Source organism: Thermobia domestica, chromosome 5 (assembly GCF_964235325.1).
Source record: "Thermobia domestica chromosome 5, izTheDome1.hap1.1, whole genome shotgun sequence".
Classification (NCBI taxonomy): domain Eukaryota; kingdom Metazoa; phylum Arthropoda; class Insecta; order Zygentoma; family Lepismatidae; genus Thermobia; species Thermobia domestica.
This window is the reverse complement of record NC_137458.1, coordinates 228811115-229099472: the sequence shown is the minus strand read 5'-3', so window position 1 is coordinate 229099472 and position 288358 is coordinate 228811115. Positions and strand designations below refer to the sequence as shown.

Here is a 288358-nt window from a genome sequence, read left to right as displayed (position 1 = left end):
TTTCGTGAGGGTTCCTTTCTCTTCAAGAGAGGGATCTTCCTTAATCTATCCCTACGGAGTCATTAACAATAATATTATAATAGAAAAATGGGTTAGTTTTGATGCAAGGGCCACCTAGCCCTAACTATCCCTCTACTTTTTAGCATCAGAGCCGACTAAACTATGGTGATGTTTAGAGAAATGTTTAACGTAGATACGTAGAATTTGAATTTCTGTAGTAATATGCATTGTATGTGTAGTTTTAGCTTGTTCTGATGTGGCACGTATGTGTGAAAGTGTTATTAACTTATTTAAGGACAGTGTATTGTTGGTTTGTTAATTATTATTAATCTCTGTCGGTCGAACCTGATAGTAAACTCATCCCTAAATTAAAGTCGTTATAATATTACACATTTGTGTTCTTATATGGAGTACATAGTTTGTTATAAATAGTGCACAAACCATTTTTCATTACAAAGTTTATTGCTACCTTACAGCGCCCCCTGATAGCTACTGAGCAGTCGCGCAACGCCAGGCGTTTGTTTATCAACATAGTTAAGGAGATTCGTAAATTTAAAATTGCCTATTTTTTCGTTAATATTTGAAATTATTTGATGGTCACAATCTATGTGAACTTATCAACATATAAAGTACATTACCGATGACCTATACTCAAATGTTATACCGTTTTTGAGGTATTTCCGTGGGAAGATTAAAATGGGCCATCCTGTATATATATATATATATATATATATATATATATATATACTGTATATACAGTATGAAATCGAAAATCCGAACTAATTGGGACCACGGGTAGTTCGAATTTTCAAATTGTTCTGATTTTCGAAAATGACCAAGAAAATGCCATTTAGGCTTTTATATAATGTACGGTATGCTCTTTTATCGATACAGTGATTATACAATACATACAGTAATTACAATACCGTACGTAAGACTACTTATATTTAATGTTTCTGAAGAACCTGCTCGTACATTAAATTACACTTTTCTTGTAACTCACAGTTAAAACTTAACTTGTATACGCCTAAGGGAAAATAAAAATATGTATGACAAACAATTACATATGAAAGAGAATTTGTAAAATCACTGACTTCACACAACGCCGATGGACAACCCTATTGCTTGTTTATTGCTTGCGCTAAGACAAAATGTAAAATAAGCTTCTAGGGACCGCGTTCGGATTTTTGACGTTCGGATTATCGACGTTCTACTGTATAAATATATATCTAATTTATAAATATATATATAATTTTCCAACTTCGTCCCCCCCCCCCGTTTTAACTTGTCAATTCATATAACCACCCAACATATCTGATATGAAGGTAATTAATCCCCAATTCATCCAAATCAGTTCTGAGAGGCAAGCCGAAGCAACGGGATAAGCCAGAGATAGTAACAGTTTCTTCAAAATTTTAAGAACTTCGATTTGTGGAAAATATGTGAATCATTTGATTCCCCCCCCCCCCTAACTAACTCAAACATGTGTTCAACCTTCACCACGTAAAATCAGTTACTGGTTGAAAGTTATAAATGCTCAGAAACAACATATAAATGATTAAATTAGTACTTCTCATCTGAGCTGGGTCAGGGTAACTCCAACTTATGCAGTTACCTGGATCCAGGTCAGAGTCGTATGAGGGAACACGTGTCTCATCAGGAACAGTTCAAAGTTAGTTCTCGATTAATAAATTCTGGATATGAAGCATCTTCTAATATCTATTTAAGCTTCCTTATTATATTTCAATAATTATCGCGTATTTTCTCATTTTATTCTTCCTTTGCTTCCTCTTTTATCTTATTCTGTATTAACCACAGACTATCCAACATCCCTTTTCTGCAATATTTTCCTCTGGTTTCCCCTTATTGCCGACCTAATAGATTTTTCACAAGACCCTTCTAACTCTCTTTCTTGTATGCTCCTTCTCCCTCCCCCTTTTCTATCTTCCTCTTGACTTCCTATATCTCTTTTTCAATATTTTCCTATTTTAAAATAAATCTGATGGTACGTCGTGACTGGGAGTTGTCGCTATAGGCATGATCAATAAACTCAATTAGATTTCTCTTCTAAAGTCCGATATTGAATAACCAGTAAAGAAATATCTATAGAATAGTAGAATGAATAAATTACTTCAGTTAATTTCCGAATTGACATATTGAAGTTCAAGTTGGCTACAACTCTTATAGAGTCTTTTCCCAACCATGAACGACTTGCTGCCTCTTTTTCAGAGAGTCTCAAAGAGAGCATTTTGTTACTGCTGAATTTGAACAAGTCTTCAGGGGAAGAGGTAAGTATGATACTCATTGCTAATATTTAACGTTTATGGTTTTCTATCTGTTTCTCTATTGTATTATTAAAATTTATTATGCATTCTATTATTCTATGATAACACTGTCGTTAATCCGAGCATTGCTTCTTTAACACGAGGACAGATAATAAATATGAGAAGTGATCAATTATGTCTTATTAAGCATATTTATATGTCTCTCTTCAATTCTCTAGTGTTGGTGTTTTGGTGTCTATTATTCCCTTCAAGCACGAGACAAAATACAGATCTTGCAGCTTAATGTAAGATCCAAACAACATGACATTCTACGGTGAATTGAATTCGGTCTTCGCACGCCAAAGGAGCAATGCTAATCTTTGCTTATATAATACGAACTACAGGAACATAATAAATATGTATTCGCTTGTAGTACAAAGAAAGCTCTACATTGTTTGATACTTTTGAGTTCATTCTGTTTTGTTGTTAGAGGTTTTAAATATATGAAGAGTTAATACACTATTTACGGTATATACAACAAATTGTACTAGAGGAACTGCAAAGAACTTCTTCGAAATTTTACGTTTGAGAGTATAAATATATATTTATTGAATATGTAAAATTTTGAAGTTATTCAGCGGCTAATAAGTGTATTAATTCAAAAATTATGGAGTTATGAAATAACTATGCCGTTAATTAAAACTATTTAAAGATCGATTGTAATTAGAGTTAATCTTGTTGACTTATCATATATTTTATATTTATTCACTAAGTTTACAATTTCCTGACATTTTCTGCTTTCTTATTTAATATCATTTTCTATACTAGAGAATAGTTTAAGCTTAAATCTTAATTCATACTTACCACAATCCAGTCCTTCACAAAGATCTATCTGTTTAAAAAATAATATCATAGAATTATTCAGTGATACCTAGTTTAGTTTATCACAATACTGTAATTAGTTATAAACAAATAATATAATACATTTTGTATATGTAATATGTTAAAGTAAACGTGAATCTCTATTTTGTGCATGTCAAACAAACAACATTATTGCTTTATGCTATACTAATTTCCCTCTTTCCTTGTCATTCCTGTTAGATATATGGCTCCTGGACAAGTGTTCTCTCACCCTTTAATCCCAAAAGATCAACCCTGGACCCGAGAGCAGAACATGTGGTTCGGATCTCATGTTAATCAGTAGATCCACATCTCACAAACCTTAATCTGAAAAGGAGACGTTCATATCCGAGCAAACGAACAAACGATTTGTTAGTTCAATTTTCTTCACTATTGGAAAAGTATTTTGTCAATTCTGATTATGAATATGAGCGGAGGACCGTGGAGCATGGAAACTTCTCAGCTGCAGCAAGTGACCTGCCAATAAAGGCAGAATACCTATGATGATGATGATGATGATTATGAAATAGATTTAAAACTACGAAACTATCATCTATATTAAAAGCAAACTTTACACATAATAATGAAAATGTTATCTTCAATGTATGTTTAACCATAAATAAACTTTTTTTCATTCTCAATAAATAGAAAATGCATAATGTGTGTCTCCTAAACATAATGCTATTACTTTTTACTTCACTGGGAGATATTCAAGAATTTTGCACGGAACATATATGAAATCACCTTTTACTCGTTTATGGTTTTAGTTTATTGATATATTAAGAAAGCTGCAATGTAATATGAAAAGTTTTATATTAATTGTTAACTTATTGTACGAGTAGTAAGTGAATACCAACATCTTACCATGGAAATTGAGTTATTATTATTCTTACCAATAAATCAAAGCCTTTTATTATCAAGAAACATGCTATTAACTTCATGATTATTCCTTTGTTCAGAGTTTTGAGTGGTGCTGTGTCTTTATTAGTGAATCTAGAAAGAGATTAATTACAATCAGGTAAGCACTTTACTTGCTAATTTTATCTAATAATTATAGATAACTTGTTATTAATAAAACTATTTTAAACTAAGCACATTTTAATTTTTCAGTCATTTTTTTCTGACTGAATACCTAGTTGATATCAATGAAATTCAATTAGGTAAACACCTTAAATTTGACTACTAAACTAAAAGAATGATGGATATACGAATTTCGTTTACTAGTTGAATTTTTCGTTTCGTTTCTTCTCAAATATCATTACGAGATTTTAAAAACCATTAAATAAGTATTCAAATTTATAATATTAGTGGTTATCAATTAATAAAATATTGCTAGAAGTGTATTAATTACTTACCTATTCATTGAGCACAATACATATTCATATTTTTATAAAAAAGGCCTTGTGTCCATCTTAAACACAAATTAAACATAACTTTCTTACAAGGCTGTCTAATTCTTTATTATAAATTAACGAGAAATGTTACAGTAACATTTTTCGTTAATTTATAATAAAGAATTAGACAGCCTTGTAAGAAAGTTATGTTTAATTTGTGTTTAATACATATTCGTTAATTGTGCCCAATTAGTAATAAAACAAATAGAAAACAAAAGTAGTTAATAAATTGTCTTCACATTTAATAATTTGTTAATCTGTACTATTAACATAATGCTAAGGGCTATACAAACACAATAAAAAATAATTTGAACCCATTTAGGATTTCCACTTTTTTAGCTAAATTTTAGACTTTCACATTAACAGCTACTGTTCCTTAATACTTTTCGCATGACATGGTTCATACCTCGCTTTTTTTTTTTTTTTTTTTTAGCATAGAGCGTACTGTCCGCTAGTACCACTCGCTTGTCCGTATTATACAGCAGAAACGTGAAAATCGGGTAAAACTCTGATATTTTTCGAAACTCTGATATTTGCGCCCCTTTGTTCCGGGCCTGGGTTCATGTAGGAATCATTTTCTTTCGAAAATACACTGTTATGTAAATATTACGTGTGCAAAATGTCAATCTTGTATCTTGGAAACTAAGGTCGGGAGAAATTTTTGAAAGTCTGAAGCTGACTCATTTTTCGCATGGTATATATATATATATATATATATATATATATATATATATATATATATATATGTGTGTGTGTGTGTGTGTGTATAAAAGAATATTTCAAAAATGTATTGCGTCATTCCTATTTGACCTATAGTCATGGTTTAAGCGCTATTTTCTTCAGTATAACGAGCACTTTCCAGTATCACTCATGTGCACAAAAACACTTTGCCCCTCTGGCCAAAGGATCAGAAACGATACTACTCCATGGTAAAAAAATTTACCAAAAATTGTAAGAGTTAACTAAAATAAAATCGTAATTATTCAACACTAGCAGCGTTCACCCCGCTTCGCTGCGGTCACCCCGGAACGCAATAAACGTTGTTACTTAGATAATTTTTACTTTTTCGCTTTCAAGTGATATGATAAAAACCATAGAAGATTGCATTAAATGTTAACATTATATCGCCTGTCATTTATGTTAACCCGCCCCGCTTCGCTGCGGTCACCCCGGAACGCAATAAACTTTGTTACTTAGATAATTTTTACTTTTTCGCTTTCAAGTGATTGCAGTAAATGTTAACATTATAGCGCCTGTCATTTATGTTAACCCGCCGAGTGACACGGTCATGCGGGTTGCATATAAATACGTTTATTTTTACCTATGATGATCTAACAAAGGATTTGTACGTTATGGACACTTGAATGGTCAATTATCTCAAGACACTGGTAATTAAAAATTAAAGTGATATGATAAAAACCATCTAGGGTCCAAATCCTAATAACCCCCCAAAAATAAAAGAAATTGGTTCAGCCGCATTAGCGTGATGAGGGAACAAAGGATTTGTACGTTCTCTTTTATATATATAGATTATAACAATACTTCAACATTATAATAATTTTTCAAAATTATTTAATTTTTTGTTATTTTTAATGTGGTTGAAGTGTACATAGTCTTGAATATTTTCACCATGTTATTACAAAGAGTGTTAATTAATTGAGAAAGAACTGTATCATGTGGGACATGCTAGAGAGTATGGTGACAGGAAAGAGAGAGAGGGATTGAAAGGGGATACAGTTGATGGATGTTACCAAACAGAAAAGTCGTACGTCATGACGAAAGTTTTTAGCCAAAGACAGTAATGCATGACAACTTCTCAGTTGCGGTAAGAAATCTGAAAATAACGGTAGAATATACTTACGAAGATAACGATAATGATGATTACAGAAAACAATATTTTCTAACAAGAAATCATTTTGTTTTATCCCGTTACTCTATGTGAAATGTTAACTTCCTGAAACGTAATTAATCAGAAGTTTCTTAATAATTTACACTTCTTTCAAAAGTTGCACAATATATAGTTACTTCTACTTTTGGTAGGTGTTCAGATTCTTTCAGACTGAATATCAATTACAATGGATATTAGATTACGTGTTAGTTTTTTTTCATACTTAAATGTTTGCTTGAAGACATTTAATACCGTAGATGGAGGTAGAATTTACTTTTAATTTTTACAACTTGACATCTACCGATTTTTTCTGAAATTTAAAAACATTTCTTACACATATTTAAAATCGAAAATCAGGTCTGAGAGGGGAACTCTATACCAGAGAACTGTATATATATATATTTTTATCTGGAATAATTACTGATTCTTTTATATAAAGTAGAAAGTATAAATATCAAATAAATTAGATAAATATGAAATATAAGTGTTTAAGTCTGTGAAACATTTATTACTTTATAGGTTTACAAATTTAGATGACATAATTTATTTGCATTGCGAAGAAATTGGGGAGGAAATAGCTGAAGTTAATCAAACCTTCCTTTAAAAAACATGAAAAATATATATTTCCAGAAATATTATTTTAAAACTACAAATCAACTACTTTGTACACAGTAAAATATGGTTATGTTAATTGAACTCAATTTTAACACAAGGCAGTGATTCCAGCGTGACTACCACTATGCGGTGTTACTTCGACACAGACCCCGTAGTGTTGGCGTTTAACACAGGGGGTGTGTTATGTCTTTAACACATAACCGGTGTTGAGACGTGCCGTAAGCGTTAATGAACCACAAAATTACTCCCTCAAAATATGTTAAATCGCCTATAGGCGAAATATGTTTACATTATGCTGAGTCTAAAAAATACACTTTAAACAAGTAAAAAAATACTCCAGTGGCCGGGGAGGGCACGAACTACCAATCTTTCGATTACTAGCCGCGTGCTCTTCCGACTTGGCCACGGAGGCGATGTAAAAAACGTCGCTTGTAGAGGGATAAATTGTTGAGATCTTTTGAATTTGGCTAATCAGAGTGCTCCTTTAAGCCGCGTATATTCGACTAAAACCGTTCGGGATAAGATGAAATCTGCTTGCCATGTAATTTTATAACAAAATAAAGACTGTCTATTTACTTTATTTTATAGTTCTTCCATATTCACTTTCAAATGATCGGCGACAGTTGCCATCTAATAAAGTTGATGCGTTTGTTGCGTCTATTACACAATCGCTTAGAAAAAGAAGCAATAAATGTATCAAATGTGCATGTGGGAAATGAAAGTTTGCGTATACCTGGATTTGTTTAAGTATTTCTTTCTACTGTGTTTGTCTGTAGATTCAATTCATAAGCCTTTATAATTAGATTCATAAGCCTTTATAATTAGATGCCCAACATATTTGGCAATCACGTAGAAAACAACACCGAAGATTCTACACTTGTGTTTATATAACACGCAGGTTGTGTGTCATTTCAACTACCGGCATTTGACACACAACTCCAAATGGAGAGTAAGTTGTTCTTAGCACTTGTTTGTGTTATATTTTAACACAATCGTGTTAACACATACGCATGTCGTTGAAATAACACAGGTCGTACAATCTAATATATGGGTTTGCAAGTTTATTGTTCAAGTACAAATAGCATAACACTGCTGACAATTACAAAATACAGTTCCTGTATTAAATTTCCTCAAGATATAATTGCTATAGATTTCAAGTCTAAGTAATATAAATACGTAATGTTCAGGTAACGTTTAGAGCGCTACTAAAAATAATAAATAAAAAATTAAATATCTTTCATTAATTATACTTCAGTCGTGTTGCAAAATATTTGCATTGGGCAAAATGACATTACACCTGTTCTTCACTTGTGAAGTTAAGGAGGCCTCCACAAATATTACTATGCAAATTGGCTGGATTGGAAAACAGTTACACATCATTATAAAGGAAGTAGCCAGAAATAGCGGACAAATAATATTACATATACGAGAATTAATGTTTGTGTGTTGCTTGTTTGTCCGATTCAAAAATCCATACCGTCGATTTGCATACTTCACAGTAATATTATCAAATAGATTGTAGTCAAGAACAGAATTTTAGTTATATAGAATTCTTTTCGTATTCTGACACGGGAGGGTCCCACAAGTTGTCGCTAAAATCTGATTGCCACATAGCACATCTGATAGAGCATCACGACAAATGAAAATGAGCAAAATTTCAGCTGCTATGGACCAGAAGGATAGGAGCTATGGGGCTTCAAAATTTGCATATTCAAAAATTGTATCATAGAATTATGTACGTTTAAAGTAAATATCTTGAAAACCGTTAAAGCAATAAAACCAAAAGTTGCAGAATATAATGAGAACAAAATGCACTATCGAAAACCATAAACAGCGCTGCCATAAGTGAAGCAGTGTTGCCAACTCAGCATAAAAATATTTTGTTTGAAATAGCACCATATACAAGTGTGCACAGATTTAAAATGCACTATTATCACTAAACACAACAGTGAAGTGTAGTGGTATAGTGTTGCACACAATTGGAACTAGATGTGCTGAAAATGTACAATGGAGAAGTCTGGTGGCAACAGTTGGTAATAAAGGAACATGGGTCTCATACTATGAATTTAATTTAAATGCATAACAAAGATAGTAAAACATAGCAAAATGTCAGCAGTGTTACAAAATATTGATACATTGGAAATAGAGTGATGCCATTTTCATGTCCTGTGTCAGCTCCGAATCTATATGGGAGTGTAAAGTGGAATACGAATCATTATGAAAGAGAAAGATTACAATGATATGTAAGGTGGAAAGTAGAACAAAAACATGTCCGAGGCGGGATTGGAACCCGCGATACCTAATATGTCGGTTGTCTAGCGTTCTAGACCACACGGCTATCCTGAACGACTAAAACGAAATGAGGTAGTAATAAAATAATTATATTTCCAATGTGAATATGGTAATATTACAGTGTACAAACATAATCATATGGTATATAGGAGAAGTAGTAAAAAAATATGTTACTTAACACGAAAGACAGAAACCAAGAAAGTACTCTTCGAAATGTTGGTAAGATAACCGAGAACCAGTTTACAGAATTAGAAAACACGTGCTTTTTTTCCTCGCGCGTTACATTTTGTTTTCGCGAGTTGTCTGCTTATTCATCGGGACTACAGAAGTATTATTGCAAAATGCTCACTTGTTTCTAGTGCATTACTTTATTACCCTTTGTTGACACATATCAGACTTCTCCATTGCACATTTTCAGCACATGTAGCTCCAACAGTGTGCAACACTGTACCATTACATTTCACTGTTATGTTTAGTGATAATAAATCATTTTAAATCTGTGCACACTTGTATATGGTGCTATTTCAAACAAAATATTTTTGTGAGTTGGAAACATTGCTTTACCTATGGCAACACTGGTTATAGTTTTCGATAGGGAATTTTACTCTCATTATATTGTGCAATTTTTTGTTTTGATTGCTTTAACGGTTTTTAAGATATTTACTATAAACATACATAATTCCATGATACAATTTTTAGGATATTTAAATTTTGAAGCCCCATAGCTCCTATCTTTCTGGTCCATAGCACTTTACGTTTTGCTCATTTTCATTTCTCATGATGCTCTATCAGATGTGGTATGTGGCAATCAGATTTTAGCGACAACTTGTGGGACCCTCCCGTGTCAGTTATTTGTTTTCAAATTTTGTTTATAAAGACTATTCTCCTTGTATAATGTTGGACACTTCTATTTCATTCATTTTTTGAAATTCCATTTAATTTTCATTCTGGAGAATCTTTTGGCAGTGAGACTATATGAGACGCAGATTTACAGCTTAATGTGAGATGCAAACCACGTGAGCTAAAGTGGGAATCGAACCGGGTCTCTCACGCCAAAGTCTCGTACGCTAACTCCTTAGCCTCAGAAGATGTCTTCTGTTAGTTCTTTTAATATGCAGACTTCATCCCCAGACGCCTACATTTGTTCGTCCTAGGGGTTCGCACTTCTCATATCCCTAACTAGTGATAGGCAGTGGGAATATTCTCGGGAAAATATAAAATGGGAATGGGTGGGAAGGAAAATATAAAATGGGAATATTCCCGGGGTTTTTCTCTTACATATAAATTCCCGGGAAAAAATATTTAAATTTCTTTATTTTATTTTCCAAATTATCAGAAAAAAATGTGTGTAATTACTTTGTTTTCATTTATTATCATTTACTTCTATGTTTTAAATAATTTAGCGGTTAAGAAAATGAAATTCGTTGACTGTATTTTACATACCTAATTAATATGATTTTTTAATTTCCATTTTCATTTGTACTCGAAAGTAGTAAAATATTAATTTATAAATGATGAAATGGAACCAGTTTGTAAAGTAATCTAGAAATTCTGTAGAGATAGAATTGAAGTAATATCAATACACCCCGAACTATCATTAATAATAGACGTAAGTCTGCCTGTTGTCTCTGATTCGAATATAGACCTCTGAGGAAGAATCAGATATTGAATAAAGGAATCTCTGTAGTTGGAAATACATATACATTTAAAATGTAATGTTTATATATCAAAATTAGGGTGGCTTCTCAATGTTTCTGTAGTACTGGTGTTTCCGGACCTGTGTTAGTTAGGATTTGTTTCCTTCTTTTTACGTGTGTAATCATGTATCAAGCGTACTTGAGAATTTTTGAAAATACAATAAATATTGTTGAAATAGCCTATCTTCTTAAATTACAGATTTAGTAGTACACAGAAAGAACACAGTAACGAAGCATAGTGTATCCCAAATCAAATATCTGTATATAGGCCATCCCATGCACTGGCAACCTTACGAACTTTTCGAGAGACTACGTATGTTTTCTGGCAGTTATCAACCTAATTTGTTTGTAACATTTTAAACTTTAACATGAATATAATATTAATAGAAGGGTTAAATTTAGAAAATCCACCTACATGTAAATGTAAACTGTTTAACAGTGTAAAGGTTTGTGGACTTTTTATACCAAATGTTTTTCTTACATATTTACTCGCATGAAAAATAGTGTAAGTAAACATAAATTTATGCGTAGTCTGTAAATAACATAAAATAATAGTAAAATAACATAATACCGTTCAGAATGTACATTTTAAAAAAATCCTCTGGAGTCAACAGTAACAAGTGTACTGTAATAAAAATGAAATTTATTTTGAAATCATAATACAATAATAGAATGCATTTTTCTTTGTTTTCACATAAATTTTCGGAATATTCCCATTTTAGGGAATCTTCCCGGAAATATTCCAAGAGAATTTTCCCGAAAAATATTTTCCCGGGAATTTACCCATCACTATCCCTAACATATCTCAAAGCTTAAGGGACCTCGGTAAATGGCTATCATATTTTACCAATTGAAACACCCACCATTTTTCCTTCCCACCTAAGGAAAACATCAAACAAACACTGAAACAGGTGTTTAATTATTCTAAATCAAAAGCCTCAATGCCAATTTCCCCGCCTCCAGCCTTAAAGAATTTCGCGATCTTTATTTTCTTACAAATTCAGCCACGATTCGCTTTTCCTCTTCGTCTTTTTTTATTCCATTCTAGGGGAAATATTTAAAAAATCTCAAATACGTATTTAAATAATTTAAATGAAAAGTCTAAATACCAAATGTAATATATCAAACATTAATAAATTTCCAGATATGGCTACTTTATTTCAGCAATTGCAACTCCCGCTCTCCTTTATATCGGCTTTCAATTTCCCACACAGGGAAAATGTTTAAAAACGCTTAAACAAACACGTCTTTAATTATTTTAAACGAAAAAATCTAAATACTAAATTTCATGTCTCTACCCTTAACGAATTTCGATATATAGCCACCCAATTATAACAGTTATAACCTCATCTTTTCCCTTTAGGACAAATTTTCAAAAACGGTGAAACATGTCTTTGATTATTTTAAAGGAGGAGTCCAAATACCAAATTTCTTGTCTCTAACTTATTACAAAATAATTTCCTGACATATGTCATGGATTTAACCCGCTTACACACCTTTCGCCTTTACATTTCGTTTTTATATTACAATTATGAACTATAAACTTACGTCATGATACAGAATTGCACACCCACCCACACATCACAGAGCACATTAAGGCATTAACTTAATAACCGAAGTATTATATGTCTGTCTATACATATCTATCTATCTATCTGTCTATATATATATATATATATATATATATATATATATATATATATATATATATATATATATATATAGGGCCTAATACCTATTGAGAATGTACCAATAATACAATATACCCTCTCTGTTGGGACCCCGAATGCATGTCAGAAGACCTGTTTTTCGCTATATCTTATCGTTTGTTCTTTGATGCCTGTTGCTTATGATAGACAGACAGATGGACAAACATATCTGTTCTTTAAAACTTCACATTAGGGATGGTCAGAATTTTTCGAAAAACGAAAAACGATAAAATTTCGGAAAAAACGAAAAACGAAAACTGTCGAGAAACGGAAAACGAATTATTTTCGTAAAACAAACTGAAATCATTTCATTTGTTAGAACTTCCAAACTACAATGTACTATGCATACGTATAGGAAGCCTTATAGAACGGATATGTTAATCTGTCTGTCTATCCATCCGCTCGTCTGTCTACAGACCTTAGAACAAGTGCGGTAAGAAATAGCGAGAAGCGCAATTTTCCAACATGAATAGATTCATCTAATAAATTTGACTTTTATTTAATCCAGAAGTTGTAGAAATCTATCGTTTTCTGTTACATTGTTGATTCCACAGAACACAAACGGTAATATGTAGAGAGGCGCGGTTTTCCAGAACCAACTCAGTGTCCCAAGAATATATATATTTATTCAATTTTCACTCTTATTACACTTCCAGCTTAAGCTATGCATAAGTGTCGGAAGTCTTATAGAACAGCTTTGTCCGTCCGTCAGCCGACAGGTATCAGAGCAAAAACAGTAACATAAGCTGTTTCTTGCAGTCGATTCAGGGCCCCCAAAATAAGTTCCATTTCCTCCCTTAACCCTCCATTCAAACCAAAAGTGGTTCAAATATCCTGTTTTAGTTTTAACTTTTATCAGTATAGAACGGAAACGGTAATAAATAGCGAGAAGCGATTTATTGCAAACAATTTTGCGTCTTAGCAAAACCTATAACTATTGACAACATTCTATCAAAATCAGAAATTGTTTATATTTACTATTATTTCTGGTTTCAATACTGAATTACATAAAGCAAAAACAGTAAGAGATATAGCGATGTAGATTTTTGCGATCGATTCAGCTTCCAAAAAGTAAGTCTATCTTTTTCATTAATCCTATATTTATATAGGAAGTTGTTCAAATTAACCATTTTCGGTTTGAACATTAATCGATATAGAACAAAAATAGTAATAGATAGCCACAAGTGCTTTTTCTCAATCAAATCGATACATCGTGTTTATATATATACAGGGTGTTAATGAACTATACTGACAAACTGCAAGAGCTGATTACTCACAGCAAAATAAGACAAAAAGTCCATACGGACCTGTGGTGAAAAATGCATAGTTTCAGAGCTATGGCTGCTCAAAATGGCGAAAAAGCTAAATTTCAACAGGCCCTATTTCGAATTCCAGAAACTATGGTTGGTGATCCTTATCACTATAAAGGAAGTCATGCATACCAAATTAAAAAGGCATATTTCACTAATTTTCAGTGGGTATACAGAGTATTCCATACAACGTGAAATTCCCAGACATGCCACCAATCGAATTTTGAGATATGTTCTGATTTTATGATTGGTCCAAAGTAGGCAACCGATAAGTCTTGATAGAAGTAAACACAGAATCCTTTGGAGCAACGTCGGAAGTGTTAAGGATCGAAGGAGCACGATTTCTCATACTCGGGAAAACGCATGCGATTTCACATTTATAAGTGCAGAAAACATGAAATGGGAAATATCATCACATATTATTCCGAACACACACACACACACACACACACACACACACAAAACATGGAGCTGCCGGTTCCTAACACTCCGACTTTCTTCCGAAGCATTGGATGTCCACTCTTGTCAAGGCTTATCTTCTGCCTACTTTGGACCCTCCTTGAAATAAGGGTATGTCTGAAAACTATATTGAGAGCATGTCTGAGAATTACACCCTGTAAGAAATGCTATGTATACCTATTGAAAGTTGACGAAATATGCGCTTTTTAATTGTGTAGGCGTGGTTTCCTTTACGCTGATAAAGACCACCATTCAAAGTTTCTGGAATTCGAAATAGGGCCTGTTGAAATTTGGCTTTTTCGCGATAGTGGACAGCTCTCTGAAACTATGCACTTTTCGCCATAGATCCATATGAACTTTTTCTCTTATATTGATGTAAGGAATCAGCTCTTACAGTGTGTCGTTAGTTCATTAACATCCTGTATATATATATATATATATATATATATATATATATATATATATATATATATATATATATAATCACAACCCAAAATATTATCGAAACCGAAAGTGGCTGAGTTTGCTAGTATATTGGTCTGAATATTGATTTTTATAAAGCAAAAACTACAAGAAATCGTGATGCGGTTTTTCGCGATCGACTAAGCGTCCTAAAAATAGGTTCTACCTTCTAGCTTGACCTATATTCACACCAGCTTGACCTATATTGTTATATTGGTACAAATTAACGATTACAAGTTTCAATATTTATCGCCATGGAACAAAATTGGTAATAGATAGCGACAAGTAGTTCTCTTACAATCGGTTCAGGATATCAAGAGGAAATATCGTCACAATCCGCAACACTCCACGAAGGCTGAAATTGTTGAAATTTATTACTATTTTTGATTTTATAGGTAATACTAATTTCCATAGAATAAAATCGGTGGAAGATATCGAGATGCAGTTTTTTGGAACCAGTCCTGCGTCCCAAGAATATATTTTATCTTCTTCATTAACCCTCTATTTGAACCGAAAGTGTTTAAATTAACCATTTCCGGTTTTAACACTTGTCGCAAAAAGAAATTGTAATAGATACCAACAAGTAATCTTCTGCAATCGATTCAGGGTTTTAAGAGAACTTATCGTCATAACCTGCACCACTCTTCTAAAACCGGAAATGCTTGAAATTTACTACTACTTTCGATTTCAATACTTATATCCATCGAGCAAAAACTGTAACTGTTATCGATAAGAAGTTTTTTGCAATCGATTCAGCGTCCTAAGAATAGATTCCATCTCCTCCCTTAACCCTCTATTCAAGATGGAAGAGGTTTAAATTAACCATTCCTAGTTTCAATCTTTATCACCAGAGAACGAAAATGATAAGAGATAGCTAATAAATGCTTTTTTGATACGGATTCAGCATCCAAGGAACATTTCCTATCTTTGACCTTATTAATCTATTGCAACCAGAGTTATAGTTTTGCTACTTGTTGTACTGGAAGTTTGAGTATCCCATTCGCATAGTTTGGAAATCTATCGTAGTTTTACACTGTAAAACGTAAACTCATTTGTTTCTCTACTAAAACAGGAAGTGGGAGAAATGCATGGCCTGGTTAAGGGAAGGGCTTATGGGGGCCCCGGGCCTCAGGGCCGGATTACGTGAAGGGCTTATGGGGGCTATAGCCACGGGCCTCCAGGTGGACAGAGGCCTCCACTTTGATCAAAATCTCAATTGACTATCTAAAAAGAATCATAAAGGTACAATCATCATCATAAAATAAAATATGATCAAAAATATGAAACATATTCCATTAACTTTCCTACTGTACTTTCACAGAAATGTATTCGATGAAGTCAGCAGGGGCCCATATTTTTTCTAGCCCCGGGCCTCCAGATGGGTTAATCCAGCTCTGGAGAAATGTATCACAACTCCCGGTTTCAGTATTGATCATCATAGAGCAAGCATGGTAAAAGTTAGCAAAAAGCAAAATTCAGTACCTTGAGAATTGACTATCTCGAAGTTTTATCATCTGGTAAAATTTTAATACCACTTCTAATTTCAATAGTGATCACCATAGAGCAAATATGATAAGAGATCACGAGATATGTATTTTTGATATGAATCCAGGATTCGAAGATTGTCACCTCGATCTCTATCCCTCTATGTAAACTGCAAATGGTGAGTAACTACCATTTAAAGTTTCATAATAAAGAAAAAACGATAGCCGGAAGCAGTTTTAGATATGGATTCTGTGCCGCAATGGTAGTTTCCATCTATAAGTTTAATGCAACTGAAAGTGACAAATATTTGCTACAATCTCTCGTTACAACTTTGATTCTCATAGAACGAGAGAGATACTTAGAAGCAACAAACGTTTCTTTTAAATATATAATTTCATAAACCCAAGAAAAGATTTCAAGCCCTGTCCACTGATCTAGTGGCTAGCTCGTATTTCTTTGATTCACAGGGTCCCCAGAGAGAAAGCATTGAACGTGTTACGGTGGTTCGGATTCCACATTAAAATGTAGGTCCACGTCTTGTATAGTCTCCGTTTATACTTGGTTGAACTATTTTTTGGCTACTTTCTAGGGAACAGTAAGTCATAGAGAGGTGATATTGGTATTAATCAATACCTAAGAAGATGGTAAACATTTTGGTGTCGATATTAACTGATGGCCACCAGGCACCAGTGTACAGTTGGACAGTTTCCACCAGTTACTATTTGGTAACAAAAATTCACCATCATCTCTCTATAACTTATGGTTTCCGAGATATGGCTCCCTAAATCTCTTGAAATCGGTCATTTTTTGGCCAATATCTCGGGAATGGTAAGAGTGACGCGAAAATTTCTCTGATAGAAAAAGGTCGGCAACTTTGACAAGTAGATCGTCGTGCCGCTGTGTAAGGGTGACGGCTGCCTCCGGCAGCCCGCCACCGTCGACGGTGCCAATCCCTCTTTCCGACCGCGACTTCCTGATGGAGCTGATACATCTACTGGATAGAACAGAAATTCATAGGTCGCAACGATCTGTTTTGCAAAGGATTCACTATGATTGTTTTAAAAATAACACACAGTATGGAAGGAAGTTTTCCGAGGTATATCTTAAACGAACGAGAAAGGAATGCATACCTTTTCATAAATATTCGTACCATGAATCAATAGCTATCAGTATTGAGAAGAAGAGCTATCAGTATTGGACTAACTCCCGTTCATGGCTTTTGTGTTTCTTAACTTCTACAAGTCGTTGGAAACTTCATTTTCTGTTAACAATGTTCTTGGTGTAACAGGAAACAGCTCATATGAAGGCGCACCTGTAAAATTACCTTATTTCCACTAGAATTCTACATTTTTGCATAGTTCAATACATTTGTATGCAATTTGCTTTCACATTTTGTTATACATTAATGTTGGTTGTATGAATTGTTTAGTTTATTAATCTGCGCTGGTTTATGTCCATTCTAAGTCTTCATTACAAGACATAAAGGATAAGCCCAATTAAACTTAGTGCAAATTCACATATAAGTCCCAACCTCCCAAAATCTGTGAAAGAAATTTATTATATTGGCATTATATATTGGTTTATTATATTGGTATTATTATAATGTATTAGCAGTGTATTAAGTGAATCCCAAAGTAAAGTCCGGGTAGGAAAATTTTTGTCCACGAGCTTCCACGTCGAAAATGGCCTGAAACAAGGAGATGCGTTGTCGCCATTATTATTTAACTTTGTGCTGGAATACGCCATAAGGAAAATCAAAGATAGCAACCAGGGCCTAGAGTTGAACGGAATTCACCAGGTTATGGCATATGCTGATGATGTAAATTTAATAGGGGATGATAGGAGAACAGTAGAAATAAATGCAGAGATATTATTAAACGCTTGCAGGGACATGGGTTTAGAAGTAAATGCAGAGAAAACTAAATACATGGAAGTGCGTCGGGACCGTAATACGGCAAATTGTGGAGGAGTTAAAATACTAAATAATGCTTTTGATAAAGTGGATAGTTTCAAATATTTAGGATCAATATTAACAGACGAAAATCATATTCACGAAGAAATTAAATGTCGACTAAAAGCAGGGAATTCGTGTTACTATTCGGTTCAAAATCTCTTGTCGTCGCGAATTCTGTCGAGGAATTTGAAGCTTAAAATATATAAAACGATAATCATGCCTGTTGTTCTGTATGGTTGTGAAGCATGGTCGCTTACTCTGAGAGAAGAACATAGACTGAAAGTATTTGAGAACAGGATCCTGAGAAGAATATTCGGACCCAAGAGGAACGAGAATGGGGAATGGCGGAAGCTTCATAACGAGGAACTACATAGTTTATACGGTTTACCCAACATTGTTAGGGTCGTCAAGTCTAGGAGGCTTAGGTGGGCAGGTCATGTAGCTAGAATGGAAGAAAGTAGAAACGTTTTCAAAGTCTTGACTGGTAGACCCATAGGAAAACGACCATTAGGAAGACCTAGGCGCAGATGGGAGGACAATATTAAGATGGATCTCGCAGAGATAGGAATACAAAGTAGAAACTGGATGCAATTAGCTAAGGATAGAAGTCAGTGGAGAGCTTTTGTGAACGCGGCACTGAACCTCCGGGTTCCATAGGCCATAGAGTTAGTTAGTTAGTTTTTTTTATTAGCAGTGTATAATTTAAGGAATATATTGTCCAAGCTTAATATATGAAAAATAAATTTCAAAATTAATAATAATTTTTATATTTGAAATTTTTGTGATGTTTTCAAAACTTCAAATTGCTTTTACTCATAACTAATACTTTGAAATTTAACTGTTTTTGCACCTCCATTCAAACTCTTTGATAATGCAATAAAGTATACAGGTATATAGTTATATTTTCTTGTTTCATACCTTGTACATTTTAAAATTGAGACTTGTATTCGGCAGTGACTTGATTGGCTTTCCGTTTGTAAAGAAAGCTCCTGTCAGTAAATAGATAGATCATTTTTATTAAAGTTACGGAAATTATTAGGCTTTCGTGTTTTTTTCACTCAACTATTTTATAGTTAATGTTATCTTTTCCATACCGGTTGTAGGATCTTCTTCATTAAAATCGTTATTAAGAATTGCTTCCAATTTCATTTGTTAAGTCTTTATCTTGGAAATCAAACAACTCTTGAATGTCATTCGATTCCAACTGTTTCAAGCCAGAATATATTCGACCACTGTTGGTACAATTTGCATGGAATCACATTATTTTTCATAACCAAAGTGATATTTACAGCATTCTGTTTATGTGGATTGCTTCAACGTCTGTTATGACTTGTTTATGCGAACACTGCATTTCGGTATGCCACATTTTTTCAGTATATCATAATAGCAATAGTTTGATCACTTTCCGCATGTCAAGCATGCATTTAAAGATTTTCCTTCCCTAATATAATTTAAAGATCTAGATTCTTTGTTATTTCATGAATTTTAGTAATGATATAGTGTTTAGTAGTAAAAACTATGGTGCATTTCTTCAAGATTACGGTAAGAGCTGGTGCATTATCCAAAGCTGGAACCAATTTGAAATATAAATTAATTTTTTCTTTAAAAACATTTCAATGTCGGAAATCAAACAATTTGTTAAAAATATCCTTGAAGTAGTGGCGTAACTAAAGGTTTGGGGCCCCCCCGCAGACAGCGTGCAGTAGGGCCCCCTTCCCTATGTCCCACTTCAAGAGTTGGTGGTCCCTTGATGGCTTGGGCCCCCAGCAATGCGGGGTCTGCGAGGCTCTTATTTACGCCCTTGCCTTGAAGATGATAGCAGTGACCCATGCCCTATTGTTCGTGCTTCAAACCACTGGTAAATTGTTCCTGTGTCCACTTTTAAAGTTGTAAGATTTTATAATCTCTACAGCGAACGTGGCTCAATTAAAATATCTATTGATGTATCAGGATAAAACAGTAACATAATGTCATATTTTCCTACCTTAAATACAAGTTCAAATGTTTCAAATTTTGATATGAAACTTCTATTTGGCATTTTAAAAAGAACAAATCTGTTTTATACGCAATAAAGATTTGTTTAGCTTGTGATGCACTTTCAGAAAGTGTCTTCAAAAATTCACCAGGATGTCCTATTGCTACTCCAAGTGTAGAGACGCAGCTTCTCCGACAATTTACAGTCTTCAATAAGTAGTCTGAATGCAGCTTTCATTTTCTCAGTTGTTGGATCACGCACGGGTTTTGCTGATAACGGAATCAAAGCTAAACATTTCTGATCTTGTCTTCATATTTTCTGTAACTTCGAAAGGTTGATTTGTTGATATTAAAAGAACGCTACAGGTATACGAATATAAATGTCTTATCAAGCGAGAATTTCCATTATAATTTTAGAGCTACAAAGCATTTTCTTCCTGGTGCGAACTAGCGAACGAAGCGGTCTTTGTATTTGCAAACACACGAAGGAGACGTTAAGTCAAACAACAATACGTTTAATAACGTAATAAATCGTAAGTAGACCGGAAGCAACGAATCGCGAAACCGTGAATAAAGAGCTATGTGTATACCTAAAATTTTCTAGGTTTTATGCAGAAATACTCTGTGTATTGCAGTTGTCTTTGCTTTAGTGACTAGTCATCAATCGCTGGTGGCACGTATCCTATTTATGTTTTACATAACTCAGCCAAGAAAACTAACGATAAGGTAACAGAGAGTAAGATTGTATAAATAAAATTCTATTATATAGTAACAAAGTATTATTATTCTAAAATGTAATGTTAAGTCCTTAAATAAAATTGTAGTCAGTAGCTTGCATTTGTTACCACCTGTTTAAGGAAGTATTTTAATGTTGATTTCGTCAAGTAAAAAAAATTGCGTGATGGTAGTCTTTCGCTTGAGGCAGTTTGCTACTCTCTCCAACTCTTTGAAAAGCTACTAATAATGAGGAGACAGAAATTGTATCACTATATTACTTTTGTTTTAAATTGGTGGACCTATATACACTGAAGTTGGTCCTTTTTTGATTACTACACAAAATAAAATATGGCATACACTTGAATAAATTACAGAAATTGCATCCGTAGAGATATGAGTAAAACTTCCGTTATAATCGCATGTTTCTTTCGCAGCATTTGACATGAGGGCAAAAACTTTGACATATATAGGTTTTGCTGCTTCAGGGAATACAAATATGTCATTGTAGATTAATTCGGTGCAGACAACGCACGCGAAAAGGTTTGTAGATAGAGGAAAATGTAGATGTTGTTGCTTTTTTCCTTTGAAGCGCTTGAGGCACACGTAGAACAGTTTTGTTTCAGGGATCATATTTTGTTATGAAATACGAACATGCCATTCATTTGATATTTATTTAGTATGGAAAATGTAAACGGAGAACCCACATAGCAAGAGGAAGTTCGAAACATTTTTTCACGAGAAAATGACTGTGTTATTGCTAGTATCTAATAAAACATAATATAAAATCAATTACTATGCTTTCGCTCAGTATTTTAAGAGTATACAGACAGTTAATACTCTAAGTATATTTTAAGTCTGATAATTTCTATATTCTTAAGTTTTAGAACAGTGAAACTTCGGTTATCCAAATTAATGAGTTTTGGACGTAATACACATGTAGAAAAATCGGGATAATTTGGAAAAATCATTTTAAAAATTTAAAAAATAGTATGTTGTGTTATAACAAATTCTCTAAAATCACGTATGTTGAAAATAAGATTACATTACTTCAAAAACTTTTAACGCAAAAATAATACAACTAATGTAAATTATGACTTGTTTAAATAGAAATTTCGAAGAAGTTATATTTATACGAACAAATACATACATTTTGCTTTTCAATAAGGTTTTCAAAGGAGTACTTTTCTTGTATCGATCCGGAAGTTTGTATTGGATATCGGATCCGGATAATTGGATTTGGATAATGTAAGTTCACTGTGTGTTGAACCTATTTTACCTCTTGCAAATTCCTTTAACAACTAGGAGAAACCAACCCTTATTAACATAATATTCATTATATACTTTTACGAAAATAAGAAACCATTTAATGTATTACCAATATTTAATTTTGTAAATAAGATATTTAAAAAAGTAAGTTGAATTTTTATAGTACGTAGAGAAAGTCTGTTACAAAGATCCACATAAGCAGGTTTTATAGCGCGGATTGTCAGTGAGAATCTTTGGCGGGGACATTTTTTTAAATATTGGTGGGGAAATTTTTGATTGAAAACGCTACAATCAAATTAGAATATGTAAAACCTGGGAAAGAGTATGGTAAATTTTGGTAAGAGAATGGTAAATTTTGGTAAGAGAATGGTAAATTTAGGGAACAAAATTACAAATTTGGGAGAGGAATGGTACACTTGGGAAACAGAATGGTAAATTAGGGGAGAGGAATGGTAAATTTGGGGAACAGAATGGTAAATTTTGGTAAGTGATATGTAAAGTTTGGAACAGAATACTAATTTGAGGAGCAGAATGGTACATTTGGGGAGGGGAATACTAAATTTGGGGAACAGAATGGTAATTTTGGTAGGAGATCGGTAAAGTTTGGAACACAATAGTAAATTTGGGCAGCAGAATGGTACATTTGGAGAATGGAATAAAAAATTTAGGGAACAGAATGATAAATTTGGTAGAAGATCGGTACATTTTGGAAAAGAATGGTAAATTTGGGGAAGAGAATGGTACATTTGGGAAACAGAATGGTAACCTTTGGGTAGCAGAATAGTACATTTGAAAGTAAAAGTATAATTTTGAAAATCGAATGGTAAATTTGGAGAGGAGAATTTTCAATTTGGGAAGAATTTTAATTTTGGGGATTTGAAAAGTAAATTTGGGAAATTGAGCCGAAAAATTTGAAGAATGGACTCTCTTGAGCTAATAGTTGAAGTAAGACTACTTATAAAATAGAAATGATTCCTTTCAGCAACTATAATCCGTATCAAACTGTTGGGAAGGCTGCGAATAAGACGGTTTTTAAACTCAGAGGAATGTAATCCAAAGAAGTTATCAACTGCGTGTGCCATCTTGTCAAGATTGTGGAACCTTTGTTCCAGCAGATTATCTAGTAAATTGGAGAAATTATAATTCGATTTGCAGTTTTCAAAGAATTTGAATGATTTATTAGCGATTTCCAATCTAATAAGATGATAGACACGTGACCTTATATCGTCGTAGTTTTGATTGTCCTGAAATAAAAAAAACATCGCTTTATTTCACATCACAGACTACAAGGCTTTGTCGTAAGTACAAAGTTCATAGATCGACTAGCCAGGTGGCAGTTCCTCAGATCTTTTAAGCAAAAGCAGTAGCTGCACTTTTTTAGTCCAGAATTAGTTTATGTGACTTCAACTGATGATAGTACCAGGAATATCATGAAACGTGCACTTGAAATCAGCGTATGCCTTCTGTCTAGAAACGATGCTTTCCCCTAAAGAAGAGAACAAACAAACATGTACATATTTATCCGTGTTTGCCTCTGATCTCTTGTCAATTTGCTGTAACTACCATCTCATTTTGTACTTTCTCCAGATGTTGAAGTGAGACGTGGACACACGGTTTCAGTCATTATTATCCTCAGTAGCCACCTTGAATACCTCGATGGCTGTTTCTTATGAATGCCCCGCACCCGGTGTGATCTGCATGGAGGAATTCATTCCCATTGTTAAATTTGTAGAATCATCGTTGTATTGACCGATCACTTATCATATCCGTAACGAATGTGTGGTATATTTTTCTTACCTTTTTCCTGTGTTTCTTCACTCTTAAAACCTATCAAGCATACAAGCTCTTATGGTGCTTGTGCAGTTCCTATGTTTGGTATATCTTCACTCAAGTTTCGGATAGCGTTGACTAAAATTACCAGAAGGCTACAAGAGGAAGATTTCATTAACACGTTGTTTTTACTTTACCTTTCCTCTTTTGTTCGAAATAAAAGCATAGGGAGTGTACATGGACATCAGACACAACTTTTGGGTGTGTGCCATTTCTTGCTATAGTTAAGCCGGTTTTGATGTATGGTTGTGGATAATGAAAGCTTTCTCTTAGGGAAGAACGCAGACTGAAAGTATTTAAGGACAACGGTGCCGACTTTCGAAAATTTATGTGGGTGCATATCAATGGCGGGACATGTTAGTCTATATGCTTTCATGGAAGTGTCAATGTTTGATTGATTTATTTCTACTTAAAATATTATAAGAACACTGTCAAAAAGGCTTGTGCAGTCATAAAGTAAAATATTCCACTACTATAAGGATACGTTGGGGCTGCCCTTGCTCAGTCGGTAACACGGCTGACTTAAATGCAAGAGAAAAGAGTTCAACACGATTTCAAGATTATTTCTGTGGGTGTCGGATCCCCGGAGCGCCCAAGTAGCCGGGGCGCATGTTTGCGGATTCGAAGCCTGATGCGAATACTCAGATGGAAGGTCAATGATCGCAAATCGTGAATAGTGGATACTTTATTACAAGGAAATGTTTAATTTACTCAACATTGTCACAGTTTACTCAACATTGTTAAAATCATTGTGTCTAGAAAGCTTAAATGTCCAGGTGATGTAGGCAGAATGGAAGAAAGTAGTACGTTTCTATAGTTTAGCTGGAAAATCAATTCGAAAAAGATAATTAGGAAGTCCTAGGCGCAGAAAGAAGGAAAATATTACCATACCTCGCAGAAATAAAAATACAAACTAGAAAGTGAATCAACAACTCATTGAAGATCTTCAAGATATGTGGTATAGAATATTTGGGTTCCATGCCATATAAAGTTAGTTAATTATTATTTGAGGTATATTCGTTTTTGTTATCTGAGCTAATATGACAGAATTCCCTGCAACAATATTATAACATTATCCATAGTAACTTAAAAAGAGAACGTTAACAGTTAATGCCTGTTGTTCTGTATGGTTGCGAAACATGATTGCTTACTCTGAGGTAAGAACGTGGACAAAGTTTTGAGAACAAGATACAGAGACGATTTGACCCAAAATGAATGGCAATAGGGAATAGTGGAAACTTCACAACTAGGAACTACATAGTTTATAGCGTTTACCAAACATTTTTAGGGTCATCAAATCTAGGAGGCTCAGGCAGGTAGGTTATGTAGCAAGAATGGAAGAAAGTAGAAATGCTTTGATAGTTTTAACTGGAAGTCAAATCGGAAATCGACTTTAAGGAAACCCAGGCGCAAATAGAAGGAAAATATTAAGATGGATCTCGTAGAAATAGGAATAAAAAGTAGAATGTGGATCCAATTGACTAAGGATAGAAGTAAATGGAGAGCTTTTGTGAACGCTGCATTGAACTTCCGGGTTCCAAACGCCACAGAGTTGGTGACTTTATTTCTACAAAGAATAAAGATCAGATACGTAACTGCATATGTGAACGGTATTTCCACCTTGAGTAGGTAGGTATTTTGGCATATTTAGTGCTGGAAAAAGAATAGTTCATTTTTTTGGATAGTTAATCACTAAATGCCTCTTGCATTAAATGGTGAATTAAGTAAATAATTGTTTGTACTATATTTATGTACTACATTAGTAACACTGCTGGTTTTGAGTGCAACAATATGTTACAGTATTTTGTTATAGTTTATGTCATGCAATTACTGTGAAAAAAATGGAAAGTTTATAAATAGACTTACATATTTTAAATAGACTTAAATGTATTTACATATCTGGCAACCTAAATAAAACAGCGACCTCTACAAACAAACAAGGAACAATTTCTTTGCGGTCCAAAGTTTATGTTTTTATTGTATGTTGCTAGTTTCATTTCACCTTTTCTGTTGTATTGTTTTCGCTTTACAGTTAAGTATTACTTTCTTCTTTTTTTGTGCTATGAGGTATTTCATGAAAGAAAAGGTCCTTATTATTGAACATTATTTTCGTACATATTCATATACCAGCATCAGAACAGAATTTCACAAAACACTTCCGAGAGCAAGTTTCCGGGGTAGGTTAAAAATATGGTAACTAGTTTCAAAATGTCCTGTGCATGAAAAATGACACAAGTAACAACCACAGGTTTTTTAGAAAATGTACTGCAGAACATTGTGCATCGTATATCATCATATTCCCCTAGCGTGTCGGTTCGAAAGTTTCCGACAGAATAAAATTTAACAAGAACTACCACCCACAGGGTTTTAAAAGTTTTGTACCTTCACGCATATAAGGCAAAAGCTGTTTATGAACTGAAAGTAATAGACAAAGATTCACTAATCAAATATTACCGTTGGTATAATTCGCTTTTATAGGTACCAAGGAATCAACTGAACATAATCATTCTTGTGATAAATCTTCATAATCTTTCATTTAAATATTTACTTGTAGAATTAGAATTCACAATACTAGTCTTCTCACAATCCCCATATGTAACATGAAGAGTAGTATCATCTCCACAAGATAGATATTTGGTGCACAATGTCAAGTTGATGGTACCATAGGGCCAAGTAATCATCTGATCAAATGATTTATTTCTCTTCTGGAGCAGGACGAACATGATTTTTAATCAACAAAGATTGAGTAGCATGTAAATATGTTCAATGAAACATTAGATATGTTGAACAGTGTTTTGGTGTGGCCCTGTCTCTCCCCTGGAATGATACACCCAAACTTTTTTCTATTGGTTTGCTTAACCCTTTCCCCTCGAATTTGTTTTGACACAGCAAACTATACTGCTCGGATTTATTTTGAGATAATTTTAGTGATTTCTGCTTACTACCATTTCAATACAAATAAACAACCACATTACAGAAAATACCTTTGTTTTATTTTAAAATACATAAGAAATTAAGCATAAACTGCCCTCTTGCATATCTGTTACCTATATTTGCGCTGTGTGTGATATTTTTAGAAACATTCACCTGGATGCAATCCAGGTTTTCTGGAGCACGTATTACAAAAATACACAGTTTCTCTCCTCTCACCTTTCACTTTTCTATCACTGCATACTGCACAGTCTTTGGAATTGCTCTATGGATTGGAATATATAAAATGTTTTGCATCATTCAGTCTATCTTCCGTATCTGTAGACGACGGCCTCTCTCGCTTGCGTTGTGTATTTTGGACATTGCCTACCAGCTGACTGATCAACTTTTTTTTCTGTAGTCAATATGGGAAACTCTTGGATTTTGATTCATTTGTCTCTGCGTGTTGAAAAATAAGAAACTATTCATAATTGCTACCTCTAATAGCCAGAAAAATATTTTTTTCTACTATTTCACCGATTTACGCAAAAAAACTGGCAACAGTTGTCGACTAAGGAACAGCCGAGTAAGGAGTTGAATAGACGGCCAAAAGATGGCAGAAGTTGTCGACTGAATCATACAAGCAAGGCTCTGTCGACATGCGAGTAATTAAAGCGTCAAAATTAGTGCGGGGTAGCCCCGACATACAAGCTGAAAGGAAAATTTCGAATGTCGGGGCTCTCGCCGCATTCGAGGGGAAAGGTTTAAAACAAAAATTACTAAGATAATCTGTGAACTATACAGCACCTGCAAATTAACATTCACACAGTAACTGAGAGCGTTAACTTCTTAACTACTCATGTAGTTGGTTGCCAACATGATAAAATGAGTGAATCTGAGTTTAGATTAAAACAGCGGGAATTATTAAACATCTACTGTAAAGTTGTAATTTCCTTTTTCTTTCACGTTGCATAGTTGTAAGTATCATTATTGTGAAAGTCGATAAAGATAGCAAGCTTCGGATTGAACATTGAACTCTTAGGTATTGAATATAGTAAATGGACTTTTTAATTGTAGAATCCACTTCAGAAAAACACAGGTAGTATTTGAATAAAGAAACCAGAAAAAGTAAAAAGCAAAAATTTTCGCTTTTAAAAGCAAGAAAATCCAGATCTGGTTAGACACAGGTTCTACTCGAAAACAGACTCTTTGTTCCACAGCTTTGCATGCTGGGAACTTATGAGTTTGGTTCACCTCGTCTTGTTTTCGTTTGCTTTTTGTAACACTCAATTTTTTTTTTCTTCACGAGCGGCAACGCACAATGTTCACCATTTTCTTTGCTGAATTCATAACGGGACTAAACAACAGGAAATGCATGTTAGCAAGTACATGCAAGATCCAACAACTTATAAGCCATCACACCATAGGCATCGCATCCTAAAAACATTGGGGTGCCAACGCGTTAAATTTGAAAATGCGCTGTAAACTGCATATTGGAAATCTGAGAGAACCGGACTATCGATGGTCAGATTTTTTAATACGAACCGATACCTTGCAGTGGTGATTGGTTGAGAACTAAAGTAATAGTTTTTAGTGGAAAATTACCAATGAACACTAACTGAATATTTTAATGTGTGTGAATAACAGCTTGTGTATTATTTTGATTATTATTAAGATTTGGCAGAACAATACTAAGGTGTCTAGTCGTGAGACGATATTTCCAAGATTAGCTGTATTTAGCTAGTTATGTAAATCCACTTTTTGTTTGTAGTTCTGACCATTATTACGGTTTGAAGAAGTGTGAAATAGGAAAAAAATAATGTATTCTAGAACCGTGTAAATTCCGAAATTTTAGGTAATATGATTCAACTATTAATGCACGTATACATACATCACAAAACGTCGCTTTTCTCAAAACTTTAGATTTGTTGTTATCATGCCGGAACAGACAGATACAACAGAATTATTTTACAACCAAGATTTTGAAAATTAAAATAAATCAATTTAGTAAGTAGACACAAAAGTATCTCTTATATCTTCGAATGAATGAATAGCGGGATTAATGGAGACATCAGACTATGTGGGCTCGCATTGTTAAACCATTTCTACATGTATATTTCTTTCATACTCTAGGAGAATGAACTAGAACATATTGGATCCTATACCGATATTTTTAAATCATTCTCGACCCTATTCAAAGGAGCTAAATACACGGTTCTGATTGATTGATGTTATCCGCTTCTCGCCACGTCGCATACATATAGCAGAAATCAAACGCCAGATGCAGTCGGCACTGGTAGCCCAGCAAGCTAACAAACGGACTAGTAATGAAAATGTGCTTTTGGCGTAGGTTCAAACCCAGGCCGAGGGAAGTATTTTAAATTTTTCATTAAAATAAGATGAAAATAATACTCTTTTTCCCATAATAATATAATATATATACATAAATAATGCATAAATTGTTTTTTTTCGACCATCTACCTAGAGATTTCTGACAGCCCTTATAAATGAAATATTAGCTGAGCGAGCGTCAGTGAGCGAAGGGAGTTAAAAGCCCCGCAGGGCTCGTTTTGTTCCACCTTGGTCTCCATGATAATACGTCACACTCAGGTGGTGTAATTTCGATGTAAATGTTACCTCACCTGCTTCCTTGTGACCAACTTTAATATGTTGGCTAGAGCAGCAAGCAAAAAAAGCGTCCCATACAGTCATTTTTAGTATTATCTTAAGAGTAATGCTAATTTCCGTTTTTAGAAACAGGTTGGTGAAGTTAACAAAGATTTATATCGAAAAAGATCAGAAGGACTTTTCGCAGTTACTTAAGTAAATTAGCAGAAAACAAGGAAAAAAGAGATCTCTTCTCCTCTATATTGATTTTTCCTCATGTGTTACAATGCAATTAGCATCATGCAATCATCAAACTACTAACATAACACAAAAATGGACTCTGCAGAGAGCCCATAGCGCTCATTTTTCAGCCAATATGTATTTGTTTCCTTATCTATATCAGTTTATGTTGAAATATTTTTATTTACCTATTTATTTATTTTAGCCAAAGCAAACAACACAAATAATTAGATTGAAGCAAAACTAACAATTTGAAAACTATGACGTTCCCACTAATCAATTTTATAACACAAACTTATGTATCAAAAATAAATTACTTACTTGTTTCACGCTATTGAATTGTTACATGCAACATTACGTCGTTTTTGGTTTCTACATCCTTACGTCAAAACTTCTCACACAAACACACTTTAAGTTATAAACCATATCAATATTCTACCACCAAAGTAAAATGTTGAACTCTTGGTACTTAAAAGGTTGTAATACACTTTCAATGGATGTGCAGACGCTTTTAATTATGTATAACATTATGTTTGCTTTCTTATACACTGCCATTGCGAATTCAAATCTAATGTAATTTTTTAATATAATGTTATTGTTTAATTCAATTGTCCTTTTCGCGAGGAGACTTTTGACGAGCGTGTTCACAGAAGATAATAACGGTCTTTACAGTATGGAGAAGGATTAATGAGCTGTGATAAAATGTAACTGTCTGTAAGTTTATTGCTTTTGGTTATCAGTGATCTTTAATATACTAACGATATACAATATGTATTATATTAGCATCGCTGACAAATATGAACGCTTAATGTTTTAATATGTCTGTTGTCCTCTTATCGTAATCCAAAGTGGTGGCTACTAAGTTACGAATGAAATAAATCAACAATATTACAATCTTAGATTTGTTGGAAATCATACGTAAATATTCTTCGAAATTTTGTAACCATTTGACCTTTAGGATATATTTTATTTTTCCTCAGTATTTGATACTTCTTGTCAAATAACGCTGTATGGCAAATTTCAATGAATTCAAGTAAAAATGAGAAAACTCGTAATACGTTCCGGAACTTCGGCAGTGTTCCGCTCAGAGTAAGGAGGTCCGCAGGGATTTATTTTGGGTGAAATTCCAAATTCATTATGAGAATAAATAGTATTAGACTAAATTTACAGAAAAGTCAGAAATTTCAAGATGGGTGGCCGTATCCCAGGATCTATTCCTGACTCAGAAACATGTTTCCCAACTAAGGCATCACTTAAGCAATGGTGGAACGAGCCTTTCACTATATGTCAATCACATTCCATGCAGAACCTGATTCTTAAATACGCCATACAGCGTTATTCGGTGGGATGCTACATTTAATTCTACTTCAATTTCAGTAGGTAGTAATCTGGTATCTCCAACTTTAAAATTGCCTCGAGTTTTCAAATATGATCAGCAATTAGGTCTAACTTGTCGTTTTTCCCAAGCTTTCACGTTAAGAATATGTAAATATTTCCCCTATATGTATATGCAACACGTAACTCTTAAATGCTTCTGAGTTCAGTTATTATCATTTCATATAAAGCAACATACAATGAACAATTTATCATCTGTCCAGATTTTTTTTTCTCAGATTTACTGCGTTTAGTTTTCCACATGACCCCCTGCTATAGGTAGTCCAGCGTTTAACTAATGCCTGGAAGGCATTGGTATTGGGAAATTTGTCAGTACATCTAAACCATTCTAGAACAGCCTTCTTCATTCCGCCACCCCTATGGAAATGTTGACCTCAGAGGAATTCTTTTAGAAGTCCAAACAAATGACTGTCTTTCAACCATTTAGTGGTCCTTCAATTTAGTGCAAACCTCAACTCTTTTATGTCGGTCAAAAGTGCAAAGCTGTTTTGAAAGAAGAATAGTATATTCACTGTTAGGAACAACAAATCATCATGAATTATTGTGCTCAATATTCGTAACGAAAGATTACTCGTACACATCTCTTAGGAATTTTACTCTATGACATTATACCAGGATTGTCATACAATAAAATTCTGTCTCACTCATCACCAGAATTCCAATTGTTTTATGCCCTTCTTCACTAAAAGCTTCATCACCACACATACACTGTTCCGTATAGGCCTACACATTCACACTGTTACCACCATCTTGAATAGCAGACTAACACCCGAAATGAGTGCTGCCTGCCAGAAAGAGCACACAGTTACCAGTTCACACTGCATGCACTACTTCCATCCTTGGACTAGATTTTAAACATGTATAAATTGCAGGGTTGACTTAAATGCCTTCGTATTTACTTCTTTTATTAAGAGTTTAAAAAAAATGAATGATTCATGTGAACAAATTTGTAATTATTCGCATCGAGTAAATTTCCAATTATTCTGATTTACCTGATTGATGTAAGCAAATAAACTATTGTAGTGACGCAGCCCGTCTGTTCAAATCCCCCTCCCAATCCTAGTATTATGATATTGAAAATAGCTTCTATTTACATTATATCCTACTTCTGACACCGATGTTATGACGTTTCCTTTATAATTTACTAGCAGCGTTCACCCCGCTTCGCTGCGGTCACCCCGGAACGCAATAAACTTTGTTACTTAGATAATTTTTACTTTTTCGCTTTCAAGTGATATGATAAAAACCATAGAAGATTGCAGTAAATGTTAACATTATATCGCCTGTCATTTATGTTAACCCGCCCCGCTTCGCTGCGGTCACCCCGGAAGTTTTCGCTTTCAAGTGATATGATAAAAAACATAGTAGATTGCAGTAAATGTTAACATTATATCGCCTGTCATTTATGTTAACCCGCCGAGTGACACGGTCATGCGGGTTGCATATAAATACGTTTATTTTTATACCTATGATGAACTAACAAAGGATTTGTACGTTATGGACACTTGAATGGTCAATTATCTCAAGACACTGGTAATTAAAAATTAAAGTGATATGATAAAAACCATCTAGGGTCCAAATCCTAATAACCCCCCAAAAATAAAAGAAATTGGTTCAGCCGTATTAGCGTGATGAGGTAACAAAGGATTTGTGCGTTCTCTTTTATATATATAGATCACAAAAAACATATTTATTTTAAAAAATACTTACATTTTACAAGCTCTATATTTAACCCTACATGAAATTTCATGGTATTTTTTACATGCTGTAACCTTAATCTAATCGAATCTTTCTCTGTAGCTTATGTTTTAAATTTGACTATGTGCTTATATGAATAGAAAGCATTAAAAACTTAACCACATTGTTAACGCTCGCAACTTTGGAGTTCTGAGTCCCTTGCTTCCGATGTGAGGTTATAATTTTCCGATGTTGACCCAGCATCATGAGGTAATAGAAAAACTACCTATAATTTAGAGCTATCAAACTCCGGCCCAGAATATCAGTAATAATGGACAACATATCCCACAGTTGAGTTTGCTCACTCCGGCTGACCGTAGCTCTTCAAGAGCTACAGCGAAATTGAGCTTAGTTTAGTACTTCTTTGTATCTGTTAGCTAGTTTCATCAATATTTCAATATTGTGTATCTAAACGAAGATGAATAAAAAGTGACTATAACTGGCGATCTCATGTTCTCTGAAAAAACATGACTATTGGAATTTTCATGCCAATGATTGCGGTAATTATTTACGTAATTTTCTTGCTGTAGTGAGCTTCTTAGCAAATATATATATATATATATATATATATATATATAAGATGCACCAATCCAGAGACGCTTATTCCAGACGGCGGACAACACACAGTGGTCTAAACGTAAATCTAATTGGACAAAGGTCTGTGAGTTACTGTATGACGGCAAGCACTTTGTTTACTGATAGTGACAACTAATTTTATTGTATGACATGCATCGACAGTACCTTTTACAATATTATGGGAGGTTATTTCGTCATACATGAGAAAAAATACGTGATTATGATGTGTGAAAACATACTAACTAATAGGATAAATGCAAGTGTAAGCTAAAGCGAATAAACACTTTAGCCCTAATTCGCAGATATATCAAGTTATTACAATAAACCTATCAACTTCAGATTAATATGTCATAACATTATACATACCAACTAACATCGATTTATTCCTTTTATTTACACAAACATATTCCATCTATATTCGTCCATTTCGTGTATACGTCCATAATAATCTTTTTTTCCATGACAACATGTCATGTCAATAACAATGTTTTTTCTTTTAACTATATATAGGCTATATGCTTGATTATTGCGCCTCTGATCAGTATTGACAAAATAGGTACAGATTAATTATAATAGGGATATATCGCTGTAAATGTCGCCCAGAACGGGAATTCCGTAACAGTATTACAGTGAAGGAAAGAACCCTGGATATTTTCAAAACACTCACTTTTTGAATAGCCCTCGTACTAATTATTATTACATCAATCCTCGTATTAATTATTATTATTACATCAATATAAATATTTTTCTTTTCTCTTCTTTCTCCATATATATATATATCAATTCATTTATAATAACATTTTTCTTTTATTATTAATCACATATCATAAAACGTCGATTCATTAAAAATATCATTTATGGATCTATTCAAAATTATAACTAATTGATGACCTACGCAGAGTTACTAGTTAATTGTTCCTCTTTTACATTGAGCGATAACATCCATATACAAATAACATTATTTATAATTAAGATCGTCATCATATCAAAACGACAACAAGATCAGAAGGCAATAATTACATTTAGAAGCTTCAATTTAAGATCAATGTCATGAATTTCAATTTAACATAATCAAATCTCTTTTGAACATGTAAAGTAAAATAAAGGTAAACATAACACTCAAAGTTAATACAAAGATAAAATAAATTAATCACATCATAACATGTTGCAGAAATATAAAGTCCAAATGAAGTACTCATAACACAACTCGTAACATCCAAGAGAATAGATCAAGAATTGTTATCCAAGTTTAGTTTACTTAACACATCAAGGTTGACTAAAGTTTCAACTAACTTTAGCCATTTCCAACTTTAATCTGATACTTATTTTCCTGTTCTTGTTCTACCTTTTCATTACGTTGCTGAAACTTCTGATGAAGTCCAACTCTAGGTGGATCTACAATAACAAATATCTTCTTTCCACCTACTTTCTCCACTACGGTGGGCAAAATACCTTCAGCTCGTCCAACAAAATACTCCCTGTTTGTGATGACATTCTTTACAACATTAGCTCTTGTATCTTCAACTGACTGGTTGGACATTTCTATGCCAAGAATTTGAGTACATTTCTTAGCAAGAGTAAATCCATTTCCTCCAGCGGCACAACACACATCTATCAAGGAAGTTTCTTCGTCAACTTCAACCATTTCCGCGATGGAAGTATAAAGCTGCTCGGCTCCCGAGGTATTCACTTGAAAATCAGAATCTGGAGATAATCGGAAACTCATGTCACAGATAGTTTCTTTCACATATTCTAACAGCTGCAGAGGTGGAGGTTTCTCACCTTCTTCCTTTTCAGTGAAGATCTGGAAATAGAGCGATGTTACATTCAAGCTGTTTCCTTCTCTGTTTTGGAGATAATAATCTTTCAAATCATCCTTAATTTTTCCTATAGGCAAACGCCTCAGAAAATCTGCAAGTCCTTTATTCTTCTCTTTTCTTTCTTCTGTCCAACCTGCTAAATCCAGATTTCTTCTCAGCAGCAAATCCGTCAGTCGGGTGAGAGATTTTATTTCTTCAGTCTTCTTCTTCAATTGTTCTTTATAAGTAACATCCCACAAAGGTATTGTAGCCTGTTTTATTCTATCTTCTACAAGTAACTCAACTTTCGCCTTTTTAGAATCCTTGTCATTAGACTTTTCCAATTTTCGCTTACGTTGATCAGTTCCGGCAACTTCGGCTGAAAGAACTCGCTTCTTCCAACTGTATCCATTCAAGGTCTTTACTGCCTTCTGTTGGTCTTCTTCAGTTTTGAAGATCAAATAAATCCAAGAACTCGCTCTTTTCGGTGACCTAATAGTATGGCTTCCCAACTTCAAATCGTCTGTCAACAATTTCTTCAATTCCCCTAACCTGTATAATCTCGGCAGACCTTTCACTTCAATTTTGAATACGCCTGTATTCACTTCAATTTTGAATACGTCTGTAGTAGTAGTGGTGGTGGTCTCCTTGGCCGGAGATGATGGTTCTTCTTTAATTGCAGCATCTTCCGCATCCCAATTCACCACAGGTTCAGTTGTTTCGTTTACATCCTGTTCTTCAATATTTTCATTTCGTCCATCGACCTTCTTCTGACCTTCTTCCGGTTCTACTTTCATATTCACACCAGTACCATTCACTTTTTCAATCAACACTTGCAAGTCCTCTTTCAAATTATGCTGTAACCGATCGAAATTTTCATGGATACCCTGAACTCTATCTGCAAGAGACTTGTGTTGGGTCAATATTTGCTCGAACTTTTCATCATTTGATTTCTGTATCTGTTCTAGCTTTTTATTTTGTTGTTCGTATTTAGCATCTAGTAGTTGACTAATCATATCAATAAGATTAGAATGGGAACGTTCGGACACAGTTACGGCATTTCCAGACATGGTTTCAACTAAAGTACTGGGCACTTCTTCAATCTCCGAATCCTGCATAATTCCAGTTCTTTGGATTTTCTTTCCACTTCTCAAAGTAGTGAAACTCATAAAAGGTAAAATATGCACATAAACTCCGTTCTTACTATCCTTCGGAACTAAAGGTTTTCGGTATAGTCCCGGGTCTTCGGCACCAGATAAAGCGAATAAACACTTTAGCCCTAATTCGCAGATATATCAAGTTATTACAATAAACCTATCAACTTCAGATTAATATGTCATAACATTATACATACCAACTAACATCGATTTATTCCTTTTATTTACACAAACATATTCCATCTATATTCGTCCATTTCGTGTATACGTCCATAATAATCTTTTTTTCCATGACAACATGTCATGTCAATAACAATGTTTTTTCTTTTAACTATATATAGGCTATATGCTTGATTATTGCGCCTCTGATCAGTATTGACAAAATAGGTACAGATTAATTATAATAGGGATATATCGCTGTAAAGCTAATTTACATATTTTGAGGCAGGAATATAAAAATAATACTATATGAAGCATAATCACAATAATGCAGATCTCAGTCATCACATTTATTGCTTTCAAGATCGTTTTCTTCATCATTATAATCATCACCATCATCATCAGAAGCATTAAATGTACGTATTAACTTTAATGCGGTACTTGTAAAGGGGACCCTTTGCCTGATCATGTCAGTCTTCTATGTGAGCTAATGACGGGGTCTGAGGAAATAAGTAGTAAATGCAGCAAATCTTCCAGAGTCTTCTCCCAATAAAACCTTCTGGAATGATGGTCCCTGTAATTACGGAGGTCTTTATTTCAATAAAGGTAACCAAGAAACTTCCATCGCTTTCTGTGGAGGTTTGAGTTTCATTGGCCCTCACACCGTGAGTTGAATGCGAATGGAGATAAGGCGAAAGTCAGTTGTGGGTGTGGGTATGTCCAACATAATACCTGGTTTTGGCAGTTTACTTACCCCGTGAACTTGCATAAGAACAGAGTTAACACGAGACCTCTACAAAGCGTCATAAAGATGTATACTGTAGAAATTCAAACTGGGGTCAAACACCGCTGTAGTGGGGCGGAAGATATGCCAGGTCTTTGGTGAAGGTATCGTGACTACGCGGACAGTGCAGAAGTGGTTTAACAAGTTTAACGACGGTGACGAAACATCGAAGACTCACCATGTGCCGCAACACAAACAAAAGTAAGATCTTCAGACAGCAATTAAGGCGAACGGTAAGCAGACATGTGAGGAACTGGGACTACAGCCCAGCGTGTGTGGTGAAACCATTTGACAGCATCTCCATCAACTTGGGGAGTACTACAAGTTGAGTCGATGGGTCACACATGATTTGACTCCGGGCTAGAAGGCAAGGCGAGCAGACACGTGTGTTTCTTTGCTGTCTCGTCTGAGGAAGGAGCCATTTCTGGACAGGGTGTTGGCATATGATAAGAATTGGAAACTATACGAAGCTCCAAAGCGCCGTCATCATTGGTTAGCATCCTATGAGCCGGTTCCGAAACAGCCGAAACCAGTACTATACCAGAAGAAGATACTCCCGTGTGTTTGGTGGACTGTTCGCGACATCGTGCACCGGAAACTGATACCAGCTGGTCAGAGCATCAATGCAACTGTGTACTGTCAGCAGTTCGGCCGTGTTCAAGAAAATCTCAAAACTCTCGAGTCAGCACTTCTGAATCTCAAAGAGGTCCTGCTGTTACAGAACAACGCTAAGACCCACGTGGCTAGGATGACCCCGGACATAATTCTACGCCTTGGATGGGAAATATTATTGCATCCCCGGGCATTGCGCCGTCCTATTATCACCTGTTCTATTCCTTGGACCATCACCTTGGAGGACGTCAGTTCAAATCCCTAGTAGAGGTACAAAATGCACTTGATATACCTTCTTCGCTTCACGGCCCACGACGTTCTTCCCCGATGGAATCCATGGTCTTCTAGAACGTTGGCAGGAAGTCGTCAATGCTGGTGAGTACTATTTTTGATCTTCCAGGTACGTCTTAGCTGACATATCGGTGTTCGACGGTGGTGGGTGGGAAATTGACAGAACTTTCTTGGTTAACTTTATGAAGTAATTGTTCTAAACTTGGAGAACATTAAAATATTACAGTAAAGTTTTTTTGGTATTTCGATAATCCTATGAGGCTCTAGAAGGCAGCAAAGGAAGTTTCTGCTCTGGAATCATTCGTAACATAGGGCCCGCTTAAAATGGTCGGCTCCTGGGCGCCAAAAACCTTAATCCGCTCTTGCTTTCATGCAATAGCAACTGTCAACTCTTTCTGATTACTGGGAGCAGACACTCATTTCACGCACCAAACCAGAGACCGCTATGCAAGATGGCGGAGAATAGTGTGAATGTATACATAGTACAGCGAGTGGTGATCAAGCTTTTAGAGAAGGAGAACATAAAACAAGCAGAAATTTACAGAAAACGTGAGTCATAATATGAGGGACACTCAGTCTCAGTAAACCATCTGAATGCGCAAACGCTTCAAAGATGTATATCTGCCACTGATGATCTCTATCACGGCGAATCCCAGCCTACACAAGAAAGAAAGAAACAAAAAAATATTAAAGTTTTACGTACCATTGTTATGCCATGTAGGCTAAAGGAAACGGTGATGATTAGAGTGAGTGAAATAATACCGGAACTAAGATAAACTAATTTCCGAAACGAACGATCGCTTTTATTTGTCCTGGAACAACCGTATTAAACGGCATGGATGGATAAGTATAGTGAAATGGCCCCAGATGAATCTTGGGACAACAAGTGGGTGGTATGTAGGTACTCCAGATACATTGATCTCCCACGTTTCAAACCTCAACTCTCATTCATGAGAAATGGCGCAAAATCGGAACATTAGGATTAATTTATTACTCAAGAATGGATCGATCGATTTTTTTTTTTAATTTGGATGTATGTATAGATGTATACAAGAGCTTTGTCTGGAAAAATAACCGATCCCCCCGACTATTTCCCCCCTCAAAAATTCGATTCAACATTCTAAGCCCCTTTTGACTATGATGATCTGCGAGCACAGTTATGTTAAAAATAATTTTAGATGTCGCTTTAACCCTACATTCACGTACATTTTTTCCAAAATTGTATCACTGGTACGCCATGGTCGAAATTAGCCAAAACCAACCATACCACACATATAAGGGGGCAATTGCAAAACGAATAGCTATTGATGTAGCTTTAGCATATTTACTACGTGAATGAGTAAGAAATTGCACCTGAAGTACCAAATTCACTGAGCCCCCATTTAGTGCCCTGTGCCGCCCTCCCCCCTAGTTTGAGATATAGTGAAACTGTTAATATATTTAACAATTTATTTGGGAATGAACTCTCTTATCACTTTAAAACAAACAGGAAAGAAATGAGTCTTTAGGATTGTGTGAATTTTTCGCGAAAAAGGGAATACTGATAGCCAGAAGTGTCTCTTGCAATTTTAAGAGGGGGGGGGCAATACTCCACATCTACATAAGAATTATGTGTTTTAAAGTAGTAAATAGTAGACAATGGATTAAAATATCTTCTTGTTTACCTCAACCATGGGTTGGTGGGCAACATGGAAATTATAAAACTTTTCTCTCGCTTGGGAGAGCTGTTTTATACTTTAGGGTTTCTTCTTTGTAACTACATCTAGATTTTCTATTCTTGGTCTTCCTCTTCCTGTTTTTTCTTCATCTTTTCCCTCTATCAGCACGGTGATCCAATCGGAGTGCCGAATAAGATGACCAAGCATGCTGTTTATTCTATTTTCTATTATATTCATGAATTGTCGTTCTTCATTTGCTTCCTTTACTACGTCTTCATTCCCTTTCCTTTCGGACCATGATATGCTCAGTAATCTCCGTCAACACCACATTTCAAATGAAATGTGATTAAAATATAGACCCTATATAACTTATATTGAGAACAAAGGTTATGAAGTTCCTTTGACTGCATTTAAAGGCAAAAAATCACATTTGTCGACTGGAGCAAATGATACAGGTTTGCTACAAAAATTCGTTGGGCAGTTGAAGCTACACACGGAATGCTGAATGAAAAGTATCGTCTGTTGGATGAAATATTTGACAATGAAATGATAGCTAGTATCGGCCTGTATGATAGAATTGTTAGTTGTGTACACTATAAATTCTTCATACATATAACACCAGATGAAAACCACTCTGCAATCACCGCAATCATGAAATCTTCGAAAACTTCAGAAAACGATACCATTTTTGCACCTTTGTTGAACAGAAGAAATTGTAAACAAGAGAACTTCCCTTTAAACCTATTTGTACACAGGATCTTGCGCATTTTCCTCGAACGACCGAAAAATATTTGAAAGGATTGTTTTGTGGATCCTTCCAATATTAACAGGCAATATGTTGTTTGGCTGAAATGTTGAATAAAAGAGGTAATATGCAGTATGTTAAAGACAACGACAAGATATTGAAAACGACGGTGCATTCAAGTTATTGCGAAAAGCAAAACATACAAATGCTTCATCTAAAACCAAATACAGAATTTTACAAAAGTATCATTAGGTATTGTTGCGACTGTGCAAATGGTTTTCGAACAGTTGGCTCTTGCTCCTATTTTGCAGCCATTATTTATTAACTGAGGTATGGGAGATATTTGTCGAGGACCCCAAAACCAACACAAATATTGAGCAAAATATTCGACCACGACAATATTCAACACGTGTCGTCATAAATGAAAACAGTGAAAAGGGCTGAAGTTCCTTTCATCCTTATTTATTTCACACATTGAAATACTTATACTTCTTATATGTAACTTACTTTCCGTTTCCATTATATGTTCTTCTATTTCTTGGTCGAAATGTACCTTTTACTCAAATGTTGCAGTTTCCCACTACTCTACTCCTTATCTCTATCCCCCTTTCAGGACCTACGGGAGACATTGCAACAAAGCTTGCAACACATTATGGTGGTGTCGATGGTTATTCTCTTTCCAGCAGAGGTTATTTCACTTTGATTGGACACTGTAGTTATACGTAACATTGATTTTTTATATGAAATAAACACGAATATCAACAGTTTCGCTTTGTCTCAAAATGGAGATGGGGACGCCACAAGTCATCAAATGGGCCTCAGTGAGTTTGGCGCTTTTCAGGTGTGATGTCTCATTCATTCACGTAGCAAATATGCTAAAGCTACATCAATAGCTGTTCATTTTGCAATTGCGCCCTTATAGGTATGGTATGCTTGGTTTTGGCTAATTTTGGCCATGGTGTACCAGAGATACAATTTTGGAAAATATATATATATATAATTGTAGGGTTAAAGCGACATCTAAAATTATTCTTATCATAATTATGCTCGCAGACCATCATAGATCAAAAGGGGCTTAGAATGTTGAATCGAATTTTTGAGAGGGAAAATATTCGGGGGCTTGTTATTTTTTTTTTCGGACAAAGCCCTTGTATACACCTATACATACACCCACGTTTGAACAAAATCGATCGATCCATTCTTGAGAAATAAATTAATCCTAATTTTCCGATTTTGCGCCATTTCTCATGAACCAATGAGAGTTGAGGTTTGAAACGTGAGGGATTAATGTACCTTGGGAATACCTATATACCACCCACTTGTCGTCCCAAGATTCATCTGGGGCCATTTCACTATACTTATCCACCCACGCCCTTTCGCATGTGTACCTAAATACTGTTGCAGTCCAGTTCCTTTCACATGCTGCTCACCCTCAAACAAAGCTTCCTGGACGAAAGCTTCTTATAGTTCACTACGACGACGTAATTATAAATGGAAACTTAGAACTTCAAAAAACGTGAAATGTATTTTACCTGCATTGTGAATGTTGAAAAACAGAAGAATCCTTTGAAAACGTAAAAGACGAGAAAATGTCAAACGCGTGAATGTAGAAGCAGAGAAATAATGTGTTTCAATGAATCTTCGATGTATTCTGTTCACGCAGATACTTGAATAAAGTATTATATGCTGCCAATTGACGATGCTGGCAAAGTATTCAAATTCTGATTTCAATATATATTCTCGACTTTGATAACACAAACAACACAAAGGAAATATAAATTAGATATAGCTTCTTGCAACTTACATAAAGTCACTAAATATTACTTGTTACATATATAACTGTGTCAGGGCAAGCAGCAGTTTCATTTTTTAACTGTTATAGATTATAATTTATAATTTGAATTTTACTAGACCAAGCAATTATCATGTAATATATACGAATATTTTTTTAGATTTCTCAAAATAGGACTATCCTTCTATAAAAAATGTGACATCTTTACAGAGAATCATCTCATTTGGTACCAGAAAATGGGGTTACTATCGTATACATTTTAGTATAATTAACTGTAAGTAAATGTAAGTAAATGTGTGTAAACATGTAAGTAAATTTAATTTGAAACTACTTGAGCACAATAGGACCAACCTTACGCCTCATAATTATGCACATAATTTTACTGTCAGAATAATGCATTGAGATGACCCACAGTTACTCCAGTTAACTGGGTAAGATTGGGATTGAATTAACTGGGATAATTCATGTTTCTTATCAGTATACATTAGGCACTTTATTTGTTGTAATTTTACGCTTCTAAATGACATGCTTTTTATTAATTAAATTTTCAATGTTCCTGTTTTCAATATTTGATTTTAAAAATGTTACATTTTTAAAACGGAGTTTCAGCATATTTGTTTTGAAAATAAAAGCACATTATTATAAATTGAGATATAATCACTTAAAAATAGTGTATCCCAACCGGCATGTGTATGCAATTCAACCAAGGAAATTATTGTCAAACGTTATGACTCATTCTGTTATTTTTTATGTCGAAGCAAGGTATTTGTACTCAATCTGTTGAGTTTTATCACCTCAAGTAATCGATATATAGGTCATTGAAAGTAGTGCGTATGCCAATTGCCCGAGTGCGTATACTGCCGACCAAGGCAGTGTTTATGTCAAATGTTAGTACTTCATTTGTAACGTTTTGTGCACCATCTCACCTTCGTGTAAATCAGATAACATAGGTGCAGCTATTAGTGCATTTCAAGCTTTGTGCAACTTAACTTAGAGAAATACAGTCCCTTCAAATTAGAGTGTATTTTAATCACTCTAATGTGCACAATGACGCCTAGGTAATTGTAATTCCAAAATTTTGTATTTATTTTGTGTATTTCTGTGCTCCATCTCCACAGTGTTTTTAAGCTTAGATAACAGAGAGTGTGGAGTTTTATGCAAGTAAATCCTAAATTTTGTGGTCGTCTTATAGTACGAATATAACAAACTTAAAATTTGATATATGTCATTCACTCAAGGACGTAGAATGCGGAGCACAATCACACCGATTGTTATTTCAAACTTCAGTACATTGTGTCTGAAGATAAATATAACTCACCGAAAAATTATACACAAAACGGATATAAACTTTATCGTCTTGAATATTACCTCAAATATTTTAAGGAAACTATTATTCCTTACCTTTGAATACAATTTATGGGATGATTGTTCTTTTCCTAGACCCATTTTTCTGTAGTCTCAGGACGAGTAGGCAATGTTTTTGTTCCGGACTTATTACTTTATTTGTGATTGTTTTTTTTTTTTAATTTTTATTAACAAATTAGTTAAATTTCATTTCTTTATAATTTAATTCGTTGTTTTCGTTGTGGTAAAGTTATACAAGTTTTGAAATGAAAATGAAAAATAAAATGTCTCAGTTTAACGTCCGACAATATGCACTTTAAGGGAGACGGGTATTAATGCAAATAAACGATGATGGATGTGTTAGTGGAATGAGAGTGTGGAAGGGAACGGGAGTATCCGAAGAAAACCCATGGATACGATGTTATCCTCCACAAACTTACTTGGCTGGGGATCAAAACCAGGTACCCCACCACCAGAGATAAGCACTCTACCACTGCCCCACTGTGCCTTCCTTGTGACAAGTTTTATTTACTTCAATTGTTAGTGCTTTTTAGGATGAATAAGAATAGTATGGTACTCACATTGTGCACTATAACTAAATTAATCCAGCAGATGTTTCAATCCGTAAATGCTTTTCGATAAGTTTATATTATTATTATTATTATTATTATTATTATTATTATTATTATTATTATTATTATTATTATTATTATTATTATTATTATTATTCCCTTAACATGGAAGTGAGGCTGCAGGCAATTGTTCAGTTTTTATTTCCTTTCATGTTATAGATTAGGTTCAAAAATTTTCATTGTTGTCAGTGGTCTTTCTAACATTTGTCTCTGAAATGATAATTTGAACTTAACGCTCCAATTTATACCTTGATTAATTTTCTTAAGTAGAGAAGTAATAATTGAGCTTTGTTTAGGTGTAGGAATAGGAGCTCTATTTAAGTTCAAGGGGCTATATTTGTTACCTAAGGTGGACAAAACTCTGGAGATGATGCACAAATCTGTATATAATTAGTACTTATACTTGACATAAAAACTGTCTTGGTCGGCACTGTACACACTCATGAAATTGATGTGTGCACTATTTTCTAAATGCTATACCTCTGTTATCTGAGATGCACAAAACTCGAGAGATGGTGCAAAAAACTGCACAAAATAAGTACTAATATTTGACACAGCAATTATCTTGGTTGGGGTACGCACTCGGGCAATTCTGATACGCACTATTTTCCAGTTGATATATCTCAGTTATCAGAGACACACAAAACTCGGGAGGTGGTGCACATAATGAGTAGTGCCGATTTATGTATCTAATGCCGTAAACGGTGTTATGTAATCTCTAGTGTCTGGCATACTCATTGTTTTCAAGTGGTTACATCTCTGTTATCTGAGGTGCTCAAAACTCGGGAAATGGTACATAAAACCGCACAAAACTCGCTCTAGAGATTGGTATTTTTTTTTTTCCTGTTGAATGAAGTCAGGCTTGGGATACAGTTGCAAAACTTAAATTTCAAAAACTTTTTTTTTTCTTAAGTTGCCCAAACCTTGAGAGGTAGTGCACAGCGTGTGCAGAAAATTTTTAGCATAAGCTTTGTTGTGATCGATTTCTGGCGAACTCCAAGTTAAAAGATCTTGTATAAATTCCTTAGTAAATGTAAGTTGACACACTTCCAAATGTAGTTGGAAGTTCTAGTCAAATTGGGAATCAATTTCTAAAATATTTTAATTTTTCATTTGGAATTAATAAAATGTTTAGACTGATTACACGATTTGAACTGCTGGAAATGATTTTCTGAACATAGTGTATCGATCAGGACATTTAATAACTCACTTCATTTGAAAAGCATTATCCTAGAAGTGGAAGAGGTTTACAAATTAAAATTTTCACGAAGAATAAAACCTGCACTATCTAGAATGCATTTCTAGTTAGTATTTGAGTAGGGATTAGTTTCTTATTTTACTGTGACTAAAATACGCATTATAAGGAGGAAGAGGGGTTTAGATATATCTTTCAAATATTTTCTTTATACTCATGCTTTTCGTGCAAAGATCAGGTATTTCAGCTAGTCGTAGTAATAAAAGCTAACTATTAATAATTTTTATGCTGATACATGCTATATATTGAAGATCATAGTAACACATAGGCTTAGCGATAAAAACTCTCAATTCTAGTGCGTGAGCTTACTGGTAAAATTCCAGGTCATGAGAGTTTGTGGTGGACAACATGTCCGTGAGTTGTCTCGTATTCTTCCGTTTTCTCCCACATTTTCTTACACCAATTACTTCGTGATTATTCAATTTCAGTAATCGTCTCTGTTTTACTACGTAAACATAGGATTTCAAAAGAGAAAGTTCATTTCAGTAATATAGAAAGTGATATATTCAACTATCATAGTCTGAATATCTTCAATTTTTAGTTAGTGTCACGAAGATCCGTCCCTCATTTTCCACTATCATAAAGGTGAGCCTAAAGCAAAGAGAGGGAGGAGAGGTTCGTTCCACTTCGAAATGCGTGAATTTCTTGAGTCGTTGTTTTCATTAGTAACTCAACCTAGATATGAGATTGTAACCTGGTTTTAAGAGGTTTCCAGATCATGAGTTAGACCCTACAGGGTTTTGATCATGCCGTAGAAGGAGGTGCCTTGCGACATCAGGACACCTCGTGGAATGTTAGCTCGGCTTAAAACGTTCCGGTACCAACAATGACGATACTGGCAGTATCTCACTCACTAGAGTAGTTCTCTTCACCAGTAAATATAACTGGGAGATGGAAGAATTTCTTCTTCTGTATCGAACAGAGTACACGGGCTTATCGTTCAATATAATGCAAGGTCACTGGGTTCAACAAAGTTAAGAGATCAGATCACGCAAATGACTCATGCAGAATGTGAAGAAATATGAAGATCTCTGCTAAATATGAAAAATTTGTCAAAATATTATGAAATGAAAATTCGATTCAATTTACCATGGAACATCAAGGTCCTAACTCCCATTGCCACACGAGTCATGTGAAATTTCTTGTCATAAGTCAATTACCAGGTTTTCCACCACAAGAACGATTGAAAGCTGAACTTAAGATTCTTTTTTTCTTCAATATTTAATAATAATGTTGCATGTTATATTGCATTACATTTAGTACTACCAGTATGTGACTTGAGCAATTTATATAGGAGTATATCATCAACTTGAGAGCAGGCTTTCTTCCGGAGTATTTTATCCACTGGGATGACAAACTCAAATTGTGTAGGATTGCATTGGAACGTCACTAGTATTTTGCTATACAGTACTATGATACCTTGGATACTGCACGTTTCAACAACGTAGGCTTCGCTCTAACACAGTTTTTATCAATACTTGTATTTATTATTTGTCAATAGATTTGTCAATTCTATTTCTTAAAACATAACCAGTATTTATCACTTTAAATTTTTATCACGAACAAATTCAATTTAAATCCATCGTGAATAGATTTTAGTATTAATAGAATACTTTCTTTGGAAACTAAATCTTTACCATTCACGTTCGGCAAATGTTGATGTTTAACTAAACTAGATTCCATGGATAAATTGTTTTTTTAGTTGAGTTTGTTTTACGATTATATATCCATTCGCTTTTCAATGAATCATTTTAGTGTATAAAGCACTTCTGGTCCCATGTTACTTAAATATTTCTTTTTGCTCTTCTTCTTCAGCCGTTTTTTCTATCATTGATTGAAATGTTCTACTTCGCATGCGCTTCCTCTCTGTGCTGCGCTAAACGCTGTTTGAATAGTACTGCATTGCCAGATAGTGTCGGGTGTGTACTGATGCCAGATAATAAAGAGAGTAATCATGGAATTTTGGTTAGATACTTACTGGAGAAATTATTTTTTGTCCCTTACCACGATTCCTCTTCTCGAACTTCAACGCTGGAATCGAGGAATTTTCTTATTGTGACTACTACAGTAAACGTACAAATTTGGCAACAACGCATTATGGCGTTCAGCGCAAGTTTAATCTCAAAATATATTTCCTCACATGTAAATTAATATTTAAATAAAATATGAAACATAACACGAAAAACAGTCAAACAATATATCTATTTCGTGATAAAATTGTTACTTTAAAATACTTTACACATTCAAATAAACATTTCATGAAACGGAGCACTTCTAGTAAGATCTAACAACAAGTGTTATCTTGTGTGCTCATTGTAAAACGAATCAAATACTTTCTTTTATTTGTTACATTTTTCGATATCAGGAGACACAACCAAATGAATCAGTGTCTTGTGCTGTAGCTGAAACATTACTCTATCTTATAATACAATATTTATAATATGTAAAGTTTTATTGCGCAGTAGTTAAGGGAATGAGCTAAAATATGTACTGACTTCAGGGTGGTGATCCACCTTAAGACTGAAACTTGCTGCAACATGTAACTACACTTCTCAATAAAAGCTCGAAATTTTTATGAAAACTTTTCAGTACAACAACTTCACTTGCTGTAGGCTCATATATTAGTTTTAGACTATGAAATTCATGTTGAAATTTAAACGCTCAAACCAGCCATCACTAAAATTATAAAAAAAAAATCGGCTCTATATCATTCAATTCACCAAATTAATTTCCCGTCTTGCCCTGTATAATCAAAGTAGACAATAGTAGTGACACGTTTGTTCTGATGCTAAATTTACTGGTTCAATATCCTATCCTTTTTTAAATAATTGGTACCCTAATTTGATATTTCAGCTTCTGTCGTTCTGCTCGACCTTTAGCCAGAACGATGAATTAATTCTGACATTTCTGTAGCTCTTACTATTCCACAGCGTGTTCTTTATTTTAATATATTTTATATAACTGCTATTTTTTTTACCTCTAGTGTTATAGCTATCGTCTCTTTTTTACACTTACAATCATATACATAAGAACAACTATTTTCTCTCATTGCCTTGAAAAATTAACTATGTACTAGAGCAATAGGACTCAGAAACTTAACACTTCCTGTTATACTTATTCTGATAAGATGTGACTAGTTGCTGCATGTGGACAAAAAGATATTACAAAAGTAGAGGGTGCCTGCAAAATTACTGTAAAGTTTTCTGACGACCTTTCTTTACTTATATCGAAAATGCGTAAAGTGAGATCGTGTATAACCCGAGATTCTTGTATTTAATTTTCCAAATTATTTTTCTAATAACAGTTTATACTAAAGATTTATTTTAAGGTTCCCTGGTTATGTTCAATTATTGAAGGAGACGAAGAAAGTGAAATATCAAGAAAATGGCTATGAAAGAATTAGTGGAATAGGATTTTAGGAGGGAATAGGAGAGAAATCTCACGGATACGGTGTCAACCACCACAAATTTCAAGGGGTGCGATCGAATCAGGAATCTCAATAACATTAGAAGCGCTCTAACACTGAATCAACATAATTCTTACACTAAAGTCGATGAACACGTTTTAATAAACTTATTCTATATTGAAGACCAATAGATCAGTATGTTGTATTACATTACAGTGATCATACAAAATAGAAAACTTTTTAGTTGTCCAATAATGTTAATTTACGTGTACTACTTAATTTATTACCTACGTGGCTAAGCTGTTACCCGGGTTCGATTCCCGGCGGGAGCTCATATGGTTCGGATTCCACGTTAATGAGTAGGTCCACGTCTCTCATGTCCTTGCTGCTGCAAGGGACGCTAAACTAAAAATCAACTCAACTCATGTATTACCTACTAGCTGAAATACCCATTCTTCTCATTGGGACTTATTTGGAAGTCAACACCTGTAAGAATGTCACCATTCATCTCAGCGACCGCGAACACTATGGATTTGTCACTAATATTGGTCATTTTCTACTGCTTTTGCGGTAAACGTCCTCCCTCCCCTTTGAGCCCCTGGTTCAAATTTTGAAAAGAAAACGCTTCATCTTGGTCTGGGACTTGGACCAAGGGACCCATGACCAAAATGTGGTAACTCTCGATCCACTCGTTTAGTCCCCAGGCTGTACACAGACAGACAAACAAACTGTTTATTTTATTTATATTAGATAACAAATTCAATGATATAAGCATGAACTGAGTCTGACTCATGAACAGAGTATGACTCACAAAATCATTTGTATAATCAAAGTAATTTGTATAATCAAAAATCATTACATTTCTTTCATGTACTTCGTTTTACTTTTATTATCTATATACAAAATTGACTCATGAAATAATAATGCAAATTTGTTTCATATTTTTTTTATTATGAATCATAAAGGGAATATGAATTATATCAGTTTTGCTTTAAACTAAAGAAATATCATAAATTACGAGGAGAAATCTATAAATGCTGTACATTTAGTCTAAAAAATCATATTTCGTTATTCAATCATAACCATATGATCTCAACCACTTTTGCTTCAAATAGTTTCAAGACAGTTATCTTAAATTAACAGAACAAATTCATAAAAACTATACGTCATGCAAAGAAACTTACATTTTATCATTCAATCATGCTTTATTATACTTTTACACTTATTTTCTATTTGTTTTCAATATCATTTTCAATATCACTATTGTTACTAGTTACAGTATGAAGCGTCCGATGTATTATTGATAATCCAGTTCACATAGTAGCTCACATTTGTGTAAACTCCTGGAAAATCTCTATCAGCGCACAAATGACCCCACGATACAATTCCTGAAACATTTAAGAAAAAGACGTTCTCAAAAATTTATCTTTTGTACAATGGTAGTAAAATTGTGTAGTCCACAAGAGAAATTACGAACTTGTTTTGAAATTTTGTTTTTATACAATTAAAAGACCGTTGATTCATTAGGTAAATGCTTTGTAAGTAACATCAAGAAAATTCTAATAAACATAGGTTGAAAGTCACTTTGCTTATAACAGTGATACTAAAATGACAGCCCGCGGGTAAAAATGAAAAAAAAAGTGTATGACTCGTTCCTTATTTAACTGTAACAGGGACTGAATAGCTTGCCATTATAATATTCCTCAATCGAGATTTGACTTTTAACAGGGAAAATATTTTCATTAATCTTTCAGTTACCAAGCCTGTTCTGCAAGGTAAGGCCTTGATACCGGGCCGATTGTTAGAAGAAATGCCGATGCTTTCAAATATGCTTAGTCCACAGGTCCTAACTGGCCTAGACTGACGAAACAGAAGCGAGATATCCAGAGCTTCGTGAAATGTATGACTTATGCACATTTAGTGAACCGTCACCTTAGGGAGAAAGGGAAGAGAAAAATTGAAAATTGTTCCCAAGTACAGTTGTCATAATCTCCTGGCCCACAGGGCATTATACGTACAGTGGCCATAAACGCATTAGAAAATAATAGCATTGGAAATATTGTTTAATATTTCAATATTACAAAACTACGTAATCACCTAATCTAAATTTCTCGCTCAATTATGACATATATTGCATTCTATAATACTACAGCCAACTCAGATACACCAATAAACCAGCTTTCCGTTGGATAATAAATAAGATAGATTAATTAAAATAAAGTTATTGTAAAACGGCTAAACGTTTTAAAACTGTATGCTAGTATTTGCTCTGAAAGGCATTATAAATAATGCACCGATACTTAAATGGTTGATTAAGTATATTCTAATGTATTTGTAAAGTTCTTAAATTTTCCGTAAAAGCAGAAATTTTATCAAAGTATTTTGTAATGAAACACTAGTAAGTGTAGATTCATAAATGATTCTATAAGTTTAGGCATTAGCTTAATGGAAGAAATGTTTTTTCAGTGATTACCACTCAGCGGCAAATACTAATGAACAATATTTTTTAATAAACTTCGCCACTGATGGCCAAGATTTGGCTGGCATTAGCCGTTTCTGCTTAACTGTTGTGGCATTCTCTCAGTCTAAATATTGAGTTGTCCTCGCATTTAGTGAGACCGCACAACTCTTCCATTCATGCAGCTCGTTGTCGAGACTACCATGTAAGCTTCTGCAATCTATCGGTGAAACGAGGAACTAACTACTAACTGTTCATGATTTTTTTTACCAGATTTCTCTACGTCATTTGACAACACAGAGATAGAGTAAGTCAGAGGTAATCTAATGGTAGTTTAGATGAATGCGAGGCTGATGAAAAGTGTTTATTTACATTTGTGACAAATTACGAGTGCATAGGCTAGAGAGGATAGAAATTATGCGAGTGAAAATGGGTAATGAATTCAGTTAGAAGAGAACGAAGAACTGAAATAAAGTTTTAGGGGAAGAATAGCAGTTCTGCACAATTCGCTTTAAAAATCACTATGTTCCTTAATACGTTAAATGGAGTTTTCTCTGTCTTCTGTATAATCCGAGGAACAGACATCTATGTAAAACAAGAGTTAACTAACTAACTAACTAACTCTATGGCCTATGGAACCCGGAGGTTCAATGCCGCGTTCACAAAAGCTCTCCACTGACTTCTATCCTTAGCTAACTGCATCCAGTTTCTACTCTGTATTCCAATCTCTGCGAGATCCATCTTAATATTGTCCTCCCATCTGCGCCTAGGTCTTCCTAATGGTCGTTTTCCGATTGGTCTTCCAATCAAGACTTTGAAAGCGTCTCTACTTTCTTCCATTCTAGCTACATGACCCGCCCATCTAAGCCTCCTAGACTTGACGACCCTAACAATGTTGGGTAAACCATATAAATTATATAGTTCCTCGTTATGAAGTTTCCGCCATTCCCCATTCCCGTTCCTCTTGGGTCCGAATATTCGTCTCAGGATCTTGTTCTCAAATACTTTCAGTCTATGTTCTTCCCTCAGAGTAAGTGACCATGTTTCGTAGCCATACAGAACAACCGGCATGATTATCGTTTTGTATATTTTAAGTTTCAAATTCCTCGACAGAATTCGCGACGACAAGAGATTTTGAACCGAATAGTAACACGAATTCCCTGCTTTTAGTCGATATTTAATTTCTCCGTGAATATGATTTTCCTCTGTTAATATTGATCCTAGATATTTGAAAGTATCCACTTTATCAAAAGTATTATTTAGTATTTTAACGCATCCATAATTTGCTGTATTCCGGTCCCGACGCACTTCCATGTATTTAGTTTTCTCTGCATTTACTTCTAAACCCATGTCCCTGCAAGCGTTTAATAAGATCTCTGTATTTCTTTGTATTGTTCTCCTATTATCTCCTATTAAATTTACATCATCAGCATATGCCATAACCTGGTGAATACCGTTCAACTGTAAGCCCTGGTTACTATCTTTGATTTTCCTTATAGCGTATTCCAAAACGAAGTTAAATAATAATGGCGACAACGCATCTCCTTGTTTCAGGCCATTTTCGACGTGAAAGTTCGTGGACAAAAATTTTCCTACCCGGACTTTACTTTGGGATTCATTTAAACATATCTTAATTAGTCTAATTAGCTTTCTCGGTATTCCAAGTTCTGCAAGAACGTTGGAAAACAAGAGTTGCACTTTGGAATTGTTCAAGTACATTACAATCAACTTTTTCTGAGTTACAAAACTTTATTTATTCATGTCACAGTTCGAATGTAAAAGCAATATTATAACCTTTGGTACGAACGAGGGGAGAGGAGATGAAGGAGTTATGAAATACCTGTTGCTGTACTACTTTGTGCTGAATTCTTATGACACTCATCGTAACAATTTTAATCAAGAACGGATCTCGATAAAAATTTTCAATACAGATTCGGGCCTGGGGTGGATTTTGCCATTTCACTTTGAAGGTGCAACTTGGAGGAAGGAAGTGTGGATATATATTGAAAATTACCATAGTTTTCAGCACCACTGAGATGAAGAGTGACATTTCCGATGCAGCTTAAATACAAATTCAACGCCTAAATTGTAGTGGTGTAATGGGAAGTTGGTGATATATAGAAAAATGATCTAAAATGACTGATATTAGTGTCGAATCCATAGTTTTAGGGTTCGCTGAGATGAACAGTGACACTTCTAATGCCGTAACAAAAGGTTATTTGCTAAATTGCAGTTCTGAAATTAAAATATCGCAGGCATTCGTTGATACAGTACATGTTGGTACAACTCGGAATCGTTTAACATGAGTTTTACGGGAAGAAAAAAGGACATCATTTGGAGCAAATTTATTAGAGTAACTCAAACTCCATCAGATAAGAAAGAGACCATAAGAGCTCGTTGCAAAACGTGTTAAGAAAGAAATGGTTGGTTTAGTTCAAAGAATGAAGAATCATTATGAAAAATGAAATGCTGTGAAAAAATTGGAAACCTAAACAAATGGTAAAAGCCTAAAATTGCTTCTGATGATTCTAACGTCAGTGATGTGGTTGAGATGCAACTGGAAACTTCAGGCAAGAATTAATTTTCTATCAACAACATCTTTTTCATTATATTATGAAAATTTTATTTCGTCACTCTTCCCCACCTCAGTTCTAAATTTTCTTTAAAAACTTTACATCTTGGCATAGCTTGTATGAAGGGACCAGGCGAGAAAGCGCAAGGTATGGCAGTCGTCTGAGTAACTAACTATTAAAGCGTGATACTTATTGTAACATCAGTGCCGAACGTCAGTGTCTGGGACAATTTGATCTCAATATGTTCGTCTGTCTGTATGTGTGCACCACGCTACAGAGGGCAATTTTCAGTCTTTTAACATTAAATTTTGAGAATAGAGGCACAAGACGTCTGAATTTGCTGTATAGATTTTGACTGCGATTCGACGTAAAATTTCAAAATTAGTGGTTCGGATCCCACTTTAAACAAAAAGCCCTGTCTCATATAGCCTTGCTACTGATGTAAGACTATAATCAATCAAACTAAACAAACTAATTTTATACGTTTCGAACAAACTTGGGATACAGGATAAATTTGGCTCCAACTCAGTTTTTATAAAATATTCTTAGATATGGGGCATTCAGAGCACAAAGGATCAAAGTCCATTTTCAGAAACGTTCACTTTTGCTCAGCAAACGTAGTATCTTCGTAGCGTAGGGTACGAAATAAATTAAACAAAAACAACGTGAAAGTGTGTAGGGGAAGGAGGAATAATTCCTCCCCCCTCCTTGCTCATAAATTTAAGATATTAACATGTTATGTAGACTGCAGCGTTGGAATGATTAACAAGTCAAGTTCCGAATACCATAGTCAATGATGTATAATTACGTTAAATAAATGCAGGATGTGTTCAAACGAATACACCGAACGAAAGTGTCATAATTTCACCACCACGAATCTGAGATGAAAAAAAAAAAGAAAAACTACATGAAAAGATGCAATCTAGAATTTTATATGATTGCCCCTAGACATAGGCGTTCGTTTAGAGGCCATCCATCCTGAATTTCAGATTTTGGGGGCAGTAATGCAGATTTAGAAACCTTTTGCTGAGGAAAGTTCAACATAAACAATTTGAAGTCCTTACACAGAATAAATACGGATTTTGATCAGTTATAATCCATTTCTATTGGCCGTAAGGAGCTATAGGCATATATTGCTCTCTTGTATATTTTTTTGGCCCAAAGATTCCAAAGGTGGCTCTTCTCTCGAGTTTCGGGTGTGCTTAAAACTCTGGAAATTGGGCCTAAGCAACTTTCCAGTTTTAATAATCTGTATGTTCTCCATATTTATTCGGTGTAAGGACCTCAAGCTTGTTCTGTTGAACTTTGATTATCAAAAGGTTTCTTAAACTGCCTTACTGCCCCTAAAATCTGAAATTCAGGGTGGGGATGGGCAGTTGCCCTCCTGTTCCTCTGACGCCCCTGTCTAGTGGCTGTCATATGAAACTATTCCACGGCCTTTCGCATGGTTTTAGTTACATTTGTATTGACTCTTGACTAACAGGTATTACGTTTTGAAATAGAATTCATTTGCTGAGCAAAACTGAACTTTATTGAAAATGGATTTGGATCCATTGTGCTCTGAACGGCCCAAATGTTCCTTTCTTCCATAAATTATTGACTCAAAAAACAAGAAATTACATAGGCTTGCAGAAAATATTCTAAAATTAGTACAACATGAAGTGTGCTTTAAACATTACTTTTCGAAAACGTATTATTTTAAAAATAATTTTATTAGCATCAGTGTTCTGAAATAGTAACCAAATTTTGCAACAAAAATCTCACCTGCCTCCACGAAATGCTAGCTTTGTCTCTAAATGTATAACTACAAAACTTTCAGAAACGGTAACTCGAAATGACTTGCTTTAGGGCTAAAATAACAATATAACCGCATTTCTGGTAAAATTCTAGCTTTAAAACATGTTACATGACGCCATTTGCATTTGAAATTTGGAATGCTAAGCAAAGATATTCACCATGATGCTTGATAGCACCATCTGATGTGTCAGACAGTAGTTTGTTGAATAAAAGTAAAGAATATATAATGAGGCAGTGAGGACTTTTCTGACATGGTAGCACTTGGTAATACACAGTTGGTTGACAGTTTAAAAAATGGATACACCCTTTTTTCCGCATACTAATGACACATAATGTATGCAGGTGCGGCCGGAGGTAACATGACACATAATAAATGGTTTCCGGTCAAAAGAAATGTTAATTGGACAAGCAAAATACAGAAAAAACCTTTCGTAAATAAAATATGCAGATCACACACGTAGAACAAGGTAATTCATTAATATGCAGCACATGTAACGCGGCAGCTGCTGCTGGAGAATATGCTAGAAATTTGGATCGTCGGAATGAGTGAAAGAAAGTACTAGAAACTTCCAGTTCTTTTTTCTAAGCTTATTATTGTTGGAATAGGGGAAAGAACACACTCGAAACTTCTGGAAATGTTTCTTGTAGTATACTTGTTCATTTTTATATGGGAAAGGGACATATTGTAATTGTTGGAAGTATAAGGGGACGGAACTGCTTGGTTTTAATCGGGAATTGATTGCGGATTTTTCGGCATTGAAAGTGATATGACTCGGTGTACTTTTATGGAATTATAACATGACTAAGATATAGTGTAGTGTAATATGGAGGGAATTAACATTAATGATTGCACCGGGAGTCGAATGAGTATTCTCCCATGTGGAGAACCGTACGCTAAATATTTTGCTTGCAGTGCGAACATGTTACATATATATAGCTATGAATTGTGTATGACATAACAGGTATATATAAATTATATTGTACAGGAAGTTAGCAGAATGCGCCCCCGGGACTCGAATTAGTATTTTCCCACGTGGAGAACCATACGCTAAACATTTTGCTTAGCAGATGTTGTTACTTATATGTAGCTATGAATTGTGTAAGACATAACAGGTATATATAAATTATATTGTACAGAAAGTTAGCGGAATGCGCCCCGGGAATCGAACCAGAGCTCTTCCACGTGAAAAGCCGTACGACAAACATTTTGCTTAGCAGATGTTGTTACTTATACATAACTATGAATTGTGTAAGACATAACAGATATATATAAATTATATTGTACAGAAAGTTAGCCTAATGCGCCCCGAGAATCGAACCAGAGCTCTTTCACGTGAAAAGCCGTACGACAAACATTTTCCTTAGCAGATGTTGTTACTTATACGTAACTATGAATTGTGTAAGACATAACAGGTATATATAAATTATATTGTACAGAAAGTTAGCAGAATGCGCCCCCGGGAATCGAGCCAGGGCTCTTCCACGTGAAAAGCCGTACGACAAACATTTTGCTTAGCAGATATGTAGCTATGAATTGTGTAAGACGTATAACTGATATTTAGAAAGTATATGGTAAGAATTATTATTATTATTATTATTATTATTATTATTATTATTATTGTAAACTGTTGTGTTTTGTTTCATAAACGTTAGTGTAACAATGAGGTTATATGGCGACAGAACGTTTAACGTTACCGTAGATTGAACTTAAGGGTTTTTCATGTTGAAAGCTAAGGCAATAAAAAGAGACCCGAGATTGTTTGAACATATTACCCAGGATGAAATGTAGTAGTGAAGTTAAAACGGAAACTTTATACTTATAGTTTGTAATTGGAAAATCGTAATATAGCAAATAATTAATTTTAATTCTTTTATTGTTTTTAGGTGGTGAAGGAAATAAAAAATCTTAATAGAAACACTGGAGAAAAAACCTTATTTTGAATTGTTTGTTGTTCAAATATAGCGGAGTTTTTTACTGAAAAGGAGTTATAGATTGGTCTTAAAATATGGATTTACTGAAACCGTTGGATCTTAGTTGTATGAAATATCGAAAATATTGGATAATGTGTGATATGAATATTGAATACTGAAATACCGACATAAAAGTTATTATAAGTTTCTACATCCAACGAATATACTGGCTAGACTAAATGAGATGGTGATGATGAGTAATGAATGAAAATGGTTTAATGAAGAAAGTGGGAAGAAGCAGGAGAACCACGACAAAAAACCCACGCACATAGTGTTTGTGCACCAAAAAGCTAACTTGAAACAAGCTGGGATTGAACCAAGGACCCCATGCACCAGAGGTGAACGCTGTATTGCGTACCCACCATAGCTTTTTTCTATGTATTATATGTGGATGAATAAAAGTACGCATGTATAAGTTGGTGGAAGGAGAATGTAGGTGGAAACGGGAGAACTTTACACTTACACAATGTTTAAACTAAAAAATACACTTTGAATGAGCGAAAGCATTTTGTTTCAGAAATGACTTATTTTTTATGATCAGCGCTATTTAATGTTTATGAAGGAGGAAAGAAACTTACTGTAGCAGTTATTGGAGAATTATACTTTTGAAACTCTTTATACAAAATTAGGTGTTTATATAACTTCATACATACTAGTAAAGAAGATATATGATGTACATTAAGGATGATTTTCACATTATTTAAACAGTGTAGGTAACGACTCTTAAGGCAATACAAGAGACGGACAATTATTTGACAGCGCATATTAGTTTATATGCAAATGGAAGCAATTGCTTTAAATAAGAGATAGCACTTTGAACGTATAGTTTGGTTAAAATTGCTTTACTTTAGAACTCATAACATTAAGTACAAGGTAACCAACACCATTGGCGATAACTATTAGCAGGACTGTGACCGATGGGAATTAGCGTGTTGCAGAGACAGATACATTTTGCGTACATAATAATAATGAGTATGAATATTTGACTTTGGCACCTAGAAGATTATGCAACCGACAAGTTAAAAATGTTTTGAGGATTGCATATAATATTTACAGACAGTCTGATACGATTTTGTATTTTATTTGAAGTGTGATGAATGTTTGTTGAACTAAAAAGGGTATTTTATTTATAGGTCTTGTTTGTAAGTTAGAAAAACAAGAAAATATTCTTGTAATGGTGTTATAGTCGCTAGAAGCGAAATAATAGCTAACATGTCCTTTTTTTACACTTGAAATAGATATCTGTCAATTTAAACTTTAATAAAAACTAGTCTGAATTTCGACAATTTTAAACTTTGTTGTAATTGTTACAAATGCATAAGAAAATAGTATTTTAATGTTTTAGTTGTCTGCATATACAGTGCAGATATATTTGTGAGTGAATACACGACATACAGTTATAACATATCAGAAGTGTTGTGCTCAAGAAATTAGATTTTTCTAAACGTTAAAGAGATTATATTGTGCAGTTTTCACTTATTGAGTTAAATTTGGTAATTTAAGACGAACTATGGTTTTGCTCTTTATCCACTGCAGTTGTATTGGATTGAAATACGGAACTTACTATATCTGGATTTTTAGTTACTGTTTTACTGGTTCTATGAATGATTTGGGAGGGCTGTTGTTTAAAGTGGAATTTGAACCCTTACTAATGCTTGTAACGAGAAAGTATATCTATTGAGAAGTGTGGATTTTCTTTGACGCAGATGAGAAATAGCCCGTGTTTAAGACAGCTTGACGAAAACGAATGTTTGCACAACGAATTGAATCACTAATGCTCACACCAAGATTAATGTAACTGTATCTGGGACTGTTGATTGATTAGTAAATGAGTAAATTATATTTTAAAGCGGTGTTGAGATTTATTTCGTATTAGGTTTTTAACTACTGTTTGGATTATTTTTTAAATTTATGTTTTATATAATAACAAGGTTATAAGGAACAGTATATTAACAGTAAAATGGGTTTTGAACCACAATAGGGACAACGTTAATGCAGTTGCTGTGTATATGAACTGTTATGGAAGATTAATTTTCATAGTATATATCATTTCTTTTATGTTATCGTAACTGCAAGAGTATATCGTATTATAAGACTACCTACCACATGTAAATAATAGGTAGAGCTAAAATACTGAAGTACTGGCAACTGAATTGTCAGTGAGAGTAATGTATTGTTTTAAAGAAATAAATAAATAGATATTAGAAAAAATAATCTTAGTTGTTTTCTATGGTATATGAAGAAACTAGTGTTTAAGAAGCAGTGCATTAGAAGAAAAATAATTGGTTTCGAAGAATATGGTAGGAAACTGAAAGTATTTAATACTTAATTTAGATTATTTTTACAGACATTACCAACGTAACTGAATGATGAACTGTTGTCCATTGAACAAGAGTCACTGAGCTTGATACCTTGTGTTTACTTTATGATATGAAGACTTTAAAACTTTTCTTTTCAAAACTTTTTAAAGAAAATTATGGTTGCAGTAGGAGAGAAATGCGTGATATACTGTAGAAAAGTTGATGTTACAGTACCTTTGTGCTCCTTTCTTATAAAAAGAAGTTAGTGTACTATTTTGTTGAGAATATAGATGAAAATATTGTAAAATTACATCTTGTTTTATTGCAAGTAGAATAATGCTACTTCAATAATGCTTAAACGCAGTGACTGTTAGGGTTGGATCCACCCTTCAACAAATTTCAGGATGTGCACACCCTTACTTGGTATATGCTTTTTAAAAGAATAAAGCTTAGAGAGCTCAATACTTTGAGGTAAAAGGATAAAATGTCTATGAAATGCATAGAAATATACAGGAAAATACTTCTTCTTATTAAGATGATAACGTGAAATACTTATTCCATTTTATATAGTAAAAGGACAAGATTGTACTTTTGTGAATAATTACCTTGGACTTGAAAATCAAACACAACCCTTTTGTTAGACAACCACTAGAAATCCTACGTATAATGAATTGACACACACTGCAGACGCTTTACTTTTATTGATCCTGATAATAAACATTGTATGGTAACCTCTTGAAACTTGTAGACCCACAGTGAGGTATACTCGGATATGGGGAGAGCACTATGACTCAGTGGTAGAACGACATTTTGATGGTCGTGATTTAAAAACGACCAAGTGAACTTTGTGGTGGACAACACCTTTTTTTCTTGGTACTTCCATTTCTTACAGCATTCATTTATTGGCTTAATTGGCTTATCCCTTAACCTAAAGGACGTTCTTCAGAGTAAGGAAGCTATCATGTTTCATAATATATAGTATAACAGGTACGATTGTCGTTGTATATTAAAACCTCAACTTCCTCGATAGAATTTTACAACGACAAAAAGATTTTGAATTGAATAATAATACGATTTCTATGCCTTGGCGGGCTAAGATCGAACCATGGATTAATCATGCGCCAGAGGTGAAGGATTTGAAGGCGATGAAGAATATTTTATAATTCCACAGTAGTATTAATGATTGTTTGAGATTCTTAGTATACTATGTGATACAAAGGTTACATGAATTTTATTTTGTTCTTTTTGGACTAATGTTTAAGAGGACCAGAATGATAGATTTCAAGAACTACCTATGGTGCACGGATTACATTTTTAATTTTACAGCTTTATACACATGCATTCAAAATTATAAGGCCATTAGTTTTTTGTATAAGACTCTTGTTGGACTTGATTTGATTTGAGTTTAACGTTTCTTTTCATCAGCGAGGCTATATGAGACGTGGACCTACTGATTAACGTGGAATCCGAACCACATGAGCTCCCGCCGGGAATCGAACCTGGGTAGACTTTTGTTGGAATAAATGTTTTCGCTGGAACCTTTTTTAAAATTTAATGTAAAACTTTAAACATAATGAAGAAAATAAGAAACTAAGAACATACTGAGGTGAAATAAACTTGAAAACTCCCACCGTGCAAAAGAATTAAGGAAAACAGCCTCTGTTTTCAAGCTGAGACTATCCATGGTTGAGATTGACCACCAAATATAACGATTATTTTTCACAGATGATGAGTTTGTATGCTTATGCCAGTAGCTAAAACTGGAAAAGTGAACCAGGCAGTGTTTGCAAAATGGTATTACATGGTTTAATCTTAGAACATGTACAATTGTGATGGACAAAAAAAATCCATGGGTAGTGGGGCTGGTGGACAACAACAACTTCACGAAACATCTGTTGGTATTAAAATTAACGATACATGAACTTTCAAAAGACGAAATGTTTCTTTATCTGGACAGTTAATACTTTTTTTTGAAATTTCATCGGAACAAGCATTCAACTTAAACTATAATAAATGAACGAACTATTTAGTTGCATTATAGGAGGGCGATACAGGTGTGGATGAAAAGTTTATGTATTGATTTTTGAATACGAGTTGTGTGCGAGTAATTCAATTTTATTTAACGTTTAATATTAGAGATTATTTTATACGACCATTTAATATTTTATTATTTCTTATACATATTCGCTTTCATCATTTGTCCATTGTAATGTTAGTAGAAAAAATGTTTTATTTAACAACATGAGCACGAAAAACCTACAAGAAAAATATTAGACAACATTCATAATTATCACTGTACGGAATACTTCTTTAAATGGAAACAGTTTGATCCATTGGTAGAGTGCACCCATCTGGCACGAGGATCCCTAGTTCACTCCCAAGACCGTGACAATTTGTGATGGACAACACCCTGTGGATATTCTCGGGGTTCTCCATTTCCTACCAATTTCTTCATATTCAATATTTTTACAATCATTAACCATTCAACATTGCCTACTTGTAAAATGTCTCGAGTAGATGAGTATATAAGACTCATACCAGAAAAAATGTTTTCTCTTTGCTCTCAACCAGAAAAAAAGCTGAAACTCATATCTACATGCCAGAATAAGTATTTTCGCTTTGCTCTCAAGCCAGAAAAGAAGAAACTCGTATCCACGAAACTTGTGAAATTTGGCGAGTAGCAACTCGAGAAATTTCACTTCTGGCTTGAGAGCAAAGCGAAAATACTTATTCTGGCATGTAGATATGAGTTTCTGCTTTTTTTTCTGGCTGAGAGCAAAGAGAAAACATTTTTTCTGGTATGAGTCTTATATACTCATCTACTCGAGACATTTTACAAGTAGGCAATGTTGAATGGTTAATGATTGTAAAAATATTGAATATGAAGAAATTGGTAGGAAATGGAGAACCCCGAGAATATCCACAGGGTGTTGTCCATCACAAATTGTCACGGTCTTGGGAGTGAACTAGGGATCCTCGTGCCAGATGGGTGCACTCTACCAATGGATCAAACTGTTTCCATTTAAAGAAGTATTCCGTACAGTGATAATTATGAATGTTGTCTAATATTTTTCTTGTAGGTTTTTCGTGCTCATGTTGTTAAATAAAACATTTTTTCTACTAACATTACAATGGACAAATGATGAAAGCGAATATGTATAAGAAATAATAAAATATTAAATGGTCGTATAAAATAATCTCTAATATTAAACGTTAAATAAAATTGAATAACTCGCACACAACTCGTATTCAAAAATCAATACATAAACTTTTCATCCACACCTGTATCGCCCTCCTATAATGCAACTAAATAGTTCGTTCATTTATTATAGTTTAAGTTGAATGCTTGTTCCGATGAAATTTCAAAAAAAAGTATTAACTGTCCAGATAAAGAAACATTTCGTCTTTTGAAAGTTCATGTATCGTTAATTTTAATACCAACAGATGTTTCGTGAAGTTGTTGTTGTCCACCAGCCCCACTACCCATGGATTTTTTTTGTCCATCACAATTGTACATGTTCTAAGATTAAACCATGTAATACCATTTTGCAAACACTACCTGGTTCACTTTTCCAGTTTTAGCTACTGGCATAAGCATACAAACTCATCATCTGTGAAAAATAATCGTTATATTTGGTGGTCAATCTCAACCATGGATAGTCTCAGCTTGAAAACAGAGGCTGTTTTCCTTAATTCTTTTGCACGGTGGGAGTTTTCAAGTTTATTTCACCTCAGTATGTTCTTAGTTTCTTATTTTCTTCATTATGTTTAAAGTTTTACATTAAATTTTTAAAAAAAGGTTCCAGCGAAAACATTTATTCCAACAAAAGTCTACCCAGGTTCGATTCCCGGCGGGAGCTCATGTGGTTCGGATTCCACGTTAATCAGTAGGTCCACGTCTCATATAGCCTCGCTGATGAAAAGAAACGTTAAACTCAAATCAAATCAAGTCCAACAAGAGTCTTATACAAAAAACTAATGGCCTTATAATTTTGAATGCATGTGTATAAAGCTGTAAAATTAAAAATGTAATCCGTGCACCATAGGTAGTTCTTGAAATCTATCATTCTGGTCCTCTTAAACATTAGTCCAAAAAGAACAAAATAAAATTCATGTAACCTTTGTATCACATAGTATACTAAGAATCTCAAACAATCATTAATACTACTGTGGAATTATAAAATATTCTTCATCGCCTTCAAATCCTTCACCTCTGGCGCATGATTAATCCATGGTTCGATCTTAGCCCGCCAAGGCATAGAAATCGTATTATTATTCAATTCAAAATCTTTTTGTCGTTGTAAAATTCTATCGAGGAAGTTGAGGTTTTAATATACAACGACAATCGTACCTGTTATACTATATATTATGAAACATGATAGCTTCCTTACTCTGAAGAACGTCCTTTAGGTTAAGGGATAAGCCAATTAAGCCAATAAATGAATGCTGTAAGAAATGGAAGTACCAAGAAAAAAAGGTGTTGTCCACCACAAAGTTCACTTGGTCGTTTTTAAATCACGACCATCAAAATGTCGTTCTACCACTGAGTCATAGTGCTCTCCCCATATCCGAGTATACCTCACTGTGGGTCTACAAGTTTCAAGAGGTTACCATACAATGTTTATTATCAGGATCAATAAAAGTAAAGCGTCTGCAGTGTGTGTCAATTCATTATACGTAGGATTTCTAGTGGTTGTCTAACAAAAGGGTTGTGTTTGATTTTCAAGTCCAAGGTAATTATTCACAAAAGTACAATCTTGTCCTTTTACTATATAAAATGGAATAAGTATTTCACGTTATCATCTTAATAAGAAGAAGTATTTTCCTGTATATTTCTATGCATTTCATAGACATTTTATCCTTTTACCTCAAAGTATTGAGCTCTCTAAGCTTTATTCTTTTAAAAAGCATATACCAAGTAAGGGTGTGCACATCCTGAAATTTGTTGAAGGGTGGATCCAACCCTAACAGTCACTGCGTTTAAGCATTATTGAAGTAGCATTATTCTACTTGCAATAAAACAAGATGTAATTTTACAATATTTTCATCTATATTCTCAACAAAATAGTACACTAACTTCTTTTTATAAGAAAGGAGCACAAGGGTACTGTAACATCAACTTTTCTACAGTATATCACGCATTTCTCTCCTACTGCAACCATAATTTTCTTTAAAAAGTTTTGAAAAGAAAAGTTTTAAAGTCTTCATATCATAAAGTAAACACAAGGTATCAAGCTCAGTGACTCTTGTTCAATGGACAACAGTTCATCATTCAGTTACGTTGGTAATGTCTGTAAAAATAATCTAAATTAAGTATTAAATGCTTTCAGTTTCCTACCATATTCTTCGAAACCAATTATTTTTCTTCTAATGCACTGCTTCTTAAACACTAGTTTCTTCATATACCATAGAAAACAACTAAGATTATTTTTTCTAATATCTATTTATTTATTTCTTTAAAACAATACATTACTCTCACTGACAATTCAGTTGCCAGTACTTCAGTATTTTAGCTCTACCTATTATTTACATGTGGTAGGTAGTCTTATAATACGATATACTCTTGCAGTTACGATAACATAAAAGAAATGATATATACTATGAAAATTAATCTTCCATAACAGTTCATATACACAGCAACTGCATTAACGTTGTCCCTATTGTGGTTCAAAACCCATTTTACTGTTAATATACTGTTCCTTATAACCTTGTTATTATATAAAACATAAATTTAAAAAATAATCCAAACAGTAGTTAAAAACCTAATACGAAATAAATCTCAACACCGCTTTAAAATATAATTTACTCATTTACTAATCAATCAACAGTCCCAGATACAGTTACATTAATCTTGGTGTGAGCATTAGTGATTCAATTCGTTGTGCAAACATTCGTTTTCGTCAAGCTGTCTTAAACACGGGCTATTTCTCATCTGCGTCAAAGAAAATCCACACTTCTCAATAGATATACTTTCTCGTTACAAGCATTAGTAAGGGTTCAAATTCCACTTTAAACAACAGCCCTCCCAAATCATTCATAGAACCAGTAAAACAGTAACTAAAAATCCAGATATAGTAAGTTCCGTATTTCAATCCAATACAACTGCAGTGGATAAAGAGCAAAACCATAGTTCGTCTTAAATTACCAAATTTAACTCAATAAGTGAAAACTGCACAATATAATCTCTTTAACGTTTAGAAAAATCTAATTTCTTGAGCACAACACTTCTGATATGTTATAACTGTATGTCGTGTATTCACTCACAAATATATCTGCACTGTATATGCAGACAACTAAAACATTAAAATACTATTTTCTTATGCATTTGTAACAATTACAACAAAGTTTAAAATTGTCGAAATTCAGACTAGTTTTTATTAAAGTTTAAATTGACAGATATCTATTTCAAGTGTAAAAAAAGGACATGTTAGCTATTATTTCGCTTCTAGCGACTATAACACCATTACAAGAATATTTTCTTGTTTTTCTAACTTACAAACAAGACCTATAAATAAAATACCCTTTTTAGTTCAACAAACATTCATCACACTTCAAATAAAATACAAAATCGTATCAGACTGTCTGTAAATATTATATGCAATCCTCAAAACATTTTTAACTTGTCGGTTGCATAATCTTCTAGGTGCCAAAGTCAAATATTCATACTCATTATTATTATGTACGCAAAATGTATCTGTCTCTGCAACACGCTAATTCCCATCGGTCACAGTCCTGCTAATAGTTATCGCCAATGGTGTTGGTTACCTTGTACTTAATGTTATGAGTTCTAAAGTAAAGCAATTTTAACCAAACTATACGTTCAAAGTGCTATCTCTTATTTAAAGCAATTGCTTCCATTTGCATATAAACTAATATGCGCTGTCAAATAATTGTCCGTCTCTTGTATTGCCTTAAGAGTCGTTACCTACACTGTTTAAATAATGTGAAAATCATCCTTAATGTACATCATATATCTTCTTTACTAGTATGTATGAAGTTATATAAACACCTAATTTTGTATAAAGAGTTTCAAAAGTATAATTCTCCAATAACTGCTACAGTAAGTTTCTTTCCTCCTTCATAAACATTAAATAGCGCTGATCATAAAAAATAAGTCACTTCTGAAACAAAATGCTTTCGCTCATTCAAAGTGTATTTTTTAGTTTAAACATTGTGTAAGTGTAAAGTTCTCCCGTTTCCACCTACATTCTCCTTCCACCAACTTATACATGCGTACTTTTATTCATCCACATATAATACATAGAAAAAAGCTATGGTGGGTACGCAATACAGCGTTCACCTCTGGTGCATGGGGTCCTTGGTTCAATCCCAGCTTGTTTCAAGTTAGCTTTTTGGTGCACAAACACTATGTGCGTGGGTTTTTTGTCGTGGTTCTCCTGCTTCTTCCCACTTTCTTCATTCCACCATATTCATTCATTACTCATCATCTAACTAACTAACTAACTCTATGGCCTATGGAACCCGAAGGTTCAGTGCCGCGTTCACAAAAGCTCTCCACTGACTTCTATCCTTAGCTAATTGCATCCAGTTTCTACTTTGTATTCCTATCTCTGCGAGATCCATCTTAATATTGTCCTCCCATCTGCGCCTAGGTCTTCCTAATGGTCGTTTTCCTATGGGTCTACCAGTCAAGACTTTGAAAGCGTTTCTACTTTCTTCCATTCTAGCTACATGACCTGCCCACCTAAGCCTCCTAGACTTGACGACCCTAACAATGTTGGGTAAACCGTATAAACTATGTAGTTCCTCGTTATGAAGCTTCCGCCATTCCCCATTCTCGTTCCTCTTGGGTCCGAATATTCTTCTCAGGATCCTGTTCTCAAATACTTTCAGTCTATGTTCTTCCCTCAGAGTAAGCGACCATGTTTCACAACCATACAGAACAACAGGCATGATTATCGTTTTATATATTTTAAGCTTCAAATTCCTCGACAGAATTCGCGACGATAAGAGATTTTGAACCGAATAGTAACACGAATTCCCTGCTTTTAGTCGACATTTAATTTCTTCGTGAATATGATTTTCGTCTGTTAATATTGATCCTAAATATTTGAAAGTATCCACTTTATCAAAAGTATTATTTAATATTTTAACGCCTCCACAATTTGCCATATTACGGTCCCGACGCACTTCCATGTATTTAGTTTTCTCTGCATTTACTTCTAAACCCATGTCCCTGCAAGCGTTTAATAAGATCTCTGCATTTATTTCTACTGTTCTCCTATCATCCCCTATTAAATTTACATCATCAGCATATGCCATAACCTGATGAATGCCGTTCAACTCTAGGCCCTGGTTGCTATCTTTGATTTTCCTTATGGCGTATTCCAGCACAAAGTTAAATAATAATGGCGACAACGCATCTCCTTGTTTCAGGCCATTTTCGACGTGGAAGCTCGTGGACAAAAATTTTCCTACCCGGACTTTACTTTGGGATTCACTTAAACATATCTTAATTAATCTAATTAGCTTTCTCGGTATTCCAAGTTCTGTAAGAACGTTGTATAATGTTTCTCTCCTAACCGAGTCGTAAGCCTTTCTAAAATCAATAAATAGTTGATGTACCGGGGTATTGTATTTCCACTTCTTTTCGAGTATTTGGCGAATGGTAAATATTTGGTCGATAGTTGATCGATTTCGTCTAAATCCGCACTGATAATCTCCAATAATTTCATCTGCGTATGGGGTCAATCTTGCTAACAGAATATTTGAAAGGATTTTATAGGATGTTGACAGAAGAGAAATGCCTCGATAATTATTACAGTCAGTTTTGTCGCCTTTCTTGTGAATTGGAACAATGATTGATTCTTTCCACTCTTGTGGCAATTCTTCCTTGTTCCAGATAAGGAGAATGAGTTTGTGTATCTTGTTCCACAATTTTTCGCCTCCAGCTAAAATTAACTCAGCCGGAATTTCATCTACACCCGGAGATTTGTGTTTCTTCAATTTCTTTATAGCGGCTTCCACTTCTATTCGATTGGTTAAGCAAATCGTCAAAGAAATCTTTCCATCTATTTAAAATGCTATCTGTATCAGTGAGAACTGTTCCATCAGCTTCCTTTCATATATAAGAACGAGGTTGATAGCCTTTCTTAAATTTGTTGATCCCTGTATACATATCCCGAATGTGTTTATTTTTACTATGATCTTCAAGTTCCTAAATTTTAGCTTTCAAAATATCGCGTTTCTTTGTTCTAAAAGTTTTGGAAGTTCCTCGCCTGATGTCTACGAAATTTTGTGTAGTTATTTCATTCGGATTTTGTAGCCAACGTAATTTTGCCTGTTTTCTCTTCTCTGCTAGTTCGAACCATGGCTTGTTCCTACGTATTTCCGCGTGACCCAATTTTTCTTTTGAGAGAGGATGTTTCGTAAGCAAAGAAAAGAATTCAATTGCTGGAATATTTTTCTCTATAATCTTAAGGTTACATCTGTTAAGTAAAGAGTATGACATGCATCAGATTTCTGAAACGATTCCTGTAATGTTATTGAGATTATAATCATTTTGCTCAAAGAGTATTGTTGCGTCATACATAATTGATATTCTTTCTTCATAGTTTTGGGGAAGTCGTCATTTATATTATTATATTACTATAAAACAATTTTAACGTGGATCTTTGTGGATGCCTAATTAGAAACATAGAAATTATAAATATGCATGTATTCAGATTTCAGAATGTTTTCACGGCAGTGATTTGTAATACTGATATGTACTACTACTTCATCTACATCACCTAATATATAATATACTCTACAACAGTTGATCAGATTCATCTACCGTAATATGAGTTTCATCTCCCTTATCTAGAATAAGCCTCAAATCTGCCCTCCTTCCAATGTTGAAGCCACCCAATGGCGTATTTAGGATTTTCTTTCGAGGGCTATGCCCAACACAAGGAAGGAAGTGGGCAGTTGCCCACCTGAGTTTGAGAATTAAATATATTTTAATTTATGCATAAATTGAAGTTATAATGGCAAGAATTACAGATCGATAAATCCTATATGATATGATACAAAAATTTAGAAGTGAATCTAACCCTTTATTCTATTCATACAAGAAAAAGAAAGCATCCTCTTGGCCGTCCTAATTTCCCGGGCTAATTATTCCCCCGTTTTGATTTTCTTTAATTCAAACATTTCCTTCTTTTAAAAATAACTAAACGATATAATTGTTCCTTTGTTATAATAACTAAAGTCCTGTCATGTTGATATCCGCGCATGTTGGTGTGGAACACTAGTTTCGCTTATCAACTCCTCTTAGTTTTGGTGTTACTGATGACGGCCAACTTGAATCACAACTGACAACGGTCGATAAAGTATGATAGGCGAAATGAAAGTAGTAACGTCAAGAAAAAGAAACAGAAAAATAGAAAGGATGACAGAAAGAACAATTAAGGACGCAGTTCTTACATGGAATGAAATTTGACAAATACAGTATTATTTCTGAACAAAAAGCATAAGAAAATGAAAAGTCAATGACATTCTTAGAAATGGTAAGAAGGATTATTGTTGTACGTGGAATGCGTAAAACTAACAAATTATTTGGAGGGGAGAATGAGCCCGACAGTTTCCTAAATACGTCACTGAAGACAATTCTGCTCCCCTGATCCTTCACAGCATTGTTTTTTTTCAACTTCATAAATATTTTGAACATCGCTTATATATATATATATATATATATATATATGGGAACGTCTTACCTGTCCCCCCCAATGTTGAAGACAGATTTGCGCCTATGGTAATGACTAATGTTATTGGTTTTACCTTCTTTACATATATCCTGTTTTCGTACAATTTGTACTTGTTTCCTTGTTAACGGAAACTCAATCCTTGCCAAGGAGGAATTAAAATATACGGTACGTATGGTAGAACGGTTGACAATCCAATCCTATAGGCTTAAATTATATAACAAGAGTTATTGTCTGAGCCAACTGCAGTGCTTTTCTTAATCACTTCAATTGATTGAATTGCATAAAATTCGGTAATATTGGGGATATTTATTCAATAATAATTACTAATGAAAAATGGAGAATTTATATTTTGACCATTTGTATAATAATTTAAGTTTAAATTAAACTTATTGCTAAAAACGTCTTCCAACAGTTCCACATTATCTATAACTCATTTCTCATTATATTTCATATCAGTTAGCATTTGTTTTCCGTCAGAAATTTGAAATATATTCCGGAAATGCATTTTTTATTAACAATACTGTTCTTCTACATTCAAATAAATAATTTCTATCTCTAAATATTTCTTTTTGACAAATTTTTGTACATGTAAATACCTGTGATACTATGTATTATTTTCGTTTGTCTTGCTTTGACAAAATAATAATAGTAATAACAATCTTTACTGCCGAAGAAGCAATACAAAACTTAAAAGTTGCTACGCAACTTTATACTTATTTAGTAGTTTTTACGTAGAAAGCAAATATACGTATATATTGAGCTATAAAGAATCTATGTTAAATTACTTTGTTTTTTCATCACTTTGGTATTACTATCATCTATATGGTAAAGTAGTTCCATATAATGGCATGTGTATGTAACATTATCAGTAATTTGAAACGTCTGTTGCTCTTTGCCATAGGAACTCAATTAACAGACAGTCGGTTACACAGTAAAGAAATTAATTATGGTGTGTGATCATGAAGCAAATATCCGAAATGCATTCTTTATGAACATAAACTCGGGAGAGGAACATCAAAGCTTCATCATATGTTAGTGCTTGATGTAGAATCATTAAATAATTGTAAATCTCAGTTGCGGTTCCATAAACGTCATTGGTAATTTCAGTACATTAAATGTATTTTGTGAACAGGAAAGGATTCCTCATACTCTAGATACGCTCTCTAGATATCAAAGTAATTAATTCAACTGACATATTCAGAATATTTTTTTTCTTATTCGACATATGTTCGTCTACTTCCTCAACGTGCAAGGGTCGAGATGACTCAGTGTTAAAGTGTTCACCTCCGGTGAATGGGATCCCTACTACGATCCAGTTACCGTCTAGTGGACTTTGTGCCTGAGAAATATCATGTGCGATTTTTTCGGGTTTGTCTTGTTTCCTCCTACTTTTGTGATTACACCATGGTTATCCACCTCATTATCACTGTCTTTCCTCCTCCTCGGTTCCTTAGGACGTTAAACTAAAAAGAATATACACAGTAATAGTTTTCTGAAAATACCGTGACATTCTGAAAGGAATTGTAGTAAAGTATTTTCAAAAATGCTTTATTTTCATAAATTGCTCTTAAATTTTAAATGTGCACACAGAAAAGGTTTGTGGTCTAATTGAACCAGAAAAGGTAGATTTAGCATAAAATAAGAACTCCTCTGATGAATAAAGAACATTGTAAAATTGAAATCATTGCGAAACTCTTTACAGCATAAAAAGGTTTATTATCTGTCGAGTACTGATAATAGTAATCTTTTAAAATGCGTTAAATGTTTCTGTGAATATGTGTTAATTGTATGTTTTTTTTTTTTTGTATTAACACGTGTTCGTTTCCGTGAATAACGTAATTGGCAAGTTTTATTTAAAGGTTGTTACAAACTAGGCTACTTTAAAGGTTCAGTTGTTTTAATAAATCTAATATTTTCGATGATAACATAAAAACGATTTTAATCATGTAATTTAGCACATGTTGTCTAAAAATTTTAGCGTATATATTAGTAATGAATGTACTTCGACAGAATTCGATACTTCAAGTAAATTTTACTATTTCTTCCGTGCTAGCACATGTACAATTATAGTTGTACAAGTACTTCTACTAAACATATTAAGCATCACATAACCTGCAGCCATCTAACCATCCTTTATATGCTCATAATACTGTATTATCAATAAGAATTTTAACATATTTATAGTTCAATATAATTTTTAAGATGCAACATGATCTACCATGAATCAAAATATTATGTTCCCTTGAGCAAAAACTTGTAAGGGAAACTTAAAGCAATGAATCTAATTATTGTATGTTTGAAAGACATAAGAATATAATTTTATCATTTTGACTGTAAGACGGTGAATTGAACAATGCTTGTAAAACTCTAATATACGTATTTTTATGCTTGTGGTAACTTCATGAAGTGTTCTGAAAGCATTACTGAAGTATTCATTTATGAGAATTTTGTAATTGGTATAATATATGCATTAAAAGAATCTGCTAACTCAACATATCGTAGAATTTACAATGCTATTAATCTTGTTACTTATTTTCTGTCTTTCTAGGTAAGTGTTCAAAGGACATTCCACTTTGGATCTCGCACTCTTCTAGTTGATGGTTAGTAAGTACATTTTATGATAGTATTTAACTACAGTCTGTTAAGTAAGAACGTGGGTTTCATACCACACAGCTGGTAACAGATATCGCCCTAGTTCTTTCACAAGCCAATAGAGGGAACCTCTGTCCTCCATGCAGTGTCCAGAGAGTACTAGTTGAATGTGAATGTGTGACTGAGAAAGACAAAAATAGCAACGAGTGCAGCTTACGCGTCGCTTTTTTTGAGGCTGTGTTTCTCTGTAGCCACCCCAGAGGGCCTAAAATGAGTCCCGTCGGACTCACAATAGAATGCATCTTTGGGCTCACAATATTTAATATCGAGCTACAGTGAAGAAACCTTTATTAAGTGAAAAGCACGTTACGTAACGACTGGCGTGGGCAAAGGACAACTTGGGCCGCGAGTGGGACAACGTAATTTTTACAAGCATACAACAGGCCTGATCAACTGCCGCCAACAGGTTTTGTTCAACGGACAGTGAAGCATCCCGTAAAGATGCATATTTGGGAGTGTTTCTTAAAATTTGGCTTCGGTACGTTGCACGTGCTTACCGGCCCTTTAAACGCACGGAAGATGCTACAAATATATCAAAGATGTTTGCTACCGACTGCCAAACCTTGGTTCATCGACAAAAATGAAGATTGGATACTGCAGGAGGACAATGGTCCTAAGCACCGCAGCAAACTCTGCAGCGACTAGAAAAGGGAGAAAAGTACGCACTACTGGACTGACCCTCACTGTCGCCTGACGCTAATCCCATTGAAAATGTCTGATCATACATCAAGCTGAGCTTCAATGCAAGTGGGCCTTCACTTTAATCCAGCTGTTAACGCAAATTCGACGCATTTGGAGGTCTCTTCCACGCGAATATGCGAAAAATATGGTTGCAAGCATACCATGGAGATGCCAAGCATTATCGACGCTACGGGTGACTGGATGCGTTATTAATTGTACTTGCATTTTTCGTTTGTGCATACCTGATGTATATATATGGTTTCATTTGCTGTCAAACACATATTTCTCCTAATTAACTGGAGCACGCTCCTACCTAACAGACTGTATATAAGGAGGCTGAAAATCATAATAGCCCTATTTCCATGTTTTGAAAAATGATAAATCAAAAGCTAAGCATCGCATCCGTATATACTTGTATTCTGCTTTAAATCCCTAATATATTTTAATATGCAGTGTGTAGAGAAAATCACTTATCATGACCAACTTCGTTATAAGTGCAGATGTTAAAAGATGTAGAGAGAGCAAATTTTCTGTAAAAGATAAGTTTTGTATGTAAAATGTTGTCAGTGTTTCAAATCAGATCAGAAGTTTTGGCTCTACAGGCGTAATGTTACAATAGAAGTATTAGTTCACACAATAATTAAACGTATAGCAAACAAAATTTATATCATAGGGACTAAACAAGAATACTACAAATCTCGGTTGCAATCATTACCATCATGGGGTGCAGAGGCGGGTGGGGTAGGAGAGTCAAATTCGTAATGAGTTGAAAGTTGGTTGTGAAAATCGTTTAAGATGCGATACTTATAATTCGGTTAAACTACATCTAATACTATTGCTTACAACTTGGCTGAACACAATGCGCATTTTACTGAGAATAAATGTACGTACCTCATGTACACACGGTACACGCTACCAGACATAACACTGTTGAGCAATATTGCAAAAGATGTTCAGATTGGTTTCCTTCCTACTAATAGCACGTGTGATACGGGTCATACACTACCACACACATAACGGAGAGTTTCAGGTGTTACTTCTGTACACAGGTGCCTGATATTCTCCTTCGTGATCCAAGGTTTGGAATCTAATTCCCGGCGTCGGGAATGTGGTTGGTAGAGACAGTATCCGTTGTTAAAATGTTAAATCCATATTTAAAAAAGACAGGTTTTCGCTATCCCTAGCAGTTTCTTTCGTTTATGGCGATCAATATGGAAACAAAATGATCGATTTCAGGTTACTGCACAGAGATTAGAGCTGAAATTAACCTTTTTAGCCGCTAAATTTATATTAAAAATTCTATTTATTACTACTTTTTTTTTTCTGGCGACCAATAATCAAACCGAAAGTTGCAGTGAATTTTAAGCACTTGGTAGCTTAATTCAGGGACAGGAACAGAGAGAGGGTATTTCTTAAGATGCTGAATTCATATCAAAAACCCGTTTTGTGATTTCTTCTTTATTTATTTTGTCGATTTTGCTCTATTGTCATTTCATTGAAACCGGAAATGGTAGATTTTTAGCACTTTCGGTAGCGCTAGAAAATAAGAACAGGGACAGAGTCTAAATATATTCTTGGGACGCTCAATATACAACAGAAAACTATTTCTCCCTATCTTTTATCGTTTCTGCTCGAATACCTTTCAACGAACACATGGACATTGGCGTTCGATAAGAAATTCTATACTTATGTATAGCAGTTAGTTTTTCTACTTTATGTGTACTGCAGAGAAATAATAAACTGTAAACTTAGCGAAAAGCTTAAACTTTCACGTAACCAGTCAGATAATGGGTACACAGTAGCAAAACTATGAACCGGCAGTATTACTTGCAACGACTAAATTAACTTTCAATATGGAAATTTTTAATCCAATCGTCGACTAGCACGTTGGTGGAGGAGTTCTGTGTGCAGAGACACGAAAATGAAAAAGGAAACTTATCACTAAACCTGAACCTAAATAATCGCTTTAGTTATTATTTGCAACAAAAAAAAAAAATCGAAAATGTGCATATATAGGGTAGAAGGGGGAATTGGGTGTAGGAAGTAATTGGGCGGAAAACTTTTTAAAAATGTATATTTTGCATTTCAGTATATTTTTATGGAATTTAATTACACCAAAATTTTGGGTGGGTAGATGTTGACCAGAAAAAGAAAACTTAGATGAATTTTGAGACGGTGGTCTAACAATGAAAAAAAAATGATTTGGTTGACAAATGACATATTTCAAACGGAGTTTCAGGTTTGTCTGTGTCTTGCTTTGAGTCACAATAAATCTCGCATCTGTTAATGTTTTGAGCCTGATTTTGTACTGCTGCTTAAAAATTTCATAAGGATGGTGCCTCTGATAATCTGGAATCCTCACTGTGAGGCAGTTAAAATTTTGTTAAAATTTGTATCTTCCAATTACCCCCAGGGGTAATTGGCCGCATGATGGGGGGTAAATAGGTGGAATGCCTTAAGTGAACATTTTTTGTTTAGAATTCATTTAAATTTTGTGCTACCTTTGTCTTTTGTGGTGTACACTTTGTGCTTATTGACCTATTTTATTCAACTTAGGTCTTCAGTGAGCGTTGCGTATGCCAATAGTGTTAATGCTGTAAATAGGATCTCTTTATCAATTCAGAGTTCCAACACATGTTCCATTATAATACTTTATAGTTATTTAACATTAGTCTTATTATCTTCTCCCATGTTTGTTTGAATATCAAGGCCTATTCTTTTGGTTTTCCTATTTATTTTACATTTTCGGCCAAAGTTTTCGCCGATATATATATATATATATATATATATATATATATATATATATATATATATATATATATATATATAGGATTAAGTTCACAGGACAATACACCATCCTATAAACAAGAACTGGAAGGCTTGAATAGGCATTCAAATATTTAGAAATAAGTTACTCCTTATTTTGCGTAAACAAAGGTATAGTTATTTTATATGCCACATAAAACTATTAGTTTTTAAGTGGAATAAAAGTTATATACACCTAATGAAAGCTTGAGGTTTCTTCTTTTACATTCAATCACCCCCATTAGTTTGTGTGCACGAGCAATGGTTTTAATTATTTTGCACCCAATTATCTCCAAGGGGGTAATTGGGTGGAAATCAAACCAATAACAATAGAAATGATGCAGCATCAAAAGTAAAGATGCGGAAAGCTTACCACTTCCACAGTAGTTGCAGAAGAACCTGCAACATACAATCTGATCTTAAAAACTAGAAAAGCATTTATAAACTGTGAGGAAAAAAAGTTGAAAAATATACCTCCCAATTCCTCCTTCTACTCTCTCTCTCTCTCTCTCTCTCTCTCTCTCTATATATATATATATATATATATATATATATATATATATATATATATATATATATATATATATATATATATATATATCCGATATGCCGTAGCTGATACAGACCGGGGCCGGGGATCCTAGCCCCCAGTTTTTTGAGAAGCAAAAAAAAAAGAAGATATATTTTTGAATGTTTACAGTAAGCATTGCCTTTTATTGTTTATTGGAAAATGTTTGAAACATTAGATATACCTTCAATTACATTTTCTTCTGTTCCTGCAATGTGTAAAACAATACTTAAGGTCCACAATGTCAATGTACTATTTAGTCATAATATCTGTTTGGAGAGAGTTAAATTAGAAACTTCTGCAGGAGACATGTAAAACTGCAAACTCATGATATGGCTATCATAGACCGGTTTCTGACTGACCCCCAGCTCTTACCTTCTAGATCCGCCAATGCGATATAGAATATAGGTAGCCACCGTCAAAGTCACAGTTATTTATTAAGATATTAACAGATTGACTCCATTAAACTGGTCGAGATAATCAGTCTAGATAACTACTGAAGAAAGCAGAATTTAGATTTTACCACATGTATGGGATATATACGCTATAGCAGGGATGCAAATTACCACTCGCCCGGGACGAGTAGTTTATCGGTGCGAGCGAGTGTTTAGTATCATACCGAATGATTTCTATTATAGGATGTGGCTTGATAGCTTTTTTTTTTTTTTTTTTTTTTTTTGGGGCGAGTAAAATTTCTTGCTTATTTGCATCCCTGCGCTATAGATAATTAACGTAAAAATCGCCGTCATTCGTCAATATGTTAAAGTCTTGACTCAACTGACAAATTCGGTAGAGATAACTGCTCTAGCTATATGTTATATGAAACAGAATTGAAAAATGTCCTTACATGTATAGCCACCATTAAGGTCGCCGTTATTTGTTAATTCATTAACGGAGTGAGCCCACTAACGATTTCGGCAGACACAATTATTCTAACTACCTGTTACCAAAAAGTAGGCATAATGTAAAAAAATATCGCTCACATACATTGAATATCAGATACAGAAAGCCATTGTTAAAGTCACCGTTATCTATTAATACGTTAACAGATTGACTATATTTTTTAAAAAAAAATCATGCGAGATAATCGTTTTAACTATCTGTTGCAAAATGTTGAATCCAAAAATTTGCTTAAATGTATTTCATATGAGCTATAAATAACCTACGTTAAAATCACCGTTACTTGTTAGTATGTTAACGGATTGATTTTATTAACTAAGTCGGTCGAGATAATTGCTCTACCTATCTGTTGCACGAAACATACTTTTCAAAAAATTCACTCACATGTATTGGATATGGCCTATATATAGCCACCACCTTTTTAAAGAACGAAGAGAATGTTCGATGGTTTCGAAGTTCCTTTCAGAGAATTTTTTGATATGGAACACAGCACGATAATTTTAATAGTCACACAGGAAGGATTTCGATAGAAAAAGAAATATTCAACAACGAATATGAGTTTCCTGATCACAATATATCCTTGGTACTTCTCGGAAAGTCGTTGAAGTACCAAATTCACGTGTTAAGGAAATATTTCTTAAACGTTTCGCAAAAGAGTTCCAAAGAATAATTGTGAATTGACGTCATAATTTTAGTTTCAGTTTGAACTAAGCAAGAAAGAATTCTAGTCAGTATTTTAGCCATAGTGTAGGCTCCATCGGATCACAATTAAGAATAGTTAAATGAAAATTCTAAGATAGGACAATTGCAATTGGATGACTGGTTTAGCGCATAAATAGTTGTGCAATGATTCTACTATCTCTTACTCGGTTCTTAGCTCTTTTGAATTTATTGCATCATGTCGTGATAGACCCACAGCCACAGCATAACTAACTCTAAAAACTATATTAAGGCTGAAGCAGTGGTCCAAGTGAGACGGTATGCGGTGGTATGCCATAGCGCCTCTGGTTTTTCAGCAATGAGGACATACCGTCTCTGGTTTTTCAGTGATCAAGACAATATTCAAATAGCCGATATGTTGAGTCAAAATCACAATAAAACATACCACCTCTCCTTTTTTCCCACTTCGAACACTTGGCTGAAGACTTGTTTTCCTTTATCCTTTACGTCTTTGAAATGTCAACGAAAGAAAAAAAGAATGCTTTGTTACTAGACTTCCACTTGCGGTAGGGAATAAGGCGTCATTATCATGTTTGGCCTTGGTACATTGCCACGTCTTTCTAAATACAGTGGCAGAATTGTCATATTTTTTCTCTCAACAAAGGGGAAGAGAAGGTTTAATGGATCTTATATATTTTTCCTCCCCCTTTTCAACATGTCGCTCAAGACGGTGCAAAACTTTAAAAAGCTGTTTTTTAAAGGAAAGCTTGCGAATTATTACTAATCAGGTACCAATCACAATGCTCGGAACTTTCTATGTTGAATATAACTTTTCATATTATGTTCACTTTATTGACTACTTTAAGATTAGATTCACAGAGCATTGGTAAATATTTCCCCGTCGTATCGATAAAATATATTAGAATGACATTTGGCTCACATATTGCCCATACTGAATAGAATTTTCCAAGGTGCATGAGAGTCATGTAGTCTTACCCGAAATCGCTTTAGGTATCCCTGAATTTCGAAAAAGGAATTTTCCTAGAACTATTTGACAAAGTTTTCCCAAAGTTCTCTTTCTGCGCACTAAATGGACACATACGCAAGATTCCATTTAAATGTGTGCTTTATTATGAAGGGAAATGCGTACGAACTATTAGCCTAGGATTCAGGAGCTATTAGATTCAAAGTTTAACATTTCTTTTAAAAATCCAAGATTTGATCTGTATGATTCTCAAGTGAACTAGACAGAGATAAGGTTAATAAAAGATGTATCTTCTTGTAGTGCCGACCAAGACTGTCTGTCATTTAAATATTAGTTTTACTTCAACAAAACGAAAGACAATACTTACTTGAATCAAACAAATATATTATGTGAAAATTAACACTATAGATCCATTATCAGATCTTCATGTCCAGTTGTGGCACTTGCATACTAACACATATACATACACTAATATTCTGACTGAACTAATTAATTGTTTTTCTCTACGTGAAATTGTATTTTATGTAATTTCACAAATAAAACAATATAAAACATAGAAGTAAACAAGTGGAAAGTAACAACTTTATCTTTAAAACCAAACGTACGTGCAAACTGTGACTGACCCTTAACAGTAAAATTCAAGTGAAATACCTGTTTGCGACAGACGTAGCCAGCAGCTTAATCACATTTATTATGCTTACTTGTTAGACGCTTCATTTCACTATTTCATTTTAAAAGGAACTGAAAGGGGATTTTGATGAAATGTAGAACAATAAAATTAAATGAGAAAAAGTAGGAACAAATGAAGAAAATAAGGTAATACGTCATTTTATGTTCATCTAAAATATGAGAATCATCTTTGATAATAATATTAAAAAAAAAAAAAAATTGCTGCCTTCGGGGAAAGCAAACTAAAAAGCAACCTGAAAGAAGATTAAATTCATTAAAAGTCTCTCTTTTGTGTATCTCAAACAAAAACTCTCTGCGACAGGAAATGAGATTATGAATATTCCCTTCTGAGTGTATTTTATCTCATTTCTCTTCCAAGATTTCTTCTTCATAACCATATTCCATCTTCAGCATGTTTTATTTTGTATCTAAAAGCAGTGATATTGCAAAACTTAGCCATCCAAATTCATTTATTCATTATAATTATTTTTATTCAAATAACACTCTTCAGAATTTTGGAGGGAATGATAACTCAGTGGTAGAGAGCTCACCTTTGGTCTGAGATATTTCTTAAAGGAAAATTAAATTCGTTGCAATTTTACATCCCACGATTATACCCTTTAGGCCGAAGCAGACAAATCAAAGAACTTTTCGAATGAATGTTTGAAAAAATGAAAACCCAGAGAATGCCCACCCAAACGATGTTGTCCACCATAAACTCACATGGTCTGGTGTAAAATCAGGGATTTCTAGTACCAGAATATAAAAGAAATAATTCCAATAAAGCTGTATTTTAATTTCGTCAGTTCTAAAGATAAGGTGGACTTTTGAGTCTCAGAACACAAGAGAAAAAGTAACATTATTTCACAAAAAAGACCACATCAAAGTAATATCTATATTACACCTGTGAACGTTATAGAGTTGCAGTAACTGAGATGCTCGTTCTTTTCGTGGAAAGAACACACTAATTTAAAATAGTTGATATGTTTTATTACCCTGCAGTCCGATTTCAGGTCCATATGTAATTCTAAATAATATAGTAAAAAGAAATTTCATCCAAGTGCTAACATTGTTCAAGAACTCACTTTAAACAATGCAACCAACCATTATTCGCTACACAATAATTTTAAAACCCTTCCCCTTAGAGCTTCAATCAAACGGTAAGGATAAAGTAAACTGAAGTAAACCCAAGCAATAATTACGATTAAAAGTTTCTTTAAAATTGTTTAACTCTTTCTTGAATTTGGTCATTTTATGAATACGAAAAGCGCAATTATAATATTATGGAAAGTCCTTGGAAATTCTCATTTCTTCTTGAAAACTCTGGGACATACATATGTATATAGTCCAATATACAAAGCAACCCGAAATTTGGGATAGTAGAATTTTTGAACCTGAATTGATACACATATTACGTTATACCAAAATTAAGCCTTGTTCATGCATATATTTTTAAACCAGGAAGCAACGATTGAAGTACAGGGAGTGCATAAAGTCCTGCAGGAAAGTAAGACTCCAAAACGTCGAAAAAGTTACGTTTAAGTGTATAATTTTTTGGGGTTGGAAGAAGGGAAGTTTAACGTTTTGTTCTGGCCACCATAATCGATGCTGGCCACAATGCTCGATGACGTTTGCGCTGGCAACCACGTGATTTAAGATGGCGTCCATTAAAGAAAAGGCGCAATATGTTTTTTGGTTCGCGGAATTAAAATCTTACGTTTCAGTGCGGAGAAAGTTCCAAACAACGTATGGGAAAACACCCCCAGCAGAAACATGTATCAAGAGGTGGTACGAGAAGTTCAAAGAAACGGGAAGTATGTCAGATTTACTATTTAGTGGGACGCCAGGAAGAAGTGATGATGTGATTCACACGTTGCAGGACAGCGTAGCCAAGAGTCCAATGAAGTCGCTTAAACGTAGGTCATTGGAACTGGGAATGCTGAAGTCAACGTTACACAAGATTAAAACGTTACAACGTACGCAAGAATTTGATGGTCCGGCCCTATAAGTTAAAATTTGTGCACGAGCTGATAGAGGAAGACTGTGACATGAGAATGGAATTCTGGAATTCTTACCCGCTTACAAGAAGATGGCGACCTTCTGTCTTTATTTCTGTTTACAGATGAAACCACATTTCATGTGTCGGGAAAAGTGAACAGGCACAACTGCCGAATTTGTGGGGTGGAAAATCCACATTAATTCAAAGAGCACAAGCAGGGTAGTCCCAAAGTCAATGTATAGTGTGCTGTTTCAATGGACCACATTATTGGCCCTTTTTTCTTCGAGGAAGAGACGGTAAATGGTAACGATTATCTGAACATGCTACAGACATTCCTTTTGTCAGAACTTACTAGGTTAGGCATCCTTAATGAGGTCCACATGCAACAAGATGGGGCACCGCCGCACTATGACCTTGAAGTTCGACAATTTCTTAATAAAGAATTTAAGGAGAGATGGATTGGCCGAAGAGGACCCACACCTTGGCCTGCGAGATCACCAGATTTGTAGCTTTGTGATTACTAGCTGTGGAGACACGTGAAGACCAAGGTGTATTCGCAGAAGCCAGCTAATCTGCACGATCTCAAGAACAAATAACTTATATGATTTTGAACATTCCATACGAGCACCACCAACAGACAATTCTTGGTTTCCCAAAAAGACTGCAAGAGTGTTTGGACGTGAATGGCGGACAATTGGAAGTTTGGCGATGAATCTTAACTAGCTGAAACAAAACTTTGAACCTTTCTGTAAGTACACCAAAAAGTATTTGTTAAAATATTACGTAGTTTCCAAGTTACAGAGCTTTACTTTCCTGCAGGACTTTATGGACACCCTGTACACTAGGAACCACACAGTTTTGCCAGGTGTAACCCAAGGTGTAAATCTTTTTTTTTTTTTTTTTTTTTTTTTTTTTTTGCAAAAAATGTAAATTGACTCATAACTCATACGTATGGATGTTCTGTCGTTAATTTTCAGTTTTTTTTAAAGTTAGAGTAGCTTGAAAATTAATGAGCAGAAAAACGAATTTTTTATTTCCACCGATAACTAATCGGACTGGACTTTTACTAACGAACGGTTACCGTGTATCACCTGCCTAATCGCAGAACCTCATGGGATATTCCATTTTAGGACAAATTTTGAACTCCTGCTCCACCCTTTAACATACGAAATTTTAATGAAAGTGACGTGATAAAATCCCATTTTGAGGTAGGTGCTAGCTATTTTATAAAACTTATTTCAAATAAGTAAGCCATTTTGACTATATAATGAGGCAGACAAATTGATTTAAATGTAGAGAACGTATGTAGAAATTGTTTCCGTCAATCTTCAAAGGGAAATTTTTTGAAAATCCTGGGAAACATCTGGATACCTATTATGAGGAATTTATATATGGAATTCTATCTTAGTAACTAATTAGGCGAGAAATTCTATTTGTGGCATAAATTTAGAACTCCCACTCGTAGGATACCTATTTTAATGAAAGTAATATGAGAAAAGACCAGAGCAAAATAAACCTTAACTAACTCTATGGCCTATGGAACCCGAAGGTTCAATGCCGCGTAGACAGAAGTTCTCCATTGACTTTTGTCGTTAGCCAACTGAACCGAGTTTTTACTTTGTTTTCCTATTTCTGTAGGATCTATCTCAAATCCTAAATAGTTATAAATCGCTTTATGTAAATATGGTTATAATTTCGTTATGAATATAGATACAGCTAACAATAAGGGTAATAAATAGAAAGGTTCTTCCTTGGTGGCTGGTAGGGCCGAGAATGGTTTTGAATTCCTTGTGAAGAGTTAGCGTAATCTTATTTCATAAAATGTTTGATCATCCGGGTAGAAATCAGAATGGGATTGGGATAATTAGAAGTCCAATTACTGTTCTAAGTCAGTTGAATGATATATTTATAATTGAAGTAGAGGGATCAAAGGTTGAAAAAAGGTTTGTTATCACTTTCAATTTATAGTTGTTTTTTTAATGTTAGTGCTGTCTAAAGTAGGATGAGGTGTATTTGAATTAAAATATATGATGAATGCAAATAACAAGTAGCATAAGGAGAATATAATAAATAATAGGAGTCGTTTTAGGGGAGATATTTGTGGAATAGAAAAATACTATTGATTAGTAATTTAAGCTTGACATGCTTATGTTATAATTTAATTAATTTTTCCCATTGGAAGTAATTGTTATTTTACTATCTTTTGGTTTAAGAGACCATTGCTTACTTTCAGCCATCCAATGAAAAGTTCTTGTATTATTTTTGTTATTCAGTTAATAAATACTGAATGGGGGCAGGCTTCAACAACAATCGGTATAATACTGTGGTTTGCTCCACAGATTTCTGAGCACTGACCGAAGAATAAGCCTGTGCGTGTAATATTAGCTGCTACTTGATTTAAACGTCCTGAAGTAGCATCTGTTTTAATACCAAAGGCAGGTATGGCCCATGAGTGGAGAACATCGGCAGCAGTAATTAGGATACGAATATCAATGTTAATAAGTAATACAATACGATTGTCTACATCTAGTAGACGAAATGAATTAGGATTTATTTCATTGATAAGAATTATATAGGAATCAAATTCTATTAGAGAGAAGTCAGAATATTCATAACTTCAGTATCATTGATGTTCAATTGTTTTGAGAGTGATTGCTGGTTGATGGATTTCATCTAGTAAGTATAGGAGTCGTAGGGATGGAAGGGCGATAAAGAATAGTGTGATAGCAGGCAGGATTGTTCAAATGGTTTCTAGAGTTTGTCCTTCTAATAAATTACGATTAATATATGTGTTTGGTAAGAGGGAGGCTAGTAAATAACCTACAAGGACTGTAATTATAGTTACAATAAGTATTGTATGATCATGAAAAGATACTATTTGTTCTATTACAGGGGATGCAGCATCTTGGAGACCTAGCTGATTTCAAATGGCCATTTCTAAGGAAGATTATTATTCTTATATTTGGGGCTTAGGCCCAATGCACTTATCTGCCACCTTAGAAATTTGTTAGTAAAGGAAGTTCTGCATAACTATGTTCTGCGGGTGGTAGGTTCTGTAATCATTTTAAGGATGCTGTAATTATTATATGAGAAGCGTTTGCAAGAGCTCGACCAGTAATCTTCCCAGATCAACAAACAAGTACTAGGACGGCGACAAAGGAGAGGAATGAGCCAATGCTTGACACTATATTTCATGTAGTGTAAGCGTCTGGATAATCTGAATACCGACGAGGTGTTCCTCTTAGACCTAAGAAATGTTGAGGAAAGAATGTAATATTTATTCCTATAAATATTACTAAGAATTGAATTTTCAGTCATGTAGGATTTATTGTTGTTCCTCTAAATAGAGGAAATCAATGGATAAGTCCTGCTATGATAGCAAATACGGCACCTATAGATAATACATAATGGAAATGTGCTACTACATAATAAGTGTCGTGTAGAACAATATCTAAAGATGAATTTGCTAAAGTCTATTCCAGGCAACCGGATAGGAAACTCCCCTACCTCCCACCACGTTCCACTGCAGAAGGGGAAAGCTAGTCGTTGACCTCCACAGGGAGGGAAACTTTTCTAATAAATATAATCGTGTAAATTCTAAATTCGTACGTCAATTCGCTCGCACCTAATGTTGAGAAATCCTGTTTCTTTTAGCTATCAACCTCGAGTAACAAACAATTACTGTTTTTTAATTTTTGTTTGTAGAAAAGTACTGCATATTATTTACGTACTAAAGTTTATCCCACTGTAAAACATTTTATTGTCTTAACAAATATCGAAAACATTAAAATCATTAAGAGCTCAATCTGTCCAATTTTGTATGAATGTGGAAGCTAATCCCTAACACGAATACAAGAACTCGAACTGCCGGGTTTCGAAAATAAAATGTTGATAAAAATGTTTGGAGCAAAAGGGGTATACATTCAGGTAAATTAAAACGCTATACAAGCATTTATTTCACAGCAACTACAGGTCACCGTGTATTAAAGAGATAGCAAAATTAATACGTATAAGATCGACATGACACGTTGCTTGTATGGGAAATTCGCACCAAGTCACCAAGTCCTATTCAAAAAGCCGAGGCGAAGGAAACTATTAGCTGGGAGAAAGAGAAGGCTTCCGGACAATGTAAAGTAGGATCTTTAAAGGATGGTTGATAACAAAGATTGACATTTTGCAGATTAAAATCTAATGGAAAAGTTTGTTTCTGCTACGATGAGCCTTTGAGATCTTTAAGCCAAAGCGTTCGTTATTTTTGTATGATTGAACGAACCAGTATTTATCATTACTATTTCTATCTTACACAATAATCAACCCTTGTCACAACATTACACTATCCTGCACACCCGGGGCCGCGGTGACTCAGTGGTAGAGCTTTCACCTATGGTACATGGCGTCCCTGGTTCGATCCCAGCTCGCGCCAAGTAAACTTTGTGGTTGACAAAACCGTGTGCGTGGGTTTTCTCGGGGATGCCCCGTTCACGCCCACTTTCTTCATTCCACCATTTCATTCATTCTCATAATCACTATCTCCTTTAGCCTAGCCGGCATAACTGTGGGACAAAAACTCAAAGATTTCATTTTATATTTTGCACGCCATAAGTGTCTCTCTCTTGCAAATTAATTACTGCAAATGATTATTCCTATTAATGGAGACCGATAATATTTCTAAGACAATAAAAAATCATTTCCCCGTCTTCTCTAATAGAGGCTCAGCAAACACAATTATTATTAGAACATTATTATCAGTATATATATATATATATATATATATATATATATATATATATATATATATATATATATATATATATATATATATAATTCTTTTTCTTATTATTCTTTTTAATGTAAGAACATCGGCTAATAAGAGAGAAAACGAGTTTTTTTTGTGGTTTTTTAGCATTTCAGGTTCTATTGTTATCATCTTATCTACCCATACATATTGTACTTGGTTTTCGATTTTATACCTTGTATGTGGGTTTTCTTCGGGTTCTCCCGTTTCCTTTCACTTTCTTCATTCGACCATTTCATTCATTTCTCATCATCATCGTCTCCTTTAGCCTAGCCGGCCTAACCGTGGAATAGCGTAGTCGCTAACACTTTCGCTTTCGGTGCGAGCGGTCCCGGGTTCGATTCCCGGAGGGGCCACTCGGTCGAAAAAGTGTATAACGCTTTTACAGGCCAGCCACCCGGGAGTCGGCCGGTACCTAACTTATAGGTCCCAGGCCGCTTCCTTCCTTCCATTTCTCCGGGTAGTGTGCTCGATGAGCACATATGACGGGCTAAATGGCCATAGATGCAGAAAGCCCAGAAATCTAAATCCCAATAAACGTGGGACGTAGAACTCATTTTATATTCTGCACGCCATAAACGTCTCTCTCTCTTGCAAGTTAAGTACTGCAAATGATTATTCCTATTAATGGAGATAGATAATATTTCTAAGACAATAAAAAGTCATTTCCCGGTCTTCTGCAAGAGGGGCTCAACAAACAAAATTATTATTGGAACAACATTATCCGTGTATATATATATATATATATATATATATATATATATATATATATATATATATATATATATATATATATATGTGTGTGTGTGTGTGTGTGTGTGTGTGTATAGTTCTTTTTAATGTAAGAACATCTGTTAATAAGAGAGGGAACGACAAGTGTTTTTTTTTTTTTTTTTTTTTGAAGCATTTCAGGTTCTATTGTTATCATCTTCACGCTAATTTACCCATATATATTGTACATGGTTTTTAATTTTATATTATTATGAAATTATTGTATCAATAAATAAATACCCATTGAATTACCAACCCTGCCATCCCTTGCCATTCCAACATTATGCCACAAGCCCGACTGCGAAAAAGAAGGAAAATAAACAATACAACTGTTCAATAAAATTTCCATTATAATAACACGTATTACTTATCTCATTATAATACAGACAAATGTAATTGTTTTAAAATACTAGTGTTATTATGAAAGTTGTAATTTATATTTAGACATATTTAGGTACACTCTATACTTCCGTGTGCGGGGGCTGATGGAAGATGGAACAGCAACATTCACCTGTACTTGAGCGTGGTGGGGGAAAAAACTTCTTCTTTTTCCTATCAGGTTGCGTGGAATAGCTTATAGTACGACTCCTGTGAGGCCTCCTACAGTAAATAAGAAAATGAAGCCTAAAGTTCATAAGATTGAGGGTGAGTAAGTTATTTGTACTCCATGAAGTGTGGCAATTCATCTGAACACCTTAATTCCTGTTGGAACGGCAATGATTATTGTGGCTGCAGTAAAGTAAGCACGAGCATCAACGTCTATGCCAACAGTGAATATATGGCGGGCCCAGACAATAAATCCTAGGAATCCAATTGCTAGTATTGCGTAAATTATTCCTAAGACACCAAAAGTTTCCTTTTTACCACTTTCTTGGGTTACAATATGTGAAATTATACAAAATGCTGGGAGAATTAAAATGTAAACTTCAGGATGATCAAAGAATCAGAATAGAAGTTGATATAAGATCGGATCTCCTCTCTCCGAAGGATCAAAGAAGGAGGTGTTAAGGTTTCGATCAGTTAAAAGTATTGTAATAGCTCCGGCTAGTACAGGAAGAGATAGGAGAAGTAATACAGCAGTGATTACTACAGATCAAACAAATAGTGGCATTCGTTCTAAAGTTATTCCAGGAGTTCGTATATTAATTACAGTTGTAACAAAATTTACTGCTCCAAGAATTGAAGACACACCAGCTAAGTGAAGGGAGAAAATAGAAAGATCAACAGAGGCTTCGGCGTGAGCAATGGCTCTGGAGAGAGGGGGATATACAGGGTTTTCATAAAGTCTGGACGGATTTAATTTGCTTATAATTTTCATTAAAATGCTCATATTGAAATCAAATAAAGTGCAAACGGTAGCGGAAGGATTAAATTTTTACCTGTAATCTGCACCAGCTCAGTTCATTCACCCCCACACCTCCAACTGGCCGCCATTTACGTCCACACATTCGCGTAGGACCGTCTAGGAATCGACTTCTGTGGGCTGTTGATGATGCTTTCCCTTACCCTGCTCACTGTTTTAGGCGATGTTGGCGGCCTCCCACTTCGAGGACGGTCCAGGATGCTTCCTGTCTCCAAGAACTTAGCATGCCACTTTCGGATTGCACTCCCAGTCGGTGCCGGCTTTCTGAACTCTTTGGTGAGCTTTCGACACACCAGAATTGGTCTTGCCCTCCCTCTCCCTCTCTCAACGTGTTCAGAGTTGCCGCTTATCTAACAGTGTTGCCAACTAAAAATTTAATCCTTCCGCTACCGTTTGCACTTTATTTGATTTCATTATGAGCATTTTTATGAAAATTATAAGCAAATTAAATCCGTCTAGACTTTATGAAAACCCTGTACAGTTCACCCAGTTCCTGCACCACTTTCTACAATTCTTCCCGTTAATAGTAGAGTTAATGAGGGTGGTAGCAATATTTATTGTACCAGGTACTAGTAATATTTATTGTTAGAGAATAAAAATAATTAATAATTACTTTGGCAGATAAGTGCATTAGATTTAGAATCTAATAATGGATGAAGTGAGTTCAGGTAATAGTGTATTATGATTATGTTATAGGTGTGGTTTCTTATTTAGTTTTGATTGTTAGTGTTTTAATTGGAATTACATTTTTAACTTTATTAGAGCGAAGGGTTTTAGGGTATATTCAGATTCGTCGAGGGCCTAATAAGGTAGGTATCTGTGGTTTACCTCAACCTTTTGCAGATGCGATTAAGTTGTTTACTAAGGAGCAAGTTTTTCCTACTATATCTAACTATTATCCTTATTACCTAGCTCCTGTTTTTAGTTTATTTTTATCTTTGTTAGTGTGATTAAGAATTCCTTATTTAAGTATTATATTGACTTTTTCTTTAGGTCTATTATTTTTTCTGTGTTGTACTAGTATAGGTGCGTATACTGTAATAATTGCTGGTTGATCTTCTAATTCCTCATATTCTTTGTTAGGGGGCCTTCGAGCAGTTGCGCAAACTATTTCTTATGAGGTTAGTTTGGCTTTAATTCTGTTGTCTTTTGTGTTTTTAGCTGAGAGATATAGATTGTTGAATTTTAGTCATTATCAGGAAGAATTATGATTTTTGTGAATTACGTTTCCTTTAGCATTAGTTTGGTTTGCTTCTTGTTTAGCAGAAAGTAATCGTACTCCTTTTGATTTTGCAGAGGGCGAGTCAGAACTTGTTTCTGGTTTTAATATTGAGTATAGAGCAGGGGGGTTTGCCCTTATTTTTATAGCTGAGTATGCCAGCATCTTGTTTATAAGAACTTTGTTTAGTGTTTTGTTTTTAGGTCATATATTTTTTCTGTTTCTTTTTCTTTCTTTTTTTTTTTTTTTTTGTAAGTTAGTATTTATTTCTTTTGGGTTTATTTGAGTACGGGGGACGTTGCCGCGGTTCCGATACGATAAACTGATGTATCTTGCTTGAAAATGTTTTCTACCTTTATCTCTTAATTATCTTTTATTTTTAGGGGGCATAAAACTTCTTTTTATTTCTCTTTTAATTTAAGTGTATTAAATTGAGAATAAGTTCTTAGAGCTTTGCTCTGTTGTATGTTTTCAAAACATATGCTTATTGTCAGCCAAAGAACTAGGTCTTATTTAGTAACAAGTCTCATAAGGAGGAGAGGTAAGGTACAAGCAAGAAATAAGCAAAGTAGATAACTGTGAGAATTTGACCTGTTAAAATGTAAGGGTCTTCGACTGGCCGGAATCCAATTCAAGTTAAGAGGATTACTGTGCTAACTATAATTCAGAATATAATTTGATTAATAGGGTAGAATTGTAGGCCACGCATTTTTCTAGTATGAAAAAATGGCATAATTATTAAAATGAGGATTAATATAACTAGGGCGATGACTCCCCCAAGTTTGTTAGGAATAGAACGAAGAATGGCTAAAGCAAACAAGAAGTACCATTCTGGTTGAATGTGCACTGGTGTAACTAGAGGATTTGCTGGAGTAAAATTTTCAGGATCTCCTAACATGTAAGGATTTCATAGAGTAAGTAATATTAAGGCTGCTATTATTGTTACGAATCCAACAGTGTCCTTAGTTGAAAAATAAGGGTGGAAAGGGATTTTATCTTGATTTCTGTTAAGACCAAGAGGGTTATTAGATCCTGTTTGGTGGAGGAATAGGAGATGTACTATTGATATGGCGGCTACGATAAAGGGTAAGAGGAAATGAAAGGCAAAGAATCGGTTTAAAGTAGCATTATCTACGGCGAATCCTCCTCAAATTCATTGTACTAATATTGCTCCTAGGTAAGGGATAGCTGATAATAGATTTGTAAAGACTGTTGCTCCTCAAAAAGACATTTGACCTCAAGGTAGGACATAAACTACAAAGGCAGTTGCTATTACTAGAAGTAGAATAGCAACTCCTACTCTTCAAGTGTGAAGATAAAGATAAGAACCGTAATATATTCCTCGGCCGACGTGTAAGTAAAGGCAAATGAAGAAGAAGGATGCCCCGTTAGCGTGTAAGGTACGTAAAAGTCATCCAAAATTTACATCTCGGCAGATATGAATTACTCTATTGAAGGCTAATTCAATACTTGATACATAATGTATTGCTAGAAATAATCCCGTAGTGATTTGAATAATTAAACATAAGCCAAGGAGAGAGCCAAAGTTTCATCAATATGAGATGTTAATAGGTGCTGGAAGATCTACTAAGGCATTATTAGCAATTTTAAAAAGGGAATAATGTAGGCGAATTGGTGTTGACATATGTCTTAGAAGGCCGAAGAGGGCCTTGATATAGTGAAGTAATTTTTACTACTGCAATTAATGTAATAAATAAGTATGTCGCTAGTATAATAGTATTTATTAAGATTGATGTTATGTAAAATTTTATGCCTGGGATTTCTTGATAGTTAGTTATATACAGGTGGGGATCTGCTAGTGAAATTATATTTGGGAGGAGAAGGGGGTCAATAATTATTGAGAGAATTAAGAGGAATAGAACGAGAAAAGCTACTACGAAAAGTTTAGGTGTTAAAGTAAATATTTCTTTTGATGCTAGTCTTGTAACATAAATAAATAAAACTAATATACCCCCTAGGAAAACTAAAAAGAGAATATAAGAGAATCAAGGCGATTCTCTTATAGTTGAAATAGTTAAGCAGGTAGTGATAGTGTTGATAATAAGTATTAAGCCTATTGATAGAGGGTGAGATATTTGAATTAGAATGAATCTTTAAAATACTAAAATTATAAGTAATATTCAAGTTATTTTAATTTCAAGAGGTAGTTTAATAAAATATTAGTTTTGGGGACTAAAGTTAGGTTCATACTTTCTCTTGATGCCTTTAGAATATTATTCATTAATGGTTTACAAGACCAACGTTTTAATTAAACTATAAAAGCTGATGAAAATATTATTTGTTTTGTTTTCTTGTTTTCTTGTTATGTTAGCAATAGCTTGTTTTGTTATTCAACGTAAGCATTTATTGATTGTTTTATTAAGACTTGAATTCATTGTGTTGATAAGTTTTTTACTCCTATCTTATTCCTTAGGCAGTTTGTATGTTGAAAATTATTTTTGTTTGTTATTTTTAACTTTTAGTGTTTGTGTGAGTAGCTTAAGCTTGTCAATCTTAGTGTCTATTGTTCGAACTCACGGAGGTGATTACTTGAATTCTTCAGTTGTGTTACGATGTTAAAATATTTAATGTTTATGTTGTTTTTAATACCTTTAGGTTTTAATTTTAAATTATGGTGAGTTGTTCAGTTTTGCCTTATTAGAGTTTGTTTTTTGTTTATAGTAGGAAATAGTATAGGAGTAATTCCTTGAGATGTAGGTTATTATTTATGGAGAGATAGTTTGAGATATTCATTGATTTTGTTAAGTATTTGAATTGTTATTCTTATAATTATGGCTAGAGAAGGTGTGTTGAGTAGTTCATTTTATAGTACGAGTTTTATTATCTTAGTTTTATTATTACTTGTATTACTTTACTTGAGATTTTCTTCTTCTAGATTGTTTATATTCTATTTTTTTTTTGAGGGGTCACTAATTCCTACACTATTTTTAATTTTAGGATCGGGCTATCAGCCCGAACAAGTGCAGGCAGGAATATACTTATTGTTTTATACTTTGTTTGCTTCATTACCACTTTTGGTTGGTATTTTTTATTTAGAACATTGTAAAGGCAGTTTATTGATGGTTAATATGAGAAGTGTAATAGATTTAGGAATTACATATTATATAAGATATATTTCTTTAGTTGTTGCTTTTTTGATTAAAATGCCAATGTTTTTAGTCCATCTTTGACTACCAAAGGCATACGTTGAAGCACCTGTGAGAGGTTCAATAATTTTGGCGGGAGATTTTTTTTAATTCGGCGGATATGGACTACTATGTGAAAGAAAACGAAAAAAACAATACAAACTGTAGTAGTAATTAACGAAGAAGACTGAATGTAGTGTAGAGGAGTCGCTAAAATTAACTTGTAACGAGGGCGATTACGAAACATCACCTACTAATCGAAATCATGATTATTTTCCAATAAAGTAAAATTCAATAAACTTTCTTGTTATTGTTCGTCCCTTAATGCATACTCATCTCATGGTTAATTATCCCATATCGGACTTCCGAAGAAACTCATCGAAACAACTTATTGACCGTGCCAATAGCGACTACTCTCAGTCATGACTCCGTTTTCTTTCATTCAGAAATAGAAAAGAAAGAGAAGAAAGTAGAAGGGTAAAAGAAGGAGGTAGGAAAAGGGAGGAAAAAGAAAGAAAAAAATAGAGTATTTCAATAAGAAACAGATTACTGGATACTTCCGGAAATATAATAAGAAGTCGGGAAAGTCGTTGAAAGATGAATCATTTTAAGCGTTATTAACGACTAATCAATTTTAGAATGCTTCGGAATAGACACATGTTCCTTCATACCACCCGGACCTAGCTCCAGACACCACGTTCGTGGGGTTGCCCAGACCTAGACCAGGAAAGGAGAAAATCGAAATTATTCTTAGTAAAGTTATTCCAAACGATAATTGATAACCATCCAGTATCTCTAGGATCGACCACACATATGAATTAGCCAAGAAAAAAAATCAAAGTTATAAACTCAATATAAATTTATGTATCGTATCAACAAGGGTTTCAACTTCCTGGAAGAAAGATGTCGTATTTAGGCTCATCCTGCTATTTTCGTCTCACTCCTAGAGCCGATTTAAACCGTTAGTAGCGGTCCTTCATGACCTAGGTTATTTACCTTAACACATATATCAAAACATGACACATATATTATAGCCGTTAATATGACAAAAGATTACTAAAATTACTTAAATTAAATCTATCATGCATTCACTCGCTCACTCACTCAGGACAGTGTATATATGTTTAAAGGAAACTAACTAACTACAAAGGTACAAATAGTTTATTACATTCATAATGAAAAGAAAAAAAATAATTGTAAAAAAATATTAAAAGCACAAGTTCTTGGTTATATATCAATAGAATACATAGGGTTATACTTTAGTAAGTCTTTATGAATTTGATCATATTGACAAATGGAAAGGAAAAGAAAAAAATAATTACATGTATTATATCTTAGGCATGCTGAAGCGAAATTATGATTTGCGACATACGCAAAGAAGACACTTATTTTACTTTAAAAAATGGACAAAGAAAAGGAAAAGAACTTTTGGGTGTAATAGAACTTATGAGTCTCTACTTCACATTGAGCAATAAAATATTAATAATTCCGAGCGTTCAAATCACAAATCGCGCACTACTCGTAGCGTCCAAAATATTTCGCTCCATTTAACTTAGTTTATATATATATATATATATATATATATATATATATATATATATATATATATATATATATATATATATATATATATATATATATATATATATAACTATTGGTTTATAAAAACCATTCATCAACTATATTTAGTTTGTGACTATTAGCAGTTTATATCTGCACTTACATACTGCGACGTTTATACCCATCTAGGGATTTTAAAAATCACTTTCCGCCAGAGGATGCTTCTCCTCTTAGTCAGTCCATTTACAAATTTCTTAATCAGATAATTTTAAGTTACTTGTTCATCACTGGGACACGTCATGACACCTTTCATTTATCCAGGATCACTTTTGTGTATGTATATATATAGTTCGGATTTGAGATGATCTTCCACATGTGTAAGAGGTATAACCATTTAAATTAAGGAAAAACACTGGTCAAGTCATAGGATACATATGCAGGTGAGAGGGATTAAAGGTACACTTTCCACAATGGTTTTAGGTTGGTAGCTCAGGAATAATATTCATTATGATGTGGGTTACGTTTAGACCTGTCGTTACTTCTTAATACGTGCCATTAAATAATGATTATATAGGTTATAATTCACATCTATTCAAGAGAAAGGAAAATTATTTGAGTGTACGGCGGTATTCTTGACAAAAATCTATATTATTATATTCGTCGGAAACTTATTTGTAAACTATAGCAACCAGTACACGTTTGGGGGGACAGACACGAGCGCTCTTACATATATCCATATAATACATTTAATATCATACTTTTACTTTAACATCATATTCACATACTAAGCACATGTACATTTCGACGTATTCATTTATCTCTCTCTATATATATTTATATTTAATAAATGCGCACACATTTAAAATAATAACTCCAACTATAATTTCAGAAAAGGTTGCAAACATTGTACAAGAAAAACAAATGACTTCCGACATTACATATGGAAAAAAAATGATTTTTTTACCTGATACCGCGTATCTATAAATTTCAACTTTCATATAGTCAATTCGTGCATGAATCGTAAAAAAAAACTTTGTGAGGCAGGCACGTAACACAGAACATTCCTAAAGATATAAATAGATAAACCAAAATACAATTTCTGGGCCCAGGTTAACTACAAAATAAACGAAAACCAAACGGAAGGAAAGTGACCGATGGATTAAAAAAAACTTAGCGGGACGACGGTGAAAGAACGTAATTGAAGTGTCGTCAAATATAAAGTCGTTATTCAATTTTGGCAATAGGTCAAAATGTGATGGAGGACCCAATCACTATCTACTCTATCCATGAATTGTGTCTTGCAACGTCTCAGCTGGTAATTTCAGATCAGAGTTGTACGTTAAATAAATTGTAAGCGACAAGTTCAAAATCGGGGGGAAGGTTGAAAAATTTAAAAAAAAACTCTAGAGAAGAAGTAGAAGAAGTATAGGTAAAGAGAGAGGAGACAGAACACTACAACTACGAAAGATAAGTGGTCGAATTTACGTATACAACATACTATAACCAAATATTCTCTTTTATGCCAAAAGGGGTTCGGCTTACCAAATAAATAGCCGAAAAATGATGTCTGCAAAGTCGAGACGAGTCTGTGTCCGGGATGGGATTTTCGGAAAGACAAAGGCTTTAGGGAAATCCCACCACCCACCGTATCCGGTCAACGCCCTTGCAGATCCCGGAAATCCACCGGAAGGTTAGAGAAGGCGTTAATTTAGAATTTCAAAGAGAAAAAAATCATCCGACCTCTCGAAAAGTAAAAGAATCCAGAATAGTAATGAAATTAGAGGGAAAAAGAAAAAAAATTAGCTAAGATGTCTCTAATTAGTGATTTGCCAAAATAAAGAAAAATTAAATAAACTGAATTTTGGATCGGTGATTTCAATGACCAAAACATCACCGATAGCTACCCTGCGCAGACATGCCACAGTCTGGGATGTCGTTAATTTCCATCAAGTAATTAAACTGAGGAAAGAAATGAAAATACTTAAGGGGACTAGGGGTCGACATCCGGGTACGCAAAAATAAATTTCAATAACTAATTGTTTTGATTCTGTAACCCTGTCAGAGCTGTCGCCTCCATGAATATTGTAAGCTAGCCCGAGTAGGTAACGTGAAGAAAAAAAAATCTCACGGAGCAGGATATTCTATTTTAAGACCGACCCAAAAAAAATAAAAAATATAATTCACTACAGCCCCGTTGTGTAACAACTATTGTCTTTCCATAATTGATTATTAAATATGTCAAGTCAGCGATTATATGATGCTACAAATATTATTAAACGAGATTATTATGAACAAATACGACTGCAATAACAAATTAAGCTATTAAGCGCTAACATAGTCCGGCAATATCTCACCCACATGTTCGCAGGATGCTCCGGTGCAGGGGCCAGAACCCGAGATGTTGCTAGCTATACATAATCCTTAAATATATATATATTCTTTTACCGAAACGTGACTAATCATAAACTGGTCTTATATATATATGGGTGTCCTCTCATTCAATTCGTTTCACAATATATTCATACTATCATTTTATTCATTTATACGACGTCGTATTTCATAAACACCCTATTTCTTTAACTACACCCAGGCTATATGCACACTTCGTCATATACTTCTAAATCTATAAATCATTGCCAACGTTTCATGTTCCGGCCACCACACAAAACATCCCTCGAACTCAAGACTCCCTTACCACGCAAACAATACTATGTTATACTTCGTAGCTTCATGTAAAAAAAAATATGTATGTATGTTCACAGAAAGTAGAGTTGTCCGCGATATTATTCAATTTTATAAAATTCTGACAACAATGAAATTATTCTGCAGCCACAGAGGAAAAGAATGAACATTAATTATAATTTCAAAGCGAAAAACTAGCATCATATCGCCCGACTTCTGTTAAGAATTTACGTATTGTTTATTTACTTAAATATTTCGATTTCTAGACTAAATAGAATATTGTAATTTTCAGAAAATATTAATTTTGGATCACTTAACCTAACTGTATATGCATTTGGGCTGGGAATTATATTTACTAGGTTTTATTTCGAAAAGAAAGGTCAATTCCATGGAAACTAAATCACTAAGAACAGCGACATAAGGATGACGGTTAGTACTGAATTTTGACACTAGTGGCTAGCGACGATATGATCAACCCTTGAACCACTGAATGTGACCTTGTACACGGAATTTTGATACTATGACATTCTCATTTTCTGATATTACTATAGATCGATATGTTGAGTTTAGCAATTATCAAATACGAATGATACACTATCCATACTTCATTATTTCACACACTCTTTCATCACTTAACTACAATTGCTACTACTGATACTACATTACGAACACATACATGCCACATCCATAACTACAAACTACATTAATACATGTTATAATACATATTAATCATTACTATTTACTCACATAAACAACATTCAGATTTTACCATTTTCTTTAAAATCGGCTCTATCGGTTTATGAAAGGAAAGGAAAAGAAAGGAACAGGGCCAATTGGCCCTTGTATCCACTAAATCACATTCTTAATTCAACCTGTTTAGTTAATACCCAAACTATTTATTGGAAAAAATATAGGCCCCTTTCCTGAAGGGAAAAGAACCTTATGATAACTATACGTTCAACCCATCCCTGCTGGAAGCTGTACCCCCAAGTTGGGAGTAAACAGGAGCCCTCTTGAAACTTTACACGTGCATTATGATCACTATCCTAACTACAACGAAATCAAATACCGCCATGTTACTACTAGATAAGTACAAAAAAGAAATCACATTCACTACATACACGAACACAAACGGCAGTGGGGCAGGCCTTACGTAACTCTAAAAGGAATAATTTTCAGGATAAAAATATTTTAAGGGAGAAAACACTACTCTTCCGAAACTGTTTATGGATCTTTAAGAACAACTAACAAACTGATGCACTTCACTTGGTAGAACTTGTCCATCACTAATTATATCTGCAAAACATGGCGTCACTGAATTACACTTCCTATTTCAGCTCTTCAGTCCGTTTTTTTACTATGAAATTTAGTAAATTATGGCTCCGTAGCTTCCTGGATGGTATTTATTCAATTATCAAACTAGATTTACCTTGTTAATGCAGCTTTTCTAGCTAATTTCTACCTTTTTCTGAGCTGGGAAGATCTGGGTCTGCTGTCTTCAGCAAAATTCTAGGCAGGGAAATGGGAATAATCGCGCTCTAACATCATAGCGTGGGTGAATCCTCCAATCAAAACAAAGCATTTTTGGCGGTGGGGCTTTGAAACGAATAAATTTTGGTAAAATCTGGATTGAACTGGATATCAGAAGGACATAGATATCTAAAAGAGAGGTGAAGGGTGGTCCAGAAAATTCTGCCGAATTTTAGATTGGTTATTTATTCGAAAATTTCCGTCCAATGGTGGACCTATATTTTCAGATAGCACTGACACCGTAAGCCTTGTAATAATCCATTTACATATCCATATACAAGACTTATAACTAATGTAATATATAAATAAAGATATCGATTCCCAAAACTATAATTCCTAATGAAGTTTTACAGTCTTCCATGTTAATTTGAAATAGAATAACAAACAAAATTACGAATTATACGAACAGCCAGAATTTTTTTGTTAAACGTCAAGTACAGTCGGTGCAAAAAATTTCGGGCACCCTCCTATTAAAAACATCATCACATTAGACTGTAATGGTATATTACATATGTATTATATATTTTATAGAAAATGTGGCTGTAAACATAAATTTAATTTGATTTGGTATTAGAATTGTAGGTATTTGATCAGTTAGATTAGTATGTTTACGACAAGTTGATGTAAAGTCTTTAATTGCTTATTCTTCTGTTGCTCACATAGGTTTAGTGTTGATAGGGTTAATAACGATGAGACTATGAGGATTTAGTGGTGCTCTTACATTAATGATTGCTCACGGTCTATGTTCTTCGGGATTATTTTGTCTCGCAAATATTTCCTATGAACTTCTAGGAAGTCGAAGATTGTTAATTAATCGGGGAATGTTATCTTTTATACCAAGCTTAAGGCTATCATGATTTTTACTGAGAATTGCTAATATAGCTGCACCACCAACATTAAATTTATTAGGGAAGATAAGTCTGTTAAATAGAATTGTTGGTTGATCTTAGTTAAGTATGCTGGGCTTAGCTTTGCTTTCTTATTTTAGAGCTGCCTATAGATTATATTTATATTCATATACACAACATGGAATGCCTTATTCTAATTTATATTCTTGTTGGAGAGGAAGTGTGCGAGAATATTTATTATTAATATTACATTGATTCCCTTTAAATTTATTAATCTTTTTTGCAGGGCAGAGATTTCTATGGTTATAGTTGCTTGAGTAGTTTAGAATAAAATTTTAGTTTGTGGAACTAAGGAAGGTTTAATTGCCCTCAGGCCATGGTTTGGCCTTTTTCAACTTGTGTGACTAGATTTGTCTTTTAAAATAGAATAAGTGTTTTTTTTTTATTTATAATAGGCTTGAATTTTTTAATTAATAGATATAGTGTATTTATTGAGGGAGAAGTTATTTCTTTTAATAGAAGTAAAATTGTTATAACTCTTCTATTTGATTGAATGTCATTTATAAGATTCGTGCTTTATATTTCTAGAATAGTAATTTATTACAGTGAGCAATATATAGGATCTGAACGATATCTTAATCGGTTTATCATACTTGTATTGATGTTTGTTCTTTCAATGGTTTTGTTGATTATTTCTCCTAATTTAATTAGAATCCTCCTTGGGTGGGATGGACTAGGATTAGTATCATATTGTTTAGTTATTTACTATGAAAATATGCGGTCTTATAATGCTGGTATGTTAACTGCTCTTTCTAACCGTATTGGAGATTTAGCGATTCTATTGGCTATTGCTTGAATTAGTCAGCTCGGGTCGGGTTACGGGTCGGGTCGGGTCAGGTCAACACGGGTCGGGTTATCGGGTCGGGTCAGTCGGGTCAGGTCGTGTCGGGTTGTCGTGTCGGGTCAGTCGGGTCAGCTCGGGTCGGGTTGTCGGGTCGGGTTATTCCGGTCGGGTTGTCGGGTCGGGTTATTCCGGTCGGGTTGTCGGGTCGGGTCAATCGCGTCAACTCGGGTCGGGTTGTCGGGTCGGGTTATTCGGGTCGGGTTGTCGGGTCGGGTCAATCGGGTCAGCTCGGGTCGGGTTGTCGGGTCGGGTTATTCGGGTCGGGATGTCGGGTCGGGTTATTCGGGTCGGGTTGTCGGGTCGGGTCAATTAGGTCAGCTCGGGTCGGGTTATCGGGTCGGGTCACTCGGGTCGGGTCAGTCGGGTCACTCGGCTCGGGTTATCGGGTCGGGTTGTCGGGTCGGGTCAGTCGGGTCAGTTCACTTTGGTCAGCTGAGTTTAGGTTGAGTTTAGACTCGGCTGGAGTCGAAAGCTGCTGTTTTTCACTAGCTGCCTAATCAAAAATAGCAATTTTCAATTGATTTTATAGAAACCATAAATCTATTTTGAACACTTGCAGCTAGTGTTTTTGTGATAAATGCTTATTTTTCTACTTATGTGTACTTTAATTTTTAAATGTGGAAGATTGATTTTAGCAATCGACTGTAATATTAATATCTACGCCAATATGGTGTCTGGATATGGACGACCAAGCCCTAGCAGGGCCGCGGTGGCTCAGTGGTAGAGAATTCATCTCTGGTGCATGGTGTCCAGTAGCGTAGCTAGAGTTTTTTTCAGGGTGGGCAATGAAGGGCCCAAGAGGATTTTGAGGGGGATATTTCCAACATATATATATATATATATATGTGTGTGTGTGTGTGTGTGTGTGTGTGTGTGTGTATTCAAGGTGAATGTTTCCATCTTTATTGTTCATGATTTTACTCTTTGGAAAACAGTGAACATATAAGAATTTAGTACCTCAAACAACTAGGATTCATTCATGCAATTGATTTCTAATATAAGTAAATAGTTATTTAATCATGACGTTTAAAATATGTGTAGCTGGTTGACTTAAGTGGAAGCAAATACACTTTTACAGGTAAAGAAAATAACTTATAGGTTCATGCCTCTACTTGAAGAGGATCTTTATATTCGTGTGGGCAGCAACAAACATATCCACAACTTGTTAAAGATCTAACGATTTAGCAATTTTCTTCTCAATATAAAGTAACACTAAGTTTTTCAACCTATCATGAGTCATTGACTTGCGTATACAAGTTTTTAATCTTTTCAAAGAAGAGAATGACCTTTCACATGTAGCACTAGAAACTGATATAATCACAGAGATGATACCTAGCTTGTAGGTTTCTAGAAATGCGTTTTTGTAGACACAAAGATCAACGAAATTCGTTATGGAATCAGCTTTCGTTTTCTTCTCGTCTTCATACAACTTAATTATTAGAGCAACCCACATTATGCTTTATTTCTTGTTTAATTATGCTTTTTTAAATTATGCTTTATTGTTAATTTCAATGATTATTTTACATTAATCGTGTATAACGTATATTTATTATACATCAAATATTCTAAATATCTTGATCTATTTATTGATATTTTTTTGCAACTAGTTTCTCTCATATTTAATGAACTTTCTACTTAATTCATTGTAAAGAGATGTGTTTTGCTCGAATAAATTTTTTCTATCATTTGTGTGCGCCTTACAGGTACATATATACGGAAAGGGAAAAGAAAAGATGCCGACAAAAAGTACAGAAAGTGCTTAAGTTCAAAAAGTAAACATAGCAATACAGTGATAACGCCAGAGGGGGGCAAGGGGGGATAGTGCCCCCTAGTAACTACTTCTTTCCCCCTGACTGCCACCTAGACTGCCCCCCTAGACTCGTACAATCTTTAAACATTCTTCATGTAGTATTATATATCAGTATCATAACCAATCTCATTGACAAATTGTAGTCTATTTTCCATGAATTTACTATGTGGCAGATTAATCCTCAAGCTTTCTTCTTTGAGCGTCTGGGTATGCACGCATATTTCTGTTTTCTAATTTAGCCCCTTTTGAGGTAAATTTTAGTTATACCTCTTATGATTTTTAATTATTGTGCCTAGCGAACAATAGTAGATTTGGTCGACTTGTTTTCTTCTCATTGGATCAACTTCGATTGGAAACAAAAGAAAGGTAAAACCAGTTACGTAACTTGTTTGTATTTGTCCAGATTTGAAGTTTTCAGTTTCATATTTTGTTTTATTTAAAACTTCTTTTTTCTGAAACATTATTCTCGGCTTCCAATATTCAGAGGATGTGCTTATAACAGCTTAGTTTGCAACTATCAGGGCTTCATTTTTTGAAGGAGATAAAGAGTTGTGTTTTCCCTTCCTGCAAATGATAATAAAATTATGGAATGAAATTGATTCCCAATAAAATGTATTGGCAGAGTGCTGATCTTTAGTTAGTAATTGGTTTATACTAGTGCTCCTTTACTTATTTTGTTTCAAAGTACTGACGTGACGTCTACCATATTGACTAGGAACTGCTGAAAAATTCATAGCCCAACCCAGAAGGAGTGCACGTGGATTGGTGAAGTTTTACTTCTTCTTCTCTTCCCCCGAGAGTCAATATACTACCTTGTACAGTGCTCCAGCTGTTGCAGAAAAGTTTAAAAAAATCTAGATTTCCTCGCACCACTGTTCGTAGCACTACCCCTATCAGATCTAAAATGGCATCTTTCAAGTGTTATTTAAGTTTGGGAAATAAGTACACGTAATAGTTAGACGGAGCTAAATCAGCGGAATAAGAATGATGATCTAGACATTAAAATCCTAGATTATGCAATGTCAGTTATGTTCGCAGGGGCTTGATGGACAGGTGTATTCTCCTGAAGGAACAAAATTCCTTTCTTTTCATTTTCCGCAGCGTTGAACTTTGAATTTTTCTTTCAGTTTTGTAAGTAATGTAGAGATTCTGGATTAAATATCTGACCACTGAAGAGGTAGTCTACCACTCCATACTTATACCAGAAGAATGTTCCAAACAGTTTCTCAACCTACTTCTGTGTCTTAAACTTCTTGGGGCGATGGAGAAATGAGTGCTACTACTCCATTGACTGTTGTTCCGATTCAGGATCATAGCGGTACAACCATATTTCATCTATGGTTACTATTCGTCAGCGAAATTGATCAGCATTACGGTCAAATTGGAAGAATACTTCTCTTAATGCCGTTACCCTTTTATTCTCCTGACATATATTTTGGGAACCCATTATGCCGAGAACTTGCGCATACCCAAGCCACTCTGAATTATGCTACCGACGAGTTCCAAAGAAATGCCCAGAATCCCTGACACAAGTTTTGCTGAGAAGGTAAAAACTGAGAAAGCGGGGTGCAGACCTCAGACTATAATAAATATAAATAGCTTAAATTATTTTTGTCACACAAAAACTGGGGTGGCCTAGGCCCTCCGGCCCCGGGCTATATCCACCACTGGCTAAAATGCTGCAATTTTCAAGAATAATGTCACAAATTGCATCCATGATTCCAGGAAGAGTCATTGCTTTTAATCATCCTGGATGCAAAGCATAATTTGTTGAGAAATTGCTACGTTTATACTAAGCCACTTACTTCTTCACCACTATATATAACGGAGGAGAGTCCCGTGGTGTTTCACTGATTTCCTAATTAATTTACTTCGGTGACTTTCCTTGCTGGAACAAAAATGTTATAACAGTAAGGATCTGGAAGTTCGTGAAATTATCTGTTTGGGCACACATAATCACTTCAGAGGCCTGAGAAACAATAAGAATTTCATTATTAATATGAAAATTTATATTTGTACACACAGAGATATGTTTTTCTAAACTACGGTTTCATTTTTCTACCTAGTACCTACACTCCTTCTGGATTGGACTACGTCATTTTCAGCAGCTCCTCGTAAATTCTCTCTCTGGCTCTCTGTCTCTACATATATACATATATATATATATATATATATATATATATATATATATATATATATATATATATACATATATATATATATATATATATATATATATATATATATATATATAGAGAGAGAGAGAGAGAGAGAGAGAGAGAGAGATACGTAGCATATAGACGAATGTGTTACTTGTAGCATACGAGAAAGTAATTTAATTTATGTTTAGGCTTCAAAAGTTTCATTGAAAAATATTTCATGTGCAGACGTTACTTATTTGTTAGTTACAAATTTTATTTGAAATAAGTTTAATTTATAATCATATAGACCTAACATAAAAACAGCAACGAAATACACAATGTAATGTAAAATAAGTCAAACGTAAAAAATATGTCATTTTTGGTATGGCAAATAGCCGCCCCCCGAAAATGTATCTGCCCCTCCTTTGACCCCCTAAGCTGGCGTCGTCACTGTAACAATATAGTATGGAGTTCTTGCATATTATTCATTGTTGGCGGAAAAATTTCTTCTTTTACTTTCTTTTCTCCACATCAAAGGATTATACCGAAAAGTTTATAGAAATGAAAATAAGCTTTTCATTGTTGCATTGTTATGCTCACAATGATTTTGCATTGTAAATATTGGCTTTAAAAATATTAACACAGTATATTAAACTTTCAGTTAAAGAGAATTTTCCAAGAATTGTGCTATATATTTTAAATTATGCTTTATGCTTTATTTTCTAAAATTATGCTTTTAAAACTAGTTTCCCAATGTGAGTGCATTTTGGCGTTCACCCAGTGTCGAGACCATAGTGTTCTCAAACGAGTCGGGTCGGGTCGTGTCAACTCGGGTCGGATTGTCGGGTCGGGTCAGTCGGGTCAGTTCGGGTCGGGTTGTCGGGTCAGGCTACTCGGGTCGGGTTGTCGGGTCAGGCTACTCGGGTCGGGTTGTCGGGTCGGGTCAGTCGGGTCAGCTCGGGTCGGGTTAGTCTTCAACCCGACCCGACCCGACCCGTTGAGAGCACTAGCTTGAATATTTTTTACCTACATAAAGTTTTAAGTAACTATGAAATAGTAATTATTTCTAGTTTGATTCTTTTGGCAGCAATAACAAAAAGCGCACAAATTCCTTTTTCGGCATGACTACCAGCAGCGATAGCTGTCCCCACACTAGTATCTGCATTAGTTCATTCTTCTACACTTGTGACCGCTGGGGTTTACTTGTTAATTCGTTGTAGAGACGTTTTATTAAGTGTGTATGCGGGGGATGTATTACTTTTATCAGGTTTGACAATATTTATGGCTAGTATTGGTGCTAATTATGAATATGATTTAAAGAAGATTATTGTCTTATCTACATTAAGTCAGCTTGGCCTTATAATAATAATTTTGTCTATAGGATTCCCTATATTAGCTTTTTTTCATTTATTGACACACGCCTTATTTAAGGCACTCCTTTTTTATGTGCAGGAGCAATTAATCATGGTGTGGGGGACACACAAGATATTCGTAGAACATCAATCAAATACCTCTTGTGAATCAAATACCTCTTACTTTGTCTTGTTTGAATGTAGCTAACTTGGCGCTATGTGGAATACCATTTTAGCTGGATTTTATTCTAAGGACTTAATTTTGGAAATTTCTTCCTCGTCTTTGATTAATGTAGTTAGTTTCTTCTTATTATTTTTTTTCTACGGGACTGACTGTATGTTATTCAGTACTGTTAAGATTTTATTTAACGGGTAAGGGCTTTGGGGGTACTAATATTCATTCTATTAGTGATAATGAAGGTTCAATTATATGTAAGGGAATATTGGGACTAGTAGTGATAGCAATTTTAGGAGGCGCAATATTGAGTTGATTGATTTTTCCTAGTGTTAATTGTGTTGTTTTGCCATTACACCTAAAAATAGGTGCTTTACTTGTAAGTGCGGTGGGCCTGTGAGTTGGCATTTTATTATCAAGTTATTCTATTGGACAGTCTTTAATGTGTGTGTAAAGTTTTACCTTAGCTCTACAATAATAGGAAGTATATGATTTTTGCCTTATTTATCAACAAATTATATTATTAAATTGCCTTTATATGTAGGGGGAGTATATTATAATAATATTGATCAAGGGTGAAGAGAATGTATTGGTGCTCAGGGGATGTATAATAGTTTAAAGGGCGGTTCGATATTAATTCAACAATCACAGGACAATTTATTTAAATGTATTTATTATTTTTTTTAATTTTTACAATTTTCTTTTGTTTCTTTATATTTGTGTATTTAGGTAGCTTATACTGAAAGCATAGTATTGGAGATACTAAAAAGAGGCTATACTCCCTAAATATACTCCTTGAGAAGAGCACTCTCTTTTTTACCTCGAAAAGATAACGTAATATTTATGCTAAGGGAGTATAGCCACTTGTGTTAAGAGATGTTAACGGTCTAATCCGCTAAAGATAGAAGTTAGCAGCTTCTTCTTGATTATTCACATCTCCTTAGTTGGGGAGGAATAGAGTCCCAATGGTATCATTAACAGTGAAATGCCTCTTTTTGGCTTCAACTAAGCAAGCGGGGGCCATAAGGGAACCAGAAATTCAGGTCGAAACTGAGTGCAATTTTTGCTTCCTGCTTGTGAGATAAGTTGACAACACCTTTTGGATGCAACCCAAATATTATATTTAACTATTATCCCATCTTATTGTTTAGTAGGCTCATGTTAGAGATCCCTGGTTTCATTCATGATAAAGGCCTATTAGGAGGATTACTAAGAATGTTAGTCTAACGAGAGACCAAGATAGTGTATTGGTGTTAATAATGGTGACTGTTATTGGGAGTAGGAGGGCAATTTCTACATCGAAGATGAGGAAAATTACTGCGATGAGGAAGAATCGTAGAGAAAAGGGAATTCGGGCGGAGGACTTTGGATCAAATCCGCACTCAAAGGGGGAGCTCTTTTCTCGATCATTAATGACTTTCTTGAAAAGAAGAGTTGAAATAGCTATAACGATTAAGCAAATAATGATCGTTAATAGACCAGTTGTTAAAATTGTATTAATTGCCAATTTCATTTAAATGATCTTTTTGATTGGAAGTCAAATATACTATATATATTAAATAGGCTAGCCTCCTCATCAATAAATAGAAATATAAAGGAATAACCATACTACATCTACAAAGTGTCAATATCAAGCGGCAGCTTCAAATCCAAAGTGGTGATTAGGAGAGAAGTGTGACAGAAGGTGACGTAATAAACAAGTGGCTAGAAATGTGGAACCAATAATATCGTGAAGGCCATGAAAGCCTGTTGCTGTAAAGGATGTTGAACCATAAACGGCATCTGCGATGGTGAATGGGGCCTCATAATACTCATATGCTTGTAAGGCAGTGAAGTATAGACCTAGAAGGATTATGAGTACTAGGCCTTGTGTAGCTTGAGTGTGGTTACCTTTTATTAATCTGTGATGGGCTCATGTTACAGTGATTCCTGAGGCTAATAAAATTGCAGTATTGAGAAGGGGTGTGTATATTGGATTAAATGGCACAATCCCTGCTGGAGGCCAGAAAGATCCAATTTCTACGGTTGGTGCTAGCCTACTATGGAAGAAGGCTCAAAAAATGAAACGAAAAAGAATACTTCAGAAATAATAAATGAAATTATACCTAACCGAAGACCTAATGTGACTTGTATAGTGTGCAGTCCTTGATACGTTCCCTCTCGAGTTACGTCTCGCCATCACTGAATTATAGTGAGTAATGTGATTAGTATACCGAGAAAGAATAGGGAGGGATCATATTGGTGGAACCACTTAGTGAGACGTGTAGTTGTAATTAAGGCCCCTAGGGCTCTAGTAAATGGCCCTTAACTTATTGAAACTTCTTTATCACAAAAGAATATTATGCGTTACAGTTAGTGGAAACCTTTGTTTCCAAATTCACCATATTCGCTAATGTTTTTATGTTAATTCTCAGATTTGCCGCATTCTTCAATTTATTCAAAGTCTTTTCCTTCGTAGTCCTATATCATTTCACTTTTATCTGGAAGCAGTGTTGAATTCAGACATTTTCACCCGGGAGGAGGAACGTAAACTCCTCGGGGGGAAGGTTGTTTTCCTTATTCGAACATCGACATGTCCCGAACCTCAGAAGACTTAGCACTATTGCTGTACTTGTTTCTGTCTCTCAACAATGACTTCCATTCGGGACTGAATTACAGAATACCACTTTCTTAAATACATCTAAGTGATTATAGTTTTGAAGATATCATATAAATAACACACCTGTGTTAAAGCGAATCTACTAGATACTTAAAAAATATTATTCTTCTATCAATATATGATAAGATCCATGTTAAACAGATTGACACTACAAGTTAGCACACAAAATTATGCCATCAAACATATCTTCAACATTGATTTGTGTTCCATTTACGTAAATCGCTGTTGATTTCACAAATTCTAGCCATTCTCGAAACTCAACAAAATTAGTTAACTCCAGTCCTACCTTTATATCATAGCTTTATAATACATGCTTATCCTGATAAATATTGCACTAAATTTCTCAATATTAATAACATTTTACCTGCAATTTCAGCTTTTCCTTCCATGTTACTAAATATAAGAGGACCGCCACTATCACCCTGTGAAAAGAGTCATGTCACTTGATATTATTAAAATTACTATCGAATTAACTGAAAACACAGTAGTCATGGATACATCAAGTTTATTTATTGCTTTCTAATTATTTAAATAGTTTAGGAAAAGCATTATTTTTCAATTTGTATTACAACAATGTCTGTCATTTCAACCATGCAAAATAGAGAGCACTCCCCACTAAACTTCAGAATATATTAAAGAATTTGCCTGCTTAGATTCCTAGATATAACATTGTACATAATTCTACATATAAATCTTATGTTCCTCTAAATCTCTATCACAATATTTGTTGATTGATTTAATAGACATTCCAGATGCAATGTGAGAAGTCGATTTACAATTAGTTTGGTAGTGTTGGGAAACAGATTTAAAGAAAAAAACAAATGGATAAGATAATCTGTGGTTAAATGAATTTTAAGAAGATGAACTATTAAAATGTTTTGTTCAAATAACTTGGCCTAAGGGACAAGATAAACAAAAGAACAAGGCCTCTTAATTGTGAAAACCATGATAAAGTGGGAGATATAAGGAGAATCCAGGCTGGCTAAGGGGACGGAAGCAGCCAAAGACGAAGGAAAGTTATTCAGCCATGTGGGTGAGAGGATTCCACCTAACATTCATGTAAGACCTTTTTACTCTTTGTAAAATCTTAGTTAGAGAAGAATCTGAGCCAAGTAAGGTCTTTCGTGTATAATATTTTGTTTACGAAATTTTCTTTATTTCAATGTAATTTTATTGTGTTTTTGCACTTTCTTATACTCTCTCTCAGTGTTAATAAAGTTGCTTGCTCAAGTATAATTCCTGGTTCTTTTACTTACTTCCTCAGAGAAGAGATAAGAACCATTATTTTAAATTGACTTTAGTAGAATACTGACTACCGATACTCAAGATTGTTGAATTAACATTTTTATTAATCATGGCTCCCCTGGCGACATGCTAACGCTCAGATTCTTTTTTGGCTAGATTTTACATATTTTATACCAGATTCTATTTTTTAAAATTTTTTTTCCTCTTTTTCTTGGTTAAGGCTGATGGGCTTCTCAGTGCAATTATTTTTATAAATTTAATATCCTTATAATTTTTGTTTTGTTAAGTGATTCCGTATGCCGTTAACGCGCAGTGCAGTTCAATCACGGAAATTAGGTGTAAACTTCACCGAGATGCAGTCGGTTACAAACAGTCTTACTAATTCCTGGTTACATTCCAAGCCCCCAGCACCAGCTCCCACCTCACAACATTTCTCTCATCAGATTAATAATATTACATCAAGTCCTCAAGTTAATGGATCGCCCTTAACTAACATTTCTAACCTATCCGTTGTTAATCCATCAACTCACAGCTCAGGGCCGACATTATCGGCCACTTCACCACCCACACAAGGAAATTCAAGTGTTCCCACCATTCCCATACATCCAAATTCACTCAACATATTTTCGGCTACCCCGTTCGAAAGAGCAGACCTATTCCTTACTAACTTTTTGCGTAAAGCAAAAATTGCGGGTTGGAGTGAAGACAAAATGTGTTCCATCTTTCCGTTATGTCTTGCAGACATTCCGCTATATTGGTACAAAAGTACCGAGTCACTTTCCACCCTACCATGGAATACACTTAAGGATAAATTCCTAAAGCAATTTGGGCCAAACAATTTACCGCTCTCCGCAGCTGAAAAATATAGATCCAGAGTTCAGGAACCAACAGAGTCACTCCTCCACTATTTATATGCTAAGAAATACTTGGCCACTCAATTAGATCACCCACCCTCCTTTGAAGATTTTCTGTTGGATTCAATTACGGGGTTATTACCTCACTTCATTGTAGAATTTTCTCAAAAGACTATTAAGTCATTTGATGAACTTATCGAATTAGCAGCCACAAGGGAGAGAGCAGACAGGTTAGCCCAGCGGCGCCTAGCCAACTTAACCAATCCTACCCCCCCACCACCACAAACACATCAGCAAGACCCCTTAAACAACATCATTTCTCGTTTAGATTCACTTGAAGTGCAATTTAATACCCATCTTAATGCTCAACTCGTCCAATATACAGTTGCATTCATGGAACATAATCAACCGCAGTACAGGCATCGCAACTCAGATCGTTCACCGTCTCCTCACTACTCCCGAAATTTCTCCCGGGGACGGGATGAACACACTCATCGTTCACGGCAACGATCACACAGTAGGGAACGGAATGACAGGAACCCATCTCAATCCCCACCTCCTACTCCCACACCACCCTCAGCTCACACCCATAAATGTTGTTCTTGCCGAACTCCGAAGCCACAACAAAACTCTAAGCCCACCACTCAGACCCCTCCCCAGCATAATGTTAATAGAAAAAGTCGTTCTCCTTTTAGAAAAGGTGGGAACAATCGAAAGGGAGCAAACTATAACGAGGCTGCCTTGGATACTATATATCCTATGCCTTACCCACAGTTTTACCCTCCACCATACCCCTCTCCCTTTCCATTTCCGCTACCTAAAACTTCCCAAACTCCTTGTGGTCCCACCCCTTTTGTTCCAACTTTACCTTCGTTAACTTCAACAGAACAGCTGCCAAAAAACGGATAAACTTAGAGGAGGACCGTCCTCCTCCTCCTCCAACTAACCATTCCCTCAATGACTTACAATCACAACAAACATCCGACCTACACAAGAACACACAGTCCAGCAACCTTCTCCAGTTGCTGAAAATAGTCATATTCCTCCACCCATACAAACAGACGAGCATATTAACCAGTCTGGTAAACACTGTACGTTGAATGTCCCATTGATCTTTAGAAGGCATTTAACTTACATTGAGGGCTCTATTGCTTCAAAACGACATTTAATAATCCTTGACTCAGGAGCAGAGCTAAATTTAATTCCTAGCTATTTAGTTCCTCAAAAAGCGCGACCTTTTCCTTTGGCCACGGTTCTTCACGGTGTCTTAAACCTCCCGTTTACAATTACCCACGCAGTTACATTACCAATTACAATTGCGGGTCGTACATTTTCGGTTCTTTTTCGAATTTCACCACTGCAGTCATTCCCCACCATTTTAGGAAATCAATTCGTCAAACAGCATCTGGCTAAACTTGATTACGAAACAGGCACACTAAGCTTAACATATTTTGGGCGCAAACCGGCACAACCCATATCACATAAACCTGAGGAGGTTCGTTTTCTTTCAAATTTACTGGCAGTTAAGAAAAACCCCAAATTTGTTTTTCAAATTGCTAAAACACAAACCATTCCGGCAAATAGTGTTGACATGCTAAGATTAACAATTCCTCTAAAAACAAACATAAAACATTTTTACATCAATTCCCCTATACATGCCAATCTTAAAGGGAGTTACACGGTACACACGGTTACTTCAATTCACAACCTTCAAATACCAATTATTAACCTCTCTCACTACGATCAAACTTTCTTCAAGAGTCTACCTATTGCCTCGGGCACAATCTTCCCTACAGAGCCTCGTACCTATAAGGCATACTCTGTTAGGCAACTTTTTGAACCGACAGAAGAACATGCGGAACAAAATAGAAGGGAAAGGATGGAAAAAATTAAGGCTCACATTGATCTCACTAAATTTAACATTAATCATGCACTTTCTCCATCCCAGAGGCAACAAATGTTGGAAATTTTAGAAAAGCGGGTCACTACTTTTAAATGGACAAAAACTGATTTTAGTAAAATAAAAACCTTTGAAGTTTCTTTGGACTTAATCGATGATAAACCTTTTGTTATGCCCCAATTTGTAATTCCATATCGCCTTAGGCCTATGGTGAAAGAAAAAATCCTACAGTTTCTTGAACAGGGCATAATCCAACCATCTAACAGTCAGTATAGAAATAATATTATTGCAGTGCTGAAACCAAATAGTAAATCGGACATATGTCTAGTTTTGGATCTCAGAACTTTGTCTAGCAAATGCCAAACATTAGCAGATCCCATACAGCCCATGACAGACGTTTTGGATAACATGTCGGCTGCTCGCTGGATTATTCATCTTGATCTAGCACAATCATTCTATCAGTGTCCTTTGGCTACTGAAGATCGCAAGGAAACGGCATTTTCGGTTCGGGATCTTCATTTGCCCCACACGCAATTTGAACTTACAGTGCAACCGCAAGGACATAAATCTAGTACGCTTAACTTGCAACGCATATTACGCACTATCTATTGCGATATACCAGCTCAAAATTTCTCCCTGTATGTTGATGACTTTTTCATTATTCTTCTTCATACTCGCATTTATTGGAACTATTAGACCAAGTCTTTGCTATTGCTGAAAAACATTCACTTTTATTTAATGTAGACAAATCTGAATTTGGGGTCACTTCTGTTAAATGTCTAGGGCACATAGTTGAAAATGGTACAATTAAGCCAGACCCTGACAAACTCGCTGCCATTACTGAAATACCAAAACCCAAAACCATCAAACAACTCCGTAGTTGGCTAGTGAGTGTAAATTTTTTCGTAACTTCTTTCCATATATTTCGCTAACTCTAGAACCACTGTACAAAGCACTTCGGGGAAATCCAAAAACATTAACCTGGAATTCTGATATGGATGAAGCATTCGAAAAAATGCGAATAGCTATGGTAAATCCTCCAATCTTACAATTATATAGTACACAAAACACAGAATATATGTTAATGACGGATGCTTCGGCCGAAGGCATAGGATCGTGTCTCTTTCAGAGAAAAATAGGAGAAAAAAATTATCATTCGGTATGCTACGTCTCAGCCCGTCACCCCAAAGGATTCGACCTCTGCCAATTCACAATTTAGAACTTTTTGCGATTTTCTACTCGCTAATGAAGTTAAAGAAATATCTACTAGGTAAACATTTTACACTAGTAACGGATAATAAGAGTCTGCTAGCATTAAAGACTACTACCCAATTAACTCCTAAACTTACGAGGTGGTTAGAACAGATACAAACCTTTGATTTCACAATAGTTCACGTCAGGTCATATCAAAATTAGCTGTCAGACCTATTAAGTCGGAACCCCTTGCCTTTTCATGAAAAAGATATGGAACTTCTCGACACTGAAGTTCATCCCTTTCATCTCTTGGCATTAGATGGAAACACTGACATTGCGCAACTCCAAAGGGATGATGCCTTCTTTTCTAAAATAGTGCGAACCTTACTAACGGAAAATAAAAACGATAAAAACTACAAAACATGGCAAAAGCAATACGTTTTCAAAAACAATTTACTATACCGTAACATGTATTCACCAACACAACCACGCGCCTTGTTATGCATACCGAGGGTACTGCGTGATACGGTATTTAACGAGTTTCACAATAACTCTTTAGTTCATCCTGGATACTTGAAATTATACTACCTCATTCGTAGCAAGTATTACATACCAAATCTAAAAAATTGGTTACATCACAAAGCTAACTCATGCTTAGATTGTGGCTACTTTAAACGGAGTTGCCAACAAAACATTGACACAGTTCAAAGAATACCAACGGGTGACCTCTTCGATTGCTGGACCATAGATATATGTGGCAAACTTATGCCATCACAGGGTGACGAATACACACACTTTTATGTAGGTGTGGAACAAGTATCATCATTTACGGTCACTAAACCTATAAAATCTCCTACTACAGATCCATTCATAGATTTCATTACAACTGAAATAATTATACCCTACGGCGTCATGCGTAGTTTACGTCTCGACCAGCAACCAAGTCACGTGAGCTCCAAATCAAAAGCATTTCTCAATTCTCTAGGCATTAAGGCCATATACGCGTTGCCGAATTTGCACAAATCTATAGGACAAGTTGAATCAAGAATTTCAAATTTACAAACAGCCCTCAAATTTCTTACCAGACAGGACCACAAACAGTGGCCATTGCATTTACACAAGGCTACAGCTACAATTAATCACACTCCATTAACACAGTTTGGGGTTTCACCATTCCACACTTTATTTGGAATGGAAGTGAGATTCCCAATTCAGAACTTTCTTCCTGATGATACACCTCCCACTGACGTCAATGACAGGTTAGTTATGCTCAAAGAACTACGGGACCTAATAGAATTAAGGAGGGAACAAATTTTTCAGAAGCATAAAGAAAAAGAGGAAGCAAAAACCCCCCGCCCAATTCATTCCCGGTTCCCAAGTTCTTTTTAAAAGACTCAGCACAAAGAAGAATGAAAGTGGACCTCTGAGGCAAATTTATACAGGCCCACACACAGTTCTGAATAAACTTGATGAAAATTCATATCAGATTGATGTTGGAGGAAAAATAATTAATGTTGCAAAGAACAGACTTAAACTATACATTCCAGACACAGAGAAAAATACAGTTTTTGAAACTAAATATAACAAATACCTACGCGGCATCAAGGAATAGGCAGCAGACATGGCATACAACCCCACCCAAATCAAACTTATAGCCCAATCCACTCCCACACAGCACGCAATCTCCGTTGCAGACAACTTATATAACTCCATTGCATCCTTTCCACGTGTTTTTTTCAACCACATTGCTAAGACCATATTGTGATTATCTAAAACAGTAGTGCTCAAACAGTGTGTCGCTCCCTATGTTGTCTCATGCAGCAATAATTATCGTTTCACTATATTAAAGCATCATAGATGAGTTGTAAAGACACGCTGCATGTATCTTTTGACGATCCTTAAGTGCATGGTATAAAAGCGTATGGTCAGTAACGAAAAGTTGAGCACCACTACTCCCGACGAAACTCACTGCCATTCATTAAGTGTCTCTCCTTAGCCCATCTAAATTGTTAACAAACATACCTAAGGAGATTTAATATCTCAAAGTCATGATTTTGCACTTTCAAAACGGTCTAGCAATAGGATTAGTGATTTACATTCACTCTATCCTTCATTCACATTTGACCCTTATCCTTTTCCTTCCCATTCATTAACAGACACACTCATGCAAGCTTGCCGACTTTGTCTCCCACTCGCATGATTCACTTAATCCTCCTATGAAAATATACACTGCACCTTCAAATTGAATTCTCACAGATAACGAGAATGCAGTTCTCCCCCCCCCAAAAAAAATCTCTGTACTCCGCACATAACAACCCACGCAGCTGAGGTTTACGCGGATTGCTGATAACATCCAACACGTATAGCAGGACAACGAACTGTAAGGTTATAGGTATTCATATTCTGGAAAAAAATTCTACTACGGTGAAAGGGTACTCCTACTCCCCACCCCCGGTATTTTGCCTTGAACCATATCCAACATTTCAACATCACACTCATTACATACACATCAAAAAAAGTAACGACATAGGCCGTCACTAACATGCGGGCCTACCCAGCAGGTGAACACTCGCGACCACCCCATAAGTTTTAGACCCATTCTATTAGGATAATTGACATATTAAATGCTCCTAATAATAATAGATTAAATTCATTTTACATTTTAGACCTAATATTGCATGACACAAATTAAGTCCAGTTGGATTTTATAAGTACCGAGTGAGAGACCGGGATACATCAATGACAGAGGCTAAGCCTCACGCATCTAACGTTTATGAATTGAACCAGCCTGAAAACAGACATATGCATTATGTTGCCTTTCAGGTATAAATCTCATTTTCAAAGAACAATAATAAAAACCAAAAATACTTTTAACTGGGGGGAAAACGCCCCACCCCTTTCAGCCGATGTATTCAAATTGATAAAAGAGAATGTGCAAAGAAGAGGGAATGACTTATAGAGTGGGTCAAAAGCCCCCTCCCCAAATTGAATACCCATTCCTATCAACAGTTGTTTCACTTCAACTTACAAAAAAAAGAAACTACCAAAACATAACTTCTTGTTCACTTCTCTCAGTAACACTGACTTTAGCAGGATTCTAAAAAAAAGGAACGAAAAAGAAATAAAAAGATAGGGGTTGAATATAGACTAACACCCACCCTCAATAACTTCACATTACAGAACACCGGATTACATTCAGCTATTTTACATACGCATGTATTGTAAACGTTACGTACAACGCTGTGAAACTTACGGCCGAACTCAACTGCATTACAAATGCAGTTCGGCACTCATTTACTTAAGAGGCTCTAATTGTGACGTCATCACTGACATCTATGCATCCATCCTTCTTTATATCATGGACAAAATATTCGCGGTCATTTTGAACAACGACTTCTTCCTTCTAACCATATCGAACATCATTAACCATTCATTAAAACTTCTTACAATTCAATTGGAGACATCTGTTCTTATAGACAAACATCACAAAATAAATATAAGATTCAACTCTCATCAGATAGAAGATACGCGTTATTAACTACACCACTTCATTAACAGAATGGAAATCCTATGTCTGAACGAAACTTTATTAAGACCTAATAGGAACGGCTGAAACCTCACAATCTCATTGTGGGCCATGTCGCCTTCAAGGCATCCGCTCCTTTCGTTTTTCCTGTGCCTGAAACCTAAATTCTCTTTTCAGACGAATTTGGCCATGTCGATTTCCTAAGCGAAATCATGCACAGGAAGCTAGCATTTAGCTAATGAAATTCATGCAATATTGATAAAGTCACGTTCCAACATTAACTCCAATTCTCATAATGAAATCATAAAATTCAAATTTAACAAAAGAAGAAAACATACCTATTATCTTCTAAATTGATGTTGTGTTCCTCAAATCGACACTGATATATTCTCACAAATCTGTGTCCTTTTATTAAGGCAATTTTTAACGCATTAGCTCCGTATATACGCCCTCGGCGACATAAATGACGAACAGATCAATAACAACATACACGTCAGACATAACGTCTACAAGGTAAAAATACGATTAAAATCGGCAAAACTATGTTTTCGGTAGGCAACAAATTGATCCGTTGTAGATTACGCCAACCTTGAAATTTCATTGATAACTACGCTGCAAATGACACACGTTTCCAGTTCATTCCAATTTCTTTTTATAAACAACTCTAAGGACAATTTATTATCTCATTATTAACTAACGTTCATTTCAGTTTATCTCATACTTAACAAAACAAAAAAAAGACAAAAAATAAAGAGCAGAACTAACAAGAAAAATTGTGAAAGTAACAATTAGATAATCATCTTCAGTTCATCTGATAACAAGGAAGTTCGTTTGCAGTACTAAACTTAACACCTCATGTCTTTCGGGCAGAAAAGAGAAATTCCATAGTGTTGCATATTATTTTAAAAACAGTGCTGAATAATACAGAAAGCTTTAAAACGATTTACCCCGCAGCTACTAGTCCGCCTTGTTTTCATCATCCCATTTTCCGTCAACGAGCAACAATACACACACACACAAAAAAAAAATAATCACGGACTCATTTCCTTCCCAGAACTAAATAATTATATGTCATTGAAAGTGCAAAACGTGTCGAAACTCGTGTCCCGTCTGTCAAAAGAAACTAAGCAGGGATTCCAGAATGTTCAAACTGCTTTTAACAGAATAATTAGGGATGAAAAAACTATCCAGAACGACATTCTTTCGAATCGGCAACAAATGATCTCTTTTTTCGAATTATTTTTTAACTTAGATACATTACTTTTGAATAGTGTCCATCATTTACTAGAAGCAAGTATTTTTAATGACATTTATACGGCATGCAATGATAATAGGATCCCGCCTCAATTACTACCAATCACCATGCTGGAATCCGACCTTAAAAAACTAAATATCAAATTAGCCAAGAAAAATAAGCAAATTAACCCCTTATTCACATCTCATGCAGCTTATCAAATGATGGTGGCCTATTGTAACATTTCCCCATCGAAAGTATATCTCACCATCAATGTTTCGGTTATGCCCACAAATACACTTTATACGTTACACAAATTATTTGTATATCCTATTGGTTTACCTAACGAAACTTGTACACTGCATACAGATGTCAAATATGCATTATTTACAACATCCCGCACTATCTCTATGACAGCAGAAGCAATGCGGGATTGCAGTATCACTAGTAAACCATTCCTTTGCAAAGTACCCTCCATTTCACAACTTAATAACGACATAACCACGTGTCTACATAATTTTCGTTTTCCTAAGGTAACAGGCATATACAGGCAGGTCTGTCCTTTCATTTGTACACAAAATCAAACAGTCGTAATCATTCAATTCTCCAACAATGAATATATACTCACAAACCCACCGCATCCTTTAATCGTTGAAACCCCCCAAGGCATACAACATGAACTAATTACGCCAAAAACAAATACCATAAGACTAACTTTACCCTGCGAACATAAACTCTTCTCAAAGGGGACACTACTTATTACACAAGATGATCTATGTGGTACTAATGAAATCATTATGAAACACATCTTAATGCATCACGCGTTGTCAATCAATGATTCCCTTTTTCAGCTCACCCCAGACAGACTCTTTACATATAAGACAAATCTAACCAATATCCCATTTATTTTACTGACACTATTTCCACAATAAACGCCATAGAAGCAACAGACAATAATCCCTCCTGGAATAACTGGATACCTCCAGAGGTCTCTGATCCTATAACCACTAGTTTAACGACACTTCAATTCCTTTTAACCGTAACTAATTCCACTTTCCTCTTCCGGTTATATAACAAATTTAAACAACTGCAAACAATATCCACTACTACAGCTCCAGAACTAATCCCATTACAAAATATAAACTAACAGTTCTTTCTTAACTTTTTTTTACAGAAAATGGGTCGCAGTGCTATCCCAACTTCCGCATCCTATCCTTGCACTCTCTTATTCCGATTTCACATTAATTACAGTTACTCCCCTCTCTTTCCTACTATTAATCATTTTAGGGCTATGCTGTTATAAAAAATACCTAGCCCACAAAACCTACCAACAAGTTACACAGCATGTGGCTATCCCCCTTCAACAGATGAAAGAACCCCCTCTTCCCATCGCTAATCCGTACTATTCTCCACAAAGAATTAGTAATTGTGTTTTATAATAAGTACCTATCCCCAGGTAAAAGGAACACAGTACTGGCGAATCCATTCAAAAAAAAAAGCGAAACTTCAACATTTAATATTTTTTTGGTTCCTTCTATTTTTTTTACATTTGTCCTTTATGAACCTACTTCTAATCCACATTTTAACCTTCTCTTAGCCCACAGATCTGTAATTTGCTGCATCTAAGTTTAATCCTTCTATATAACCCATTCACACGCATACCGACAAAATATATAAAAATTTACAATTATAATTGCACTGGGAATTTGCTGTCATGTCTCTGCCTTGAATTGAGAAAAGCATGTCTTTTTTCTATCGCATAAATCTGGTATAGAAACAATACCCCACCCATCTACACAACAAACATACAAGCCTCTCCTTTATCTCATTCCTTTCACGTCATTCATCATACCTCTCATACATTGATCCTCTCAAGCAATGATGCCTCCACCAGTAGCATCGAGGAATGGTGCACAGTGGTTCGATTCTCAATGGTGGTTTCTGCTTCCGTTAAACGACGCAGACATCTTCTCAAGCAACATCGAGGGCCCATGAAGGGTGCACATTGGTTCGATTCTCCATGGTGGATTCTGCTTCCGTTGAACGACGCAGATATCTTCTCAAGCAACATCGAGGGCCGCACAGGATGGTGCACATTGGTTCGATTCTCCATGGTGGATTCTGCTTCCGTTGAACGTCGCAGACATCTCCTCAAGCAACATCGAGGGCCGCACAGGATGGTGCACATTGGTTCGATTCTCCATGGTGGATTCTGCTTCCGTTGAATGACACAGACATCTTCTCAAGCAACATCGAGGACCGCACAGGATGGTGCACATTGGTTCGATTCTCCATGGTGGATTCTATAAATACTTCCGTTGAACGACGCAGACATCTTCTCAAGCAACATCGAGGGCCGCACAGGATGGTGCACATTGGTTCGATTCTCCATGCTGGATTCTGCTTCCGGTCTATTCTCCATGCCGGATGACGCAGACGTCTCCCCCAAAACTCCAAAGAAGAAGATGGTTCCCACACCCATTCAACCTACTGCCAAGCTCGTGTAGTGAATTCTCATAGAAACAGACTTGCCAATGGACTATCATGGTACTTCAAAACAACAACGGGTTGTTATACTCCTTCCTCAGGCGGAGTGTATTAAAGATGAGGAAGTCCAGGTGACGAGCACCCGGAAATTTTCACCCCCAATGGACGACAGTCTATCCCCCCTTTCAGCGGACTGGAGGACTGGGTCATGCCATATTCTTGAGTTCATGGACATTGTGATGCAGTGTAGAACATCGTTATACAGTGATACAGTGCAATGTTGTGAATGTGAATTGTGATTCCTATTCTCGTTTATTCCTTTACGAATTCTTTTTTTTTTATTCTTTTTTTTATAACATGATTCACATTATTTTGAATCTAATACGTTCTGTGATAGTGTTAAGTAGCTCACTGCCAGGACAGATTTTAAAAAATGAAAAAAAAAAATATGGATAAGACAGACACACACTAAACGGTGTTATTCGAATCCTGTACTATTTCAGTGGGGGAATGTGTTGGGAAACAGATTTAAAGAAAAAAACAAATGGATAAGATAATCTGTGGTTAAATGAATTTTAAGAAGATGAACTATTAAAATGTTTTGTTCAAATAACTTGGCCTAAGGGACAAGATAAACAAAAGAACAAGGCCTCTTAATTGTGAAAACCATGATAAAGAGGGGGATATAAGGAGAATCCAGGCTGGCTAAGGGGACGGAAGCAGCCAAAGACGAAGGAAAGTTATTCAGCCATGTGGGTGAGAGGATTCCACCTAACATTCATGTAAGACCTTTTTACTCTTTGTAAAATCTTAGTTAGAGAAGAAGCTGAGCCAAGTAAGGTCTCTCGTGTATAATATTTTGTAATTACGAAATTTACTTTATTTTAATGTAATTTTATTGTGTTTTTGCATTCTCATATAATCTCTCTCAGTGTTAATAAAGTTGCTTACTCAAATATTCCTCCCGGTTCTTTTACTGACTTCCACAGAGAAGAGATAAGAACCATTATTTTTAAATTGACTTTAGTAGAATACTGACTACCGATACTCAAGAATGTAATTTTAACATTTTTATTAATCAGTAGCATTCAGTAGCAGTAATGGAAGCAATAATAATAATAAAAAAAATAAATAACCGACTGAATATTTTAAAAATGTAATCCGATATTCGCCTAGCAGATCTAAGAAAAATGCTTGATAATACTACAATCAAGGTGGCCAGTCTTTAAATACGAATATTGAACGTCACTATGGCTAAGCAAAATTTTCAGCTACAAGCTTATATCCACTCGGTAAATAAAATCGATACACCGTTTTAACAAGATTTCAACTGTATAGAATGGTTGATATTTATAGCCCATTAAACAAACCAAGCAATCGAATTGAGTTTTACAAATCTAAAAGACAATAGAATTATTTAAAATAGAACAATGCTTTACAATGTTATCTCAAGAAATTTGAAGGTAGTGAATACTAAGAGATATCGCAGTAGATACCAAGAACAAATCTAATACTCCATTCAACAGTACAAGTACGAGAGAAGTATCATGGAACAAACACGATATTTTAATTTTCTCAACATAAAACACTAATTCATAATTTATGTTAAAAGTATTGCTCATGTCCAGCATGTAAAGATTTGTTGCACATGTGATATTTCAGTAACAATAGTAGAAAAGACTACAGTAACACGGTGTTTCATACTGTCAGAAGTCGTTGGTATAAATTGTTCACGTTTTTTTTACCATTCCGTATAGAAAAAGGACTAAATGAACAAAATGGAGGAATGAGCTAGTCACTTGGCTGTCCCCTTCTCATAATTAAACGATGAGGAAACATTTCGTCGGGACATACTGTTGTCACTTAAGCAACTATCGTGCTGAGACCACATATTCTTTCTAGTCTCCAGTTGAATGTCTTCTAACATTAATGGGAGGTTGTTCCTTAGAAAGTCGACGTGCTTTCAGGAACCTTATACATCGTTAATATTAAAAAAAAATCTCTATGATATGTTGGTAAATACTCCAAACAACACATTTGCACTCCGCGGAGCAAATCATTAGAGTAGATTAAGTCAATATGTATTATCCGTTGATCAATAACGCATGATTTGTTCACCTTTCCATGATTAGTAAGTCATGTTTGGTTAAGATACAAGATGCAAAACAAACTAAATGTATTCTGATCTAATGCCCATTTACAAAATCGTTGATGAATTTTATGGTCTTTCAAAGTAGCTATTGGTGAAGTTACACGTGATATGAGTGGAACATATAACGGTGCAGAATACATACGAAAATTGAGTGACACAGGCAAGAAAACCTTGCGATGGGACGTGTGCTAACTTGAGAGTCTACCACAACAGCATCTAGAACACTTCCCTCAACCGCCTTGCCATTCGCTACTTTGTTCCTCGCACGATGACAAGGTGTTACATTTCTAGTTCCCAAAGTTAGAAAAAATGAAATGAAATTTTTAAGTTTTACGTCCCACGAATATGCCGGTTAGGCTAAAGGAGACAGTGAAGATGGGAGATGAGTGAAATGGTGGAATGAAGAAAGGGGGAGGAAACGGGAGGACCCCAAGAAAACCCACGAGCATGGTGTTTGTCCACCACTTCCCAAAGTTAGTGTTTCACGGACAATTGTCTACTTCTTTTGATTTTTGGAGTATCTTTCGGCATACACTGTGCACGACAGCACAGCATGTTTCCTACATTTGCCGTACTCTAAAGAGAATACCAGCTTTATCAGCGATTGAAAACACCAACTTCTCGTACAAATCCAGCACACCCTGTTTCGCTGAACTCTTACAGCTTGTCATGAGATATTCCAATGTACAGCGAAACATACACAAAACACGAACCACAATGAACATCAATGTTGGGCCCGCGGTGCTTACCTTGTAGTGTGCTGTTGAGTACGACCAATTCCATTTCAAATCGTCCAGGCAAACCACAATTGGTCCCCATCATAGTCTCAGATTTCATTTATTTTTTGTATATGGGATCTACATGCAATATTATTAGACCCATATTTTTTCTTTTTGCAGAAAAAAAATTTTCCTTCGATATACAGCCTTCCAAAATGGCTGCCCTCCTTTCGGATTGCTCGAAAAACTGAAAAACATGTCAAATTAAAAGTTTTGTTGTAGAGAAACTAATGTACTTAGTAACATAATCTCAATAGAAGGAAGAGTATAAAGTTGTATGTTTCGTTGGAGGGTAAAAATTTGTCTATTGGTCCAATAGGAATCGCGCAATTCACTCGCAATGTTGCCAACTTTGATGAAATTTTTGCTAACTTCAAACATTTTTTTTCTGTCCTCACGAGCAATATCAACCATCTGCTTGTAGCATCGAAATCTACTCCATAAGGTCTCTTGAAAATGTAAAGGACTTACGTTTCTGATTATTACATCCCACGTTATAGCATGATGAAAAGCTGAAAATTTCATTAAGACGCCATGTTTGGACGTCATTTTCTCAAAAAACCCACCTTTTAAAAATCTGAATCTTTTACATGTATTGGAAAAGTACCTAAGTATTTAATATCCGTTAACCGTTCATGCGGCTGAAGCCCCTAACATTCGCAATTAATTATTGAAATTTCGATTTTTGTACTTGCAATGTAAATATTTAATATGGGCATTTAGGTCCTATACACAAGGCGATTTGAAAGGGAGTATGAAAATTTTGAGAGATGAATCCTGACATCAAATCCAGTAAAAAAGTTCCTATAAACATGAGTCGAATTCCGCTTCGTTTTTGAGTTACAGGGTTTCCAACTCGGAACCAAAAATCGGCTCGCGACAATGGAAAATAAAATATATATTTCGCGTTAAATCAGAAACTGCGTGCTGAAGTTATGATGAAGTTCAGAAAGTTGATTTGTATCAATATGAAAATTTTTACGTGCGTTCAATTCGGTTGGCAGTGTTGCCAACTTGGTAGAACTTTTATTTCTTTCCAAATGACACTACGTCGATTTTATTTGATATTTGGTATTCATTAATGATTGCAAACATCACATAAAGCACAATTTTTCCCACATCACCACAGTTTTTGTAAACTTACATGTATTTCATTAAAAGGTTTATCTTGTGCATTATTGATAGTTTGCAACATTAAGTGTGAATTTCACTCGATGTTTGTCATCATTAGTAAAACCAAAATGTCGAATAAAAACTACGTCTGTGTAAGTTGTAATAATAATAATAATAATAATAATAATAATAATAATAATAATAATAATAATAATAATAAAAAAAAAAGAAAAAATATTCTTTATTATTGCAAAACCTCTCATAACTCCACGCATCAAGTTCGAACTTGTTCAAGAAGTTCTGCTGAAACCACGAAACAGTTTTTTACGAGATTTGGTGTCGTGAACATCGTCCTAGTGTTCTCTGGAACCATGAAAATTGTTTTTACTGGTAACATGACATTGCAGTGCACTAGTTACAGTGTTTGTGTGAATAACAATGAGGAAGTCCGATTACAATAAGGACCGTATTAAATGTGTTGATGATTCTAAAAGGCATAAGATAATTGTGTACAGAAAGAATTCTTGACAAACATTTTATTTTGTGATAAAATATATGTATTGCGTACAGCGCGTCTGCCAAAACGTAGTATTAGGAGAGGATGATTATTTGTGTAAATGGTGCGTTGAATATTTACCGTGAACAACATGAATGTGTGTGAGATATTAGTGACCACGAAAGAGATGTAAATATAAAATTATGCACCAGCAAGATAAAGAATTCGTTCCTCTGAATGTAGATTTTGAAACCATTAACCAGACAGTTAACATGCTAAACATGAATGTGTCTCCATTAAAACGGCCGTTATCGGTGAAACCTAGACTACAGTGAAGAATTCACCTCTCAAAATTTTTCATACTGGCTTTCAAATCGCCTTGTGTACAGGACACAAATAATCATCCTCCCCTAATAGTATGTTTGGGCTGACACGCTGTACGCAATCCATATATTTTACCGCAAGATAATTTTTTTGTCTAGAATTCTTTCTGTGCACAATCCACTTACGGCTTTTAGCATAAGCAACACATTTAATAGGGGGGCGCGGTGGCTCTGTGGTAGAGCGTTCACCTCTGGTGCTTGGGGTCCCGGGTTCGATCCCAGCCCCCGCCAAGTGAACTTTGTGGTGGACAAACACCGTGCTCGTGGGTTTTCTCGGGGTTCTCCCGTTTCCTCCCACTTTCTTCATTCCACCATTTCACTCATCTCTCATAATCACCGTCTCCTTTAGCCTAACCGGCATAACCGTGGGACGTAAAACTTAAAAAAAAAGAAAAAAGAACACATTTAATAGGTCCTTACTCTAATAGGACTTCCCCATTGTTATTCACACAAACACTTAACTAGTGCACTACAATGTCATGCTACCAGTGTAAACAATTTTCATGGTTCCAGAGAACACTAGGATGATGTTCACGATACCGAATCACACAAACTATCAATAACGCATGAGATAAACCTTTTAATGAAATACATGTAAGTTTACAAAAACTGTGGTGATGTGGGAAAAATTGTGCTTTATGTGATGTTTGCAATCATTAATGAATACCAAATATCAAATAAAATCGACGTAGTGTCATTTGGAAAGAAATAAAAGTTCTACCAAGTTGGCAACACTGCCAACCGAATTGAACGCACGTAAAAATTTTCATATTGATACAAATCAACTTTCTGAACTTCATCATAACTTCAGCACGCAGTTTCTGATTTAACGCGAAATATATATTTTATTTTCCATTGTCGCGAGCCGATTTTTGGTCCCGAATTGGAAACCCTGTAACTCGAAAACGAAGCGGAATTCGACTCATGTTTATAGGAACTTTTTTACTGGATTTGATGTCAGGATTCATCTCTCAAAATTTTCATACTCCCTTTCAAATCGCCTTGTGTATAGGACCTAAATGTCCATATTAAATATTTACATTGCAAGTACAAAAATCGAAATTTCAATAATTAATTGCGAATGTTAGGAGCTTCAGCCGCATGAACGGTTAACGGATATTAAATACTTAGGTACTTTTCCAATACATGTAAAAAATTCAGATTTTTAAAAGGTGGGTTTTTTGAGAAAATGACGTCCAAACATGGCGTCTTAATGAAATTTTCAGCTTTTCATCATGCTATAACGTGGGATGTAATAATCAGAAACGTAAGTCCTTTACATTTTCAAGAGACCTTATGGAGTAGATTTCGATGCTACAAGCAGATGGTTGATATTGCTCGTGAGGACAGAAAAAAAAAATGTTGAAGTTAGCAAAAATTTCATCAAAGTTGGCAACATTGCGAGTGAATTGCGCGATTCCTATTGGACCAATAGACGAATTTTTACCCTCCAACGAAACATACAACTTTATACTCTTCCTTCTATTGAGATTATGTTACTGAGTACACTCGTTTCTCTACAATAAAATTTTTAACTTGACATGTTTTTCAATTTTTCGAGCAATCCAAGAGGAGGGCGGCCATTTTGGAAGGCTGTATATCGAAGAAAAATTTTTTTTCAGCAAAAAGAAAAAATATGGGTCTAATAATTTTGTATGTAGTTTCTTATTTTAAAATATAAGTTAAATCTGAGATAGTCATGTGGACCACCCTGGACGATTTGAAATGGAATCACTCGTAGTTCATTAGCTCTCACCCTTTGTCTTTCAACGCGATCTCTTAATCTATTTAGACTAGAAGCGTGCAATAAATACCGTTGACATTCTCACTACTTGTACATTTGTTATTTCATTGACATGGTATCCCAAGCCATTGTTTCATTTCTAAAAAAAGATACTATTTTTATGACTATTTTTATATTTATGCCACTTCAATTATGCATTTTGTTTGTTTAATGAACTAGAAAAACATCAGCTCTTCTATACACTTAACAATTATGCAAATAGCGCATCGATTGATTCTTTCATTTTCGATCTATTTCCGGTACATGTTTTACATGAATCAAACGGTATATTAGTACAATGTGCCTATGTATATTAGTCAATTTATACAAAATATCATTAGGTTAACTGCTTTTTTCTCTGTTTTTGCAATTCATGAAAAATAGTAACATTGAATATTTTAGTAAATATGCAATTTCTGAATTTATAATTAGTCAATATTTAATTATTCCTTCCTTGCTCTTCTTAGCTACCTAAGTCTCTAATTAAAAATGCGTAAGTGTAAACTGAGAACAAAAACGTGCAAAGCAGACGTTACTGGTTTTTACTCGTATGTAGTAATCTGCTTTATAACTGTATTGTTCCATATATATTATTTATGTTATAATATTAGTATAATTTTTCTTCCAAATAAATATGTAACAACATGCTCTGCAACGAACTTTACTTTCTTACATGTTGAAAGTACTCGCAATGGAATGATTTCAAGTAACATTACTTTCATATAGGCCGATCTCTTTTTATGGAATGACCTTTATATAACAATATTTCTTCCGAAGCGTAGTGTTTCTAGCTGTGTTGCCACACTTGATACAATTGTACCAGATTCAGCCCTTTTTGTCATTCGTCGGCCCGTTGGTACCACGCTGGCATTTTGGGACCCGGACAAATCCGCCAAATGACAAATCCGCCAATTACCAAATCTGCCAATTACCAAATGCGCCAAACGCGAAAATGACCAAATGCGCCAATTGTGAAAATGGACAAATCAGCCAATTACCAAATCTGCCAATTACCAAATCTGCCAATTGACAAATCTGCCAAACGGAAAACACCGAACTCTGTTTGTATTATCATCAAATAACTGGATAGTCCAATAAAAAGCATACAGAAAGAAAGTATTTATGAATATCAAGCAAGAAACTGAAAGTAATTAATAGAAAATAATCAAATCATCGCCCAAATATTTGAGGATTTGAACGAGGTAACCATTTAAAATAACATTAAAATAACTCAGTATATGTAAAAAAAAAAAAAAAGTTGGTTATTTTATGAAGACCGGAGAGATATGATGTAGAAATTCAATAAATCGTACATGCTCTAACGCAATGAGATAATTTGTTTCTTCTTATATGTTAATTTGATGAATTTATAACTGTTAAAAATGAATGTTCTTGTTATTTGCTGGAGTGATTGCCTCCTTTCAGAACTGAGGTTATGTGTTTGGGGTGCCCGACCTCTTGGACATTACACTATAGAATACTTTTTACAGTTGGCAATACTTCTTAAAATGACGTAGTTGCGAGAAATTTTTAAAACGATCGTTGTTTGTTTTCGCACCTTTGACACTTGACCAACAGTTTTTGGTAGTCGCGATTACTACAAATTCTCCTAATTTCACGACTTTTAGCAGTATTGCCAACATTAACATTCATTATCACATCTCCTATACCATGTAAAATAACAAATTGCTATTACGTGTTGTTTGCCATGACTCGATTTTGGTGTTGTTTGCCACGGTATTGTTCTCTCTAGCTTATCTTATATCAAAATCGTGAAGACTTATACAAAATCGACTTATAAGCTAAGGGTTGCCAGATGAGCATATTATAATGATCACATCTATTATATTATAAACAGAATGCATACAATACGAATTGTCCCAAGCACGTTATTAGGTTACTACGCTATCGGCTGTTAACGCCACAGTTAAATTTATTCAAGGTGAGTTCAAGCACTCAATATAATAATTTGTTTGCTTAGAAACTCTACAAGTGCATTTTCAAAATTGATATTGCCTACAATTTGTTTGTGTTCGAATGTGTACCCAACGTTAAATCTAGGCATATCATCAGGACTAACAATAAGGGGGGTATAGGAATCCCGATAAATGGGGACCCAAACCTTCTAGAGGGGGCGCGATACGCGATATATATATATATATATATATATATATATATATATATATATATATATATATATATATATATATATATATATATATATATATTACATAACCTTTCTAGAGATCAAATTAAAATTATATTTAAAAATCTGGATTTAACGATCTTTTAAACACCTTTGATGAAAATAGAAAAATTTAGTCTATTGGTAATACAAAAATTTAGTGACTTATTTATAGTTACTGGGGTATTTTCAAGTCCACACAAAGAGCTCCCTAGTGGATGAGTGGTTAGCGTAGGGACCCAGGTTCGATTCTTGGCGGGAGCTTATTTCGTTCGGATTCCACGTTAAATTGTAGGTCCACGTCTCATATAGCCTCGATGCTGAACGGGACGCTAAGACTGAAAATCAAATCTGTCCCACAGAGATTATTAAAATACAAGGGTCGGCAATCCCTCCATAGCCTTTCTGAAACAAGATGGAATGTACACGAATTGGAGTGGATTTGAGTTAAGCATCCCATTCAGCAGAAGACTATGAGCCTTGGGTCTACAACTTAACATAGTTTCCGATACACATGAGTTTCCACCGGTAATCGAACCCGGGTGTCCCATACCAAAGGCGCACACGCTATCCACATAGCCACAAGGGAGCCCTGTGTACGATTTAAGACTACAAAACCTATGGCAGAAGAAACGGGTAGATTACATTTCTCTAAGTTACAACCATTAATTCTCTCGGACGTTTGAAGATAAAATCTAGATCATATCAATGTAAGAAATTGAATCCCGCATTTGATTCTGAACCACTCCGAGAAGAAATCAGAGAAGAACAATTTAAAATATTGGCTTTTTGATGTAATCGTACACAAGATCGTATCTCAGGTGGATTCTCGTGTACAGAAATGAGATATATTTACTTGACTTTTCAAGCAATTCTCAGAGTAAACACTTTGGATGACAGTGTCGCAATCAAGAAATTAATTACAATCTACTCTGATGACTTCAGTTGTAATTTTTTCAAAGAAACAAGTATATAAGTCAGTCTCTGTGCAGCTACTTTCTCGGATCTTCACAATAAAACTTATAAATTGATGTTATATTTGTGTTTCCTGAACTTTACAAGGCACTCAGAATTCCCTCGCGCGAAGTGGATTTTGTGGTGGACAAACACAGAGTGTCTGAAATTTCTCGGGGTTCTTCTTCCTTCCATTTCCTTCATTACACTATTTTTCATTCATTCTTATCATTACCATCCTTTAGCTTACACGGCATAAGGGAAGGACGTAATTGAAATTGAAAACAGAAAATTATACAACAGGAGATAATATTAAAACTCCGTTAGAAGAGAAAATGCAATTATATCAATTTATTAAGTTATTGTGATATTAATGATGTTCTATGTTCATTTGTTTTGAGTTTAATGTTCTCTTTCAACAGCGACTCTAATGAGACCTCTCTCGTCCCAAAGGCGAGAACATTTACCACTTGTTCCAGAGGATCAAAAACAGAGGTGCCTGGCAACCCTTCCTCTTACTTCAGATGTGAGTAAATTTTCACGATAATAAGGTATGATAAGATCGGAATGCAAATACTTCGTGGCAAACAACACGAAAATCGAGTCGTGGCAAACAACACCGTTGCAAACAACACGCCACCCAAATTGCTGTAAACGGCATTATGATCATTACATCTTTTGAAAATAATCTACGTAATTAGATGTGATACTTATCTCAGGTCTTTTTCGAAACAAAGCCCTTTGCAAGAAGTCAAGTTTTCAATTCCTTGTAGCTTTTTTCTTCTGTTTGATAGAAATACATCATATGCTGACCATAGTATTCGACACTAATTTGCTTTCGATGTGCGATGCACCATCCGTCTCACTTGCGTCCTTACTGTCGTAGAGGCCTCCATAAGTGTGGAGGATGTGTGTATTCACCAGATAAAGATTCAAATTCAACAAAAATTAGAATAACAGTAACCTTACACCCTTCACTACAATTGCAATATTATTTTGACTCACGACAATAGTTTATCCGATAAATATATTCTTCCTAACACAGTAACCTTCCCCTTCGTTTATATGCAATGAAAGATATAGCCATTTAACCCACTTAAACACACTTGCATTTATACACTTTCGAGTGACGAACTCAGTACTAATCAGGAACTTTTACTCATCATACACAGTGTGAAACTACTTGAGCAACGTACAGATCTTTAAATGTGACATCTCATCTGAAACCTGTTACCTGATTGACTCGTAATAATCAATCATCTTACAGAAAACAAAGTTACACAAAAATTCTAAAATCCCTTCCCTTTCCTGCTCTACCTTCGCAAATACATAGAAATAATCTAATTACATGAATATAAACATTAATTCTTATGCCTTTTCAGTAATTTATCCCACTTGCAAGAGCGGACTTGGCTACCTGGCTACCCGGCGATCATTTCTTTCAACTATTTTAACGTATTAGCATTGTTCATTTTTTTTAAAAAAAGTACTTCATTTTAAACTATATTCTTCATTTGCTGTAGGCAGGGGGTGTGCCTGGGGATCCGAAAACCCCTCTCCGAAATCACGACTTTTCTTAAATCTTGTCTAATTTTAGGGGCGACATTACAAATTTTAATACAATTTGTTCTCATAATGAATTTGGACACCTTCCCTCCGAAATGAATTCCTGCTCACTCACGTCCCTGGCTGTATGTAAGTATTAAACAAGTTTAATTAACATATAAGCGAACTCTATTTGGCAGGATATGGTTTGAAGGTCCAGCTCTTCGTTCCACTCTCTGGTTACCCTTCTGTATTGTACTCCTACTGCAAGTTCCTTGTTGCATTTTTTTAATGTCAACTTTACCAAATAAACCTATCCTCCCTTTAGGTTGTGAAAGAGTTCATTTATATTTTTGTCTGACTAAGTATAGTTGTACACTTTCTCCTTGAAATTTTTTGCATACTATGCAACGTTAGGCTCAGACTGTTTGATGTCTGGAAAGTTTTCTGAATCGGAATTTGTGCAAACATGTTTTCATTACACAATAAATGGTACATAATTATGAGAACTATCACTTTAATTTGTCTCTTCTTTACACATAAGTATTGAGCGTCGGTGAAGACTTTTCACTCTTCAAAAATTTTCTGCGTTCCTGATCTGAATTAAGTTGTTTTCGAGGAGCTACAATTCTATTTCTGTAGGCAGAATAAACGATTTATATTGAGGTAAAAGAAATAAAATACATGTAAGGTGGATAATGTTGAGATTCTACTGTTTTACGTACAAAAACAAACACTTACGCACTCCAGAACTTGTAGGACTATGTTTATGCAGTTTTTCTTTTCTTCTTTCTTTTTCTTTTCTTTTTTCTTTTCTTTCTTTTTTTTTTTTTTTTTTGTAATTAGGTATAACTTTGTTTCCGTGAATTGCAGTAGGGTGTCGAAAATCCGGATTCGTGAGCCATAATGGTCGGATTCATGGGTCAAAATTTTGATGGTGGGGCAAAGTTTGCCAGTCCACCCCTGCTCTGTGATAATTAATTCTTAGTTCTGATTTCGAATCCACTACATTGTTACCTTCTTTTTCAACGCAACTTATTTCTTTCCAGTTTTTCAGTATCCTTCTGTTGAACATTTTAATTACATTTATATTTGCTAAAGCAGGGCTACCAATATATGAAAATTATTGTAAGGCGAAAGGGGAATTCCCATTTTGCCTTATGATAACAAGTCATTAAGTACCAATTTTTGGTTGACGTTTCCTGTGATAAGAATCATAAGGCAAAACGGGAGTGAAGACACGATTGGGATCATTTCCCCATCAACTACTTGTATCGCCAGGATTTCTTTTGTGTGTGTGTGTTTACGTATCTAGTTGTGTGATATTTTGTATGTTTATTAATAATAAGTAACCTTAAATTCTAAATTTTCAGTCATTAAGAAATTAAGTAAGTAGATACTATAATTTTAAATGTGTGTAGTTGCCAAACTATATTTTGGATTTCAAGTACAAACATTAAACTATTCTTCACCTCTATCGATAAATATTAAGAAATTCGCAAAGAAGGTCCATTCACAGCTTCCGTTACATTTCACAAAATATTTTTTACTGTAAAAGAATCAAAATTAAAATATTCTTTATGTGGTCACATACCGAATAAAATTACAAAAGTTTACAATTATTACTGGAAATTGATACTGTTACCCATTTCGAACATTTCTTTTTAAGCACATAGTTTCAAACATATTAAAATTTCATTTCTTATAGATAGTGTGAAACGTATACATTGTGAATTTTCATAACTGTTCTCAAGGTGGATTTGTGTACAGCCAGAGACAGTTTTGTAAGTACAACAAAAAGTCCAAAATAAGCCTCTTGAAAACAGCTTTTATTTGTAAAAGAATAGAGAATGATCACTTTTGGCTGTTGCCATAAACTGTGCAACCAGCTTGATAAAAATTCAACGTAGCATAACAACAGCTGTTTCTCTTATTTGCCAAAAAAAAAATAAAGAAAGAAAGAAAGAAAAGAAAAAGAAAAAAAGAAAAAAGAGAAGAAAATAAAAAAGGAAAGCTCAATAAGGTGAGTGTAGGGGCGCCGAAGTCTATAGCTACGGCTCTGTTTTTCATCCCCCTTCTAAACATTTGTCTAGTTTACTGACACTCACTGGCGTCTCTGGAATGTAAAATTTGGGGGGGGGACGTCGAAGAAAGTGATTAAAATGGTGCTACCTGGCCCAACATATTTAATATTTTGTACTTCAAAATATTGGGGAGACGCCCCCGCCAGAGACGCCTATGCTGACACTTATCGATTCGACTGTGATATTCCTCATTGTTGTAGAAAAAAATATAGAAAATGTTTCGCACATTTAACGTTCCCCTTCACCGGACGCAAATTCTTATTAATTAATACACTGAAAAAAAGTCCGTTATCCGGACAGCGATACACTGTACAAATGTACGGAATCATTATGTTTACTACAGGAATCTGCAAGGAGCACACGTTATCCATATGCTACAGACTTTCCTCACTTAGATGTTACATAATGCCGTTTCAGGATGTATGACATCTAACAGTCTTCCATATATCACATACGTATACGTATGTTACATACGCCAGCTGTATGTTACATGCGTATATCTGTATGTGACATCCTGATCACTTATATATAGTTCTTTCGTTCGTACAGAAAGTGCGTTTATTCGAAACATTTATACGGTAAGTATGTTTTAGTTATACTTTTTTAGTTATATTTTTTAGTTGTACCTTAAGTCCAAAAACTACAGGATTTACACATGTAACCTACGTTTTTACGTACGCCACATGCATTTTTTCTGAGTGTATAACTTCACAATACGCCCTATGTCCGCCTCTCATGTTAGTATATAAGATATAAGAAATTTACAGCATTCAATGTAAGGTCTACTGAAAACATTTTGAAACAGCAAGCAGACACTTTTGATCGATGTAAACCAAGTTTTAAATTGAAAAATGATTGATTCAAATGACTGGACCAAACCACATTTCAAATTAGATATAACAAATTTGGTGTTTTTTTTTTAAAAAATAATTTAGTTAACTGTAAACAAATTAATTTAAGTTGTTGGCCAATGCAATGATTGTTAGTGAATATTCTATGTTTGAATGCATCGTTGGATGACTAACAATTAATGAAAATATAATGAAACTAATTGTAGAACTGAAGTGAAGTGATTCAAATAAAAGCGTATAGATATAATTATATACTACTAAAATTATCCCTCAACAATATCTTAAAATTCAGTTAAATTGGGAATAATATTAACAAGTGTGCTGTCCGTCGGCGATTAGGTGCGTGGAGGTAATTGCTGCTCTCACTTTTATAGCTTTCCACTATAACCTAATTACATGCCCCCTTTATATTAGTAGTGTTTTGTCCCCCTTTTTAGTGTTCATACCCAATTGGCGTACTTTTGTATTACAAGTGAATGGATCTGTGTTTTTGCGCAACTACAATCGATCATGGAAAGTAAGATAAATTTAACGCTTTATTAAAATTGTTATAGTTATTTAGTATACTAAATATTGAATTTTTCTAAGAACAGAGGTTTGCACGTATATGTTATATGGGAACAACATATAATAAAATGTAGGGTTGTTACAAATGATTGGAGCTGTTTCATGAATTTGGCGTAACTATGATATTTGGCATTTTATCACGAAGCTTTACCATAATATAGACCTTACTTTATTTAATTTCGAACTTATAGTAGTCAAATTCGGTCCAAACATTAGCCATTCACAACTCTCTATCCTACAATTCAACTCAGATTAGGTTATTTTCAAACAAAGGTAAACTATTCTGAACTACTAGTTTGTTTAAATTTTACTACATGTTGGTACAAACATCTAACTGCTTAATTAAATGAATTGAGAACTACCCAATCTTGGTTCAGATTTTTTCTTTCAAATGATTAAACGGTTAACTCATTAAAGACACTTTGAACCAAATCCATTCGTTCATTTAAATTTATTATTTTTTTTTACTACATTTGCTTCACAACTTATGAACCAATCAGTTTGAAGCAATCTAAGTCGAAAGAGTTTCCATACTGGTTTAGAAAATAAACAGATTTGTTTTATTTTAACTTTCATTTCTCTCAGTGTAAAGATCCCGTCGAATTGTATGTCTTTAATACTCCTAGTTCTTATATACATTACATAAGGCATATTTCACTGTAAGAAAGCGTGTTTATAAGGAATTAAGGAGAAAGTAAAAAGAAAAATGTAAACAAACTTATATGTTATACGAAACTGAAAACAATTAAATATCAATTAATTTCGAAGCTCTAGTAGTTAAAATACCACTAAAATAACACACTATTAAGTAGGAAGTTGCGTCTATATCAATTCTCCTGACAGTGATGGACATGCTACTTACAAACATAGTAAAACGATATAACTTGAGTTGATTTTGAGTTTAACGTCTCTTTCAACAGCGAGGTTATATGAGATGAGACCTACTGATTAACGTGGAATCCGAACCACATGACTCCCACCGGGAATCGAACCCAGGTCTTCCACGCCAAAGACACGTACGCTAACCGTTTAGCGACAAAGGAGCTCAGTGAAACTATTGAGTTGTTCATGAAAGAAATTATTTAAGTGTCAGGTATTCATTGTTATTTAATATTTTGTGGTAATATACCTTAAGTTAACGTTTATCTGGGAAAGATTGATAGTAACCATACCACAAAGGTTGAAAAATGCTTTAATGGAATACTACAAGTTAACATGAACTATTATGAGTGTATTCCTATTTCCTGCAAATGGGTGTCATTTCAATTTTGATGTTAGATATGTTCTGTTTTGAACCTACATAAGCCATTAAAGTAAGTATTAGTACAGTCCCCGGCATGACGAGATATAATAAAATGTTGAAAAATATTCAACATAGCTGACTGATACTCTGGATTGAACTAGAACATTTATGACTGGAAAGCAAGCACACTAAAACGAGCGGTGCAATGATTCTTCTATTTAGACTTAGTATGTGAGCATTAATAGAGAAATAGGATTATTAGGTCTATTAAATTTAAATATGTGTACAATCTGAGGTTTGAAATAATACACAAAGAAAGAAACATTAGGCTATGTATTGTGGTTTATCACATTTTCTTTTTCACGAGTAAAGACGTGGAAAAAAAATAGTGACTTTCTGAACCCATTTTGCTACAACTTCTTGTAAGATTGAAAAGGTACTTAAAATAACAAGCAGCAGGTGGTCGAAATAGCAAAAAACTTTCCACCAAATTTCGATACTCAAACGCAATTTTTTGCTCAGTTTTATCAGGCAGGTATCGAGATAGTATCTTGTTGAAGGTCAGGATTACTACTTTTTATCTTAAATATACCTACTAGGTACCTCTAGCCTCTGTACTGGTGATGATTTCTTCTAAAAGTATTGTATGGGTAGCGTGGGACCAGGGGTGTAGCCAACGGGGGGACCATCGGTGCCAGCCCCCCCAAATGGTTTCCTGGCTCCCCCAAATGACCAGCTTTTAAAACTTTATAGTAAAATTATCTCGCTTTATTCATTTAAAAGTAACAAAGTTTATTGACAATTAATAATTTACGGTAAAATAGTATGGAGAAATATTGTTTTTCCATACCGATCGAAAAATAGTATAGTATCCCTACCTTATACCGATCGAAAAATAGGATACTTTTTTTTGTGACAGCACATTACACAATTTACTGCGATTTACATTTCACAGTTTGAAGACAAACATTTTAACAAGGTACTACAAATACAGCCATAAAACAAAGGAACTAAACTGATTTGTAAGTACAGTATATTTTTATATGTTTTAACAAGTGTTTTAAAAGACATAGAGGATAGAAATTTAGTGAGAAACAATGCTTTGATTCAATTTGGATTTCATTTGCTCTCTCTTTTATTTCTACTCAGTGTAATAAAATAATATTTTTTTAAGTCACGAATAATAAATAAATATTTTTGTCAGGAAACTGTAAAGAAATTAAGTGAAATTTCAAAGAAAATCAATCTTGTGTAGATAGGTTCTGTATACAAGGTCTTAAATTTAAATATAAAGGCAACCAAGAAAAGTTTTGTTGCTTTTTCACCCACCACCTTCGAACATCGATATGTCACCTAACCTGGAAGATCAAAAATAGTTCCCATCAACATCGACGACCTTCTGAAAACGTTCTGGAAGGCCATGGAATCCATCGCGGTAGAACTTGATGGGCCGTGAAACGAAGAAGGTATCAGGTGCATTTGGGACTTTTACTAGGGATTTGAACTGGCGTCTTCTAAGGTGATTGTCCAAAGGATGGAAATGGTAATAATCGGACGGTGCAATACCCGGGGAATATAGTGGTTGCAATATTGTTTCCCATTCAAGGCGGAGAATGGTGTCCTGAGTCATCCTAGTCACGTGGGACTTACCGTTGTCCCGTAAACGAGGACCCATTTGCAATTCAGAAGTGATGGCTCCAGAGTTTTGAGTTTTTCTTAAGCACAGCTCAACTGCTAATACTACACAGTTGCATTGATACTCTGACCAGTTCGTAGCAGTTCCCGATGCACGATGCACCAAACACACAGAAGGGCCTTCTTCTGGTACAGTGCTGATTTCGGTTGTTTTGAAATCGGTTCATGGGGTGCTAACCAATGATAGCGGCGCCGTAGAGCTTCGTATAGGACCCTTTTTTTATCACATGTCAACGCCCTCTTCAGAAATGGCTCCGAAATAGTAAATAAACACAGGCGACTGCCGCATTGCCATCTGGCCCGGAGTCAAAACATGTGAGACCCAACGACACAACTTGTAGTGCTTCCCAAGTTGATGGATGTGCTGCCGAATGGTTTCTCCACACACTGAATTGTAGTCCCAGTTCCTCTTTGTACATGTGTTGGTCTTCTGGCATGTGGTGTTTTCGGGTGTTTCGTCATCGTCCTTAAACTTGTTAAACCATCGCTACACTGTCCACGTCGTCACGACACCCTCAACAAAGGCCTGGGCATATCTTCTGTCCCGCTACAGCGGCTTTTTACCTCCATTTGAACTCGTTCAACATACATGCTCTTATGACGCTCTATGGATGTCCCATGTTCCCTGTGTCTTTATGCAAGTTCACTGTGTATCTGAATTGCCAAACCAGGTAGTATGTTGGATATACCCACACCAACAACTGACGTTCGCCTTATATCCACTCGCATTCAACTCATGGTGTGAGGTCCAATTGAACACAGACTTCCACGAAAAGTGACAACTTTCTTGGTTACCTTTATAGTTATGCACAAAAGTATAGCGTTTGGTCCCGGGCAGTATTTCTTGACTAAGCATAATAAAAACTATCTTGAATATAATTTATGGATAATAATAATAATAATAATAATAATAATAATAATAATAATAATAATAATAATAATAATAATAATAATAATAAGCTAAAATAGTGTTTTTAGTTTTCCAGAAGGAAACCAAAATTTTCCCTTCTTTCAGGCCTCAAAAACACTAGCAGCAACACATTCTTTTTGGCTTTGTACATTGTAGCTGCCCCCCCTCAAAAACGATGGGCCCCTCCTACATAAACCTGCTGGCTACACCCCTGCGTGGGACAAAACAAACTATCAGAAAGCTGCACTTGGACATTATTTGGTGGAGTGTTCTTCATAAGAGTGAAATGTAATTTATCTTTGCTTCTGGAAACATTTTTATTCATATTCGACCGGAGAGAACAGTGCCCGAAAGTATATCTGGAAGTAACATTGCTGTTGGTTGCCCTAACCTTCCTTTTTTCCCTTCTCTTGCTTTCTCTCTCTTTTATAAATAGCGTGACATTTTCAGTTTGGCGAGAATTGGTCACACCCTATTAAAAGTCATGTTATACTTCTCTTTTTAATATCAGAACATGAGCAATTCTAAAGGTGTTACTCCATCTTTATAACCATCTTGACCTCTGTGTGTGGGGGGGGGGGACTAATATGCAAATACTAAATTTAATGTTAAATTCGTAGTCGAAAGACAACATGTTCCATTGGATTGGGTTTCAATTTAGCGACCTCTTAAACAGCGAGGCTATATGAGAAGTGGGATCGAAACTGCATGAGCTCCTGCCGAGAATCGAACAGGATGTCTCGTGCCAGAGAAGCGTACGCTGACCATATAGCCACGGAGGAGCTCTCATCATTTGCGAATTCTGATTAGGAAGTATTGGATTTAAATAGCTTTTTCTCTATGTACTGAAAATTAATTATGAATTTTAATTAGGAAATAATATCTTGTTTTGTGCAATAGAAAATATTAATTTAGCCGAAATCATGTATTGTATAGAAAGACTGAAACTAGATTGGAATGATGATTTCTGGTGAGTCTACCAGCAAACCTCAGCAACGATCCGCGAGGACAACACAAGAATAGGTTTTCTCTTCTGAAAACAATAAAACCAGAACGGGGAGAAGGCCTGGAAAGGGCAAGAGACCACCTGCTGCTCGAAAACTCTTTCATCTGAGCCGTTTTTACGCGCCATATTTACGCTCGAAGTTAAAAACAGACAGACTTTTCCAGCGTATAAAAATTCGTTACGTAAACTTACGCCAGGTCCCATACACTAACGTATTGACAGCTGCTAACAAGACTAGCGTATGAAATTTTATGGTTACGACCGAAGAATACGTCAATGTATGGCCGACTTAAATGTGCAATTCGCATTTTCTGAGCAGCTGTCAGTCTCTTAACTCGCCCCAACTGAGACAATATTCTCTGTAATTATCTTTTGATTCTAATTGTACTTAATGAAACATGACAGAGACACGGACACAGAAAGATCGAGGACATTTAAAATCACAGAGAATCTCCACTGCGGATGAAACCTCGGACCCATACACCAAAAACCCACCCACCAGTCACTATACCAGTTTAATTTCCTTTAATTAGTTGCAACCGCGACACCCGACTGTGTAGTCATCTTTTTTGGTTGCAATTCAACTTAAGCATACACGTTAGTGACAAACAGAAATGTAACGGACAGTGCAAATCACTAAGTATCTCTCACCAGGAATCAAGGCTGGGACCCCTTATACAAAATGCTCACGTACTAGCGACTAGATTAACGCGAAGGCTGAAAGGGAGGGTTTATAGATATTGTAGATAAATGTGCAAAAAGGACTTTCAGAAGATTACAATATTAGTTTAGGACCATTTTAACTCTTATACATTCCGAAGATTATAATATTTGCTTTAGGCCATTTTAACTCTTATACCCTTTGATGTCTGCCCCCATTCAAGATAAGTACATAGAATAAGAATTCATTCATCTATACGAAAGCTTGCTCAAAAGAAGAAGGGAAACTTGGTGTTCATGATTGCATCACTTGCTCGCATCAGACATATGTTATAAAGGCTGTAAAAAAATGCATAGTACTCATGTTAATATCACCTTCCAGCACAAATACAAACTGCTATTTGAGCAGGTATGTAGTCTTAAAGTAGCTAGGTGATGGTCGTAGGAAATGCTGTCATAATCATATGTCTGTCAGAATCGCATGCTAGGGCTATGTTTGATGAACCAAGGGTAGGTTATAAAACGAGGGTAGAAGGTGTACAGTGATTAGAATATATCTGATTCATGTTATGAAAACGTGTTATCCTCCTCGAAGATGAAATCGCAAAAAGTTGTTCAAATATTTGTAAAGATGACAATTGAGGATGAAAGCACCCATAGCGGAACAACAGATGAGTGAGATATGTAGCTTAATGCCCTATAGTAAAATTTTGGTATTCATCCTATATGCGAAATTCATACACACTCAATAGTTGTCATTGTGTTAAAGGGTAAAACGACAATATTATCAAAATATCAGCGTCCTCCATGTGCCTAGTCAATGACGAAGATCCTGTAAGCGATGAACAGATGGAGAAAAAATCGTAGGAAAAGAACATAAACCTGCGATTCAATAGTAGATTGGTTACTGTTCGTGCTTTCACATGGGGCCACACATGTTCCAATGAAGTTGGTAGTGATCGTCCTATCAATTATGGTTATCCGCACGTGTCTTACTTACGACTTACAACGAATAACTATATACATCATTACCCACGAGAATGGTCTATAAATAAATACGTAAAATAGTGGTAAAATTCAGAGCAATATTTTAGTTTACTTTTAATAATTCAAGTAATAAATTACTTTCTGTAGAAAGGAAATAAATATATCTGGAAGAATTATCTGTTTTTGCTTCAGAGATGAAAAGAGTTGAAAATTAAGTATATGTATACAGTTACTGTAAGCAATAATGAAAGCGATGTTTAATTTTGTATAGGCGAAAATTCTTTGCATCTCCTTAACATGCACAACGATATGTTCAAAGAATATTTCTAACGTTAAATAAACCACCTGTAGACCTTGTAAACAAATTTTATATTTAACTCAATTGTCATGATAAGGCACAGCACTTTTTAGTAAAAACACTGTATAAAATGTAAAGTTTCAATACTATAACAGTATCTTCACCAGACTTAACACACTTATCTAGAATGTTGTTTCTACTCTTTCTACATCTCGTGGTGTAGCTCAAGGTTGTGGTTGCAATGAGGTACCTAAAAGAACACCAAAAGCGATTCTACTAATGTAATGTCGTATAATGCATTGCCCTTCTTCCTAAGATGCCTCTATTGATACATAATGGGTTGTAAAAACTTTATCAAGAGCGTGGTATGTATAAGCTTTAACGTATGACATTTTAACGAACATTTCTAAGACATTATAATATTTATATATACCATTAAATTGTATCATTGTGACTCTATATTACGTTTGCAATTGTAAAAAAGACACAGTACATTTTTTCTAAAAGAAAGTGACTGAATGAGAAATGGAAGAAGAATACATGTTGATTTCGAAGTTATGACTACTTACTTTATAAATTTATAGTTTACAACTATTCTCAGGTTATCGAAATGAATAATGAAAAATATGTAACTAGTTAGTAAATCAAAGAAATATGAGTCGAAATGTTAAGTTTTGTATAAATAAATTTATAAGTACAGAAAAGGGAACATGTCATACACATCGTTATTTTAGAGAACCTAACCTATTCATTGAAAACCACAAAGTAAAAATTGTATGTAAGAGAATAGCACACAAATAATAAGAGAATATATATACTTTATATATGCTGTATTATAAGTAGGCAATTTGTGATACTTTTATTGAAGTTATAGTATTTGTTCCAAAGGATTAATCTAAATATGCCCATCAATATATTATAATGAAAGAAATACAAGAAAATATGAAGATAAATATGTGAGTAATGTGTTGGCTTATCGTATACTATTTATTCTTTAAAAGAATCTAAATGGATGTCGAGGAAATATTATCTTGTAAAGGACAAACTGCGTTTCTTTATTAATGTGAACGCAAAGGGGGTAACCGTGGCTAATATTGTAGAAAAACGGGTCTTTGGGGAGCCAGTTTATTTCTTTTCTTTGTTTATTTTGTTTATTCCGTTATGAGTATTTCAAGTTTGAAGTTACCGACGAAGTGCCTGTAGTGCATTATCATGTAAGTAGCCCACTATGAGAGGGATACACTTTACACAAAAGCTCTTTCAATTTTCAAATTTAAAAGTAGTAGAAGAAATAATAAAGAAAAAGGACTTGAACCATATAAATATTGTTACTTGACTGTTTCAACAAAAACGAAGTTGCAACTGTGCTGACGACCTTTACGGGGATGGAGATTTCACAAGTTTGGTTGGACCTCGCATAGAATTTGTGTGAAAGACCATGAAATCTACGAGCAGCCCTGTTTATGGCTGATCTAATTCATTAAGCGGATGTCTGCTTCTTTTTTACATTTTCGAAATAAACCAATATAGGTATTTCTTATTATAAGTAGAAAAATGCAGTCGGTAAAAGTTAATAATAAAAAGTCTTCAACAAGAAGCTATAATCTTTAACAGAAAATGGCTAAGGAAAATAAGAAGAAACGCAATTATTTTAGCAATAATAACAATAATAAGTAGGCAGTAGTTAGTATAATCATGACTTGTTTGCAAACACGTATCTTGAGATCTTTCTTGAGTACTCTATTTAGAACGTTTAGAATATTTAGTTTTTTTTTTTTTTTTCATATAATTTATTAAGAGTCAAGTTTGCGGGGTTCTTAGATTGTAGGAACTTTGCCCATATTACAAGTAACTTTTGTCCTCTTGACCTGATTTACAGTCGTGAATTTTAAAACCAAAAACAGAAAAAAATGTTTTACAACTATAAATTTTGGTATTTATTATTTGTACTATCTTGTACTTGGTGAGAAATTCTAGTTTGTAATTGTGAAAGTTGTGAATATTTGAAAGAATGTGATGAAATATTTTTCATAGCCTTGTAAAATATAAAGTAAATATTTTAAGTAAACATTTTTGTAATTTTCTTTAAAAAGATTCTAAAGTGATGGCTTATATTTTGATGTCCCTATTCAAATTACCCGTCCCAAAAACAGGTTCGGATTCATTTTAACCAATTTGAAAATACTTATTACCAAGACTTTTTAATTAACTTGATTGTTGTTACCTACGATTACAACTAGCATGTTCGAAAAAGTGTATGTGTCACCTTCCGAAAAGACAAGGAAACTGCTAGTTCGCTACTGCCAGGACAATGAATGAAAGCTGTCACTGATTATTGGCAACGAAAGATACAGTTGTTAGTGCAGCATATTTTTTTATAAACTAAACTCGTATTCGAGCATCTCATTTTATTTGGTTCGATGTGATTTATCGATGTATACTTATATAATGTGTTTGACGATGTTATTTTTAAAGGAAGAAAATCAATCAACAGTGTGGACTATATCTCATTAACTGAGTAATGTAGTCTTATAAATGGTGTAATAAAGATCTTAATGACAGCGGCGACGACTTCTGTATAATTTTGGGGAGGCATTGAAATATGTGTATATCCTTGTCACAAATTCGAATAAAGATATCTACATTCAGGAAGGCCAATCTCCAAGATCAGTGTACATGGTTAATGACGATATAATTCAATTTCACTTTTATATCAGTAGGTAGCTGTAACAGAGCATCAATGTTCATATGTACGAATACGATATTTTACTACATGTTCTAGAATAGTTTACATGGGTTTTTACACGCATGTATAACATTTTGTTTACCTCAATATTATCAATGGAATGATATATGTCTCGTCATTGGAAGACTGTTAGAACTACGCGTTTCATTCTTGGAAATATGTGTGTCAGTGTTAAGAGAAATCAAGTAACAAAAGGTACAATCCAATTGTTAACAGTTAATATTTTTCACTTTAGAAATCTGTATTCAGCATCACAAAATTATTACAAAATCACTAAGCATACAAGTTACAAAACACCAGTTACTAATGTGTATTTACTAATAGATGCGAAGTGAACTCAATTATACTAATTTTCCTTTTATATAAACTAATCTTGGATCATATTCAATCCACATTAAACGTATTAACTATTAAACGTACTAAAGAGAAACTTACTCTGAAAATTATTTTTTGGTTATCGAATAATTACAACAAACATTAATCTTTTCGGGTTCGATTCCTAGTAAGAGGGCATTAAAATTCAAACGCGTTACGTCACGTCTTATATAACCTATGTACAGCAATGGGATACTAAACTCCAACAACCAACATCAGTAAACATTCATTTTGAAACATAATTGCGAATTAATTAAAGTAAGACACATCAAAATTAAAATACCCTTTTCCGCTTTCTTTCATAAATAATTCTTCTTCTTTTTCGTAATATTGTGGGATGATGATTGAAGAATACATCTAAAATAAAATGATAGTTCGGTGACTTATCTGTTGGCAGATTTGTCCATTGGCAGATTCGGTAATTGGCGGATTTGGTAATTGGCAGATTTGGTAATTGGCGGATTTGTCAATTGGCAGATTTGTCCATTGGCAGATTTGTCCATTGGCAGATCTGTCCATTCTCAGGATTGGCGCATTTGGTCATTTTCGCGTTTGGCGCATTTGGTAATTGGCAGATTTGTCAATTGGCAGATTTGTTCATTTTCACAATTGGCGCATTTGGTCATTTTCGCGTTTGGCGCATTTGGTAATTGGCAGATTTGGTAATTGGCAGATTTGTCCATTTTCACAATTGGCGCATTTGGTCATTTTCGCGTTTGGCACATTTGGTAATTGTCAGATTTGGTAATTGGCAGATTTGTCAATTGGCAGATTTGTCCATTGGCGGATTTGTCCATTGGCAGATTTGTCCATTTTCACGATTGGCGCATTTGGTCATTGGCAGATTTGTCCTAGGCCCGGCATTTTCAACCGCTTTTGTGAAAAAGTCGATACAATTCTACCCAATTCAGCACCATTTAACAAATATTGTCATATTTTCAAAAGTTCACGTTACTCATACCGTATTGTACTCTTAAGAAATGCTGGTGAACATTCATGCTGTGACGTTGCACCGCATAACCCTACAAACTTCATGTGGAAAATTCATAATTCGAACTATACGGGAAACAAATGACGCCAGATAGGCGCATCCGCGCCGCGCAGGAAGGAGGCGAGAAAGAAGCAATGTGGTGGAAATTTTAGCTTGATTTTTTTTTAAGTGCACACACGTTGAATCAAGTGTTGCATATTCTAAAGAAGACAAGAGGGTGCTGAAGTAAGTCTATAGTTTATGTGTCGTTGAAAAGATTATGCAACATCAAAACAATAATAGCACTAGATCCGTACCGTGGAAAATCAGCGCCTGGGCGAGAATATGTGACGGCGTCCCCGTATATATATATATGACTGAGGTCGATAGACCAGCCGCAAAGCGCGAGTATGGTTGGCGCGAAGCGTAATAAAAATTTTAAAAGTAAACCCTGATTTTCCTTGATTTTGAGCACTTTTTCTTTCGGAATTTTGCACCCCCTTATTTCGGCGCCCCGGACTCCCCCAACGGAATGGTATAGGACAAAAAAAATAATACATTGACGTAGTTGCTGGCTTACTGGGCTAAGTTGTTTACTAGTGGCGCCATGTTGACGAATATAAAAATACCCGAACATTTCTGCGTTTTAGAGATCTATATCGACGCGTTATAACAAACTTTATATATAGGCCTAAAGTTAGATCAGACAAAAATATTTTATTTTTTGACGAAAAATGAATTCAGCCCTTTATGTTTAAATTTGGTACTATTTTTCAGCCCACTCCAGAGTTAGGACTGTGGCAACACTAGGTTGTAGTAAGCTATTGTTTGTAGTAAGTACTACAGAAAGTTCTTACACATTTCACCTTTCTGTTTCGTGATCCAGTTAAATTTTCGGACAAAACACAGTATTTTACTTGACATGAATATATCATAATTTGGTTACTAACACTCATCTTTACGCCTATTGATTTTGAAGTTTTTGCTGCTTTCGCCCAGAGCTCTGAATGTAAACGAGCAGGTATAGTCTCTGTTTGAAAATCAGATTTTATTACAATTTTCTCTGTTTGAAAAGCAACCGCCATAAATATTTATTTATGTGTGTACTTACTTTTCGTACCACGTGTCTTGAATGTACTGTCTGGTGAGTACCAAGCCTTAGAAACCTATTCGAGAAGCATATATCTAAATGCACTTCTACATATGCACCTTATATGTAGTTCACAACTGAAGAATTTGTAGAATAAGTAACGTCTTGAAAGGATTTGAAATAAGAAGTAAAATAAAACACATCAAGGTTAAACAATTAAAAGGTATCAATAGGTTAATAAGGAAAAAATTAGATGTTTCTGATCATAAACTTAACAATTACTATATATTACATATTATATTTGTGACGAATTGAGAGTCAAAGTTGCACTTTCAAACCGTAATGTTGAGATAATACTGTTCACGTCCAGTTTTAGCGTTCTGAAACCTATCTCTAGGACTATATTTGGTAGATATGCCTCAACAATGTCATGAACGTATGTTTGATATTTAAAGGAAAACTTTGATCATCGATTTATTTTCAGTGGAGATAGCTTATTTGACACTGTCTGTCATTTAAAACTATTTTATGAAAATTCTTTATTTAATGATTTAATGCACTAACTACATAAGATAGTAGTTTCCTACTTACATTTGCGCTCATGACAGGAGAATCCTTAAGTAAGGAACCTACATTTATGTCATTTTAAATGCTACAGGTATGGAAGCAGACACATTCATTTAAAATCTTAATTCAAATATATAATTTGTGTTCCTAACCTTACATGAGTCAACTTGTAGATCTCCAGCACAGAACGTTCCTTCGTCCAGTTCGTCGTCAGTATATTGATATAATAGAAGACACGTTGATCTGCACATGACAAACACGTGAGCCTTTTGTAGTAAGCTGTTTACACTGGCACTCTTTAAGTCCACATAGCCAAATCCTGTTACAACTGCTATTTCACCGTCGACATCTCTGTCTAAGGAGAACAAATATTCATTTTGAAAGAGTGGTTTAGTTAGAGTAATACAATTTTAGATAATTGAGCGGCTCGGAGGAAGACAATGCTGTTACACTTTTTAACTTTCATCTAAACTGGAAAAGAATACATACAAAACAAGCTTACCCTGCCATCTGCAGGTACTTTTTCAAATTGATACTACCTACATACTGTTCTGTTGTACGATCCCAACTCATTTTACCTATATTAGGGATATTTTTTAAAAAAAACTCTTCACTACTAATTCTTGTTATCTGGACAGTTAACCACTTATACTGGACCTGTCCCTTTTATTTAAAGAACCTAGGCTTCTTTACAATTCCACAAATTTTAATAATCACTATTGTTTCCATCTACATACACCTCCACAAAATCTATTACCAATATTACAGCCACTTTATACTCAATTCATCTACATGACGTCACTTCTATCACAACCGATAATTCTACGGAAACATAATTACGCTCTTCAATTCTCTCTTTTAAAAACGAACACTTTGTCCGATAAAATTACTAACTACTTTACAAACCCTAACATCTTCCCGGGGTTTGCCAAAAAAGAAAAACAAAATAAGCTAAAACTACCATAAACTAATAACTAACCTAACCCATTACATTCCTTAACTGTGTTTACTATTTTTTTTCTTTTTCCTCTCCAAATTCAACAACTTTTGTACTAGTCCCATAATTTTATGTCTTAGAATCTGCATTTCTCTCCCTACATCTAAGCTCTGAAAACATATAGAATATTTCCTGTTTCATATTAAACTTCAATTCTTTCTCAGTTTTTTTATTTTTTTTTATTTTGAAGAAGCTTAGGTCTCTTGCTGTCTTCCTTCTTCCCGTGACCTCTTCTTAGGTTTCTAACCTTATGACTTCTGCGTCTCCTTCTATCATATTTAAACTTATCTTCTTTCTATTCTTACTCAGATAACCACATATATTTAAATCTGAACTTTTGTAACTTTCTCTGTTCTCCTTGAGGCATCTTTAACCTGGCATTGCCATCTTTTTGTGAGCGATTACTAGAACAACTTTCATCCATATACATGCCACTAGAGGGCACCCAGATAGCATGTAAGCTTAAATCAAGGGTCGCTTTCCCTTGATTTTGGCTTAGCAATGTACAGTTGATGCGACAAGCGACAATCAACGTTTATTTTAGCTTGTTTTTAACTTGAAAAGAAGCTTGAATGCGACAAGCAACAATCAACGTTTATTTTAGCTTGTTTTTAACTTGAAAAGAAGCTTGAATTTATCAACTTTCTACTAAGCCTATTTCAAGCTTGATTCAAAACGCTTGACGTTTGTCGATTGTTTAGCAAATGGAGCCATCTGTAGGATTGGTGAGTAGTCTGAGATTTGGCGCTTGATTTCTTCCAAAAGGTAAACAAAGGTAAGCTATGTGTATGAAATGTAATAGTAAGCCCTACTTTAGTTTTAGTTACAAAATAAAAAGGTGATTTTTATTTTAGACTAGTGCGCTGAGCGCTTTTAGGATAGTATTACTTTTCAAATATGGATGTAATTTTATGTTTATACCTTTTATGTTGTTTTCTTTTTTTTAAGTGTGTTCATCCGTATAATGTATACCATATTTAGCCATTGGATTCTTTAAAGTCAGTGATGGCTCTTGACAATTAGCATCAGGATAGGCGCCCGAAGGGGAGGGGGTGTGGCCCGGGCCCCCTTTGGCTTACGAAAATGTATACGTAATATAGGAAATCATGTATATTAAATACCAGGCGTAATATAGCAACCATGGAGATGGGCCCCTCCCTAGAAAATTTTCCTCGGGCACCCCTGAATATCAGTACAAAAATTAGAGCGTTAACTTCAGCAGACGGCTTTATCATATTAAAAATTTATAGGTGGAATACTTGATAACTGTTAAGGCATTGCTTTAGCAGACGGCTGTACCATATTTATATCGATTTTATGGTCATTTTTCACTAGATTTGAGATAATACTGTTACATATAGAGAATTTTGGAACTTGGGGGCCAAAATCAGGTAAAATCACCGTGTTTACAGGAGAAATGAGTTGGTGTTACGTAACCGTAATTACTAACATAACTAACCAAACCTAACCTAAATCATCAAAAACAGAAAATATAGGAAGAAAGTACGAATTCAGGTAAAATCACCATGTAAAAATTATTGAGGATATTTTATGTATTTTTCCACTTTCCTCGTTTATGTGCATGTCCTCCGTCGCTGACACACCTGCTCTCTACGGACGCATCCCCTCGCTCCGCTCGGGACTCCCAGCTACACTCCTGCCCTGACTCGGTTAGATGGCATTCGTGCTATTTTTTGTGGCCACCTAGCACAAGTTGGTTCGTGGTTTATGCACTAGCTTCTCATTTAGTGGATATTCTACAAAAAGGAACCGGGAAATGCAATGTGTGAACATTTGGTAGAACCATCTGCTAGAGTAATGCCCAAGTATCTTAACCCAGCCTAACCTAAACTAACCCAAACTAACTTAACCTACCTAAACCATAAAAAAAATACAAAATATATACCAAGAAAGTACAAAATTTAAGCAAAATATTGCCACCCCCAGTTCAAAAAATATGCCGTTACATAACACTTTACGTAGCATAGCTGAGCGAACGAAGGGGAATAGATGCCCCGCAGGGCTCGTTTTTTTCCCCTACTTTTTAAGTTACACGCGTTTGGCATTGCAACCATTGCAGACGGTCATTTTCCAAAGCTTCATATGTACTTACTGCCATCTCATTCCTTGCTTGTATTCGTCTGCCTACCGCCTTGTCAATTAGATCCACCATAACATACTTAATTTTCCATTTCGTAGGATTCTATATAACAGATACGATTTATTAAGTCTAAACACATTAAAATAATTTATTTAATTAGGTAGAGCCATCTGCTAAAGTTAACCCCATATTAATAATGAAGGTAGTTAAATGATAATGTGTTTTAAACTCAATAAATTGTATGTGCAAATGAGTATACATGGTGGTGGAGCTATTTGCCAGGGCGGAAGGCGGTTGAATACAAGCAAGGAACGAAATGACAGTATTTGTATGTTAAGTTTTGGAAAATGACAGTCTACAATGGCTGCAATGCCAATCGTGTGTAACTTAAAAGATAAGGGGAAAAAACGAGTCCTACGGGGCTTCTAATCCCCTCCGCTCGCTCAGCTGTGGTTCGTGAAGTGTTTGTAAAGTAGCGCCTCAAATCTAGTGAAAAAATCAACAAAATCGATTTAAATTTGGAGAGCCGTCCGCTGAAGTAATGAAAATTACGTTTTATCTCTACAATCGAGGAGAAAACTGCTTTGAATTAATACATTGCCTAAGCTTTCTTGTTTTAGCTTTCACCGATACACTGAAAATTTTAACTGATGTGGCTTCCCCAAGAATCGGTACGGATGATATTTAAATGCAGCAAGCAAGCCTGGACATTTCACTCATTTTAGAATGCATCATGCTTATCTTTCGTTCCTTATGTTCTTCCATATTTATTCGGAGGTTGGGGGCAAAATTGAAGAATATAAATACTTATGTCCGACTTTATTTAGTAACAATTACTTATTCTAAGGTATACTTCATCAATCTTAGATTAAGTGATATCACCCATTTCATCGCTTTACAATAAGAGCAAGGAAAGGTTCGATCGGGTATGGACTTTTGGGTTTACGGTAAAAGAACGATGAATTTCGAAAAATTACTTATTAGATATTAATAATAATTCATAATGGATTATTACGCGAAAATAAGTTGGCATATTAGTTTGAAGTTTGTTAGGTAAGAAGTCGAGGGTGTAAGTTTGAAGAAAACTAGGTTTTTCGTTGCTTACTTTTTTATCTTTTTATCCTCTAAAAACAGTAACTTCTGTCTCTTAATTGATTTTAGTGCTTTTGTTTACTTTTTTTTTTCTACCAGGTGAATGAAGTCTGGATCTAAAATCTCAGAAAAATATTTGCAATCTGAACGGATGTAATAAAGAAATAACGCTATTTTTCAGGATTGGCCAAAACCGTGTTTTTTTTTAACTTTTTTTCACTTAAACCGGAATGTTTGCTTTACACCAGTTTTTTTTTTTAAATACGTTTACCTTAGATTAAAGTGGAGTAACCGTTGCCCCCTTTTTTTTAAGAGTAAAGGTAATTTGAGGCTGATGATTCGATTGAACAGGGTCGCAACCTAGAGAAATGAACGCAACTCGCTCAAACTAGAGGTCATAGGTCAACTAGTTCTGCAAATGATTTGCCATTACATCATAAATTATTCAGCAGTCTACTCCTTCAGCATTGGTTAAGCTTGAATTTTCCTTGTCCGAGGCATGATAGTCCACAAGTTGAGTGGGGGTTGGATTCGTGAAAAATACTTTTTTAACTTGTCTCTTTAATTGTGAATTTATTTTATCAAGTTTGGAGTTCCCGCCGAACTGCCTCTAGTGCGCTGCCACACTAGCGGACGGTCAACAAAACTTTTCCACAGAAGCTGATTAAGTGTCTAAATTTATAACATTGGAAAGTAGATCGACGAAACAGAGGTTTCCATTAGGTTTGACTGTTGTTAATAATAATAATAATAATAAAAAGTTTTATTTAGAAAGATAGTATGAATGGTCCAGAACTATTAGTCACTTCCTGTATTGATTAGCAAATTAAATTAAGCCTATATTTCTGACTGACTAAATTAGATCTTCTGTACTATATAGTCTTTTAAAATTGTCCATTGATTTAATGTGTATAACTATAGAGTGATTCCATTTTGCAGTTCTTTCCGTTTTGGTTCTTAAGTGGCTCCTAAAATATTCACAAGTATGCAAGATCACTGCAACGTATTTCTATCAGTTGACCTCCGTGGATGATGAGTCTGTGGATTTATCACCTTTGTTATCAAGGGATTCTGGTTTCGAGTTCAAATGAAGAACAATATCTCTCGAGTGCAAACTGAGTAGTGGTTCGGATCTCACTTTAAGCTGTAGGTCCCGTTCTTCATAACCCCGCTGTTATGTCCTTAACCATAGAAAGACGAAGGTTGGTCAAATTTACCCGCACTTTCTTTTTCTCTTTGCCCGAACAAATGAATTTTACAACGTTCGAAATTTTTTGTATTTTCTTCTGTAATCTAAACTTAAATTTAGTTTTATTAGAAAGCACATTATTGTGGTAGTTTTTTTTTTTTTTTTTTTTTTTTTTTTTAGCGCAGGAGACTAAGTACATTTTTTTAGCAACTTAGAAATGTTAAGAGGAGTACAGTTTTACTTTGAAAGGATCATGTAAACTTATCTATTCTTTGAATGGATGACTAAATTAACATAATCTACTTTTATACATTGAGCAAACGTAATACTCTCAGGTTTAGTATAGTAACTTGTCTACACAGGCTAATGTATTTCAAGCTCCTTCATGTCTGCTAACCAAATACGGTAGTAGTCTGTACTGGGACTTGTAATATTTCCTATTAAAATAAAATTTCACAAGTCTTAAAATAATTTTACAACTCACATTTAGTAGTAGCAGTCATTAAATAACTTTAAAATACATTAGTAGGGTTAAAATTGGAATTTACAACCACGAGCAAAATTGACCCCCCTTAGTCTTTCACGTGACCAATTATAGTTTAGTCTTCCTAGGGTTAATGTTAAGATACACGGATGACTAATGATAGTGAATGATTATGAAGGAATTAGTGGCATGAGAACGGGAAAACCCTCACGAATATGATATTGTCCATCATAAACTCATGAGGCCGGAGATTGAACCAAAGATCCGTCGCACCAAAAGGCTACGTTCTACCTCTGAGCAATCAACCCTTTCCTTCCGCAGTGCTGATGAATGACGTCATACTCTAATGACCTGGTCATAATTCTGCAACATAGTGGTCTTCTACACACGTCTTCCTAATTGTTCCCCACTTTTCCCCCCAAGATTTCTGATTAAATGAACAGCGAACTCATATTTAAATAAAATCTTTGAGTTTTGTCCCACGGTTATGCGGGGCAGCCTAAAGGAGACGGTGATGATGAGAATGAATTAAATAATGGATTGAAGAAAGTGGAGGGGAACGGTAGAACCCTGAGAAAATCTACGCACACGGTGTTTGTCCACCACAAACGTACACCCATGTCCAAAATTATTGTCGCATGTCTATAAATATGTTGTTGTAGGAATAAAATTTGATAACGAATTCGCCCTGTATTTCTTATAATGTTGGTATGTGCATAATCGGCAAAGACATGTATGTGGCAAATTTCATGTCAAAAGAGCAGTAAATAAGAACAATAAAACTTTCTTGTCCATTTGTTTTACTCATTCTAATTTACGTGCTTATAATTCTTTCCCTATAAAATTTTCCACAAGAAGACAGTTATAGATATGCGACAATCATTTTGAACATGAATGTACATTTAATTGTTTCAATGGTTTGTGAAATAATATATTTTCTAGTTATATTAACACCTTCAAAACAATATTTCCTAAAATTTATTGCAGATATCAGAATGGTATTTGGCCAAATGCAATCTACTTTAGCTGACCTTAGTGAAAGAGTATCTTCCGTCGAGAAGAAGGTCGACACACTTCTAAGTAATGGTGTGAGTGTGAAAGCAGAGTCCATAAACGAAGAATCCGAACTTCTTGGCCTTCTGCCTCTGCGAACGTTCAATGATTTTCAAACATTTGAGAGAAAGCTTGAAGAACCTAACTTCGGAAAGAAATATGTAAGTATCCTATCAAAACTGTACAAGTTATGAAGCAGGTTTCAAATCTTTGTTATATCTTTTAATTTACGTCTTTTTGGAACATCTCTCTTTTGACTAAATGTTAGCATCAACTCCATTTTTGCCAATTTAGCCATTATCATGTGCATTAGCTATGGACTATAATTTTGGTCAACTTGCCATTCATACTTGCTAATATAGTCATTTAGGCGGCAATTAAATCTTTTGCAGTCATTTTTTTTTTAGAAAATATGAAAAACCTAAAAAAAAGTAGTTTATCTTGGTATTTTTCTAATTCTTTTGTTTACAACAGCACTTACATTGTCACAGTAAATTAGATATCTTTTATCAGTCTCACCTATCCGTCACGGTAAATTGGGATTCCTGGATCTGGTTTCTCCATAGTCAATTTGTTTGATTAGTTTCTAGTGTATTTTTAGTTTGGGTGGAGTTTTTCTTGTTGAGATACGTGCATGTGCATGTATATATTTTTGTGATAGATCAATAGTGTTATCAAGCCATACCCAGCATTAGAAGTTGAAAATAATTCAAGAGATTTTATTACTTCTAGTCAATGAAGGAACAAATTGTATTGTGAAACTGTTTGATTTGAGGATATAAAAAGATAAATAATATTAGAACATCTTTGTAAACTAGTAGACTTAAAGTACCAAATATTTAGTTTCTTTATTCCTAAATTCTGTTACCTATAAGTTAAGGTAAGTTGAGCCATTTTTAGCTAGTTTTTGTGCGTCATTTAGCTATTTTCTGACACTACTTGTTGGCAGCACTGATTAACCCACTGTTACTTGTTACTTTTGGAAGTGTATGTAATTTCCATATACATACACACACACAAACACACACACACACACACACATATATATATATATATATATATATATATATATATATATATATATATATATATATATATATATATAGTATTTTTTTCTAATTCAAACGGACAATGGTCCTTTTAAATAACCGCTATTCCGATATAAAGTTGAAAGTTACCAAATAAATCCCAGGCAAACAGTTTTTGTTAGTCACGTAGCCCATTTGATACGGCCTTCCGTGAAACTCAGAACCCCACGCCTTTTTTTTTTCACACTTCACATTACGGTATCTAAAAATTAATCTAGTTTCATTCATGCTTTGTTCTTTTTTTTTTTTACACTGGTAGAAAAACATAACAATACGGACCCTTATATATATTGTTTTTCTTTTTGATTTCAGCATGCATTAGATCTAAATACTTTCCTTTCTTTCAGGTAAAAGTATTACTGTCAATTGGTGGTAAGGATTTTAAAAGGTTTCGCTCACAATGCAATAAGAAGAACTTTGTGCGACAAACTCGCAATGGAATTCTCCTACTCTGGCAGGAAACCAAGGATCATGAAGCAAAAAAGCACACCTTTGGGTCCAACCAAATGTACAATAAGATCAACAGTAAGTTGATTTGAAAAGTTGACTGAAATATTTAACTTCATTTATTTATTTATGCTAGTAACCATACAAAATTCCAGTTTGCTAATTATTAAGTCTTACTTCTCTCGTACTGGACGTATGTTCTCATATTAGTATGTCCCAAGCAATCAGAAGTAATTCTTCATGAATAAAGTATGCTTTGAGTACTTTAGGATTCTTTTACTGTCAAGTAGTAAAATATGTAAATGTGTTCACCCTTACTGGGTGAATATAACATCTGTGTAGAATGTATAGGAAATTCAATAACTGATCCACACTCTATGTTGTAAACAAAGCTTTACTGGCAAAGTACATATTTAAACAAATCTTTGCTTTGAAAAGCATTCAAAAGAATTTGTAAGGTGTACGGAAAATCTAAAACCAAATAAAATTCCAAGGTAGGACTGATTCCAGGGCTAAATAAAGTCAATAGTGTCAACGAATTTAAATTGAAGTACAGTGTAGGAATCACTACTGTGAAGTATAATTTTGCACCAGACTTTTCATGTATACCTGTAAATTTGATACTGTCTACCACACGAATATAACTTTGTTGGGTTGGCAACACTGTTAGTCTGGTAGTATTACATAGTATGCCAAACTGTCTCCCCTGCCGATATTTTAAAGGTGCAAAATTTCAGAGCTCGTTGTCTAACACTGGAACGCAGATAAAACACTAGAAGAACATAGCTTTCGAAGTTACCATAATTCCAGTATAAAAAAAGAAAAGTTGCAGGCTTTCAAGACGGCGAATAGTCAAACTTTCGTCTTTCTGTCGTCTTCATCTTTCAATTTTTCGTGACAACGAAGGTAGCCAAAACCTAATGTGTTTTTTGTAGTGTTATTTAAGGTGACTTTAAACGTTGACTCAAAACCATATCACCACTAAGGGCACCGGAAGAAAGTCTTGTTACACTTGTATCGAAAAATGTAACTTTTCCATTATATAATATACCAAAAGTGTGGTGGAAGATAACTTTCTATAGTACCCTTACATAAAAATCACAAAATAGGGGCCTAGCTTAGGTGACTTGAAAAATAATATAGGAATTAGTTTCAGCTCTAGGTATCCATGTTTAGAAACCATACCATAATTCCGTAAAGCTATTTAAGAGGGAAATTTATTTCAAATGACAGTTTTCTTTTTTTTTTTAAAGAATAAAAATCGCTAGTATTTGCTTGAAATTCTATCTTTCTTTTCAGCTGCTGTTCGTAAGATGTACACCGTCGCAACAGAAGAAACGGTGAAGGAAGTATTGGGTGTTTGGCTGCAGCAGGCGGAGCCTAGACTACTGCGTAGGTAAGTATAGTTTTACCTATTTTCCTTACAATCACGAGAGAGATCGGAAAGTTCTTACCATCACTAAATAAGCTAGGGATCTGCAACTTAGTCCATGGACGCGTTCTTCTCTACATATACGTTTTGTATTCACTACATTTCTCACATCTATAGGTCACTAGATCAATATCATATGCATAGAATTCTGTGGATTTGGAGGAAAAAGAGATTTACAGCGTTTCAATGCCTCTTACTTTCCCGGACCCCAAGATATGAACATCTTATTATAATAATTGTAATCCTTCCCTTTTTCTTCCTTTTAGGATATGTATCATAAAACGCTTTTGTAATAATTTTAAATGAGAAGTTACTTCCATATTTCAAATCTTAAAAGATTTAGAGATATCGACATTTTATTAGAATAATTGTAATCCCCACCTTTTTTTTCTCCTCTCCACATCGTTTCTTTCCCTTTTTACTAGCATGTCAAAAAAGAAAAAAAAAAGGCCGAAACACGTGGCAAAGTATTTTAAATGAGAAATGGAAATACTGAACTTCAAATCTCTCACCTTAAGGGATTAAATACTTTACTATAATAATTATAATCCCCATCCATTTTTCTTTCCACCCCCCTTTCTTACCTCCGAGGCATATTTCAAAAGCGCTTAAATTATTATCTACTTATTTTAAATAATATGAAAATACCAAATTTCATGTTTCAAACCTTCATAAATTCAGAGATTTCGACATCTTATAATAATTGTAATCCTCACTCCTTTTCTTTTCTTTCTCACCTTTTTTTTTCTTTTTTTCCTTTGTACTAAAATATCAAAAACCGCTTAAATATGTCAAATTATTTGAAATGAGACATCCGAATATCAAATTTCAAGTCTGTAACCTTAAGGAATTCGGAGATATGGTCATATTTTAAAAATACGTCCAACACCTATTTTCCTCCCCTTCCTGTCGAGTTTGCAAAAATCCTTCCTTAGTGGTATCCTACGTAACAAATCCCATGTACTGTCCATATTTAACTTGTCTATCTTAAGCGATTTGGCCTGTGCAAAGATCTGTCGGTCACTCAATCACTTAGGTCTTTGTATTTTATATAGCGAGACGAGTTCATTTTTACGCACTCATGTATTAGTACACAGTGAAATGAGATGAAATGTTTACCTTGTATGTATTTATTATTTTATTATCCCTTATAATTTAGCAACTTGCCTGTTACTTTCCTCGGAGGATGGAAATTTTAACTAAAATCGAGATTCATTACTGTTTACATTTTTATTTTCTTATCTTCTGGAAGAAAGTACCTCTGTTAATTTTATTTTTTGATTACTCCTATCTGCTGAATGAAATCTTTTTTTTTTTTTAAGAATAACTTTTATTCCTTGATTAATTTTAGTGTTGGTTACTTGTTTTCTATACTGCAGGAAATTTCATTTTTTGAAAACTGCGATGTCAGAGTAATAGAGAGATAGGCACTTACTGTTATATTTGCCTTCTAAAAACATTTCCTACCTGCTGCATGAAAAACAGAAAGCAACTAACCTATTTTTTTCTTGACTAATTTTAGTGTTATTTTACATCTTTTCTATCTACTGAACGAACTCATCTCTTGAGAGAAAAACTACAATACCACCCTCTTTCTTGATTGATTAGAGTTAATTACTTCTTTTCTATACTAAATGAAACCATCTTACATTCTGGAAAACTCTGCAATGCCATTGTAATAGAGAAATATGCAATTGCAGTATCTTCCAGACGATAAGATTATTTCGTTTAGTATAGAAACAAGCAATAAAGTACTATAATTAATTAAGATACAGATGGTATTGTAGTTTTTTTTTCCTTCTCAGAAGATACGGTTTCATTCAGGAGATAGAAAAGAAGTAAAATAACATTAAAACTAATCAAGAAACAGATTTTTTTTCCTAGAAGATAAAGACTTCAGCAGTTAGAAAATTTTGTTAAAAGACAAAATAATAGTAAATGCACATTTCTCTCTTACAAAGGCATTCCCGAGTTTCCCGGAAGATAAGACTTCATTCAGTATTAAAAAGAAGTAATCAACACTAAAATTGAACAAGAAATAAAGGTTAATGTTTTATCCACAAGATAAAGACTTCATTCAGCAGTGGCAGTAATAAAAAAAAAATTAAAAAAGTAAGAGTAGTTTTTTTCCCCCCAAAGACAAAAAGATTTCAATAGGATAGAGCACGCCAAAGTATGCGTATGCGTAAACACTCAACAACAAATTAACAGGAAAATAAATAGGGAGACATAGGTCTTAAAATGCATTCAGAATTTGACTGGATTGAAGTAAATGAAGTGATTTTCCTGCCTTGTGCCATGTACACTGAGAAATGATTCTGCTTTCAAAGATGGGATATAAAGAACTAGGTCGATAGGTCGCAGGAGTATTTATTACTTCTCTATAATGAATTGTGAAACGACGCTAATGACTCCGACACGACGTTCCATGAATATGGGTCAAATAAACTTAGTGTTACATTTACGGTAATGAGTCATCCCTTCTTCATTTGATATGTATGATGAAGGCAATATGCATGTCTTCCTATCAGTGATTCTTGTGTTTTGAAAGAATGAAACGTTGCAAAGATGTATTCCTCCGCTGTAAGGCTCAGGATTAAAATCCGTTTGTTTTACTGTCACAAATAATTCCAGTGAATTGTTGTTTAACACCTCTTTACGTGTTAGTCACCAGTAACTTTTTTATTTTTTATTTTTAAAGAGAAATATTTCATTGAACCTCTAAGGTATGTTCCAAACTCGTTGCAAAATGGTACGAAGTTGTCCGTGTACACGGTGCCTACTTTAGTAAATTCTACACTTTTCCTGTGAATTGCGAACTACACTTTCCCATGCGTTCTGTTGTACGTGACGCAGGATAACGCCTTGTAGGTCATCATCTGCCATTTATGTTGCTCCGTGAAGAATACAAGGTATATAGGTTCACACACTTATGACCTATCTTTCCTGTGAATCGTGAGATCAGATTGCATTTCATACAAGGCATAAGTAAATATTTGTTCTTCCATCTCTCAGTGATTTCTTATATCAGTGATTACTTCGTTTGTTTTTCGTAACGCCGTGCTTATACAACAGTACCGAGTGAGTCAATATGACATTTTCTGGATTTATCTCAATTGATGCTCTCACAGAACAATGCACATTTTCAGCTAGGAAATTAAAAAAAAAAAACTACTGAAAATTTACTGGCACTAGAACATTGAAATAGGTAAAGTGAATAAATACCATGCAGTGGTACCAGTGATGAAACGAGTAACATACTTCGTGACTCGTGATCCCGAAGTAGTCAGATCCCTGACCCTGTATGACCCAGACAGATTCGTGCGATCCCGAGACGACTTAATAGCAGACTGGGAGAGTATGTTGTAATTGTAACAAACGCGATTCTTTCCTTTCAAGTGTTTCTTATGAGTGATCGTCAAAATTTAATCAAATAAGGCTGTAAAACGTAAAATGTAGAATATAAGGGATGCCGCTAAACCGAAAGAGTGTTTGGGTAATGTTTGTGTATAGTAGTGTTTAAAATTACTTTATTAATTTTCAGTATGGGAAGATGAATTATATTGTATTTGACATAGTCAAGACACTTTGAATAAGAAGTGTCACACTACAAATCTAACATCTGAATAGGTGAGCTCGATTAGGGAATATTAATTCACTATAAAAAATTCTACCGTAATGCTATACAGATCATATTTGTAGTGCTTCCAAGCCATGGATCACCAGATCTGAGAAACGAGTGCCAGACTCTGTTGCCTTGTGTGGCACTTACTTCAAAGAATAATGCATTTTAATGAGAGCGTATTTATAAGGTAAACAATATGAATGTTTTCTTTTAACTGTGCAATCAATTACATGTTTTTCAGTACGTATTTATGATCGTTATTTTGCAGAGAACGAAGAAATTCAAAACCTGTAGTGGAAGGTCACACCGTTGAAGTTGAGGAACCCAATTAAGGAAATAAGTTAGAAATAATACAAAATATGTAAATAAGTTCAATAAATAACATTGTAATACAAGCTGATTGTTTTCATGGAACCTTATATCAGTTATTGCGTAGAATGTAGGGATAATTTATTTCAATTATGTAGCAGCAGGATGCGAAATCATAACAGTTATGATCGGGGAGAGATAGGAGTAAATAAATAAGTTAAAAAAAAAAAAATTGCACTGGAAAGTTTTGAAATGAAGATTTCATATATTGAACATCCAAAATTATTGATATATGTAAGGTTAGGGATAATGCTTATCCACTAGGTTGTCCACTAACTGCACAGATTTACTGTATATAGTTTGTATACTTCTGACAGTGTCGATGTCACCTTATCTCTCCAGTAAATTATTGAGGATGAATTTTCTTCCAAAATTTTGAAGTATGGGAATGGCCATCCTCAGTATTTCGCACCCTGTGTAGCAGTGGTTCTAGGATTTAATTTATATTTCTTTCTTTCCTGAAATCTGATAATTTAAAAGTTTGCTTAGCCCTTGACGTTTGTCTAGTGGTGTACGTCTTTGGTGCGCCTAGGGTCGTGGTCGATTCCCAGTGGAAGACCTTACAAACACTGAACGCATTACTGTTCGGATTCTACAGGTCAGTGTCTCATGTAAAACTTCGTGCTGAAACGGGACGCTCAGCTTCAACATCAAACTGTGGTTAATGGTAAACTAATTGGATGCTGATCTGCCAGGTCGCATAGTATATTCACCAAGGAATTCAGGAAAAGTGTTGCTTTCTATGTTGAGATAAGATACTAATCTCAATAGACTGGAGTATGGGGTATATATTCAACACCAATGTTGTGTGAGACATGGATTTATAATTTAACATGATATTTCAATAATGTTACTCAACAGAAATAAACCTGAACCTCGTGCTGCAAAGACGCATAATGGACAAAGGAAAGAAGCATAATACAGATTGTGAAAGTATACATTATTTTGCTTTCATTTTGACCGAACACAACTATTCTTTTTCAGAACATTGCTTATGTAGGTTTAACAGTTCTTTCGTCGTCACCTTTACGTTTATTTTTGCAGGATTATTGTCTATATGAGGTTGATTTCATTTTGTATAAGGTTTGATGTGAGCCCCAGTAGTGTCAACCTTGATACAGATTTGTTTCTGCACGTGAGAAAATGATTCATCTGGTTGGCGTCATGTATAATGTTTGATGTGAAGGTTAGTATAATGTTCAGTGTGTAAGTTACATAAATGATGGTGTGTGTTCTTTTGCCATCTGAGGGTGTTTGGATATTGCCACCACTTTATTGACATTCTTTTAAAAACATTGCAGAAACCATAGCTTACTACTATGTTTACTATTAATAGTAAGTATGGTATGGTTTCCCCTATATATATTTAAAATAATGCCAGACATTATACTAACCTTCACATCAAACATTATACATGTCGCCAAGCAGATGAATGATTTTCTCACGTGCAGAAATATATTTGTATCAAGCTTTACTGAGAAGCTTGCAATAAACGAGACATATTAAGCATGTGCTAAACTTGAAGTGGACAGCTTGAAATAAGCTTGAGGTGACAATCCTGTAGCAAGCATTATGTACCAAGTTTGAGATAAACTTGAGGTAACAAGCCTGTAGCAAGCATTATGTATCAAGTTTGAGATAAACTTGAGGTAACAAGCCTGTAGCAAGCATTATGTACCAAGTTTGAGATAAACTTGAGGTAACAAGCCTGTAGCAAGCATTATGTACCAAGTTTGAAATAAACTTGAGGTAACAAGCGTGTAGCAAGCATTATGTACCAAGTTTGAGATAAACTTGAGGTAACAAGCCTGTAGCAAGCATTATGTATCAAGTTTGAAATAGACTTGAGGTAACAAGCCTGGAGCAAGCATTACGTATCAAGTTTGAAATAAACTTGAGGTAACAAGCCTGTAGCATGCTTTATGTAACAAGTTTGCAATAAGCTTGAGCTGACAAGCTTGAAACAATCTTACAGTATAAGCCTACAATATGCTTGTCGCCTGTCAACTTCGTCGCTTGAATCAGCCTTGATATACGCTTACAGACTTGTCGTAACAAGCTTGGGACAAGCTTATATCCTTGTCACGACAAGCTTATATCATGCTTGTGGCAAGCTGTTTCTGCTATCTGGGCACTGATTTCGATTCGCCTACTAACATTTTTAAATGCACTAAATCGTCTTCTGCCTCATGCACGATTCCTTGTAAATTATCCGCCTCAGTTTTCTGATGCAAAGTGTTAATAGTGAAAGTTTGGTACAGATCACTAACATTCTCCTGGTCTAACAATGCTACATCTGCACCGAACTTTGTAACTTTGTCATTGCTATTTTCGCAGATTCTCATCTGTGGTTGTCCCATCCTATTTTCAACAGACTGTAATACACCCGCACGAGCAAAATGATGGAGTCTTGTACATCGGAAGCATTGCAGTAAGCTGGATGTTCTCCTCTTATATGTGTTCTTCGACACTTATTGCATTTAACATAATCTCCTTTCTTTAGTTCGGTCGAGTCTGACGACGACGAATACTTATATCGTTGAGTCATGCTCCTAGGTGAACACTGAGCACTCGACGTACTGTCAGAATGATTTATGTCACTTCTCTTCCCTCTTCTTTGGCTTTCGTCAAGTTTACGAATCTGCTGCTGCTGCTGCAAAACTGAACCACTAAAAGGTGCCACCTGTTCTTCGGTATTTTCTACTGCAGTTGCTATATCTACAGCTTGCTGAAATGATAGTGATTTTGCTGCCAACAACTGTCTTCTCACTACATTGTTCTTTAATCCAAAAACGAATTGGTCCCTCAATGAATGTTCCAAACAGGATTCAAAATTACAGTAACTTGCTTGATTCCGTCACAAACCAACACAAACTGAGCTATTGACTGGAATTATAATTGCTTAAGATTGTGAAACTTTTATCTTTTAGCAATTTCATGCCTCTTTGTCATAATGTTCTAATCAATCGCTTTAACTTGTTGAACGACTTTTCTGCCGGCATGTTTGGTGAGCACAAACTTCATAACTCCTCATATGTTAGTAATCCCATTACCAACAAAAATGCACTTTCCTCTCCTCGGGTAATGCAGATGATAGGGATACTTGCTCGAATCTTTCTATATATACCTGAACACGACCTGCTACAACATCAAAAGGTTCAAAATTCGAAAAAGATGCCATAGTGTACGTGAAAACGTAGATTACTTTGTCGACTGCGCCAATCTATTAGGGATATTTAAAAAAAAAACTCTTCACTACTAATTCTTATCTGGATAGTTAACCACTTATACTAGATCTATCCATTTTATTTAAAGAAACTAGTCTTCCTTCCAATCCCACAAACTTTAATAATAACTATTGTTTCCATCTACATACACTTTCACAAAAGCTATTACCAATACCACAGCCACTTTATACTCAATTCATCAACGTGACATCACTTCCATCACAACCTATAATACTACGTAAACATAATTACGCTCTTCAATTGTCTCTTTTAAAAACTTACACTTTGTCCGATAAAATTACTAACTGCTTTACAAACCCTAACTACCTAATATCTCAATTTTGCCGAAAATGGCGGTTACCATTGTCTCCCCCGAGCTGCTCAATTATAATTTTTATTAATATACGTCAATAACTCCGCGTAGGTAATATTATTTGTAGAGATTTGAGCGACAGTGGGAAATATAAGCAAGGATATAAGTATATAGTGAGACATATTTTGGTGAAGATAAATATTCCTTACGAAATAATATGAGAAAGAGCTATGTGTAAGAGGTATGAAAAAGCACTTGACAGGAAAGAAATCACACCTAAAGTGCAGCAGTTCTGAAAATCCTAGAAGAATGTTAAGAACATATACATCCTAAGTTGCAAAGTCTTAAAAATCATCTTGATGCACAAATCTTAAACAGCAGAAGACCTACATCCTAGGGCTTGTTTTCCACTAAAGGAATTATTAAACTCCAATATAATTAAATATTTTTGTACTGCGAAGTAATTTTTAATGTCTTAGGAAAGGAATAAATAAGACATTAAAATGTTGAAGATGTATAAAGAAAAGAAAATTGTTGAATGGGGTAGAAAACAATAATAAAATATTATAAAGTGTGGGAGGAGACCAGAAAGATATTCACTTAATTCAGTACATCTTTATTTAATATTTAGTGAAGATACAATGAAACTAATGGTTAGAGGAATCTGTATCAAGAAATATATATATATATTAATCTCAGCAATTTTACAGTTTCATAAACTTATTATAGTGCCTGAAGTTATCATATTACACATAATATACATGCAATCAACTTAAATTTCTGTTAAGGTTTTACTGTACACAAATGAACCAACCCGTTATTTCATTAGCAAGGTGTAGTGTAAAATTATATTCGAATTCAACTGAAGAATAGTTTTGAAGAAATAAAATTTTGAAAATTTTGTTCAGGTTAGGACAAGAGAGAGTAAAAAAGAGGACATACTAACAGCGCTGAAAAATGAAATAGAGCAAAGTGTGCATAAAAAAGATTATGACAGCAAGAGACTGTGGCGCAAGTCTCAATAAAGCAAGCTATCTGCAAACTTCCAATCTTCATGGAGATTACTAATTCCTACAAGGTGATTTAAAGACTTTCATTTAATAAAGACAGGATCTTACTCAAAGTCTATAAGTACCTAGGTAATTAGAGAACTGTGTCGTCATATTTCTATTTATTTTCTTTGTTTCACATAGCAACCTGATCAATTGTTGGTCTATTGAGGCTGAGAAAACATTCATCATCTCCAATTAACTTCACTAGAATAAGATATTTAACATTCTACAAGAATATTTGCTAATGTAGTTAAAGAATCTTAATTTAGAGTAATTAAATTTCACAGCAATTACCGAAATAAGTTTTGCCCCTTTTAATTTATAGATATTGTAGTGAATGCTTCTATTAGGATTCTTCTCTCTTCTAATAGGCAGATTACACTGTAAAGCAGTATGGTTAGATAGGATCTGTTGAGTTAACTAGTTCTTGTGGATTAAAACTCCTACGCCTATTTGATAGTTTTCAACATTTCAATTGGTTTCGATTTCTGCTTCTTACCAAGAGTTCACATTTTACCAATCAATTATATTTTATTTGTGTATATCTAGGAGTCCATCAAAATATATTTTTCTCTGTGTAGAGTATCCCCGGGATCTCCTAGAACATTCCAACATTCTCCTGCACTGCATTCAATATACGTTGATCAAAATTTATGATTCTGTTTAATAGCACAGTAACTCTTTTGTATTGTTGATTTTAATATTTTCTTTTATTCTTGCAATTACATTTTCTATGTGCTATTTCTACTTGCGCGGAAAACTACAGATTTTATTGCATTTTCAAGTTTTGTATATTGCAATGCCTAAAATTGGTGGGTTCAATATCCATTGTCAATGCCCTTTTGTGCTTTTACATTTCATGTATCAAAGGGTTCTTTTTCTTTCCACTATTACATAGTTTCTTCAGTTGCTTTCTTGATGATGTCGCTGAGATTTCTTAAGACTTCCTCCGCACCTGATTTTATATGTCTCCCTCATTCAGTTCCTTACACAAAATATTGAGAGTGCATCGAATCTTTTATCAACTCTAGTCTGGAATTCGAGTTCGAGAGCGTTTCAAGTTCTGCAATTTTGGTCGTTATTCTTTCGTATTTGTTTGTTTGTTTCGTCTTTGTTGCGAAAAAGTATTTGTTTCGTCTTAAATTACGAGGTTGTGATGAATGATAATCTGCATCTCTGAATGAGCAGACCTATGATGCCGCTTTGTCTTCTTTGTTCAATTAACACATTGTCATTTTGGTTTCTTGTGCCACTTCCTGTCGGAATCCAAGCATAATTATGGATATACAATACATAATTGTGTCTATCATATTTACTATTAGTCTCTTAGAGACGGGAACATCTACACCGAAACTCCCTGGCGCAAGGTCGTCATGGCGATTGGAAATACGAGTCGTGTTATTACCTAGTCTGGATTTGTATTATTACTGTATCAAGTTTTCAGAACTGGTGCCTAGCCTAAAAGATTTTTTTTCGAACAATAGGTATTCATTTAATAGGTGGACTATTCACCTTTCACATATGTAAAGAGAGAGAAGCCACGCTAAAAATCTACGTGTATTCAAATCTTTTAAACAAATGTATGTTACTTTGTAACTGATATCAATTCTAATGAAGAATCTGCGATGGTAATATTCTCGCCTTTAGTGTGTAGTATTCTATGTTCGATCCAGACCATTTCGGTTATATGGCAACATAACGTTTTTTCGATTCTTTTTAAAGGTTACATGTTTCTGCCCTCTTATTGTAACGTCGCTTGAAAAATTATATAATATTCATTTACTTCATCGTTACTATCCTCTTTATCTAACACTGTACGTCTATGTGATATTAATATTTCGTGTTCCTTTAAATTTGAATATAAATGTTGAAAAAATTACTTTCTACTTTTGTACAAATTATCTATTATAAATATTTACTTACCTATTGGAGGTAAACATATTGGAACAACGGTAGGAGAGAAACTCACTCGGTTTGCTAGGCGTATTAATGCAATATCGTTAATGTAATGTTCAAATCTTATTGTTGGAGACTCAAAAAATATCAGATTTGATATGTTACTCATTATGATTGCTTTACTTCTTTGATTAAAATTTTTACTGGTCGTACCGAGAATTATGTCCCATCCATCGTAAGACCTGGTGGAAAAAGAACATTTAAAAATGTTAATATTTCTATGGTGAAAATCTGGTGTAATCAATCTTAAGATATTTTAAAGTAAATTCTCAGAGCAGTCATTTCCAACTGAATTATCTATGACGTCATAGTTTGCTGTTCCCCTTCGCAGTAAAACATATGGAGAGAGAAAGGAGCTCACATGTGAACTGACGTTGATGAAAAACCGTGTTGGCAGGCAAACAAGAAGTAGTTGGTAGTTTTGCAAGCATACTATAATTGCATGTAAACTGTCAACACTTATTTATCTTCCTACAACATTCCGTCCGGCCCTCTGCTTGCTGTGTTTCTCTCTGTTTTGTTCAGATTGTAAAAGCACGTCTCTACTTCAGATTATGGCTGGTTGGAAATGGCTGTGTTAGAATGCTTCCTATTCTGTATTTAATATATTATAATAATATATAAACGTTTACTTTGTATATCGTAAACTTCTATAATATTTTCTGGAATAATATAAGATTACATGAAATTCATTTCTCAGAAGAAACCATAGGCCCCAGAATGAACAAGTATGTTGTCTCTATGAGTAAATTTTGCTTCTAATGCATATAATTAATACATGCCATTCTCCTCGCGGAGCACCAGGCCAAGAGGCTATGGTACCGTTAAGATGGCTCTGCTGTTGTCAAGTACACACACAACAACATGGGTGTTCAGGCACATCCATGGATTCCTCAAAGGAGGGTATGGCCTGTCCCTAACAAGTGAATGAATAGTTTGTATTGAGTTTCCGGGAATAAGCAAATATTTTCTGAATTTAATCCTACAGTAGTTTCTTTATTTTTTTACGTTGACAACTTCTGTTGTAAAGTATAGATATTATGTCTAGGGAGTATTCTGCACACCTTCAACACCCCTAATACACCCTAAGATGAATTCATTTTCTCATTTTTGGGACCGCGGTGGCTCAGTGGTAGAGCGTTCACCTCTGGTGCTTGGGGTCCCGGGTTCGATCCCAGTCCAAGCAAGTGAACTTTGTGGTGGACAAACACCGCGTGCGCGGGTTTTCTCGGGGTTCTCCCGTTTCCTCCTACTTTCTTCATTCCACCATTTCATTCATTACTCATCATCACCGTCTCCTTTAGCCTAACCGGCATAAGCGTGGGACGTAAAACTCAAAGATTTCATTTCATTTTCATTTTCTCATTCATTTTCAAGCATGCCTTCAGTAATGGGCAACTTTTCATAAGAAAATATATGGAGGTATTATGTTTCATTCAGTCATATGAACACAGTGCAAGGCCTTAAATTGCAACATAACCTTAAATTGCAAAATAACTTTCGGAAGTCTATTCGTGTAAGGCCAAATTGACAAAGAAATTATGGTATTTATAGTTATTATGACGCATTTAAGACGTCATTCTCTTAAATTTTCCACAATGCAAGGATTGATGATAGCTTCTGCTAAATTTTTAAAATATGTCTTAAAGTATAACTATTGTTGTATGCATGACCGCCGCAGGGTGGGACAAAAGGATCAGTTACATTACCTATATTTTCGGAAAGTGTTCAATTCTTCGAAATACATATCAAAACTTGTTAGATTAGCTTGATGATACACTGTTGTATTTAATAGATTAGTATGAAATTCCATAGTACTATAGGTATTTACTATATTTAATATATGCACAGTGGCGTAGACAGGATTTCATTCGGGGTGGGTCCGGGGATCCTCCCCAGGAACCTTTTCGGCAATGGGAAACTAAAACGCAATTTTAAGGTTTCTTTTAAAGCTTTAAAATTTTCGGGGGTGCAAGGCCCTTAATGTTTGGTAATGTGGGGACAGAAAACGCAATTTCTGGTCTTATTTTAACAACTTTTCAAAATTTGGGGGGCACTAAAACAAGTAGTATTATGACCCTGTCCTTTTCAGATATATCGCTAGTTGTAGGTCTATATACGAGGGAGGATCAAATGAAAACGTTAAAAGTGCGATAAATGTTCGAATGTAACAGTGAAAAGGAAATCTTACCTCTTATTTTTCAACGTAGTCCCCTTGACGGTCAATGCAAGTATTTCACCGTTTCGGAAGTGCATGGATGCCTCGGTGGAAGAATTCTTTTGATCGAGATTGTAGCCACTTGTGCACCACGTTTTTCACCTCTTCATCACTATTGAAATGTTTGCCGCCTATCGCTTCTTTGAATGGTCCAAACAAATGAAAGTCATTGGGGCAAGGTCTGGTGAATAGGGTGGATGAATGAGACACTCAAATTTGATGTCATTGATAGTCTCAACGGTCAAACGGGCAGTATGCGGTCGGGCGTTGTCATGGTGTAGGAGTACTCCTGAGGAGAAAAGTCCTCGCCGTTTACGCCTGATTGCCGGGCGAAGTTGATTTTTCAGCATGTTTGAATACGAGGCACTGGTTACTGTCACTCCTTTTTCCATGTAATGTTCCAAAACTATTCCATTATAATCCCAGAAGAGAGTGAGCATGACCTTTCCTGCTGATGGTTGAGTGCGGAATTTTTGGGGGTTTCGACAAAGAGCTATGCCGCCATTCCTTGCTCGCTTTCTTGGTTGATGATAGTGAACCCAGGTCTCATCCTCTGTAACAATCCTGTCTAGAAATGAATCCCAAAATAAAATCCATGTAGGAAAATTTTTGTCCACTGTCTTTCCCGTTGAGAATGGCATGAAACCAGGAGATGTCGCCATTATTATTAAACTTTGTGCTGGAACACTCTATAAGGAAATCAAAGATAACACGCAAGGCCTAGAGTTTAACATTATTCAGCAGGTTATGGCGTACGCTGATGAGGTAAAGTTAACAGGGAGTGACAGGAAAACAATAGGTTTTATTAAACGCTTGCAGGGACATAGATTTAGAAATAAATGCAGAGAAGACTAAATGCATGGAAATTAGTCGGTATCGTAATAGGGCAAATTATGGATGAGTTAAAATATCAATTAATACTTTTGATAAACTGGATACTTTCAAATATCTAGGATCAGTATTAACAGTTGAAAAACATATTCACGCAGAAGTTAAATGTCGACCAAAAGCAGGGAATTAGTGTTATTGTTCAGTTCAAAATCCCTTGCAGTCGCGAATTCTGTCGAGAAATTTGAAGTTTAAAATATATAAAACGATAATCATGCTTGTTGCTCTGTATGGTTGTGAAACATAGTCGTTTACTTTGAGGGAAGAACATAGACTGAAAGTATTTGAGAGCAAACTCATGAGGTGAATATTCTGACTCAAGAGGAACGGGAATGGGGAATTTCGGAAACTTCAGAACGAGAAACTATATAATTTATACAGTTTACCAAACATTTCTAGGATCATCAAATCTAGGAGGCTCAGGTGCGCAGGTCATGTAGCGAGGATGTAAGAAAGTAGGAAGATTTTCAAAGTCTTAATTGGAAGAACAATCGGAAAACGACCATTAGGAAGACCTAGGTTCAGATGGGGAGACAATATTACGCTAAGATGGATCTTGCTGAAATAGGAATACAAAGTAGAAACTGGATCCAGTTGGTTAAGGATAGAAGTCAGTGGAGAGCTTTTGTGAACGCGATATTGAACCATCCGGTTCCATAGCCCATAGAGTTAGTTAGTTCATTAGCCTCATAAATTTATCCATTCATCCTGACATAATTCCTGAACATCTTTTTGTATTAAGTAGTGTGAACAATTTCTTTTCAGAAAATGTAGCTTGAATCATTATGCACTTAAATTTCTAAAGAGATTGGCACAATCTTTCGAACATCATGGTATCTTCCAAGAACAATGTAGTGATGACAATATGTCGTCTATTTCATTCCAGTGATTATCATCATTACTGAAACATCAATGTCCATCAACGAAATTCGAAAGCTGTTAACATTCTCAGTATAGTTTTACAAAGAAATCTTACGGAAAGATGAAGGAAAATAACACAATGGAAATAGACAGAATGAAATTTCATGTTTGAAACCAAGCCTCGTAAAGTAGCGGAAACCAGAAATGTAATGTGTAATGGTATGTTCGATCAAAATAGTTTTAAAGTTTCATATTTCATAATGCTTTGATATTTTCATAGTAGTGGCCTACAAATCTGGCCAAAACATCAAAATTGGAAATTGTCAGAAATATGAAAGATCTTACAGATTTAATAACGAAAGACGTAAGGTGTGGAGAAATAGGTAGGCTTTCGTCCAACTCGTGCCTACAGTTAGTACTAATGTGAAAGACTAAAGTCATGGAAGAAGGCCATGTATCTACCCTGGTAACAGACGCAAAGTTCATGATGTAAAAACAAAATATTTTTTTTGTTAGGCTTCAATAATGATTGTGCATGTCAATAATGACTGGGCTTTGCCACAGATTGTGAAACTTTTCGCCGACATCATGTGACACCTAATCGTCAAGCTTCGTTTCGTGGCCAGTTTTTTTACAAATGATTAAAAGATGTCTGGTGATTGATGCCTAGGTGGTTAACTGTATCATGTTCGATATTTGGAAGAATAGGATCCACTTTTGCTGTGATTGATCGCCCAGTGCAAAGAACGTCTTGGATGTCGGAATTTCTTGCACGAAAGCCAATGAACTATCTCTTGGTTGCTGGTTTTGATAACGTATTTTGCACATAAACAGCACAAATTTCTACGTGGGCTTGCCCAGTATTTGTGTGTTTATCGAAATAAAATTGTAAAATGTAACACTGTTTTGCGAAAAAAAAATCACACATGTTCACAATGCGAAACCTAAGGTTTGATTCTAAGAATTACAATGTTTTCGGCATATCTACTAACTTCAGCTTTGGAATGACGTTAGACGTCACTACAGCGACTCATGTGTTCCTGTTTGGAACATTATAACTGTCTCGTGACTAAGGGACTTAGTACCTTTCAGATTTAGACATTAACGAAACGTGTTCCCCATGCCGTAAACGTCGCCAACACCTATGGGCCCACTAGCCGATAAATGTCGATTGTCGCTATAGCGACGCGTCGAAGGACTGCCGCTAGTGTGCCACTGGCGGTAGGGTTTCGCCGAATCGAAAAAGATGTCTAGCGTCGGGGTGTTGAAGTTACCACCGCATAACAGCGAGGACTTCATTTTGGTCCGCACTTCTTCGATTCGTCGCAGACAATCGCGAAGGGACCAACACCAACTATCGCCTGGGAGACCCGGGTTTGATTCCCGGCGGGAGCTCATGTGGGATTCCACGTTAATCAGTAGGTCCACGTCTCATATAGCCTCGTTGCTGAAAGGGACGCTAAACTAAAATCAATTCAACTCAACAACCAACTAACACCAGTCATATGCATGCGGTTATTATTATATATTATTTTTCCTGACGAATTGTTCCTAACGTGGGCTACGGGGGTCAAGAGTAACCCCTGGCTCTACATCATAAAGTGAAAAATCTTTAGATGAGTGCGTATAATTGTATGAATTTAGATGACAACTGTAGCCCATCATTTGAAAGTGAATGTGAGAGAACTATGAAATAAAGTAAATAGACGCGCGTCATTCTGTTATAAAATTTCACGCGAAACGATTCTGTCTAATCTCAAACGTTTATCACCGAATATACACGGTTACAGGAGCACTGTGATTATATAACTTAAAAATACCTCAATATTTATGCCTCTACAAACGATATTTCTTCATCACTTCCGTGGACAAGTCGGAAGAGCACGCGCCTACAAATCTGAAGGTTCGTGGTTCGCGTCTACTCCGGGGCACGTATTTTTTTTAACTTTTTAAAAAGTGTTTTTTAGATTCTCCTTAATGTAACAAATTACGCATATATGCGATTTAACATATTTTGGGATAGTAATTTTGTTGTTCATTGGCGTTTCGTCTCGTCTCCGACGCTGGTGGTATAATTTCCAAAACGGAAGTGGGGCCACCGTGTATCGTCGCTGCGGGGTCTCCAATTTTTGGCGAGATGTCTCTAGATGCACATTGGTGGTCCACCAACGCTTACGGCATGGGGTTCTTACTACTGACTTTTTTGTCTGATATGTTTCGAAATAGTTAATGAGTACGTGACAAAAATTTAAAGTTCATCTTTTACAAAGTATGTAGTTCCCACGTAGCGTGTCGCTAACGCTTTCGTCTTGGGCGCGAGCGGTGCGAAGTTTCGATTTCCGGTGGGGACACTAGGTTGAAACAATATGAAAAGCTTTTTCAGCCCTGCCATCCTGAAAGAGGTTATCATGAGTTCTTTTCATTCAAAACAGAAACATTCCTGGGTGGTACCTAACATGTAGGTCTCAGGCTGCTTTCTTCCTTCCTTCCCCTTCCCCGGATATTGTGCTCGCCGAGGGACGTCATCCATCCAAAATGACGGGTTAACATGGCCATAGATGCCGAAAGTACAGAAATCTAAATCATTTACCCTTTACAAAGTATGTTATTAAACTTTCTTATTTTGTCATACTTTGACATTTTTGTTTTCGTAGTTTCTGATCTGTTCTTCTTCATACTTTGCCTCCCTTTATTGAAAAAGCGGAAATTTACCTTCTTACAAAATTATTCTCTCAGTTTTTGGCAATTGAAACAAACTAATTATTCCCTAGTTCCAGGAAGGAATAGTCTATTGAATTATGCAGTATTTGCAATCCCATTTCTTTTATAAAGACATGAAAAGTCAAAGAAACTTAACGTGACGTTATTACCGCAAGTGATCTTACATAAAGAAATCCAATGAGAGCACCATCGCTCAATAGCAGAGCGCACGTCTCTGGTGATACGGTTAATTGTTCTTTCTAAGCCATGTCGGTTTATGGTAGACAACACTGAATCCGAGGATTTTCTTTGGGAGGGGGGGGGAGTTTAGTTTTACCCCACATTTTTACGTCAACTACTTTTCATCATCATTTAATTTCATTATCCGTCTCATTCTGCCTAAATGGCATCACAGTGATACGCATAAATTAAAGAAATAAGAAACAATTATTGATCTTCCCTTGGAATCCTTAAATGGAACCCACGAAAACTACACTTTTCCAATGAATTAAATTTTCACTTCATTTTTCTTTACCTTATGAAGTTACGGTAGATCTCCGAAATATGGAGATCCAATACTGAACGCTGTTACTCCTAGTTTCAATAGACAGTTAATCACAGAGATAGATAATATCTTACGATATAAAAATGTGTTGCCAATTCTGGTACCTGTCAACTAGCAGACTTACTAATACATAAGTCCCATACTTATGCATAGTATAGTTTGGATGTCTAAAATAGCCCCAGAACAGCTCGTGTTGGCTCCGTTGGCAAGGGATACCCGATTTTATTCCCAAGTGAAAGCTCCATGGCTCGTGTCGCACATTAAGATGCGCCTGTAAATGCACGTCTCATTTGTTTTCGGTGCTGAAAGGGACACTAAACCAACCAATCTAAATGAATCGCAATATTTATGTGTACTTACATATTTTCCATGTCCTGTTCTCCGTTCATCTTGTGAATCCAATTTTTGAAGCAGTGCGTGGCTGAGAGTACATAGAGATCGTTGATAAGCGTTCCTCCACACACGATATTCCCCTCATTGCGAATGGCTGCAAACCATGGGAACTCCGATCGAAGAGCTGGGCTACCTCCTATCACTCTCCCTTCCTTTTTCTTTGTCACCACTTTTCCACATGCTATTAAACATTAAAGATTATTATTTAATTATAATATCACTATGTCCTATTAACAATGCAAAAGCATATCAGTATGTGTGTTACATTAATTTCTAATGGTACACAGTCAAGCTGTAGGTGTCGCTTGCTCATGTTAATAGATGCCGCTAACATGTAAGCAGTTCGAAGAGTTAGAACTATTGTAAGCAAATTTGATGCCACTAAATTACTGCGTTATTTCCATCTAATTATTTCAAAATGAATTAGTCGTAACGATATAACGCTATTTCTAGAGCAGTAGTACTCATCCTAATTCTTATCACGACAACTAGTATATCACACCCTCTTGACAGTGACCCCCTTATAATTTCTTCTTTGTAATAAGCTTGTGTGCTATTTTTTAATATACCTATCGCAGAGATCTTACGATATCTATCTACTTCTATAATAGTAGATTCAATTTCTTGTATATAGTGGATACAGTAACTTTCCTAAAAGCGAATGGATTAAAACCAAATTTGGTCAGCTCATTCATATTACAAATATCGAATCCGATCCGTCACAATGTTTCAAAAGTGGAGGCCGTTAGAAAATTTCAAAACTTCATATTTTCCTTAATTTTGAGACACATGTTAAAAACTAAAGTGATTTCTTTAAATAAATATTAAACCCGACATTGGAGCACTAGTGAAATCGCACCATGCTCAGGTATCTCATTAGCTATCAGTTATAATTGTATTTCAATATGCAGGGTTTTTTTTATTTTGTTTTTGTATTTTTCTTGTACTTCAATATTAGTTTCGTTAGTCTCGTTCGTACCTTTTTCATTTAAATTGATTTTTAAACAACTCTGCATCTCTTGAAAATGTTTAATAGATCTATTTTTGTTGTTTCTAACGGTATGTATAAAAATAAAAAATGCCTATCAGAACAAGATTCAAAATAGTACTCAAAAACATTTTCCGATATTTGATTCTAATTATATCTCTTCCGCTTATCTTCCTGACCCCCATGAAACCCTCTCAAAATCCTACCATGGTTCGCGACCCCAGGTTCTAGAGTAATATATTGTGTCTATTTCACTGCTACTTGAACGGTAGTGTGCCAATTTAATTGTTTAGTAATGAGTAATGGCGATATCAAACATGATGTAAAAATTGTGTTTATTATTAGGTCAACTAATGAATTAGCTCTTTTAATTAAGCACGATTTAACTCTACAGTGTACAGAGGTTCAAAAGCTCTCTCTTGTGTTGTTTTCTCCTAATATATATGTTTGTACAACCCTGAAGAAAAGTTGTGGCTCGCCTTTTTCTATATAAAACGTTGCTAGATTCACTAATATGTTTCTAAATACAGAATTTAGCATATCCTATTAGTCAAACTCTTAAAACGACACTACTTAAGCCCCATATTAACTATGCAACTATTGTAAATTTAAGGAAAGCAAGAGTACAGCATTAACTAAATGCATACAGGAAGTATATCAGATGAAGATGACACTGATCAGAAACCGATAGGTCATACTTCAGAGGACCTTCTCGTAGGTGAGGGGCATCTGATACCCGGTTGCTGATAAATCGCCCTTTTCTCCAGAACCTCCTGATAGCAAGAACTCAATTCTCCAATGTCGCACGATACATGATGCCCCCATACCGTCTAGCTATGGAAAAATTGAAAACCTCCAAAACTCGTTCTCTTTTATGACTCCTTTTGGGAGGTGTACTTATGCCGCGGTGGCTCAGTGGTAGAGCGTTCACCTCTGGTGCTTGGGGTGCCGGGTTCGACCCCAGCCCCCGTCAAGTGAACTTTGTGGTGGACAAACACCGTGTGCGTGGGGTTCCTAGGGGTTCTCCCGTTTCCTCCCACTTTCTTCATTCCACCATTTCATTCATTATTCATCATCACCGTCTCCTTTAGCCTAACCGGCATAGCCGTGGGACGTGAAACTCAAAGATTTCATTTCATTTTGGAAGTGTACTCGTTCCCTTTTACGACCACTTCTTGGGGTGAATTCGTTCCCTTTTATGACTACTATTATCACTCTCTATATAACATAGCAGAGATTACACAAGAAAGACTATAAGCATTTTTGAACATAGCAGATCTGATAAAAGAGAATGACTTAATTTCCAACCCCTAAAAAACATAGCAGAAAATACATAAGACTATGAACACATAGCAGAGAATAATGGGGGTCTACTCGTTCGATTTTATAAGCACTTTCCTCAACTCCTATTTTAACAAATCAGAGCTAATAAAAGACGATGAACAAATCTTCCAACCTCTATGTAACATAGCAGAAATTACACAAGACTACGAACACGTAGAAGAGCTAATAAAAGAGTTGGGCTAATTTTTCTAAAACTATTATAACATAGCAAAAATTACGTAAAACAATGAACCAAGAGACTACGAACGAATATTTTAACAGCACTTCTATGTAACAGCAAAGACTACTAACATAACAGAGAATAATGAGGTTGTACTCGTTCCCTTTTATGAACACTATATTCAACCCCTATTTTAATATAGCAGAAACTACTAAAGACAATGAATATATTTTTCAACTCCTACGTAAGACAGCAGAGATTACATAAGCTAGGCTACAAGCATTCTTAACATAGCAGAGCTGATAAAAGAGTATGGAATATTATTAATCATCATTTAAAATAGCACAGATTACATAAGACTATGAACATATATTACAAACCCATATTTAACACAGCAGACAATATGAACCAATAATAGTAGTGTATTCCTTCTCTTTTATCAATCCCTACGTAACATAACAGAAATTACACAAGCATTCATCAACTACTACGTGTACCAAAAGAATCGACCATCGAGGTCATAGGTGAAATATTTAAACCCGAATAACTCGTAAAAAGAGCAACGTATTGAGGTGGTGTTTTCACATTTAATAACAGCTCATCAACTACTACATGTCGCAAGTACTGACCATCGAGGTCAAAGGTTAATATTTTATCCCGAAAAATGTAAACGGAGCAACGTATTAAGGTGGTGTTTCCACATTTTGTAACAGGTCATCAGGTACTACATGCACCAAAAATACTGACGAACGAGGTCAAAGGTCAAATATTTAAACCCTTATAACTCGTAAACGGAGCCAGATATTGAGGTGATGTTTCCACATTTAGTAATAGATCATCAACTATAACATGTCCCAAAAGTACTGATCATCGAGGTCAAAGGTCAAACATTAAAACGTAAATAAATCGTAAACGAAGCAACGTATTGAGCTGCTGTTTCCACACTTAACAGTAGCTCATCAACTACTATATGTCCCAAAAGTACTTACAATCGATGTCAAAGAACAAATATTTAAATCCGAATTTTCGTAAATGAAGCTACATATGGTGATGGTGTTTACATGCTTACTAATAGGTAAAGTAGTAATGGCGTTACTATAGGAAAATTTGGACTTTGACCCCGACCTTTGTGACGTCATAGGTCAAAGGTCAATGACCGTGGCCCGGGGTCAATGACCTAGGGGTACCTAGGACCACCCCCTCTAAATTTTGGCAGGGGTACCTTGGCCCACCCCCTAAATTTTGGCAGGGGTACATAGGACCACCCCCCTTAAATTTTGGAAATTGCCAAATCTAAAAATTTGGTATGGTAGCCTAGGACCATAGTATGTACCTCTATCAGTATTGGGTGTCTATGTCGTTCCCTTTTATGGGTAAAAAATTGCCAAAAATTCAAATTTCGGGGTTTTTTGACCTAATTTATCCCCTTTGATGAGGTGTTATTATCCTATATAGTTATATGGTCATGTATAGGGGTCCATTACCTTTCATAAGATATGGGTATATTTGTGCACTCCTTTAAAAATTTGGGAGGGGTACTTTGGCCCACCCCTAAATTTTGGAAATTGCCCAATTTAAACATTTGGTATTATAGTACCGGATCCTAACATGTATTATGATAAATTTGGGTGGTCCACCTCGTTCCCTTCTAGGGGTACAAAATTGTCAAAATATAAACGTAAGCAATACGTTATACCACGTGTTTGGTTTTTGGTCGATTTTATCCCCTTTGATGAGGTGTTATTATCCTATATAGTTATATGGGCGTATACAGGGGTCCATTACCTTTCATAAGACATGGGTATATTAATGCACCCCTTGAAAAATTTGGGAGGGGTACCTTGGCCCACCCCTTAAATTTTGGAAATTGCCCAATTTAAACATTTGGTATTATAGTACTGGACCCTAACATGTATTATGATAAATTTGGGTTGTCCACCTCGTTCCCTTCTAGGGGTACAAAATTGTCAAAATATAAACGTAAGCATTACGTTGTACCACGTGTTTGGTCTTTTGGCCCAATTTATCCTCTTGGATGAGGGCCTATTACCTTATATGGTTATATGGTTATGTATAGGGGTCTATTCCCTATTATAAGACATAGGTACATTTGTGCACCGGGAGGGATACTTTGGCCCACCCCTTAAATTTTGGAAATTGCCCAATTTAAACATTTGGTATTATAGTACTGGACCCTAACATGTATTATGATAAATTTGGGTGGTCCACCTCGTTCCCTTCTAGGGGTACAAAATTGTCAAAATATAAACGTAAGCAATACGTAGTACCACGTGTTTGGTTTTTTTGTCGATTTTATTTCCTTTGATGAGGTGTTATTATCCTATATAGTTATATGGTCATATATAGGAGTCCATTACCTTTTATAAGATATGGGTATGTTTGTACACTCCTTTAAAAATTTGGGAGGGGTACTTTGGCCCATCCCTTAAATTTTGGAAATTGCCCAATTTAAACATTTGGTATTATAGTACTGGACCCTAACATGTATTATGATAAATTTGGGTGGTCCACCTCGTTCCCTTCTAGGGGTACAAAATTGCCAAAATATAAACGTAAGCATTACGTTGTACCACGTGTTTGGTTTTTGACCTAATTTATTCCTTTGGATGAGGTCCTATTACCTTATATGGTAATGTATAGGTGTTCATTCCCTATCATAAGACATAGGTACATTGATGCACCCCGGGAGGGGATTCGGTATCATAGTACATGACTCAACATGTATTAGGATAAATTTGGGTGGTCCACATCGTTCTCTTTTAGGGGTACAAAATTGCTAAAATATAAACATAAGCAATATGTTGTACCATGTGTTTGGTTTTTGGCCCAATTTCTCCCCTTTGAGGAGGTTCTATTACCTTATATGGTTATATGGTCATGTATATAGGTTCATTTCCTATCATAAGATTTGGGTACATTGATGCATCCTTTAAAAATTTGGGAGGGGTATCTTGGCTCATCCACTCGGTTTTAGAAATTGTTTAATATAAGCATTTGGTATCATAGTACAGGTCTCCAATATGTACCACTATAAATTTGGATGGTCCACATCGTTCCCTTTTCATAGGTAAAGAACTACCAAAAATCAAATTTCGGAGGTTATTGACCTCTATTTAGCATGTTATATGGATATGTACAGAGGTTTATTACCTTTATATGTTTATGTTCCCTTTTAAATTTGGGAATTATCAAATAACAAAATTCGGTAAACGTTTTCTAAGCCCCATTGTAGATGTTGATGTTCCTCTTATGGCCAAATATTCAAAATTTAAATGTTATTGACCGGCTTTATTATTGAATAAGTACAGGATTTATTACTTTTTCATAAGACACAGGTGTATTTGTGTACCAATCTTAAATTTTGGAAGGGGTACATTTCTTATTGTCGTATCAATAATTGGTAATTGGATAGTATTTCATTCATTGGGTAAATCATTAGGATCACGTGATCGGTTATTGACCTATGATGGGATTAGGAGTCCAGGACATTGGTACATTGAAACTTTGTAGGATAATTTGATAATGCGTCATTGGTTTTGATTATTCCCGCCAAATATAAACGTAAGCAAGACGTTGTACCACGTGATTGTCCTTGATGAGGTAGTGTACAGGGATTCATTTCCTTTGTTGTGGTACTTCTTAAGTTTGAGTACACACACACACTTCTAGAAAACAGTTGGTTCTACTCAGGTAAACAATTGACGGACATTATTGACCTTATTGAACATATAATGATATGATTAACTCTAAGACTTAGGTATATCAAGAGAAGTATTCTTTAAATTTGGGAATGGTGATAAACAGAATTTTAACATAAGGTGTGAAATTTGAAACAATACATTGAACTTTAGTCACAGCTCATAGTCTAAGATCATTGGTGGTGATTGATTTGAAATCTGATAGCTAACCTTATTGAATCTTATGATTCATAGACGAAAGGCAATACATGCTACAACAGTTTAAAATTTAATCATAAGGTGATGTAATCTGACATTAGCAAAGTTATTGTTAATGCAATTTGATTGGATGATCACTATCTTTCCTGCAATCTGATTGTTTGATCACTATCTTTCGTGCAATCTGATAGGTTGATGAGTTTTAAATCTTTTTCTGCATTCAGTTTTGTTTTAACATTTAAAAAATTTGAAACTTTGGTTTGACATTTTTTCGTTTCCAAATTTTTTGTTTAAATTTTTTTGTTTCGAAATTTTTGTTTGTTTCAAAATTTTGTTTGAAACTTTTCGTTTGAAATTTTTGTTTGAAAAATTTTTGTTCGAAAATTTTGTTTAAAATTTTTTGTTTGAAATTTTTCGTTTCCAAATATTTTGTTTGAAATTTTTTGTTTCAAAATTTTGTTTGAAATTTTTTCGCTTCAATTTTTTGTTTGAAATTTTTTGTTTGAATTTTTTTTTCGTTTCAAAATTTTGTTTCAAAGATTTTTGTTCTAAATTTTTGTTTTCAAAGTTTGAGTTGACATTTTTAAAAGTTTGTGCACTTATTAGTAAAGAACTGGAACTGTTTAGAACAAAAACCTTTGACAACATTGTGGTGCAATAGTACACGTCAGAACCTGGGGTTGTACTTGAAATGAAAAAACACAATTCATTGAAATGGATCATTTTATTACACTCCACATACATCCATACCAGATAGTGGTTCTGGATATTGTCGATACAATGTATTTTGAACTTCTTGCACTAGTTTGTCTTTAGCGTATAATTTTAATTCCAATTGAAGTCTTTTAAGGTCTAATGCAATATCAATTGGTGGAAACTCAATGTCCATTTGATCACAAATAAACTGTTTATCAATACAGTTATGCACCCACGAACGATGTTGACAACCATCACAATATCTAGATACATGTTGTACAATATGCATAACACATTTTTCAAAATAGTACTTTTTCAGGAATATACTAGTTTTGTTGCACACTTCCACTGCATGTTTCACACACTGAAATACGCTGATGAATTTGTTCCATTCCGTTTGTGTTAGATACACCATGTTGCGAGGGGCATGAAATGTACTCTTTTTACGTAACAGCACCATCTTCTCTTCGAGGACTGTACGCATCACCACTTCATGATTTGAGCCTAATGATTTGACTATGGTCACATTTAGCTCATCATGAAAATAATCGTTCATTTGGTCGATTCGTGAACATAGTATTTGCCATTCTTCACAGGTCAGTTGTACACCAAATTGTTCTGCTTTGCCCAATCGAATCACTGGTTCAAATGTTCTAGCACTGATACCAATCATCACATGCTTTGTTTGAAATATATTTATTGGATAATAGCTTGCGAAGATGATCTCTTTATCGTTAGAAGTACACATCTTTCCTCCTGAAAAGCACTTGCTCAAATGATTTCGTGGGATGACACTGTATTTGCTGGTTTATAATTATTGCTGACGTCATTGGAAAGGAATGTGCTGACGTTTGAATTCATGGTTTCATCACAGTTGCTGACGTCATGACGACCAACCACATTCATACAACTACGGCTGACGTCATTGGAAAGAAATGTGCTGATTCATGATTTCATCACAATGGCTGACGAATCTGGCTGTGTACTAAATTCAAGTTGATGACTTCGACCCAAGAATCCTTTGTAACATAAAGATACAGATCCAGTATTTAAGAAACGCAGCAGTTCTTCTTGTTTTGATGCTTCCATGGGTAAATATCTTGCTGGTAAAATTATATTCTTATCATTTTCAAGCTTCACTACGATTCTTAATCCAAACTTTGTAGGGATCATTTGGCTAGCTAAGATTCTATAAGGTACATTCTGTTGTAAATCAGTAATTTTGGTAAATGATTTCATCACATCACGCGTGTTTAGAAACTGCAGACAAGTAGCCATGATGACGTTATCATGAATACTAACTCGAACGATACTTATATATGATGCAAAACTGATGACGTTGCATTATCATATTCTGACGTGCACCACAATGTTGCCAGAGGTTTTAGTTCTAAACAGTTCCAGTTCTTTACTAATGAGTGCACAAACTTTTAAAATGTCAAACAAAAATTTCAAAAAAAATTTCAAACAAAAATTTTCAAAAAAAATTTGAAACAAAATTTTCCAAACAAAACTGTTCAAACAAAAATTTTTTAAACAGAAAAAAATTTTGGAAACGAAAAATTTCAAACGAAAAAATTTTAAACAAAAAAAAATTTTGAAACAAAAATTTACAAACAAAAAAATTTCAAACAAAATTTTCAAATTAAAATTTTTTCAAACAAAAATTTCAAACGAAAAGTATCAAACAAAAAATTTCAAGCAAAACAATTTCAAACTAAAAAAATTTTACGTTTCACGGTTAATCGTCAAACTTTATCCGGTTTTTAACTATTCGATTAACAAATAAACGGTTTTGATCATATTTATCAGTGAGTGCAAAATGTTGAACGAAACCAAGATTTTTAAATGTTAAACAAAACTTAAAACTGAATACAGCAAAGATTTAAAAATCATCAACCAATCAGATTGCACGAAAGATAGTGATCAAACAATCAGATTGCAGGAAAGATAGTGATCATCCAATCAAATTGCATTAACAATAACTTTGCTAGTGTCAGATTACATCACCTTATGATTAAATTTTAAACTGTTGTAGCATGTATTGCCTTTCGTCTATGAATCATAAGATTCAATAAGGTTAGCTATCAGATTTCAAATCAATCACCACCAATGATCTTAGACTATGAGCTGTGACTAAAGTTCAATGTATTGTTTCAAATTTCACACCTTATGTTAAAATTCTGTTTATCACCATTCCCAAATTTAAAGAATACTTCTCTTGATATACCTAAGTCTTAGAGTTAATCATATCATTATATGTTCAATAAGGTCAATAATGTCCGTCAATTGTTTACCTGAGTAGAACCAACTGTTTTCTAGAAGTGTGTGTGTGTACTCAAACTTAAGAAGTACCACAACAAAGGAAATGAATCCCTGTACACTACCTCATCAAGGACAATCACGTGGTACAACGTCTTGCTTACGTTTATATTTGGCGGGAATAATCAAAACCAATGACGCATTATCAAATTATCCTACAAAGTTTCAATGTACCAATGTCCTGGACTCCTAATCCCATCATAGGTCAATAACCGATCACGTGATCCTAATGATTTACCCAATGAATGAAATACTATCCAATTACCAATTATTGATACGACAATAAGAAATGTACCCCTTCCAAAATTTAAGATTGGTACACAAATACACCTGTGTCTTATGAAAAAGTAATAAATCCTGTACTTATTCAATAATAAAGCCGGTCAATAACATTTAAATTTTGAATATTTGGCCATAAGAGGAACATCAACATCTACAATGGGGCTTAGAAAACGTTTACCGAATTTTGTTATTTGATAATTCCCAAATTTAAAAGGGAACATAAACATATAAAGGTAATAAACCTCTGTACATATCCATATAACATGCTAAATAGAGGTCAATAACCTCCGAAATTTGATTTTTGGTAGTTCTTTACCTATGAAAAGGGAACGATGTGGACCATCCAAATTTATAGTGGTACATATTGGAGACCTGTACTATGATACCAAATGCTTATATTAAACAATTTCTAAAACCGAGTGGATGAGCCAAGATACCCCTCCCAAATTTTTAAAGGATGCATCAATGTACCCATATCTTATGATAGGAAATGAACCTATATACATGACCATATAACCATATAAGGTAATAGAACCTCCTCAAAGGGGAGAAATTGGGCCAAAAACCAAACACATGGTACAACATATTGCTTATGTTTATATTTTAGCAATTTTGTACCCCTAAAAGAGAACGATGTGGACCACCCAAATTTATCCTAATACATGTTGAGTCATGTACTATGATACCGAATCCCCTCCCGGGGTGCATCAATGTACCTATGTCTTATGATAGGGAATGAACACCTATACATTACCATATAAGGTAATAGGACCTCATCCAAAGGAATAAATTAGGTCAAAAACCAAACACGTGGTACAACGTAATGCTTACGTTTATATTTTGGCAATTTTGTACCCCTAGAAGGGAACGAGGTGGACCACCCAAATTTATCATAATACATGTTAGGGTCCAGTACTATAATACCAAATGTTTAAATTGGGCAATTTCCAAAATTTAAGGGATGGGCCAAAGTACCCCTCCCAAATTTTTAAAGGAGTGTACAAACATACCCATATCTTATAAAAGGTAATGGACTCCTATATATGACCATATAACTATATAGGATAATAACACCTCATCAAAGGAAATAAAATCGACAAAAAAACCAAACACGTGGTACTACGTATTGCTTACGTTTATATTTTGACAATTTTGTACCCCTAGAAGGGAACGAGGTGGACCACCCAAATTTATCATAATACATGTTAGGGTCCAGTACTATAATACCAAATGTTTAAATTGGGCAATTTCCAAAATTTAAGGGGTGGGCCAAAGTATCCCTCCCGGTGCACAAATGTACCTATGTCTTATAATAGGGAATAGACCCCTATACATAACCATATAACCATATAAGGTAATAGGCCCTCATCCAAGAGGATAAATTGGGCCAAAAGACCAAACACGTGGTACAACGTAATGCTTACGTTTATATTTTGACAATTTTGTACCCCTAGAAGGGAACGAGGTGGACCACCCAAATTTATCATAATACATGTTAGGGTCCAGTACTATAATACCAAATGTTTAAATTGGGCAATTTCCAAAATTTAAGGGGTGGGCCAAGGTACCCCTCCCAAATTTTTCAAGCGGTGCATTAATATACCCATGTCTTATGAAAGGTAATGGACCCCTGTATACGCCCATATAACTATATAGGATAATAACACCTCATCAAAGGGGATAAAATCGACCAAAAACCAAACACGTGGTATAACGTATTGCTTACGTTTATATTTTGACAATTTTGTACCCCTAGAAGGGAACGAGGTGGACCACCCAAATTTATCATAATACATGTTAGGATCCGGTACTATAATACCAAATGTTTAAATTGGGCAATTTCCAAAATTTAGGGGTGGGCCAAAGTACCCCTCCCAAATTTTTAAAGGAGTGCACAAATATACCCATATCTTATGAAAGGTAATGGACCCCTATACAGGACCATATAACTATATAGGATAATAACACCTCATCAAAGGGGATAAAATCGACCAAAAACCAAACACGTGGTATAACGTATTGCTTACGTTTATATTTTGGCAATTTTGTACCCCTAAAAGGGAATGAGGTGGACCGCCCAAATTTAACCTAATACATATTAGGGTCCTATACTATAATACCCAATGTTGAAATTGGGCAATTTCCAAAATTTAAGGGGTGGGCCAAGGTACCCCTCCCAAAAATTTAAAGGGGTGCATTAATATACCCATATGTTATGAAAGGTAATGGACCCCTGTATACGCCCATATAACTATATAGGGTAATAACACCTCATCAAAGGGGATAAATTAGGTCAAAAAACCCCGAAATTTGAATTTTTGGCAATTTTTTACCCATAAAAGGGAACGACATAGACACCCAATACTGATAGAGGTACATACTATGGTCCTAGGCTACCATACCAAATTTTTAGATTTGGCAATTTCCAAAATTTAGAGGGGGTGGTCCTAGGTACCCCTAGGTCATTGACCCCGGGCCACGGTCATTGACCTTTGACCTATGACGTCACAAAGGTCGGGGTCAAAGTCCAAATTTTCCTATAGTAACGCCATTACTACTGGTCATAAACTACTATATGCCCCAAAAGTACTGATCATCGAGGTCAAGCGTCAAATATTTGCACCCGAATAACTTGTAAACGGAGCCACATATAGAGGTGGTGTTTCCAGGTTTATTAAGAGATCATCTAGTACCACATGCGTCTAAAGTACTCGCCATCCTAATCAAAGATCAAAATTGAACACAAACAGCTTGTAAACGGAGCCAAATATTCAGGTGGTGGTTCATAGGTCATCTAGTATTACTTATCCCAATTGTACTGACCATCGAAGTCAAAGGTCATATATTTAAACATAAATAACTCGTAGACGGAGTGAAGTATTGAGGTGCTGTTTCCACATTTAGTAAGAGTCTATATTTAAACCCGAATAAGTTGTAAACAGAGCGAGTTATAAATTTGTATGAATTATTCAAATATGTACCAAGCAGAAAAAAGTAAAGAAGGAATAAATTTGATTGGCTTGTCTACTTTTAAATTAACGAGAAAAGAGCGAAGAAACGCTATTTTAACTAGTTAAGTGTCTTTTTACCTTTCATGGGCTATTCAAATAAATTTGGATGGAGTATTTATTTTTATACTAACTAGAAAAAAGCATAGGTACACCATTCATAACTGCCTTACAAGTTCTATACAATTTTGTACTATTTAAAAAATCTAACGGATAAGTTTAAGTGAGCTAATCAATTTTGTGCCAAGAAGAAAAATTGACGAAATGCCGTTTTAACTAGCTCAGAGTGTTACAACTTTATGTACTGTTCAAACAAAGCAATAAATTTGAGTGGCTCATTTACTTTTGTACCAACGAGAAAAAGCGAAAAATGATCATTTTATCTATGTGATTATTTTATACAATTTTGTGCTATTTGAATAAACAAATTAATAAATTTGTACTAATCAGATAAATCGAAAAAGGACCATTTTAACTACCTAAGAACTTATGTAGCTTTTGTACTACTCAAAAAACGAAAGAATAGATTTGGATGTTCTACTTTTTGTACCAACCAGAAAAATAAACCGAAGAAGGACCATTTTAACTGGCTGGGTTTATATACTATATTGTACTAACCAGAAAAAGCGAAAAAGCGTCATTTTTACTTGCTCAGAACTTATGTACCTTTTGTACTACTCAAATAAACGAAAGAATAAATTTGGATGTCGTACTTTTTATAACAACCAAAAACGTAAAGAAGAGCCATTTTAACTAGCTCAGAATTTATGTTATTTTTGTACTATTTAAACAAACGATTTAATACATTTAAGTGGGCCATTAAATTTTGTAGCAACGAGAAAAAATGGACGTCCATTTTAACTAGCTCTGAATTTCTATACCATTTTGTGCTATTTAAACACATGAAAGGATAAATTTGAATGATCTATTCAATTGTGTACTAACGAGAAATGTTATTTTAACTAGATCAGAATTTCTGAAGCTTTTTGTGCTATTCAAATAAACGAAGAAATTAATTTGAGTGGTCTATTTAGCTTTGTGCTAACCTAGAAAAGCGAAGAAGTACCATTTTAACTAACTTAGAATTTTATATCATTTTGTACTACTCAAATAAACGAACAAAAATATTTGATAGGGCTATCTAATTTTGTGACTACCAGCAAAAAGACAATTTTAACTAGCTGAGTATTTTTTTACCATTTTGTACTATTTAAATGAACAAACAAATAAATTTGTTCTAACGAGAAAAGGCGAAAATGACCGTTTTAACTAGCTCAGAATTTTGTACCTTTTGTACTACTCCACCAAATAAAGGAATAAATTTGTACTAACCAGAAGAGGCAAAAGAGGACCATTTTAACTAGTTCATAAATTTTTGTACATTCTTGTGCTAATATCTCAAATATATTTTGGTTATTTAAACGGAATCTATTTTCTGTTGATACAAAAAATTCGAATTTTATAATTAGTGTCATAACTTAGTGCCCGTTGTTCGTATATTTTGAATGGTATACAAAAAGTGCAAACTATAGTAATATGGCTCTCATTGTACAAAAATACTATAAACTGTTGAATAATAAATTTGCTTCACAGAAATTGGACTACAAAGCTTTAAAATGGCCCTTTCTCTGGGTAACAAAAATTTCCATCATAATACAAAATCTAGAGCCACGACTAAATATGTCACTCAAATTTATTCTTTCATTTATTCGAATACCCAGAAAGGTGTAAAATGATGGGTTACTTAAAATGGCGCTTTTTCTGGTTGACACAAAAAATAGGTCACGAAAATTTATTCCTTCATTTATTTGAATATCACAAAAGACACAAACTTCTTATTGAATTGAAATGGACCTTCTTCTATTTTTTCTGGTTGTTACAAATTGCCCACTCAAATTTATTCTTTCCTTTATTTCAGTAGTACAAAATGATATAAAATTCTGAATTAGTTAAAATGTTCGTTCCTTCGTTCTTTCTGGTTAGTACAAAACTAAATAGACCACCCAAATTATCCTCAGTTTATTTAAATGGTACCAAATGGTTTAAAAGGCTGAGTTAGTTAAAGTGAACCTTCTTTTGGTTGACAAAAAATACACCACTTAAATTTATTCCTTCCTTTATTTGAATAGCACAAAATGATACAGAAATTCTCAGCTAGTGTAAAATGACATTTCTCGTTGGAATAAAAGGTAAGACACCTTAATTTTTTGTTTCAATTATTTAAGTAGTACAAAAGCTACATAAATTCTTAACTAGTTAAAATGGCCCTTTTTCGCCTTTTCTGATCATTACAAGTTTAATCCTTTGTTAATTTAAGTGGTACAAAATGATATAAAATACTCACCTAGTTAAAATGGTCCTTCTTCTGGTTACAAAAGAATTTATGTATGGTATGTATGAATTTATGGTTCTTTACAAAATTAAATACCCCGCTCAAATTTATCCCTTCGTTTATCTGAGTAGTATAAAGTGATACAACATTATGAGTAAGTTAAATGATCCTATTTCTCTTCTGGTTAGTAGCTTTTTTGGTAGGGAGTAAGGTAGGGAGTATTGGGTAGGTAAGGAGTACCAACTTACTCCTTTGTTTATATACAGAGAATAGTACAGAATGCCCTTCTTCGTTTTCTTCTCTTATTGGTACATAACTAAATACTCCACTCGTTATTCCTTCACTTATTTGAGTAGTGCAAAATGATATAAAATTCTGAGTTAGTTAAAATGGACTTTCTTCTCGTTGACACAAAAAATAGACCAGTCAAATTTATTCCTTAGCTTATTGATTAGCACAAAAAAACGGTACAGAAAATCTGAACTAGTTAAAATGGTCCTTTTCGGGTCTCTTCTGGTTAATACAAATTTATCCCTTTGTTTATTTGTGTACAACGAAAGGTACATCAATTTTGAGCTAGTTAAAAGGTGCTCTTTCGCCTTTCCTGGTTAGTACAAAGTTATTTCTTTGTTCATTTCAATAGCACAAAATGGTATAAAATACTCAGCTAGTTGAAATGTTCCTTCTTCTGGTTGTTACAAAATTAAATAGCCCACGCAAATTTATTTCTTCGTTTATTTGAGTAGTACAAAATGATATAAAATTCTAAGTTAGTTAAAATGACACTTCTTCGCTTTTTACGTTAGTACAGTGTTAAATTGACCACAAAAATTTATTACATCGTTTATTTCAATAGCACAAAAGGGTTCAGAAATTGTGATCTATATAGATTAACATTTCTCGTTAGTACAAAATTGAATAGATAACTTTAATTCATCCCTTCGTTTGTTTAAATAATACAAAATGGTATAGAAATTCGGAGCTAGTTAAAACGGACGTTCATTCTTTCTCGTTGGTAAAAAATTCAATGGACCACTACAATATATTCCTTCGTTTGTTTAAATAGTACAAAAGAAACATTAATTCTTTTTTGCTTTTTCTGGTTAGTACGAAATGGTACACAACACTCAGTTAAAATTGCCCTTCTTCGGTTTATTTTTCTGTTTGGTACAAAAAGTAGAACCCCCGATTTATTGTTTCGTTTGTTTGAATAGTACAAAATGTACCTAAATTCTGTGCTAGTTAAAATGGTCCTTTTTCTCTTCTTTTAGTTAGTACAGATTTATTCCCTTCTTTTATTTAAATAGCACAAAATGGTATAAAATAATAAAATACATAAAACGATCCTTCCTCGCATTTCTTCGCGTTGGTACAGTCAGCCACAAAAGTAATTCCTCCCCAAGAGCTCTAATTCTATTACTTGGGGTCCAGGTCTTTTGCAGTTGTCAGAACGCCTAGACAGATGCAATCCAACTTACACGTAACTTTTCTCGGCACTGGCAGCAGTTGGTAGCACTGAGTCAGGTCTTTTTGCAAGTAAAATTGTGAGTAAATGACGCACGAGATATTTCTCCATTCTGTGATCAATCTCTCTGGTTCAGAGCGTAATGTCCAATGAATATCATATGTTAATCTCAATATTGCTGTGTATGTAATGTATGTTTTCATTATATACTGTATATTCAAAGAAATAAAAACACTGATCATATATGAATCAGAAAATGCTTCAAAGTAGGTGAAAATATCAAGTCTAGAACAAATACTAAAAATAACTTTGTAAATGATTGCCTCCATCGAGAGACCTTTCCCAATTCTCCTCATTCAACATCTTTTTTTATATAGGGAAGCAAAAATCTTGCTTAGCACAGTGAGTATGTATTGAAATTGTGACAGAAGCACTTGAAAAAGTTTCAGCTTGGCCGGGATTCAAACTCGGGTCTACCGAACAGAAGTTCAATGTACTAACCACTCACTTAACCTTCCACCAAAACTAATAACTAGTTAAAATCGTTTCATTAAAAAAATATAAACAAGATATTCAAATATAAGAAAAACAAACAAATATAAACAAAATATAAATAAAAATATAAATAAGAAAATATAAGCAACTTGTGTGAGTGTCTTAATGGCTTACTCTAGATTTCCTTGTTTAACTCAAAAACAAGTTACATACACTTTGCTCAATGAAGAAAGTATCACAAAATATTCTTTAAGTTGAGCCTATGTCATCGGGAGAGATGTAACTTGTGGGGTGGGCAACTGCCCCCAGGAGAAGCTCCTCGCCGTTCGGGGCGCCCATTTTCAGCCAAAATTTTCTTACTCCATATACGATACGAACATGAAATTAGAAATTAAGTATCAATTAGGGTCGCTACTTACATAAACAAAATAGCACACAAAAGGTAAATAGAACAAAAATGAGTCGTGGATCTACTTGAGTAATATTTATTCGTATGACATTGAGATTTATCAATATTGTCCCGTTAATAATTTTGCCAAGTATGGATTGGACCCAGGGAGTAACTAACGGAACCGCAGAACTTCCCTTGCGGGAGGGTCCACAGGCTCTGGGAGGCCCATAAAGATTAAGGGAAAGTTGGATAGAGGGGGCCCAATAATTAGAAATCAACTTTTTCTAGGGACCCAAATAAGCTTATTAATGCATGCCCCCAAAAAAGAGTTGAGTTGATTTTGAGTTTAACATCCCGTTCATCACCGGGGCTATATGAGATGTGGACCTACTGATTAACATGGAATCCTAACCACATGAGCTTCCACCGGAAATTGAACCCGAGTCTCCCACGCCAACACCCCCGAAAAGAAACAAAGTTGCGGCGCTGGTCATCAGTTGCAGGGATGGTCCCGATTTACATTACATTTCGTCTTTAATATAACTTCTAATTTCCAAAGAAGAAAAGACGTCAGAAATTATTTTCATATTCTTTAAGTTGTATCAGCACGTGTAGAAATAGAGAGCTCTATGTTTATGCTCCATAACTACTAGTTTATTTTCTTATATTCATATGAGAACTTTGTGGCAAATTGAGGCCAAATGATCATTAGGCGCAATCCACTAGGGGTTCGAATTCCTCTGAAGAGCAAGGTCGGAATTCTAATTGTCTTCAGTATTTCTGTGTTCGTGTTCCTGTAGTGTTTGGAAGCACGTCGAAAGCATATTAGGTGCCAGTGGCGAACAATACTCCGGTTGGGGAAAGTTCTTGAAAAAAATTGTGAAAGCAGGAAACTCTCATTGCAGCTACTTGGGTTCAAATCCCGTCGTGGCAATTATTAATTTTTCTGAATGGGAAGATAATGTTTATGTAATTGTTATTGTAATATTATGTTATTCCTTTATTATTATTATTATTATTATTATTATTATTATTATTATTATTATTATTATTATTATTATTATTATTATTATTATTATTATTATTATTATTACCATAAAAGGAAAGATAAAGTGACAGAGTCGAAGGTATTCATAGGAACATAAAAGATACATAGTATGTCAGATGTTTCTTAGATTTACACATGAACGCAATAATATTTTTAGGTTTATGTATTTACAGATAGAATTATCATTTTATGACAACAAGAAATGGAATATAAATATTTGTTAGCTGATAACAGTAATGCATTTTGTTTCGCACTTCTTCTAGGTAGGAAAGTGAGGTGACATCTTAAATAGGATCATTCCCGTGACTAGCGTTGTAAGTTCGATCATTATTTGCAATTAGTGTTGTGTTACGTCCCACGGTATTTGCAATTAGAGCACAGGTAGAAACAATTCCTTGGAACTCATTTTTGGCCCATACTACAGCAGTAAGGACGTGTTTAGCCCTTATGTATTCATTAATTCTTGTCGAAACATGCTGCGTTTACAGTAATCACGAACTAAAATGATACGGATGACGTAATTTTATCTTGTTGGCATTTTACCTGTGAAGGAAGTCATCTTAATTATTAGACCCAGAGAAATTGAATATTTTTCATGTCAGTATACATCAGAAGTATCAGTTTTGTAGATTATAAATCTTTCCTGAACAGCCATAGCAGGAGCCGAACTCGTGTCCTCAACATTATGAAACTATCACTTAAGCCATTATTCTAAGATATCTCTGTTCTGGGAGAAGGAAAAAATGGTGCTGCAGTGAATTCAGTAATTACACACTTTTACGATTCGCATGTAATAATGCTGAAAGTTTCTGATTTCAGTCATGATAAAATAGTAAAGTATTATGCAGAAAGAATAATCCATAGAAGTCAACTTTAAATTGACAACTCACATGTACGGACGCGCTCCCGTATGCTGTCGCCTCGGGCCCTGATTTTTCACGGCACGGCATTGGATAGATACTTATACTGATTGGAATCTGGTGTTTCAGGCACTGGATTACTTTTTTTAAGTAAATTAATTTAACGAACCTTCCTCAGTACCGTGTTTCCTATTTTTACGCACTTTACCCACTTTTACAGTTTTTCTACTAACTCTTTAAGAAGAAGGACAAAAACAGAAACATGGAGGACAGTAAAAATCACAAACACTATTCGCGCGTTCTTCCCTTGCCTGAAGTAAAACAGTAAAATAAGGTGAACGTGCAATTTTTGGTCTTCCATCTTCTATGTGGTGTCAAATCCAGAGTTGGAGTGGGTCAGTGGGCCGTGGGCCAACAGCGTGTGACCCACTGTGACCCATCATCCTGCGCAACCCACTGTGACCCAACACCTACTATGACCCACTCTGACCCACCGACCCACTCTGCTCACTGCATTGTTGTAAGCATCTTCTGAACAGCGTATTTTTTCACCCTCGACCCTAGCCATAGAAACTAAAATCGCGTTTCTGATTGGTTGCAGCTTGCGATTGTCCAAACCTTCTGGTATCTGTATTGTGTACTACAGTAGGAATAAGAGAACATTGTCACTTTGTTGGAATTGTAGAAGAAGAAAACTGAAGAAGCAGTTGAGGTTAAATTTATATCCTGGCACTCAGGGTGGAACAAAACGAGCCCTTCGGCGCTTCTAACCCGCTGCCCCTCCTCCTCCTACTAGTACTACTACTTATACTGTGTGTTCGTATAGCAAAACTGCACACTTAACGTAATCATTTTTTTTGAGTATTTTTTCATCTTATTTTAATGAAAAAGGGTTTTTAAAATACTAAAAATAAAATATAAAAATAAAAAACTTTCCTTGACCAGGGTTTGAACCCATACTAAAAGCGATTACAAGCCACGAAGACCGTCAGTAACGGTCACTTCATTTTTGTTATATTTCTGCTCCGTGGCGAGAAACCGATAACTTCGAGTTACCAGAACCGCGTATTTTGCTCCTATGAGAAGGGTAGAGCGTGATTTAAAAATATGCTTCCGAACACTAATAAATTTGTTCTACCTTTTACTTTCAAGGCCTCCATTTCCCTTTTTCATTTCTTCTGTTTACTTACCTGAGGCGAAGTGAAAAAAGAACTTGAGGCATTTTGGATATTGATATTTTAATTGTAATAATAGCAATAGGACGTATACTACTACTTGGCTTTCGAGACACAGCCTGTGAGTTTTAGAGTGGCTAACTACTGGAAACAATACATTTTTGAATCACTGTAATACATAAATTATTATATAAAAAGTGAATGTAACTATGTGTGCCTAATCATCACGTTCAAATTGCAGTCAAATAAAATGGCTTTAGGTTTACAGTTCGGCATCAATCCCAACTGTGATGTTAACATATATTGCGTTCATTATAATAATATCCTAAGGGATAGTTGTGAATATTTGCGAAAGAAATGTGTCTCACAAGCCGTTAAACTTACGGAGTTGAAATTCAGTATATTAACTCTTTACTGAAAATGAACAGAACGTCTCCTATCATTTTTTAACATTCTCCTTTATGGAAAGGGGTGTACTTTCCACATATGGTAAATAGATTGTGGTAGTAGTTTGTAAAAATAATCGAAAACGATGGCCGAGTTGGATTCCCGGCGGGAGCTCATATGGTTCGGATTCACGTTAATCCGTACTTCATGCCGTAAACGTCGGTGGACCACCGATAAGCAACTAGCGACATCTCGCCAAAAATTTCGCTCCGCGGCGACAATCCGCGGTGGCCCCTCTTCAGTTTTGAAAATTACACCAGCAACGGCCCACCAGTGGCAGAGACACGACAAAACTCCAATGAACCACTTAATTAATCCCCAAAATATGTTAAATCGCCTATATTCCAAACAACACGTACGTGTACGACACATGAGCACTATCCATGCATAAGTCGTACATGCGCACATATGCATTTGCGTGGATGATGAACACGTACATAACCCGTGCATAAGCCGTACTCCTGAATTTGCGTGGATGAATCACACATACATAACCCGTGTATGTGCACATGTGCATTTGCGTGGGTTATGCACACGTACATAACCAGTGACTAAGTCGTGCATGTGCACATGTGCATTTGGATGGATAAAGCACACATTTATATAACCCGTGCATAAGCCGTTACGTGCACATGTGTACTTGCATGGAAGAAGAACACATACAGAACCCGTGCTTAAGCCGTTATGTGCACATGTACATTTGCATGGATGAAGCACACATTTATATAACACGTGCTTAAGCCGTTGTGTATACATGTGGATTTGTGTGGATGCAGCGCACGTACAGAACCCGTACTTAAGCCGTTATGTGCACATATACATTTGCATGGATGAAGCGCACGTACGTAACCCGTGCTTAAGCCGTTATGTGCACATGCGTATTTGCATGGATGAAGCACACATTCATATAAACCGTGCCTTAGCCGTTATGTACACATGTGCATTTGCGTGGATGAAGCGCGCTTAAATTACCGGTGCTTAAGCCGTTGTGGGCACATGTGCATTTGCACGGCTACTGCACGTGTGTATGAGACGCCATAATATCGTGCTAGAGTATACTTTTACTTTCATTGTTTTACTCTCATTCTCATCAACAATATAAAGTAACCTCCATTTTTGGTAGGTGTCGTTTTTCTTCCAGGCGGTGTTATAGAGAGTTTTCGATGAACGTCAGCTGAATGATTGTAAAAACTCCATAACGTCCATAACGTGGTATTATTGGATAGAATAACTACAGCACTCCATGACGCTATCAGCCGTTTTATACCGACTAGTACATCCCATAGTTATCACCAAACGCTCCCGACCCATTATTTACCACTTATCAGACTTTCACGAGCACTCTACAGAGATTACAAACGTATAGGAAATCTAGAGTCATTGCACTTACATCGTCAATTTCAACGAACAGTTCACAATTATGTTAAAGCATATAAACTCCGTCAATGGATAAAAGCTTGCAATAATTTGGCCGACGATGCACACCCAGCCAGATACTAGAACCGTTTCAATATGCTTACTGGTCGCAAGACCCACATTACCTATCCTCTCCTTGAAAACGAAAATCCTCTACAGATAGATAAAGAAAAAGCAGACGCCTTTGCAACCTATCTACAATCTATTTTCACGCCATCCGAAGCTGCCATTCCTCGCAGGCATCCCACACATACCTTTAACATAAATTCACCAGAACTTCAACCGAGCACGTCTCATGTTTTACCCGACCATCCTCTTCCTACGGCTATCACTGTAACAGATATCAACTCCGTCACGGCCCGCAAACGCAATACATCCCCTAGTCTGGACTCAATAACTTATCGTCATGTCAAAGTAGAGCCTCTCGCCTTACTACACCTTTTAACAACTATATTTACGTTTATTCTCCGCACAGGTTATCTTCCCCCTCAGTAGAAGACTTCCAAAACACTCATGGTTGCTAAGCCACACAAACCACTAAATTCTGTATCATCTTATAGCTCATACAATTAACTCCGACTTTCAGCAAAATATTGGACCGCATCCTTGTCAAAAGACTTCACACTCACTTAACAGCGAAAAATTTGCTACCTTTACATCAAGCTGGTTTCCGACGAGGATATAGTATTAACGATCAGTTACTTCGCCTCACCAACATGATCACTAATCATTACAATTCTTCCAACCCTGCCTGTTTAGTTTTATTCGATCTCGAAAAGGCATTTGATAAAGTATGGTACCTGGGACTTTTATTCAAACTTCTGTCTTTCCGTCTCCCTATCACGTACATCCGCTTCATCTTTAATTTTCTTTCAAACCGCCTGGCTTACATCTACATCAATAACAGTGTCTCTTATCCTGTTTTTATTCATAGCGGCTTTCCGCAAGGCTCTGCCTTGTCCCCAGTGCTGTATCTGCTTTATGTCGCTGACATGCCCTGCTTACCGCAAAACATTCATACTTTTCAGTACGCCGATGACACGGCTTTCCTGGCGTTAGCAAAAACTATATCTGAAATAAACACTGCGATGAATGAAGCTATCCGTCGCTTTACCGATTGGTGTCAGACATGGCGCTTAACAATAAACGCTACCAAAACTCCGGCCATAGTCTTTATTCCAGCAAAACGTCGATCACGAGTTCATCGAAACCCAGCTCGTCTTGCCCTTACCGTCAATGATACTGCCATACAGCACTCAAAGACAGTGAGCTACTTGGGTATAACATTTGATCATCATCTTATATGGCGTCCACACCTCGCTACCGTTGTAAGCAAAGCCAAAAATAGATTAAATTTACTTAAATGTCTCATAGGCAAAACGTGGGGTCTCCATTCTTCTACGCTCATCAACACCTACAAGGTCTTCCTCCGTCTCGTTTTTACATATGGTTTTACCTCATGGATATAAGCAACCGCAAAACATTACGAAAAGCTGTTAATAATGGAACGACATGCTCTCCGCCTAGCCTACCGCATTAAATTACCAAGTCCAACCCGTGAATTGTATGACCACATCACATTTCCTCACCTTCTTTATCGTATTGAAGCTCTTCGTATTAAATATATAACTCAACGCTATGACAGCGAACACGCTTTATTTTTTGAAACCATTTACAGCGATGCTCCCTACACTCACAGCCATCACCACATGTCTACACATCTCTCACTGCTTTTCACATTATATAAATATACCGTACCTCCAAATCATCCGGACTATAACATCATCAGTATCATCAGCAAATCACACGTACCGGCTCATATCTCACCTTCATATCATGCACAGTAAACCCGCTTGTTACTAACAGGACTTCCTCACGAATAACAAAAAAATAAAACCTGTGATTGTTTAATAAAGTTAATAAATGTCTCTTTGCCCAACACAAATTCCTTTTTTCGCCATAATAATGTTAAATCTCTTTCCCAAATAGAGGGTGTAGACCTCGCAATGGGTGCTAGCTACACCATAGCTAGCTAACTTTAAAAAAATGTTATTATCTCTACGAAATGTTCATCGCACGCCACGTACTTAATATCTTTTGATCAGCTACTCTGCGACAGTTGCAGATGTAGACTTCCACACATAATAAAACAATAGTAATACCCAACAAGCCACCTGCACATCTATATATATTCTTTACGTCATCTTACTCGTGGAGTCAGGGGCTTCGGCCCGATACTTTTCACAAAACTTCAACATTACCGTGACCGTGATCGTGGTATTATAGATGGTGTTACTGCGTAAGGCACCAAATATATAAACTCTTTTCTTTTCTTTGCATCTCGAATATGCTTTTACATCACTCCTGCACTATGAGGAATTCACCTGTGTCCTACATGTAAGTTATCCGGGTAGTAATGCGTGTAAATCATCTCTGTCCTACATGTAAATCACCTGTGTGCGTAAATCACCTCTGTCGTACATGTAAACCATCTGGGTACTGCGTGTAAATTACCTATGTGTTACGTGCAAATCACTTCTGTCCTACATGTAAATCATCTGGGTACTGCGTGTAAATCACCTGAGTGTTACGTGCAAATCACTTCTGTCCTACTTGTAAATCATCTGGGTACTGCGTGTAAATCATCTCTGTCCTACATGTAACTCACCTGGTTACTGCGTGTAAATCACCTCTGTCCTACATGTAAATCACCTGTGTGCTACGTGTAAATCACCGCTGACCTACATGTAAAGCACCTGTGCACTACATGTAAATTGAATACGTGCTACTTGTAAATCATCTGTGCGGTAGGTGTAAATCACTTGTGCAGGACGGGTACGTGTGCATTGCACATGTCCTGCGCACGTGAAGATGTTGAATAGGACCTGTGACGTATATGTGAATCACATGTACAGGCGTGCATTTATACAGATGATGCACATGTTTCACCCGTACAATTGTACATGTGCTATACGGGTACTATACGTGTATTGTCCTGTCTGGGATGTCTAATTTGTTTACATTAAGGTGAGTCTAAAATACACTTTAAAGAAGTGCCTCCGAGGTGGCTCGAACCACCAATCTTATGATTACTGGGCGGGTGTTCTTCCGACTTCGCCAAGGAGGCGATAAAGGAAACGTCGCTTGTAAAGGGATAAATCGTTGAGATTTTTAAATTGGTCAATCAGAGTGCTTCTTTAGTCGTGTATATGAGACGATAACTGTTTGGAATAAGATAAAATGCATTCGCTATGTAATTTTATAACAAAACGACGCGTGTCTATTTACTTTATTTCATAGTTCTCCCATGCACACTTTCTAATAACACTAGTTAACAAATTTAATCTTTTTGTTTGTTACATGAGAAAAATCACCTGATCTTAAAGGAACTTTTTGCGCTTAATTCGAATATGCACTCGGTTTCTCTCCATCACGTACAGTTTTCCCGTAACAGAGGGATTTTCGGGAAATTCCCTCAAAAATTTCCCTTTTTCAGATATTTTATTCCCCTAGCTCCTGTCCCCTTACATATAGTAACATAGAAATTATACCTAAGTATACCTTGAATTATATTTAATAAACCCTAAAAGTTTCGTAAAAATCGCTTTGTTCTTTCTAGAGAAATAAATATATTTGTATGTATACTGTGTGCACTGTTTATTGCACCTGATAGTAATGCTTTCAGATCTCCTGAGTTGGGGTAAAAACGATTTGCTTTATTACTACAAACACAGACAAAAAATGAATATTTACAATAGTCAACAACTCACTTGTATTGCTCGCTGTAAATTAGAAACGAGTATAAAAAGAGAATGTACTTCCAACGTATATTTTTTTAAACGTACACTATATGTATATCTTAATACATATATATACAATTCTCCAAGTTTTTTCGTTTTGTTCATGAAATGATTATCAATATTTGTTATCAAATGTAACAGAATGCAAAAGAAAGAAAGAATGGAATACAGACTCATTGTTAACAACAATGAACTAATGCAGTCTGAATTTTCCACTACGGTATCGTTCCCCCCTCCCCCCGCGCATTTCTTTCTTTCTTGTGTCCTTGACACCTGGTGAGGGAGTTTTGTACATTTTTATATTGACGTGTGGTTTAACACTACTTCACTTTCAAAGTTGTCTTTGCTGCTAAGAGTGCTTTCATGTTTGATCTTAACGGCATTATACCCAACTAAGACCAGAATTTTAGTTTGTGATTATTACAATGGCGGCGTTCGTGTGTTAACTCACCAAATAGTTTTTGTTATGTGTGTGGCCAGTTTGTAGTTAAAGGACAGTGTAGATCCATTACGCCATCGGTGAAACTAGCATATTAGATATATTTCGGATGTCGTGTGGGAGATCAGGACAAAACTTGGGCACCCAACATAATTTTTGCGTCGTGCTACGTCACTTTACTTGCATGGGCCAAAGGGAAACGGAGGTTCATGAAATTTGCTGTACCAATGGTGTGGAGAGAATCCACCAACCATCTGGATGATTGTTATTTTTGTCTCACAGTAGTTAAGGAACATTCTAAAAAAAGCAAATACACAATAAGTTATCCCAACGTTAAATCCGCAATTAGACCTATTCCGCACGGGGATGAACTTCCACTTCCCGAGCCCCCTACCAACTGGGAAGAGATATGGCCAAAAGACTCTGATGATGATCATGACCTTGATGAACCATCGACATCAACATGTACATCCAAGGATCCAACGTTCATCCCTGACTGTGTTCGCGAGCCACATTTCATCCGGCAATGTGAACTTAATGACCTAGTCCGTGATTTGCACCTGACAAAGCAAGAGGCGAAACTTCTGGGATCAAGGCTCCAGCAGTGGAACTTATTGGATGCAGAAACGAACATAACAGTGTACAGGAAAAGGCATGTTCAATTTTCAAGCTATTTTTCAATGCAAGATAATGTGTGCGTATGTACGGATATAAATGGGTTGATGGCGGAGCTAGGAATTCCTTACGTTCAAGAAGAATGGAGGTTATTTATCGACGCGTCAAAGGTCAGCTTTAAAGCTGTCCTTTTACATAATGGAAATAAAAAACCTTCTATACCACTTGCACACTCAGTGAAGATTAAGGAATCCTATGACACCATGTCAACTTTGCTAAATCTTATAAATTACAAGGACCATTGTTGGCAAATATGTTGTGATCTCAAGGTAGTTGGTATTTTATTAGGACTGCAGTGCGGTTACATGAAGTACCAATGTTTTTTATGTTTATGGGATAGCCGAGCTGATGATAAACATTATGAAGTGAAGGAATGGGAACCTAGAGTGAATTACGTACCTGGAGAATGCAACGTCAAATACGCTCCTTTGGTAGATCCTAATAAGATATTACTACCGCCACTTCATATCAACTTAGGGCTTATGAAAAACTTTGTCAAAGCCATGGACACATCTGGTGAAGGTTTCAAGTATTTGCGAGATAAGTTCCCTAACTGAGTGATGCTAAGATTTCAGCGGGAGTGTTTATTGGTCCCCAAATTAGGAAATTAATGCTTGATGATAGCTTTGACAGCAAGTTAAACAGTGCTGAGCTAGCTGCCTGGACAGCATTTAAGTGTGTTGTGCGCAACTTTCTGGGCAATAACAAAGCTGACAGTTACACAGAAATCGTACAGGACATGATACAGAAATACAAAGAGTTGGGTTGTAAGATGTCTTTAAAAATCTACTTTTTGCACTCTCACCTCAGCTTCTTTCCTGCTAACCTAGGTGCTCTCAGCGACGAACAAGGGGAAAGATTCCACCAAGATATAATGGCAATGGAGAAAAGGTACCAGGGACGATGGGATCCTTCAATGATGGGGGACTATTGTTGGGGTCTTGTTAGAGAATGCAACATTTCTTACAAACGAAGGAAGTAGTGTACGTTTTTGTAACCCAATGGAAGTTTCATATATTGTGATAGTTTTGATTGTCTTTTCATGACCTTTTGGTACATTTGTATTATTGTTTATTGTAAATTGTCACACTTGTAAATTATATTGTATTATATTTTATATATGTGTTTGTGGTAATAAAACAAAACGTTTTACCTTAACTTAAGAGATATGAAAGCACTACTATAAGGTGCAATAAACAGTACACACACTATACATACAAACATATTTATTTCTCTAGAAAGAATAAAGCGATTATTACGAAACTTGGCGGGTTTGTTAAATATGAATCAAAGTATACTTAGGTATAATTTCTATGTTAGTATATGCAAGGGGACAAGATCTTGGGGTGTAAAATAAACGAAAAGGGAAATTTTTGAGGGATTTTCCCGAAAATCCCTCTGTTAAGGGAAAATCGTACGTAATGGAGAAAAACCGAGTGCATATTCGAATTCAGCGCAAAAAGTTCCTTTAAGAACAGGTATTTCCTTTTATGTAACAAAACCTTTGTTAACTAGTGTAATCGACGACATTTACCATCTAAATTCATACAATTATCGCACTTATCCCAAGATTTTTCACTTCATGATGTTGAGCCAGAGATTATTCGGAACTCACTCACTTTAAGAACCCGTAGCTTACTTTAGGAACAATTCGTCAGGAAAAAATAATATATAATAATAACCGCATTCACATAACTTTAATAGTTCGTGTTGGTCCCTTCGCGATTCTCCGTGACGAATCGAAGGAACGCTGACCAAAATGAAGTCCTCGCTGATATGCGGTGGTAACTTCAACATCCCGATTCGAGATATCTGTTTCGATTCGACGAAACCCTGCCGCCAGTGGGACACTAGCGGATCCTTCGACTCGTCTCTATATTGAGGATCGACGTTTACCCGCAAGTGGGTCACTAGGTGTTGGCTACGTTTACGGCATCGGATAGGTCCAAGTCTCATATAGCCTCGCTGCTGAAAGGGACGTTAAATTCAAAATCAACTCAACAAAAAATAAAGTACTTCACATCATATATCTACATAAGCTCACCACGCGCTTTATGATAATTGCTGAAGCTTATTTATTATCTGGTACGCTTATGGCACAGGGGAATAACCCCATCAAGTTGTGAGAAAAATAGACATAAATTTGTGATGCAAGCTTCTGTATGTTTGTCTACTTACCTTGATTTAGGACTTTCAATTTCATCCGTCTTTCCACTCAAAACTATCGATAATTCAACAAGGAAATAATTAGACCATGATAATTTAATTGAAACTCATTGTAATTTTACCCCTGACAAACACTTTATCATTTTATATCGTGAAGGTCAAATCCATCGTTATTGTAACAGAGCGGTGCTTGAGCGATTGACCGTAGAAATTCAAACTCCGATTAGTTAGAATTTGACAACCTGGTTTTATTACAAGTATAAACAATTTAGTCGGTAGAGAAGAGGCCGTGGATCATGTGTCAGAGTTGATGACGATGTGTTTTGGTGGGTCAGTTTTTCATGGTGGGTGGATGGTGGGAGTGGGTCATGGTGGGTAGTGGGTCAGAGTGGGCCACGCTGGGTGGTGGATCATGAGTCAGAGTGGGTCACGGTGGGTGGTGGGTCAGTGGAACGTGGTTAAAGTTTTCATTGACCCACGCCATCTCTGAACGAATCTGTAAAGCTAAACCAAACAAAGAGCACTATTTATACAAAACACACAAATCTTCGCTGTTCCTGACATAACTATTGCATGATTCGAATAGATATAGAAACGTAAAATATAGTATCCAGGCTTGGTGTGATGTGCATTTAAACAAATGAAAAGCCACAGGATAATATTTCTCTCCCACAAACTCCCTAAAGTAAAGTATGTTGATTATTCAACAAAAAGCCTGGAAATCCAATCAGAAAATTCATAGAATATAAAATATGTAGCCAAGTCTCGACTTTGCAATAATAGTAATAATAATAATAATAATAATAATAATAATAATAATAATAATAATAATAATAATAATAATAATAATAATAATAATAATAATAATAATAATAAAGGAATAACAGAATTACAAAATCAACTACGTAAACAATACCTTCCAACAATAACAATAATTGCCACGACTCAGTTCCGTAATTTGTGGGGGACCACTGACCCTCCCCAGGGAAGTTCCCTGCCGTTCCAGCGGGCCCATTTTAAGACAACATTTTCTTACTCCATATACGATGCAAACATGAAATTATAAGTGAAGCATCAAACAGGTTGACTACATTACATAAACAGAACAGCACACAAACGGTAAATAAAACACTAATGAGTCATAGGCCCATTTCAATAAAACAAATGTCTACTATTTGGGGCCCTAGAAATAATATATATTCGTATATTATTGTCAGATTTGTCAATATTGTTCCCTTAATTTATTTTGTATGGAACGTGGACAGAGGCGTAACTAACGACCTCGCAGACCTTGCTGTGCGGGAAGGCTCACAGGCTCCGGGAGCCCATAAAGAGTAAGAGAAGGGCGAAAAGAGGGGGCCCAAGAATTAGGAAAACGACTTCTTCTAGGGAGCGCAAATACGAGTATTAATGCTTGCCCCCTTCCCAGAAAATATACAAGTTACAGCGCTGCCACGATGGGATTCGAACCCGTATCTCTGCCATACGAGTTTCATAATTTGCCAGATTACCACAAATTCTTCATACAAAGATAAAACAATAAACTAGTAGTTAAAAATAGAGCTTTCTTTTTCTACACATGTTGATAGAATACATAGTATGCGAAAATTACGTCTGCTCCAGACACGTAGCCAAGGGGTGGTTCAGGGGTCTTGACTCCCCCCCCTCGAGACCAGAAATGAAAAATAAATTAAGTAAAGATAATACAAAAAGAAACGAGAAAAAGAAGAATTAGCGTTAAAAATCTAAAGCTACAGCAAGCGTTTGGTTACTCTTTCTTATGAGGAGCATTGTGTGGGGGAAACAGGAAGGAGTCAAGTTAAAACTATATATTATTGTAATGGAGCATTCTGAATTGCATCTAGCTTCATGCTGATCCCATGGACTGCAAATGACGATCAGATAGACTTTCAAGTAGAACTTAAGAAATACCAATAATCACCAATAATATGAGCCCGGCAACATAGACTTCAGTGACACTTGCTAAAGAAATTTTTGAATTTCGCGGCAACACTAATCCATTTCCCGGCAGGATGTCTTCACTGTCTCAAGAGAGCTCGTTGTTATCTCTAACGGCATTAAACGAAGACAGGAAAAGGAAGAAGAAAAGACCAAAAGAACCGAATTTTTTAAAAATATCTTTTTACTCGAGATTTATTCAGTTTGTTACTAAAATACTTACTAACAAATCCCCATTTTATTGTCCTGACAAACCAATATGGGTAAGTTATCAGTAAAATAGTTTTAATTGATCGAGCCTCTTGTGGGTAACCACAATATTTCATTTCACGCCTCCCCCCCCCCCATTAGAAAATCCTGGCTAAACGAACCAAAATATTTTACCAGTAAAATAGTTTAGAATGACCCAGCACTTGGTGTGATAACTTTCATATTTCGTCACGGACCCCCGCTATTACCAAATCCTGGCTACCTGTCTGTCTGCCGACTTGCATTTTCGCGGATTCCAAGAATTTCAGATATCCTCTGATCTTATTGGCCGATAAAGATAGGACATGAAGAGTCACCACTTACATATAGCGGAAAGTAAACTACTCTCGGCCCTCGTGGCTGAGCGCACTAACGCAACATTCTATTAATGAAAATGGCTTTTAGGGTGGGTTCAAACCTTGCCCTAGGATTTTTTTTACTTTTCTAAATTTTCATAATAGCTTTTTCATTAAAATAGGATTTAAAATTATACTCAAAAAAGTGATTTACAGATTATTTTTTTAAAATTTTCATAACACTTTTTCATTAAACAAGCTTGCAATTTTACTATACGGATCCATAGTAAAAGTAATAATATTAATAATATTAATAATAATAATAATAATAATAGCAGTAGTATGAGTAGTAGTAGTAGTAGTAGGAATGGATTAGTTTCCCCGCAAGGGGTTGGTTAGGTTCTGTTCTCTTGCCCAAGTTTTTCTGTACATTTTACATGACCAACTTCAAACAGCTGGCTAGAGTAGTGCGCAAAACTAAAAACTCTTGGGATCGGCATAATGCTGCCGGCTTTTCTTCAGTTAAAAGCGATAAAGTAGCCTCAACTTGAAGAACGTTTCGTGATATTTTCCTCATTGACTAAGGTCTATATAACTTGTTTCTGAGTTAAAGAAGGAAATTTCAAGTAAGTCATTGTGGCACTCTTGAACGACCATTAGTATTTTGTAGTCTTACATGCAACGGTTTTAACTAGCTAAAAGTTTAGATAAAAGATGAAGTGACGCTGTAGGTAAGTGGTTAGCGTATTGAACTTCTGTTCGGCGGACCAGAATTCGAATCCCGATCAGGTTGAAACTTTTTCAAATGTTTCAATTTCAGTATGTACTCAGTGTGACAAGAAAGATCTTCTCTCCTCTAGAAAGAAAATGATGTTGGAATGAGGAGAATTGGAGAAGGTCTCTCAATGGAGACAATCATTTACAAACTTATTTCCAGCAGTTGTTCTAGATTTGACATTTTCAGCTAATTTCAAGCATTTCCTGATAAATGCGTGGTCAGTATTTTTGTTTCTCTAAACATACAGTATATAATGAAAAAACACATTACATACACAGCAATATTGAGATTAATATATTATGTTCTATGGAAAACACGATCCGAACCATAGAGATTGATCTTAGAATGGCGAACTGTTTCGTTAGTCACCTACTTTACAATTTTACCTGCATAAACACCTGAATCGGGTCTACCAACTGCTGTCAGTGACGAGGAAAGTTACGTGTAAATTGGGTTGCATCTGTCTAGGCGTTCTCACAACCGCAAATTACCTGGACTTCAAGTAATGGAATTAAAGCGCTTAGGAGGGAATTACTTTAGTGGCTGGCTGTATAATAGTAAAGAAACCCTCACATTTATTGCTTTGTTTGAGTAGCACGATAAGGTGTAAGATGCTGAGCTAGTTAAAATGGCGTTTCTTCACCTTTCTTCTTGGTACAAAATTGCATAGCTCATTCAAAGTTATGCGCTCTCTTGTATAAATAGAACAAAACTGTATAGAAATTCTGAGCCAGTTAAAAATGGCATAACTTTGCATTTTTCGGGTTAGTACAAAAATAATTACTCCATCCAAATTTACTTTTCTCGTTTATTTGAATAGCCCAGAAAACGTATAAATCACTGAAATACTTAAAATGTCCTTTCTTCGCTTTTTCTCGTTAACAGTAAAGTACATAAGCCAATCAAATTTATTCCTTCCTTACTTTTTATTGCTGGGTACAAATTTTAATAAGTCACGCAAATTTATAAGAAGCTGACTTTACACATTTTTCGAATTTAAATATTTGAACTTTGATTTCGATGGTCAGTACACATGTCAATTGTCACATGTAATACTTGATAGAACATTACCGAATGTGGAAAAAGCAAATCAATATGTTGCTCCCTTTACGAGTTATTTACGTTTCAATATTTGACATTTGACCTCGATGGTCAGTACTTCTGGAACATGTAGTACTAGATGAACTACAAATCATCACCAGAATATGTGATTCCGTTTACAAGTTATTCGGGTTTAAATATTTTACCTTTGACCAAGACCGTGAGTATTCCCACTCATGTAGCACTTGACGAACTGTTACTAAATGTGGAAACAATACCCCAATATGTGGCTCCATTTGCGAGTTATTCAGGTTTAAATATTTGACCTTTGACCTAGATGGTTAGTACTTTGGGGCATGTAGTAGTTGATGACCTATTACTAAATGTGGAAATACCAACTCAATATGTACCTCCATTTACCAGTTATTCGAGTTTAATTATTTGTCCTTTGACACTAATGGTCATCATTTTGGGTCATGTAGCAGTTGACGAGCTACTGTTAAATTTAGAAACACCTCCTCTATATCTGGCTCCGTTTACGAGTTATTTACGTCTAAATATTTTACCTTTGACATCGTTGGTCAGTATATTCGGACATATAGCAGTTGATGATCTATTACTAAATGTGGAAACACCAACTGAATATGTCGCTCCGTTATGAGTTATTCTTGCTGAAATTTTTGACCTTTGACCTCGATAGTGACTACTTTTGGGACATGTAGTTCTTGGCTACTTATTACAAAATGTGGAAATACCACCTCAATATGTGACTCCGTTTACAAGTTAATCGCATTAGAATATTTGTCCTTTGCTCTCGATAGTCAGTAGTTTTGGTCGCTGTAGTATTTCATGTCCTGTTACTAAATGTGGAAACACCACCTCAATATCTGGCTCCATTTACGAGTTATTCAGGTTTAAGTATTTGACCTTTGACCTCGATGGTCAGTAGTTTTTTGACATGTACTACTTGATTACCTGTTACTAAATTTGCAAACACCACCTCAATACGTTCCTCCGTTCCGAGTTACTTACGTTTAAATATTTGACTTTTGATCTCGACAGTCAGTAGTTCTCTGACATGCTTACTTATTACTAAATGTAAAAATACCACCTGAATATGCGGCTCCCATTACAAATTATTCGTGTTTAAATGTTTGTTCTTTAACCTCGATGGTCAGTACTTTTGGGGCCCGTAGTACTTGATGACTTGTTACTAAATGTGGAAACACCACCTCAATATGTTCCTCCGTTTCCGAGTTATTCGTGTTTTAATATCTGACCTTTCACCTCGATGGTCAGTACTTCTATGACATGTAGCAGTTGTTGGTCTATTACTAAATGCTGAAACACCACCTCAATAAGTTCCTCCATTTACGAGTTACTTACGTTTAAATATTTGACTTTTGATCTCGATAGTCAGTACTTCTCTGACATTTAGTACTTGCTTACTTATCATTAAATGTGTAAATACCACCTGAATATGTGGCTCCCTTTACGTGTTATTCGGGTTTAAATGTTTGTCCTTTGACGTCTATGCTCAGTAGTTTTGGAGCCTGTAGTATTTGGTGTCCTGTTACTAAATGTGGAAACACTACCTCAATATGTAGCTCCATTTACCATTTATTCGAGTTTAAATATTTGTCCTTTGAGACCAATGGTCATCATTTCGGTTCATGTAGCAGTTTATGAGCTATTGTTAAATGTGGAAACACCACCTCAATATCTGTCTCCGCTTACGAGTTATTCAGGTTTAAATATTGGTTTTGACCTCGATAGTCACTACCTTTGGGACACGTAGTAGTTGATGAGCTATTGTTAAATGTGGAAACTCCACCTCAATACGTTGCCCGCTTTCGAGTTATATAATATTAAATATTTGAACTTTGACCTCGATAGTCAGTATTTTGGAACATATAATACTTGATTTCTTATTACTAGTTGTGGAAGTACCACCTCAATATGTGGCTTCGTTTACGAATTATTGTGGCAAAATATTTATTTTTTGACCTCGATGGTCAGTACTTTTGGGGCCTGTAGTACTTGATGACTTGTTACTAAATGTGGAAACACCACCTCAATATGTTCCTCCGTTTACGAGCTATATACCTTTTAATATTTGAGCTTTTACCTCCATGGACTGTACCTTTGGGACATGTAGCAGTTGATGATCCATTACTAAATATGGAAACACCAACTCAATATGTGCTCTATTTACGAGTTATTCGGGTTTAAATATTTGACCTTTGAACTCAATGGTCACTACTTTTGGGACATGTAGTACTTAATTACCTGTTACGGTATCTGGAAACACCACCTCAATACATTCCTGTGTTTGCGATTTATTCGGGTTTAAATATGTGACCTTTGACCTCGATGATCATTCGTTTCTGGACATGTATTTGTTGGTGCTCTATTACAAAATGTGGAAATACCACCTCAATGTGTAGCTCCATTTCCGAGTTATTCCGGTTTAAATATTTGACTTTTGACCTCGATGGTCAGTACTTTTGGGACATGTATTAGTTGTTGTGATTTGTGTTAAATTTGGAAACACCACCTCAATACGTTGTTCCTTTGCGAGTTATTTACGTTTAAATATTTGACATTTGTCCTGTATAGCCAGTACTTTTGTGACATGTAGTACTTGATTACCTATTACTAAATTTGGAAACAACACATCATAATGTGGCTCTGTTTACGACTTATTCATGTTTAAATATTTGATATTTGAGCTCAATGGTCACTACTTTTGGGACATGTAGTAGTTCATAATCCAGGACTAAATGTGCAAACACCACCCCAATATGTGGCTCCATTTACGAGCTATTTGGGTTTAAATATTTGGCTTTTGACCTCGTTGGTCAGTATTTTTGGGACGTGTTGTAGTTTATGAATGCTTGTGTAAATTCTACTATGTTACATAGGGGTTTATAAATGGGAACGAATTATTATTATTATTATTAAGTATGCTGCCTTTCGGCAGGTCCTGGAGCTAATGAGGACTTTTTTGTCAAGATTAGATTTGTGACTGGAAATGTTTCTTCCACTTTTGTCGATCTTCTGCTTCCTCTTTTAAGTCCCAATATTTTCTCCTATATTTTAAACCATCGATCAGATTTGTTCCTCTTCTTCCTATTCCTCGCTTCCCTTCCATCTTTCCTTCTATGGAGGTGTGATGAAGACAATTTCTTCGCAGGATGTGTCCAATCCAATTGGCCTTTCTACCAAGGATGGTAGGTAGAAGTGTCCTCTTCTCTCCTATCCGTTTTAGAACATCTTCGTTTCTTGCTCTCTCTGTCCATTTTATCTTCTCCATTTTCCTCCAACATCACATTTCGAAACTCTCCAATTTTTTCTTCTCTAACTTCCGTAATGTCCAAGTCTCTGAACCATACAGTCCAATGGTTCATATATAGCACTTGACCAACTTCTTCTTAAGTCCAATATTGAGCTTCCTAGTTAAGAGTGATCTTCGCTTGTTGAATGGTTGTTTAGCTATGGCAATTCTTGACCTAATCTCTTTGGTACAGCAAGCTTTTTTCGTCAAAATACTTCCCAGATACTTGAAATTATCGACCTCTTCAAGTTCTGTTTGTTCTAGTCTTATCCGTAAGAGCGTATTTTCACGGTATATTCTCATGACTTTCGACTTTTCGGTTGTCCTTCTTCGGTTTTAGCTATTATAACTGTATAATCTGCATACCTGATCTTGTTAATGATCTCCCCTGCAATCGTGAAGTCTTTAATTAGTATTAATGCTTCCTTCATTAAACATTCACTGTAACTGTTGAATAATTGGGGCGACAAACTACATCCTTGTCTGACTCCTCTTCCAATCTCCACACTATTGGTTTCTCCTTCATTCAAGCGCAACTTCACTCGTTGTCGTATGTACAGGTTTCGAGTGAGTCGTCGATATCTGCAGTTGACTCCGATTTCTTTAAGTGTTTTCTGAAGTTTCATTCAATTGACTCGGTCAAAAGCTTTTTGCCAGTCGATGTAGCACAAACACAACCCTTCCTTTACATCAAGAATTCTTTCTGATATAGTTATCATCAATCCAATAGCATCTCTTGTGCCTTTTCCTTTCCGGAATCCAAACTGATCTCTCAGCTATCCTACTTTCCAGCCGCCTGTTCAGTATGCGTGCAATGATATTTCCAGTGTGGGTAATCAGGCTAATGGTTCTCTGATCACTGCACTCCTTTGCTTGCCTTTTCTTGGGCAATTCAATCATTGTAACATCAAGAAAATCCTTTTGCCATTCTCCACTCAGGTATATCTTGTTAATAAGTGAAGTCAGTGCTTTCCTTGCGTTGTCTCTTAACCCCTTGAGCAAACCTATTGGTATGTCGTCGTCTCCAGTGGCCTTTCTCCTTCGCATGTCTTTGATTGCTTGTACTACTTCACTTTTCAATATTCTGAGTTTTTTTTATCATCCTCTTCCTCTGCTTCGATCGCTATATCCTTGAGGCGGTTCTTCTGATCATACAGATCTGTTATGTATTGCTCCCAAATTCTAAGGATACTTTGATGGTCAGTGGTTACATTATCTTCTTGATCTTCGATGCCGAACATTCGTATACTTTTGTTAGCTTTTCATCCTAACTCTTGTGCTTTCTGGTACGTCAGATTATATCTGCCACACCGTTGAAGTTCCATTATTTCTTCACATGATTGCTCTATGTACATTTCTTTGGCTTTGTCTGTTCCTCTTGTCAATTCATTATTCAGCCTTCTGTATTCATTGATGTTCGTGTTTCTTGCCCTTCTGCGTTCTTCCATCTTCTTAAGCATTGCTTCAGTTATCTATGGTTTTCTCGGTGCTCTTTTCATCTTGCCAATGTTATTGTGGAGTGTGCCAAGCAGAATCTGTTTAACTTTTTCCAAACTATTCTTTATATTATCAACCACATCGTCCATTGCCCAGAATTTTTCTTCAGTCTCTTCTTTCACATCATCGTCGATATTTCTTAGTCGCTCTAAGTTCCATTTTCGATTTCTCTTCCCATTTTTCTTGATCGCCTTTAACCAGGTTTGCACTTCCGCCACCAGGAGATTGTGGTCCGAATCAATGCCGCTCCTGGCAGTGTGTTCACGTCTCATACACAATTTCTGAAACGTTGCTTCACAAGAATGTAATCAATTTCGTAGCGTTTCTTTTTTCCTGGACTTTTCCACGTGTACAGCTTGGTTTTTCTCTTCTTAAACCACGTATTCATCACCACCATATCATTTTGCCTAAAGAAGTCGATAAGCATTTGACCTCGTTTGTTTCTTCTAGCTAGTCCAAATGGTCCCACTAACTGATTCCCAGTTCCTTCCCTACTACGCTGTTGAAGTCTCCCATTACTATAACGTTGACCTTACCTCTTCTTTCCTGGTGCAGTGTGTCACTGATCTGATCATACATTACTTCTACTTCATTATCATCATGGTTGGTTGTTGGCATATGCACTTGTATTATCACAATATCAACTGGTTTTGCATATAGTTTTACAAACATCAAGCGACCAACAGCGGGAACGAATACAGTCCTGCTATTGGTTCATATTTTCTGCTGTATTAAATAGGGGTTTGTAATATGTGTTCATAGTCTTATGTAATCTGTACTATGTTAAATAGTTTTTAAAATACGCCATACTCTTTTATCAGCTCTGCTATGTTAAAAATTCTTGTAGTCTTTCTTGTGTAATCTCTGCTGTGTTACGTAGGGGTTGAAAATATTTTAATTGTCTTCAGTAGTTTCTGCTATATTAAAATAGGGGTTGAAAAAAGTGTTCATAAAAGGGTACGAGTACACCCCTAGGCTATGTTACATAAGGTTTGGAAAATGTGTTCATAGTCTTATGTAATTTTTTGTTATTTAAAAACGGTGGAAAAATAAGCCAAACTCTTTTATTAGCTCTGCTACGTGTTCATAGTCTTATATAATATGTGCTATGTTACATAAGAGTTGGAAAATGTGTTCATAGTCTTTTATTAGCTCTGCGATGTTAAAATAGGGGTTGAAAAAAGTGCTTATAAAAGGAATGGAGTACACCCTATTATGATCTGCTATGTGTTCATAGTCTTATGTATTCTCTGCTACGTTACGTAGGGGTTGGAAAATAAGTTATACTCTTTTATCAGCTCTGCTATGTTCAAAAATACTTTTAGTCCTTCTTGTGTAATCTCTGCTGTTATATAGAAGTTGATAAAAGTAGTCATAAAAGGAACGAATTCACTTCAAAAAGGAATCATAAAAGAGAACGAGTACACCTCCAAAAAGGGGTCATAAAAGGGAACGAGTTTTCGGGGTGTTCAATTTTCTATAGCTGGACGGTACGGGGGGCATCACGTATCGTGCAACACTGGAAAATTGAGTCCTTGCTATCAGGAGGCTCTGAAAAAAAGCGATTTTTCAGCTATCGGGTGTCAGGTGCCCCCACCTACTCACAAACGTAAATCCTATGATCGACATTACAATCCATATTATGGGTACCCAATTTGTTGTGCAAAGAGCTTACACGAAAGTCATTTCAATTAGTCACTATGATAAAAGAAGAGAAAAATTTCGAAGTGAGGGTCAATTTACCCTCTTGTCACAACGTAGTTGTACAAGAGTTGTAATACATATCCACGCACTGAATTCATTTCTACCCTACACATTCAGTCGATTGAATAAAAAAAATCAATCTATTTATACACCTACCAGAAGTAGGGTGAAACATGAGCCCAATCCCGAAGCAATTAATATGTATGAATCATACAGATTAGGAATGTAGCAAGTTGTAGATTATCTTAGAAGATAATACTTATGGAGAAATAATTAAGAAATATTGCGGAAGCAAGATAGGTGTAGAAGGAAAATAGCAAGAGTCACACGATGTGTGTATATACTACCTACTACACGTGTAACAAAACGATAACCAACACAAATAATACTTTGTAATCGACATAATCCTATGAGTGTCAGAACATGATGCCATTTATAGGATCTTTGTTTCATTACTTTCGAAGCAGATTTGATTTCAATCTAATACCCTATTAATAGTGAACAGTTTGGCAATTTAACTGCGGTGGACGAGTACTTTTTATGGCATGTTACTTACCACAGGGCACTGCACTTGCGAGCTGCATCTGCAATAATTAAAATATTTTATTATAATGGTCAAATTAAGTCTACTAGTTAAGTGAGACTGTGAGACTACTACTACTAGTAGCCTACTAGTATAAAGTAAGCCTAGTGTGCATACAAGGGACATCACCCAATTGTCCGGCTTCGATTTCAATGAAATTTTTCTAGCTGATAGAGTACTTATATGTACTATTTTGATGACAGAAATTTTTGCCATGGTGCATGCTTTCAATTTTTTATATAATTTTTAAGAGTTGTTGTGTGGTTATTAGAGATTACTGCAGAAGTCCCTTACTAGCCTTTGTAAACGGATCGTTAATGAAATAACAACCATGTAGATACATATAAGGTCTAGGAAGAAGTTGTATGGTAGGTATGACCTTGACGGCAGCCGTCTTGAAATCCGCCACTGTGAATTAAGGTCAAGTTTTTTTAAGTAGGAATAGGGTAATATGATACATAATTCCGGGATAAAATTTAATCAGGAAGACAATGGTTAAGCTACTTTTGAGATACACCCATTTGGTGAAAAGTTACAGGCATTTAATTGTTCACTTACTACGTGTGAAAGTCCCTTACATCCGCTTCTAACCCGCGTATTAATGATAATAAATGGATAAAAGCTTCGGTAATACATATTATGCCTAGAAAGAAGAGATACGGTAAGGGTGTCCTTGACGGCAGCCAGCTTGAAAGCCGCCATTTTGAATTAAAGTGAAGTTTAAAAAATGAAAACCATAGCACATGACACCTCATTTTAATAGCAAATTTTCCCCAAAAGCCAATGGTATGCTTATTTTTGTTCTATAGTTAATTAGTATGAATTTAGTACTGCTTCTAATGTGCACCAAACGTCCATTATTCGATCTTTCAAATTGGCAACACTCTTAATTTTCAACGTATGGTTTAAGATTCCAACTGGCACTTTGCAATTATTGCCATGGCTAATGTTTTCTAAATTCATTACATTTTATTTTAAGAGTTGCGATTTGTCAGTTAATATATAGTGTTGATAAGCATCTAGCAATCTTTCTGAATTTTGCAGACTTCCCATGTAATTATTTATTCCCTATACCTGTCCTTCAAAAACTCGTTTACTGACATGAATCATCGCACAACGAAACAACTCCAACTTTGCAATACCGAAGACGAAGATGAGACAAAATATCAAATGAAAATTCACTTCAAAAAGGAAAGCGAAATATTATTTTTGTGTAAATCAAGGGTCTTTTGTTTTTGTTTTATATTTATTTCTTTATTGTATATGTTTTTATTTATTTTCTATGGAAATTTTTTAGCTAGTCAGACAAAAAGTCATTCCTTTTTTAGCGATTGTTGTAGATGATTCCTGCTTGTTATAATCAGTATTGATTGGAAACTCAATTAACGTACATCTCTTTATAAATAAGTTACCTGTTTTCATATTATGTTCATGGTAAAAACTATGTTTTGGGAATAGTCATATTATGCCTCTTTGATATTTTCTATCACTGCTGCTGTTCCTTTAAAGTTGTATTTATAAAAAAAAATATTGTTTGTCGTTTGCGCAACATGTAGGCTACATTTCCTGATAATCTTGTGTTCGTATAACACCATTTTGTTATAATTTCATTTGTATTTCTTTACGTCACATAGGTCCATTGGTTCTTCATGTATTCTCGTTTAAAATAAAAAGTTACATTGCAAGTCTTCAAAATTCAGAAAGATTGCTGGATGCTTATCCCAACACTATTTATGAATTGACAAATCGCAACTCTTAAAAAAATTTAATAAATTTAGAAAACATGAGCCATAACAACAATTGCAAAGTGGCAGTTGGAACCTTAAAACATACGGTGAAAATTAGGAGTGTTGCCAATTTGAAAACCGAATAATGGACGTTTGGTGCTCATTAGAAGCAATCCTAAATTCATACTAGTTAACTATAGAACAAAAGTAAGCATACCATTGGCTTTTTGGGAAACTTTCCTATTAAAATCAGGTGTCACATGCTATGGTTTTCATTTTTCAAACTTCACTTTAATTCAAAATGGCGGCTTTCAAGATGGCTGCCGTCAAGGTCATACCTACCATACAACTTCTCCCTAGGCCTTATATGTATCTACGTGGTTGTTCTTTCATTAACGCTTCGTTTACAAAGGTTAGTAAGGGACTTCTGCAGTAATCTCTAATAACCACAATTCTTAAAAATTATTAAAAAAATAGAAAACATGCACCATGGCAAAAATTTCTGTCATCACAAATAATACACATATATCCTCTATCAGGTAGAAAAACTTCACTGAAATCGGAGCCGAACAATTGGGTGATGTCCCTTGTTAGTATTGCTTAATACATTATTACATTAGACAAAATGTTTAAAGGTACATGAAGTATTATATCGCAGTATAAATTGGTACAAGAACTGGGTTAGAAGTAGATTAGGCACTCCGGACGCAGACTGAAAGAACTGACAAAATATCATGAAACAATTACGAAATTTTATTTATAATGGACAACACTGAATTCAGCATATCATGCCCAATGCATGATATTACTAAATATAATCGTGCTAAATGAATTTCAAAATGCAAGCGAATGATTTCTTACGGCAAGGACAGTTATGAGAAACCAAAAGTTGGCATATACAAGTAAATATAAAATTGTTTTGATAAATCAGCAGGAAGTAAACATGTTGAATAATAATATATTTGTAACCGAAAAGCCCTTTCCTAATTACAAATTCTCCATACTGTAGTTTAAAGGTTTCCTGAAACTCAATAGTTCAACACTAACACAAGATATCCCATCTTCAATTTTAGAAAGATTAACCAAGATTTCTAGGCAGGGATGAAGGAAGACTTACCAAGTGTTCTTGAAAAATTGTTAATTGTGGTCCGATTACTATAAACCATAAGCTTATTTGTCAACCATGTTGCAATGTATTTGTAGATGTATTTTCGTATTTCTTCACAAAATTTGATTTTTTGCATCACAATATCTTAACAAATTCTGTATCTCATCTTATATACCTTGTAGAACACTAAAGCTAAAGTCCCAACGACTGTAAGAATCTATTGAATGTATATTTTAGTCTAGTCTAGTTTAATGCGCGAAGCAACACCTATTGAAATTGATGCGATTCTTGGAAGTTTATGTTTCTCTGTGTAATTAATTGTGAAGATGAAGATTCCAGCTGTTATTAGAGAGCCATCCATATAATGTTGTTTCCAAGCACAAGTAGTATTAAAATAGCTTCGGAGTGTAGAATTGAATATGTTGTTTCCATATGTATATCTCATATTTGATGCTAAGTGTTTTAAATTTTTGACTATTGGTTAATCAAGTTCCACCACGTTAGGAAGACTAGTGTAAGGCGCATTATACAGTAATATGGAAATCTTCGACTTCACTAGAGTTGACTTAACCAAGACGAATATCAAAATACACTTGATAAATCCAAGGTAACTGTCTTTGACAGAGATGTTATATTTCCTTATTTCTAGTGTAAAAGAGTTGTACTTTAGATAACAGTAATAACATGCAGTTCACACGTTGTAAGAGGAATTTTATTCTATTAGAATAAGCTTTCGCAAGGAAAGGAATTCATTCTGCATCTTATAGTAACACTGAAGTTTATACAGTGGTTCTTTGACTAGAGAAAGATAGCTGAATGCGTTGTTGCTTATAAACGGATATGGAATTTACTGACACGTTTAGGTAGAATACACTGTAGAAAGTAGAATTTCGTCATATTCGAGTTCAAGTCGATACATTAAATTGAAATTTGATTGGATGTTCTCTAATGCCAACGACAGACGTAATACATCACTTCAAAGTGTCTCTACTGAAGCACCCGACACGGAAGCGTGATAATGTTTTCAATTAACACTAAAAATCCAAAGCCAAAATATTGTGTAGTAGTTACAGGTTGAATAAGGATATTATTAATTATGAGGTGTATTTGTAACTAAAGAGAGTTCCAGGCGAATAGTGTTCAAGTAGATTTCGCCTCATTAAGTTAATACAAACTTATAGTTTCATATTTGGAGCTTTCGTAGAATGTCTTCTAAGACTGGTTTCTGTTCTTCTATTTTGGCGCAAGTTAGAATCTCATCGCAATACTGTTACATTCCAATCATATTCGGAGCTTGAAGAGAGGCATACTATGCATGTTGAACAATATCGGGTAGATACTAGAGTTTTCGGGAATTAATAATGACGTCCATTTGTAAACTGTATCTGGTTTTTATATTTCAGAGTTATTGTACATTAAGCTAATCAGTTATGTGTATAACGTGTTAAACGAGAAACGAATGAAAGTTTAACATTTGAATAATAAGGCGATCAATGAGTGTAGAATTGTAAGCACCTTCGAGATTTATTTTAACCACAAGTAGGTGTGTCAGGTTCTAAAATTATTCCATGTGTCCAGAAGTAATGCAGCAGCGGCATAAATTGATTAATATCCTTTGCGTAGCCTGCCATTCTTGTCAGAGTAAAAATGTAGAATTTTAGACGTCAACTTCGCTCAATTATAACTAACTTCCCAAACTGATACCACATAGAAAATAAGAGTAATAGGTCAATGTCTCTGAGCAATCCCGATTGGTTTATTTGGGTTTAGAATAGAAACTTGCGCATGTCAAGCTGAGTATTGTATACCAAATTAGAGAATAGATTTCGAGAAGAAACGATCTGAGGGTAACCCAGGGAGTTGTTGATTTCTGAGTTTATCTCTGTGGGTAGCTGTAGAGTACAGGGAGTGTAAAAGATTAGTTTCTTGGATAGTGTCCTTATATACAGAAAGGTATATTTAGAAAGTAAGAAAAAGATGTTTCTTCATTCATTCAATAGTGTACGAGGCATGAAAGTACAATGAAAGTGGAAAATTCAGAGTGCAACGCCTTCAATAAAAAATACAAATTAATAAAAATAAAAAAGAGCTTTGGTCAGTGTCTCTTTTGTTAAAAAAAAAAAGCAGTGAAGTAAATCTCTTGATATGGCTATGTATGTATGTTCTATATTTACACTACGAATTTTTTATTTCTTCAATTAAGCAAAGTCAATTGTGTTTCTGGATGTATCGTTTATATGTTGCGTGCTACTTCTATCGTTGAGGAGTTGTGAGCAATGTCTATCTCATCAAGGAAAATGTAAATATGTATTTGATTAGAGAATATTAATAATATAAAATGGAGAAATTTTACTTTCTCAAGTTCCTACTTGTACGATTTGAATGATATGACAAGTACTGATGTTGGTCCCAGTGTTGCCACAATCCTCGCTCTGGAGTGGGCTGAAAAATAGTACCAAATTGAAACAAAAAGGGCTGAATTCATTATTTTATATCAGTGTAATACATGGCTCTATAACACGAAATTAAAAGAGGTAAAGTTCTAGAACCCCCCCCCTCTTCCAAGTCTAAATCAAGAAAGTGTTCTTTATAAAAATTATTTAAAAAAAACATCCAAATAGCAGGACCCACTGGCATAACAATGGCCTTTGGCGCCCCTAAGCAAAATACCTACTGACGCCCCCTCACCCATTTAATACACCAATGTATGACCATCTCTAACTTACGCGTATACGCCAAATCCCACATTTGACTAGCTTTGGGCAGTGTTGACAATATGAGATTTTTCTTTCCGCTAAAACAGGACTAAAAATTCGCTAACTGCAAAAAAGAAAAAAAATTTATCACGTCTACAAAAATGCTGTAAGTAATATTCCAATCGGTATTTAAGAAGATCAGCTAATTATTACTCTCCAATAATGTTGAGATTAGAGCTTAAATAGGTCAGTATCGTCCTCATCTATTTAACACTACTTCATCTCAGTCAAGATCAGCTCATCAGGAGGGGACGAAGGCATAATTTTCACCCTGCCAATGAGTATTTGCCCCCCCCTTGCCTATATTTTACATTTTATTACAGTGGTTTTAAAAAATATGTTCGAAAATTTATTTTCGGGTGCTCGTTTGGCAGTTGCCCGGTTTGCCCAACCTTTGGTGCTTGGAGAATTTGTCGTTATTGTTGAAAGCCTGTTGCGCAGGGGAATTTTATTTATAGTTAGTAAGCTCAGTACATGTAATATAGGACTGGTATCGTATTAATACGGTAATAATTAACTACCAGGAGGATTAATTTCTTAATCAAACGGTGCTATAACCTCGACGAGTTTACAGTAGTGCCAATAATTTGATGCACAAATGTAATAAACTGCGAGAGAAGGGGGAAGGAATTTTTATTCTTGCCATGTTTGAAAGTGAAGACCACGAACACTTGGGGCTCCATTTATATAATTTGTATTTTTTTAATCAAAAACATGGGGCTCCCTCTAATATACCGAAACGTCCTGCGCCCGTAGTCAATGCCTACACTGCCTACCCTATTGCTACACCGCTGGGAGGATCCCAAACAACCGTGGAAGTAGATGAAACTTTTCTCGGACGTAGGAAGTATAACAGAGGCCACATATTAAGAGAAAACAGTTATCATCTTAGGTATGTATTGCAAGGCAACCAAACGCGCCTCTATTTCAAAGTGACCATAAATCAAAACGGTATTATGGCCATATATGAAAAAATATATGTAAAACGAGAAAGAAATCAATCATCTCTGAGTTCACTCCTCATGACATCACACAGTATGAGTAACGTAAGATGTAGGAAAAGTCTTACTGACACTTTTGAAAATGTGACAAGTATTTGTTAAATGGTGCTGAATTGGGTAGAATTGTACCAACTTTTTCACAAAAGGGGCTGAAAATGCCAGCGTGGTACCAACGGGCCGATGAATGACAAAAAGGGCTGAATTTGGTACAATTGTACCAAGTGTGGCAACAGTGGTTGGTCCCTTGAGAAATTGGGTGTTGAATATGCCATCTGTTACACTAAATTTATCACTATCTTCACTACATAATGTTGTGTGAAGACTAGCCGAAAACGACGTACCTCTTTCCAAAATGTTAGTCCGACTATTTATGCACTACTCGTTTCGAGTTTGGGTTCCCTGCACCTCGGTGAACGCAATGAAAGCAAAGAAATTGATTTATTTTTAGTCGTTTCTTTCTGGATTAATTCAAATCCATTAAAGCATGATAGTTTTGTGTTTATTACTTGAAGAAACTATTCGTGTGATAGGATTTTTATGAACTTCGCTGGAATGAGGTACCTATTGATGTGGAAAAAGAAGTTGATTGCCGACGATCTTGCGTAGTTTGATTACTCAGTGCAAGAATAAAATCTACAGACAGGCACATCCATGGAAGAAATATCACAAGAAGAATGTGACATATGTAGAATACATTTTTGTGCCTCATTATACGATAATTTATCTATTCCATAAATTGTTCATGTCTTTTAAAAGTAAAACAGATAGGCTTCGTTGCCACGTGTGACAATTGATATGGCTAATCAGGTGTATATTGTAAGTTATCGCGTATATAAGTTATCAAGATCTTAATCAGCCAAGGCTTTCTAGATGAGCCAAGTGGTAACGTACTCTCTTTGAGAGAAGTTGAAACCACCGTATTTGTGAGAATACCTCCTAACTCTGTTGACGAAAAATGCGACGCACATGTGTAAGGGTTGCACAGTATACTAAATCACTTATAATGTTTTCTCCTGTGATGTCTGCACAAACGCTGCTGATATAGCAAAAGATGATTAAGAAAGAAATTTGACTATTTAGTGATACAAAACATGAACTCAATCAGACTACGTTTTTTAGGTTAAATTTTTTTGATTCCAGAAATTTTAATATTGAACAAGAGTCCTTCGAGGATTATGGGATGTTTCGTGTGGGACAGAAGAATATCGGCAGTCACTTACACTAAATAATCTTGATGATGATGAACATTTTCAAGGATGGATATTGCATGTGTTGTTTTGAGTTATTACTTCAGTTGCTACTGGAATGACAGGAGAAGAAATTGTGCCCAATTGTAAAGCATTAGTCCTCATTGGATCCAAGAAAGAGAGTGACTGAATGCTCAGCTACGAATATACAAATACTCACTACGTATTACAACTGAAACGAAGAAAGTCGTGGATGATATACTAATGTTAAATTTGTAAACTTGAAATGCACGCAAGATCACTTGGCGATAACATAATATATTTTCAAATATTACATTGAGTATGTTCTATGTGATTCATATCAGCTGTTCTTATTTAACTGTTGCCTACATTGTCACACATGATCAAATTTTCATCCATGCTATTTGCACCTCAAAATTCTTATAGACAATTTAACATACATATTCCAAGTATTACTGATTTTAGTTGAGAAGACTTTCGAGCGAGTGAATTTTAATTACAAATATTTGAACCATAAATAGAAAAATAATATACCAGTAATGTAATACCAGAATCTACCGTATGAGATACCCATAACTATGATATGTAATTCGACGTCCCGTAAAATAAAATTTTAAAAGTCATGCTAACTTTCGACGTGCCAGGATCGTCATTTGGAAGAACAGGGAAAATTTCCTCCGAGTTTCCAAAACATGGACTCTTTTTCTTAAATAAATCGTACACCAATATATTAATTTAAAAAACATGAATCTCATTCTGTAGATAATATTGCGCACCTGGCATAATCTAAAATGACGTTACAGCAAAGTGACATCAGAATTTGTTATAATACATGTTAACGTAGCAAACAATATTCGCAATATACACATAGAAACAATACACATGCAACTCCAATAGTGTGCAACACTGTACCACTACACTTCACTGTTATGTTTAGTGATAATAGTGCATTTCAAATCTGTGCAACTTGTGTATAGTGCTATTTCAAACAAAATATGTTTATGCTGAGTTGGCAACACTGCTTCATCTATGGCAACAATGTTTGTGGTTTTCGATAACGCATTTTGTTCTCATTATATTCTGCAACTTCTGTTTTGATTGCTTTATTGGTTTTCAAGATATTTACTTTAAACGTACATAATTCCATGATATAATTCTTTGGATGTTCAAATTTTGAATCCCCGTAGCTCCTATCCTTCTGGTCCATAGCACCTTAAATTTTCCTCATGTTCATTTCTTATTATGTTCTATCAGATGTGCTATGCGGCAATCAGATTTAAGCGACAACATGTGGTAGAAACCTGCACGGGCCGAACTCGGCCTGAGGCCTAAAGTGAGACCCCGCCCGCGGGGCGGACTTCGGTGGGCCGACTGTTATTTTTTTGGGCCGGGCCGGGCCGGGCTTGGGCGGGTCGACACTGATTTCTCTTCAGATCGGGCCGGACTGGGGCCAATTAATTGCAAATCTTTAATAATTATTGACTTTCGTTAAACGATAATTAGAATGAAGGCAAACGTTGAAGAAGTGTGCCCGTGAAAAATGTTACAAAGTGAAACTTTTAAAATTTATCGGGCCGGGCTTGGGCCAAGAATTTTGAAAAGGTTATCGGGCCTGGCAGCGCTCGGGCCGAAAATCTCCAAAACATTTCGGGCCCGGGCTGGGCCGGGCCTAGGTATATTCGAGCTGGATTGGGCTCGGACCGAAAAATTCAGCCCGTGCAGGTCTCTAAATTGTGGGACCCTCCCGTGTGAGACAATTTTTTTTCCTTTTCTGCTAGTATGGTGCTGTCACCTAAGGAGAAATAGTAGAACTAACTCGTGCCTTGCATCCACTAAAAAAAATTCATGATCTCCACGATTAATACGATCAATAACAAAGGATATCTTTTCATGACATCCCCATGAATGTTAGTGGTATTTTGCTTCTTCAGAATATTTATAACACCCACATGGATGTCATTGGAACGCAAAGGATGAATATATGATCATTGAAGTTATGATGGCAATTCACACATCTGTTAGGCTCAGTTTAAGATGGACATATTTATACATCTCATACTAGAATTTATATATCGCATACCCGGTGAATGACTGTTACAAGTCAAAAATACACATTTGTTTGAACATGACTTTTAGAAGTTTCTTATTGTATCAAAATCACTCCCTGGAATACTGTTATTTCTGCCATCTAGGGGTTAATTGGTTTAGTTACGTTTCTGCGAAAATACCACCAGGTAGAGCTCGCTTCTCTATTTATATTCTCTTTTGAGCGATGAGGAACTCAAAATTTTCATTCGTTCACTTCTAACACTCTTCCACCGGATGTGCGATATATATATATATATATATATATATATATTTGCGGATCCAGGGGTCGCTCGGAGCAATTGCCTTCCCCCCTGATGAGGGAAGTTTTTTATTTTATATATATAAATAAAACTCATCCCAGAGTATGAGACTGTTTAAAAGTAGCTCTAAGTAGCCGTATAACAACCCACCGTCCTCCCAGAAATCCGTCCTGGATCCACCCCTGTATATATATATATATATATATATATATATATATATATATATATATATATATATATATATATAGATAGATAGATAGATAGATAGATAGATAGATAGATAGATAGATAGATAGATAGATAGATAGATAGATAGATAGATAGATATAATATTTCGCATTTACCGATTTTAAACCTCACCGACATCATTAAAAGTTCAACATTCAATGTTCGTTTGTCATATTCAGCCTACCTCAAGTGTCAAATTTAACAAGATTTTCAAAAAAGAAAAGAAATAAAACACGTACCGTAAGGTTGAAAACTGAAATTACCATGATGCAGAAATGAACAACCATTTCCATCACTGTGATTCCAATGTTCTCCAGTTGGTGTGATTCGATTCATTACACAACAATATCTGAAAAAGACCTGAAGAAGTGAGATAATATAATATAAAGAAAATGTCCCAGTAGACAGCCATCCCCCAATAGTCAGCCACGTAACACTTAAATGTATACTATTTGGTCTAGGAATTAATTCGTGCGGTTTTACAAAAGATGGCGTAACTAGCTTATTGTCCCATAGTTTCGTTGATCCAAACATGCGTTGAAAACTACTGTCATTGAGCATCTTGTTTAGTATATGTCAGTTGCTTGAAGCGGAAACAACAACATTTTTTCTTCAACTGAAAATGGCGCATTTTGTGCCTGATAAAGTGTTTTTGCGGGGAGTTATTCTTCATTGCTTTAACATGAAGAAAAGTGCTACCGCAAGTCATCATATTTTAGTGGAAGTGTTTGGTGACCATGCTCTAGCTGAGCGAACGTGTCAGAAGTGGTTTGCACGGTTTAAAGGTGGTGATTTCAGCTTGGAAGACCAAAAGCAATTTGGACAGCCAAAAGAATTTGAAGATGAAGAATTGAGAGCATTGCTTGATCAGGATTCGTGTCAAACGCAGGACGAACTTGCAGAAGCATTTGGAGTTGAGCAAACAACAGTTTCCAAACGTCTCAAAGCCATAGGAATGATTCAAAAGATGTCTTATTGGGTTTCACATGAATTGAAAAGAAAGACGTTGAAAGAAGAAAAACCGTTTGCGAATTGCTGCTTCAAAGACAGAAAAGGAAGGGATTTTTGCATCGAATTGTAACTGGTGATGAGAAGTGGATTCATTACGAGAATCCTAAACGAAAAAGGCCTGGGTGAAGCAAGGTGAACCAGGTCCTTCACAACCGAAACGAGATATTCATTGTGCAAAGGTTATGCTGTATATATGGTGGGATTTGAAACGTGTGGTGTACTATAAACTTCTGAAACTTGGTGAAACTATTAATGGACACCGCTATCGACAACAATTAATGCGTTTGAAGCAAGCTCTGGCCTGAAAACGACCAGAATGGAATAACAGGCATAATAAACTTATTTATCAAGATGATAACGCTCGACCACATGTCGCAAAACCGGTCAAAACCTATTTGGAAAATGTCGGATGGAAAGTGTTACTCCACCCGCGATATTCACCAGACACTGCTCCGTCTGACTACTACTTGATCGATTGCATGAATAACGATTTGATTGGACAGCGGTTCACTTCTTCAGAAAATATCGAAAAATGGATCTTTGATTAGATTGCGTCAAAAGATGAGGAATTCTTTCGACACGGAATCCGTAAATTGCCTGAAAGATGGGAGAAAGTAGTGGCTAGCGATGGACAATATTTTTGTTAACGTATTCATTTACTTTGTTTTTGAAATAAAGCTTCAATTTTTATTAAAAACCGCACGAATTAATTCCTAGACCAAATAAATAAGCAATTAACAATCTTAAATTCTTAGCAAACAAAAAACATAATGGGTGATATCAATAAAACGGAGAAGTTACTCATTACGCCCAATTTTGAAGTAGTTACTCGCATTGGTATCAATAAAAAGAGAACTGAGCACTAGTCGTCTCGGCTGACCTCGGAGAAGCCCCGCCCTTTTGAAGTAACCACACCTCTATTCTCGAGCCGAGTAACTACTACGCATTTGATATCAATAAAAATCAAAGACTCCTCTGTGATGCTAGTAACTTCTCCAAATTTGTGGAGCAAGCTAAATAGGTGACTCCGTGCGAAATATGGCAGAGTATATGATTGTTTTACTACGTAGAAAAATTTATAAACTGCATAGAAATGTTGGAAATGGAAATTACAAAAAGCATTATAAGTTTATGAAAGAAAATGTAGTGATTAGCACAACATTTTTTAAGGAGAATCAACCGAAATTCGGGGTGGTGGACTACGTAATGATGAAAAGGGTTTTCTTCAAGGGCGCCGATCCTGTGAGGGCCCGGGCCCCCCAAAGCTCATGTGGGCCCCTATTGTATTTATGAATATACAATATTTGGCATAATTAGAGTGCAATTTGTCTTAAAATCCCGATATACATACCTTCTGCATCTGAATGCCCTCTCCCCCCAAATTTACAGAGAAATCGGTGCCCTTGGTTTTCTTGCGTTACGTGAGCGATCCGGGATTCCAGGTCGGAATGTCAGGGGATTCTGGTGTGGCTCAAAGTACTATCTATGACTACCTGAAAATGGATTGTTTTCGGAAGTGTGCGTAATATACAAACAGCAAAGGCAGAGTGGCAAGAACAATATACATTTCCGGGTGCTATCGGAGCACTTGACTATATACAAGTGGCATTAAAGAAACCTAGTATTTTGAAGAGTAATACGTTAATAGGAAGAGCTATTTCGTGGCTAAGCGGTTAGCGTACATGCCTTTGGCATAGAAGACCCGCGTTCGATTCCCGGCAGGAGCTCATGTGGTTTGGATTCCACGTTAATCAGTGGGTTCTGTCTCATATAGGCACGCTACTGAAAAGGACGTTAAACTAATAATCAACTCAACTCAACGTTGATAGAAAGAGTGTATACATAAGAATGTATATTGTTTATGTCAAGGCGAAAGGGGACACGTATGGTGTGGAAAATGCAATCAGATGGACGTGATTTATGACGTGGGTGGCTGGACTTCTTTTAAAAAGAAAACAAAGGAGCCAAGTGTCTGATTTCGTTCTTAAAGCCAAACAATCTACAAAGACCTTGGACAACACGTGATATGTGCTTGTCGTGTTAATCTTGATATTGCTGGATTCCAATCAACATCCATCAGCTCAAATAGGTTCATTCCCATGGTTTCAGTATTACTTTCTTCTTTCCTTTTTTTATTTTTTCTTCTTTTTTATTTTTGTTTTATTCTCGCTCGAATATTAAAGATTCTCTTTTGAATTTGTGTCTCAGTCGTAGATGTATTTGATATTTCGTTGCATTTCACTGTAATTACCTTCAAAGTTTCGGCTTTCCTTCGTTTACTTTCTGGTAGCTGTGACTTTGAATGTACCATTGGAAACTCTTTTAAAATATCCACAAATGCACTTTGGTTGAAGCTATCGTTGCTACTTGCCCGTTTCATGGCTTTTAAGATACTACGCCATAGGTTAAAAACAACGAAATGACTGCGCGATGAATGGGAGAAATGAATAATCACTTCTTTTATTGATACGACTCAGTGCTACGTGCAGAGGAAGCGCGAGTAAACGTTCATAAATCTGGAGAAGACTAGACCTGAGTAGTGGCTTGTTTTATTGATACGAAATTGAGGGAGGAGATTACTCCAGGTGTAGTTACTCCGATTCTCGAGCAGGACTTCTCAGGAGTAGTTACTTATTTTTATTGATATCACCCAATGTAAAACACCGCGGTGGCTCAGTGGTAGAGCGTTCACCTCTGGTGCATGGGGTCTTTGGTTAGATTCCAGCTCGCAACAAGTGAACTTTGTGGTGGACAAACATTGTGTGCGTGGGTTTTCTCGGGATTCTCCCGTTTCCTCATACTTTCTTCATTCCACCATTTTATTCATTTCTCATCATCACCTCTCCTTTAGCCTAGGCAACATAACTGTGGGACTTAAAACTTAGATTTAAATTTTTTTCACAATGTAAAGCAGATTTTCTATAGTCACCCTTAAAAGCTCTGCTCTCATGCAACCATCTAATGAAAGACAAAAATACTTTTTTTTTTTCATAAATGAGATATGCCAGGTATCTATGTAAAATGAATGTTGATAAAATAATAATAATGGAAATACATTTAACAATAGAAAAGTGAAATTTCTCTTATCAATTTCATCTGTATTAACTTATACGTATTTTAGGTGAATTAAAAAACAGAAGGAGGTTCTTAATTCGACCCGTGAACATATATATAATGTGTGTGGTATGTATGTATGTATGTTATGGATATGTTCACATATAACATCAATATAGTGCACGTATTTTCATTGTTCATTGTATCTGAAGCAATATGTCTTGCGGTTCATTGTATCGGAAGCAATATGTCAACAAACCTTCTCGAACAACTACCGTATTCCCCTGATCTGGCTTGGTCGACTTTTTTCTTTTTTCAGAACTCAAATTACCACTTCGAGGCACCCGTTTTCAATCGATAGAAACATAAAAGACAATTCCCTACGAATAGGCCTACTAAAGTCGATTCCGGAAAATGCGTTTCAAAAATTGTTTGATGATTGGATTATTCGTTAGCATAAGTATATTATTTTGGAAGAGACCTACTTTGAGAGCTATACAATAAATTTGATATGCATATCTTTTTGTTTTATTGACCAATTATACTTTCTTGACATAATGTATATCTAACCTTCTTGGGTAACAATAAAGTAGAAAGTTAGACTTTAGAAAAGTATTAAGTTACTTTCGAAAAGGGTTAAAGAGAAGAAAATAAAAGTTGCCTTGCAAAGCCAAACAATTAGTACCTAATAAAATTACCATTCATATTATAATTTTATATTAGGTAATCATGTGTTTGAGTTGGCACGGACTTCAATCTCTTTCAAATGAAAATAATAACATTTTGGCGCTTTTTAAATTGATTTTCTTCTTTTCAATGTTTTGAAATTATTTTCTGCTTATTTAAGTTTTATTAAGTCGGATAAAAATTATTTTATATGAAAAACATTTATAAAATCATGAACTTATGTAGATTCTTGTTAAATGTGTACCGTCATAAAATTGCGGAGAAACAAGAATTGAATGGGCCAGTATTGGATATTTGAATGTAATGACGACAAATCTTTATGTATGAATTGATAATTCAATATTGCAGCTAAAAATGTTATCTATATTCCCTAGTGTCTTATTCTTTGCAATTACTCTCTGTAAAAACATTCTAATTCAAAATAGCATATGTAATAATATTAGAAACTAATTTTCGTAATTAAATTGGCTGGCTAATGTCGCATTTATCCTAATTCTAGTCACAGTTATTCTATCAGGCCCGTAGCTAGAGGGGAGCCAGGGGGCCTGGCCCCCTTAAACTTTTCATGGCCCCTCCAATACAAAATGATATTATTAATACAAATATTATAATATAGATATTTGTAAAAGAATTTTTAATGACTTGGCTCCCTATCTCATTCATGCCCCCCCCCCCAACTCCTGTGTTGCGGGCCCGTATTCCGTTTTCCTATCTATGAATGAAATGTTTTCTCTCAACAAAATGATTAACGTTTTCTCCCAGTTTGTTTCGCGGATGAATAATAGGTTCGAATTCCGTGTTCTGCTATAACAATACTTTAAATTTTAAGCATGGAAATGTACATTTGTCGGTAGTTGTCTCGTCAAATTTATTTAGGTACTAATGATTTCTTCTTTTCGATACGTTAGTATCAAAATCGAATCTAAGACCGTTTTTCAAAACTTTTCGCACCTTGGCTATAAGCATTAAACTAAACGTTTAGAGTTTATTTTCAGTTAGGCCTACATGAAACCTATGTGACGGTCTAAAATTCGAATCTACTCTTGGAAATATTTGAACTGTTTATTTACTCACTGCCCAGTTAAATATATCGGACCAGGACAACTCTTTCCCAGCACAACCTTAAAGTGAGTCTCTCTCTGTTAAAAAAAACTTATTGTCTCATCATATTAAAATATTAATCAATTTATTAATAATTGCTTGCTTTTGAGAAAAGCAAATAAAATTTAACATGAAGAAAATAGACTCACTATACGTAAAATTACGTAACGAGTTTAAAGAATATGGCTAATAATCTCTACAAAAATTGTATTGAACTGAAAAGCAGAAAAAAGGATACTTTTACATGTTTCTCTACATATTTTGGTTTTATTGTGCATTATCTTTCTAAACAATTACGCTACTTTAGATAATCCATCATAGATATATTATTTACGTTAGCCAAAGAGATTGCTAAAATTAAGGAAGTCGAAGATAATAGTAAAAATAAAAATATTCGGGACATGTGTAAGGGAATCAGCGAATTTAGGAAAGGCTATCAACCTCGTGCTTATATATTAAAGAAAGCTGACGGAACAGTTCTCACTGATACGGATAGCCTCTTAAATAGATGGAAAGATTTCATTGACGATTTGCTGAACACGCACCCAAAAACTAATGTGCGTGGAGAAAAGGAGATACACACCGCAGAATCGTATATTCCAGAACCCAACCGAATAGAAGTAGAAACCGCTATAAAGAAATTAAAGAAACAAAAATCTCCGGGTGTAGATGAAATTCCGGCTGAGTAAATTCTAGCTGGAGGCGAAAAAATGTGGAACAAGATACATACATTCATTCTCCTTATATGGAACAAGGTAGAATTGCCACAAGAGTGGAAAGAATCAATCATTGTTCCAATTCACAAGAAAGGCGACAAAACTGACTGTAATAATTATCGAGGCATTTCTCTTCTGTCAACATCCTATAAAATCTTTTCAAATATTCTGTTAGCAAGATGGACCCCATACACAAATGAAATTATTGGAGATTATCAGTGCTGATTTAGACGAAATCAATCAACTATCGACCAAATGTTTACCATTCCCCAAATACTCGAAAAAAGTGAGAATATAATACCCCGGTACATCAATTATTTATTGATTTTAGAAAGGCGTGCGACTCAGTTAGGAGAGAAACATTATACAACGTTCTTACAGAACTTGAAATACCTAGAAAGCTAATTAGATTAATTAAGATATGTTTAAATGAATCCCAAAGTAAAGTCCGGGTAGGAAAATTTCTGTCCACGAGCTTTCACGTCGAAAATGGCCTGAAAAAAGGAGATGCGTTTTCGCCATTATTATTTAACTTTATGCTGGAATACGCCATAAGTAAAATCAAAGATAGCAACCAGGGCCTAGAGTTGAACGGTTTTCATCAGGTTATGGCATATGCTGATGATGTAAATTTAATAGGGGATGATAGGGGAACAATAGAAAGAAATGCAGAGATCTTATTAAACGCTTGCAGGGACATGGGTTTAGAAGTAAATGCAGAGAAAATTAAATACATGGAAGTGCGTCGGACCGTAATACAGCAAATTATGGATGCGTTAAAATATTAAATAATACTTTTGATAAAGTGGATAGTTTCAAATATCTAGGATCAATATTAACAGAGGAAAGTCATATCCACAAAGAAATTAAATGTCGACTAAAAGCAGGGAATTCGTGTTACTATTCGGTAAAAAATCTCTTGTCGTCGCGAATTTTATCGAGGAATTTGAAACTTAAAATATACAAAACGATAAACTTGCCTGTTGTTCTGTAAGTTGCGAAACATGGTTGCTTAGTCTAAGGGAAGAACATATACTGAAAGTACTTGAGAACAAGATCCTGAGAAGAATATTCGGACCCAAGAAGAACGGGAATGGGAAATGGTGGAAACTTCATAACGAGGAACTACATAATTTATACGCTTTACTCAACATTGTTAGGGTCGTCAAGTCTAGGAGGCTTAGATGTGCAGGTCATGTAGCTAGAATGGAAGAAAGTAGAAACGCTTTCAAAGTCTTAACTGGAAGACCCATCGGAAAACGACCATTAGGAAGACCTGAACGCAGATGGGAGGACAATATTAAGATTGATCTCGCAGATATAGGAATACAAAGTAGAAACTGGATCCAATTAGCTAAGGATAGAAGTCAGTGGAGAGCCTTTGTGAACGCGGCATTGAACCTCCGGGTTCCGTAGGCCATAGAGTTAGTTAGTTAGTTTAGTTAGTTAGTCAAAGAGATTGACTATCAGGAGCTTAAATCTACTATTTTCTCAGAACAGAGTATTGAGAACACATGGTGTATGTTGTATGCAGGATATCTGAAAAACAACTTAACTTGAAGTAATAACACCCTTTTATTTGTTATTTGAAGCAAAGACATTACGCACTATATTTCTTGAGGTTTTATATATATATATATATATATATATATATATATATATATATATATATATATATATATTATTTAAATTTCTATATAAGCACCACCACTGTAGACAATCTTTCTGAAACGAAAATATACGTTCGAAATTGCTGACGATAATGTATCAAGCTGATTTGTTTGAAGCACTTTAAAGATGTTGCCTCCAATTCGTGCCCCTTTTGTGGTTTCCCAATACACCATCTTCTTTTGCTATCGCGGAAATCAACTCCTTTTACCATATAACCGTGAGAGAGCTTACATGCTTTTTGTGTGCGTTTATTTGTCAATCCATCGATGGACAACTACCATACCTGCGCTCGCGAACATCATTTCCGAAATGCGAGGATGCATCATCCTGCTTAAAGAAAATTTTTACAAAAAGTATCTTAATAAACAAAAGTCAGTATTTAACTAATAAATTACTAGCCAAGCACGGTCTTCAAACATTTCCAGAAATCGTTCAATATTCATTCTTGTGTATAAACAAAAAAGGCTAAACAACGAAGGACGACAGAGGCATGCACTCTAACACAAATCTTTCTTAACACTCTTCGCTTTTTTAATACAGATGAGAAGGTTCTCACTCATCTAATAGTGTTAGTTACGTTTGTTTACAATCTTCCTTGCTTTCAAAGCGCAATACTGTCTAAGTGAACCACTAAATTTTGCCTAACAGTTTTAGTTAATCGTTATGCCATGTCAGAAACATTCACTAAATATAATCCTCCTTTGACAATAGCCAGATCCCAATTCATGGGTGCAGGTTAGTTTTTGTGTGACCTAGAAGTCTGATTTATTTTCAAAATAGTTTTAATTCTATAACGTGTAATACCAATTATACGACACCATTGACTTAGTGCAATCCTTGCAATATCATACCATTAACGATGATTATATTTTCGGTGATCGCTATTTTTTATATCCTTGTATTGCCAGTAATCGATATGTTACGATGAAAAACTTAATTGTTTTCTTACAAACCCACGGTCTATTTTCCATTATCTTTGCACGCTTACCATAAATCCCCATACACCTAGGATTTGTTGGCACTCTTCTCCACACCGAACTTGGATGACACTTTATACTTGCAATGAAATAAGGTAGATCACACAAACTTTCTAAGAATTGAGGGTATATATATATATATATATATATATATATATATATATATATATATATATATATATATATATATATATATATATATATAAGAGGCTATATTCGTTCAAAATAGGAAATGACTCATGAGACACTGTGTAACATGTGTATTAATAGCTCAATATATTTTGGCCATTGTGATAATTGCGGGATATAATAATAATAGTGTAGCCGGGTAGAAAACAGTTCCTGACGTTTTTTTTATCTGGTTTCGAGTCACAATCGTTATTTAAATTCGTTAAACTAACCTTGCATTTGTTTCTATCAAACTGGACAAAGATAAGAAAACCCTTGAGCACTGTAGGCGTTGCCAAACCATATTAACCATTTTGATAAACAGCATTATTCAAACAAAAATGAAAATCCGTTTATCAAATTTTCTTTTCAAGGTCACTTCCACCATATAGATGTATGAGCTCCTTCGTGGTTAAGCGGTTAGCGGGAGACCCAGGTTCGATTCCTGGCGGGAGCTCATGTGGTTCGGATTCCATTTTAATCAGTAGGTACACGTCTCATATAGCCTCGCTGCTGAACGGGACGTTAAACTCAAAATCAACTCAACTCATATAGACGTATGACATTAATGGTAAAGTTTTCGAGTAGACCTAATAAATAATGGCAACATCACAGCTAGTAAATAACAGCAGTAAAAAATGCTGGTTTTTATACTTCCTACCTTTTATTTCTTTTGTTCACTAAATATATGTTACTACATTATGTGGTTATTTGAAGTAATCTAAGTAATCTATGTGTGCATGTGATGTGATGCACGCGCGCGCGCGCGCGTGTGTGTGTGTGTGTGTGTGTATGTACGTATGATTGGGAGTGTTTTATATATTTTATAGATATTTTATTATTATCATTGTATTACTAATTATAATACTATTGTATTGCATGGTCAAGTGGGAGACAAGGCAGGAGCCTTAACTTCGCCATTTAAAATAAGACTAAATAAATAAATAAACATAAAAACATTTCACTAATCAAGAATCATTCTCATATCAAAAATGCTGAAAAATAAATAAACAAAATAAAAAAAAATAGTGAAGGAAGAGTTCGGCCGTCCAGAAGCTGATTTCTCTCAACATATATAATTATTATTTACTAGTACCCTTAAGTTAAACATTCAAGTTGTCTCAAATGTATTGAATCTTTGCAGGTAAAAATTAAGAATACATTTATTGTGATTTGAAAATAAATTATGAAATAACATATACACCATTTTGTCTGATAGCCTATTACTCTTCCGCCAACACCATAATCTCATTCTTATAGGACTTATGTGGTTTATTGACAAAAAGATGTGAACCGTGTTTTTTTACAGGTCTCTTTTGAAATGAACATAACACAATTCAGGGAGCTCTGCACATACGCGAACAAGTAGTAGTTTGAAAGTGCCGGATCCAAATTACACGGTGGATGCATTAAAACCTCCATAGTACTGGTCGAAGGTATTTGATAACAATTCTTCTTGGTAGCAGCAGCACGTAATACACGATAATTTCCAATCCCCCCAAATCCTCAGCAGGCTTCAGTTTGTCCTTTGAAACACACTGTTTAGCTTTTCCTCAATTCGACCATGATTTTCTTCACACATTGTTATCCACCTTTGCTTGTTCATCAACCAGTTCAGAAATGACTCGAGTTTTATTACGTTTTAGTATATATTTCCAGACAGAAGGTTCGATTGAGTAAATAGTTTTTTTGGGTCAGGCCATGTGGCAGTCAAAGGTTTAGCTTCGTTTAGAAGAGAGCTTCTCGAAGCAGTTTAATACTGTTTCGTGATTGGTCATGTCATGACTGCTTACATCCTTACTTTTCTCAACTTTTGCCAGAATATCACCCACTTTCCTCTGATTTACCACCCACTGCGAGAGGCATCTTGCACATTGAAATTTCCAGAGTGGGTACTTTACTCTAGAAGGCGTTTTTTATATAGTTTTGTGAAATACGACTCATGTGATTTTGTTGCTATTTTATAAACAAATATTTCATTAATAAACCCTATGTTTTTTCTTATGCAAGAATATATAACAGATAACTCACTTTAGGAGGTGAATTTTCTTTGCGCGAAATCTTTCAGGAACGCCTCATAATTTTGCGTGTAATTCACAAGAAGACGTTCCATTGCTAACTAAATGCTAAAATTTAGTGTGGTGGCCGTACTTTTATTGAAATTAGCATTTCTATCTTAGTGAAAAGATTTTGTATTACACGACGTTGTATATACATCCATAAAAGATATACTGTAAATAAATAATCAAATGAAATATAATCTTGAATTCCAATGGAACAAAATCCTTTCCAAAATACAACATTCAGGTTTTATTGACAAAGCAGGCCATTATTTTCTTTATTTTGACTTACGTTTCAAACGCAGTCAGTGTGTTTAAAACGCAAGTAAAGTAAAGAAAAAAATCACGGAACCACTAACCAAAAAGGAATTTATTTAATTCATATATATCCGTGAAAACTATGTCAAGTATATAAAGCACTTCATTGTTTGAGTTTTTCTAAAAGTTTCTAATCTACCTGTATACGAGGGAGGACTCCCAAATAAGTTTCTCCTCTCGTTTCCCCCAGAAAGCGAACAGCATGGAGGAAACAAGACAGCGGTTGCACGCGCAACACACTCCAGCCACAAGTTCGCCCGCGATCCTGCATATGGCGTCATCGCAGAGCTTGCGCAAAGCAGAGACAAGGGTCTCAGTCTGAACCTGGTAGCTATGGAGAGAAGCTCCGTTTCGACGTCGTGGTTAAAGGAGGAAGTGCAAGCGATTGTCTGCTATGAATGGGCACATTTCGTACCGGGAGCAGAAATCCATAAGCGTCTCGGAGAAGTCTATGGGCCTGATGTGATTTCGAAACAAATAGTGCGGAGATGGTATCGCTAGTTCAGTGAGAGGCCGCAGCAAGTGCTGGACACCCCGAGAACTAGAAGGACGTGCACGGTCATTACAGACGAAAATGTTAGGATGATGGTTGACCCGATTAAAGCAAACTGGAGTATCGCTATCGATGAAGTAGTGGAGGAACTTGGAATCAAACATACGCAAACTCACAAGGTCATCCACGACATGCTTGACTACCGAAAAGTGTTAGTGCGATGGGTGCCTCGACAACTGACCTCGAACCACATGGAACAAAGCATGGATGTCAGTCTGGAGCAACTTGGGCGTTACCATCATGATAAAAATGACATTCTATTCCGGATTGTGGCGGGGGATGTAACGTTGGTCCACCACTTCACGCCCGAATCAAAGGCCGCATCGATGGAGTGGAAACATCCGTCATCACCTGTCCGCAAGTAGTTCAAAACAACGCCCTCTGCAGAGAAAGTGCTACTCAAGTGTTTTGGGACACCCAAGGAGTGTTGTTGCTGGACTTTTTTGAAGTTGGAACCATCACTGCTGCGCGGTACTGTCACACTCTGTCGAACTTGAAGGAGGCTATTCGGAAAAAGCGGCCTGGTCTTCCCATGTCTGGTGTTCTGTTGTTGAATGCCAATCCGAGATCACATTCAGCGACAGCAATGCAAAATCATATTGCAACTCTTGGATGGGAGCGCCTTGCCCATCCGCCATACAGTTCTGATCTCGCACTCAGTGACTTTCATCTATTTCCGGCTTTGAAGAAGACTCTCGGCGGTAGGCGCTTTGGAAGCAATGCTGAAATCACAAAAGCTGTTCCATGCTTCTTGCGTACGCAGAGCCCTGAATTTTTCCCGAAAGGGAGTGTGGTACGTATGTAGTAAAATAAAGGTACGGTTGATCTTGAATGTCACATGCATTTTTTGCTCTTGCATCCCCATCTCTGTGTACAGTCATCTGAAGAAATTTATTTTCGGGCTACCCTCGTATATATATATATAGGAGCGGATTTAGAGGGTGCACCGGAGCACGTGCACCCCCTCTGTTCTGATTATACACTATCTAAAGTGAGAAATTGGCAGTGGAAATAGCAATACTTTCCTAACATTTCATGTCATGTTTTCGTTTCGGACTTAAAAGAAAGAGGTTTTGCTAAACACAATAGTTTAAGACAGTTCTTCATACACATCACAGACGCCTAAAGGCATTTAAAAAAAAATTAAATTTGATTCAAATCTACTGATAGTTATTGGTGCACCCTCCTCAAAAAAACTTGGACCCGGTCCTGTATTATATTTAAATGAAAGTCACTACGCTTGTGACTTATTGAACCATCCGACCGATCTCGATGAAATTTGCCTCATAATTGATGTTCAGGCCTGTAATGGTTTCATAATTTCACATTACAGTGCAACTTAAGGGAGTGGAGATATGGAAAAATGCACAAAAATGAATGTGACTGCATTTGTTACTTAACAAATCTTGAACCACCTGACCGTTCTCGGTTAAATTTTCAACATAGATGAGCTTCGATCCTGGAATAGTTTTTATCATATCACGTGAATGGTGCAACTTAAGGGGTAGAGGAGCGAGATATTTGAAAATGATCGAAAATGGCCAATATTATTGTCGAATTAATAGTTTGTGGGCTCGCTGGGATGAACAGTACACTTCGCCATTTAAATCGAACTTCACCCTTTTATGTGCAAAATGAAATGTATTGTCCCCGTGCAAAGAACGGGTAGTATGGTAGTTGAGAATAAATTCAGATGTAGCTCTAAACTGAAAATTGCGTATTCTCACTACAGTACTTTTATATCAGACTAGATATCGGTCTGTTAATCAGTTATAGTGCGTCCAGTAAGAAAACGTCTTTGACATCTCGCAGTGATGTTGCCACTACTCGCGTGTCAAGTTTTTTTTTTTTTTTTTTTTTTTTTTTTTTTTTTTTTGCAACTGTAGTGGCAATTTAATTAATGGTATGACAGAGTGATCATGGTTTATAACACTGATATCAAAGTAGGGGCTGCAATGTCCCACCGCATGTGGTAAGAAACGTCAGAGAGCATCACTTGTTGGCCGTGCTATAGGACTTCTACTTTTTTATATAGAGATTATTATATTTAATATTTTCCTTAATTGACATTGTTAGCTAAATCTCAATTTTAGAATTTTCCTTCTATTGCTTCTCTCAAAATAGTATAGGGCTAATCTGATCTTAAATATTGCTCTAATTAGTCTTCTTCGCTTTTTAATTATTATTTTCTTTACTATTAAGCTACTTTCAGTACTTCGTTAGTTTTCTTTTGTACTCAGTAAGGTTTCTCCATTCTTTTCCATGCTGGTAAAGAAAATTTAAAATATTTTAAATCTTTAAGTTTTACGTTCCACGGTTATGCCGGTTAGGCTAAAAGAGACGGCCACGAGGAAATAAACAATAAAAAATGGTGGAATGAAGGAAGTGGGAGGAAACGGGAGAACCCCGAGGAATCCCACGCACATGGTGTTTGTCCACCACAAACTTCACTTGGCGCGAGCTGGGATCGAACCAGGGACCCCAAGCACCAAAGATGAACATTCTACTACTGAGCCACCGCGGGTAAAAGGCTTTAGTCGTTTCTGTAATGTATATACATTTTGCACTACAATTTAATGCTTCACGCAAATCATTTAATGAAGATTCTTGTAAGTTCTTATCAAATGAGCCATAAAAAACGTTTTGAGTTCTAAAGATTTCTCCCTCTATCCGTAATTTTCTGTTTTCAGTCTTCGCTAATAATAATAAACATTACCTAGATATCTACAACCAGTATTTCTTCCAGACACCTTTTTGGGGGGCACTACCCCCCCCCGGACGAGACCAAAATCATATGTCTATAATATAATAAATAAAATGGTACCGGTAGTACCCCCCGGAATACTATATGTGCCCCCCCTGGGACATTTTTTTCTGAAAGAACGACTATTCACAACTTCACGTGACTTTACTTTCTTTTCGGCAACTTCCATGTTTGACAAGTTCCATTGTTTCAATTACCATTGCTTTCCGTTCTTTAGTATTAATTATGATCACCAATTCCTAGTACTTCCACCTTCTACCAAACAACGTGGTTACTGATCAACTTTTCTTCTAAATTGTAAATAAAACTTCTAAATTCGCTTTGAACAATGTTGATAAGAAGTAAATTATTGTCGCATATCTCTGATAACTACACGTATTTGCCATGTCTTCTTATAATTTAACTTTTCGTATCACACACAAGAAGTTTTACGTTCTATATTTCATAATTATCACTAAATGAATACTTACCGATTAATTTTTCAGTGTTTGTCCTTACTTCCTTACGTGTTTATCATTCACTAAACAATAGTACTTAATGAAATCTGATTAATACCATTGATACATTATGGGAAACTCCAGTACTAAAGGCTGTGCCTATTTTGTGTATAACAGGAATGGAATTCATAATGAGTTCTTTACGCCATATAACCTCCTTGGTGATAACACCAACAAAATAGGTAACAATAAACCGGCATCGACAATATAAATGTACAGAATTATTAAGGAAAACATGTGTGAAAGTTAAGCCGTGCTGTAAACAAGAAGATGTCAGATTGTCAAATGATTATAACGAAAAATAATAATGTATTTCTAATTTTTAATGTCTTCTTTTCATTACAAAGTTTCACTACTTAGATTCCGATTTTTCGGTCTACGTATACTGTTGTATGTATAATTTCTTTTATTGGCCATTATTCTCCTCATGCAGTTATAACATTTGAAGTCAATCCTGAAGGTAAACCTATCTTGCTATGTATAAGTTCTTTCAATGACACTTTTATATCTGCAGTTAAAATAAATACAATGTTAATTATTATGGAATTTTCTCTCTGTTATTACGCAGTATACATTCAGACGAAAGCACGCGAGTGAGTATTGAATAATAAGTAGTATAAACTACAAATTCAATGTTAGGGTACCACTGTAATACTAAAACCAATTAATTTCTTGGTAAGACAACTTGAACTGTAATAGTTCTGTTCATTTCAATGTGTTTGATAGTATATGAGCAACAATGTTATATACAGTATTTACCACTTACCTTAGTATTTTAATGCCTAAAGTGGATACAATTAATCAATTATATCTTTAAGACAGTTTTCCTTCCTTTTTTAAAAAAAAATCTTTTAGATACAGAAACCTCTAGTATATCTTTAATTAAAGATCGTACTAAGTATCAAGTGTCAATGGAACGTTTCATAGGGCTGATATTACAAAAGATGGCAAAACTTTATGCAATAATTGAATGTATTTAGTCTTAATGGAGATAAAAACAAATTTTTGGTAAACATTTTTTTTCATATTATGGGTATATATGCTAACAAGAATCCTTACCTAAAGAATCCAAGTGCCAATTTGTTTTCTTGTAGTTCGAAACAACGCTTGGAAATTTCGTTTGCAGTATGATCATGATAAATAAGTGCTTTTCCTTCAATATCTGAAACTTTTACATTTAGCTCTCAGATCTTTTTGAACAAAATACATTCGATTATCGACGAACGTTTTACTAACGGAAAGTTGGTAAGATAATAATGAAGATTTATAAATTATATTATGGAAAGAAAATACAGTGAAATGTCTATATTGGTTCCATTAAAAGTTAGCCAATTTAGACGGTTGGCCAACTTAATAAGTGTATTTTGAGATAAAACTACAATTGTTTGCAGTGCATTCGTTTGTAAAGTTGTAACAAATTATTGCGTACGTGTTGGTTTGTTTTATATTATAAATAATTAACATTACTTGCTTAATACAAAAATATTGCATGTAATTAGGGTTGCCATATTACCCGATTTTAGCGTGTACCACCCGATTTTCAGGTTCTATATTCGTCCCACGCTTAAACATATCTTAATCACGAAAAACCACCCGCTTTTTGGAATTGGAGAAAAATCGAAGACGACTTAGTTGATAAAGTGTTGGTATATTCAACGTAAACCCCTACACCTCTGACAATCTCAATCGCGATTGAGTTAAATTTGGACTCGCGCTCAGGCTCAGACTGTGGGCTATCTGAGCAGTGCGCTGTGCAGGTACATTTATTAATAAGAGATCTGCTCTAATGCACAATGGTTTTGTTTGTGTAGTTCTTGTGTTTTTAATGTAATTTATTGGAGGTTCTATACGAATGAATATTCGTTTGTAGATGTTATGACAAACATACTTGCATTCTGCATGCCTTCATAAGCTACAAGAATGCCGTGACAAACATACTTGAATTATTCATGCCTTCATAAGCTACAAGAATGCTGAACAACAATTTCAAGTCTAACTTTAAAGACTCTTATAGAAGCGAATTTACGTTTGTTTGCCAGGGCAGAACTCAGTTTGAAGCAAAATGTACACTCTGCGAAACCCAGTTTCATTAGAAAAGTAGGCTGCAGGGAAGCAAACTGAACCAGACCTGACTTTTTTATATATTTTGTAAATTAGACCACGAGAAACACGAATATGAAGGAATTTTGACATCCCGAATTTCAGAACTCGAGATATCCGAACATAAAGTGACCAAGGAAGCAAACTGGACACCACCTAATTTTTATATATTTTGTAAACTAGTCTACGAGGAACACGAATCTGAATTAATTTTGACATTCCGAATTTCGGAACTCGAGATATTCGAACATAAAATGACTACGGAAGTAAACCGGACCCCAACTGATTTCTTATATATATTGTAAACTAGACCACAAGGAAAACGAATCTGAAGTAGTTTTGACATTCCGACTTCCGGAACTCGAGATATTAAAACTTAAAATTTAATATATATGCTATGTATCTATATGGATAAACACAATATTCTCTATACGAAACATATTATGTCCTGTGAGATATATAAAGGTAACAAAGAAAGTTTTACGCTTTTTATGGAGGTCTGTGTTCAATTGGCCCTCACAACGTGAGTTGAACGTGAATGGAGATAAGGCGAAGGTCAGTTGTTGGTGTGGGTATATCCAACATTCTATCTGGTTGTGGCAGTTCAGTTACAACGTAAACTTGTGTAAGGACAAAGTGAATATGGAACCTCCACAGAGCGTCATAAGAGCTCTACGAGTTCAAACTTTGGTCAAACGCCACTGCAGCGGAGCGGAGGATATCTCAGGCCTTTCGTAAGGGTGTCGTGATTACGCAGACAGTGGAAAGGTGATTTAGCAAGTTTATAATTTCTCTCTTTCACTCTTTCAAATATAGAGATATATGAATACAGGCCGCTACTAAGGGGAAGGAACGTGCCCCGGGAGTGTGCTTGGAGGGGCGCCTTAAAGAACAATAGATAGACAGATGTGTATATATAAATCCGAATTTCATGTTTGCCAAGGGTGACATAAACCCTTTATGAATAATGAAAATATAATGTCCGTGAAGTTGACAAGCCACTTACGTCAGACCCCAATTTCGAGTTTACACGTCGCTAGTGCTACGTTAGTGTTCGACAGCGACGCAAATCATTAGTACTCCACAGATAACGTATGCTTTTTAAATAATGGGTATAGGTCTTCTAACTGCATGCCAACAGGCCAACGTCTAAGAATCATCTCAAAAATTAGGTTAACCGTTAGAGCAAGTAAGTGCTCATTAGTGCCATTAATATTAACGTTAATGCCTCCATCGTACAGCTCTTGGAGTAATAATATGGCTTTAACAACGTTATACATCAGTCTCACCTTATTAAAATTAGCCAAACGAACATGATAACAACAACACGCTCTTTGATAGAGGCCCAATGTGTCCCCATATTCTCGTGAACATAATGCGCAATGTGGATGTGCTGCCTGAGGTGCCCAAGTTAGTAATTTTTTTTTCTTTTGCAACTATTGTGTATCTGTTATTTATTGCTAGTCTGCAGAATATTCCTTACATTAATATGCCGTTGTCCTTGATAGTTATTGCGTATTTACAAGCAGTATGTTACTACTGTTAGAAGATATCAAAACAACATAGATAAGATCTGCTACTTAACGATTCATATTTTTCTTGTACACTACATACACTAATAATAATAATAATAATAATAATAATAATAATAAGAAGAAGAAGAAGAAGAAGAAGAAGAAGAAGAAGACTATTCCAGCATAAAAGTTATCAATTGGCAACAAGCGACGCATATTTTAACTTCATAAAATTTCGTTTCTCACGATTTTCTCGAAAACTACGCATGATAACATCTTCATTATGTCATTTTGCTTATCGTGTGATATATGGCTTATCTGTGAATAATATCACAGTAAAACAAAAATTAAATATTAGGATTACATCGTACTTTTGGACTACATCTCATTAACCATGGAAAGATTGAGTAGTGTATACTTTAGGATGTAAGTTTCAGCTTAACTTGCATCATACATTCTTAGGATTACAAAAAGGAAATTTGTTCGTTTGCATTTGAACAAAATTTTTAGGATTACAAAAAGAAAAATAATTTTTCCGAATTTCGGATCTTTTCTGAATTCCCGAATTTTCCAAATTTAGGAATTTTTCCGAATTCCCGAATTTTTCTGAATTTCGGAATTTTTCCGAATTCCCGAATTTTTCTGAATTTCGGATTTTTCCGAAATCCGGAATTTCTCCGAATTCCGGAAATTTTCAGAATTCCGGAATATTTCCGATTTTACTTTCCGGATTACGGAAAGTAAAAATTCCGGAATTAGCCATCCCTACTATGTATACACTATGATCTAAATGTAGATTCAATGTGCTGATTTACTACAAAAAGCTAAAGTACATTTTTGTTGATTGTTTCACACTTTCCTTTATAACGGTAGAGGCACATAAGATTATCTGGTTAAGGACACAGCTTACTCGAAAAATCTGTGTTGTCTGAAGTACCAAAATATCGAAAGTGATCCTTGATTGTGGATTTACAGACTACTGCCTACATTTCCTTTGAATGAATGTCAACTACCAAGGACTTGCTGTGGTGTTATTAGTCTAGGCATTGGGGCTTAAAAATTGAGTTCTTTGGGGCAAATCATGAAACAACTTGGCATCCGATATTTTTAATATATACTCATCACTTATCACAAAACTGCCGGATGTCAGAAAAAAACACCTCACAAAAGGGGAGGGAAAGGGATAGAAAGCCGAAATTTTAGCCGTTTCTATTATTCACTATACCCCCGTAACCAATGGAGCTAGAGCATCCAAACATTTTTTTTTTTCATTTTTTGTTTGTCTAATTGTCTTCTACAATTTAATTCTAGTGCATTTTTGAGCTAAATATAGTGGGTTTCTTGTTATTTTCATTCTTGCTCACAAGGAAACATCCTATATTGATAGTAGCATTGCCCAATCAAACAATGCACAATCGATAGAGGTGTGAAGAAAAGTGAGAAATCCAAAGTTCTCGAGACACCCAGAAACACAGGAGATGCAGAAGGATCTTGAATCATATGAAGGTAGTAATGCAACAGATACACTGACACAGAAATAATTTCAAAGCCACAGAAATAACTGTAAATCTTGATGTACAGTGTTGCCAACGTTTGAGGATGGGTCATATGAATTTATGAATCTTGGATGTAGAAGACTACATATAGTAAACGATACAACTAGTTAAATCCAAAATATGAGACCACAAACAATAATATAATCACTGAAGTACGAAAATAAGAGACGAAGCACAGTGTCGAAGCACTTTTGCCGAAGTGGAAAATCAGAATAGTATCAAACACAACACACAAAACTTCATATAGACCTATCTTCAAATGTTGGCAACACTGTACATCACAACTTCCAAGGTGTGGTTCTACTTATAATTAGATTTGCTAGATGTTACAATTTGTGTTCCGTGCCATTTAACAAAACTTTATTTTGTGCTCAATTGGCAACACTGCATTACATATGATGTTATTGAGCATGTGTATGAGTACAATGTTTGCTTACTATACAATTGTGTAAATGTTATTTTGATTACTTGAATTATTTTGAAATTCTTTCCGTGTTAGTGTATCTTTTGCATTGCTATCTTCACAGGATTCATGATTCTTCTTTCCTCTGTATCTCCTGTGTTTCTGCGTGTCGGCCCGTAAAACTTCGTATTTCTCACTTTTCTTCACTCCTCTATCGATTGCGCATTGTTTGATTGGGCAATGCTACTATCAATATAAGATGTTCCCTTGTCAGTTTTGCGTCGTGCGTGACGTCAGTTTTTTAGCCACAAATTCTTTACAAGATGGAATTCTGAAAAATGTCACATCTAAAGCTTTTTCATCATTTTATATTCTTTCAAAAAAGTATACTTATATTACTATAGGATTAATAGTGCTTGACTTATAAGCGACTTTATTCTGTCGTGTGCGAAACTGATCACGGTGCGGCCCAAAAGTTACCTTCGCACAAACGGGAGATATAATCTTGCCTACCTGCAAGAGAATCATGGACAATTTATTATCCACGTTTTTTATACGACTACCTTCCCGTTTTAATACTTACTCTAACCAGTGGCGGCGATTGGAAGTTAAAAGTGGGGGGGCAAGACATGATCTGAATATTTTTATATCAATGTTAGTTTTCCTGGTTGTTTCTAACACTATTTGATGAAAAGTTGTATAAATAATAGGATACTATCTTTTTCACTTAAAATACCGTATATCGTATTTCTATTTTATTAAAGCAATACAGGTAGGTACTAGCCATTTATACTCTTAAACAAGGAAAGTGTAGAAGAGATCTGAGTACTTGTTCATGAAAATCTTAAAATTCTGTTTGGAAAACTGTGTGATCAGATTACTTAATAAATTCGCAAAACAAATAAATAGAAAGGATAATATTAATCATAGTAATGAATAATGAGGCTTGTTTTGCAGAATTTATATTGAAACTGGGTATTAATGAACAACTTATACTTTTAATTCCCCACATGCCATTAAATGAATGTTTTTACTCTTAGAAAATGAAATACAGTAAGTACTGCAAGCATATGCTATGACATTTAAAGAAATATGCAATTGCAATATTAATTGCTTTGAATTGCAATTAAAACGCAATTCCTGTAGCTTTCTTAACTCCACGGGAAGACAAATAACCAATACGTACTCACGCAATCGCAAATATTATATGGCACCGTTTGTTTTCTATGAACAGTTAATACACACAAAACCTTTACCAGGGTGTCCACATTCTGGAAAATAAGCGAAGGTCAGAGAAGTAAAAAATGCATCAGGTGCAGTCAGGGAAATGGCAGATTGGTCAGGGAAAGTCAGGGAAAAATCGATTTAGGTCCGTTTTTCAATTACTGAATTTATAGAATAGTGTTAATTTCTTTACTGTTACTGAATTACTGACACAGTAATTCAGTAACAGTAAATAAATCTAACACATCTAACCGCGTCCTGGCATTTTGCTGAAAAGAGTAGACGCCGTTCTAGAAGAATTGCATAGTGCCAAGAGGATATGTGGACAAGTGACTAAGAACGCGAAGAAACAGTATCTCCAGCTCACAGTGAAAGCTCAGACTGAAGAATTTAAGGAACATTTCAATGATTTCATAACCAAGGACGGAGATGGTATTAGACTTGATGATTTTTTTTACTTACTCTTAGGAAATGACTTCGTTAACTTATGATCTGTTATGAAGCTATTTTATCTTCTCTCGCGCATTTGTTAAAAGTGGCTTTTCAATAAAGAAAAATCTCATTATTAAGAACTTACAAGAAGAATCTCTGGTGGCTCAACGGATCATATATGATTCTGTGATGAGAATAGGTGGATCATCAGGATTAACAATTAAGAGATATGATAAATTCTGTGAGAAGTTCAATGAGATAATATCAGATGCATTTGGAAAAGAAAAGATAAATGAATGCTGGAGAGAAGAGGATAGAGAAGCGGAAGATTCAGCAACAACTAAAAGAGCTGGAGGATGAAGTGAAGAAAATTAAACTGCGGAGACAACAAGAAGGATCTTCAGATCAATGAGAAGAAAACTATGCGTGAAAGGATGAATACAAATTGCTAAATTGGTTGCATTTAACAATTGTACCAGCAAAGGTATGTGTTACATAATCTGTGTGTGTTTTTCTTTTATGATCAGTAAAATCATGTATGAACTGTTTATTACTATAAGCAATATTATAGTGCTGTGTAATTGGTATAATAATGTGTAATTTTTTTCATACCTTAAGTACTCTGCACACTCTTCACTTTCGTTTGTAACTTTGCATTTTGTGTAATTTGTAATCTATATCGGCCTAATGCATAGGTATATATTTGTAAATCTTCATTCTTTTTGATTAAAGAAAATTGAAAAAAGAAAGAAACAGAAGCGGAGAGAGAACAAGACTAACTATGGGGAGTGTGGAGACTGGGGTTTCTTTCTTTTTTCTATACTTTTGAATTATTTAGTGGTCAGGGAAATCTGGAACTTTCGCCATGAAAAGTCAGGGATTTTTCTCCAAGTTCTGTGCACGCAATCTTTACATTTCCAAATGAAACTATATAAATTAAGGCGTCACTTCAAAAAACTGGGGGGGGCAACTGCCCCCTCTTGTCCCCCCCTAATCGCCGCCCATGACTCTAACGGTAAGAGAAAAAGCAGAAAATAAGATATGCCTAACACATTTTAAATTATCAGTTCTTTAACTGTTAAATCTTATTTACAGAAGAAGCACTTGCCTATTATTAAGGTTATCTACGGTTGCTAATATACGGTACAATAAATCTGTAATAAGAAATGCAATAGAAGGAAACTGTACACTTAAGAAATCTCTACACAAGAGAACAAATTATATGATTTCTAGAATTAGTTCTCAATAATGTTATGCCACTTTTATATAAAGGTAACGAAGAAAGTTCTATCGGTCTTTCACTCACCACTTTTGAACATCGATATGTCTCCTAAGATAGGTACCTGGATAGGTACCTGGAAGATCAACAATAGTCCTCATTAACATCTACGACCTTCTGCCAACGTTATGGAAGGCCATAGATTCCATCGGGGTGGAACTTGGTGGACAGTGAATATAGGAAACTTTCAAAGATATTCCTTACATTCAGAGAACTCGACAAATTCAGACGGCAGTTCTAGATGATCGGATTCACTTCAAGTGGTGCCCAGCTTGTAAGTCTAACCTCACTGATTTCACGAAGCCGCAGATAGACAATGGTACAGTTTATGTCTAATTCTTCCTGTAGTATGAATACTTTTGGAAGTCTACTTCCACAGTCTTCCTGAAGACCTCATCCAAATGTGATATTGGTCGGAATCCACGGAGCTAATTTTCAGTGCTCTCACTGGAACGAAATTTGACGAACTGACAGCAAACGATGCGTTTATTTGCCATTTCTGCCACAAATGCATTGCTAATACTTTTTGCATCTTAATGTGTATTGAATGTCTCAGTTTGAATTAGTAAAGGAAAATCACACACAATTCTGTATTCTCCATGAAATACCGCAATACGACTCTGTCCAACAACATATTGTCGCCTGACTGTCTGGGTAACATAGCCTATTTGCTGGATGCGTACTGTACAAGTATAATATTTACGTTCATCTGCAATCGACGCAATCTACTATGCAGTGCGGATACACCTCATCAGTTTCTTGCAGTGGTTCGCTCTTTTGTATTTATTAATTCATTGTTTCCTTACGTGTTTCATCGGGCCGCGGGTTGAAGACCAATAGATCCATAACTTCTTTTTCAATAAAATACCTTTATATTCCATGAAATGCACCGTAATATGAACCTATCTTACGCTGCAGAAATAACTCAAGCACATCTTGATAATTTGTGACATGCAACCATCAATTTTGAAACGAAAATGAAATGAAATCTTTCAATTTAACAACCCATCATTATGCCCTTTCGGCTAATTGAGACGGATGATTGAAACAAGTAAATGATGATGAAATAATTGGTAATATGAAAAAGTGAGAGGAGACGAGACGAAAGTGTCCACCACAAGCTTACTCGGCCGGGGATGGAACCAGGAACCCCACGCACATAAGGTAAGGTGTAGGAACCCCACTGAGCCGCCATGTCCCTCTACCATCAATTTTGAAGTAGCAATGCGAGTTCAGGTTTCAATTCTTTAAACTTCGATTCTTAAAAGCTAAATTACTCACAAACGATCTTAACTTCTTTTCTAAGTCGACGAGCTATGATTATTGTAGTCAATTGAGAACTGAATCGTATCAAGAGACTTATGGTCCACGCTGTGTACATACGTATTTCGACTATTTATATTTCGTGTTTCATTCGTCACTTTCATCCATATCAATCATCAGAGGCTTATTTTAAACAGCAAACATATCTACTTGTTCATACGGTATAGGTGCGTCATATTCTCATTTGATGCTCTTGATTTCCTGGGAAAATAATTAGCAATTATTTTTTGTATATACATATATATCCCTCTCCCTGCCTGAAATAATGTCCTCTATTTTCTCCAATTACAAAGCCTGGTTCTAATTAGAATTAATCGGAATAAATTTAAAATATATATTGAAAAGCCAACACAAAATTAAGATAATACCTGTGTTTGAGACTCATTATTTACTAATTAACAAATGATGCCAATAAACACAAGGTGATTAATAGTAATAAATAATAAAACAAATGATAAATATGGATTATTCTCGTACGAATTATGATTATCTATATTTTCGACATTATACAGAGTAATGTTTTCGAGATCACATTTTTTTTTTACATTAAAAAATATATATGCTTTAATCTCATGAATTACAATAAGTAGCATGTGTAGTGTGCTTCAAAACCCAATCAAGGTACACTCCCAAATTCACGTAGACACCCGGAAACTCTTCTTGAGCACAACCACTACCAAATGATACAATACCTAGAAAAATAACAATGGTTTAAAATACTTAAATTTAAACTCTTTTATTTCATGATAGATTTACCCTACCTCGAATAATTAGACATACATATTCATAACTGTACACTTATTTATTTTTAAAAATCTGATTTCGTTTTAACCTCAAAATTTATTTCAAAAGACAGAAAAAGGCGTCATCAATTTTGACCTCTTATCTTGTAGAGCTTTAGAATTTAAAATTATTTATTGATTTTCACATTTCCTCTACATAAACAATGAATATTTAAACTTTTAAATTATCAACAAGGTTATCTTTCGATCTTATTACCTCTACACTCTATTTACGATTTACGTGATAATTATTACGGCCAAGGTACATATATCAGCTGGTCTAGAAAGTAACGACTCTTTTGTGCTCGAAATGTTGTTAGTGACCAGATCTCAGGGTGTGTAAGTCAAAGTGGATCAGGGTTAAAGTCATTTCATAGCTCATAGTGGAAGCTAGTAGATTTGCGAAAAAGATCGTCATTGAAGGAAAGAGAAGTTCCACAATCACACTGGTGCATAAGAAGGCTCTTCAGTGCATTTTGTGAGATCGGGAGAGCTGCTGCCGTTGGGCAGAACAATAGACTCAAACCTGTATTGTTGACAATATTAACTTAAGTGCACTTAGGAGTTCAAAAGAAATGCCGCAACTGGTCAACAGTAAGAGTGTTACACCACACTGACAAAGTCAGACCGTATGTCTTTTTAACAATCCATTAGACTTTCAGAGAACACGGCTTGGGGTTAATGCAACAACCGTATAGCTAGAACTTGGCACCGCTAGACAATCATTTGTTTTGATCTCTGTATAATTCCCTGAACGGTGTTTAGTTTCAAAACAGGGATTTAAAAATTACATGTCCCATTTGTTTGAGCGGAAAAAACAGAAGTTCTATACGAAGGGATTATGGCGTTGCCAGGATATTATAAGGCCATTGAACAAAATAGTGCATATGTGGTTCCATAATGTTACCTTCAAATAACAATAAATGTTTCCTCAATTTTTACCCCCGGAGACAATCTTATATTACCAAATCCGAAATTAAGTATGCTCGATATTATTCCTAATTTTCTAGGACGCAATGCGTCATATTTGTTAATGTGTTAAGTTGATCGATTTTTACTAACTGTCTTCTCTTGCTAGATTTTACTTGTAAGTTGAATTCCATTTATCGAGCCGCTTGTAACATCAGAAAACATGCTAGATCTGACCTAATAAAATATAGCAGTCAGGAAGATAGGTACTTTTGTGCCTGTACATAATAACTTTCTGGCTGCCAATCTGTAACAAATCGGTAAAAAAAAAAAAAAAAAAAAATAGAACGTGCTCCAAAAAGAGAACGCACATTTCGAATCAGACAGATATGACACATTACGGAATAATCTATAACTTAGAACACCTTTACGAGAATTCTGTTAAGCTGCAGAGCAATATATATGCAGTGTTAGAATATGTAACACTATCATTCTCTTATATACATAAGTTGGCAACTATTCTGTAATATATTTACGGTATTAAGAGTCTTGATTTTTATTGAATCTGTGTTCTTGATCTTTTTGTTCTTATCAGTCCAGTCATTCAAAAAAGAAGTCTGGCTAATAGTTATCCAACTTACATATTTAAAAGTCTTGTAGTTAGCTATGTATAAAAATTAACAAACCAGAAACATTTTACATGAAGAAAAAACTAAGAACTGAACAGAGATTCATGACTCTACGGCTCACAACAAGTGAGCAGAAAATGGTTTTCCTTCGTTTAGTTCAAATAGGCTCTTGGATCAAATAGTCTAGGTCTCTCTTACTAAACAATGTAAGATGTATGATACATTAATTTTTTTAAAAATAAAGAAAACCAGTGTTTTACTTGGGTATTCACATGCTACATTATGGCTTGCTCATTCATCTTGAATGCATATAAACACACACACACATAGACAAGTATATATATCTGTCAAATCGTATTATCCTTTTATAATATTCAAAATAACAGTAACTTACCTATTTGTTCAAACCGATTATCTGCACGCATATGCATTGCTGGTCCACCACTGTCTCCCTGCGAAGAAAATTCCTGTTAAGTAGCCTATCCTTGCAAGCGATGGTCTTGGAGGAATATGTTACCCTTATAGGTTGAAGTAAACATATTAGGGTGAATTTTTTTGCAGCGAACTATCGCATCTCAGAATATGCAACTGAAAAGATCGTCAACTAATACTGCATAGTCAAAATATGCAGTACTCAAGTAAAGAGACGAAGAACAGTATCACCTGCTATCCCTTAATTTATTTCTCCCCAAAATAACCACACACTAATTAATGTGTTGGTGTAGTACAGTGTAAATGTTAGGAGAATACACTCACTCGCTGTCGACAGTGTTCATGCGCGTTTGGGATAAGCGAGTTTTAATACTGAATATTTTTGAGAATATGTTATTAATTAACTCTTTTGCATTTTCTTAATTTATCATTAATTTTTATGGGCTGATACTGAAAAACAGCAACCTTCTACCATTATCTGTTTTTTTCTACTTACTTGAAATTTCGGCGCTTTTAAGGGAAACAGTATATAAAACACGTATAAAAGATTAGTTGAAGCTTAACAATTTATATGAAATTTAAATAAAATAGTCCTAAAATGAGTTTGAAGTGCATTTTCTGCATTATAATACAAGAAATATTCCAAGTAACTAACTGAATTTATTGTCATACGTCTGATACATTAAGTATACGCATACATACATGAGCAATAGAAGCGCATTTCGAAAAAGGCCAGATAAGGAAACAATTCCATGTTATAAGCGTCAGTCTATCTTTCTCTGAACCACACAATTATATGGCAAACAATTCTGTCAAGTATAAACTTTTATTGATGAGTTTCTCCTGTATGTATCAAACAACACGTCCTATTGTCAGTTTCAGCAGTAGTCTACGAGCATTCCTCTTTTCTATATTGTTCTAAAATTAGGATTGATAAATGAAATCTCTCACCAGAGCGTTAACATAGCTTCTAAGTTAGATACAAAAAATATCCAACTAATTGTGGAGGAATATAATTTTAGATGTTATGTTGCATCCCGTGTCGTGGTAGCTTGACAACGCTATCTAAACTAGTTGTATTCTACAGTGATCACGATTCCTATTTTCCAGTACGTTTGCTGTGATACTTTTAAAATTAAATTCATGTTATTTTCCGCCAGATACTGAAACTCTGGTCCGTTTTCCTTCTTTGTTTTCTTCAAAAACCTTCATTAAGACTAATATTATATGAAGGAGAGACAAGATCATACTCTAAACTTCAACAATCATTTTTTAGAATGCCTCTCCAATATAATGTGGAGCACGCAAGGGATAATCTCTTTCTACTAATACCTTTTCTTTGCTATTCTATTCCATTAACATAATAAAATACAATATTTTGTATAAACTTGTATTAAACCGACAGAAAGCCTTTGGATCTCTGTAATTGTGTCATGAACAGTTTAGAACTTTGTCTTTTGTAGAAAAAGTTCATATTTTGTTATGCTTACTTCATGTTTACCGCAAAATTAATTGCAATTTGAGTATTTAAATTACTATTATGAAGTAGAACACATTTCATACGGAATGTTGAGCAGTCCATGAAAACAAATTACTAATGCACTTCATACCGTGCGATGGTAATGCCTACATGAATCCACCAACGTCTCTGAAATCGACTACAGTCTCACAAATGTTGAATATACCTGAAAGTCACTTTGTTGGTGTTGATAGTTCGTTACATTCAGATGTTTCTACAACAGATTCCAAACTTGTACATTATAATCTTGAAGCAAGAAGCTTTGATCATGATTTTGACAACTGTAAGTCTCTAATCAGATCACTTAATTCCTTCTGAAATATTAAAAGTGGTTCTGTTGACAACTCCATACTCGCAGGCAGCATTCGCAACACTCCTACTGCTCATCTTTCTCATGACGCTACTGTAAACAGTCCATTCTTTTGGAGGTACTGGAATAGATAACTCTTCATTGTGTGGAAAGCGGAGTCCATTTTAGCGTATCAGTCAACTCTGAGTACTTGACAGATTTCCTTGCTTCAGATATTATTTCTTTGACATTAGTTAGACAAAATAACAATCATTCTGATGGTTCTGTGGTTCATGCGACAGCAGAGATACAGCAAATGGCATCAACACATTTGCATCTCAAATATTTGTAGGAAATAATATTTATAGATATGTACCTCAAACCGTTAGAGCACATGACTTACCTTACTTCTGTGTGTGTAGTCCACGACTAACCTTGAACGCGAAATATAACTCGTATCCCTTTTCCACAATATGTGTTATATTGGAGATGTTTGACTTTACAGTAATTCTTCCATATATGCAACCAATTTTATTAAAAATGTTTCAACACTTTCTCTGTATGCTTTAAACGACTACACTATTTTACACAGCACAAAATATTACAATCGTTAAGTTACACTATGAAGCAGTCATTGACTGAACTACATAAATATCAGAATACACATCCCTGAAGTTTTCTCACGAGTCCAATGTGAACTCTTTGTCCCTAACAAACTAAAACTTAATGGTTCTGGATTCACGTCGATAGTCAGATATTCATCACAATACAGTGTTGGAACGTATATACATTGGCCATGTGAATTTTCCTCTCTTTTCTCATAATTTTTGCAGTATTCTTGAGACTGCAGACTGACAAAGAATAACATTTTACATTCCTGAAACTAAGCAGAATAAATGTTTTCAGCAACGCTCATTAATCTCCAGGAAAGAAAAACCATCTAGCGCAGTTTAATAACACTACCCAAATAAAACAAAATAATATTTATACGCAGCAGGAGTCAATGATGTGATGGAGTGGACCAACATGCATCTTCAAACTCTTATCAAGAAGTGCGTTCCAAATACAGGTACAATTTGGCTAGCAAAGATCTTGGGGAAAATAAGGCCAGTTAAAATGATTTTGCTAGACGTTTAAAAGTACATATTTATAGTGTAGCTCAATGAATCAAACAAAAGATCATGTACAACAAAATGGAAATCTTCTCTGTCTAACGTTGAAGTAACAGTGTCCAACAAAATGGTAATTCTTGTTTGACTTTTTCAATAGCATTAACCTCAGACAGTCAAGATGATTTTCGTCCTACGAAACTCCAAAATTATGTCGTTTTCGACTCATATATCTTGAACATCCTTGTAACTTATAAACTAAAAGAGAAAAAAGCTGAAATTTTGTACCATGGAAACATCGGCAAGGTGACAGCGTTTGACATACTATGTGATATTACCAGGTTAATAATGCTGTCAGCTCAACATGAAGTTAGATTTTTCAAATGACATTAAGTCATATTACTGTATATTTCAAATCTACATATTAAATGAAATTTTATATCTAAAGTTATTCAGTGTTGCAAACTAAGGACGCTACAGTATCACAAACATCCAAATTTTGGTGTCTTCTATTGGTAACAACGCGAGTGAGACGGAAAGAGGCATATCCAAAGTACTCTAGTGTCTAATACTATGATCATTATACAACAGATGTTGAATGTATAGGAACAATAGTACAAGGAATTGAAAATTTGACTTTTTCAAAAGCCTTTATTTAAGAAAACTGCTTAGATAAGTTTTTTGTCTAATTGAATACATGACTCTCAGCAGATGTGAAAATCGTAGCCGTTTACAACTTAATATCTCTAACCATTGTAGAGATGTGGTAAATACTGGTAAAGTGTGCAACACTATTGAAGTTATGTAATTCCGAGAACTTGTAATTACATCTATCAAGAAGCATTGCTGCAATCGCATATAAGCAACATCAATCAAAAAGTGTTTTAAAAGTTGTTGCAAATGCACCATTTTAACCAACATATAATCTTTTTCATATCTCCGAACGGTTTGAGACATCAAATTGCTGTAAATGGCATTATGACTGTAATGTCTATTTAAAACCCGCCACGTAACTGGATTTGATATTTATCTAAGTACTTTTTCTAAACAAAGTCCTTTGAAAAAGCGTAAAATTTTCAATTCCTTGTATCTTTGTTTCAAGTTGTTCGAAATACAACATATAACGATCGTAGTATTAAACGATAAGATACTTTGGATATACATTACCCTGTCCGTGTGTCTTGCGTAATTAATATTATAGAATCCTCTAAAATTTGGTTTCTTTTCGGTATTTTTGATACTGTACGGTCCTTAGTTTACACTACTACACAAAGGTGATGATTTTAAGTTTTCGTTTTACATATAGATCTCAAATATGTTGTAATCTGACGTAGTGCTATTTGAAAAAAATACAACTTTATGTTGGGTTCAAAACACTGTTTATCTAATAATGTTAAAGATTGTCAAATAAGGATTTTGGAATTTGTTTCAGATGTAGTTTTGATGTTTTTGTACAGCTACTATAATTCTTATACGAGAATAGCGTGTATAATTAATTTTTCAATACCATGGTGCTTTCTTCTTTACTGGTTGATTATTTTGTATTGATTGATTGATTTGGTTTCCGTATACAGTTTCGGCACCGAGAATATATTAGATTAAACTACTGATTGAAGTAAAATTCGAACCATTATTCGGGTTTGTGTCCAAGGTAAAGTAGGTTTGTACCTTCACCTGAACTATCCTTCTTGAATGCAGACATAATAGTGACTCACTTACGAATACAATGATGGGTTCAGAAGTTCGTGAAGGGGGGAATTTTAAGCTCCAAGTTCATATAATTTCATGTTTTTGTATACATATTTTACATTATACCCTTTCCTGTATAATATCTTGCACGCCACTGTAAGAGTGTAATCAGTATCAACACTACTTGAGACATGGACCTACAGTATAATGTGGGAGTCTAACCACAGCAGTAATGGAATCTGAAACACGGAATCGAAAACTGTAAAGTTAGTCGCTTATCCATAAGGAATTCTTCCCTCGCTGTAGCTTAAAATCTTTTTTGAAAGGCATGCCTTTGATTCAGAACCACTATTTAGTAAAACTAAGTTACCTCACACGTGCACACAAGTAATAATAATGGAAATGAGTGTTTGATAGTAAAATGAAGAACTTTTAAAGTCAAACAAATCTTGCATTACAATTACTTATGTTCAAAATACTTCATCATTACTCACTGTGCAAGTGTCGGCATTGGCAGATGGGTCAGCAGCACAAAAGTGATCGTCATCAATATCGCTTTTCAAATAACTGGATTCCTCTAGACAAGACTTTCTCGTGAGAACATTCACAGTAGTCGCTAGCAAATCAGAACTGTACTGGCCACTTTCGTCTTTTCCCCAACCGGCTACTTGAATTCTCATTTTGTCCCTGATCACATCTGAAAGTTTAAAAAACACAGCAGGTTACTGTTGGATAGAAATTGTTTCATTACTTTTAATACACTGGATCGGCGTAGATAGGAAACTTAGCGTTGATTTTTTTTAAATAGTGGTTACTAGAATTGCTAGATTCATTAGATAAAAAATGGAGATTGTTTACGATTTTTAAGGGAGAAAAGCAGGATGTATGATTTTCTATAGCAAATACATATATATTTTCAAAGAATAACGTAGAATAATTTTAATTGGAAACAGATAGTTTCATTAAATATGGCTCAACACATAAAACTGGAAAAGTACATTACAATTTCTGTTGGGAACTCATAAGCTCTAGATCCTTATTTTATATAGTCTCATTGCTGAAAGATACGCTAAACTGAAGTCCAACCAGCCAAGTCTATTACACAAAACTTTGTTGCCTTTTAATGTATTTTAGTAAAGAGTTTGTATCTGTTGATAGTCACACATGCTTTTGCTCTACGCTGGAAAACAATCCGTGCTAGGTATACCAAAATTAACAACTACTTGAAGTTCTGTTTTTCTTAATAGGTTTTGTTCCTGATATCAATACATTACGATGATTCAAAACTACAATTATAATCGAGAAGGTGTTGGCAGACGAAAGCTAAGATGCCAAACCCATATTATATATAAACACAACATTGGATCGGTGAGTAGACAGGAAATATAAAACGTAACAGGTTATATTTTCTTATCTGAATTCTACGTTACATCATTGGGTTACGTTTTAACACTACATGAAACATTGGTTCCTGTAATTAAGAAATATTTTATTTTCGCACTAACATATCCCATTAGGGAATTTATTTTTTTCTATTTCGGAAAAGACATTTTTTTTTTTGTTATTTTTGGGTCACCTACGGATGAAATGAAACAGAACTACTTAAACTTGTGACGTCAATCATTTATTATGGGCGTAACGGGGTGTGACCATATGGTCACGCTAGTCCTTTACGAGTACAAAGTGTAGGTATTTAAATTATTTCATTGAGAGTTTTAATCCTGGTGTGTTCTTTTTTCTAATACAAAACATACGTCCATAGTTTGACCAATATTTCAAGTACAGTAATACCTTTTTCTCAAGTGGGAGCATACATTGTATCTCATGTATTTCTTACCTTCAACATGATTTATGCAAAACGATGAGGAAGAAGAACGGAACACAGAGACCAACATTAGGTTTTTTGCATTGTGTGCAGTCAACCTTGGTGCAAGTCTCGATCACCCATATTACGCGTATTCTTTCATCTTCCACAGTCCAAACAACATGAGCGATGTCTCTTATCTAACCAACATCACTCAATACTCGTACGTCACTTTCCGAACTACTGGAGCTCTTCCATAAATTAAGATATTTTAGAAGATATGTTTGAATAGTATATTTTCGAAAGTTGAGTTGTGGAATTGTTTACCTGACAATGTACGAGTATCTAAGCATTGTTTACTTTGGTATAAGCTATGCGAATATTAATACCATTAATACTTTTTCCCACAAATACCAATTCCATAGCACCCAATATTTGAGTATATATATATATATATACCGAGGGTTGATTAATTCGTGTGTCAATTTCATTTATTCACTGTGCAAAAATGGTATGAGATAAAGCCGTGCAATTTGGTTTAACTTTAGATGAAGGACATAAGTTTTGTTTCGCCATAGAAGCATGTCACTCGTACAAAAAATTGAAAAGATATAGGCTCAAAGGTCAAATTTCGATTTTTTTTCCTTATGGGACTGCAATGGTAAATTCTGAAAGAGCCTGAAAAAACGTAAATCAAAGTGATAACAAAGAAAAAGCTGTATTGTATGATTCTATGTCGCAAGCCGACCAAATATGCGTCAATCAAGTGTCAAGGTCAGAGGTAATGGTCAGATCAAGGTCACAGGTCATCTTGAGAACCCATTTGAATACACTGAAAACAACGCAATGCCCATACCTCATCATGTCAAATTGGTTCTCAAGGTGACCTATGACCTTGATCTGACCGTGGCCTCAGACCTTGACACTTGATTGACGCATATTTGGTCGGCTTGCGACATAGAATCATACAATACAGCTTTTTCTTTGTTACCACTTCGATTTACGTTTTCTCACGCTCTTTCAGGATTTACCATTGCTGTCCCATAAGGAAAAAAAATCGAAATTTGACCTTTATCTCTTCAATCTTTAGTACAAGTGACATGCTTCTATGGCGAAACAAAACTTATGTCAATCGTCTAAAGTTACACCAAATTGCACGGCTTTACCTTATACCACTTTTGCACAGTGAACAAATGAAATTGACACAAGAATTAATCAACCCTCTGTATATATATATATATATATATATATATATATATATATATATATATATATATATATACTCTGTGATCAAAAGTATCCGGACACCTGGCTGAAAAGGACTTACAAGTTCATGGCGCACTCCATAGGTACTGCTGGAATTCAATATGGTGTTGGGGCACCCTTACCCTTGATGACAGCTTCCACTCTCGCAAGCATACTTTCACGCAGGTGCTGGAAGGTTTCTTGGGGAAAGGCAGCCCATTCTTCACAGAGTGCTGAACTGAGGAGAGGTATCGATGTAGGTTGGTGAGAATTGGCACGAAGTCGGCGTTGCAAAACATGCCAAAGGGATTCTAGAGGATTCAAGTCAGAACTCTGTGCAGGCCAGTCCATTACAGGTATGTTATGATCGTGTAACCACTCCGCCACAGGCTGTGCAGTATGAACAAATGCTCGAGCGTGGTGAAAGATGCAATCGCCATGCCCGAATTGCTCTTAAACAGTGGAAAGCAAGAAGGTGCTTAAAACATCAATGTAGGCCTGCGCTGTGAGAGTGCCACGCAAAACAAGGAGTGCAAGCCCCTTCCAAGAAAAACACGACCACACCATAACACCACACCTCCGAATTTTACTGTTGGCACTACACACACTGACATATGACGTTCATCGGGCATTCGCCATACCCACACCCTGCCATTGGATAGCCACATTGTGTACCGTGATTCGTCACTCCACACAACGTTTTTCCACTGTTCAATCATCCAATGTTTACGCTCCTTACACCAAGCGAGGCATCGTTTGGCATTTAGCTGTGTGGCTTATGAGCAGCCGCTCGACCATGAAATCCAAGTTTTCTCACCTCACGCTAACTGTCATAGTACTTGGAGTGGATCCTGATGCAGTTTGGAGTTCATGTGTGATGGTCTGGATATATGTCTGCCTATTACACTTTACGACCCTCTTCAACTGTCGGCTGTCTCTGTCAGTCAACAGACGAGGTCGGTCTGTAGGTTTTGTGTTGTACGTGTCTCTTCACGTTTCTACTTCACTATCACATCACACACAGTGGACCTAGGGATGTTTAGCAGTATGGACTCTCGCGTTCAAACTTCTGACATAAATGACACCTAATCACCTAACCACGCTCGAAGTCATTGAGTTCCACGAAATGCCCCATTCTGCTTTCTCACGATGTCTAATGACTACTGAGGTCGCTGATAATGAGTACCTGGCAGTAGGTGGAAGCACCTAATATGAAAAACGTATGTTTTGTGGGTGCTGGGATACTTTTGATCACATAGTATATATATAAGGTGTCCCAAAAATAATGGTAAAAATGAAACCACAGATTCCTGGCACCGAAACAAGTAAAAAAGTTTATATGACTTACAGTCCGGAAGTGGTCAGGGGTGGAGCTAGATACCTTCGAATGTGGGGGGAAAGAGACTTCACACTTAGATAAAGAAACTTGCCAACTTACAAAACCACATTGAAAATGTGTGTGAACAGTTACGAAACACACTGGGAGTAATGGAATACATTCGAAAATCACGATTAGCACGTTGCATAGATGCGGGAGGACAGCACTTTGAACATCTTCCGTAGATACGTTTATTGTTAGCACATATGACCTAGTAGTTTCTAGTGCTACTAGGTGTAAGATACTACGTTACAAATAAAGTACGTCGTTGTGTATTCTCTCAGTTATTTCATTACATTACGCGTCTAGTTCTTATTTCTAGCCTCTATCTGGTATACCACTCTCCATTGCCTCTTGATATTATGCAACAATTCTAAGTGGTATTTGCTGTGTCTCCGATTGTATATACATGTGCATGCAATCGTGCCAAGATAACTTTTTTCTAGGGTTTCCATCTTTACTGAACCGTTTCAGTATCCTTGCGGTAGACATTCGGTGAATCCGTAAATGACGTATGGAGAATCTCTGGTGCAGTTATGTAACATGCATTTAACATGTCAAGTCAAGATGAGCTTTATATATTTTGTGACAATTACGCTCACACACTTAATTAATTGTTCTTATATTCAAATTAAAACATATTTATATGCAAATTCAATTTATTTTGAAAGTCAAGGAAAATTTTATTTTGTTTCATTTAGCAGCCAAGCGAACCTCTTTCATTTGTCCCAGGTAAAGAAGTTTCTCTGCTTTTCAGAAAGAAAAAAAAAACATAAGACGGTAACCGCACTAATAGACCACCCATTTTTCTACCTCGCCAGTAAACGGTAATGGAATTTGCTATTGTTACTCCAGCCATACTGTCGCACTACCTAAGTACCTCCATATCGCAAATATCACGTCACAGACACACAGGAACCAAAATTTTTTATCTACAATCTTCGCAAGTGCTTATGAAACTCCTTAACATCACGTACTAGCCCAGAAGAGACGCTAGAAACCCAAGCCAAATTATCAACCGATTTTTGGGAAATGGTGTCACGAATTTCAAGCGGCGAATCAGAATCCGAAATTCAAAATTCACAAAGAGAAGAATGAAGCGTCTATTTTTTAAAAAAAAAAAAAAGAAATAAAGAAAGAAAGCTGGGAGAACGCCTACACGGAAGAGAGGTTACTCTAAATCGAATCTTCATCGTAAAAACATCACCAATACGCGACTCATAAGCATACGTCAACTCATATATACACACATATATATATACTTAAGTGATTAATTTAATAAGAATGGCTAGCTAAAGACCCCTTAGCGGCCAGCTACTCAAACCACGCGTTATCCACAGCAACATAGTCATTACAAAATTACTTATGTAAATATTTAAAACATTAGCCACAGATATTATTTTTATCATCTTACGGTGACGCTACGTAATTTGTGATTTTGAACTGAGTCTGTGATTGATCTATATACGTGGACTTCCTGTATTCAGAGAGGAAAAGTAGTGCGATGGATGGCGGATATATATAAACTGTGCGAGTGAAATTTAAGTGCAGATGGATGTGATAAGTGACGCATCGTTGCATTTCAACAACATGGAGATGAAGGACGGAGACACGGGTTCGATCCCCGATACTTGGAACAGATGCCTTGCCACACGAAGACCCAGACGCTTCAGACAAACGTGGACCTCTTCTCCGGGAGTTGAATCCAGAGGACAGCGGGGTCTGATAAGGGACGTTAGGAAGCATTGTGACGGTCAGTTAAGTACAGTGCAGTTTTCTTCGGAAGTGTGGAAATATAAGCGGAAGGACTTATTAAGGTAGGACAAAGTATTCTGTTATTTTCGTTATTGAAGAAGGACTATGGCCAATATTTCCGTGATTCGTGATCTCCATACTCACCTTTTTCTAGAAACTTCGGGACATTGTTTATTCATACGGAACTGTCCGTAAACATTTAGAGCATTTTTTTAAATTCTTTTTAAAAGAAGTAAACAAATAGCCTAATGCCTTGGTTGCATTTCTAAAATTAATTCACGGATATAGGAACTATTAATTTCATTCTTGAATAAGTACCATAATTTTTTTTTTAATTATTTTACTAGTGAAATTTGTATACATTGATTTGATCTTCAATCATGCATTTATTTGTAATAGTCATGTGTCAATATTTAGATCCTTGAAGCCGTCATTATAATCATTTATATGCAATCCAATATTTATTTATATCAAGTATGGATTATTTCTCTTTTAAACATAAATCGCGTTTAAGATGTGTGAATGTAATGTAATTTCTGTTTTGAGTAAACCATGATTTAGCGTCAAAGTCTAGTTGTTCAAATTTTAACATTTGTATAAGTTGTGTTAGGGAAATATGTGTCAGAACGGTAAACAGGCTTAATACCATTTTATTGTAACTTGTCAATTTTTATTAGACTCATTCTTAAAAGAAACAATCAATATAAAGCTTCCAAAGACGTGCTATGTTGAGTAAGTTTCAGACAAATAAGTGTAAACATTCTTATCCCGTAATATCGTTAGAGTCTCATAAATAAGGTAAACAATTTAAGATACTCGAGTAAATCCCTTCGGAGGTACCTATCTGAGCAACGAACGCAGATAGGGTCCATAGCTATGGAGAAACGTGTATTCGCAAAATAAGGAATCAGTGAGAAAATCAAAAAGTGTCGACAATATAATTATTTTGATCAATTGGCCAAACTATAATAATGGTAGTACTATATATATATTTCTGTGTAGTGTATTTGAATATGAAATATTTGTGTAGTTAGTGTTGTGTAACGATTTTTATTGTGAATTGTATTATTTTCCAACTGATATAGTATGTGTACAAAGTTATGTCTTGTTTATGCAAATCTTTTAAAATTGAGAATTCACTAGAGTTCATTAGAAACAGTGCACTAAATTTTCTCAAAAGCATACTATCGCTTCTAAACTATTTCCCCAGCAAGTCTTGCAAGCAACATAAACCATTAATTCTTTCATTCCGCAATCCGATTCTTAAACTTATTTTCATTTCTTTTATTAATAAAAAGAGGTAGTAACTGTGGGCGAATTACTTAATAGTCGGTTATGTCTGGGAGGAAAACAATAAATCATTTTGCTAATTAATATTCAGTTTAATAGAAATTTTTGTTTGTATAACTACGTCATGGTAATTATAAAGAATCGAATATTGTCAGTTTAGTTGAGTAGAAATAGATTGTTGCTAAATTTTACAGTCAAGATTAAATAACTTGAATATTACGTTGTACAGTGAAGAATGTGTTAAGAGAAATCATATTATTTGGTCAAAACAGTCAAAAGTCTGATTCATTTTCAGTAAAGTCAAATAATTCATTTTTTCTGTAAATCCAAATTAACTTTCTTGTTGATTTTTGTAGATATCACCTTATTTCTCGTTAAATTTATTAAAAGTCTATTTGACGTTAGAACCAAAGCATTTATGTGGTTATCATTTCAAAGATATGCCTATTTCTTTAACTGATATTAGCATACCTAGAAGTTATTTCAAATTACCCTGAACAGAAAAAGTTGTAGCACGGTTACATTGACCATCAGAAATTTTTATCTAAATTAACTCATTTTTTTTAACTTTAAATTAAACTTTCCTTGTTTGTTGCTTTTAAACTATTTTTGCTATCTCTACACACTTCGGTGACAAGGTGATAGTCAGTGTAGCCAACTGAACAAGCCATTAGCGAAAAATCTTTCTTTCAGCTTTGCAGCTTGTGAGATTTTTGCTCCGCATGTTTAAATCACTTAACTATTAACTACGCACCTGTTTTCCTAGCGCCTTGGAGACACCGTTATGGGGAAAACAGGATCGATTAGACATTAGGTCATCTTTCGTTATATATATATATATATATATATATATATATATATATATATATATATATATATATATATATATATCAATTTTTTTTATTCCAAACCATCTTAGCAAAACTGTATTTTTACCTTGGAGAACTGAAGTTCGAGCCCCGTGGAATCAACTTCAATTCTCCAAACTCTCATTCATTTTTTTTATTTCATTTGTGTAATAGGCAGATGAGTTGTCGCTCATCAGTACCATTCACTTTTCAAGTACAAGGTCAGGTATTCATTTTTCTGATGCATATTAGGCTCATCCGTGAGTGCCTTAATTATTCATTCTCGTTCAGATTATATATGCAAATCAGAGATAAGGAATCGAATTCCGAAAACAACACGTTTCATATTCCTCGTCGCCCGAATACGTAAGATCTGCTTATTAATAATATCACGCGGTAATTCTATTTGGCAGCCCGAGCAGAAATTTTCCTTTAATTATTACTTATTTTCAATCGTTGCAAAACTTAGCGCCCGAGACAATAACATTATCATTACAAAACTTGACTTCCAATACAGGAACCCCAGCGTTACAATTTATGAGCCCCGTTCCTAGCTCCTATCATTATTCCGCTGGCAGATGTGAAGTTCTTTTCCCCCACATTCGAAATTGTGTATATCCGCCCCTGTCCACTTCCGGACTATAGGTCATATAAACTTTTTTTTCTTGTGTTGGTGCCAGGAATCTGTGGTTTCATTTTTCCATGACTTTTGGGACACCCTATATATATTACTTTCTATCTTTATTTGGCTCTCTCACTTTGGCCAGTTTGTTGTAAAGAAGATTAGCCTTGAGGCCGTGCGGAATACTTGATGAACAAATGATGCAAGCCTTACTGCTGAATTGTCCATCCATTTGACTACTGCAATTTCGCCTTTATATAGTGCTAGATCTAGCCCTAGGCTGGGGGCCCCAGTTTTTACCTTCTAGATTCGCCACTGCCTTGATCGTCATTTAAATACTGAAATGTTCTCCGAAGGTCTTACTTTTTTCATTTATTGATATTACTTACAGAACAGTCCTCTGGGGTGCGATTTTCGAGTAAAGTACCAATTGCACCACACCTAATGTGTGCACCATACCAAATGAATAGTAAATTTATGTCCGTAAACAAATTATCGAACAAATCGTAAAGGGTAATTATTTTACTGATACTGGAAGATTGTCCATGAAACTTAACAGATGGTCTGCTGGTTTTCTAAAGTATTCATTTGTATACTGTGATATCTTTCAGTGACTGTGAAACTTCAGGAACATACATATACCATAATGAACAAATGTACTAGTAAAGGCCTAGCGTAACCATATGGTAGCGTTAAATAAAATCCTCTTTATTATGGTAATATAAAAGCAACAATCAAACAGACAAAACAGAGTTAAAATTTTACGTCCCTCCTATAAATATTGACAGGGTAAAAATAACTGCAAAATTGGAAAGGTAAAAATAATACGATTTTTCTCTTAGGAGGTGACGTTTCTGGGAAAGGGAAAACAATTCAAACTTCCAACTGCTGCAACTACAGGACTCTAAGCTAGAAGCTGCTGAAAGTGCTTTAGAGTGCTAAGCCATATGTCTTTGAAAGCTAGGGAGAGGTAGAGGTAGGAGAATAACAACACTGAAGTAGTGACACCTACAGTTTGAAATATAGAACGCTACGTATTGTTACCATGTGGTCACGCTAGTACATAGCAGGTTTTAAAAACACTTTAAATGTGTTCAGCATTATCATTTATTTTGTTTATTAAAGAGAACGAAAGAAATCCTTTTAGGGGTAAGACAATACGGTATAACGAAAAAATACTAGAAAAACCTTACGTCTGGCAACCCCAGTGGTGACAGGCAAGCCAGGTGTACCCCACAATTTTGCAGATGCACTACACGGTAACTCGTGACCAATCGTATATTCCCAGCACTTGTTCCATTCAGTTTCCCTACCTCGTCTCCTCCCCTGATTTGCTCAATCAATTTTCTGTACCTTGTCTCTGATAATTAAAAACGAATTTCTGTGTTATGCGTTGACTATTAGAAACAACTACTCTATTACATACAATGATGTACACAAGGGGAGTTTAACCCCTCGTTAAGAAGATAAACAAAAATAAACATTTACCACCATATTAAGATATATATACAAGAGCCTGAAATTACATAAACTTGGGATGTCATACCTCCTGATTGAGGAAGGCATATTGGAGTTATTTGGCTAATATCGATTCTGCTTTGTAGCTCAAGGAGGGCTATATCATGCCTGTCGTGACTGCTAACAGTATTGAAATCTTCATGAAGAACTGCTGCTGATATGTTTTGTGCTGAAAATTCAGATTTACCAAGTAAGCCTCCGATTACTACATCTATTTCACTCAAAGGATGCCTGGAAATAAATTATAATTTTCAGTGAATCATTCATTGTTACGAATAAAAATTGCAGCATGTAAACTTGCCACTTCTGATATTATAGAAATTATTCAACACAATTCAAGTTGACAACATATAGAGAAAAAATTATAAGAGAATATGGATATATCTATAGTTTTGTTCAAGAAGACCTATCCATCTATAGTACATTTTGTTTAAATGAACTGTATTCTTACCCATATATAAAAATAAATCAATCAAATTTGGACTCCTCTTTCTTAAATAGACATCTTAAGCAAGACTATTAAAATTTCTCATTACGGTTGTGAGAATATGACATTTTCAAAGGAAAGAGGTATTTTAAAAAATAAGTGTACTTTGTTCCGTATAAGAGGTCGACAATAAAGTTCGCGAATTCATTGAAAATGTTGTTGACCCTGTAATTGCTTAAAAGATACTCACTTGGGAAGCTATACATCAATGGTAATGCCTAGTTCATTCTTTGAGGCAATTTGAGACACTGTTGTGTGGAATTCCTTCAGAAATACGCCGTAGATGCAGTTTTACAAGATCAAGAAATGGTAATTTTACAGTTAAAATCAACGGTTGCTCATGAAAGATGGGTGTATAAGATATTAACTCCCACCAGTATATTTTTACACAATGTAGGAATAATATATTTATTTTTACAAGTTCGAAGATAAAGAGTACATATATGGAACTATTATTCCTGCTGTACCAAGTTGTATGTATGAGTACTCACATTACTTTTTGTCGGACAAAGTGTTCGCGCATCTCAAAATTAACCAAAATTCACAGTATCTCTCATATAACTGGGAAGTTGTCATGGAGCAAAAAGACTCCTGGGAACAGCTTTCCTCGACGCTTCGTCTTGATAGTCTCCAGGAATCTCGTCAGGAGATTTTGGTAGTATTCTCCTGTAATAGTATGCTCCTTACTAGGATAATCAGTTAACATCATACAATGGCAGTCCCAGAAAACACCAGCATCATTATCTTCGCCAGTGGTGAATGCACACGTTTCCACTGCTTGCTTTGTTCCTCTGTCTCGGGGACATAGCGGTACACCCTGCACTCGACCATGGTGATTAGGCGTTTAAAGAAGTCATCTGGATTGACCTGACACACCTGCAACATTGTTGTTCCTGCCTCGGTTCGGCGAGCTTTTTTAATGGATGTGAACTGGACCAATGAACTTTGTCACTTGCAAAATGTTATGCAAGATCCAAGATATTGAAAACTGATTCATGACCAACTTTCTCTTTTCCCATTATCGAGTCGAGTGCCTGCATTTCTCTTGTGATATCCTGTTCTTCACATAGATGATCTGCCGCTTCGTTCTTCATCATTCAGACTTACCTGCCTGTACTGGAAGTTTCTGCGCCATCTAACCACTGTGTCATATAATGCATCATTGTTACCTTACACTTCCACCAACTCATCATAGATTGTTGCAGCGTTCTTTCCCTTCAAATACAGAAAACGTATTTCCGGACGATCCTTCATCTTATCAATGGGTTGCTCCATTTTGTTTTGGCCCGTCTAAAGCTGAGGGACAGTACTGTGGGGATTTTAATGTGTAATAGGACTACAGATATTTATTTGCTATGAAATAAAAAATTAGTTAAGTAACTTATTGCAGGTAATTACGCTTTACGAGTACCCCCAGTACAACACAATCATTGTTTATTTATTTGTTTGTTCGTTGCTCTAATTCAGGGTCCAAAGTTTTTGTGAGACAACGCCAAAAATACAAACTGATAAAAAATAAAAATAAACGCTAATAACAAAGATATTTTCATAGACCAAGAGTAGCATAATTGTGAAACTTAAAAACATCTACATTATCAAACGATATTAAGATTTCTGTATAATGCAGGCATGTGATAGTGATTTCGCCTACCTTAGGGTGACCAAATCGTCAACTAGAAAAAACGGGACAGCTTTTTATTTTTGGATAGGTTGCTCCCCTAAATATATATTTTTGCCTCTCCGTTCTCTTCTCTTTTTCTGTCTCTCTCACAAAAAAGGGCAAATTCACACTTTTTGTCATTTTAAAACCTATTGAAAAGGTTGTGGAATTAATTAAATAACAAGTAACTACGCGTATCAGCAACTAACAAAAAATGAAATTTTGAAAACATTACTAAAAATATATGAAACATTCATGAATATCTGTCAATCAACAAAATCTGTTACCGGCAGAATTTATGCCGAACTAGTCTCAGCATCAGATTCCAACTTCCTTTATTTGCTTTTTCTTACTTTTAAACATTATTTTACTTACAGCTAGTTTCCTTTTTACTTTCACTTTTATAGGTCTATGCTTTTGTTCCCCTCTCATAAATGACAGTAGGTTACATGTTAGTCAAATCACGGAAACACTGTACTGTACTGATGACAGAACCTCTGCCTCAGTCTTCCACCGCCCGAAACACAGAGTAAAAACAGTTTGTTTTTCATAAGACTTTCAGCCCCTTGCACTGTCGTCTGCGGAGTAAGAGGTCTAGGAGGGAAAAGAGTGCAGCCACCACATCAAATATCGTAAACATCGTAACGACGTTGCTCAGTAGTTAGACATATTTCAATATAATCACATAGCTTAGAAAATAATATAAATTAGGAAATTTTAGATTGGAAAGTTTTTTTGTACAAAATGTACATAAATACGGGACATTTTGGCGTCCCGGGAAATTTTTTCGGGACACCGGGAATGGTAGCGAAAAAACGGGACAATCCCGTTTTTACGGGACGGTTGGTCACCCTAGCCTACCTCATTATTTGACTTAGTAGAGGTAAACGTCTGTTAACATAAACACCTATAGTTCATTCTAAATTTATTCGAGTTATTGAGTGTGTCCAAGGGGAAGGCTTGCTCTCACATAATAATATACGTTACACTGGTCATTGGGTTTTAGATGAAACGTAAATCACCAACATAAAGATGAATCGAATATCAGAGTTTGATTATATACGCTAGCAAAGTAGGCAACTGACGAATTTAAAGAACTAGACAACTTGACCACATTTAATATATTTTATTTTACAAGTAAGAAAAAATGAGTGTGTTTCGAAGAGGTGCCTCACATAAAGTGCAGAACATCACAAAGAAATACATGAATACTTACGTACAGTACATGTGCTACTTTATCATAAAATCAATATTTAACGATAGTTATGTTTCTTTTATTGACACACAATAATGATCAGTGCTATCGACAGACATCAAAGCAAAAACGGAAGAGATATTTAGGAGCGAATTGTTTTCTTTTTTCTGTTTCTTTTCTTTTGCTTTTTTTAAAAATCAATTCAACGTTCTAACAATGGATTCCATCTTACTTGTTAACTCTCTGTTTATATCGGAAGTGGTTGGAATTGACGTTTTAAGATTTATCGCCAGAGTACAAAAACGGATAGCGACAAGCAATTTGCTGAAAATGATTCAGCGTTTGAGGAAAGGCGCAATATAGTGTTTCAAGAAAATACGTGGAGTCATCAGAAAGTAAGGTTACAAAGTTTTCAGTGAAATGTGGATATTCTATATCATTTTATGCAACCGATACAGCCAACAGGGCGTTTTTCGACATAGTCTTCATATCGGTTCAGACACTTGTCGTATCGTGGGATGAGTTCGAAGATTCCCTCTGGTGGTCCATGCGTATTCAGCAGGCCCGTATCCACGGGGTCTAGGGGGCGGGCCTCCCTAAATTCTCGTTGCCTCCCCTAAAATTTTCCGGTAGGATTGCAAATGCACTATAATATGGTGATGAACTATAAATGGTTGGATCGCCCTCCCCCCCCCTAACTTCAGCCTGGACCACCTACATTTTTGGGCTGGCTACCGGCCTTGTATTCAGTCACGTTGTCACGAAGTGTTTCACTTCTTGTGCTGACGCCAAGCGAAGGCTTCCTAGGTGCTCCTTCAAGTGCTGGAACAGGTGAAAGTCGCTTGGAGTGATGTCCGGGCTGTAGGGAGGTCGAGCTGTGTTCAAATCTATTGATGCCATGCTGAGTCGGCCACTGGGCTCTACGTCGGACGTTTTCTATACCAGCGGCAGATTGAGAATCCCTGTTCTAGGTTCATTGTGAAACTGTTAATTCGCACGAGATCTGTAATCCAGCTTCAATTGCACATACAATTTCGAAACGAAAACACGGCATATCTAGTCGGATATACTGGGCGGTATCTTGAATTTATAGCACAGAAAGAAGTGGTTTGTCTAGATCAGAAGTCGCTTCTTACTATTATCTTATTTGCTTATTTATTATAGGCTATTAGGAATGTAAAACAAAAGTTTTGATTTTCCTCGTGTACATTCCAAATGTGTTGGATGAAGAATTCCTACATTTAATTAAAAAAAAAAAAAAAACTTTTAGTTTATATGGACAGCTCGCCACTGCTCCCATTCAGAAGTTGAAAATGCCATCAATAAAGTACATTGGTACACTGAGAAAAAAATTGTAGGTAGCGTACTTAGAAAGGTAGGTTACATGCGTAATGCCTGTAGTTTTTGGATTTATAACGTATAACAGAAAACTCACGTTTTATAATACTTTCCGTAAGTGTTCCATCCATACGTACTTTCCGTATGTAACAATATAGGGATCTCACATACAAATGGTCGTATATAACATATAGCTGAGGAATGTAAAATAAGTATATACGGAAAACCGTTAGATATCAGACATCCTGCAACAACATGATATAACCTCTAAGTGGAGTGCGTATATAGCATATGGCTAACGTATGATCCATACTGATTTCTGTAGTAAGCTAGAGGATTCCGTATATTCATACAATATACCGCTGTCTGGAGAACGGATTTTTCTCAGTGTATGTCAAGATTTTGCTTCTCGTTCTTTATTTTAGCATCGCTTTAAAACCATTAATGCTTACAATAATTTTATTCCACTTTGTGTCCGTTACTCCACCTTATTCCATTGTTGGTTAAGGAATTCCATTATTGGTTAATTCCATTGCAATTATTGGTTGTAATATTGTTGGTTGGCTAAGGCTAACTAAAAAACATTCATACTTTTAGTTTAACGGAAAGCTCAATTAGGAATTTTCTTCAATAAGGAATTTTCTGTCAGTAACATCCATCAACAGTAGGCTCTTTCCCCCTCCATTCTTTTACCTGCTACTTTACCTTCTAATATGTATTTAATCATACTGTTCCCTTTCAGACGCTCGCTCAACCAGTTTCTCTTAATCTTTCTAAATTTCATGTAAAATTGTTCTTTTCTCCCTTATTACCTTAACTTTTCTTGATTAGTTTTCTACTATTTATTTTTTCGTTAATTATTTTCTTTCTTCTCCATACCAACATTTGAATGTCACCAGTGCCTTTCTTCTTTTTTGAATAATGTTAATTTTTGTGCCCGAAACATTCATAGGAACTCGCAAAATTATTATATTTAACATTGCAAGGCCATGTTTGGAGAGGGATGAGATATTACAACCTTCATTCTCGAAACCATTAGATGGGACAAAATGTATATCAAATCATTATGGTTCTTCTCAGAACTCTTACTTAACAAATCATCTACCCATTTCCTAAGGTATTGTTATACCAACCATTGGCTTAAACATGGTTAAGAATAACATGAATCCACCCTGGGAATCTGGAGTATTTAAAAAAAAAATAACGGAAAGAAAATGAACTCAAATGTCATATTACACTATGACCAGTTAATAACACACTGCAGGCAAGAACAAAATAGAAACCACACTTGGGATCATTTTTCTTTCTTCCCTGAGCCAGTGGTTACTAAATGTGAATAAATTTCTGAATCTTTTCTAATCTGCTATGTTTATCATGTGTCTAGACTAGACAGATTAGGGAAGTGCTATGAATATTTGAAATTAACTATTTCTATATAAAATATACGTTTCTCTAAAAACACTGGTCGGCAAAATGAAACTTTTTTTCGCTCCCATAAACGAAAATAGGTGATTCCGATAGATTTTGAGCTCCTGAGTTCGAGTCCATAACCCGTTTTTCTCCAGGACGTACCAGTTTCCAGGCAGGAGGGTGTGTTTCAATATCTGCCCAAAGATGCTATTCTCCACCCATAATAATTTGCACGTTATAATTTAAATATCAATATAAATTATGCAGATAAAATTGCATAAAAAGTTTAAGCAAAGTTTAACACTTACATGTCACTTGATTTTCCTATTCCTCTTGTAATTACTACAGGGTGTTTCGTGTGTCACATTCCAACAGAAGTCTGCCAACATATTCACACTCCATTTACCACTGTAGCGCCTCTTCATGGTAGTTATTTTCTGCTGGAACCTTTCCCCGTGTTCGTCAAAGACCTTTCCCAAGCTGTACATTTCAGGGAAGAAGTCCAGGTGGCAATGCAGGAAGTGTAACTTTAGGGACATATTACATCCCATGTTACGAAATGAAGTAATTCACCTGCCCAGAATGTCTTTGTAATCAGGTGACTTATGATTCCCAAGAAAGTTACTGCACACTTCTCGAAAGGCCTCCCAAGCGTCACTTCCCACTTCATTAAGCTTAGAAGAAAATGTAGTATCCTTAAAAACGTCCGTAAAAACACCTTCTTTCACCTTGGCCTCGCTGAGTCTTGGGAATAGTTTTCTTTGATGATTAAATATTTCACCATCCCGGTTCAGGGCCTTGACGAAGACCTTCAGGAGCCCTAATTTGATATGAAGGGGTGGTAAGAATATTTTCTCCGGATCCACAAGACGTTCATTAGCCACGTTCATCTCCCTTGGGACCAGTTTCTTCCTTCACGACCATTTTGTGATGGTGTACTGATCTTTGGCTCGACTATCCCAATGACACAAGATACAACAGTGCTTTGTGTAACCTCCTTGTAAAACGGTGAGGATGGCAATAACCTTAAGGTCAGCGCATACAGACCACTGGAACTGTTCGTACTTTATTTTCTGCAATAGGTTTTGCATGTTCTCATATGTTTCTTTCATATGCACAGCTTGATCAATAGGGATGGCTGACTTTTCATTGCCATTGTGTAGTAACACTGCCTCGAGACTTATCCTAGAGGAATCTACGAATAGCCTCCAATCTTGGAATGTCACTGCAATACACCAAATCACCATCCTTTGTAAAATTAGGAACTAGGCTCACCTCTCTTTTCCTATACATCGATATATTCACATCTTGGTTTAGTAGATTCCATTGTTGAAGTCGTGATGCAATGAACAGGGCCTTAGACTTGGGAAGGTTTAAGTCTCGAAACCATTAGATGGGACAAAATGTATATCAAATCATTATGGTTCTTCTAAGAACTCTTACTTAACAAATCATCTACCCTTTTCCTAAGGTATTGTCATACCAACCATTGGCTTAAATATGGTTAAGAATAATATGAATCCACCCTGGGAAACGGGAGTATTTTTTTAAAAAAAGATAACGGAAAGAAAATGAACTCAAATGTCATATTACACTATGACCAGTTAATAACACACTGCAGGCAAGAACAAAATAGAAACCACACTTGGGATCATTTTTCTTTCTTCCCTGAGCCAGTGGTTTACTAAATGTGAATAAATTTCTGAATCTTTTCTAATCTGCTGTTTTTATCATGTGTCTAGACCTCCTTTGTGTAACCTCCTTGTAAACCGGTGAGGATGGCAATAACCTTAAGGTCAGCGCATACAGACCACTGGAACTGTTTGCACTTTATTTTCTGCAATAGGTTTTGCATGTTCTCATATGTTTCTTTCATATGTACAGCTTGATCAATAGGGATGGCTGGCTTTTCATTGCCATTGTGTAGTAACACTGCCTCGAGACTTATCCTAGAGGAATCTACGAATAGCCTCCAATCTTCAGTGTTGTAGTTCAACTTCAGTTGTCCCATAAGCGATGGAATGTCACTGCAATACACCAAATCACCATCCTTTGTAAAATTAGGAACTAGGCTCACCTCTCTTTTCCTATACATCGATATATTCACATCTTGGTTTAGTAGATTCCATTGTTGAAGTCGTGATGCAATGAACAGGGCCTTAGACTTGGGAAGGTTTAAGTCTCGAAACCATTAGATGGGACAAAATATATATCAAATCATTATGGTTCTTCTAAGAACTCTTACTTAACAAATCATCTACCCTTTTCCTAAGGTATTGTCATACCAACCATTGGCTTAAATATGGTTAAGAATAATATGAATCCACCCTGGGAATCGGGAGTATTTTTTAAAAAAAAAAGATAACGGAAAGAAAATGAACTCAAATGTCATATTACACTATGACCAGTTAATAACACACTGCAGGCAAGAACAAAATAGAAACCACACTTGGGATCATTTTTCTTTCTTCCCTGAGCCAGTGGTTTACTAAATGTGAATAAATTTCTGAATCTTTTCTAATCTGCTGTGTTTATCATGTGTCTAGACCTCCTTTGTGTAACCTCCTTGTAAACCGGTGAGGATGGCAATAACCTTAAGGTCAGCGCATACAGACCACTGGAACTGTTTGCACTTTATTTTCTGCAATAGGTTTTGCATGTTCTCATATGTTTCTTTCATATGTACAGCTTGATCAATAGGGATGGCTAGCTTTTCATTGCCATTGTGTAGTAACACTGCCTCGAGACTTATCCTAGAGGAATCTACGAATAGCCTCCAATCTTCAGTGTTGTAGTTCAACTTCAGTTGTCCCATAAGCAATGGAATGTCACTGCAATACACCAAATCACCATCCTTTGTAAAATTAGGAACTAGGCTCACCTCTCTTTTCCTATACATCGATATATTCACATCTTGGTTTAGTAGATTCCATTGTTGAAGTCGTGATGCAATGAACCGGGCCTTAGACTTGGGAAGGTTTAAGTCTCTTATCAGATCATTCATCTCTTCCTGACTTATCACATGTGGTTCATTAGTCAGGTACTGGAGCGTAATTGGGATCTGACTGTGTACTCGAAGATTGTGCAACATCCTCACAAGCAGCAGATTCTTCATCGGATGAAACACTGCAGAGGGTGTATGAGTCTGGTGGTACGGGTACAGGCAGACAAACATCATGTTTCACAGGTCTCCTCGCGGAATCCAAGTTAGGATACTGTATTTTATGCTTCATGTTTTTTGAGTAACCGTTTATATTAGTCAAGCAGAAGTAACAGTCTGAAACATGATCACGGGGCTCGCGCCAAACTATAGTACGGCGAACGGCATCGATTTATGCGTACCTTTCAACCATCCTGTGAGAGTACGCGCACACGAATTACAACTTTGTTTCGGAGCCCAAACGCGATCCTGGTTGCTGATTTTACACCCGAAGTACAGATGGTAGGCTGTCTTCAGGAACGATGACAATGGCCTACTTTGTCCCTTGAAAATCACTTTCCAATATACGTATCAGAATGAATCTGTCGACGGCATGTTCGTTTAACACAAACGTCAATATTTCAGGCAGAAATATTTTTCACCAATGGAATACACAGAAACAGCGTAACACCACCTTCTAACACGAAAACCAACTCGAAACTGAAATATTTGTTTCACGCGACAACGTGGTGTATGTCTTGACGCCTTTTTTCAACAATCTGTCTGTCGTCTAGACAAAAGGGAGCCGACAAATGATCGCAAGTTGATTACGAAACCTTTCTCCGTCAATAACGCCTAGGTTTTAGTGTATGCAGTGTGGAACGACAATAAAGCTTTGCAACCCATGAGGAGGGGGTACGTTTCCGGGGGATCATGAGCTAGAGAAAAAGAATGTTCCTGGGATATAGCCTAGTAACAGTTCTTGGATTAAGATAAAATTTCAGAATTATGCACTCCAAACACGGAAAACATATTAAATACGAAAAACACAATTTTTCTGTCAATTATGGAAACAGCACCCCGCCAAAGAAAAAAAAACTTACGTGCTGGAACTTTCGTGATGAGATATTCGTAATCAGCGTCTCGAAATCTATCCGGTACACCTTTTCACCCTCGTGGGAGGATTTTCATGCCGACCGGTGAAATTGGCTCAGTACGAAACTCTGCGAAATTGACTTCATAAGCACAATATTAAAGAAGATACTTTCATATTAAAAGTTTAGTTTCCATTGACTCAGGGTGTTATGATGGCCAGATAGACTCTTTCAGCTATGCGTCGAGTTACAAGACAAATCATGCATTTCTTATTTATTTCCACACCCGATGAAACATACGCGTGAGTATGATCTTGCAAGCGGACTGCTATTTCTCCATCACTAATCTATTGTAATTGTCCTAATTATTACTGTTGTTTGAGACTTTTTTAAAGCCTCGAATTGTAATTGTTTGTTTTCTAACAATTTTCCGTTCACTCATTGCATGTGAAAAGTTGCTGTTTGGTTTACTTGCACAATTTGTATTATTACTCTTATATTGCCTAACAGAATGACTAAAAGTGCTACTTATATTGCTTCATTTTCTTATATCAGTTAATTTCGTTTGGAAACACGAAACTATTTTCTGATTTAAAAAAAAAACATGTGATAAGAAAAGATTTTTTTCTATTATCGTATCGATTACCTAAGCTATGCCTTACTCGTAAATACAGTGACCTGCAGTGAGGATGAATCTGTCATTGATGAGTGACCCTCCACAACTAATCTCTTTATTTACTCGAACACCAACCATCCAAGGAAACTCCGAAATAGAAGCACTTCTGCCACCCATGATACGGAGACCGTTAGTTACAACTCCACAATCTAAAAAAGAAAAGATTAAAAAAAACAACTTTTGTTTATAACTTATCATATAATGTTTACGAGATTTATTTTTATATTATTTCCAATAGACACTTAAGACTGTGTCCAACACTCGGAATGCGATGGGATTTCTCTATATAATAACATGGCATATTTCTTTCCAAAATATTATGAAAACTATTTATTTTATACATTTCGAAATTTGTCCAAAAGTTTGTTAGTATTAATATTGCATGTTTCTTTTACTTTTTCTTGCTAGAATAATATTAAAGCGCGCTAATTAAAAGTTAATTTTCTTCCATTTAAACGCTGCTTAATTTACAGTCTTCATGTTGCAACAGCCCAAAACAGCAGATAGAAGTCTAACCAGGTAGGTTTCTTTCATTCTCTGCCCCTGGCTAGGTCACGTCCGCGAACTTTGATTTGTCATCGGAAATAAAGAAACCGATGGAATGCAGATTGACAGCAGATAAGAGCAAAGTCTGTTTTCTCTCTCTTCATAGATCTTAAAAATTTCATTGATTCTATGTAAACATCTCCGCGAATATTTATCTATCTGTAGAGGCATATTGGAGCTAACGACATATGAAGGTTTTTAAAAGATCTATCTATGTTACTTTCAAATGAGGGAAGTGTTAATCTTACAAAAGTAGTTTCGAACTGTATAGTGTAGAGTAAACTCGCTTATTTGTCGCATCAACTGACAAACGTTTACATAGAGATGAAAGAGGATTTACCCTGTTGCGGTGGATTGCAAACTGCAAAATAGTAATAATTCAATGTTCAAAACTTCGAAAGAAAAAATCTCGCCAAGGATCTGTTCTTCAGATATATTGGAGAAAGTTCCTTCACTTCTTTCATTCCACCATTTCATTCATTCTCATCATCACCGTCTCCTTTAACCTAGCCGGCATAACTGTGGGACATAAAGCCCAAAGATTTCATTTCATTTCTAAATAATAACATAATGCATTCTACAGTGTTCTATTCTTGGCTAATACCCCAATAATAGCGTACAGAATGATGATATGCTTGCAGATCGATATGCTATAAAATTGATTATTCATGCAAAAAAAAAAAAAGAAAGAAAAAGAAAAAAGAAAGAAAGAAAACACCAACATCTACCAGTAAAAGTGATATCTATTTCGTTCAGATAGCCTCATAAGACGAGACGAGAGGAGAAGTAAGATTTAGCTTCTCGTCTCCTAAATTTAATACTTCTCGTCTAGTATTGATTCTAGAAGCTTTCTTTCGCTCTTGTCTCGAAATTTATTGTTCCGTTTTGTTAATTTATTTAAAAGAAATGCGCTAATATTTTTCCTTAATTTCATCTGGAAGTTATCACAACCGTTCCGCGTCACGATTGGTCCACGAATAGTGGGATATAACAACACTTAAACCATACTTATTATTGGAGTAAATTGTGTAATGACTTGCATATTTTAAATGTAGATAATTACTCTTCATTGCTTTCGTAATATCATTTTATCAATTTGAAGTTTTTTAAACTAGTTGTCATTTGTATACTAACACTAAAACAGTGTTTGGGATTCAAGAATTGGATGAATTAGTGTTGTCCACGAGGCTCGAGACATTTGTCGTCTCGAAAATGAGACTATAATTGTTGCGTTTCTTGTCTCGTCTAGAATTTAAAATGGTAAAAAGGTATAATATCCAGTTTTTGTTTTTCTTTTGCCACAGTGAAATATTTTCCAGTATAAACTGGCAAGGCATTTGAAGAGATGTTAGTTTTAAATGCAAATTAACAAGTATATCTGACATTTTCATTCAAGAGGTCAACCCTTTGGGAGTTCGTTCGACAATACGACTACAGTTACTAACATCTTACGTGTTCTTATTTCTGTGATAATTCAGGTTTGAACCTCCTGTAAAATATTTCTACTTATAATATCGATTCAAATATTATCAAAACCAGTGGCGTATTCAGGATCTTGTTTCGGGGTGGGGGCTTGAGAACCAGTAAGAAGCATTTGTGTTGTACGTATAATGCAATAATAATAATAATAATAATAATAATAATAATAATAATAATAATAATAATAGAATTATTTCGGGGGTCTTGAGGTTGATTGTCCCCTAAATAGGCCACTGATCAAAACATTATTGTTATAATTATTAGCGCAAAAATATAAATTACCCTTCAAAATTTTACTGCATTGTTCACATAGAACAATATCATGGTGATGGAGCAAACTTTTCAGTGCTGTTGAGTTACAAGTTATCCGCCTACATAAATCAGTTTCTGCGGATTTTCCAAAAAGGAAAACAAAAGTGGCACCCCATTCTTTGTTCTGCACCTCTACTTAATTAAATTACATTGTGGTGTTAACTGTGAAGATCTCTTTTCGATGCAAGTGTTATATTAATAAGTCAGGTACTAACTGCTTACCTATCTTTCTTTTCCTCTTTTAAAAATTAATAAAATTACTTATTATGTTCTGTCTTCTCGTTTATTTATAATAATGATTATTATTTCACAAGCGTACAGTGAATATTTTAAATATATATTTTCAACATTCTATAGAGAAGAAATCGCTACTGCAAGGTTTGGTCCCACGAGATTTTAGATGGCTAAGTTTTGTCTTGCGAGGTTCTGGCCAGGGTAGATTTCGTCCGGCAAGTTTTTGATTATACGAGATTTTGGTTCGTGCGGTTTTCGCCAGGTGAGATTGTAGGACGCGAGATTTTGGTTGAGATGTTTCATCCGCAAATCATTAACAAGTCAAAAATTAACTGGTGCGATGAATGGTCAACTACAAAATAGACGTAAGCACGAATCTGGATATATGGACAAATATAACATTTGCGGATTGCATTTTTATTCATTCCGTGCGATTTGTGACAAGGCCATTATTGTTTATCGGCCAAATTTTGTTGAGAGTTTGATAAGATTCCTCAGACGAAAATAATAATTTCAGTTTGTGACCAACCGGTAATTGGTTCTTTAAATGAATCAGAAGAGTTGTGTTATGAATTACGTAGGGGAAACAAGGATATATATATATTAGGGATGGCCAAATTTTTCCGGAATCCGGATTCCGGAAATTTTGTTTTCCGGAATCGGAAAATTTACTTTCCGGAATTCGGAAAAATTCCGGATTTCGGAAAAATTCCGGAATTCAGAAAAATTCCGGAATTCGGAAAAATTCCGGAATTCGGAAAAATTCCGGAATTCAGAAAAATTCCGGAATTCAGAAAAAAATCCGGAATTCAGAAAAAAATCCGGAATTCGGAAAAATTCCGGATTTCGGAAAAATTCCGGAATTCAGAAAAATTCCGGATTTCGGAAAAATTCCGGAATTCAGAAAAAAATCCGGAATTCGGAAAAAATCCGGATTTCGGAAAAATTCCGACATTCGGAAAAAATCCGGAATTTAGAAAAAATCGGAATTTTTCCGAGATCCGGAATTTTTCCGATTTTACTTTCCGGATTCCGGAAAGTAAAAATTCTGGAATTGGCCATCCTTAGCTAGTAGCTGTTAAAAGAGAAACACAATAATGAATAGGCTATATATACTGTATTAATTTCTTGTAGTTGGATATGTCTTTATCATTTACGTAGGCAATTGCTACTGCAGTTATTTACTACTTTATGAGAAAGGTCTTATTTTCACACACAAAAAAGTCGCCGGTATGTCTCAAACATTATCGCGTTCCCACCTGCAGCTGCTCCAAAGCACTGCAAACTACTTTTTAACCAGACGAAAGGCAGTGAAGGAAAATAAATCTCAACAAATATTCTAATAACATTCGCTTATTGTCAACATACCTACAGTGAGCGCAGAAAGTGTTCGTACACCGTGCATACTTTATATTGAAAACAGCTAGCATGAGAACGGGAGGTGGAAAATATATATATAACCAGAATTAAGACTACACATTCATACATTTTATTTCTATATACAAGAGAAGGGCCAAACAAACACAATCACTGTTTTGTTCAGAAGAAAAGAGAGAATTCCTTTTTTGTAAACGCAAAAAGTCACCGTACACTTATGCTTGAATTAATGCTTATAAAGTATATTACGTTATTTAATATTTTGTGAGATTACCCTGTGCGTTAATGATTGTCTGTAGTCTTCGTGGCATTGATTTCACCTGTAGTAGTTCGTAGTTCTGTAGCTTCGGGACTGATTATGTCCCATTCTTCTTGAATAGCTTTTCTCAGGCCTTCTTTAGTAGAGAAGCTGTGCCTTCTGATTCTTGTCTCCAGAACAGACCATAGATGTTCTATGGAGTTCATGTCTGGGGATTGGGGAGGTGTGCCAAGCTGTTTCAAGGTATTATAGAGTCAGGGGCGGATCCAGAGGGGGGCGATCACCCCACCCCCCACAAGAGGAAACTCTTATTTTATATATAAATAAACCCATCCATAACAAGTTTGGAGCTCTTAAAAGTAGCAGTATTACCGCCGACCGCCCCCCCCCAGAAGTCCGTCCTGGATCCGCCCCTGGCAAACCTTGCAGACAGGCCTTGTTCAACAGTACAAACAATAATTGCGATGTATAATGTTTCTATCACTGTGCGAAACCATAAAAAAAATAATAAAAAAAAATAAAAAAAAAAAGAACTGAAAGACCAAGAGTGTTGAGTGAACAAGTTAAACGTTACATTATTAGGGAAAGAAAAAAGGTTCCAAAAAGTAGTGCTGTGCAATTGGCAACGGATCTGGAAACACGCGGTGTTAAAGTATCAGCCAGTACAGTGCGGAATATTTGCAGGGTATCATGATCGGATAGCCAGGAAAATGTTCTGGGTGAACAAGACAAATCGTATAAAGAGACTAAAGTTTGAAAAAGAGTATAAAGATAAGGGATCAGGCTTCTTTCTGGAATAGGGCCATATTTTCGGACGAAAATAAATTTAATTTTATCGAGTCCAATGGGAGGCGTATGGTATGGCGCAAGGTGAATACAGAGATGAATCCTCATAATCTCGTCCCTAAAGTAAGACACGGAGGAGGGTCCGTGCTCGTCTGGGGTTGTATGAGTGCCTCAGGAGTGGGTCGTC

The 288358-nt window shown here is 35.2% G+C and overlaps 3 protein-coding genes across 6 annotated transcripts; 1 reads left to right on the top strand and 2 right to left on the bottom strand.

The window, feature by feature from the left end:
- Window positions 1-50254: 50254 nt before the first annotated feature.
- Window positions 50255-244937, bottom strand: LOC145686442 (trypsin beta-like). 2 transcript variants are annotated; one of them, XM_081759746.1, is made up of 8 exons: window positions 244723-244937; window positions 229412-229521; window positions 218770-218797; window positions 177894-178107; window positions 170269-170483; window positions 150029-150231; window positions 110362-110419; window positions 50255-50703 (listed from the first exon to the last, which is right to left on the bottom strand). In XM_081759746.1, the coding sequence occupies exons 2-8, from the start codon at window positions 229463-229465 to the stop codon at window positions 50585-50587; spliced, it is 891 nt and encodes a 296-aa protein (XP_081615872.1). In that variant the 5' UTR covers window positions 229466-229521; window positions 244723-244937; the 3' UTR covers window positions 50255-50584. The 2 variants fall into 2 exon arrangements, 1 of the variants encoding a protein (XP_081615872.1); XR_014131612.1 differs by lacking the exons at window positions 150029-150231; window positions 170269-170483; window positions 177894-178107; ... (1 more) ...; window positions 229412-229521; window positions 244723-244937 and adding an exon at window positions 119055-119384 and having other exon boundaries at window positions 50625-50703.
- On the top strand, window positions 151570-163779 carry LOC145686441 (uncharacterized). 3 transcript variants are annotated; one of them, XM_081759743.1, is made up of 5 exons: window positions 151570-151648; window positions 156727-156953; window positions 158228-158405; window positions 159627-159723; window positions 163653-163779. In XM_081759743.1, exons 2-5 carry the CDS (start codon window positions 156735-156737, stop codon window positions 163714-163716), a joined length of 558 nt encoding a protein of 185 aa, XP_081615869.1. In that variant the 5' UTR covers window positions 151570-151648; window positions 156727-156734; the 3' UTR covers window positions 163717-163779. The 3 variants fall into 3 exon arrangements, with proteins under 3 accessions (XP_081615869.1, XP_081615870.1, XP_081615868.1); XM_081759744.1 differs by lacking the exon at window positions 151570-151648 and adding an exon at window positions 151653-151711; XM_081759742.1 differs by lacking the exon at window positions 151570-151648 and having other exon boundaries at window positions 155728-156953.
- Window positions 244938-255150: 10213 nt separating the features above from the next.
- Window positions 255151-274048, bottom strand: LOC145685418 (phenoloxidase-activating factor 1-like). The gene is made up of 5 exons (XM_081757811.1): window positions 273993-274048; window positions 272427-272629; window positions 262433-262635; window positions 257295-257352; window positions 255151-255272 (listed from the first exon to the last, which is right to left on the bottom strand). The coding sequence occupies exons 1-5, from the start codon at window positions 274046-274048 to the stop codon at window positions 255151-255153; spliced, it is 642 nt and encodes a 213-aa protein (XP_081613937.1).
- Between the last annotated feature and the right edge of the window lie 14310 nt (window positions 274049-288358).

Bases quoted from the DNA above. Each gene is read 5' to 3' on its own strand.
- LOC145686441 (XM_081759742.1), top strand. From the start codon at position 156,630: ATGAATGTACATTTAATTGTTTCAATGGTTTGTGAAATAATATATTTT. The intron at 158,406-159,626 runs GTAAGTTGATTT...CTTTCTTTTCAG, and splicing joins AATGTACAATAAGATCAACA to CTGCTGTTCGTAAGATGTAC. The intron at 159,724-163,652 runs GTAAGTATAGTT...GTTATTTTGCAG, and splicing joins GAGCCTAGACTACTGCGTAG to AGAACGAAGAAATTCAAAAC.
- LOC145686442 (XM_081759746.1), bottom strand. From the start codon at position 229,465: ATGGAAATGGTTGTTCATTTCTGCATCATGGTAATTTCAGTTTTCAAC. The intron at 218,798-229,411 runs GTACGTGTTTTA...TAATTATTGCAG, and splicing joins TTTCAGTTTTCAACCTTACG to ATGCAGCTCGCAAGTGCAGT. The intron at 170,484-177,893 runs GTAAGTACACAT...TTTTTCCACCAG, and splicing joins GAACAGGACATGGAAAATAT to GTCTTACGATGGATGGGACA.
- LOC145685418 (XM_081757811.1), bottom strand. From the start codon at position 274,048: ATGATGCATTATATGACACAGTGGTTAGATGGCGCAGAAACTTCCAGT. The intron at 272,630-273,992 runs GTAAGTCTGAAT...ATTTATTTCCAG, and splicing joins GAAACTTCCAGTACAGGCAG to GCATCCTTTGAGTGAAATAG. The intron at 257,353-262,432 runs GTGAGTAATGAT...TTTTCTTCGCAG, and splicing joins CCAATGCCGACACTTGCACA to GGAGACAGTGGTGGACCAGC.